At 39.6% G+C, this 288,358-nt stretch overlaps 4 protein-coding genes across 8 annotated transcripts in view; 3 read left to right on the top strand and 1 right to left on the bottom strand.

Annotated features, from left to right (window-relative positions):
• Nucleotides 1-9,158, top strand: part of klc1a (kinesin light chain 1a) — a 72,835-nt gene extending 63,677 nt beyond the window's left edge. Inside the window, exons 15-16 of one of the 3 annotated variants that reach the window (XM_061987466.2) lie at nt 4,426-4,492; nt 8,663-9,158. In XM_061987466.2, coding sequence (XP_061843450.1) covers nt 4,426-4,492; nt 8,663-8,728 — 133 coding nt within the window. In that variant the 3' untranslated portion in view covers nt 8,729-9,158. The remainder of the gene's footprint in view (nt 1-4,425; nt 4,493-8,662) is intronic. The other 2 variants (XM_061987469.2, XM_061987468.2) reach the window with 2 other exon arrangements.
• Nucleotides 9,159-12,190: 3,032 nt separating this feature from the next.
• Nucleotides 12,191-38,810, top strand: zfyve21 (zinc finger, FYVE domain containing 21). Its single transcript, XM_061987473.2, has 7 exons — nt 12,191-13,619; nt 21,164-21,214; nt 21,281-21,449; nt 26,534-26,609; nt 26,679-26,770; nt 28,844-28,974; nt 36,696-38,810. The coding sequence occupies exons 1-7, from the start codon at nt 13,494-13,496 to the stop codon at nt 36,729-36,731; spliced, it is 681 nt and encodes a 226-aa protein (XP_061843457.1). The 5' UTR covers nt 12,191-13,493; the 3' UTR covers nt 36,732-38,810.
• Nucleotides 38,811-47,902: 9,092 nt separating this feature from the next.
• On the top strand, nt 47,903-281,793 carry brf1a (BRF1 general transcription factor IIIB subunit a). Of its 3 annotated transcripts, none has more exons than XM_061987474.2 (19): nt 47,903-48,226; nt 56,737-56,948; nt 60,656-60,736; nt 60,854-61,027; nt 61,190-61,221; nt 74,899-74,971; nt 104,562-104,711; nt 116,622-116,715; nt 116,858-116,984; nt 120,190-120,229; nt 124,462-124,554; nt 127,348-127,635; nt 159,492-159,553; nt 159,804-159,885; nt 159,951-160,009; nt 162,424-162,689; nt 240,372-240,423; nt 276,351-276,507; nt 281,162-281,793. In XM_061987474.2, the coding sequence occupies exons 2-19, from the start codon at nt 56,768-56,770 to the stop codon at nt 281,194-281,196; spliced, it is 2,046 nt and encodes a 681-aa protein (XP_061843458.2). In that variant the 5' UTR covers nt 47,903-48,226; nt 56,737-56,767; the 3' UTR covers nt 281,197-281,793. The 3 variants fall into 3 exon arrangements, with proteins under 3 accessions (XP_061843458.2, XP_072772343.1, XP_072772342.1); XM_072916242.1 differs by lacking the exon at nt 47,903-48,226 and adding an exon at nt 48,238-48,437; XM_072916241.1 differs by lacking the exon at nt 47,903-48,226 and adding an exon at nt 48,238-48,484.
• On the bottom strand, nt 80,415-89,185 carry LOC133623942 (BTB/POZ domain-containing protein 6-B-like). Its single transcript, XM_061987462.2, has 4 exons — nt 88,337-89,185; nt 84,774-84,864; nt 84,580-84,698; nt 80,415-81,813 (listed from the first exon to the last, which is right to left on the bottom strand). Exons 1-4 carry the CDS (start codon nt 88,738-88,740, stop codon nt 80,781-80,783), a joined length of 1,647 nt encoding a protein of 548 aa, XP_061843446.2. The 5' UTR covers nt 88,741-89,185; the 3' UTR covers nt 80,415-80,780.
• Nucleotides 281,794-288,358: the final 6,565 nt, after the last annotated feature.

The following is a 288,358-nucleotide window of genomic DNA, read 5'->3' as shown; positions in this document are numbered from 1 at the left end:
GAAAAGAAGCGAGTTGAAGGTGCCCTGCGAAAGGCGGTGTCTCATGGAGTAGAGACGGAGCCACCAGCGACACTAAGGGCTCCAGCGCCGGCAGGGACCAGGAGGGACCGCAACTACAACCAGCAGAAGGGACCAGCTCGAAAGGAGCAGCACCAGCGGCCCTCGAATTGTCCGCCACAGAGGGAACGAGACCAGCCACCATCAGAGCGAGCGAAAGCGCCACAGAAGAAAGGGGATTACCTGCTGCTTGAGGAACACAACAAGTTGACACCTGAACGGAAAAGTGCCCTCCGTGAAGCAAGGAAGTTTGCCAACGGAGGGTCGGAGAATTGATGGCCGCAAAGGCTTGGGTCACCCTGGAACGTGTACAGGGTGGAGGACAAAATCTACACAAACATAGATGGAGTCCCCTACCAAGTGGATACAGGGGCTGAGGTGTCCATGACCCGTAAAAAAAGTCTAATGGATGCCTCAAAGTTCAACTGGCAGACGGATCTATTACTGAGGTCCCCTATGCATACTTGCCAACCCTCACAAATTTTCCGGGAGACTCTCGAATTTCAGTGCCTCTCCCGAAAATCTCCCGGGACAACCATTCTCCCGAATTTCTCCCGATTTCCAGCCGGACAACAGGCACACGCCCCCTCCAGGTCCATGCGGACCTGAGTGAGGACAGCCTGTCGTCACGTCCGCTATTTTTCCATATAAACAGCGTGCCGGCCCAGTCACGTCATAACATCTACGGCTTTTGGAGAGTGCACAACTGCGCACACAACAACAAGAAGTCGAAACAGAAGAACGAAGAAGAGACAGTCATGGCGACGACGATTGACAAGAGAATAGAACGAGGATGGACCATTCAACCCTAAACTCACTCCTCCCCTGCAAATTAAATTTCACAGATGCTGCCCATACTTATGCTCCTTCAAAGACTGTGCTACTGGCTGCAAAGCAGTGCACTTTCAAATACAACAATGAGTGTTATGTGTGTGTATATGTGTGAATAAATGAACACTGAAATTCAAGTATTTCTTTAATTTATATATATATATAATAAAATAAATATATATATATAGCTAGAATTCACTGAAAGTCAAGTATTTATTTTATTTATATATATATAAGAAATACTTGAATTTCAGTGAATTGTAGCAATAAATATACTCCGCAATAAATATACTCCTCACCCTTAACCCGGCCCCGACCCCGCCCACCTTATTTCAATTCGGAGGTCTCAAGGTAGGCAAGTATGCCCCTATGGAGTCTGGAAGGGGATCATAGGGGTCCTGGGTCGGCTGACGACTGCAGGCACGGCTCTGTAGACTGCCAGCAGCACCAGTGGGAGGAACCTGGTACAAGGCGGTGGATATTCCAGCCGTGACAGAAAAGATGTTAGCCGAGAGCGACGTGTCCTTGGCAGGAAAAGAGAGACTGAGGAAAATGATATCTACAGCAACGTTCAAAAATGACTTGGGATTTGGGAACGAAATATGTCCACACCATAGAAGGGGGAATGCATCCAGTCGTAAGACAGTATCCCCTTAACCCTGAAACAGTGCAAGAAATGGATTTAATAGTCGAGGAATTAAAGGTGCTCGGAGTAATAGAGAAGAACCAAACCCCCAGACCAACAGCCCGATACAGGCAGTTAAAAAACCTGAAGCGACAGGAGGCGGTTGGAGGCCGGTTATCATCTTCAAAGCCCTCAACTGAAGAACCATCGCTAAAAAGACCAGCCTGATAAACCAGCAGCGGGCATTGAAGACTCTGCGGCTGAAAACCTTCAAATCATGCATTGACCTGGCTAATGGATTCTTTTCACTCAGGCTGTCCAGAACATCGCACACCAAGACAGCGTTCACACATAAAGGAAAAGCTTATGTGTGGGGAAAGGTTTCCCCAGGGTTATAAAAACTCTCCGAATGTTTTCCAGTCAGCAGTAATGGACATTTTGGATGGTCTAGGAGCGACCATCTACATTGATGATGTGTTCATCGCAGACGACACTGAAGAAGAACACCTAGACAGTCTTGATAAAGTGCTTGTAAGATTAACCGCTGCGGGACTTAAGCTGAATCTCAAGAAATGCCAGGTCACAAGGAAGCAAGAGAGCTATTTGGGATTTCATGTAGCAGACGACCTGGGGCTTTCAGGAATATAGAGCCAAAGTTGAGCAGTGAGAAGCACCAACTTCTATCAATGCTCTCCAGAAAGCGCTAGGTCTGTGTAACTATGTGAGACCAGGTTCCTGGCTACCAGAGGTATGCACGGCCATTGTATGCAAAGCTGAGAAAACCAGACGATGACGGAGCCACCCCAAGGGGGTCAGGAAAGCCCAAGAAATGGGAGTGGACTGCGACAGATCAGTCATCTGGTGGCCCTCAAAGGAGCTATCCAGGAAGCCTTAAAGTTGGAACCAAGAAGCCTGTCAGCGAGACTGGCATCTGAGGTTGGCCGTGATGAAGACGATGCCACGATCCGAGTGAGTAACGAGGGTGGTGGTCTGGTGGAACTGTGGAGCTACACCTTGTCCTGGGTGGAAAACAAATACCCACCTGAGGAAAATGAGATTGTCAGGTTCAAACACTGATGACCTCTATTAAACGAGACAAGAAGCAAGGAATTAAACAGAGACAGAATTAAATTTGGCTCAATTTGAGGAGAAACGTCTGGGCTGTACTCTTGTGCAGTCTCCAGCACACTCTGGCGAAAGATTGTACGCCACCTCTTTTTATTTGGACTTTCCCTGTTTACATAACAGCTGTTTCTAAAGCAGTGGTTCTTAACCTTGTTGGAGGTACCGAACCCCACCAGTTTCATATGCGCAGTCACCGAACCCTTCTTAAGTGACATATATATATATATATTTTTTTCAAATTCAAGACAAAGTTATGTTTTTGTACTGGTGCACAACATGAACCGTGCATGAACATCACCTTGTTCAAAGAACAAAACCAACACAGTGCATGAACTCACAACAAATTACACACCTGCAAATCAGTGTGACTTCTGCTGTTGCCGTGTCCATAATACGCCGATAGGGAGAAGTTTTTATTTGCACGATGAGTCGGGTGTGTCTCGACCTCCGCGGCGGAGGGTCCGCCGAACCCCTGCGGCCAACTTACCGAACCCCTAGAGTTCGATCGAACCCAGGTTAAGAACCACTGTTCTAAAGGAATGGGGGGTATGTGTAAACAGCCATTGTTTTCGGTCACATTAACACAAAAGAAAAAGATGCCTAAGGCTTGGACTGGTCTTGGATCAAAATAGATAACCCCTTCCCGTCTCTTCCCATCGTACACAATGGAATTTTACAAGCCTTTGGCTTGGTGCAACAAACACAGCCTCTTGTCTGTTCACTGGGAACTCGCGGAAATGTTTTTGATAATTTACATACAATTTTTCTGACAGATCTCCAGCACGTTCTGGCGAAAGATTGTACGCCACCTCTTTTTATTTGGACTTTCCCTGTTTACATAACAGCTGTTTCTAAAGGAACAACAACCATTGTTTTCGGTCACATTAACCCAAAAGAAAAAGATGCCTAGGGCTTGGACTGGTCCTGGATCGAGCTTGGGCAGGTCTTGGATCAAAATAGATCTTCCCATCGTACACAATGAAATTTTACAAGCCTTTGGCTTGGTGCAACAAAGACAGCCTCTTGTCTGTTCATTGGGAACTCGGGGAACGGAATTTTTTTTGATAATTCACATACAATTTTTCTGACAGAGATATTTTAAGAAAAGTTTCTATTTTTTGAGGAAAAAAGTACGCAATTTTACAGGATCAAATGCAAATATACTGTGAGAAAAATATTTTTTATAAAAAAAGATGGCTAAATGTCGGTCATTGAGTGGTACATTTCAACTACCGTCTGGGAGTAAGAAAACTCTGGGAGTTCTAGTGTTAAAAGCCCCCTTATCTCCACTAATATCTATTTATTGCACCTTCCTGGGGTTATTTTATGACGTCACAGACTTCATATATGAACGTTCGCCCCGGACTCTACTGTGTGGCCTTTGGTTTGTTTCACATCTTGGCTTCCTTTGTGCATTTTATTTTGAAAGTGCATGGCTGTTTATTTTTTGGTTTCAGACGAATAAATGTCATTTGAGGAGCATGTCTCACTGTCGGCGTGCGTGTGCGTGTCTGCTGTGATTTCTCTGGTTTCACTTCCTGCTTCCTGTGTGTCCCTGGCACTTCATCATCTAGGCAGCACAGTTTCCTCCTCATCTTCACCTGTCATTGATAGATTTGTAGTCTTGTCATTTGGAATAGTTCTACTGACATTACAACTAACTGTTTGGTCCACCATTGATGTTATTAACCATAGCTCATGTTCTACCCTCACGCCACCACCTCACCTCTGACCCTTCATTGACATCACCCCCCCACTTCCCCCGCATGGCGCCACACGGTGTGCAGCTTGAAGCGAGCCAGCTCACTGGGGGTTCTAAACGTGGCCGACGAGGCACTCGCTGACCACTACCAAGTAAGCAGGCCTCCATGACTTTTTTTATCCCCTCGACCGTGTACTGGAATGCGCTTATTTCTTACAAATTTGATCTGCCGCTGTCTTGATAGCAACAACATGTTTTGGTGCTTTAGAGCAGTGTTTCTGAACCATACGGACAGAATATAGCAATGTGGTCCGTATGGGCCGCGGCAGTACTTAGCTGTAATACACTTTTCCACCACTTGTGGCAGTAATGACAATATCAAACAAAGTGAACAAGTCGGGAGCTGAAGCCATAAAGAAGTTTATTAAGTGCAAAAATTAGGACAACTGTGGTGAAGCTGTATTTTTATTTTTTGCACTTTAATTTTATTGACAGTTAATTTAGGAAACATATTATTAAATGAGTTTATATTTTTGTAAAATTCTTGGAAAATAATTTTTTTCCGCACGATATTGCGGTTTTTTTAAAAATGAGTCTTTTCACAAGTTAATTGAAATGTTTCTTATAAATTCAAAACTATTTTTCTCAAAATATTCCCACATAATCATAGTACAGTGACAATCAATATCTTGATATGTTACAAAAGTTTTTCAAAATGTTTTTATTTAATAGAATATCTTGACTTTAATCATGTAAATTACATAGGGCTGCAACAACTCATCGATTAAATCGATTAAAAATCGATTATAAAAATAGTTGGCGATTAATTTAGTCATCGATTCGTTGGATCCACGCTATGCGCATGCGCAGAGGCTACTTTTTTTTAAATTAAAATTATTTTTTTTTTATAAACCTTTATAAACTGCAACATTTACAAACAGCTGAGAAACAATCAAAAATAAGTATGGTGCCAGTATGCTGTTTTTTTTCAATAGAATACTGGAAAGGATAGAAATGTAGTTTGTCTCTTTTATACGATTATTAATTGAGTAATCGAATTAATAATCGACAGATTAATCGATTATCAAACGAGTTGTTAGTTGCAGCCCTAACATAATGTTGTCTTTTAAAATTAAATTTTTTTCAGAATATTTCTAAAAAAAAATATACATAAAAATGTTGTAAAATTCTTGGAAAATATTTTTTTCCAGCACAATATTGCGTTTTTTAAAATGAGTCTTTTCACAAGTTATTTGAAATGTTTCTTATAAATTTATTTTTCTCAAAATATTCCCACATAATCATAGTGCAGTGACAATCAATATCTTGATATGTTACAAAAGTTTTTCAAAATGTTTTTTTTTTTATAGAATATCTGATTTTAATCTTGTAAATTACATAATTTTGTCTGTTAAAATTACATTTTCAGAATATTTCTAAAAAATATTTAAAAAATAATTTATATTTGTTTACACTATATTTGACTTGAAACATGTACAAACCCCGTTTCCATATGAGTTGGGAAATTGTGTTAGATGTAAATACAAACGGAATACAATGATTTGCAAATCATTTTCAACCCATATTCAGTTGAATATGCTACAAAGACAACATATTTGATGTTCAAACTGATAAAACATTTTTTTTTTTTTGCAAATCATTAACTTTAGAATTTGATGCCAGCAACACGTGACAAAGAAGTTGGGAAAGGTGGCAATAAATACTGATAAAGTTGAGGAATGCTCATCAAATACTTATTTGGAACATCCCACAGGTGTGCAGGCTAATTGGGAACAGGTGGGTGCCATGATTGGATATAAAAACAGCTTCCCAAAAAATGCTCAGTCTTTCACAAGAAAGGATGGGGCGAGGTACACCCCTTTGTCCACAACTGCGTGAGCAAATAGTCAAACAGTTTAAGAACATTTCTCAAAAGTGCAATTGCAAAAAATTTAGGGATTTCACCATCTACGGTCCATAATATCATCAAAAGGTTCAGAGAATCTGGAGAAATCACCCCACTTGAGCGGCATGGCCGGAAACCAACATTGAATGACCGTGACCTTCGATCCCTCAGACGGCACTGTATCAAAAACCGACATCAATCTCTAAAGGATATCATCACATGGGCTCAGGAACACTTCAGAAAACCACTGTCACTAAATACAGTTTGTCGCTACATCTGTAAGTGCAAGTTAAAGCTCTACTATGCAAAGCGAAAGCCATTTATCAACAACATCCAGAAACGCCGCCGGCTTCTCTAGGCCCGAGATCATCTAAGATGGACATCGTGACCAAAGGGGAAGGGAACCATCCAGACTGTTATCGACGCAAAGTTGAAAAGCCAGCATCTGTGATGGTATAAGCGTGCATTAGTGCCCAAGGCATGGGTAACTTACACATCTGTGAAGGCACCATTAATGCTGAAAGGTACATACAGGTTTTGGAACAACATATGCTGCCATCTAAGCGCCGTCTTTTTCATGGACGCCCCTGCTTATTTCAGCAGGACAATGCCAAGTCACATTCAGCACGTGTTACAACAGCGTGGCTTCGTTAAAAAAAGAGTGCGAGTACTTTCATGGCCCGCCTGCAGTCCAGACCTGTCTCCCATCGAAAATGTGTGGCGCATTATGAAGCGTAAAATACGACAGTGGAGACCCCGGACTGTTGAACGACTGAAGCTCTACATAAAACAAGAATGGGAAAGAATTCCACTTTCAAAGCTTCAACAATTAGTTTCCTCAGTTCCCAATCGTTTACTGAGTGTTGTTAAAAGAAAAGGTGATGTAACACAGTGATGAACATGCCCTTTCCCAACTACTTTGGCACATGTTGCAGCCATGAAATTCTAAGTTAATGATTATTTGCAAAAAAAAAAAAGTTTATATGAGTTTGAACATCAAATATGTTGTCTTTGTAGTGAATTCAATTGAATATGGGTTGAAAATGATTTGCAAATCATTATATTCCGTTTATATTTACTTCTAACACAATTTCCCAACTCGTACGGAAACGGGGTTTGTAAAATGGCATGCCTTTTTCTATAAAAATGTACAACTTTATTGTTAAAATATTTATATGCAATTCTTGTAAAATTGCTTTTCTCACAAAATTGCGTTTTTCTAAAAATAAAAAAATTCACAGTGTATTCCTGTGAAATGGTAAATTTTGTAAAATTACACTTATCTGAATTTTTTTTTCTTTAAATATTTTTACACAATTCTTGTAAAATAAATGTTTCCCACAATATTGCATTTTGTAAAAAAAAAAAAATGTTTTCAATCTATTTAATTGTAATTCTTAAAGTAGCATGCCAGATTATTTAATTCGGCTTGCCACTTGATTTAATGTGGCATACCACGTCATGAAAATAGCCAGCCAGATCATTTACTGTGGTCAGCTCATCATTAAACTAGCTTTTCAAATGATTTAACATGGCCACATCATGTTTCCTGTACAAGGTGTGTAAGGAGACTATATAGTCATACAGTGTGTATGCACTGACATTATAAAACAGTTTCCTGTACACTGTGTGTAAGGCGACTACAGTTGTGCTCATAAGTTTACATACCCTGGGAGAATTTATGATTTCTTGGCCATTCTTCAGAGAATATGAATGATAACACATCTTCCACTCATGGGTTGTTTGGGTTGTACTTGTATAGCGCTTTTCTACCTTCAAGGTACTCAAAGCGCTTTGACACTACTTCCACATTTACCCATTCACACACACATTCACACACTGATGGAGGGACATCATGCTTAAAGGTTGTGAGAAGCTATTTATTGGCAAACAACTGTTTACTCTTGGCTGTTTCAAGATGCACAATAAGGAGGCACTTGAAGAAAAATGGGCTGCATGGTCGAGTCGCCAGAAGAAAGCCATTTCTGCGCAAATGTCACAAAGTACCCCGTTTACGTTACGCCATACAGCACAGAGACAAGCCTCAAAACTTCTGGAACAAAGTAATTGGGAGTGATGAGACCAAAATTGAACTTTTTGGTGACTCGACCATGCAGCCCATTTTTCTTCAAGTCAAATCAAATCAACTTTATTTATAAAGCACATTTAACATTTACCACAGGGGCAGCCAAAGTGCTGTACAATGGGCAGGTTAAAAGATAATACGAGTACCGAGCAAACACAACACAACACAAACAGAACACTTTTTGTCTTAAAATCATTAGCACGTTAGCATTAGCATGTTAGCACCACTGAGTCAACCGCCTTAGTTATTGTTTACTTTTAATGCAATGCTATTGTAAATACATTTTGAATGCGTTGGCGTGTCATCTTAATTGGGTCTGCTTTCATTCAGGAGCCAAATAATGGTCTGAGAAAGAGTCGCGACCTGAGCGCCAGTCACACTGACCTGGCGCGTTGACGTCTGCTGGCGTGACGGACAGACTGACGGAGCCCCCCCCGCCCCCCCTGGTGGTTGTAAATATGAATGTTTTGTTTGAGGCGGTTCTGTGAGGACGTAATCGGAAACACCTGTGACGCGTGTTCAAAAGGTAGATCCGTGTCAGTCATGCGTGTCTTGGGCTTTTACTTTGAAAAGTCCCTTTTTTTGGTGTTTACATGTTGCTGGGGAATGTGAAGGTGTTGTGTTGCTCAAAGGCACACGAGGACGACGCTCTCAGGACTTTCACCTGTCGTAGTTTGACGCACTGACTCGCTAGTTGCGCTTGGCGTGGTGTACTAGTTCATGCTTCTCCATAGTGATGGAGCCTATTCAAAACTGAAGACTGCACGCCCGCTTTAAAAGGTCCCATCTTTGCATGGACTGCAACCAAAAATGGATTTCCTCTCATGACTCCAATTAGATTATATATATATATATATCTATATATATATATATTTATATAATATAAATATATTTATGTATATATATATATATAATATAAATATATTTATATATATATTTATATATATATATATATATATATATATATATATAATATATATATTTATATATATATATATATATATATATTTATATATATATATATACATAATATAAATATATATATATTTATTTATATATATATATTTATTTATATATATTTATATTTATATATATATATTATATATTTATATATATATATTATATATTTATATATATATATATTTATATATATGTATATATATATATATATGTATATTTGTATATGTGTATATATATGTCTACATGTGTAGATGTATATATATATATGTATGTATGTATATATATGTATGTATATGTATGTATGTATATATATGTGTATATATATATATATGTATGTATATATATATATGTATATATATATATGTATGTATGTATATATATGTATGTATGTATATATATGTGTATATATATGTCTATATATACGTATGTATATATGTGTATATATATGTATGTATGCATATATATATATTTATGTATATATGTGTGTATACTGTATATATATATGTATTTATATATATATGTATGTATGTATATATGTGTATATATATGTATATATGTGTGTATATGTATATATGTGTGTATATGTATATATGTGTATATATATGTATATATATATATATATATATATATATATATATATATATATATATAATTTGATTGTATGCAAAGTACATTTAGTGTTACAATGGGACCAAAATACAGTGCATCCAGGAAGTATTCCCTTTTATTCCACATTTTGGTATGTTACAGCCTTATTCCGAATTGGAATAAATCATTTTTTTGTCCTCGAAATTCTACACACAATACACCACATTAACAATGTCAAAATAAAAAAGATTCTGTATATTTATCATGTTTATTTTTTTATAAATTTGCCGAAGTTTCTACAAAATAAAGTTTTTCACATTGTCATTATGTACTATTATGTGTAGAATTATGAGGACAAAAATGAATGTATTCCTTCACTATTTCCACATTTTATTTTACAGCCTTATTCCAAAATAGAATACATTCATTTATGTCCTCAAAATTCGACACACAATACCCCATAATGACTTTGTGAAAAAGTTTTTTTTTCCTGTATATTTAGCCTGTTTATTTTTAGAAAATTTGCTAAAATTTCCCCTTCCAAATTTTTTTTTTTTCACATTATGGGCTATTATGTGTAGAATTTTGAGGACAAAAGTGAATTATAAATTTGAATTGGCAAATGTATCTGCTTGGCCACAAAAAACTGTACAGTGCATATGTAAAGTATTCACATCGCTTCACTTTTTCCACATTTTGTTTGTTACAGCTTTATTCCAAAATGGTATACACTCATTTTTGTGCTCAAAATTCTACACACAATACCCTATAATGACAATGTGAAAACTTTTTTTTTTCTGTATATTTACCCTGTTTATTTTTAGAAAATTTGCAAAAGTCCCCCCACCCTCCGAAAAGGTTTTTCACATTGTCATTATGGGCTATTATGTGTAGAATTTTAAAGACAAAGGTCAATTATTCCATTTTAGAATAAGTAAAAAAAAAAACTGTACAATGCATCCGGAAAGTATTCACAGCGCTTCACTTTTTCCACATTTTTTTTTATTTTACAGCCTTATTCCAAAATGGAATACATTATTTTTTATCCTCAAAATTCTACACACAATACCCTATAACAATGTTTTTTTAGTTTTGTAGATTTAAAAAAAATCACATGTACATAAGTATTCACAGCTTGCCCAAAGATAGGTCGGTCAAGCTTGTAATTGCTGCTTCTCAGTGTTGGTCAAAGACTGAATACTTATGCACATATGATTTTTGAGTTTTGAATACATTTGCAAAATAAAAATAATTTGTGTACAACTTTGTACTCAAAATATTACTAACTTTTTGCTAAAGAATATATATTTTTTGTCATAAGATATCAGACTTATCTTTTTAATTAAATAATTTTGTTTTGTAAAATTAACTTTTTTCCTCAGAGTATTGCTAAAACTTCTTTATGTATGATGTTTTGTCACAATTTTGCAATTTATTTTCTAAAAATAAAATCTATATCATTTTTTTCACCATATATTTGTCTTTAATCATGTAAAATGGCACACATTTTTCTCACAATATTGCGACTTATTCTCTCCAAATAAAAAATAAAAAAAAGACTTTTTCACAATATATTTGACTTTAATCATGTAAAATTGCATACTTTTTTTTCTCCAAAAATTCAAACTTTTCCTAAAATATTTTTACACAATACTTGTAAAATACACACAATATTGTGTTCTAAAAAAGCAACAACTTTCTTTTCACAATAAATTCGAGATTTTTTATTTTTTTTTAAATCTGCAAAATTATGTATTTTTAAAAAAAATCACACTTTTTTGAGGAGAAAAAATATTTATTCAATTTTGGAATAAGGCTGATCTGTTCTAATATATATATATATATAATTTTTTTTAGAACAGATCAGCCTTATTCCAAAATTGAATAAAAAAAAAAAAAAAAAAAAAAATATATATATATATATATATATATTTTTTTTTTTAGAACAGATCAGCCTTATTCCAAAATTGAATAAGGCTGATCTGTTCTAAAAAAAAAATATATATATATATATATATATATATATATATATATATAGTCCGTGTGATTTTTTTTTATTATTTAGCAATTTTTATTAAAAAACAAACAAACTCCAATTTATTGTGAAAATAATATATATATATATATATTTTTTTTTAGAACAGATCAGCCTTATTCCAAAATTGAATAAATATTTTTTCTCCTCAAAAAAGTGTGATTTTTTTTAAAAATACATAATAATATATATATATATATATATATATATATATATATATATATATATATATATATATATATATATATATATTTTCACAATAAATTGGAGTTTGTTTTTTAATAAAAATTGCTAAATAATTAAAAAAAATCACACTGACTATGGTGTGTTGTGTTCAGAATTTTGAGGGGAAAATTATTTATTCCATCTTGGAATAAGGCTGTTTAGTTCTTAAAAACAAATGTTTTTTCACAATAAATTTGAGGTTTTTTTTATGTTTAATAAATTTGCAAAAGTCATTTAAAACACATTTTACATTGTCACTGTGTGTACAATTTTGAGGACAAAGATTTATTCAATTTTGTTCTTAAACAATATATATATATATAATCTTTGCACAATAAATTTGAGTTTTTTGTTTTTAATAAATTTGCAAAGTAATAAAAAAAACTTTCACGTTGTCACTATGGGGTATTGTGTGTAGAATTTTGAGGGGAAAATTATATGTTCCATTTTGAAATAAGGCTGTACCGTAACAAAATGTGGAATAACAGAAGCACTGTGAACACTTTCTGGTTGATTGCATCACTCACTTATTCTGCCTTAATGCTGTTACTGCAATATCTTGCATCGTTTGCATTCTTCTTGCAGGGCTGTGCAATAAGCTTTGTTGATTTTTGAATGTAAAAACTGATATGAAGGCTGTCATTCCTTTACAATGTTCTGTAAAAAAAAAAAAGATGCTTTGTGTGAAGCCCTCACATGTAAAGAGAGGATTGCATATAATACACGCAATATTCAGTCTGTTACAATATTGTATATTTGTTATGGTTTGATCATTTGATTGTGTCACAGCGCCCTCGGGCGGCCAAGAGATGTAACTATCAGGAAGTCATGCGAAAACTGCAAAATGGTTTGATTTCAACACTTCTTCCTTACTGTAAGTGTGTACAAATATAATCCATTATGTTGAAAGAATGGACTGACTCTTACTGAACAATAAAATTGTCTGGTTTTGGTATGATATTACGTGTTGAAATATACATTATAAAATTGTCTTCTACGCCCTCTGCTGGACACTAATAGTCAGTACAGCTCCATAGTTGCTCGGTCTATATTAACGTTAAAAAAAAATGTCCGACTCAATACTACTCACAAACAAACTAAAACAAAAACAGACGCTAAGGAGGCAAAAATGTGTTTGTATATTAAAAAAAAGAGCGAAACGAAAACGTGTCCACTGGGTGCGGCTACAAATATCAAAACACTCCACTGAGGGAGTTTAAACCACGTGATCTCATCTCTGCGCTCTCATTGGCTGAACAGCGTGTCAATCTTGTCTGAGGAGGGCGTGTCCGGTCCGCCTTTTTTACACGGGAGTGTCAAAGAAGAAGGCAAGTACGACGAGGAGCAAAAAAAATGTCGTCGGTGCCTGACGGGAAGAAACTTGTCCGGAGCCCGAGTGGACTTCGCATGATGCCTGAGAACGGCGCCTTCAACAGCCCGTTCTCCCTGGACGAGCCGCAGTGGGTTCCTGACAAAGACGTAAGATGTTTGATTGACAGCTTGAACCGACCAGACGCTCAATCGCAGCTGCCACAAGCTTGGGGGGATGTAGACTACAGTTTCCGGTTAACACTGTCAAAATAAAACGCGTAACCAATGAGTAAAATCTCACAACGCGACCGTTAAAGTGCTCAATCTCACTATTCCAGTAATCACTCGTCACATTTCAGCACTTTACGTAAACGTTGTTTCATTAAAAAAAACGTGTTTCGTCATCAATTACGCTATTTTTTTTTAAGTTGAACATCCGGCTACGTTCATGCTAAGTTCGGTGAACTTCACTCCGCTCCAGCTGGCAGATGGGTTGTTTAACTTGTCAGGCGACCAATATTTGAAACGCGCGTTCGTTCCCCGAAAAACGCCACCGTGGCCGTGGGTTGCGTGACGCGTCTGTTAACTGCAGACGTTCGTTCGAAATGACGAAAGACGCGGTTGTTCGACGTGACGCTAGCGAGCTAGCTGGTCAAGCGCTAGCATTAGCATGGCGTCATGTTAAGTTGCAACAACGCCACATAAAACAAACATCTCAAGTAAATTCAGAGTTCAACCAGCATTAAACTCACTTTTCAATACAATAGCTATACTTTTATTCCCCCCCAAGTACCACCTCAGAAAGAACTGCTCTCCTGGTACCACCATAATGACCAGTATTAACATATAGTAGCGCAGTAGGCCTAAGTAATCATTAAAACACAATTTTTGTTTTTAACCAAATATATTTAATATGTTTGGCCACTGTAACATCACGCACAGTTTGGTACGGGGCCCCTAAAGCAGGGGTCGGCAACGCAAAATGTTTAAAGAGCCATATTGGACCGAAAATACTAAAAAGTAATCAGTCTGGAGCCGCTAAAAATTAAAAGTCTTATATAAGTGTTATAATGAAGACAACACATGATGTAAGTGTCTATATTAGCCTACTATCAAAATGAGTTTAAAAGTCTGATATAAGTGTTATAATGAAGACAACACATGATGTGTCTATATTAGCCTACTATCAAAATTACTTTAAAAAGTCTCATATAAGTGTTATAATGAAGACAACACATGATGTAAGTGTCTATATTAGCCTACTATCAAAATGACTTTAAAAGTCTTATTTAAGTGTTATAATGAAGAGAACACATGATGTAAGTGTCTAATTAGCTGTATTAGCCTACTATCAAAATGACTTTAAAAGTCTTATATAAGTGTTATAATGAAGAGAACACATGATGTAAGTGTCTAATTAGCCTACTATCAAAATGACTTTACAAGTCGTATATAAGTGTTATAATGAAGACAACACATGATGTAAGTGTCTATATTAGCCTACTATCAAAATGACTTTATAAGTGTTATAATGAAGACAACAGTTGATGTAAGTGTCTATATTAGCTATATTAGCCTACTATCAAAAATGACTTTAAAAGTCTTATATAAGTGTTATAATGAAGACAACACATGATGTAAGTGTCTATATTAGTTATATTAGCCTACTATCAAAATGACTTTAAAAGTCTTATAAAGTGTTATAATGAAGACAACACATGATGTAAGTGTCTATATTAGCTATATTAGCCAACTATCAAAATTACTTTAAAAGTCTTATATAAGTGTTATAATGAAGACAACACATGATGTAAGTGTCTAATTAGCTATAGTAGCCTACTATCAAAATGACTTTAAAAGTCGTATATAAGTGTTATAATGAAGACAACACATGATGTAAGTGTCTATATTAGCCTACTATCAAAATGACTTTAAACGTCTTATATAAGTGTTATAATGAAGACAACACATGATGTAAGTGTCTATATTAGTTATATTAGCCTACTATCAAAATGACTTTAAAAGTCTTATATAAGTGTTATAATGAAGACAACACATGATGTAAGTGTCTAATTAGCTATATTAGCCTACTATCAAAATGACTTTAAAAGTCTTATATAAGTGTTATAATAAAGACAACACTTGATGTAAGTGTCTATATTAGCCTACTATCAAAATGACTTTAAACGTCTTATATAAGTGTTATAATGAAGAGAACACATGATGTAAGTGTCTATATTAGCCTACTATCAAAATGACTTTAAAAGTCTTATATAAGTGTTATAATGAAGACAACACATGATGTAAGTGTCTATATTAGCTTACCATCAAAATGACTTTAAAATTCTTATATAAGTGTTATAATGAAGACAACACTTGATGTAAGTGTCTATATTAGTCTACTATCAAAATGACTTTAAACGTCTTATATAAGTGTTATAATGAAGAGAACACATGATGTAAGTGTCTAATTAGCTATAGTAGCCTACTATCAAAATGACTTTAAAAGTCTTATATAGAGTGGAAGAATGGCCGTGCGCGGCCCGAGGGTCCCTGGTTCAATCCCCACCTAGTTCCAACCTCGTCATGTCCGTTGTGTCCTGAGCAAGACACTTCACCCTTGCTCCTGATGGGTGCTGGTTAGCGCCTTGCATGGCAGCTCCCTCCATCAGTGTGTGAATGTGTGTGTGAATGGGTAAATGTGGAAGTAGTGTCAAAGCGCTTTGAGTACCTTGAAGGTAGAAAAGCGCTATACAAGTACAACCCATTTATCATTATTTATTATATAAGTGTTATAATGAAGACAACACATGATGTAAGTGTCTATATTAGCCTACTATCAAAATGACTTTAAAAGTCTTATATAAGTGTTATAATGAAGACAACAAATGATGTAAGTGTCTATATTAGCCTACTATCAAAATGACTTTAAAAGTCTTATATAAGTGTTATAATGAAGAGAACACATGATGTAAGTGTCTAATTAGCTATAGTAGCCTACTATCAAAATGACTTTAAAAGTCTTATATAAGTGTTATAATGAAGACAACACATGATGTAAGTGTCTATATTAGCCTACTATCAAAATGACTTTAAAAGTCTTATATAAGTGTTATAATGAAGACAACACATGATGTAAGTGTCTATATTAGCTATATTAGCCTACTATCAAAATGACTTTAAAAGTCTTATATAAGTGTTATAATGAAGACAACACATGATGTAAGTGTCTATATTAGCCTACTATCAAAATGACTTAAAAAAATCTCATATAAGTGTTATAATGAAGACAACACATGATGTACAGTATAAAACATTTGGTGGACAAAATGAGACAAAAAAGCAGTGGCATAAAACGCGTCTTTCTTTGGCAGCGTCGGAGAAAGTTGAGTCATAGTCCACACAATGGTGAGTTCAAGGGCTGTTGAAATGAGTAGGACAAAACGGTGCTCGCCAAATAGTGTCATCAGTGACGCATAAACACAAACATATTAACAATTAGGAAGGTTTGTGTGGTGTTTGTCCTCCTACACAAACCATATTACAACAAAATATACATCTTTCACCCCATTTTTTTACCCAATTCCATACATTTTTAAACAAAGCTCCATGGAGCCACCAGGGCGCCGCTCAAGAGCAGCATGTGGCCCTAGAGCCGCGGGTTGCAGACCACCGCCCTAAAGGGAAATGGGAGGAAAACATTTATTTAGATATGTATCTCGTGCGCACGACAAAGCATTGGATGGATGGTTTGAGGTGTGTGTGAAAATGGCAGTTCAGGAGTTAATTCGGCGGTATTTCCAACTGGGACTTTCCCCCATGTGTGTTGTGGCAAAATGTGAATGCCTGCCGAAAATGTATTTCCTTTCGTGAGGGTGCGCAGCGCTTGCCGAACCTGCATTTTTGGCTTGGTGTGTCCACAGCGGATTACTAGGTGTAAGACAAACACTTGATCTTCCTGGTTATTGTATCGCTACGTGTGTTGACATTATTTAAAGGCCTACTGAAATGCGATTTTCTTATTTAAACGGGGATAGCAGGTCCATTCTATGTGTCATACTTGATCATTTTGCGCTATTGCCATATTTTTGCTGAAAGGATTTAGTAGAGAACATCGACGATAAAGTTCGCAACTGATAAAAAAGCCTTGCCTGTACCGGAAGTAGCAGAGGAGTAGCGTGACGTCACAGGTTGTGGAGCTCCTCACATCCGCACATTGTTTACAATCATGGCCACCGGCAGCGAGAGCGATTCGGACCGAGAAAGCGACGATTTCCCCATTAATTTGAGCGAGGATGAAAGATTCGTGGATGAGGAAAGTGAGAGTGAAGGACTAGAGGGCAGTGGGAGCGATTCAGATAGGGAAGACCTGATATTCAGCTGGGAATGACTAAAACAGTAAATAAACACAAGACATATATATACTCTATTAGCCACAACACAACCAGGCTTATATTTAAAAAGCCACAAATTAATCCCGCATAACAAACACCTCCCCACTCCCGTCCATATAACCCGCCAATACAACTCAAACACCTGCACAACACACTCAATCCCACAGCCCAAAGTACCGTTAACCTCCCCAAAGTTCATACAGCACATATATTTCCCCAAAGTTACGTGCAAGCGATCAAATGTTTGGAAGCCGCAGCTGCATGCGATCTCACGGTACCGCGTCTGCGCATCCAACTCAAAGTCCTCCTAGTAAGAGTCTCTGTTGTCCCAGTTCTCCACAGGCCAATGGTAAAGCTTGACTGTCATCTTCCGGGAATGTAAACAATGAAACACCGGCCGTGTTTGTGTTGCTGCAGTCGGCCGCAATACACCGCTTCCCACCTACAGCTTTCTTCTTTGCTGTCTCCATTGTTCATTGAACAAATTGCAAAAGATTCACCAACACAGATGTCCAGAATACTGTGGAATTTTGCGATGAAAACAGGCGACTTAATAGCTGGCCACCATGCTGTCCCAAAATGTCCGCTACAATCCGTGACGTCACGCGCCGACGTCATCATACCGAGACGTTTTCAGCAGGATATTTCGCGCGAAATGTAAAATTGCACTTTAGTAAGCTAACCCGGCCGTATTGGCCATACTTGCCAACCTTGAGACCTCTGATTTCGGGGGGTGGGGGCGTGGTCGGGGGTGGGGCGGGGCGTGGTTAAGAGGGGAGGAGTATATTGACAGCTAGAATTCACCAAGTCAAGTATTTCATATATATATATATATAAATATATATATATATATATATATATCTACATCCTGAAAATATGCAAACAAAACTGTGTTTGGATAATTGATACTTCAAACTTGCATAAATAAATATTAAGGAATATAACATAACTTGGCTTCTGAGAGCTTCAAAATGTAGTGAATAAAATGCTAAAGTTGTTGATAAACAAGCAATTATTTTAATAATTAAATATGGTCATTTTAAATGAATTATTATGATAATTTAAAATGAATTATTTCAAATATGTTTATTTTAATGTAAAATTCTATGGCTGGATGTAATATGGAGTCAGAAAAAATACAAATAAAAATACAATTAATTTTGATGTTTTTAGCAAAATATAGTAAAAATGTATTTAGTTTTTTTTTTTTTTTTTAATTAATAAATATCTATTTATTTTTAGGTAAGATAAACATAATAATACAATTTATCTCTAGTCTGGATGATTTAGTTCTTGTCACCCTGTTGTCCTCCCGCAGTGAAAAAAGGCTGTCCTCACTCAGGTCCGCATGGAGCTGGAGGGGGCGTGGCCTCCAGCTCCGGCTGAAAATCGGGAGATTTTCGGGATAATATTTGTCCCGGGAGGTTTTCGGGAGAGGCGCTGAATTTCGGGAGTCTCCCGGAAAATTCGGGAGGGTTGGCAAGTATGGTATTGGCATGTGTTGCAATGTTAAGATTCCATCATTGATATATAAACTATCAGACTGCGTGGTCGGTAGTAGTGGCTTTCAGTAGGCCTTTAAGAAACCATTCTGAGCCTTATCTTATTTAGTTTTTATTTTATATATGTTGACTGCATTAACCCTGGCAATGGACCCTGTGTGTATATGTATGGCAGGGGTGCTCATTACGTCGATCGCGATCTACCGGTCGATCTCGGAGGGTGTGTCAGTCGATCACCAGCCAGGCATTAAAAAAATAGTCCTAAAAATGAGCGATCATAAATCTTCACTATGACGTCACTTTCGTCACTTGATTGACATTCACGGCACCCGAGGGTCTTCTGAGATGACGCTGGCTGCTGCCAGCTCATTAAAATTAGGCGAGAAACACTTTATTTCAACAGACTCTGGCGCCGTACTTGTCGTCAAAACTCCAAAGACCGACTGCACAGTTGCACAATAAAAGCCCTGCTTCATCCTGCCTGCGCTACCAAAATAAGAGTCTCAGAAAGCTGGCGTGCACAAGCTAGCAAGCTACGGAGTTTGCCGACAATGTATTTCTTGTAAAGTGTATACAAAGGAGTACGGAAGCTGGACAAATAAGATGCCAAAAACCAACCACTTTCATGTGGTATTGGACAGAAAGGAGGACTTTTTTTCTCCTCCATTCGAAAATGCGGATGTTATCAGCACCACTGTCTGATTCCTATCAATGCAAGTCATCACAATCAGGTAATACACCAACTTATATTCTTGTCTTCATGAAAGAAAGGAATCTATATGTGTTAAACATGCTTGTATTATCTTTAACCACCTTTAAGTTGTTAACAATATTAACTATTTGTGTTAAACATGCTTGTATTATCTTTAACCACCTTTAAGTTGTTAACAATATTAACTATATGTGTTAAACATGCTTGTATTATCTTTAACCACCTTTAAGTTGTTAACAATATTAACTATATGTGTTAAACATGCTTGTTTTATCTTTAACCACCTTTAAGTTGTTAACAATATTAACTATATGTGTTAAACATGCTTGTATTATTTTAACCACCTTTAACTTGTTAACAATATTAACTATATGTGTTAAACATGCTTGCATTATCTTTAAACACCTTTAACTTGTTAACAATATTAACTATATGTAGTAAACATACTTGTATTATCATTAAACACCTTTAATGTATTAACAATATTAACTATATGTGTTAAACATGCTTGCATTATCATTAAACACCTTTAACTTGTTAACAAAAACATATATTTCATAAATAAGTAAATATAAATGATATATATGAATGAGGTAGATCCCCACGACTTGATCAATTGAAAAGTAGCTCGCCTGCAGAAAAAGTGTGAGCACCCCTGATGTATGGTATGCCATTGTTTACAAATTTGGTAAATAAATAACCAAAAAATGTATATTTTGTTGTTTTCTTACTGTACCGAAAATGAACCGAACCGTGACCTCTAAACCGAGGTACGTACCGAACCGAAATTTTTGTGTACCGTTACACCCCTATAATCAAGTGATTCTTTCCAGTTGTGGTACAAAATGTACAAAAAGAAAACGACTTTCCATTACACCTTTTTTTTTAATTAGAATGCGATCTTTGCATTGCCCCCAGCTGTTGGTTGAGTGCCGCTAGTGTAACGTGTCACTGAATAATGCGCAAACAGCGGAGATTTACGAGGCGCGCGATCAAACACACGCTGCGGTTTTTGGTCCCCACAGGAATAGAAAGTTTGGTTTGTGTAAACATTGGAATCTGCCAGCAGATTGTGTAACTTCCTGTTGTTGTTCCTCCCCGCAGTGTCCCAGATGTATGCAGTGCGACACCAAGTTCGACTTCATCCGAAGAAAGGTTGTTGGGGTTTATTGGGGGGTTTTCTTTTCATCGTTGAAAAGTAAACAAAGCGTTTCTGTGCAGCATCACTGTCGACGCTGCGGCCGATGCTTCTGCGACAAGTGCTGCAGCAAGAAGGCGGCGCTGCCCCGCATGTCCTTTGTGGACCCGGTGAGGCAATGTGCCGACTGCAGCCTGCTCTCGCAGAAGGAGAGCGACTTCTACGACAAGCAGCTCAAAGTGCTCCTGGCAGGTCAGCGTCACTCACTCGCTACTTGGTCCCCGTATCAAAATCCGATCATTTAAATATACCGCCATAAAGTGGACAGCATGGGTAAACCAGGTCAATCACCATAGATCATACTTGCCAACCTTGAGACCTCCGATTTCGGGAGGTGGGGTGGGGGGGGCGTGGTTAAGATATATATATATATATAAAAAATACTTGACTTTCAGTGAATTCTAGCTATATATATATATTTTATTAAATATATATATATATATATATATATATATATATATATATATATATATATATATATAAATAAATAAAATAAATACTTGAATTTCAGTGTTCATTTATTTACACATATACACACACATAACACTCATCTACTCATTGTTGAGTTAAGGGTTGAATTGTCCATCCTTGTTCTATTCTCTGTCACTATTTCAGAACACACACATTATACAAATATACATTATAAAATCAATAAGAAAACGGGAGCTCTAATTTGGGAGTCTGAATTAGGATCAGAAGTTCCTATATAAACATTGCGTACTCACGTCGCCATTTTGTATTGATTACTGCAGCTGTACACTGGATTCATTCACAAATACAAACTACAACTCACAAACACTTTAGAGTTAGGCTCCACCATCAGAATGTGTACTTAAACTTATAAAGATCACATGGATATTATTCAGTGAGTTGATTCACCAAAACTAACCTGTTATACAGGAGGAAAAAGCACACAGGACGTTTCAATTGTTCACAGACTGGTCGCGCTCATCAGAATGACAAGACATTTCCGGTCTGCAGGTGATAGCATTCAATTGGGAAGAAACGCCCTACTGCCCCCTACTGACCAATGTGAATACTGATAAATGTGGAATGACAGCTCCAAAAACGAATTCAAACCACAAAATAAAATAAATAAATCAACACAAAATGCATGTACAGTAGATGGCAGTATTGTCCTGTTTAAAAGTGTCACAACATTGCTGTTTACGGCAGACGAACTGCTTTACGGTAGACGAAATGCTGTTGTGTGTTGTTACCGCGCTGGGAGGATGTTAATGAAACTGCCGTACAATAAACCCACATAAGAAACCAAGAACTCGCCCTCGATCATTAGCTGTTTATATTGTGGGAAAGCGGACGTGTGAACAGGCTGTCAACACGTCACTCAGGTCCGCATGGAGCTAGAGGGGGCGTGGCCTCCAGCTCCGCCTGAATTTTGGGAGATTTTCGGGAGACAATTTGCCCCGGGAGGTTTTCGGGAGAGGCGCTGAATTTCGGGAGTCTCCCGGAAAATCCGGGAGGGTTGGCAAGTATGCCATAGATTTTACACGTCAAGTTTACACGGCACAGCATTTACTTGGATGACCCATTTTCCCCACTCATGGCGCAAACGGCAACCAACACAAAAAGGCAACACATGGTCACACTGCAAAAAGTCAGTGTTCAAAAACAAGAAAAAAAAATACAAAAATGAGGGGTATTTTATTTGAACTAAGCAAAATTATCTGCCAATAGAACAAGAAAATGTGGCTTGTCAAGACTTTCCAAAGCAAGTAAAATTAGTAAACCTCAATGAACCCAAAAATACCTTAAAATAAGTATATTTTCACTAATAACAAGTGCACTTTTCTTGGTAGAAAAAAAAAAAAAGACCTTTTTGCTCAATATGTTGAAAAATATTCTTAAATCAGGGGTCACCAACGCAGTGCCCGCGGGCACCAGGTCGCCCGTAAGGACCAGATGAGTCGCCCGCTGGCCTGTTCTAAAAAAAGCTCAAATAGCAGCACTTACCAGTGAGCTGCCTCTATTTTTTAAATTGTATTTATTTACTAGCAAGCTGGTCTCGCTTTGCTCGACATTTTTAATTCTAAGAGACAAAACTCAAATAGAATTTGAAAATCCAAGAAAATATTTTAAAGACTCGGTCTTCACTTGTTTAAATAAATTCATTAATTTTTTTACTTTGCTTCTTATAACTTTCAGAAAGACAATTTTAGAGAAAAAATACAACCTTGAAAATGATTTTAGGATTTTTAAACACATACACCTTTTTACCTTTTTCCTGACAATTTAAATCAATGTTCAAGTAAAAAAAATTTTTTAATTGTAAAGAATAATAAATACATTTTAATTTAATTCTTCATTTCAGCTTCTGTTTTTTCGACGAAGAATATTTGTGAAATATTTCTTCAAACTTATTATGATTAAAATTCAAAAAAATTATTCTGGCAAATCTAGAAAATCTGTAGAATCAAATATAAATCTTATTTCAAAGTCTTTTGAATTTCTTTTAAAATTTTTGTTCTGGAAAATCTCGAAGAAATAATGATTTGTCTTTGTTAGAAATATAGCTTGGTCCAATTTGTTATATATTCTAACAAAGTGCAGATTGGATTTTAACCTATTTAAAACATGTCATCAAAATTCTAAAATTAATCTTAATCAGGAAAAATTACTAATGATGTTCTATAAATTCTTTTTTTAATTTTTCAAAAAGATTCGAATTAGCTCGTTTTTCTCTTCTTTTTTTCGGTTGAATTTAGAATTTTAAAGAGTCGAAATTGAAGATAAATTATGTTTCAAAATTTAATTTTCATTTTTTTCGTGTTTTCTCCTCTTTTAACCGTTCAATTAAGTGTTTTTTTCATCATTTATTCTCTACAAAAAACCTTCCGTAAAAGATAAATATCATTAATTATTAATAATAACATAGAGTTAAAGGTAAATTGAGCAAATTGGCTATTTCTGGCAATTTATTTAAGTGTGTATCAAACTGGTAGCCCTTTGTATTAATCAGTACCCAATAAGTAGCTCTTGGTTTAAAAAAGGTTGGTGACCCCTGTCTTAAATGAAGTAAATGCTAGTGCCATTATCTTGACATAATGATATGCGCTCGGCATCATGATTTTTTTTCATGCTTGAAGTAAGAAATTATTACTTTAAAAAAGTACTTTTATACTTGTGAGTGTTGATGACACAGCTTTGCAACAGTTGATATTCTCGTTCCAAGCATGTTTTACTCAATATAGGTCATCAAATCTCAGCAACAAGCTGTAATATCTTACTGAGATCATTTAGGACCAAATCCCTTAAAACAAGTAAAACACTCTAACATAAAATCTGCTTAGTGAGAAGAATTATCTTATCAGACAGAAAATAAGCAAATATCACCCTTATTTGCGATGTTTAATCTTACTTAGATTTCAGTTTTTGCAGTGTACACATAGCACAAACTGCTCACTGGACTTTGTGCATCTTATAATAAAGAATGTCCACAAACACCACACATAATTCAAAATTACACCCATTTAAATCCAGTACAATGCATGATGGGGAAAAATGCAAAACACTCCCTCCACACTTTAGCTGCTTGATATCTCTGATGAAATTACAACATTTGAAGGAGGATGAAGGAGGTAAGAGTCAAACTTTAACATACTAATCATATATAAATACAAAACCCAAAACCAGTGGCACATTGTGTAATTCGTAAATAAAAACAGAATACAATGATTTGCAAATCCGTGTCAACCTATATTCAATTGAATAGACTGCAAAGACAAGATATTTAATGTTCCAACTGAGAAACTTCCTTTTTTTTTTGCAAATAATAACTTAGATTTTAATGGCAGCAACACATTGCACAGGGGCATTTTTACCACTGTGTTACATGGCCTTTCCCTTTAACAACACTCAGTAAACGTTTGGGAACTGAGGAGACACATTTTTTAAGCTTCTCAGGTGGAATTCTTTCCCATTCTTGCTTGATGTACAGCTTAAGTTGTTCAACAGTCCGGGGGTCTCCGTTGTGCTATTTTAGGCTTCATAATGCGCCACACATTTTCAATGGGAGACAGGTCTGGACTACAGGCAGGCCAGTCTAGTACCCGCACTCTTTTACTATGAAGCCACGCTGTTGTAACACGTGGCTTGGCATTGTCTTGCTGAAATAAGCAGGGGCGTCCATGATAATGTGGCTTGGATGGCAACATATGTTGCTCCAAAACCTGTATGTACCTTTCAGCACTAACGATGCTTTCACAGATGTGTAAGTTACCCATGTCTTGGGCACTAATACACCCCCATACCATCACAGATGCTGGCTTTTGAACTTTGCACCCATAACTTTCCGGATGGTTCTTTTCCTCTTTGGTCCAGAGGACACGACGCCCAAAGTTTCCAAAAACAATTGGAAATGTGGACTCGTCAGACCACAGAACACTTTTCCACTTTGTATCAGTCCATCTTAGATGAGCTCAAACTCAGCAAAGCCGACAACGTTTCTGGGTGTTGTTGATAATACTGAAATAAATTGAAATATTGAAATCAATTATTTCAATACTGAAATAAACTGCAACAAAAACACAGTGCAATACTTTTTCATAACATGGTCACTACTGCCTAGTTTCTCTTGTTGTATTCTTATTTTTACTGTTATATTTTTATTCTTATTGTTGCTTTTTATTTTTATTCTTATTGTAATATTTTCTATATTATTTCCATTTTTACCCCCATAATTTATTTTTTACTTTTTAAATTCGATCTCAATTCTGTACACTGCTGCTGGGATTTTAATTTTCCTGAGGGAACTCTCCTGAAGGAATCAATAAAGATCTATCTATCTATCTATCTATCTATCTATCTATCTATCTATCTATCTATCTATCTATCTATCTATCTATAAATGGCTTTCGCTTTGCATAGTAGAGTTTTAACTGTAGTTACTAACTGTGGTTTTCTGAATTGTTCCTGAGCCCATGTGGTGATATCCTTTACACACTGATGTCGCTTTTTGATGCAGTACCGCCTGAGGGATCGAATGTCCGTAATATCATCGCTTACGTGCAGTGATTTCTCCAGATTCTCTCTCTATATATATGTATGTATGTATGTATGTATGTATGTATGTATGTATGTGTATACATATCTATATATATCTATATATATATATATATATATATATATATATATATATATATATATATGTATGTATGTATGTATGTGTATATATATCTATATATATATATAATATATTAGTATGCAGCCCCAAGTTGGAAAATAAATGTTATGTTTTTTTTGTGTGTCACCTCCAGGAAGCACCTTTCTCGTCACTTTGGGAGTGTCAAACAAGTCTGAAACCATGACGTGCCGCCTGGCCAACAACCACAGGTCACTTTCCCTTTTATTATGTTTGGTGTGGATGACCAAACACGTCACGTATTGTTACTCTCCATGCAGGTACATGTTCCTGGACGGGGAAAGCCACTTTGAGGTGGAGTTGTCTCGCATCTCCAGCATGCAGATTCAGACTGACGGGACGAGTCCAGGAGGTGAGAATCGGTGCCAGATATTTGTCAAATGCAGCGGGACCCCTGATTTCGCTAGTTACCCCGTTCCAAAAGTTTGGTTGGAAACAATAGCAATTATTACCAAAAATATAAACACAAAACACATTTTATATAGAACACATAGTTGTACATGTTTACAGGTTGTTTGGATTGGGTCATATAAGTAAATGTTCCAAAGTACAGTTCCTGGTAATTGACCAGATATACTTACATTGTCCACATGATGACGGCATATACGTTGCAATTAGATTGTGTTGCGTCAGACCAGTTTTTCCTCCGAGGGAATCTAAGTTACTGGTCAATCCCAAGTTCTTTCGATGACATATGCTGAGTAAGAAGGACCATCAAGACAGAATTGGAATATTTTCAAGTTTATACCAAAGCTTTGGGAGATCAACTTAATCAATACATTCATATCGGCTGCTCTAGTTGATCTGGCATTCCAAGGGAAAAACACACTCTTTCCACACACAGAAAACCCCCATTTCCCCCCCTCTCAACACTGATAAGGAGAGAGAGATGTGGGGGTTGTCTTCACATTCCAATGGTTTATGACACTAACCAGGCATCTGAAGTGTCTCAAGAAACTGGTAGAATATCCAAAGGAAAAGTACTAGATACTCTAAACATGGCTATGTAAAAAGAAAGAACTCTGCATCCTTCCACAATTGTCAGATATTTAAAATTAAGCTGTAGATACCTCAAGGGTCTGATTCCTTATAAAAACATTAAAAAAAAACTTGTAACGTCGGAGGCTGCAATCCATAGTTTTGGACACCCCTGGTATGAATGAACATGTAATTTAGTTGTTGGCAAAGGGTGTAGGGGAGAGTTACCTTTTTACTTGGGACGGCGTGGCGAAGTTGGTAGAGTGGCCGTGCCAGCAATCGGAGGGTTGCTGGTTACTGGGGTTCAATCCCCACCTTCTACCATCCTAGTCACGTCCGTTGTGTCCTTGGGCAAGACACTTCACCCCTTGCTCCTGATGGCTGCTGGTTAGCGCCTTGCATGGCAGCTCTCGCCATCAGTGTGTGAATGTGTGTGTGAATGGGTGAATGTGGAAATACTGTCAAAGCGCTTTGAGTACCTTGAAGGTAGAAAAGCGCTATACAAGTATAACCCATTTATCATTTTATCATTATTTACTTTGCTGCGAGTACTTCAATTGTGTTTCATTATCGAAGTGCTGGCACTCACAACTTCCTTTGACCCCCATGGTGGATTATTTTGTAGTCAATGGTCCGAGTCAATAAACAAAAGTACACAGACCGATTCACCAACGCACACAGGAAAAGGACCTGTTTGCTTCATGCAACGTTTACCTGAGACCGTGTACAAACACCTTGGCACACCTGTAGACACTTCATTGGGTACGCCTGCGCTCTTTCAAACTATGAGCTCGCTCAATCAATCAATCAATGTTTATTTATGTAGCCCTAAATCACGAGTGTCTCAAAGGGCTGCACAAGCCACAACGACATCCTCGGTTCAGATCCCACATCAGGGCAAGGAAAAACTCAACCCAATGGGACAATGAGAAACCTTGGAGAGGACCCCAGATGTGGGGAACCCCCCCCCCCCCTAGGGCGACCGGTGCAATGGACGTCGAGTGGATCTAAAGGGGGGAGCTCAATAACAAACACCTTGTAAACAAAGTGGACATATTATTAGCCGGTGTACCTAATGAAGTGACCACAGTGTTCTCCAAAGAATAATATTAGTTTGTTTTTCTCCTGTGAATGAACTATTTCTCTTCTGCGGCTTTGACTCGACCTGACCCGACCTGGCCCTCAGAAAATGACCTGCTGGATAATCAGTGTGCCTACGAAGGTTAGCATTCGTGAGCCTATACCCTCCCACTCATCCCGTCAGTCTGCATGAAGCCTCGCTGAGCTTGTTGTTTGCGCTCATCGTCTCCTTCGGCGCCCTCTGCTGTTGTGTTTTGAACCCGCGGCTCCAGCGGTCATCTTTGTGTGGTTCTCCGGGGAATGTCACAGTGATCCCTCCTGCCTTCACTTGGCATGCACCTTAATGCTGTCCCCTGCCTGTCTGCAGGATGTGCGTCACGGGCCAGCGGCATGCTGGTGCACTACAAGCCCATGGGCTCCCAGGACACTCAGCAGCTGCACTTAGAGGCGGCCGATGACAAGAAGGCGGCGGCGCTCTGGCTGGCCGCCATGCACAAGGTAACAAACTCGCCGTCGTGTCGTTCTCTCTTCGTTTTACAGAGGTTTTACAGTCAGTCATCTCCATTCTGCAAGTTCTCCCACTTAAAACGATGACGAGGTCTGTAATTTTCATCATAGGTACAATTCAACTGTGACAGACAGAATGTGGGGGAAAAAATCCAGGAAATCACATTGTGTGATTTTTTAAAAGAATTTATTTGGAAATCCTGGTGGAAAATAAGTACTTGGTGAATAACAAAAGATCTAGTCAATATTTTGTAAGGTAATTTTTCTTGGCAATGACAGAGGTCAAATGTTTCCTGGTGATCTTTACCAGGTTTGCACACACGAGCTGCTGTTTTGGCCATTGTTCCATGCTGGTCTCCTCTAGAACAGAACAGAACTTTTGACTTCCTACACAGATTTTTTTTATTGAATTGAGGTCTGGAGACTTGCTAGGCTACTCTACGACCCTGTAATTGCTTTTAAAGGCATTACTTTGCTATTGGAAGACCCAGCCACGTTTAATCTTCAATGGTCTTGCGGATGGAAGGAGGTTTGTGATCAAAATCTCACGATACGTGGCCTCATTTATCTTTTCCTTAAAGGGGAACATTATCACAATTTTAGAAGGGTTAAAACCATTAAAAATCAGTTCCCAGTGGCTTATTTTATTTTTCGAAGTTTTTTTCAAAATTTTACCCATCATGCAATATCCCTAAAAAAAAAGCTTCAAAGTGCCTGATTTTAACCATCGTTATATACACCCGTCCATTTTCCTGTGACGTCACATAGTGATGCCAATACAAACAAACATGGCGGATAGAATAGCAAGATATAGCATTAGCTCGGATTCAGACTCGGATTTCAGCGGCTTAAGCGATTCAACAGATTATGCATGTATTGAAACGGATGGTTGTAGTGTGGAGGCAGGTAGCGAAAACGAAATTGAAGAAGAAACTGAAGCTATTGAGCCATATCGGTTTGAACCGTATGCAAGCGAAACCGACGAAAACGAGGACAAATTCGGCGATCGCCTTCTAACCAACGATTGGTATGTGTTTGTTTGGCATTAAAGGAAACTAACAACTATGAACTAGGTTTACAGCATATGAAATACATTTGGCAACAACATGCACTTTGAGAGTGCAGACAGCCCATTTCAGGCGCGCTAAGAACATATATTTTTCCACGATTTCAGCACTCAGGTTAGCCATACCTAAATAGACACAAAATACTGCATTACACAAGACTACCCGAATGTACTGGTATGATTGAAAAAAATTAATGTTTTTAAGCTAAATTATTGGTAAACACAGTTTATGTATAATAATTTACGTAAAACCGCGAGTAATGAATAAAGTTTTCATCAATTAATATATTCTGTAGACATACCCTCATCCGCTCTCTTTTCCTGAAAGCTGATCTGTCCAGTTTTGGAGTTGATGTCAGCATCTGCTTTGAGTGTCGCAGGATATCCACACATTCTTGCCATCTCTGTCGTAGCATAGCTTTCGTCGGTAAAGTGTGCGGAACCAACGACTGACCATTTCGTCGGCTTTCCCCACAGCCTCGTATTTTGAACAAATTTCGTCCAATTTCTTGCCACTTTCACATCTTTGGGCCACTGGTGCAACTTGAATCCGTCCCTGTTCGTGTTGTTACACCCTCCGACAACACACCGACGAAAGTGAGAAAATGGCGGAGACGTCATCGCTCCGAGAGCGAATAATAGAAAGGCGTTTAATTCGCCAAAATTCACCCATTTAGAGTTAAGAAATCGGTTAAAAAAATATATGGTCTTTTTTCTGCAACATCAAGGTATATATTGACGCTTACATAGGTCTGGTGATAATGTTCCCCTTCAACACGGATCGGTCGTCCTGTCCCCTTGGCAGAAAAAACAGCCCCCAAGCATGATGCTTCACTGTGGGTATGATGTTCCTGGGATACAACTCGGCATTCTTCCTCCTCCAAACACGACGAGTTGGGTTTTTGCAATAAATGTCTGCTTCCGTCTCATCTGACCACATGACATTCTCCCAATCCTCCTCTGGAACCACCACGTGGTTACAGGCAAACTTCAGACGAGCCTGAACATGTTTGGCAATGGGAATGTGTTACTGATGGTAACCTTTGTTACTTTGGTCCCTGTTCTCTGCGGGTCATTCACCCCACCTACCCCCGTGTAGTTCTGGGATTTTTGCTCGCCGTTCTCATGATCAGTTTGACTCTAAGGAATGAGATCTTGCGTGGAGCCCCAAACCAAAGGAGATTATCAATAGCCTTATATTTTCTAATAATTCAATCAATCAATCAATCAATGTTTATTTATATAGCCCTAAGTCTCAAAGGGCTGTACAAGCCACAACGACATCCTCGGTACAGAGCCCACATAAGGGACGTCGATGTGAATGACTCTGAGAAACCGTATATGTGGGTAACCCCCTCTCTCTAGGGGAGACCGAAAGCAATGGATGTCGAGTAACATAACATTGTGGAAGAACAGTCCTTAGTGGATCTAACATAGTAGTGAGAGTCCAGTCCATAGTAGGGCCAGCAGGAGGCCAGCGGGAGACCATCCCGAGTAGAGACAGGTCAGCAGCACAGAGATGTCCCCAACCGATGCACAGGCGAGCGGTCCACCCCGGGTCCCAACTCTGGACAGCCAGCACTTCATCCATGGTCACCGGAACCGGAATAACCCGGCGAGGAGGCAGAGGAGAAAAGAAAAACAGCAGATCAACTGGTCTAAAAAGGGGGGTCTATTTAAAGGCTAGAGTATACAAATGAGTTTTAAGATGGGACTTAAATGCTTCTACTGAGGTAGCATCTCTAAATGAACACTTAGTGTCTAACAATCTCTGTGAACCTTTTCAATCCGGTTTCAGGGCAAATCACTCTACGGAGACAGCCCTCGCAAAAATGACTAATGATCTACTGCTAACGATGGATTCTGATGCGTCATCTATGTTGCTGCTTCTTGATCTTAGCGCTGCTTTCGATACCCTCGATCATAATATTTTATTAGAGCGTATCAAAGCACGTATTGGTATGTCAGATTTAGCCTTGTCGTGGTTTAACTCTTATCTTACTGACAGGATGCAGTGCGTCTCCCATAATAATGTGACCTCGGACTATGTTAAGGTGACGTGCGGAGTTCCTCAGGGTTCGGTTCTTGGCCCTGCACTCTTTAGTATTTACACGCTGCAGCTAGGCGACATCATACGCAAATACGGTGTTAGCTTTCATTGTTATGCTGATGACAGCCAACTCTACATGCCCCTAAAGCTGACCAACACGCCGGACTGTAGTCAGCTGGAGGCGTGTCTTAATGAAATTAAACAATGGATGTCCGCTAACTTCTTGCAACTCAACGCCAAGAAAACGGAAATGCTGATTATCGGTCCTGCTAAACACCGACATTTATTTAATAATACCACCTTAACATTTGACAACCAAACAATTACACAAGGCGAATCAGTAAAGAATCTGGGTATTATCTTCCACCCAACTCTCTCCTTTGAGTCACACATTAAGAGTGTTACTAAAACGGCCTTCTTTCATCTCCGTAATATCGCAAAAATTTGTTGTATTTTATCCGCTAGCGACGCTGAGATCATTATTCATGCGTTCGTTACATCTCGTCTCGACTACTGTAACGTATTATTTTCGGGTCTCCCTATGTCTAGCATTAAAAGATCACAATTGGTACAAAATGCAGCTGCTAGACTTTTGACAAGAACAAGAAAGTTTGATCATATTACGCCTATACTGGCTCACCTGCACTGGCTTCCTGTGCATTTAAGATGTGACTTTAAAGTTTTACTACTTACGTATAAAATACTACACGGTCTAGCTCCGTCCTATCTTGTCGATTGTATTGTACCATATGTCCCGGCAAGAAATCTGCGTTCAAAGAACTCCGGCTTATTAGTGATTCCCAGAGCCCCAAAAAAAGTCTGCGGGCTATAGAGCGTTTTCTATTGGGGCTCCAGTACTATGGAATGCCCTCCCGGTAACAGTTAGAGATGCTACCTCAGTAGAAGCATTTAAGTCCCATCTTAAAACTCATTTGTATACTCTAGCCTTTAAATAGCCCCCCTGTTAGACCAGTTGATCTGCCGTTTCTTTTCTTTTCTCCTCTGCTCCCCTCTTCCTTGTGGAGGAGGGGGGGGGCACAGGTCCGGTGGCCATGGATGAAGTGCTCGCTGTCCAGAGTCGGGACCCGGGGTGGACCGCTCGCCTGTGCATCGGCTGGGAACATCTCTGCGCTGCTGACCCGTCTCCGCTCGGGATGGTGTCCTGCTGGCCCCACTATGGACTGGACTCTTACTATTATGTTGGATCCACTATGGACTGGACTCTCACAATATTATGTCAGACCCACTCGACATCCATTGCTTTCGGTCTCCCCTAGAGGGGGGGGTTACCCACATATGCGGTCCTCTCCAAGGTTTCTCATAGTCATTCACATCGACGTCCCACTGGGGTGAGTTTTTCCTTGCCCTTATGTGGGCTTTGTACCGAGGATTTGCCCTTTGAGACACTTGTGATTTAGGGCTATATAAATAAACATTGATTGATTGATTGAACTGTTACCGGGAGGGCATTCCATAGTACTGGAGCCCGAATGGAAAACGCTCTATAGCCCGCAGACTTTTTATGGGCTCTGGGAATCACTAATAAGCCAAAGTTCTTTGAACGCAGATTTCTTGCCGGGACATATGGTACAATACAATCAGCAAGATAGGATGGAGCTAGACCATGTAGTATTTTATACGTAAGTAGTAAAACCTTAAAGTCACATCTTAAGTGCACAGGAAGCCAGTGCAGGTGAGCCAGTATAGGCGTAATATGATCAAACTTTCTTGTTCTTGTCAAAAGTCTAGCAGCTGCATTTTGTACCAATTGTAATCTTTTAATGCTAGACATAGGGAGACCCGAAAATAATACGTTACAGTAATCGAGACGAGACGTAACGAACGCATGAATAATGATCTCAGCGTCGCTAGTGGACAAAATGGATCGAATTTTAGCGATATTACGGAGATGAAAGAAGGCCGTTTTAGTAACACTCTTAATGTGTGACTCAAACGAGAGAGTTGGGTGGAAGATAATACCCAGATTCTTTATTGAGTCGCTTTGTGTAATTGTTTGGTTGTCAAATGTTAAGGTGGTATTATTAAATAGATGCCGGTGTTGAGCAAGAACGATAATCAGCATCTCCGTTTTCTTAGTGTTGAGTTGCAAAAAGTTAGCGGACATCCCTTGCTCCCACAGTTGACTTATTTACACCAAGCTGCTTGTCTATTGTCCATTCACTCTTCCCAGCCTTCTGCAGGTCTACAATTTTGTTCGTGGTGCTCTTTGGTCTTAGCCATAGAGGAATCTGACTGTTTGAGGCTGTGGTCAAGTGTCTTATACAGATAACAAGTTCAAACAGGTGCCATTAACACAGGTAACGGGCATACTTGCCAACCCTCCCGGATTTTCCGGGAGACTCCCGAAATTCAGCGCCTCTCCCGAAAACCTCCCGGGACAAATTTTCTCCCGAAAATCTCCCGAAATTCAGGCGGAGCTGGAGGCCACGCCCCCTCCAGCTCCATGCGGACCTGAGTGACTGTTGACAGCCTGTTCACACGTCCGCTTTCTCACAATATAAACAGCTAATGGTCGAGGGCGAGTTCTTGGTTTCTTATCTGGGTTTATTGTTAGGCAGTTTCATTAACGTCTTCCCAGCGCGGTAACAACACACAACAACAGCAGTCAAGTTTTCGTCTACCATAAAGCAGTTCGTCTGCCGTAAACAGCAATGTTGTGACACTTTTAAACAGGACAATACTGCCATCTACTGTACATGCATATGTGACCCACCCATAATGTGTCACTTTTTTGTGTTGATTTATTTATTTTATTTTGTGGTTTGAATTCGTTTTTGGAGCTGTCATTACACATTTATCAGTATTGACATTGGTCAGTAGGGGGCAGTAGGGCGTTTCTTCCCAATTGAATGCTATCACCTGCAGACCGGAAGTGTCTTGTCATTCTGATGAGAGCGACCAGTCTGTGAACAATTGAAACGTCCTGTGTGCTTTTTCCTCCTGTATAACAGGTTAGTTTTGGTGAATCAACTCACTGAATAATATCCATGTGATCTTTATAAGTTTAAGTACACATTCTGATGGTGGAGCCTAACTCTAAAGTGTTTGTGAGTTGTAGTTTGTATTTGTGAATGAATCCAGTGCACAGCTGCAGTAATCAATACAAAAAGGCGACGTGAGTGCGCAATGTTTATATAGGAACTTCTGATCCTAATTCAGACTCCCAAATTAGAGCTCCCGTTTTCTTATTGATTTTATAATGTATATTTGTGTAATGTGTGTGTTCTGAAATAGTGACAGAGAATAGAACAAGGATGGAAAATTCAACCCTTAACTCAACAATGAGTAGATGAGTGTTATGTGTGTGTATATAAAAATGGGACCCATTACCTCCCTGCTTGGCACTCAGTATCAAGGGTTGGAATTGGGGGTTAAATCACCAAAAATGATTCCCGGGCGCGGCCACCGCTGCTGCCCACTGCTCCCCTCACCTCCCAGGGGGTGATCAAGGGTGATGGGTTAAATGCAGAGAATAATTTCGCCACACCTAGTGTGTGTGTGACAATCATTGGTACTTTAACTTTAACTTTAACTTTATATGTGTAAATAAATGATCACTGAAATTCAAGTATTTCTTTTATTTATTTATATGTATATATATATATATATATATATATATATATATATATATATATATATATATATATATATATATATATATATATATGTATATGTATGTATGTAATAAAATAAATATATATAGCTAGAATTCACTGAAAGTCAAGTATTTCTTGTATATAAATATCTTAACCACGCCCCCCCCCCCCCCCCCCCCCCGCCCCCCCACCTCCCGAAATCGGAGGTCTCAAGGTTGGCAAGTATGGGTAACGGGTGGGGGACAGAAGAGCTTCTTAAAGAAGTTGCAGCTTTTGTGAGAGCCAGAAATCTCGCTTGTTTAAACGTGACCAAATAATTATTTTCAAATAAATTACTTTGGAATCTTTTGTGATTTACTGGATTATTTTTCACATTCGGTCTCTCACAGTTGAAGTGTACTTATGATTAAAAAAAAAAAAAAAAAAAAATACAGACCTCCGTCATCGTTTTAAGTGGGAGAACTGGCACAATCAATGGCTGAATTTCTGAATTTCCCCTCTGGGATTAATAAAGTATTTCTGATTCTGACTAAATACTTTTTGCCCACTGTAAATATTTCATACAAGTATTATTACAATAATCCTCACATACATAGTTTAATTACAGCAACACCAATCAAGAATAGAAACATCTTTTCTAAAACAAATTATGGAATATGGTGGGAAAATACTCAATTTCCCAGACTTGTAACCTGTATTCAAAATGGAGAAATGTGTGTTCAATTGAAGTGAAAATTATTTATAGTATTTAGTCCAAAAATTGGTTAAATGTGACAAATTCTTCCTGCTTTTGTGGCTATAATGACTTTCTCTGAGTTGCAATTCATTTAATTCCACTTCCTGTAATTCCTATTCAACATCCTGTGGGGTGGAGCCACGTCAATTTAAACACATTTGAAATTGGGACTGTTTACGCCTGACCAATTGAGGCAAAAAGTAGGCCTTCCCCCTCAGTCCTTTGACCACTTCCTGTCTCCAGGGCGCCAAGCTGCTGTACGAAGCGAAGGACCAGTGAGAAGACGTCCAGTCAGAACCAGCAGCACACACACACACACCAGACCCAGCCTTCTCCGTCCCGCCTCCTTGGCGGTCCTCCGTCGTGATCAGGATGTGATCCACATCTCACCTGGGAAAACCTCTCACAGCCAAACGTACCTAATCTCTCTACTCTGAACCAAGACCAGCAGGACCTTCTCGTTTACACAAAAACCTTTTCTTTCATAAAGAAAAAGGGCAGAAAGCTGCTCTCATTTGCACAAAGTATTCACTCGGATTCCATCTTCCACATGGAGCTTCTTCCAGAACAAGGTCCGAGTTTCTTCCACTTGGCAAAAATGGAAGAATGTGGCACACTTCATTATTAGACATGCCAAAAGGTTCAATAACAAACATCTCAGCTGTGCGTTCGGGATGAGAGCTTCTTCTTCTCATCATATATTTTCACAGATTTAGTCCGGTTCGAATCCTTTCTCAACATCTTCTATTTTCGGAATAAGATGCAGGCCCAGGAGCTACAAAAAGCCAGTTTGGATACACCTGTTCAACTAAATTGTTGTCACTTTTATCCTTATTTTGTATATTCCGGAGGAAACCAACAGTAGACACTAGATTTTGGTTGAAGTATTTTGAGTTACACAAGTTTTCAAAAAGCTAGTCAAAGATCATCTCTATGACAGTGCTCTAGTGTTTTTAGGAATCTACTGCACAAATGTGAGTTTCTCACAAGATGTTTTAACAAAACAAGCAGTGAAATTGCTCAAATGATTTAAAAAAAGGAAGAGAGGACCTAAAATGGAGCCCTGAGGAACACCACTAAACGTTATGTTGAACAAATGATTACAGACTCCATCCGAAGTAAACAAGCTACCGCAACACCTCCAGTTAGACAAATCACATTACGAAAACTATTTGTAAAAAGGAGAGGACTTAAAGGGGTGCCTTGAGGAACGCCTCAGTTATGTATATCAACAGTTTGGGTGTTCTATGTTTGCGAGCAGGGTTAAAATGTCTGCCAATGTGTTTACAGTGGTCCAAGTTCCTCTATAAGACAGGAGCACGCTAGGAATTGTATGCAAAAATGTTTCGAACTGAACTCGAGGGTGTCATTCTCGTGTAGGATTAGCCCTGTTCTAGAGTGTTCTGCATCTTCTCGTGTACTTTGCCAGCAAAGTGCTGCAGTCCGACGACCTTCTCAACGACCTGCTCCAGATTAAAGGTGCCGTTTGCTGCGGATAGCTGACAACCGAGAGCAGGCGTTCTTAACCTTTTTGAAGTTGGGGGCCCAACTTTTCCATTACAGAGGTGCCCACTCCGATATTAACACTGAATTTGGCCCTAGTGTGTGAATGTGAGTGTGAATTTTGTCTGTCTATCTGTGTTGGCCCTGTGATGAGGTGGCAACTTGTCCAGGGTGTATCCCGCCTTCTGCCCGAATGCAGCTGAGATAAGCTCCAGCACCCCCCGCGAACCCAAAAGGGACAAGCTGTAGAAAATGGATAGATGGATAGTCTGGATTTTAGTCGTATTCAATATATATGTAACTTACTTACAGTTTACCACCTTGTCAAAGGATATGGAACCAAGTGCTATTCACAAAGATTATAATCAAGGCTTAGGTCAGACTGATTACAGAAATACTCTCTTAAAACTCTTAAAAAATAAATGTACACACAATTACACAGTGCTAAAAGAACAAAACAATTTTAACTAAATTAATACCGTATTTTCCGCACCATAAGGCGCCCTGGGTTATAAGCCGCGCCTTCAATGAACGGCATATTTCAAAACTTTGTCCACCTATAAGCCGCCCCGTGTTATAAGCCGCATCTAACTGCGCTAAAGGAATGTAAAAAAAACAGTCAGATAGGTCAGTCAAACTTTAATAATATATTAAAAACCAGCGTGATGTGGGCGCGCATGGAGTCGTATATCAACATGGACGGAGCTGCGTGAAAAAAGCCACCCGGCCTCTTCGCGTAAACTTACCTTAACCACTCGCTCATCTTTTCTTCATCCATCCATCCTTTCGAGTTAGCTTTTATGATGACGCCGGCTGGAAAGGTCTCTTTTGGCAAGGTCTTCCTTTTGAATATCACCATGGGTGGAAGTTTCTGGCCATTAGCATGGCAAGCTAGAACCACAGTGAAGGATGACTTCTCATTCCCTGTGGTGCGAATATTCACCGTACGTGCTCCCGTTGTATCCACAGTGCGGTTCACAGGAATATCAAAAGTCAGTGGAACCTCGTCCATGTTGATAATGTTCTCTGGCCGGATCTTTTTTTCAGCTATCTTGTTTTTACAATATGCACGGAAAGTAGCCAGCTTTTCTTGAAAGTCTTTAGGCAGTTGCTGTGAAATAGTAGTCCGTGTGCGGATGGAGAGATTGCGTCTTGGAAACCTGTCGCTTAGTAGGAGCCATTTTGTGGTCTTTACAGATGTAAACACACAAAGGAAATGAAACGTAATATACGCGCGCTTCTTCTTCTTCTACGCGGGCGGGTGGTTTCTTACAGTAGAAGAAGAAGCGCTTCCTGTTCTATGGGGGCGGGTGCTTACCTTGGCGGTTGCTTGCGTAGAAGAAGAAGCACTTCCTCTTCTACGGGGAAAAAAGATGGCGGCTGTTTACCGTAGTTGCGAGACCGAAACTTTATGAAAATGAATCTTAATATTAATCCATATATAAAGCGCACCGGGTTATAAGCCGCACTGTCAGCTTTTGAGTAAATTTGTGGTTTTTAGGTGCGGCTAATAGTGCGGAAAATACGGTAATCATAATAATATGTTTCCTAAGTAAACTTCCAATAAATTTAAATTGCAAATAAAAATACAGCTTCACCACTTAAGTCATATTTTTTTGGCGCTGAAGAAACTTCTCTATGACTTTAGCTCCAGACTTCTTCTGCTTGTTTGATACTGTCATTACTGCCACAAGTGGTGGGAAAGTGTATTACAGCAGAGTACCGCTGCGACGCTTACGGACCACAGCTGAGAAACAGATATGGTTAAGAAACACTGGCCCTGAGGGCGCTACCGTTTCAAGAGTTATATTCCGCCCTTTTCCCGGTCTGACCATGTAAGCCCCGCCCCAGCAAAACACAGGCACCAAAGGACAACATTGGAAGTGTTGGGCAGGGCGTATGATTCCGACTAATACACAGGACGACTTTTTCCACCTCAAAGAAAAACTCTAAAACTCTTCCAAGTCAAACTGTCGACACCTCTAGATGTCACTTACTAGTTCCACGGCATGACTTTTTAAACCGTTTCCTCTGAAACATCTCTTATGGATGTGTGACTGTTTATTCTAACTGTGACAAATTGTTACATTCACTTGTCGAATCTGTTCTTGTATGTTTTGGATTGCACCTTTTAAGTCAGCTTGGATCCATCTGTCCCAGTCCAGCAGGTTCTCTGTTGCCTATCACATGAACAACACTAGCCCTCAACACGTGAAGTACTCACATGGACGTTTTAGAAAAGATACCTTGTCGGGTCCTCCTACTTCACCAGAAGCCAAATTCTTGCTTTCATACAAATTGTTGTCTCCACCATCTAGAACTATTCTGGAACAAAAAACAACAGGCAGAAGCTATTGACCATTGACGGCATATCTTCGAGACGCTGAGAAAAATAAACTTTGGGCAATGACGCGGCCTGGAGCACCTACGACCCAACTAGCTACAGAGATGGGTCTTAAGCGAACGGTAACGCAACAGGCGGAGGATGTATCATCCACGATCCACCGTTCTCTCGCCATACCAACCGGCAGATGGTGCTCCTCCTTCCACGCGGAAATGAAAGCGATCAAAGTTACAAGCTGTCTGGGGAAGAAGAAGCCAGAATAGTTAGTGACAGCCAATCGTCACTGCTGAGTATCCAGAATGCCTAACCCTCCAAACCCCTCCCCAAAATCATCCAAATCCTTTCTGACCTCAGCGTGCGGGGGGAGCCGGATTACTTTCACGTGGTGTCCAAGCCACTGTGGTATCTCGGTAATCAACCTGCCGACCGTCAAACTAGAGGGGGAGCCGTATCTGACCAATCTGAAGTCTACTGCCGCTACGATTCAGCCAAGGCGATTAGGGGCGGTCCAATCCAGCACGAGGGGATTATCCAGCACGGTGATAGCTAGTAAGAAACTTGAACCGCCTGGCGGGGAGGAGTCATTCCAGAAGTGGGCACCACCTTGGAATAAAATACTGGCTCGCTAAGATCAACCGGGCCATGGACACGATTTGCCGGAAATGGTGCCTTGGTAAGGAGGTCCAATCCAGCACGAGGGGATTATCCAGCACGGTGATAGCGGTAAGAAACTTGAACCGCCTGGCGGGGAGGAGTCATTCCAGAAGTGGGCACCACCTTGGAATAAAATACTGGCTCGCTAAGATCAACCGGGCCATGGACACGATTTGCCGGAAATGGTGCCTTGGTAAGGAGACTCCACAGCACGTCGTCTATGATTGCCCGCTCCTCCACCCCCAGATCTGCTCGCTACTGATCCTCTTCGCGCTTTGTCTACATGGGAGAAGTGGAAATTAACGCCCTGTCTACCGAACGGTAACGCAACAGGCGGAGGATGTATCATCCACGATCCACCGTTCTCTCGCCATACCAACCGGCAGATGGTGCTCCTCCTTCCACGATCAAAGTTACAAGCTGTCTGGGGAAGAAGAAGCCAGAATAGTTAGTGACAGCCAATCGTCACTGATGAGTATCCAGAACGCCTAACCCTCCACACCCCTCCCCAAAATCATCCAAATATTTTCTGACCTCAGCGTGCGGGGGGAGCCGGATTACTTTCACTTGGTGTCCAAGCCACTGTGGTATCTCGGTAATCAACCTGCCGCACGTCAAACTAGAGGGGGAGCCATATCTGACCAAGCTGAAGTCTACTGCCACTACGATTCAGCCAAGGCGATTAGGGGCGGTCCAATCCAGCACGAGGGGACTACACAAATCCACGGTGATAGCAGTAAGAAACTTGAACCGCCTGGCGGGGAGGAGTCATTCCAGAAGTGGGCACCACCTTGGAATAAAATACTGGCTCGCTAAGATCAACCGGGCCAGCCGGAAATGGTGCCTTGGTAAGGACTCCACAGCACGTCGTCTATGATTGCCCGCTCCTCCACCCCCAGATCTGCTCGCTACTGATCCTCTTCGCGCTTTGTCTACATGGGAGAAGTGGAAGTTAACGCCCGGTCTACCTGAAGTTTCCCCAACCTGGTCCTCGGGACCAACAATAGAAGTTGCAGCTTTGAGTCCCACAGCAGGACAGAGTGCCTGGTGGGATACCCAGCGGTTGTCCACCACCATGCGTTGTATGGCCGTATGAAGTGGAAGATGTCACCATCATTCTTAATAACAATAATCATACTTTAATACATTCCTGCAAAGAGTCTTCTGAGAAGATGCACACAGTTGAACCCATCGGATGAAGGATCTGAATCCGCGATAGAAAAACTCAAGTGAAGATCAAACAACTTTTCCCACAACAACATCAACGATGGTAAGAATTATGACTCGTCGTCAGCATAATCAGTACCAGTATTGTTCATCACTGCAGTCTGCTTGGTCAGCGGAGGTTTATTTTTGTACGCTAATCACCTAAGAGTTTGTTACCAAGCAGAAGAATGAAGTGGAAAAATGTCCCACTGGCTTGTATTAATGAAGGAGAATAAAGTACAAATCTTTCTACTTTTAAAGGCTTGGATGGACGTGATCTGTTTATTATTATTATTATTAATAATATTCCACTTCCTGTTCCGTAAAATTCTGACGGCTTTCAGATTACCCAGAATTCCAAGATTTCCGGGAAATTTTTCCCAGTTTTCAAACTTGCACAATTCCTACATTGGTCACCCGATTCGAACCATTGCATTTTCCACACCTTCCACTCACCCTAGACAGTCAAACTACCAGGTCAAAAGATTTCCAGGAATTACCAGTTTTCCAAAGCCCTGTTTTTACCCTTTGTTTTTTCAGTTTCACCGTCCACATTTTTCAGCCAATTCCAACTATTCCACCATCAATCAAAACATTCCTTTTTGGTTGGGACATCAATTATTTTTTTCCGTAAAAATTCCCGGCTTTCCCAAAATTCCATGAATTCCAAAATACCAATTTTCTATTAAGTGTTACTATATCAACGTTTCTTGGCCAATTAAAACAATTTCCAACACCACACCATTTATATAATCCAGAGCAATTGTGATTTTTTTTTTGTGTGTATTTTTTTTTCTAAATCACTCTTTTCTCAAAATTCCCAAATTTTCAGGAAATTTCTATTCAACTGAATCGACATGTTCAAAGTTCTACAACTCTCACATTTCTGGGCCATTTTTACCCGATGAAAACCTTTCAACCATCTACACACTCTACTCACCCTGGATATTAAAGGCAACAACATGTTTCCAATTTCCCCAAATTCCCGGTTTTCCCAAAAATGTCCAGGATTTTTTCCCCATTGAAAATGAACGGGCAATATACAAACATCTGCATATCCTAAATTCTCATCCGATTTGAACTGTTCCACCCATCCTTGACTTTGAGCCAACATGTTTCCCAGTTCCAAAAATTCCATGAATTCCTGAAATTTCCAGGAATTTTACACCATTGACAATGAATGGGCAATATACAAACCTCTTCATAACCCACATTTCTTATCCGCTTCGAACCGTTTAACCATCCACACACTTTACTCACCCTGGACATTCAAACTACCTTTTTTTCCAAGGTAAAAATAATTCCAGGAATTCCCAGTTTTCCAAAGCCCTGTTTTTACCCTTTGTTTTTACCATACACATTTTTCAGCCAATTCCAACTATTCCACCATCAAAACATTCCTCATAGTAAGGACATCAATTATTTTTTTCCGTAAAAATTCCCGGTTTTCCCAAAATTCCATGAATTCCAAAATACCAATTTTCTATTAAGTGTTACTATATCAACATTTCTTGACCAATTAAAACAATTTCCAACACCACACCATTGATATAATCCAGAGCAATTGTGATTCTTTTGTGTGTGTATTTTTATTTTTTTTTTAAATCACGCTTTTCTCAAAATTCCTAAATTTCCAGGAAATTTCTATTCAAATGAATCGACATGTTCAAAGTTCTACAACTCTCACATTTCTGGGCCATTGTTTACCCGATGAAAATCTTTCAACCATCCACACACTACTCACCATGGATATTAAAGGCAACAACATGTTTCCCATTTCCCCAAATTTCCGGTTTTCCCAAACATTTCCAGGATTTTTTCCCCATTGACAATGAACGGGCAATATACAAACATCTGCATATCCTAAATTCTCATCCGCACACTACTCACCATGGATATTAAAGGCAACAACATGTTTCCAATTTCCCCAAATTCCCGGTTTTCCCAAAAATTTCCATGATTTTTTTCCCATTGAAAATGAACGGGCAATATACAAACATATGCATATCCTAAATTCTCATCCGATTTGAACTGTTCCACCATCCACACACTCCACCCATCCTGGACTTTGAGCCAACATGTTTCCCAGTTCCAAAAATTCCATGAATTCCTGAAATTTCCAGGAATTTTACACCATTGACAATGATTGGGCAATATACAAACCTCTTCATAACCCACATTTCTTATCCGCTTCGAACCGTTTAACCATCCACACACTTTACTCACCCTGGACATTCAAACTACCTTTTTTCCAAAGGAAAAATAATTCTAGGAATTCCCAGTTTTCCAAAGCCCTGTTTTTACCCTTTGTTTTCTTGGTTTCACCATACACATTTTTCAGCCAATTCCAACTATTCCACCATCAAAACATTCCTCATAGTTAGGACAACAATTATTTTTTTCCGTAAAAATTCCCGGCTTTACCAAAATTCCATGAATTCCAAAATACCAATTTTCAATTAAGTGTTACTATTTCAACGTTTCTCAACCATCCATCCATCTTTCCGTCCATTTTCAACCGCTTGTCCCTTTTGGGGTCGCAGGGGGTGCTGGAGCCTATCTCAGCTGCATTCGGGCGGAAGGCGGGGTACACCCTGGACAAGTCGCCACCTCATCATAGGGCCAAAACAGATAGACAAACAACATTCACACTCACATTCACACACTCACCCTGGATATTAAAGGTAAAAACATGATTTCCATTTCCCCAAATTCCCGGTTTTCCCAGAATTTCCAGGATGTTTTCCTCATTGAAAATGAACGGGCAATATACAAACTTCTGCATATCCTAAATTCTCATCCGATTCAAACAGTTTACCATCCACACACTCCACTCACCCTGGACATTCAAACTACCATTTTTCCAAGTAAAAAAAAAATTCCTGGAATTCCCAGTTTTCCAAAGCCTTGTTTTTACCCTTTGTTTTTTCGGTTTCACAGTCCACATTTTTCAGCCAATTCCAAATATTCCACCATCAAAACATTCCTCTTAGTTGGGACATCAATTATTTTTTTCCGTAAAAATTCCCAGCTTTCCCAAAATGTATTGAATTCCAAAGTACCAATTCTCAATTAAGTGGTATGTCAACATTTCTCAACCAATGAAAACCAATTCCAACACCACCCCATTCATATCATCTAGAGCAATTGTGATTTTTTATGTGTATTTTCTTTTTAAATCGCGCTTTTCTCAAAATTCCAAAATTTCCAGGAAATTTCTAGTCAAATGAATAGACATTTTCAAAGTTCTACAAATCTCACATTTCTGGGCCATTTTTTACCCGATGAAAACCTTTCAACCATCAACACACTCTACTCACCCTGGGTATAAAGGCAAAAACATATTTCCCCAAATTCGCGGTTTTCCCAGAATTTCCAGGACTTTTTTCCCCCATTGAAAATGAACGGGCAATATACAAACTTCTGCATATCCTAAATTCTCATTCGACTCGAACCGTTCCGAATCCTGGACTTCGAGCCAACATGTTTCCCAGTTCCAAAAATTCCATCAATTCCTGGAATTTCCAGGAATTTTACCCCATTGACAATGAATGGGCATTATACAAACCTCTTCATATCCCACATTTCTTATCCGATGTATGTTGACATCATTGGGTCTAGTTATGATTAATTACGCACTAAGAATAGAAAATGTTAAGAACTTAAAAACAAAGGAAGCCCAAACGAATGGAACTGGTTTGGGGAGGTTTTGACAAAGTGTGTGGTGGGGGGTGAAACGTCACACGGGTAACTGCTTCCGGTCTGTGTGACGCAGTAAACCACTCAGACCGGTAACCAGTGTGGTTACTGTAACTGGTAATCTAACGCGTTATTTTTTATATTCAGTAACTCAGTTACTGTTACTACATAAAAAAATAACATAAAATAACGCAGTATCGGCTAGAAACAGAAGATCTGTTTTATTGCAGCGCTGTGGTGTCATCCTTCTGTGTCACAAGGAAAAGAAGAGGCGTGCAGACAAGAGGCGTGCTTTGTGTGGGTGGGGGGGGGGGCTCCCAGACCGTAGTTGAGGGGTGCAGGGGAGACGTTCCTGGGTCTTTACAACTGAGGGTGAATGACGAGGCCGGCGGTTTGTTGCAACTTTGTGACTTTATTGGACGCAGCCATCCACCAAGCTAGAGCACCTGCACACACTCACTGTTGCCGGTCCCTCACCTCTCTCGCCCACTCACTCACTGACATCCCTCACCTCACATGCTGTCATATCTTAAAGGGCCACACACATACACATACGCTACTCTCATAACAACTAACAAGACATCATGGTGAAGCCAGAAGTCGAGTTTCTTAACATGGAGACATTCTCAATACTTTTCTTTTGTCGAGCACACAAAGAAAATAACATTTTAGTTAAATGTAACTTGTGTCCTGGATCAAAGATCCTATCTACTTAAAGTTAAAGTGCCATTATGTTGCAGCTATTTAAAATAGTTTTGTCAATTTGTTCTGGCCTGAAATAAATTGGCCCTTTGAAACATACCTTTGTGTGTTGCAGGGGCGTCACTAGCTTTTAAGGACAGGGGGCTTAGCCCCCAGGAGAGCGAACGTAGCGCACGAGCACAAAACTTCACAAACGGCTAACAAAGACTTAGAAATAATTCATTATTATTTAAAAAATGCACGGGACGAAATGAAATGCTCCACGGGACAATGGCTTTTAACCATTTTTTTCTTTTTCTCTTTATGTATTTATTCATTTTACATTTTATATTAAATGTCTTGGTTTTTCCTCCCTCTGAAAATTATATGAAATGTTTAACAAGCCATCCTATAATAAAACAGCTATTAATGTAACAATACAATAAAACAAATATATTTAATGATGTTTTTTTAATTTTAACATGAGGCTAATGTATATTACTTTATATAGATTCTACAAGAGTGATGTGGGCATTTTCTATATGAACAAGTCCAAGGACCGCAAGCAAGGTCGCATAGAAAATGCGGACTGGATTCTGAGTGATGTGGGCATTTTCTATATGAACAAGTGGAATGGATTGGATACAGACACACTAAAGGGGCTCTCTACCTTAAAGTACAAATGATTGTCACACACACACTAGGTGTGGTGAAATGTGTCCTCTGCATTTGACCCATCCCCTTGTTCACCCCCTGGGAGGTGAGGGGAGCAGTGGGCAGCAGCGGTGCCGCGCTCGGCAATCATTTTTGGTGATTTATGCTATGAAGTGAGGGGAAACTGAGTGAATAATGACAGTTTATATGATTATTTAAACTCATATTCTGGCCACTTTATAATGAATATGTCGGCATGTATTTGTAAAAAAAATATATATATATGTATATAACACCAAATTATTTAGGGGGGCTTACGAATATTTTAGGGGGGCTTGAGCCCCCCTAAAATAGGCCTAACAACGCCAATGGTGTGTTGTATGTAGACCACATTGCTTTCTGAGTTCAGTGATGCAAATGCATGACAAGTTGATCAACAGATTGTATTATTCTCCAGTGCTGAAATGAAGGCTAAAAAAAGGGGGGAAAAATAAGTAACTAAATAGTTACTATTCACAGTAACGCATTACTTTTTGGTGTAAGTAAGATTGATGGGTTCTGCATGTAAAGCGACTTTAGGTACTTAGAAAAGCGCTATATAAATCCCAGTTATTATTATTATTATTATTATTAAGTAACTTAGTTACTTTTCAAATAAAGTAACTAGTTACTGGTTTTCAGTAACTAACCCAACACTGCCGGTAACACACATTGGACCAATCACGTGCTGCTTAAAAAAAAAAAAACAGTAGGAAAAAGAGTCAGATCGTTCGCGTACTACCCATCATGAGTCACAGCGCACATGCGCAGAACGTAGAGGCGTAAGAATGAGTTAACGAGCAGTAAAAAAAAAACCAACTCGCGAGTTTTGAACGACTCGTTCACGACTCACACGTGTTCGCCGACACGTTCATGTTTTCATCCAACAAGCTGCCTGTCAGTCCGCGTACTTCACCCACGCACACGCGGAAGGAAGGAGCCTCCCGGCACGCACTTTTCGTCCAAACACGCGCGTGCCCGCGCACCTTTTCAGGTACGTCCCCAACACGCACGCTCGCCGCCGCGACGTGCACACGCTTCCCGATTGTCACCACGTTGCGTCACGCCGGGCTAAGCAAGCTAGCTGTCAACTTGCCCACGCGTGGACGGCCCCTTGTTAAAAGTGCGTGCGTGGCCGGCGTGGACTCTGGTGGGCTTTCGCCACGTCACGTTGGGAAGACTGAAAGTGGAGCTGAAAGTGCTGAGTGAGTGGGAAAGTGCCACGTAGCTAGCCGGCTAACGCGGCTTCAATGTATGTAAACTCTCCTCTTTCTTCGTCAATGTGTGTAAATATTCCTCTTTCTTCTCCTCTTTCTTCTCTGCGGCGCACATGGAGGCCACTTTCATTCACTTGTTGTCTCCGCCGGCTCACGTCAATCCATGCTCAGTCATTTTTGTCGAGCCCACGTAACGGCCGTGTCAGTGTGTGACGTCACGGGACGCCATGTTTGTTTGGGGCAAAAGCTACCAATATGGCCGCCAGAAGCTAACACGGTAACACTTTAGTATGGGGAACATATTCACCATTAATTAGTTGCTTATTAACATGCAAATTAGTAACATATTGGCTCTTAATTAGTCATTATTAAGTGTTAAAGGGGAACATTATCACCAGACCTATGTAAGCGTCAATATATGGATTCTAATTTGTGAAGGTAGGCAGGGAAGGTGTTACACCAGATGACATTACAGTAGTTTAGATGTGGTTCAAAGAGAGTTTTATATAGGGTGAGTAGAGCATAAAGAGGAAGATAATGACGGAGGTGAAAGAACAGGCCAACATATTTGGATAATTTGTTTAACAGATGGCTAATGTGACATTTGAAATGGAGGTATTCGTCAATGATGACCCCCAGGAATTTTGTGGAGTACACTCTCTGTATTTCCTGCCCATTGATGTTGATATGGCAGTGCTCAGTATTTGTGCTCAGAGTTTTTATTTATATTTATAAAGGATTTTTGAATTGTTGCTATTTTTAGAATATTTAAAAAAAAATCTCACGTACCCCTTGGCATACCTTCAAGTACCCCCAGGGGTACGCGTACCCCCATTTGAGAACCACTGCCTTATGCCACCGAAGATGATCAAGAGAAGAATATCGACCCTAGCTTACCTGGCCTGCTGACATCAACTCCAAAACTGGACAGATCAGCTTTCAGGAAAAGAGAGCGGATGAGGGTATGTCCACAGAATATATTAATTGATGAAAACTTTATTCATTACTCGCGGTTTTACGTAAATTATTATACATAAACTGTGTTTACCAATAATTTAGCTTGAAAATATTTATTTTTTTCAATCATTTGAGTACATTCGGGTAGTAATGCAGTATTTGTGTCTATTTAGGTATGGTTAACCTGAGTGCTAATATCGTGGAAAAATATATGTTCTTAGCGTGCCTGAAATGGGCTGTCTGCACTCTCAAAGTGCATGTTGTTGCCAAATGTATTTCATATGCTGTAAACCTAGTTCATAGTTGTTAGTAATTATCTTATCAGACAGTGTTAAGCCGCTGAAATCCGAGTCTGAATCCGAGCTAATGTCGCTATACCTTGCTGTTTGTTTGTATTGGCATCACTGTGTGACGTCACAGGAAAATGGACGGGTGTATATAACGATGGTTAAAATCAGGCACTTTGAAGCTTTTTTTTAGGGGTATTGCATAATGGGTAACATTTTGAAAAAAACTTCGAAAAATAAAATAAGCCACTGGGAACTGATTTTTAATGGTTTTAACCATTCTGAAATTGTGATAATGTTCCCCTTTAAGTATTTATTAATGCCTTATTCTTATACTGCATGGCCTTATTATACAACAACCCTAACCATCCATCCATCTTCTTCCGCTTATAGGATAGGATAGGTCTTTATTGTCATTGCACAACTACAACGAAACTTTGTTTTCAGCACAAACCCGTTCAAGATTAGACAAACAAACAGTGTACAGGATTTCTCTATAGCAGGGGTGTCAAACTCAAATACAGAGTTGGCCAAAATGTAAAACTGAACAAAGCCGCGGGCCAAGGTTGAACAAATGAACCTTTTAATAGGGACCCAAACAAGTTTTGCATTGAATATTGAACAAGCAAGGCTTTTATAACTTTATAGTGACATGCAAAATCGAGTTTCAAATAATAATAATACAAACCCCATTTCCATATGAGTTGGGAAATTGTGTTAGATGTAAATATAAACGTAATACAATGATTTGCAAATCATTTTCAACCCATATTCAGTTGAATGCACTACAAAGACAACATATTTGATGTTCAAACTCATAAACTTTATTTTTTTTTTTTTGCAAATAATAATTAACTTAGAATTTCATGGCTGCAACACATGCCAAAGTAGTTGGGAAAGGGCATGTTCACCACTGTGTTACATGGCCTTTCCTTTTAACAACACTCAGTAAACGTTTGGGAACTGAGGAGACACATTTATGAAGCTTCTCAGGTGAATTATTTGCCATTCTTGCTTGATGTACAGCTTAAGTTGTTCAACAGTCCGGGGGTCTCCGTTGTGGTATTTTAGGCTTCATAATGTTCCACACATTTTCAATGGGAGACAGGTCTGGACTACAGGCAGGCCAGTCTAGTACCCGCACTCTTTTACTATGAAGCCACGTTGATGTAACACGTGGCTTGGCATTGTCTTGCTGAAATAAGCAAGGGCGTCCATGGTAACGTTGCTTGGATGGCAACATATGTTGCTCCAAAACCTGTATGTACCTTTCAGCATTAATGGCGCCTTCACAGATGTGTAAGTTACCCATGTCTTGGGCACTAATACACCCCCATACCATCACACATGCTGGCTTTTCAACTTTGCGCCTATAACAATCTGGATGGTTCTTTTCCTCTTTGGTCCGGAGGACACGACGTCCACAGTTTCCAAAAACAATTTGAAATGTGGACTCGTCAGACTACAGAACACTTTTCCACTTTGTATCAGTCCATCTTAGATGAGCTCAGCGAAGCCGACGGCATTTCTGGGTGTTGTTGATAAACGGTTTTCGCCTTGCATAGGAGAGTTTTAACTTGCACTTACAGATGTAGCGACCAACTGTAGTTACTGTCAGTGGGTTTCTGAAGTGTTCCTGAGCCCATGTGGTGATATCCTTTACACACTGATGTCGCTTGTTGATGCAGTACAGCCTGAGGGATCGAAGGTCACGGGCTTAGCTGCTTACGTGCAGTGATTCCTCTAGATTCTCTGAACCCTTTGATGATATTACAGACCGTAGATGGTGAAATCCCTAAATTTCTTTGCAATAGCTTGTTGAGAAAGGTTTTTCTTAAACTGTTCAACAATTTGCTCACGCATTTGTTGACAAAGTGGTGACCCTCGCCCCATCCTTGTTTGTGAATGACTGAGCATTTCATGGAATCTACTTTTATACCCAACCATGTTCCCAATTAGCCTGTTCACCTGTGGGATGTTCCAAATAAGTGTTTGATGAGCATTCCTCAACTTTATCAGTATTTATTGCCACCTTTCCCAACTTCTTTGTCACGTGTTGCTGTCATCAAATTCTAAAGTTAATGATTATTTGCCAAAAAAAAAAAAAAGTTTATGAGTTTGAACATCAAATATGTTGTCTTTGTAGCATATTCAACTGAATATGGGTTGAAAAGGATTTGCAAATCATTGTATTTCGTTTATATTTACATCTAACACAATTTCCCAACTCATATGGAAACGGGGTTTGTAATAATATTTGAAATATATCAATGGCATATCAAATAAAATGTAAATAAAGATTGAATGCCTCTTTTCTATTTGCAGCCTTCTGAGGTAAATATCAAAATAAACTTTTTCCACAGGCTAATAATACATTTGAAAATAAAATAACAATAATGAATGAATCAAACATTCAAGCCTTGAAGTAGGAAGAGAAAGTGCATGAATAAAACGTTAATTATTGCTCAGTTTGCTCCACTGATTTGCTTTAACACTGAATATGGAACAAGCAACGCTTATATAACTCAATAGTGCAAAATTAACTTTCAAAAAACAAACGAAAAAACATCAATGGTATTTTAAATAGAATTTAAATAAAAAATGTAATGCCTCTTTTCTATCTGCAGCCTTCTGAGGTAAATATTAACATTTGGTGGTAGCGGGGGGTTATATTGTAGCGTCCCGGAAGAGTTAGTGCTGCAAGGGGTTCTGGGTATTTGTTCTGTTGTGTTTATGTTGTGTTACGGTGCGGATGTTCTCCCGAAATGGGTTTGTCATTCTTGTTTGGTGTGGGTTCACAGTGTGGCGCATATTTGTAACAGTGTTAAAGTTGTTTATACGTTCACCCTCAGTGTGACCTGTATGGCTCTTGACCAAGTATGCCTTGCATTCACTTGTGTGTGTGTAAAAGCCGTATATATTATGTGACTGGGCTGGCACGCTGTTTGTATGGAGGAAAAGCGGACGTGACGACAGGTTGCAGGACGCTAAAGGCAGTGCCTTTTAAGGCACGCCCCCAATATTGTTGTCCGGGTGGAAATTGGGAGAAAGGTTGTCCCGGGAGATTTTTGGGAGGGGCACTGAAATTTGGGAGTCTCCCGGGAAAATTGGGAGGTTTGGCAAGTATAAGTATTAGCGGTGAATGCGGTATTATAATACCGGTGGGCCAGCTCTAATGTTAATTTGATATTTCCTCAAGGGCCAAATTAAATTACACGGCGGGCCAGAGTTTGACACCCACACTCTGTAGAATCTCCTCTCTGGTCAACAAAAGCACCATGAAGATTCTGGCGGGAACTCTCGTTCAATCCTTTTTCGATTACGCATGCACCTCCTGGTACCCTAGCACCTCCAAAACCCTCAAATCTAGACTCCAAACATCCCAGAACAAGCGAGTCCAGGGGTCGGCAACCCAAAATGTTGAAAGAGCCATATTGGACCAAAAATACAAAAACAAATCTGTCTGGAGCCGTGAAAAATTAAAAGCCATATTACATACAGATAGTGTGTCGTGAGATATAAATTGAATTAAGAGGACTTAAAGGAAACTAAATGACCTCAAATATACCTACAAACGAGGCATAATGATGCAATATGTACATATAGCTAGCCTAAATAGCATGTTAGCATCGATTAGCTTGCAGTCATGCAGTGACCAAATATGTCTGATTAGCACTCCACACAAGTCAACAACATCAACAAAACTCACCTTTGTGCATTCATGCACAACGTTAAAAGTTTGGCGGACAAAATGAGACAGGAAAAGAAGTGGCATAAAACACGTCCTAGAAAGTCGGAGAAAGTTATACATGTAAACAAACTACGGTGGGTTCAAGGACCGCCAAAATTAGTAGGACAAAACGGCGCTCGCCAAATACTCGAATCAGTGAGGCATGTTTAATATATACAGTGTGCTTTATAACAATTAGGGAGGTTTGCGTCATGTTTGTCCTTCTACGGAAACCATATTAAAACAATTTTTCATACATTTTTGAAAAAGCTCCAGAGAGCCACTAGGGCGGCGCTAAAGAGCCGCAGAGCCGACCCCTGAGCTAGTCAGATTACTTCTAGACCTCCACCCCAGATCACACCTCACTCCTACCCACTTCTCCAAAGTGGGCTGGCTCAGGGTGGAGGACAGAGTCAAACAACTTGCACTGAGCCTAGTCTATAAAATCCGCCACACCTCCCTGATACCGAAGTACACGTCAAACTACTTCCTTAACGTAAATGACCGCCATAACCACAACACCAGGGGGAGCTCCACTAACCATGTTAAACCCAGATTCCCATCTAACAAAGGTCTTAACTCATTCTATTTCTATGCCACATCAATATGGAATGCACTCCCAACAGGTGTAAAAGAAAGGGCATCTCTATCCTCCTTCAAAACCGCACTAAAAGAACACCTCCAGGCAACTACAACCCTAAACTAACACCCTCCCTTCCTCATCATACCTCTTCGGATTGTAAATAATCAAATGTAAACAATCAAACTTTTTCTTATAATTTCTGATCTCTCTCTCTGTGTCCAATACTTGCTGTACATATCCTACCAAGTCAGACCTACACTGTTCCAATGTCAATTTCTCTGATGATGCAATTGTTGATGACCAAAGTGTTGATACCAACCAAACTTACCCCCCCACCCCCCCCATATCCCACAACCCGGATTGTAAATAATGTAAATAATTCAATTTATATACTGTGATGATTATCTTGTGTGATGACTGTATTATGAAAATAGTATGCATCTGTATCATGAATCAATTTAAGTGGACCCCGACTTAAACAAGTTGAAAAACTTATTGGGGTGTTACCATTTAGTGGTCAATTGTACGGAATATGTACTTCACTGTGCAATCTACTAATCAAAGTTTCAATCAATCAAAAATCAATACAGAACAGGAACGTTGATGGGTCGCCACAAGGCGCCCCGTAAAAGATGGGGAAAAAGGTAGAACGCTGGGGAAGGATGAGTAAAAAAATACAATCCAGACTGGGCTCCTAAGGGGGCCCAGTCTGGAGTGGGAAAAAACCTCTATAGCAAAGCACATATACATCTCGAGATATCTAGCAACAGAGGGGAGGGAGTGTGAGGTCATGATGGTAGGCCGCAGCTCTCAGGCGCTGACCATCCATTCATCACCCCTATGGGATTTGCGTCGAGGGCGTTGGGTTTGGGGGGTTGGGTTGTGTGTGTGTGGCGTATATTTTGGTGGTTGCAAGTGTGTGTGTAAGCCCCGTAGTGTGTCTCTGTTCCGCGGCCTTGATGTCTGTGCAGCCGATAAGTCCAAAGTCAACAACAACAGGTGTGTGTCCATGAGAGACAAGAAGGGAGTTTGTCGTGTCTTCTCCGCACTGTCCTTCGGGAGAGTCTCCACGCCAGGGAAACAATCCAAGTTAGAATGTTTTGTATAGGAGTGGAAATAAAATTTGCTTTTCCCTCTAAATTGTCTATGACTGGTCCTCAAACCTGCGGGGCAGACAGTCCGATGTGATCCAAAATCACAAGTGTCCACAGTTCTTCCTGCATCCTCCAATCCTTTGTGGCAGCTTTGGGCTACTTTGAAGACTGCCAGCAACTTCCAATTTGTGGACAAACCAGAGCAACGCTTACTCCAATCAACAGATGTCCTGTTGTCATAATTCCCAATAAGTAGATATCTTCACGTCTACGACTGAAAAGGGTCGCCAGGCACGCGGCACTCCTTCTTCTCCCAATAGTCCGTCATGCAACAACCGCTCCGTCACGACAAGCAGGTTCCCCCAAACCCAAGATCTTGTCAATTTCGTTGAGGCCAGTTAAATAGTTCCAATGTTTAGATTTGGAGAGCAGTGCAAAAAGAGGCAACAAGAAAGTTAAGACAAGACAAAGAAGCAAGCAGGAGAGATAATGGAGAGGAAAGGGGAGCGTCCGCCCTCGATGAGTGCCAGAGAGAAAGGGGTCGCGGGGGCAGCAGCCTAAGCAGGGAAGCCCAGACTTCCCTCTCCCCAGCCACTTCGTCCAGCTCCTCCCGAGAGATCCCGAGGCGTTCCCAGGCCAGCTTGTAGACAGTCTTCCCAACGTGTCCTGGGTCTTCCCCCGTGGCCTCCTACCGGTCGGACGTGTCCTAAACACCTCCCTAGGGAGGCGTTCGGGTGGCATCCTGACCAGATGCCCGAACCACCTCATCTGGCTCCACCCTAACCAAATAACTCTAAATTAAGTCTTTGTTACTTACAATATTTTGCCCTAGTGTCCAAATAACTCTTAATTAAGTATTTGTTACTTAGAACAGTGTTTTCAACCTTTTTTTTTTTAGCCAAGGCACATTTTTTGCGTTGAAAAAATCTGAAGGCACACCACCAGCAGAAATCATTAAAAAACTAAACTCAGTTGACAGTAAAAAGTCGTCGTCGCAATTGTTGGATACGACTTTCAACCATAACCAAGCATGCATCAATATAGCTCTTGTCTCAAAGTAGGTGTACTGTCACCACCTGTCACATCACCCCCTGACTTATTTTGAGTTTTTTGCTGTTTTCCTGTGTGTGGTGTTTTAGTTCTTGTCTTGTGCTCCTATTTTGGTGGCTTTTTCTCTTTTTTTGGTATTTTCCTGCAGCAGTTTCATGTCTTCCTTTGAGCGATATTTCCCGCATCTACTTTGTCTTAGCAATCAAGAATATTTCAGTTGTTTCTATCCTTCTATGTGGGGACGTTGTTGATTGTCATGTCATGTACGAATGTACATTGTGGACGCCGTCTTTGCTCCACAGTAAGTCTTTGCTGTCGTCCAGAATTCTGTTTGTTTACTTTGCAGCCAGTTCAGTTTTAGATTCGTTCTGCATAGCCTTCCCTAAGCTTCAATGCATTTTCTTAGGGGCACTCACCTTTTGTTTATTTTTGGTTTAAGCATTAGACACCTTTTTACCTGCACCCTGCGGGAGGCAGGGTGCAGGTAAAAATATTTTTAACCCAAATAGGTGAAATTAGATAATCTCCCACGGCACACCAGACTGTTGTAATGTTTTTAATCATCCCACCCACAATCTGTGTTCAGCAACCGCCGTTGAGACGATCGTACCGCCGCCATGACGAAGACATGCAAGAACTGCGGCGGCGCCGACATCGATGTGGACCACGCGCGGGGAGACGCCGTCTGCATGGGCTGCGGCTCCGTGCTGGAGGACAACATCATCGTGTCCGAGGTGGAGTTCGTGGAGTCGGGAGGCGGCGGATCGCTGGCTGTAGGACAGTTTGTGTCCTCAGAAGGTGAGAAGTGTCCGCGGGCACGTGGTCGCACAAGGTTGATAGGCCGCTCCTCCAAACAAATTGTTCTGGGAGACAAAATAATAGTAATTGAAGTATATTTATATAGCGCTGTTCTCTAGTGACTCAAAGCGCTTTTACATAGTGAAAGCCAATATCTAAGTTACATTTAAACCAGTGTGGGTGGCACTGGGAGCAGGTGGATAAAGTGTCTTGCCCAAAGACACAACGGCAGTGACTAGGATGGCGGAAGCGGGAATCGAACCTGGAACCCTCAAGTTGCTGGCACGGCCACTCTACCAACCGAGATATGCCTGTATTAATGTACCGTATTTTCCGCACTATAAGGCGCATCGGATTATAAGGCGCACCTTCAATGAATGGCATATTTCAAAACTTTGTTCATATATAAGGCGCACCGGATTATAAGGCGCACCTATGTCAACAAAACTGTCAGATAGGTCAGTCAAACTTTATTAATAGATAACAAACCAGCGTTCTGACAACTCCGTTCACTCCCAAAATGAATAAACAGCTGATTTACTCGTGTTACGTAAATCAAACGTGCAATCACATTATAGTAACACGTGAAATAGTGCAGAGCAATAACAATATATCAATAACTCAACGTTGCTCAAACGTTAATGTCACACAACACAACACACTAAATAAAAATGTAAAGCTCACTTTATGAAGTTATAGCTCATTCACAAATCCCTCGAATTCTTCTTCTTCAGTGTCCGAATTAAACAGTTGAGCGAATACGGCATCCAACATGGCCGGCCGGCTCCGTCTCGTCGAAGTCGTCATTAATGGAGTCAGTGTCGTTGCCGTTTATTAGTTCAGTCACAATTCCTGCCTTCCTGAAAGCTCGGACCACAGATGAGACTGAATCAGCCCAGGCATTTACGATCCACTGGCAGATAGTGGCGTATGTCGTCTGGCGCTGTCTCCCTGTCTTGGTGAACGTCACGTGTGTTCGCCTTCTGTCATCCACTGTTCCCACGCAGTTAGCAGTCTAGCTTCGAATGCCCTGTTGACACCAATATCTAGCGGCTGGAGGTCTTTTGTCAATCCACCCGGAATGACGGCGAGTATTGAATTAAGCGCGTAAGCGTGTCTCTTAATGTGATGTTATGAGCTAGCAAATATAACAACTACACTACCCAGCATGCAACGATAGTGACGAGCATGCGCAGTAGCCCTGAGAAGCGTTGTATGCTGGCAGTTAGAATGTGGTTATGAGCACGCTGTGAGTAAACGTTGAGAACTCAGTTAACACGCCTCGTCTGCATTATTTATAATTAGACAGACAACACACTTAATAGGAGCCATTTTGGGGTCTTTACATAAACACACAAATGGAAATGAAACGTCACATATCCCAGCATGCACCGCGCGCTTCTTCTTATTCTACGGGGAAAAAAGATGGCGGCTGTTTACCGTAGTTGCGAGACCGAAACTTTATGAAAATTAATATTAATATTAACCCATATATAAGGCGCACCGGATTATAAGGCGCACTGTCAGCTTTTGAGAAAATTTGTGGTTTTTAGGTGCGCCTTATAGTGCGGAAAATACGGTACCTTAGCTAAACTGTCAATATATTTTAAAGTGCAATTTAAAATACAGCTTCACCACTTTAGTCATAATTTCTGCGCTTAAACTTCTCGATGACTTTAACTCCAGACGTCTTCTGTTTGTTTGAGATTGTCATTACTGCCACAAGTGGTGGAAAAGTCTATTAAAAATGGCTAAGAAAGACTATTCGAGAGGACAGTCCCTGAGAATGACCTTAAGGACTACCACATGAAATTAGTGAACCCGAAGACGTTCAAAAGGACAAACACCGAAGATCTTCTAGAACAGGGGTCCCCAAAATACGGCACGCGTGCCGAATACGGCCGGCCAGCGTCCAAAATCCGGCCCATGGGAAGTCCCAAGTTTTTTTTTCAAGTTTGTCCGACCGCATCTATGTTAGCTACCTCTGTTTGTTGATAATGTGGTAGTTGGCTCTTCAAGTACCACAATGATGACCAACATTTCAATTCGGCAGCGCAGTAGGCATGAATGTTCATTAAAAACAAGGCAGAGGTTTTACAAACCCCGTTTCCGTATGAGTTGGGAAATTGTGTTAGATGTAAATATAAGCAGAATACAATGATTTGCAAATCCTTTTCAACCCATATTCAATTGAATGCACTACAAAGACAAGATATTTGATGTTCAAACTCATAAACTTTATTTTGTTTTTGCAAATAATAATTAACTTAGAATTTCATGGCTGCAACACGTGCCAAAGTAGTTGGGAAAGGGCATTTTCACCACTGTGTTACATCACCTTTTCTTTTAACAACACTCAGTAAACGTTTGGGAACTGAGGAGACACATTTTTGAAGCTTCTCAGGTGGAATTCTTTTCCCATTCTTGCTTGATGTACAGCTTAAGTTGTTCAACAGTCCGGGGGTCTCCGTTGTGCTATTTTAGGCTTCATAATGCGCCACACATTTTCAATGGGAGACAGGTCTGGACTACAGGCAGGCCAGTCTAGTACCCGCACTCTTTTTCTATGAAGCCACGTTGATGTAACACGTGGCTTGGCATTGTCTTGCTGAAATAAGCAAGGGCGTCCATGGTAACGTTGCTTGGATGGCAACATATGTTGCTCCAAAACCTGTATGCACCTTTCAGCATTAATGGCGCCTTCACAGATGTGTAAGTTACCCATTGTCTTGGGCACTAATACACCCCCATACCATCACAGGCAGTGGGTTTCTGGAGTGTTCCTGAGCCCATGTGGTGATATCCTTTACACACCTATGTCGCTTGTTGATGCAGTACCGCCTGAGGGATCGAAGGTCACGGGCTTAGCTGCTTACGTGCAGTGATTTCTCCAGATTCTCTGAACCCTTTGATGATTTTACGGACCGTAGATGGTGAAATCCCTAAATTCCTTGCAATAGCTGGTTGAGAAAGGTTTTTCTTCAACTGTTCAACAATTTGCTCACGCATTTGTTGACAAAGTGGTGACCCTCGCCCCATCCTTGTTTGTGAATGACTGAGCATTTCATTATACCCAATCATGGCACCCACCTGTTCCCAATTTGCCTGTTCACCTGTGGGATGTTCCAAATAAGTGTTTGATGAGCATTCCTCAACTTTATCAGTATTTATTGCCACCTTTCCCAACTTCTTTGTCATGTGTTGCTGGCATCAAATTCTAAAGTTAATGATTATTTGCAAAAAAAAAAAAAAAAAGTATCAGTTTGAACATCAAATATGTTGTCTTTGTAGCATATTCAATTGAATATGGGTTGAAAATGATTTGCAAATCATTGTATTCCGTTTATATTTACATCTAACACAATTTCCCAACTCATATGGAAACAGGGTTTGTGGTTAAGAAGTATATTTAATATTTTTGGCCACTGTAACATTACACACAGTTTGAACAGTAACACTGTGTTTCGATATTTAATAATGTGATTCTTGGCGGTCATCCTCTCAAACTCAAAAAAAACACGCCAGTTGAACGGTTGATTTTATTACTTCAGGTAATATTCAAGCTGTTATTTGTCGCTTGTCAATCACCGCCTCTAAACTTAAGCCTGCGCAACTTTTGACCCCCACCTCTGCTCTTTGTGTTGCAATTCACAGGTTACCCGTTAGGGGGCGCTGTTGTCTTGTTATACATTTGGTTCTGTGTTTAGGTGGAGCCAAGCTGCCATCTTTTGGGGATGGTCACCTGGGCAGTGTGGGCAAGGAGTCACGTGCTCAGACACTGCAGAAAGGTCAGTGGCCAGCAGGGGGCGACATATGTTAACTCTAACAAATACACACAGTTTAACACAAATGTTGGTGTGTTTATGGATGTTTGTTTATATGCTTTCTGAATGTGTGTTTTGCAGCCAGGCAGCACATCACCACGCTGGGCCACCAGCTGCAGCTCAGCCGCCACTGTCTAGACACCGCCTTCAACTTCTACAAGATGGCGCTTGCCAAGCACCTGACGTGCGGACGCAAGTCGGCGCACGTCATCGCCGCCTGCATCTACCTGGTGTGCCGCACCGAGGGAACGCCGCGTATCCTTCTCGCCGTCACGTCTGTCAGTCATCATGCACGCCTCATCACTCTGCTGCTGACTCGCTGTCGTTTTTCCGAGTCGTCACATCTTGTTGTTCTGAAGTGATGAACATTCCCCGTGGGTTCCTTTTGTGCGATTGGACTTAACTGCTCTTCATCAGACATGCTTTTGGACCTCAGTGACATCCTGCAGGTGAGATTGTCTCCATTTGTTATTTTAAATATGGTCTTTGGACAGAAATGTTTTGATGGGTCCCTGAAAGAAGGCCGGCTTTTAAGTTGTAGTTCATGTTTTTGTCCACTTGAGTGTGCTGTTGATGCACTCAACGACCTCTCATGGACTCATAGCTCATCATTGACTCCAGGGTTTCCCCTTGATTTGCTGAGATACCAAACATCAATTACAGAAAGTATTTACTAGAGATGTCCGATAATATCGGCCGATAAATGCTTTAAAATGTAATATCGGAAATTATCGGTATCTGTTGTCTGTCTATTTGTTGGCCCTGTGATGAGGTGGCGACTTGTCCAGGGTGTACGCCGCCTTCCGCCCGAATGCAGCTGAGATAGGCTCCAGCACCCCCCGTAACCCCAAAAGGGACAAGCGGTAGAAAATGGATGGATGGATGGATGTTTCAAAAAGTAAAATGTATGACTTTTTAAAACGCCACTTTACGGAGTGGTACACGGACGTAGGGAGAAGTACAGAGCACCAATAAACCTTAAAGGCACTGCCTTTGCGTGCCAGTCCAATCTCAGAATACCTACGGCTTTTCACACACACAAGTGAATGCACGCATACTTGGTCAAGAGCCATACAGGTCACACTGAGGGTGGCCGTATAAACAACTTTAACACCGTTACAAATATGCGCCACACTGTGAACCCACACCAAACAAGAATGACAAACACATTTCGGGAGAACATCCGCACCGTAACACGACATAAACACAACAGAACAAATACCCAGAACCCCTTGCAGCACTAACTCTTCCGGGACGCTACAATATACACCCCCCGCTACACACCCCCCTCCTCCCCAACCCCGCCCACCTCAACCTCCTCATACTCTCTCAGGGAGAGCATGTCCCAAATTCCAAGCTGCTGTTTTGAGGCATGTTAAAAAAAAAAATAATGCACTTTGTGACTTCAATAATAAATATAGCAGTGCCATGTTGGCATTTTTTTTTCCATAACTTGAGTTGATTTATTTTGGAAAACCTTGTTACATTGTTTAATGCATCCAGCGGGGCATCACAAGAAAATGAGGCATAATAATGTGTTAATTCCACAACTGTATATATCGGTATCGGTTGATATCGGTAATTAAGAGTTGGGCAATATCGGATATCGGCAAAAAAGCCATTATCGGACATCTCTAGTATTTACAGTGCTTCACATTTTGTTATGTTACAGCCTTATTCCAAAATGAAATACATTATTTTTTGTCCTCAAAATTCTACACAAAATACCCCATAATGGCAATGTGAATTTTTTTTTTTTTTTTAATGAGGCAAATATATTACAGAAAAAAAAAACATTTACATAAGTATTCACAGCCTTTGCTCAATACTTTGTCGATGCACCTTTGGCAGCAATTCCAGCCTCAAGTCTTTTTGAATACGATGCCACAAGCTTGGCACACCTATCTTTGGGCAGTTTGACCCATTCCTCTTTGCAGCGCCTCTCAGTGAGAAGTGTTGCTTTGCATCCCGGATGTCTCTGTACATGGCCGCGTTCATCTTTCCCTCTATCCCGACTAGTCTCCCAGTTGCTGCTTCTTGAATAGCACAGCATGACGCTGCCACCACCATACTTCACTGTAGGGATGGTATCGGCCTGGTGGCAAAAGCGAAGCGCTGTGAATACTTTCCGGATGCACTTTATGTCTATCCTGTGTGCTAAGCGGTTGTGTAGCTGCTAGCCCTACAGTATAGCCTACCATGTTTATTTTGAGTCAATGACTTCACTAAAATACAAGAAAAGACCAAAACGTGTGCTTATTGGAGGACATTTAAAGGTTAACTGGCTGTCCAACTTTACACAAGTAAACACGCTGCATGACTGCTTGTATCGGCATTCATATGAGAGATTTTAGATGCAAGCCAATATTATCCGATACGTGTTTTTTGCTGATATCGGACCGATATCAATACTGGATAGGGACACACCCAATTTATATAATGTGGTCCGCAGGCTCCGTCTAGTGGTGTGCCAAAGAATCATTTAAAGTACAGTGTTTTATTTTCCTATTTGTAAACACAGTGTTACTGTTCAAACTGTGTGGCCATACATAATAAATATACTTGATAATTAAAACCTCTACCTCGGTTTTAATGAATGCTTAGGCGCGGTTGTCTATCATTGTGTTTCATTTTGTACTGGTAAAAATGATCAGCACGGAGTATGCAACCTTTGTTGGAGAATGTTTGGCATAAAGTACTTCATTATGGTATGGAATCTTGTTGTGACTAAGGCCGAGTCATATGTGTGTGTAAGTTTAGAAGCACATGCTGATCAAGGAAGGGAGGGGGCACAGCTGGTCGGGGGGGTGTGCGTGTATTTTTATACGACCAGCTGCTGGGAGTCTAAACACGGTCTGCGAATGTGACGGATCAATCAGTCGCACGTGGTGACATGAAGGCAGTGGAATATGTTTCATAGCGCACTTTTCTGTGATTATGATGTCAAAACAGAGGCACTGCCTCCTTCTTGACGGACTGTTGTGCGATCGCTGATGTCTTCTTAAGTGTGCAAGGAGGCCTGTGGTTTTTGGGTTCGACTCGTAGACTCAAGTTTAAGGAATAATTTTTTTTTTCTAAGATAGAACCTAATCGCTTGCTCACGTTTTGTTTGTTTAGATGGAAATTTTGTTTTAAGTTTTCAGAGTGACTATATGACTAAATAGCTGCCTGACCTTCCACTGCAGCAGATGGCGCTGTAGCATAAGAACAAAATAAGCTAGGGTTTTGCCATATAAATGTTGTACAATAGGATTGATGTAACTCTGTCTTAATATGGAGATTTAACATTTCTGCTTATCGTTGCAATTTTTTGCTTTTTTGCCGATATTCCGATATTGTCCAACTCTTAATTACCGATACCGATATATACAGTCGTGGAATTAACACATTATTATGCTTAATTTTGTTGTGATGCCCCGCTGGATGCATTAAACAATGTAACAAGGTTTTCCAAAATATATCAACTCAAGTTATGAAAAAAAATGCCAACATGGCACTGCCATATCTATTATTGAAGTCACAAAGTGCATTTTTTTTTTTTAAATGCCTCAAAACAGCAGCTTGGAATTTGGGACGTGCTCTCCCTGAGAGAGCATGAGGCGGTTGAGGTGGGCAGGGTTGAGGGGGGGTGGGTTTTTGGGGAGGTAGGGGGTAGCGGGGGGGTCATACCTGCCAACTACTCCGGTTTTCCCGTAATTAGTACGGTTTTCATCAACCTATTCCGGGATACGGAAGTTTTATTCACGAAATCGCGTAGCAACAATGACAATCGACACTGCTTCCCGTAACTTCCTATCGAGCCATTCCGAATGCCATGCGCGAGGCTATTTATAGCACCGCTGCCAAGCACGAGGCACCTGTTGCCATTGTTTCCAAACGAGCGAACGATCATGGAATCAGCCGGAGAAAAATCGCAAACGAGTCTGAAACCGAAAAGAAAACTGCAGTCATTCCGTGAAGAATATTCAAAAGCCTATCCGGGAATAATTATCCGTTCCAAAAAGGGTGAAAACTACGCGAATTGCACCTTGTGCAGACAAGATTTTTCGATCGGACACGGAGGAATTAGCGATGTAAAAGACCACGTTGGGACAAAAAAACACAAGTCTAATGCCATTGCTAGCGATTCAAGTGGAAAACTTTCAACGTTTTTCGTCGCCCAAACAGATTCTTTGGATGCCGAAGTTTTATTTACGGAGGCAATAATTGAGCATGGACTTCCAATCGCACTGGCTGATCACATGGGACAGTTATTTCGGAAAATGTTTCCCGACTCAAAAATCGCCAAAAAATATGGATGTGGTCGAACCAAAACATCAAACATTATTCAGTGTCTTGGAACAGAATCCTCAAAAAGTATCGCCGATGTCATGAAGACGGAACCATTTAGCATGTCGACTGACGGCAGCATCGAAAAAGTGTTTATACTGTTTATACTTTCAATTAACAAATTGAAGTCTTGTGAAAGGTTGACAGGATAACTGGCATTAACTGTCAAAATAATTTCAAACTATTGAAGTTAGCTTACAGAATAAACATGTCAATCAACCCATATGATTTTTGCTGTAATATTTTTGTTTTGAAAAGTCACTGTGACTGATAGAAAAGTGATGGTTTTAGCAACATTTTAACCTGTCTGAATGCTAATAATCATTTTGCGTCGGGGGGCGAACCTGAACCCCCCACCAGGACTTTGTCCTGGACCTACCGGGGCCTGCGGCCCCTGGACCCTGGCTACTAGGTTTTTCTGATTTCAAAAGTTGGCAGGTATGGGGGGTGTATATTGTAGCGTACCAGAAGAGTTAGTGCTGCAAGGGGTTCTGGGTATTTGTTCTGTTGTGTTTATGTTGTGTTACGGTGCGGATGTTCTCCCGAAATGTGTTTGTCATTCTTGTTTGGTGTGGGTTCACAGTGTGGCGCATATTTGTAACCGTGTTAAAGTTGTTTATACGGCCACCCTCAGTGTGACCTGTATGGCTGTTGACCAAGTATGCCTTGCATTCACTTGTGTGTGTGAGAAGCCGTAGATATTATGTTATCGGGCCGGCACGCAATTGCAGTGCCTTTAAGGCACGCCCCCAATATTGTTGTCTGGGTGGAAATCGGGAGAAATTCGGGAGAATGGTTGCCCCGGGAGATTTTCGGGAGGGGCACTGAAATTCGAGAGTCTCCCGGGAAAATCGGGAGGGTTGGCAAGTATGACTGGGAGACGCAACTGCTCTGTATTTCTCCCTACGTCCGTGTACCACTCCGTACAGCGGCGTTTTAAAAAGTAATAAATTTTACTTTTTGAAATCGATACCGATAATTTCCGATATTACATTTTAAAGCATTTATCGGCCGATAATATCGGCAGTCCGATATTATCGGACATCTCTAATGTGTGTGTGTGTGTATGTATGTATATATATATATATATATATAATAAAATTGTATATTAAGAGATTGTGAAAGTTTGACTTTTACCTTGTTTACTTCCGTGACAACGTCCTTAAAGTTTTGTAATCAATCAGAAATATCAAGCAGCTAAACTGCGGGAAACATGGATAAGAATGGTGAGAGTGTTTTGCATTTTTCCCATCATACATTGCAGGGGATTTAAAATGGGTGTAATTTAGAATTATGTATTGGGCTTGGACATTTTTTATAACGCCCACAAAGTTCAGTGAGCAGGTTGTTGTATGTGACCATTTGTGTTGACTTTTTGTCGAAGTTTGTGCGCCATGAGGAGAGAAAGGTTGTTAGGATTGGGTCATTTATGAAAAATGCTGTGCTGTGTGCATTTCAAAACACAATTCATGGTCATTAACCTTAATTAGTGACGTTGTCCACATGATGGTGGCAGACCTGCAGCAATTAGGCTGTCGGATATTTAAAATAAAATAAGAGGCACCTTCCTTATTTAACTTGTGGCGACTCTCGGGTCAAACTGAACACGCCCGCCGGCCATATGGGTACACCCGTGGTCAAGAGGGAGAATAATACACAAAGCTACGCTACTGAGCAGTGTTACTAGATGGGAAATGGCAAATTATCGTACCAGAAGCTCAAAATATCCTGATCATACATTTAACGTTGCTCAGGACCATCTGCTAAAGCAATAAATGAATACTGACCCTGTTGTAGCACAGTATATAATGCAGCATTTAAACTAAACACCTTTAAACTAAAAGCACCTTTTAAAATAAAAGCTGCCATTGGCAGAACAAGGCCCCCACCTTGTAAGGATGTGAGACAATGCACAACCACAGGCACAGTGCTTAAATTATCCTACATTATGGGATTCTTTTAAATCAGGGGTGCTCATTACGTTGATCGCGAGCTACCGGTCGATCTCTGAGGGTGTGTCAGTCGATCACCAGCCAGGCATTAAAAAAATAGTCCTAAAAATGAGCGATCATAAATCTTCACTATGACGTCACTTTCGTCACTTGATTGACATTCACGGCACCCGAGGGTCTTCTGCGATGACGCTGGCTGCTGCCAGCTCATTAAAATTACCGACTGGAAGGCGAGAAAACACTTTATTTCAACAGACTCTGGCGCCGTACCTGTCGTCAAAAATCCAAAGACCGATTGCACAATTGCGCTAACAAAACAAGAGTCTCAGAAAGCTGGCGTGCACAAGCTAGCAAGCTACAGAGTTTGCCGACAATGTATTTCTTGTAAAGTGTATACAAAGGAGTACGGAAGCTGGACAAATAAGATGCCAAAAACCAACCACTTTCATGTGGTATTGGACAGAAAGGAGGACTTTTTTCTCCTCCATTCGAAAATGCGGACGTTTTTAGCACCACTGTCTGATTCCAATCAATGCAAGTCATCACAATCAGGTAATACACCAACTTATATTCTTGTCTTTATGAAAGAAAGGAATCTATATATGTTAAACATACTTGTATTATCTTTAAACACCTTTAACTTGTTAACAATATTAACTATATGTGTTAAACATGCTTGTATTATCATTACACACCTTTAAGTTGTTAACAATATTAACTATGTGTGTTAAACATGCTTGTATTATCTTTAAACACCTTTAACTTATTAATAATATTAACTATATGTTTTAAACATGCTTGTATTATCATTAAACACCTTTAACTTGTTAACAATATTAACTATATGTATTAAACATACTTGTATTATCATTAAACACCTTTAATTTATTAACAATATTAACTGTGTGTTAAACATGATTGCATTATCATTAAACACCTTTAACTTATTAACAAAAACATATATTTCATAAATAAGTAAATATAAATTATATATATGAATGAGGTAGATCCCCACGACTTGATCAATTGAAAAGTAGCTCGCCTGCAGAAAAAGTGTGAGCACCCCTGGTTTAAATGATTCTATCCTACAGAGGGTAAAAATTATAGTAAAATCATACGTCAGCAGCCAAGGGAGGAGCGTGCTTCTGTTATATCTATGCCAAAGAATATATCGTTATCACAAGAAGCTGCAATAAATATCACGATATGGATTTCCGGGCATATCGTCCAACCTTATCTCAAACATATCAGTAATGTTGTCATTTCTAAGAGTTTGTTGGCCAACAGGCACAAACCCTTGTAGTTCGCTGAGCTCCACACAAGGGTCTGGGCTCGAAGGCATTGCAAACTCCTTGAATATAGCAAAAAATAATGAACCAATCAGGATCGCCGGGCGGGATTTCATAGATGTGACGTAGCGCCGAAGCGACTGTTTGATTCAAACAACAATGGCGCCACGCAGCGTTGTGTGCTGACATTGATTCTGCTATTTCAACTGTTTTGTCGAATCTATCAAATATTATTTAAAAAGATGGACAGAGAACGGTTTTGAAGTTTTTTTGTTGGTGGCAAGGATGTTTTGGCTCTTCTTCCGACCGGGTTTGGATTTCCCAGCGTCGCTCTCATCACCGATTCTGTTCATAACTTTTATGGACATAATTTCTAGGCGCAGTCAGAGCGTTGAGGGGATCCGGTTTGGGGGCTGCAGGATTAGGTCTCTGCTATTTGCAAATGATGTGGTCCTGATGGCTTCATCTGGCCAAGATCTTCAGCTCTCACTGGATCGGTTCGCAGTGAAGCGACTGGGATGGGAATCAGCACCTCCCAAGTCCGAGTCCATGGTTCTCGCCCGGAAAAGGGTGGAGTGCCATCTCCGGGTTGGGGAGGAGATCTTGCCCCAAGTGGAGGAGTTCAAGTACCTCGTAGTCTTGTTCACGAGTGAGGGAAGAGTGGATCGTGAGATCGACAGGCGGATCGGTGCGGCGTCTTCAGTAATGCGGACGCTGTATCGATCCGTTGTGGTGAAGAAGGAGCTGAGCCGGAAGGCAAAGCTCTCGATTTACCGGTCGATCTACGTTCTCATCCTCACCTATGGTCATGAGCTTTGGGTTATGACCGAAAGGACAAGATCACGGGTACAAGCGGCTGATATGAGTTTCCTCCGCCGGGTGGAGGGTCTCTCCCTAAGAGATAGGGTGAGAAGCTCTGTCATCCGGGAGGAGCTCAAAGTAAAGCCGCTGCTCCTCCACATCGAGAGGAGCCAGATGAGGTGGTTCAGGCATCTGGCCACGGGGAAGACCCAGGACACGTTGGGAAGACTATGTTTCCCGGCTGGCCTGGGGACGCCTCGGGATCCACCGGGAGAAGCTGGACGAAGTAGCTGGGGAGAGGGAAGTCTGGGCTTCCCTGCTTAGGCTGCTGCCCCCGCGACCCGACCTCGGATAAGCGGAAGAAGATGGATGGATGGCTCTCATCAGCGTCACGGGTTGATTTGGATGTGAGTGGTTGAAGTAGCACGTCATTCAAGATAACGGACAAGTGGTTTATCCAATCACATCCATTTTCTACCGCTTGTTCCTTTCGGGGTCGCTGGGGTTGCTGGAGCCTATCTCAGCTGCATTCAGGCGGCAGGCCGGGTACACCCTGGACAAGTCTCCGCCTCATCACAGGGCCAACACAGATAGACAGACAACATTCACACTCACATTCACACACTAGGGCCAATTTAGTGTTGCCAATCAAACTATCCCCAGGTGCATGTCTTTATCCAATCACATACAATGATTTTTTTTTTTTTACAAGGCCCCGCCTTCTGAAATACATCTCCTATTAAGAACTCCCAGATCCTTGTGTGGAGCTCAGCGAACTACAAAGGTCTGGCGAGAGTCAGGTTAGCACAAATGTGCAGCAACGTCCAAATGCCCCAAAACCCTACAAAACCACATGAAACCAGGACTTTTTCCTTGCTCTGATGTGGTCTCAGACCAGTGACGTCATTGTGGTTTGTGCGGCCCTTCCAGGCACCTGTGATTAAGGGCTATGTATAAAAACTTTGATTGATCGAAACGTTTGGCGCCTAAACATAAATCCATGAAATCAAAGCATATCCCTGTGTTAGGACGAGCCAGTCAAAGTCCAGATCTAAATCCAATAGAGAATCTGTGGCAAAATCTGACAGAAACAAACCCAAGAACACTTGCAGCTGAAACTGCAGTGAAAGATTGAATCAGGGGACCAAGTACCAGTTTTCAGTTCATCTGTAATTAAAGGGGAACATTATCACAATTTCAGAAGGGTTAAAACCATTAAAAATCAGTTCCCAGTGGCTTATTATATTTTTCGAAGTTTTTTTCAAAATTTTACCCATCATGCAATATCCCTAAAAAAAGCTTCAAAGTGCCTGATTTTAACCATCGTTATATACACCCGTCCATTTTCCTGTGACGTCACATAGTGAATACAAACAAACATGGCGGAAAGAACAGCAAGATATAGCGACATTAGCTCGGATTCAGACTCGGATTTCAGCGGCTTAAGCGATTCAACAGATTACGCATGTATTGAAACGGATGGTTGTAGTGTGGAGGCAGGTAGCGAAAACGAAATTGAAGAAGAAACTGAAGCTATTGAGCCATATCGGTTTGAACCGTATGCAAGCGAAACCGACGAAAATGACACGGGAGAAAGCGAGGACGAATTCGGCGATCGCCTTCTAACCAACGATTGGTATGTGTTTGTTTGTCATTAAAGGAAACTAACAACTATGAACTAGATTTACAGCATATGAAATACATTTGGCAACAACATGCACTTTGAGAGTGCAGACAGCCCAATTTTCATCAATTAATATATTCTGTAGACATACCCTCATGTCAGCAGGACAGGAAAGCTAGGGTCGATATTCTTCTCTTGATCATCTTCGGGACGGTGTGAGCCAAGACATCCAGGGGGTTTAGCTCGCTCGTCTGTGGGAACAAACTGCCGCCATTGCTTGCCGTGCTACCGAGGTCCTTTGTCCCTGAATTGCTCACACACTCCGGCAGATTCAATGGGGGTCTGGCGGCAGATTTCTTTGACTTTATCATTGGAAATGCATCTGCTTTGAGTGTCGCAGGATATCCACACATTCTTGCCATCTCTGTCGTAGCATAGCTTTCGTCGGTAAAGTGTGCGGAACAAACGTCCAATTTCTTGCCACTTTCGCATCTTTGGGCCACTGGTGCAACTTGAATCCGTCCCTGTTCGTGTTGTTACACCCTCCGACAACACACCGACGAGGCATGATGTCTCCAAGGTACGGAAAACAGTCGAAAAAAGGGAAAATAACAGAGCTGATTTAAAGTTAAAAGATAAAGTTAAAGTACCAATGATTGTCACACACACACTAGGTGTGGCGAGATTATTCTCTGCATTTGACCCATCACTCTTGATCACCCCCTGGGAGGTGAGGGGAGCAGTGGACAGCAGCGGTGGCCGCGCCCGGGAATCATTTTGGTGATTTAACCCCCAATTCCAACCCTTGATGCTGAGTGCCAAGCAGGGAGGTAATGGGTCCCATTTTTTTATAGTCTTTGGTATGACTCGGTGTTTGAGAAAATGGCGGATTGTGACGTCATCGCTCCGAGAGCGAATATTAGAAAGGCGTTTAATTCGCCAAAATTCACCCATTTAGAGTTCGGAAATCGGTTAAAAAAATATATGGTCTTTTTTCTGCAACATCAAGGTATATATTGACACTTACACAGGTCTGGTGATAAAGTTCCCCTTTAAATGTATCATTTTGCTTCCACCTCACAATTGTGTGCCGCTTTGTGTTGGTCTTTTTACGTCAAATCCCAGTAAAATATATTCATGTTTGTGGTCGCGATGTGAATATAAATCCGTTTTAACGCCACTGTGTGTTTCCATTGTAGTGTTTTTGTTTTTTTGGACTTTGCTGCACGTAGAATCTGAGCGGGAGCATTGCCACATCGAGCACAAGGAGATGTTTTGCGTCACACAACACATTCTTGCATTTGCATCTAAATTCCCAGCTGGAATGGTCTTCCCAGAATAGCAGCGTGTTTGTATCGCCTGTTGAATCCCAAAGAGCAGGGGGTCGAACATGTCCCCCCTCCCCCAGCTCTCCCTCGGCCAGAGATCAGAGGCCTTCTGTGCACGCGTCATTGTGTTTGGCGGCAAAGGAAGTCAAAAGACGTGTGGCCTCGTGTCTTTGTCATGCAGCACGGCCTTTCACCAGCAGCCGTGGAGGAGAGGGGCGTACTACAAGCCTTCTGGGGGTGTCCTGGCTCCGACACAATGAAACATCTGTGGTGGGACGGGCTGCCGCCTACCTGTCACACACTCGCCGTAATTAATCAGACGGTCTCCCCAAATGCTAATTCGTGCTAATCTTGAAATTGTGTGGGACTTTTTTAGTAGAGATGTCCGATAATGGCTTTTGTGCCGATATCCGATATTGTCAAACTCTTAAAGGGGAACATTATCACCAGACCTATGTAAGCATCAATATATACCTTGATGTTGCAGAAAAAAGACCATATATTTTTTTAACCGATTTCCGAACTCTAAATGGGTGAATTTTGGCGAATTAAACGTCTTTCTAATATTCGCTCTCGGAGCGATGACGTCACAACGTGACGTCACATCGGGAAGCAATCTGCCATTTTCTCAAACACCGAGTCAAACCAGCTCTGTTATTTTCCGTTTTTTCGACTGTTTTCCGTACCTTGGAGACATCATGCCTCGTCGGTGTGTTGTCGGAGGGTGTAACAACACCAACAGGGACGGATTCAAGTTGCACCAGTGGCCCAAAGATGCGAAAGTGGCAAGAAATTGGACGTTTGTTCCGCACACTTTACCGACGAAAGCTATGCTACGACAGAGATGGCAAGAATGTGTGGATATCCTGCGACACTCAAAGCAGATGCATTTCCAACGATAAAGTCTAAGAAATCTGCCGCCAGACCCCCATTGAATCTGCCGGAGTGTGTGAGCAATTTAGGGACAAAGGACCTCGGTAGCACGGCAAGCAATGGCGGCAGTTTGTTCCCGCAGACCAGCGAGCTAAACCCCCTGGATGTCTTGGCTCACACCGAAGATGATCAAGAGAAGAATATCGACCGTAGCTTTCCTGTCCTGCTGACATGAGGGTATGTCTACAGAATATATTAATTGATGAAAATTGGGCTGTCTGCACTCTCAAAGTGCATGTTGTTGCCAAATGTATTTCATATGCTGTAAACCTAGTTCATAGTTGTTAGTTTCCTTTAATGCCAAACAAACACATACCAATCGTTGGTTAGAAGGCGATCGCCGAATTCGTCCTCGCTTTCTCACGTGTCGCTGGCTGTCGTGTCGTTTTCGTCGGTTTCGCTTGCATACGGTTCAAACCGATATGGCTCAATAGCTTCAGTTTCTTCTTCAATTTCGTTTTCGCTACCTGCCTCCACACTACAACCATCCGTTTCAATACATGCGTAATCTGTTGAATCGCTTAAGCCGCTGAAATCCGAGTCTGAATCCGAGCTAATGTCGCTATAGCTTGCTGTTCTTTCCGCCATGTTTGTTTGTGTTGGCTTCACTATGTGACGTCACAGGAAAATGGACGGGTGTATATAACGATGGTTAAAATCAGGCACTTTGAAGCTTTTTTTAAAGATATTGCGTGATGGGTAACATTTTGAAAAAAACTTAGAAAAATAAAATAAGCCACTGGGAACTGATTTTTAATGGTTTTAACCCTTCTGAAATTGTGATAATGTTCCGCTTTAATTACCGATTCCGATATCAACCGATACCGATATATACAGTCGTGAAATTAACACATTATTATGCCTAATTTTGTTGTGATGCATTAAACAATGTAACAAGGTTTTCCAAAATAAATCAACTCAAGTTATGGAAAAAAAAATGGCAACATGGCACTGCCATATTTATTATTGAAGTCACAAAGTGCATTACTTTTTTTTAACATGCCTCAAAACAGCAGCTTGGAATTTGGGACATGCTCTCCCTGAGAGAGCATGAGGAGGTTGAGGTGGGCGGGGTTGAGTTGGGGGAGGAGGGGGGGTATATTGTAGCGTCTCGGAAGAGTTAGTGCTGCAAGGGGTTCTGGGTATTTGTTCTGTTGTGTTTATGTTGTGTTACGGTGCGGATGTTCTCCCGAAATATGTTTGTCATTCTTGTTTGGTGTGGGTTCACAGTGTGGCGCATATTTGTAACAGTGTTGAAGTTGTTTATACGGCCACCCTCAGTGTGACCTGTATGGCTGTTGACCAAGTATGCCCTGCATTCAACTGTGTGTGTGAAAAGCCGTAGATATTATGTGATTGGGCCGGCACGCAAAGGCAGTGCCTTTAAGGCACGCCCCCAATATTGTTGTCTGGGTGGAAATCGGGAGAAATTCGGGAGAATGGTTGCCCCGGGAGATTTTCGGGAGGGGCACTGAAATTCGGGAGTCTCCCGGGAAAATCGGTATGACTGGGAGACGCAACTGCTCTGTACTTCTCCCTACGTCCGTGTACCACTCCGTACAGCGGCGTTTTAAAAAGTCATACATTTTACTTTTTGAAACCGATACCGATCATTTCCGATATTACATTTTAAAGCATTTATCGGCCGATAATATCGGACATCTCTAGTTTTAGGGTGCTTTGAAACCCAACCACACTCTAGTGTGGTCTCAGTATGCAACTCAACTTCGTTCAGATTCTGTTTCTTTACCACCAATAAGAGGAAAGATACGGGAAGTCCTTATGAAGACCAAAGATAATTGCAGAACTTATGAAAGTGAAACCTTCGAGTTATGGTCCACTGACTGTCTGTTGTTGCTCTCCTCCGTAGGTCAACGTGTACACTTTGGGAAAAACCTTCCTGGCCCTGTCCAGAGACCTGTGCATCAAAGCTCCAGCTATAGGTACTTTGCTCCCCTTCCCATGTTCTCGTGACACGATACTGACCGAGTCCCAAACACACGTGACGGCAGTTAAAACTCTGTGTGGAGTTCTCAAAGTCTCTGGACAAGACCAAAGATCGTCCATTCATCCCAGAGAATTTTATAGATCTCATACTTGGTGTGAAACACTGTAAACAACTTTTAGGCCCACTTTTGTACAAATTTGACTAAGATTATCATGTTTGATGTTGTAAAAAGTATTCATTTAACAATACCTTTATTATTGTTTGTATAACTACACTGATTTTGAGTGTTTTGACCCTTAAATGTAGCTTTAAGGGGACATGCACTTTTTTTTTTGGAATTTTGCCAATCGTTCTCAATCATTATGAGAGACAAGAAGACAAAAGAGGTTTTTTTGTTGCATTCTAACATGTAAAAATCGGCTCGTTCTTGGTAGCTAGCAATGCAGCTAATGGGAGTAATCCATAATTGCCAACCTTGAGACCTCCGATTTCGGGAGGTGGGGTGTGGGGGCGTGGCTGGGGGTGGGGCAGGGCGTGGTTGGGGGCGTGGTTAAGAGGGGAGGAGTATATTGACAACTAGAATTCACCAAGTCAAGTATTTCATATATATATATATATATATATATATATATATATATATATATATATATATATATATATATATATATATATATGTCTTAATAAGGTTATCCAAAAAATAGTGCTCGATACCGTAGTAGAGCGCAATATATGTATGTGTGGGAAAAAAAATCACAAGACTACTTCATCTCTACAGGCCTGTTTCATGAGGGGTTCCCTCAATCATCAGGAGATTTTAATGGAAGCATTCACATACCATGGTTTATATAGGGCACAGAGTGGGTAGGTACAGGCAACACATGAGCCAATCACCACGCCCCTATGCCAGCCTGTATCCCCACTCTGTGCCCTATATTAACCATGGTATGTGAATGCTTCCATTAAAATCTCCTGATGATTGAGGGAACCCCTCATGAAACAGGCCTGTAGAGATGTAGTCTTGTGATTTTTTTCCCCACATATATATATATATATATATATATATATATATATATATATATATATATATATATATATATATATATATATATATATATATATATATATATATATATATATATATATATACATCCTGAAAATATGCAAACAAAACTGTGTTTAGATAATTGATACTTCAAACTGGCATAAATAAATATTAAGGAATATAACATAACTTGGCTTCTGAGAGCTTCAAAATGTAATGAATAAAATGCTAAAGTTGTTGATAAACAAGCAATTATTTTAATAATTAAATATGGTCATTTTAAATGAATTATTATGATAATTTAAAATTAATTATTTGAAATATGTTTATTTTAATGTATAATTCTATGGCTGGATGTAATAAGGAGTCAGAAAAAATACAAATAAAAATACAATTCATTTTGATGTTTTTAGCAAAATATAGTAAACATTTATTTAGTTGTTTTTTTTAAAATTAATAAATATATTTATTTTTAGGTAAGATAAACATCCATCCATCCATCCATTTTCTACCGCTTGTCCCTTTTGGGGTCGCGGGGGGTGCTGGAGCCTATGTCAGCTGCATTCGGGCGGAAGGCGGCGTACACCCTGGACAAGTCGCCACCTCGTCGCAGGGCCAACACAGATAGACATCTTTCACAATTAGTATAATAATGCTCATTGTCAATAATGTGTTAGTACTGTCTAATTCACTCATTTGTTTTATGAATACTGCATGATATCATATTCGTATCTAGAGTGGTATCAAACTCATTTTAGATCGGGGGCCACACGGAAAAAAATCTACTCCCAAATGGGCTGGACTGGCAAAATCACAGCACGATACTTAAAAATAAAGACATAAAATTGCTTTCTCTGTTTAACAATAGAACAAGCACATTCTGAAAATGTAAAAATCATCATGTTGTTGGGATTTTTTTACACTGACATGTTGCGGTTAATAGTATTCTATAGGGATGTCCAATAATGGCTTTTTGCCGATATCCCGATATTGTCCAACTCTTAATTACCGATACCGATACCGATATCAACCGATACCGATATATGCAGTCGTGGAATTAACACATTATTATGCCTAATTTGGACAACCAGGTATAGTGAAGATAAGGTCCTTTTTGAAAAAAAAAAATAAGATAGATAAATTTAAAACATTTTCTTGAATAAAAAAGAAAGTAAAACAATATAAAAACAGTTACATATATACTAGTAAATAATGAAAATGAGTCAAATTAACTGCTAAAGGTTAGTACTATTAGTGGACCAGCAGCACACACAATCATGTGTGCTTACGGACTGTATCCCTTGCAGACTGTATTGATATATATTGATATATAATAATACAATTTATCTCTAGTCTGGGTGATTTATTTCTTGTCACCCTGTTGTCCACCAGTCATGAAAAAAGGCTGTCCTCACTCAGGTCCGCATGGAGCTGGAGGGGGCGCGGCCTCCAGCTCCGGCTGAAAATCGGGAGATTTTCGGGAGAATATTTGTCCCAGGAGGTTTTCTGGAGAGGCGCTGAATTTCGGGAGTCTCCCGGAAAATTCAGGAGGGTTGGCAAGTATGGAGTAATCCATTTTACCTCTAAATCACTTTAAAAGTGCATTCAAAAACCATCAACAATACTTCATTTACGTTATGTAACCTGTGTAATAACCAAGCTATAGCAACATTGTTATTGTAAGAGCGAACACTGAGGGACTCTTTTTCTAGCGTAGTAACACATCGGCATGCTACGGTATTAGCCGTAAAAGCCAACTACGGAAATAGATAAGCTCGCTTCTACGTCAGCACGAAACGTGTTTGGGTTTGTAATGCACAACACTGTGATAGAACACCAATCTGTACTGACTGAAAAACATCAACAATCATATTACAGTATCTGCATAATATTAGCCCACATTTCATGATTTGTTAGTAAAAGCTGAGCTAGCCAGACAGCGTATGTACTGTATATGTAATAATACGCATGACATGCTGCGTGTATCATGATCTATATAAAGTGTGACTCACTCCATGGACAGTTAAGCGTCTGGTCCGGCTGGCCGGAGACATTTTTTCCTGTTTAGCACTCCATTTATGTAGAAATAGCTTGGCTCCAAGTTGCATATTTATAGCGTCAAAACAGCTTTAATCCCCCTCTCCCGCCTTCCGTCTGCTCCAACATCTCACTCTTCCTAAGCAGCAGTTCATCCTCAGTATATTCCGATTCTAAAAGATAAGGTTGTGAATCCTCATTGGTCCAAAAATAGTCGTCTTCGTTATCTGTTATCAAGTCAGCCATGATTAGAAAACACACTCGTGTTCGATTCTGGAAGTAGGAACACAAATTGCCAGAAGTCAGATGAGCGCTGCTATGGAAACAGAAATCAATGCGCTGAATAAATCAGTCCCGGAAATGATTAAAGTGATCAGAATGTGGTAAATATTGAACGTATTACCTATTGTTATGAAGGTGTCGGTTACTACATTATATAATACTTGGAGTGTGTATATTGTATATATTACATATTGTTATGAAGGTGTCTGTTACTACTTTATACATACAGTATACTTGCAGTGTGTATATTGTACATATTACATATTGTTATGAAGGTGTCTGTTACTACATTATACATATACTTGCAGTTATTGTACATATTACCTATTATTATGAAGGTGTCTGTTACTACATTATATATATATATATATACTTGGAGTGTGCATATTGTATATATTACATATTGTTATGAAGGTGTCTGTTACTACATTATATATATACTTGGAGTGTGTATATTGTATATATTACATATTGTTATGAAGGTGTCTGTTACTACTTTATACATACAGTATACTTGCAGTGTGTATATTGTACATATTACATATTGTTATGAAGGTGTCTGTTACTACATTATATATATACTTGCATTGTGTATATTGTACATATTACATATTGTTATGAAGGTGTCTGTTACTACATTATATATATATATATATATATATATATATATATATATATATATATATATATACTTGGAGTGTGTATATTGTATATATTACATATTGTTATGAAGGTGTCTGTTACTACATTATATATATACTTGCAGTGTGTATATTGTATATATTACATATTGTTATGAAGGTGTCTGTTACTACATTATATATATATATACTTGGAGTGTGTATATTGTATATATTACATATTGTTATGAAGGTGTCTGTTACTACATTATATATGTATACTTGCAGTGTGTATATTGTACATATTACCTATTGTTATGAAGGTGTCTGTTACTACATTATATATATATATACTTGGAGTGTGTATATGGTATATATTACATATTGTTATGAAGGTGTCTGTTACTACATTATATATATATATACTTGGAGTGTGTATATTGTATATATTACATATTGTTAAGAAGGTGTCTGTTACTACATTATACATATACTTGCAGTGTGTATATTGTAGATATTACATATTGTTATGAAGGTGTCTGTTACTACATTATATATATACTTGCAGTGTGTATATTGTACATATTGTTATGAAGGGGTATGTTACTACATTATATATATACTTGCAGTGTGTATATTGTACATATTACATATTGTTATGAAGGGGTATGTTACTACATTATATATATACTTGCAGTGTGTATATTGTACATATTACAAATTGTTATGAAGGGGTATGTTACTACATTATATATATACTTGCAGTGTGTATATTTTACATATTGTTATGAAGGGGTATGTTACTACATTATATATATACTTGCAGTGTGTATATTGTACATATTACATATTGTTATGAAGGGGTATGTTACTACATTATATATATACTTGCAGTGTGTATATTGCACATATTACACTTTGTTATGAAGGGGTATGTCACTACATTATATATATACTTGCAGTGTGTATATAAAATGTTGATGGAGGGTTTTGAAGTTTTTTTAGAGGCTTTGAAGGCTATAACGGTGACTTCCATTACCAGCATCTTTCAAGCGTTTTTTATCTTTAAAATTGTAAAAGAAAAAAAGATGTGTGTTCTTGTCTTTCGTAATGATTGTGAACAATAGGCACAATTTCAAAAAAGGTGCAGTTCCTCTTAAAATGTGATGGAAATATTAGGCATGGCTCTTGGTATGAGACAGTATAGTTGTACAAGCATCTAAACATTGGTAAATGAATACAAACAACTGATTGGAAGCAATTAGATTATGCATGTGTACCTAATGGTGTGTTGTAAGATGGTTTGTACATTTAAGTATTAGTAAATATTTGTACCAACTCATCCAGTATGGATACCAGCTATGAGGTGCAGTTCACTCTGAGCTTGCCAGAGGGTGCTGCTGCCCCTTAAATGTCCAATCTTCCCTCATCCAGAAACCAAAACCAATGCAACTGTGCAGTTTGGACCTTTTATGTCATCAAGTGTCAGCATCAAGCTGTTACAGCATTTGAAAATAAACGACAACAAACAAACAGAGGGCGGGCCCTCAAGTGCAAAACAACAAGAATTCTACTTATTTTTGAGTTTGGGAACCAGAACACAAAGTTAAAGCCGCTCTGAAGAAGAGTGGCGTCGTTGGACTGGATCACATGACTGCTGTGTTTTCCATGGCAACCGCAGAGCAAAGAAGTGTTTAAATTAAAAGAATAATGTTAAATTAAATAAGCGGAGCGCACCATTCCTTCTGGAAGAGTCTGAGAACTAGCAGCTTGTCAGTGTTTGTGATGCTACATGACTGGAAGGCCGTGAGGAGAACCCGTCCTCAGGCATAGAAGACCAGCTCAGGGATCTGCCCCCCCTGCACTCCGGTGCCGTTAGTGCTGTCCGAGGAGCACTGGAACTGAAAGGTCACTCTCCCGCACTGCACCTCCGTCATTCCTTCCTGGCCAAAGTAGCTCAGCTCATTGCCATCCAGCACGGCGCTGACCGTGTAGAAGGCGTCCTGCTCCACCTGCACTGGGTGCTCAAACCACACCGGGAAGGTGCTGCTCGATCCGTCCGACACAAACTTTGTCAGGTTCTGGGCCAGGATGAGGCCCTGCCTCTTGAGTTCGATTCGGACGCTGTACTCGGCCTTGCCGCCGCTTGAGCCGTACAGTCCCAACCCGGCGATAAAGATTCGTTTGTCCACAGCGAACTGGATGCTGTCGCAGCGGCCGCGGTACCGCCACTGGTTGCTCCGGTAGGCTGAAGACTGAAAGCGGTGGCACCTCTGTGCCGCCAGACCCTCCCTGGCGGTCAGGGGGAAGTCCACTTTGGGCTTGTTGGCGGCCGTGTACCACAGGAACATGTTGTGCGTCTCCTCCAGAGTGAGGATGTCAGACTGGGCCGCCCCGTCTGCAAACTCCTCCAGGCTCATGGTGGGTATGCGTACCATGAACAACGCCTTCCCCAACGCCTGCCGCTTATTGCGGGTGGTGGGCCCCAGCCCCTGTCTCTGGCACTCGGCAGCGGCCCAGCTCATGACCGCCTCAAACACCACAGCCTCCTTGGTGTTGAGCGTCTCTCGCCGCAGGATGATCTCCAGCGTCTGCAGGTCGATCTCGCAGAAGCCCTCGGATCGCAGCGCCAGCTCAGCCTGGGCATCGATCACCTCCCAGCAGCGCTGCGTCAAGTCGGGCTCCTCGAACAGGCGGCTCTGCGAGAGCAGGACGCATGCGTTTTTGGCCTCCAGGCTCGTCTCCAGGAAGTTGACGCAGGCTCTGGCCAGTGCCGGGACGATGTACTTCTTGGCGGCGTACAGGGTGGCCAGCACCGTGTCCGCCTCCAGCTCCATCTCGTCGCTGTACATGTACCTGGGACAAGGAAGAAAGATTTTTAACATCCACAACTACCTAAGAGTAGAAGGAAGTTACTGCACAAATCAAGACCAACTTATGACAGTTTTTATGAGGGTCTGGATCAGGCTGGAGTTTGGGGAAATTCTATTTACTTCTGCTTGAATCACAATAGCCTGAATGTAACGGTCCAACCCAAGATCAAAATATTGTGAACTCTGAAGTACCCTGCTCACAAACACTGGCGGAGTCCCAACTTGGGGGCTTTTGAGGATCCAACCAACACAGTATGGCAGGGGGAATTTTGGGGGGGGATTCCTGGTTGGCGTTACATCACAATACTATGTGTTGCATGTTAGTAATATTTGAGTTGTGCATATGAACAGACATTATCAGAGAATATTGGTGGGTTAAGTCCAGTGGGACACTGTTGCCTTGGCAGAGGTCCGCACCATTAAGGACCATTCAGTTTATCGTTCAAATGATCCCTGAAGGTTCATTTGCCTTTTAGTCTTTTGTAGTGTTGATCAGGTTATTTCTTCCAAGTAGGGTTGTTCACGATAACCCGATGCGACTGGGTATCCGGTTCGAGAAGTGGCTGGTTCAGACAGCCCCCTTAATCGATCAGATTCAGCTGTGAATCCTTAGGTCAATCGAGTGTTAACACATAAACCGGTTATCGTGCCAAACTTGAACTCAGTTGAGGGTTTTTGTCTTAAAAACCAGGGTTGTCAGGCATTTGTTACGTTACTGAAGTAGGAGAATAGGCGTACATACATGGACTGGGTGTCGCGCGAGACTAGCAATTAGTAGACTATCTTTAAAACAACGCGAGTCACGGCTGCCCGCCAAGTAATTACCCGCAAGATGCATAACGTCAACACCGCGGACAGTCTCCGTGCTGTGCCGTTCGTCAATATTGTAACATTCAAGAAATGGCGTCTCAGACAGATTCCCAGTTTCTCTTTTTTTCACAAAATGCAACGTTCTTATACAACAGGCTCAAACTCTTGTGTATCGCTCCCTTCTCCGGCAACTTTCCTATCCCCTTTCAACTCCACAACACCACGTCACTTCCCATCCTTGTCCCCCAGTTAAGCCATTGGCTAGAAACCGTCGGCGTCTGTGACGACACTGACTTAACTAAAATAAATATATTTGACATGTGACATGTTTGCATTTTTACTTTAACATCTTTGGGGATATATGTTGTGTTTTACGTGTTTGAAAATACTGGAAGCATGTCACATTTATAGAAGGCATTAACTGATCAGTTGTCTTAGAACAGTGGTTCTTAACCTTGTTAGAGGTACTGAACCCCACCAGTTTCATATATGCGCATTCACCGAACCCTTCTTTAGTGAAAAATAAAATGTTTTTTTTCTTAATTTAATCTTAATTTATAAATATTAATCATGAAATGATGTTATTATATTAAAGAAATACTAATAAAGATATATTTTACAAACAGAAAGTTGCAGGAATGTACATATGATCCCATGTTTGCATCTCATTGTGCAACATGTGAATGTTTTAGTGGGAACTAAATGCGATATCGGAAAGGGGTACAAATTATTTCCAAAGCAGGACCCCCATCCAGACCTACAATACTAGTACACGGCTCATGAAAAACAATGTTATATTAGAAAAAAATCCCATGGAAATGACCGCTGTCATTTGATTATAATAGTAAAGCATTTAACTTGTTATTTAGTCAGGTTTGGGAAAGGAGTGCGTGCTGCTGGTGTGGCCACAGTGTGCGCATCTAAGTTAAAGTACCAATGATTGTCACACCTACACTAGGTGTGGTGAAATGTGTCCTCTGCATTTGACCCATCCCCTTATTCACCCCCTGGGGGGTGATAGGAGCAGTGGACAGCAATCATTTTTGGTGATTTAACCCCCAATTCCAACCCTTGATGCTGAGTGCCAAGCAAGGAGGTAATGGGTCCCATTTTTATAGTCTTTGGTATGACTCGGCCGGGGTTTGAACTCACAATCTATCGATCTCAGGGCGGACACCCTAACCACTAGGCCACTGAGTAGGTCCACGCATATGGAAAATTAGAGGGAACATTGCTTGGGGGTATCCATAATACGCCGATAGGGAGAAGTTTTTATTTACACGATGAGTCGGGTGTGTCCTGTCCTCCGTGGCAGAGGCTGACTCACCGAACCCCTAGGGTTCGATCGAACCCAGGTTAAGAACCACCGTCTTAGAAGGTGTTTGGCCTCTCATCCGAGTAGTTTTCATCAGTTCATGCTCATAGATTTAGCTTGGACGGATCTATTCTGAGCGCTTGTTGCCATGGTCCTAACTATTCGTCCTCTGACATGCGTTGCACAGCAAGGAATGCTTTTGCTGTAAAAAAAGAATGTGTTCGTCAACAAATAATAACCATAGAATTGAATCCTTCATACACCGTATCGAACCTTGTTCAATCGTTCATACACGAAATTGAATCCCATCGAAGCACATTATATTGTTTTTCACCTGCAGCAAGTATTGAACCCACGACCCTCCTCCATCAATGCCCACCCCCGCTCAAAATAAAACCTCGGAGGCTTAGTATGGTATTTTTAACCTCTGCTCTGCATGTTTCCCCACGAAGATAATTGCCAGGTTTTTAGGGAGGCTGTTCTATAGCGAGCTGCTAGTCGCTGAACAAAGAGTCGGAGAGAAAAGCAGCAATTACAGCGCGCTCGCTGCTCCCAGCGTTCCTGGCGCTGCGACGAGTAATAAGGAGCTTTGAAGTGACACTGACGGCCCAGTGGCTCACTCACTTGAGCAGAATTAGAAAAGCAGCGGGCTCCACATCTGGGATGTGGATTGCAGACTCCTCCTCCGCCAGATCGCCGTAAAACATGGCGCAGAAGACGGAGCTTCCCACGGCCAGCACGTACTGTGACAAGGAGATGGGGGGGTGACTCATCAGTACACGATCTTTGTGCATCTCATTAAGTCGCTGCCGCTTTACCTTGTGTGCTGGAACCCTCTGTGACCCTCCTGGGGGCCCCACGATGAAGTGGACATCAGCCATCAGCTCGTTGTTAAACATCAAGGCGTTCCTAAAAAAAACCAAAAGGGGAGATAAAGCTCAGTGTTGGGGAACAACTCATCCACCCACACTGCTTCTTTATTTATTTATTGGAGACGATGCACTAGTACTGACACCAAGTAACAGCTTTCTTTGTTGTGATGCTGAAACGGAGTTTAGAGTTCTGGTTGGAGATGATGTTTACTTTACAACAGCATAAAAACATCTAAACACCTTCTCCTGGTAATCTTACGTGGTTTTGGCCTAACGTCAACAAAACAACAATTGCATTCTTTACAAAAGGTAACATTGACTTATATTGTGCTCACGGAGGAATTGATTGTTTCTTCTACATTGTTTAACTTTAAGCACGATATTCAATGTTACATCTTTGACCATGTCGATCAAAGGGAAGCATTAATATCTTTGTAAAGGCTGATTTTCAGTACTGGGCCTCATCACACGGTGTACCTAATGAAGTGTCCAGTAAAATATTATACAGTACATTTAATAAAGTCAAATACAAATAAGGCAACAAGAGAAGTATCCTACACTTCTCTTTTGTAAAGTAAATGTGAACAGCCGATATGGGCGACTACATCAACTATATGATTTGCATGAGAAGCTGGACAGGACAAAAAAATAAAAAAATAAAAATTATTATACAGTAAGTCAGGGGTGTCAAACTCATTTTAGATCGGGGGCCACATGGAGGAAAATCTACTACCAAGTGGGCCGTACTGGTAAAATCACGGCACGATAACTTAAAAATAAAGACAACTTCAGATTGTTTTCTTAGTTTAAAAAAAGAACAAGCCCATTCTAAAATTGTACAAATCATAATGTTTATTTATTTATTTTTTTACAATTACCTGTTGCGGTTAATAGTATTCTATCTTTATTTGTCGTTATTTATATTGTCTGAATACATTGTGATAATGTTCATGAGTCAACTCATTGGTGTTAATTTCCAATCCATCAAGATAAAAAAATATATATCTAAAGCAAATTACAGTATGTTATTTATGTAGTTTGATAGTTTTCCTTGACTGATATACTAACTAACATGTGGTTTATTTTGTACATATGTAGCATCATCTACAAAGATACAAAGAATTGCTATTGCGACATCCAGTGGACACATTTAGAACAGCTGTTTCTTCCGTTCAAAAAATTCCAGGTTAATTTTTATACTTAGCAAACTCATTCCGCGGGCCGGATAAAACCTGTTCACGGGCCCGATCTGGCCCTCAGGTCGGATAAAACCTGTTCACGGGCCCGATCTGGCCCTCAGGTCGGATAAAACCTGTTCACGGGCCCGATCTGGCCCTCAGGTCGGATAAAACCTGTTCACGTGCCCGATCTGGCCCTCAGGTCGGATAAAACCTGTTCACGGGCCCGATCTGGCCCTCGGGCTGTATGTTTGACACCCCCTGCAGTAAGTAGTCGCTAGCAGCTTGTGATGCTGAAAATGAGTTTAGACTCTGAAAAAAATCCATTGTGGTTGTAGATCATCATCAACATAGTAATCCAAACATCAGCACAGTTTTGGCCAAAAGCCAATAATAAAATAACATTTTTGCTATTTACAAAATATGTTCATGTTGACTTTTATCATGTCCAGAACACATTACACTGAGAAAGTGACTATTTTTTTTAATGTTTTGTTTGACTTTAAGCCTAATCAGCGTTTCAAAGTCTTTGTAAAGCAGACCTGGCAAATTAAGGCCCGGGGGCCACATGCGGCCCGTTAAGCTTTTCAATCTGGCCCACCGGACATTCCCAAATAATTGTTCTAGATCTTTAAGATGTAAAGTGTAGCTGCCATTATGATGTGCAGTGATGTTTTCTAATGACCGTAAGTCTTGAATTATACTAAGTATTTCAATGCTTGGAATCTAATGATATACTAGTTACTATGGTCATCTAATTAGTTACTATGCTAATCTAATTAGTTACTATGGTAATATAGGTCACAGCAGCTCAGACGAGGCACCAAGCAGTGTGGGCGGGGAGCGTTTCCATAGCCTGAAATGTGGGTGTCAGGGACAGACACGGAAGGAGATTTTTACAACTAAGTTCTAAAGCTTAGTGATATATCAGATTGTAGGTGGGTTTTTTTTACCCTTCGCGTTCATATTTCGCTGTTTGTTGCGTTTCCCTTCATTGTAAAATATGTCGATCAAGAGGGGGTGTGACGTTCTTTTGTTGTCAATATTCAGTGTTTTATCGTTCATAGTCAATATTGTAAATCCCACATGTATATTCTGTGTGTCTCATTCAGTAAACACATTTAAAAACTCCATTCCGTTTTTCAAGGCGGTCTGTCACAACGTTTTAGCATTCAATCAGACATTATTGTGAGGTTTTGTATTAGTGTTCTTAAAAATAGGACCCAAGTACAGCAGATTTTGTGTATACATACATACATAGATAGGTATACTGGCCCCCAGACACATTGTTTTCTCTAAATTTGGCCCCCCGAGTCAGAATAATTGCCCAGGCTTGTTGTAAAGGTTGATTTTCAGAACTGGGCCTCATTAGATGGTGTACCTAATGAGTTGTCCAGTAAAATAGTGTTATAACAGGGCTGGTATACGCTAATAGGGTAATAATAATAGTACATTTTATTTAGTATAGCGCTTTTCAGGGTACTCCAAGACGCTTTACAGCAAACCTGGGCAAAGGGCAAATTAAGGCCCGGGGTCCGCATGTGGCCCGTTCAGCTTTTCAATCTGGCCCGCCGAACATTCTCAAATATTTTTTTTTAGATCTTTAAGATGGAAAGTGTAGCCGCCATTGTGATGTGCAGTGATGTTTTTAAATGATCGTAAGTCTTGAACTGTACTAAGTCTTTCAATGCTTGGAAACTGCGCTTTTGCAAAATATACTCGTTACTATGGTAATCGAATTAGTTACTATGGTCATCTAATTAGTTACTATGGTAATCTAAGTCACAGCATCTCAGACAAGGCAACAAGCAGTGTGGGTGAGGAGCGTTTCCACAGAGTGTTTCCAGAGCCTGAAATGTGGGTGTCAGGGACAAACGTGGAAGGAGATTTTCACAACAAAGTTCTAAAGCTCTGTGATATATCAAATATATCAGATTATAGCTGGGTTTTTTTTTTTTACCCTTCGCGTTCATATTTTGCTGTTTGTTGCATTTTTGTTGCGTTTAGCTTGATTGTAAAATATGTCGATGGAGAGGGGGTGTGACGTTCATATATTGTCAATATTCAGTGTTTTATCGGTCATAGTTAATATTGTAAATCCCACATTCTTTATTTCCATGTACATTTTGGGTGTCTCATTCAGTAAAAAAATAAATAAATGATGTTTAAGGCAGTCTGTCACAAGGTTTTTAGCAATAAATCAGTGTTCCTAAAAATAGATATACCGGCCCCCAGATACATTTTTTTTTCTCAAAATTTGGCCCCCGGAATTAAAATAATTGCCCAGGCCTGCCTTACAGGATATTAAAAATAATGTGGTCGTGGGAGTACCTCTCCCTCAGCGTGGGGTGGCTGGACTGCCAGCTTCTGGGTTCCGCGGTGTTGTTGTTGCTGATGTTCTGCTGGCTGCTCGGGCTGGTGGCCGCCGCGCCTCCGCCGTCGTCCCCGCCGGCGCCACCGCCTCCGCCGGCGGCCTGGTCGACCGGCGCCTCCTTGGTCTTCTCGGCGTCCGCCACCGTGGTGCCGCTGGCCAGGTTGCCGTTGCCGGCGGGACAAAGCTCCGCGGCCATCTTCTTGTGCTTCTTGCCGCTCGGGACGTCGTAAGACAGCGGCAGTCTGCCCGGGAGCCCGCCGAGCTTCTTGGACTTTCTCAGGGTGTCTGGCAGCAGGAGGAGGCAGGTCAGGCACCTCATGATCCGGCCATGATGGAGCAGCCTGCAGTCTGCCGTGGGCATCGGCGCAAGCAAGCGGTCTTGTCGGCGCGCTGTCCCGCGGTAGTCGTGTGGAGTGTTTACGGAGGAGTCAGCCTCTTTTTTTTTTTTTAATCCCCCTTCCTCCGCGCCGCTTCCACACGGCGTCGACGGCCAAGTTTGAGTGTAAAAAAAACCCCGTCAGACTGGGCCCGGTGTTGTTGTTGTTGTTGTTAGTCCGAGTCCAACTTGTTTCCGTGTCGTGACCGTCAGCTCGTCTTCTTTCTCCCAAATCCACAGCTGACACTTCCGCTCTCTGTCGCTCCAAAGCGGCCGTAGAGAGCGACGAAGCCGGCCGCTGAGCTCCTTATTGTGGGTGTCAGCTCCTCGCTGGAAGATGTTTGTTATGGAGACTTTCCTAGCTCGGATTTTTATTTTCTCCTTTTTTTTTTTTTTTCACTCCTGGATCTGGTCCCCTTTTGCCCCCGCCTCCCTCTCTACCCTCCACCAATTACCATCACGTATGACGCTGACGTCACCGGCAACAATGCTCCGCCTATAGCAGCGTCACAGCACGGACAATTCGTCCCCCTCCGCCTCGCTGGTTAGAGCCGAATAAATCAGAATCAGCTTTATTGGCCAAGTGAGATTATTAACAAATTGCCAATACTGACAAACAATCACACACTTGCATTTTACTCGTTTTAGAAGGTGAAACTATCAGGAATATTAACCTAAATACTGGCATACTTGCAACCCTCCCGAATTTTCCGGGAGACTCCCAAAATTCAGCGCCTCTCCCGAAAACCTCCCGGGACAAATATTCTCCCGGAGGCCACGCCCCCTCCAGCTCCATGCGGACGTGAGTGAGGACAGCCTTTTTTCATGAGGGAGGACAACAGGGTGACAAGAACTAAATCATCCAGACTAGATGTAAATTGTATTATGTTTATCTTACCTAAAAATAAATATATTTATTAATTAAAAAAAAAAAAAACGAAATACATTTTTACTATATTTTGCTAAAAACATCAACATTAATTGTATTTTTATTTGTATTTTTATGACTCCTTATTACATCCAGCCATAGAATTATACATTAAAGTAAACATTTGAAATAATTAATTTTAAATTATCATAATAATTCATTTAAAATGACCATATTTAATTATTAAAATAATTGTTTGTTTATCAACAACTTTAGCGTTTTATTCATTACATTTTGAAGCTCTCAGAAGCCAAGTTATGTTATATTCCTTAATAATTATTTATGCAAGTTTGAAGTATCAATTATCTAAACAGTTTTTTTTTGCATATTTTCAGGATGTATATGTATATATATATACGTATGTATGTATGTATGTATGAAATACTTGACTTGGTGAATTCTAGCTGTCAATATACTCCTCCCCTCTTAACCACGCCCCCAACCACGCCCCGCCCCACCCCTGACCACGCCCCCGCCCCCCACCTCCCGAAATCGGAGGTCTCAAGGTTGGCAAGTATGTACTGGAAACACAACTGTAGTATAGTAATAGCTATTCAATGGCATTTTGTGCAGATCTTTATAAGGTGAGAGCGCAGTCTAGAAGATAAAGCCAAGAATAGTATGCTAATAGATTATATACATGTAAATATTGTAGGGTTGTATGGTACACCGGTACTAATACATTTTATAAAGTGCTACACATATATACATACTGTTTTTTTGATTGATTGAAACTTTTATTAGTCGATTGCACAGTGCAGTACATATTCCGTACAATTGACCACTAAATGGTGACACCCCAATAAGTTTTTCAACTTGTTTAAGTCGGGGTCCACGTTAATCAATTCATGGTACAGATATATACTATCATCATAATACAGTCATCACACAAGTTAATCATCAGAGTATATACATTGAATTATTTACATTATTTACAATCCGAGGGGTGGGATGAGGGGGGTTTGGTTGATATCAGCACTTCAGTCATCAACAATTGCATCATCAGAGAAATGGACATTGAAACAGTGTAGGTCTGACTTGGTAGGATATGTACAGCGAGCAGTGAACATAGTGAGTTCAGATAGCATAAGAACAAGTTTATACATTAGAAATACATTTGATTATTTACATTTGGTTATTTACAATCCGGGGAGGTATGATGAGGAAGGGAGGGTGTTAGTCAAGGGTTGAAGTTGCCTGGAGGTGTTCTTTTAGTGCGGTTTTGAAGGAGGATAATAGCTATTCAATGGCATTTTTGTGCAGTTCTTTATAAGGTGAGAGCACAGTTTAGAAGATAAAGCCAAGAATAGTATGCTAATAGATTATATACATGTAAATATTGTTGGGTTGTATGGTACAATCTTTCCTGTGATAAAATGGCAACCAAGGTAATCAAAAAGGTCAACCAACGAACAAGATTTCTCTACAGAATCTCCTCTCTGGTCAACAAAAGCACCATGAAGATTCTAGCGGAAACTCTCGTTCAACCCTTTTTCGATTACGCATGCACCTCCTGGTACCCTAGCACCTCCAAAACCCTCAAATCTAGACTCCAAACATCCCAGAACAAGCTAGTCAGGTTACTTCTAGACCTCCACCCCAGATCACACCTCACTCTTACCCACTTCTCGAAAGTGGGCTGGCTCAGGGTGGAGGACAGAGTAAAACAACTTGCACTGAGCCTCGTCTATAAAATCCGCTACACCTCCCTGATACCGAAGTACATGTCAAACTACTTCCATAACGTAAATGACCGCCAGGGGGAGCTCCACTAACCACGCTAAACCCAGATTCCCATCTAACAAAGGTCTTAACTCATTCTCCTTCTATGCCACATCAATATGGAATGCACTCCCAACAGGTGTAAAAGAAAGGGCATCTCTATCCTCATTCAAAACCACACTAAAGGAACACCTCCAGGCAACTACAACCCTTAACTAACAGCCTCCCCCTTCCACATCCCTCCCCCCGGATTGTAAATAATCAAATGTAGATACTTATTCTCATGCTTTCTGATCTCTCTCTCTATGTCCACTACTTGCTGTACATATCCTACCAAATCAGTCCTACACTGTTTCAATGTCCATTTCTTTGATGCTGCAATTGTTGATGACTGAAGTGTTGATATCAACCAAACATAACCTCCACATCCCACACCCCGGATTGTCAATAATGTAAATAATTCAATGTTTATACTCTGATGATTATCCTGTGTGATGACTGTATTATGATGATAGTATATATCTGTATCATGAATCAATTTAAGTGGACCCCGACTTAAACAAGTTCCATCCATCCATCCATCTTCTTCCGCTTATCCGAAGTCGGGTCGCGGGGGCAGCAGCTTAAGCAGGGAAGCCCAGACTTCCCTCTCCCCAGCCACTTCGTCCAGCTCCTCCCGGGGGATCCCGAGGCGTTCCCAGGCCAGCCGGGAGAGATAGTCTTCCCAGCGTGTCCTGGGTCTTCCCCGTGGCCTCCTACCGGTCGGACGAGCCCGAAACACCTTCCTAGGGAGGCGTTCGGGTGGCATCCTGACCAGATGCCCGAACCACCTCATCTGGCTCCTCTCGATGTGGAGGAGCAGCGGCTTTACTTTGAGCTCCCCCCGAATGACAGAGCTTCTCACCCTATCTCTAAGGGAGAGCCCCGCCACTCGGCGGAGGAAACTCATTTCGGCCGCTTGTACCCGTGATCTTGTCCTTTCGGTCATGACCCAAAGCTCATGACCATAGGTGAGGATGGGAACGTAGATCGACCGGTAAATCGAGAGCTTTGCCTTCCGGCTCAGCTCCTTCTTCACCACAACGGATCGATACAGCGTCCGCATTACTGAAGATGCCGCACCGATCCGCCTGTCGATCTCACGATTCACTCTTCCCCCACTCGTGAACAAGACTCCGAGGTACTTAAACTCCTCCACTTGGGGCAAGATCTCCTCCCCAACCCGGAGATGGCACTCCACCCTTTTCCGGGAGAGAACCATGGACTCGGACTTGGAGGTGCTGATTCCCATCCCAGTCGCTTCACACTCGGCTGCGAACCGATCCAGCGAGAGCTGAAGATCTTGGCCAGAGGAAGCCATCAGGACCACATCATCTGCAAATAGCAGAGACCTAATCCTGCAGCCACCAAACCAGATCCCCTCAACGCCCTGACTGCGCCTAGAAATTCTGTCCATAAAGGTTATGAACAGAATCGGTGACAAAGGGCAGCCTTGGCGGAGTCCAACCCTCACTGGAAACGTGTCCGATTTACTGCCGGCAATGCGGACCAAGCTCTGGCACTGATTATACAGGGAGCGAACTGCCACAATAAGACAGTCCGTTACCCCATACTCTCTGAGCACTCCCCACAGGACTTCCCGGGGTACACGGTCGAATGCCTTCTCCAAGTCCACAAAGCACATGTAGACTGGTTGGGCAAACTCCCATGCACCCTCAAGGACCCTGCCGAGAGTATAGAGCTGGTCCACAGTTCCACGACCAGGACGAAAACCACACTGTTCCTCCTGAATCCGAGGTTCGACTATCCGGCGTAGCCTCCTCTCCAGTACACCCGAATATACCTTACCGGGAAGGCTGAGGAGTGTGATCCCACGATAGTTGGAACACACCCTCCGGTTCCCCTTCTTAAAGAGAGGAACCACCACCCCGGTCTGCCAATCCAGAGGTACCGCCCCCGATGTCCACGCGATGTTGCAGAGTCTTGTCAACCAAGACAGCCCCACAACATCCAGAGCCTTAAGGAACTCCGGGCGGATCTCATCCACCCCCGGGGCCTTGCCACCGAGGAGCTTTTTAACTACCTCGGCAACCTCAGCCCCAGAAATAGGAGAGCCCACCACAGATTCCCCAGGCCCTGCTTCCTCATAGGAAGACGTGCTGGTAGGATTGAGGAGGTCTTCGAAGTATTCCCTCCACCGATCCACAACATCCGCAGTCGAGGTCAGCAGAGCACCATCCCCACCATACACGGTGTTGACACTGCACTGCTTCCCCTTCCTGAGGCGGCGGATGGTGGTCCAGAATTGCTTCGAAGCCGTCCGGAAGTCTTTTTCCATGGCCTCCCCGAACTCCTCCCATGTCCGAGTTTTTGCCTCCGCGACCGCTGAAGCCGCACACCGCTTGGCCTGTCGGTACCTGTCTGCTGCCTCAGGAGTCCCATGAGCCAAAAGAACCCGATAGGACTCCTTCTTCAGCCTGACGGCATCCCTCACCGCCGGCGTCCACCAATGGGTTCTAGGATTACCGCCACGACAGGCACCAACTACCTTGCGGCCACAGCTCCAATCGGCCGCCTCGACAACAGAGGTACGGAACATCGTCCACTCGGACTCAATGTCCAGCACCTCCCTCGTGACATGTTCAAAGTTCTTCCAGAGGTGGGAATTGAAACTCTCTCTGACAGGAGACTCTGCCAGGCGTTCCCAGCAAACCCTCACAATGCGTTTGGGCCTGCCAGGTCTGTCCGGCATCCTCCCCCACCATCGCAGCCAACTCACCACCAGGTGGTGATTTGTAGAAAGCTCCACCCCTCTCTTCACCCGAGTGTCCAAAACATGAGACCGCAAATCCGATGACACAACTACAAAGTCGATCATGGAACTGCGGCCTTGGGTGTCCTGGTGCCAAGTGCACATATGGACACCCTTATGTTTGAACATGGTGTTTGTTATCGACAATCTGTGACGAGCACAAAAGTCCAATAACAGAACACCACTCGGGTTCAGATCCGGGCGGCCATTCTTCCCAATCACACCTCTCCAGGTTTCACTGTCGCTGCCAACATGAGCGTTGAAGTCCCCCAGTAGAACGAGGGAATCACCCGGGGGAGCACTCTCCAGTACTCCCTCGAGTGAATCCAAAAAGGGTGGGTACTCTGAGCTGCCGTTTGGCGCGTAAACGCAAACAACAGTCAGGACCCGTCCCCCCACCCGAAGGCGGAGGGAAGCTACCCTCTCGTCCACCGGGTTGAACTCCAACGTACAGGCTCTGAGCCGAGGGGCAACAAGAATTGCCACCCCAGCCCGTCGCCTCTCACTGCCGGCAACGCCAGAGTGGAAGAGAGTCCAGCCCCTCTCAAGGGAAGTGGTTCCAGAGCCCTTGCTGTGCGTCGAAGTGAGTCCGACTATATCTAGCTGGAACTTCTCCACCTCACGCACTAGCTCAGGCTCCTTCCCCCCCAGCGAAGTGACGTTCCACGTCCCAAGAGCCAGCTTATGTAGCCGAGGATCGGACCGCCAAGCGCCCTGCCCTCGGCTTCCGCCCAGCTCACACTGCACCCGACCTCTATGGCCCCTGCTATGGGTGGTGAGCCCATTGGAGGGGGGACCCACGTTGCCTCTTCGGGCTGTGCCCGGCCGGGCCCCATGGGGACAGGCCCGGCCACCAGGCGCTCGCCATCGTGCCCCACCTCCGGGCCTGGCTCCAGAGGGGGGCCCCGGTGACCCGCGTCCGGGCGAGGGAAATCTGGGTCCTTTGTTTGTGTTCTTCATCGAGGTCTTCGAGCTGCTCTTTGTCTGATCCCTCACCTAGGACCAGTTTGCCTTGGTAGACCCTACCAGGGGGCATAGAAACCCCCGGACAACATAGCTCCTAGGATCATTGGGACACGCAAACTCCTCCACCACGGTAAGGTGGCAGCTCAGAGAGGAGGACTTAAACAAGTTGAAAAACTTATTGGGGTGTTACCATTTAGTGGTCAATTGTACGGAATATGTACTGTACTGTGCAATCTACTAATAAAAGCTTCAGTCAATCAATCAATACACCGGTACTAATACATTTTAAAAAGTGCTACACATATATACATACTGTACATATACATTCCCTGTACAAACATACATATAAACATACTGTACATATACAAGTACATATACATACATACACTCATGCACATAATCACGTTTCATCAAACATAAATTAACGTTGTTACCCTCGGGTAAACTGGATGACACATGACACACTGACAAAGCTGAACCTATCGTTACTATAACAATCTACAAGGTTAATATAGGTAGGGATGATGTTTGATAAGAAATTATCGAGTTTGAGTCCATTATCGAATCTTCTTATCGAACCGATTCCTTATCGATTCTCTTACCGAATCCAGATAGGTTGTTGTATATGGAAAAAAACACAATATTTGGTTTAACAAAAGCTCACTTTTAGGAGGGCAGGGGAGGAGGGGGGTTACCCACATATGCGGTCCTCTCCAAGGTTTCTCATAGTCATTCACATCGACGTCCCACTGGGGTGAGTTTTTCCTTGCCCTTATGTGGGCTTTGTACCGAGGATGTCGTTGTGGCTTGTGCAGCCCTTTGAGACACTTGTGATTTAGGGCTATATAAATAAAGATTGATTGATTGATTGATTGATTTTATAAGAAAAAAAAAAAAAAATCAATATTGACTGTTGTTACCCCCCTAAAAAAATAAAATAAAATAAATAAATATTGACTGTACCATACCCATGGTATGGTATTTTTTATTTATTTTTTTGTCATAAAAAAATACAATCATGCGTGCTTACGGACTGTATCCCTGCAGACTGTATTGATATATATTGATATATAATGTAGGAACCACAATATTAATAACAGAAAGAAACAACCCTTTTGTGTGAATGAGTGTAAATGAGGGAGGGAGGTTTTTTGGGTTGGTGTAGTAATTGTAAGTGTATCTTGTGTTTTTTATGTTGATTTAATTAAAAAAAAAAAAAAAAAAAAAATTTTAAATTTATTTTTATTTCTTGTGCGGCCCGGTACCAATCGATCCACGGACCGGTACCGGGGACCACTGCTTTAAAACATAGATAGCTAGTAGCGGCTAACGTTCCCCCACAGTGTTTTAACTACTCTTAAATCACTAATCCCTTGCGGCCATGGCGATAAACTACGGTTCTTACAAGTGTCATCCCTGCAGGACGAGGAACGGCTAAACGTGCTTCACTAATGAATCTATGCAAATATCAACTAACGATACCAAGTACAAAACCCTTATCTCGTCGATACAATGATTACATCAATATTTATTATTATCATCACAAAATCTTGTTTCTTTAATTGTCCCTGGACACAGGAGGACTTTAAGTATGACCACCTGGTATTGAATCGATACCCAAATTTGTAGTATCACCCAAAACTAATTCAAAGTATCAAACAACAGAATAATAAGTGACTACTACATTTTAACAGAAGTGTAGATAGAACATGTTAAAATAGGAAGTAAGCAGATATCAACAATTAAGAAACAAATAGATTAAGAATCAATTTTCTACCGCTTGTCCCTCATAATTTTGACAAAATAATAGAATGATAAATGACAATGTTACTGCATATGTCAGCAGCTAAATTAGGAGCCTTTGTTTAGTTACTTACTACTAAAAGAAGTTGTCTACTACAAATGTTCACTACCTTATTTAATGCCAACATTGTTCTTTAGTTGCAATAAGAAACGCATGTTTGATGTGTCATAAGAGTTTGTTAAAATAGAGCCAATGATGACTATTTTTGTGGTCCCCTTTATTTGGAAAACTATTGAAAATGACCAAAATACATTTTGGTACCGGTACCAAAATATTGTTTTTAGAGACAACCCTAAAACATTGTTAATATACATTTGTTAAAGGGGAACTGCACTTTATTTTATTTTGCCTTCAGTTCACAATCATGTGAGACAAAGAAGACAAAAGTTTTTTTGTTTTTTTTTGCATTCTAACATTTGAAAATCGGCTCATTCTTGGTGGCCAGCAATGCAGCTAATGGGGGTAATCAATTCTACCTCTAAATCATTTGAAAAATGCAATTGAAAACCATCAACAATACTTCATTTACGTTCTGTAACCTGTGTAATAACCAAGTTGTAGCAACATTGTTATTGTAAGAGTGAACACTGAGGAACTCTTTTTCTAGCGTAGTAACACATCGGCATGCTACGGTATTAGCCGTAAAAGCTAACTACATAAAGAGATAAGCTAGCTCCTACGACAACACGAAACGCGTTTGAGTTTGTAATGCACAACACTGTGATAGAACACCAATCTGTACTGAGTGAAAAACATCAACAATTATATTACAGTATCTGTCAAATATTATTTCATGTTTTGTTTGTACACAGCTAGCCAGACAGCGTATGTACTGTAAGTTGTAATAACACGCATGACGTGCTGCGTGTATCATGATCAATATTAAAGTGTGACTCACTCAATGGATAGTTGTATGTTTAGTTCAGCTCGCCGGGCACAATTTTTTCCGGTTTATTTGGGTTAGCACTCCATTTGCAGTGTGCAGATAAAACATATTACATATTGTTATGAATGTGTCTGTTACTACATTATATATATACTTGCAGTGTGTATATTGTACATATTACATATTATTATGAAGGTGTATGTTACTACATTATATATATACTGTGTGTGTGTATATATATATATATATATATATATATATATATATATATATATATATATATATATATATATATATATATATATTTGCAGTGTGTATATTGTACATATTACATATTGTTATGAAGGTGTCTGTTACAACATTATATATATACTTGCAGTGTGTATATTGTACATATTACATATTGTTATGAAGGTGTCTGTTACTACATTATATCTATACTTGCAGTGTATATTGTACATGTTACATATTGTTATGAAGGGGCATGTTACTACATTATATATATACTTGCAGTGTGTATATTAGACACCTTCATAACAATATGTAATATGTATGTTACTACGTCATATATATATACTTGCAGTGTGTATGTTGTACATATTGTTATGAAGGTGTCTGTTACTACATTATATATACTTGCAGTGTGTATATTGTACATATTGTTATGAAGGTGTCTGTTACTACATTATATATATATATATACTTGCAGTGTGTATAATTGTACATATTACATATTATTATGAAGGTGTCTGTTACTACATTATATATATATACTTGCAGTGTGTATATTGTACATATTACATATTATTATGAAGGTGTATGTTACTACATTATATATATATATACTGTGTTTATGTGTATGTATATATATATATATATATATATATATATATATATATACTTTCAGTGTGTATATTGTACATATTACATATTGTTATGAAGGTGTCTGTTACAACATTATATATATACTTGCAGTGTGTATATTGTACATGTTACATATTGTTATGAAGGTGTCTGTTACTACATTATATATATATACTTGCAGTGTGTATATTAGACACCTTCATAACAATATGTAATAAGTACGTTACTACGTCATATATATATGTACTTGCAGTGTGTATGTTGTACATATTACATATTGTTTTGAAGGTGTCTGTTACTACATTATATATACTTGCAGTGTGTATATTGTACATATTGTTATGAAGGTGTCTGTTACTACATTATATATATATATACTTGCAGTGTGTATATTGTACATATTACATATTGTTATGAAGGTGTCTGTTACTACATTATATATATACTTGCAGTGTGTAGTGTTTTGAAGTTGTCTTAGAGGCTTTGGTGACTTCCATTAGCCGCATCTTCCAAACGTTTTTTTTAAATTATCTTTAAAATCCTAAAAAAAAATAAAAAAAAGACGTGTGTTTTGGTTTCTCGTAAGGATTGTGAACGACAGGCAAAACCTCCGAAAAGTGTATTTCCTCTCTAAAGTCAGCTTCTTTTCCTTGATGGAAAATTCTATCTGTGATATTTTGTGTTTTCCAGTCCTGATTTAATCCACATGCTGCACCTAAAAATACCCGTAAAAAAACCCAAATCAAAAATCCCTTGCAGGTTCAAGCGTTAAAGGTGGCAGCTTTTAACACTTTAGTTCATTATTTCTGCATCACCGGCTTGAATGGAAGAAGTCACACTTCATGTTGTATCTTGTGTATCGATGTTGCCAAACACGGATTCCTTCCCTAATGGATTGTATTGGGTTAGACGTGGCGTGTGACTCAGTGGCGAGCAGAAAAAGAAGCGGCGCACACGTATGATTGCGTGGTGCGGCGGGGGAAGGGATCAGTCTGGATCTTATTACCAGCTGGCTGGGCATGCAGCCGCTGACTTCAAAGTTATTCGACTCCGTTGTCGTCAAACTCTCCTTTTCGCCTCAGAGAGGAAGAGTTTGCCAACCCCCCCCCCCCCCTCCTAAATTTAGACTCCAGTTTGATCCCCCAGCAAGTGGATTTTAAAGGGAGTAAAATAGTCTGAAATTGTTTTCACAGTCAGAAGCATGCGATGACTTTTCCTCCCCCTGCTCGGGTAAAGCAGACTTTTCCCCCTCCCCGTCGTCGTCATTCCTGCCACAGTGTTCACGTGCAGCATTGAAGAGGAGATTTTTCCTCCTCCAACCTGCCAGCTGACGACACGCAAAGCTGCTGAGTGCACTTCAACTAAAATGTTAATCCTTGAGTCCCCAGTGGCGCCAATTAGTAGCCGGCCACTGGAAACTGGATGCACTTGAAAGCCAGGGTCGGATGTCCAATTCGTTTTTTTGTGTCAAATCTGATCTTTTTAGTGACTGTTCACCCCCCCAAAAAAATGTGATTTCTAATGTGAATGCAATCTGACCCCCATGTAGACATGACGTCATGTTACTGAAGTAAACATCTTTCTTTTTTTTTTCATTTATTTATTTATTTCAGGCAATGACATAAAAAAGTACTAAGTTGACAACTCATAATAATATAAATGAATATAGTGCAAAGGTAATGTACAGTATGTAATGCATTATTGTCCAGTTTTGCCTGAAAGAGAGAGGGAAGAAGATTATTAATTTAATCCCACCCCCAGTTCTCCATTCAGTGATTATTCACATGAGTTTCACTGTTACTTTGTTCAAGGATTATAATACAAATGTTGTATCATAGTGGCATTACCACAGGTAACAATAATTATTACACTGTAACAATAATTTGTATCAACAATGTAGGAATAATGAATATACCAACAAGGGTAATAGACAACATAGCAATAATGGTAATAGACAACATAGCAACAATGGTAATAGGCAACAATGGTAATAGACAACATAGCAACAATGGTAATAGACAACATAGCAACAATGGTAATAGACAACATAGCAATAATGGTAATAGACAACAGCAATAATGGTAATAGACAACATAGCAATAATGGTAATAGACAACATAGCAATAATGGTAATAGACAACATAGCAATAATGGTAATAGACAACATAGCAATAATGGTAATATACAACATAGCAATAATGGTAATAGACAACATAGCAACAATGGTAATAGACAACATAGCAACAATGGTAATAGACAACATAGCAACAATGGTAATAGACAACATAGCAACAATGGTAATAGACAACATAGCAACAATGGTAATAGACAACATAGCAATAATGGTAATAGACAACATAGCAACAATGGTAATAGACAACATAGCAATAATGGTAAGGAAACATTGAGCACATGTTAACACTTTGAGACGGAGTATAGCAACAGGTCAAATTAAAGACCCTCATCTCTATATTTGAACCAGACCCCATGTTTGTATATATTTTAAATCGATTAATAGTTTGGCATTGCTTGTGTTGTAAGTTCAGTTTGTTCCATAGTTTTACTCCGCATACAGACACACAAAAACGATTACGATTGGTTTGAGCTCTCGGCAATAGGAAATATCCAAAGCCTCTCAAGTTATGAGCCTGCACTCGTCTTATAAAAAAACGTTGTAGATTAGGCGGCAATAATTTGTTAAATGCTTTGAATGATCCGCACTGCTCTTTTCTGTAATATGATCAGAGGATGAATTGTGTTGTGGTAAGTATTCCCCCATACTTCAACACAGTATGTAAGGTATGGGAGTACATTGCTTTCACTCTAGTCCAGGGGTCGGCAACCTGCGGCTCTTTGATCACTCTGATGCGGCTCAGCTGCATACTTACCGCCCCTCCTGATTTTCCTGGGAGACTTCCGGATTTCTGTGCCTCTCCCGGGGCAAATATTTTCAGATTTTCACCCTAGCATTTATAATAAGGGTGTGTCGTGATGGTACAGCATTTAGCGCCCTCTACAACCTGTACTAACAGCGTGCCAGCCCAGACACATGTTGTATGCAACTGCTGCTTACACACGTAAGTGACAGCAAGGCATACTTGGTCAACAGCCACACAGGTTACACTGACGGTGGCCATATAAAACAACTTTAACACTCTTACTAATATGCGCCACACTGTGAACCAAAACCAAACAAGAATGACAAACACATTTCGGGAGAACATCCGCACCTTAATTCAACATAAACACAACAGAACAAATACCCAGAATCCTTTGCAGCCCTAACTCTTCCGGGCTACATTATACACCCCGCTACCACCAAACCCCGCCCACCCCTACCTTGCTCCCCCCCGACCATCACCCCCTTTCAGTGGTAAAGGTTGCCGACCCCTGCTCTAGTCTGTCTCGGTACAGGTGCATTTGTGGCAATCTCAAGGGTTTTGTGCAATCTAAAACGCACCAAATCTGATTTTTTTTTTGCCCTCAATTGACAGATCAGATTTTTTTTGCAAGTACAAACTTTCCAAAGTGATTCAAATCTGATATTTTTTGCATCAGATTTAAGCCACATCAGGAGGTAGTCCAAATCCTAATTGAATCGGATCTTTTCAAATGTGACTTTGGTCCTAACTGAAGAGGATGCTTCATCACAACATCCGGTTTCGGTGAGCAAAATCTTTTTTAGGCGGCCAAATTTTCACTGCATCTCTTGTCAATAGTGCACATATAACAGACTATATTTAATATATGAATATATATTTGTCCGATAATGGCTTTTTTGCCGATATCCGATATTCCGATATTGTCCAACTCTTAATTACCGATTCCGATATCAACCGATACCGATATATACAGTTGTGGAATTAACACATTATTATGCCTAATTTTGTTGTGATGCCCCGCTGGATGCATTAAACAATGTAACAAGGTTTTCCAAAATAAATCAACTCAAGTTATGGGAAAAAAATGCCAACATGGCACTGCCATATTTATTATTGAAGTCACAAAGTGCATTATTTTTTTTAACATGCCTCAAAACAGCAGCTTGGAATTTGGGACATGAGAGAGCATGAGGAGGTTGAGGTGGGCGGGGTTGCGGGGGGTGTATATTGTAGCGTCCCGGAAGAGTTAGTGCTGCAAGTGTTTCTGGGTATTTGTTCTGTTGTGTTTATGTTGTGTTACGGTGCGGATGTTCTCCCGAAATGTGTTTGTCATTCTTGTTTGGTGTGGGTTCACAGTGTGGCGCATATTTGTAACAGTGTTAAAGTTCTTTATACGGCTGCCCTCAGTGTGACCTGTATGGCTATTGACCAAGTATGTGTAACATTCACTTGTGTGTGTGTGAAAAGCCGTAGAGAATGTGCGATTGGGCCGGCACGCAAAGGCAGTGCCTTTAAGGCACGCCCCCAATATTGTTGTCTGGGTGCAAATCGGGAGAAATTCGGGAGAATGGTTGCTCCGGGAGATTTTCGGGAGGGGCACTGAAATTCGGGAGTCTCCCGGGAAAATCGGGAGGGTTGGCAAGTAGGGATGTCCGATAATGGCTTTTTGCCGATATCCGATGTTCCGATATTGTCCAACTCTTTAATTACCGATACCGATATCAACCGATACCGATATCAAACGATATATATAGTCGTGGCATTAACAGATTATTATGCCTAATTTGGACAACCAGGTATGGTGAAGATAAGGTACTTTTTTTTAAAAATTAATAAAATAAGTTGCAATTTTACAAGAAAAAATATGCTATTTTACAGGATTAAAGTCAAATATATTGTGGAAAAAGTCACTTTAAAAGAAAAAAAAACTGTTGCAGTATCGTGAGAAAAAGTTTTCATACAAAGATTTTTCAGAAGACCAAATTATGTAATTTTACAAGTTTAAAGTCAAATATATTATGAAAGTTTTTTTCCCCAAAAGCGCAATATTGTGAGAAAAAGTTTTCATAAAATAATTTTTCAGGAATATTCAGAAAATTTGTATTTTACGAGACAAAATTCTGTCATTTTACAAGTTTGAAGTCAAATATATTATAAAAAAAGTTTTTTTAAAAATTTTTTATTAAAAAAAAATTAGCAATATTTTGATAAAAAAATGTGTCATTGTACAAGAATTATGCATTGTAGGGATATTTTGAGACAAACGTTTGAATTTTACAAGAACATTTATGCCATTTTACATGATCTAGAGTATTGTGAAAAATGATTGTGTAAATACTATGGAAAATTAATAGTGTTTTCTCCAAAAGAGTGAATAATGTGTGAAAAAAAAGTTATTGTACAACAATTATTCACTGCAGGAATATATTTACAAGAACATGTTACAGAAACAAAATTACTATCAAATAGAAACTTTAAACTAAAAAGTCAGTGGCAGTTTTTCAGAAAGGCACTTGAACATGGACAAGATAAGAAATAGTATTTCTAATCATATCAGAGATATTTACAGCTGATATTTCCTACAGTCCTACAGCAACAGGAGAACTCTCACTAGATGTCTTATCGGACATCTCTATTGGCAAGTATGACTGGGAGACGCAACTGCTCTGTACTTCTCCCTACGTCCGTGTACCATTCCGTACAGCAGCGTTTTAAAAAGTCATAAATTTTACTTTTTGAAACCGATACCGATAATTTCCGATATCACATTTTAAAGCATTTATCGGCCGATAATATCGGCAGTACGATATTATCGGACATCTCCAGAAATAATCTTTTCTGGTCTCTGTCATGGCCGTCCACAAGGTGGTGATGACTAGTTCACCTTTGCGGCCTCTTGCTCAGCGAAACCAAACTAAAACGTGGAATTGTGTCTCACCCAGACCCGTGCCTTTATATCCCACGCTTCGCCCAGCTGCTGGAATTCGGCGAGAAGAACCACGACGTGTCCATGACGGCGCTGAGGCTGGTGCAGAGGATGAAGAGGGACTGGATGCACACTGGACGAAGGCCCTCCGGACTCTGTGGCGCAGGTACCACTCAAGCAAGTATGGGAGTCTTAGGCCCAGTACGGATACTCCCTCTTCATCTTAACCCTCACCTGTTGGTCATTACAACCTAGCGCCATGGCAGAGTGTTGAAAATACGCAGTGTCGTAAAGCTAATGCGACAAATTTTTATTACTTTTTAACTAGTTGTGTATCACGAAGGCAACCATGTTAAACATTGTACAGTCTCACCACAGGACTGCAATCGGTTTGTGGTGATGTCATTGTTTAATTTGGGTTATTAGCCATGATGCATGTACATGTCGTTTTCTAAGGACTAAAAAATTAGCTATACATACATTTATAAGACAAATCTTTGCGCCAAATTTTTATTCTTGCACTGTCTTTTTACTATATTCTTTCAATTTTGCAGTTTTTTTTTTGTAAAATGTGCCACAGGCCTAAAAAAAGGGTTGATCCGCACTTCCTGTTTTTGACTTTTAATGCATAATGTTTGGGACTTTGGTTAAAGTAGCAATGATTGTCACACACACACTAGGTGTGGCGAAATTATTCTCTGCATTTGACCCATTATCACCCCCTGGGAGGTGAGGGGAGCAGTGAGCAGCAGCGGTGGCCGCGCCCGAGAATAATTTTTGGTGATTTAACCCCCAATTCCAACCCTTGATGCTGAGTGCCAAGCAGGGAGGTAATGGCTCCCATTTTTATAGTCTTTGGTATGACTCGGCCGGGGTGGGCTGCTGTACTGAACTAAAGGCTCCCTATCGGGAAATCAGAATACTAATACATGTGCTTTTTTTTTTTTACCCCTAGTATAAACGCTATTTTTCAGACTATAGAGCGCAGCAGTATATAAGACACACCCACTAAATTTTAGGGAAAAAATATTTTTCCATATATAACCTGCAGATATATAGGTTGTGAAATGAGTTATTTACACAGAAATATTTTGTAAATGTTTATTTACATACCTTTTAATTGTTTCCAAACTGTTTGTAACACGGCAGTAAAACAAAACAGAAGTCACTGTCATGGACCCACTAGCTTATATATTTTTCCATATATAAGCTGCAGATATATACGTTGGGAAATGAGTTATTTACGCAGAAATATTTTGTAAATGTTTATTTACATACCTTTTAATTGTTTCCAAACTGTGTCTGTAACACGGCAGTAAAACGACTTATCAAACAAAACAGAAGTCACCGTCATGGACCCACTCGGTTATATATTTTTCCATATATAAGCTGCAGATATATACGTTGTGAAATGAGTTATTTACACAGAAATATTTTGTAAATGTTTATTTACATACCTTTTAATTGTTTCCAAACTGTTTGTAACACGGCAGTAAAACGGCTTATCAAACAAAACAGAAGTCACCGTCATGGACCCACTAGCTTATATATTTTTCCATATATAAGCTGCAGATATATACGTTGTGAAATGAGTTATTTACGCAGAACTATTTTGTATATGTTTATTTACATACCTTTGAATTGTTTCCAAACTGTGTCTGTAACACGGCAGTAAAACGGCTTATCAAACAAAACAGAAGTCACCGTCATGGACCCACTAGCTTATATATTTTTCCATTTATAAGCTGCAGATATATACGTTGTGAAATGAGTTATTTACGCAGAAATATTTTGTAAATGTTTATTTACATACCTTTTAATTGTTTCCAAACTGTTTGTAACACTGCAGTAAAACAAAACAGAAGTCACTGTCATGGACCCACTAGCTTATATATTTTTCCATATATAAGCTGCAGATATATACGTTGGGAAATGAGTTATTTACGCAGAAATATTTTGTAAATGTTTATTTACATACCTTTTAATTGTTTCCAAACTGTGTCTGTAACACGGCAGTAAAACGACTTATCAAACAAAACAGAAGTCACCGTCATGGACCCACTCGGTTATATATTTTTCCATATATAAGCTGCAGATATATACGTTGTGAAATGAGTTATTTACACAGAAATATTTTGTAAATGTTTATTTACATACCTTTTAATTGTTTCCAAACTGTTTGTAACACGGCAGTAAAACGGCTTATCAAACAAAACAGAAGTCACCGTCATGGACCCACTAGCTTATATATTTTTCCATATATAAGCTGCAGATATATACGTTGTGAAATGAGTTATTTACGCAGAACTATTTTGTATATGTTTATTTACATACCTTTGAATTGTTTCCAAACTGTGTCTGTAACACGGCAGTAAAACGGCTTATCAAACAAAACAGAAGTCACCGTCATGGACCCACTAGCTTATATATTTTTCCATTTATAAGCTGCAGATATATACGTTGTGAAATGAGTTATTTACGCAGAAATATTTTGTAAATGTTTATTTACATACCTTTTAATTGTTTCCAAACTGTTTGTAACACGGCAGTAAAACGGCTTATCAAACAAAACAGAAGTCACCGTCATGGACCCACTAGCTTATATATTTTTCCATATATAAGCTGCAGATATATACGTTGTGAAATGAGTTATTTACGCAGAAATATTTTGTAAATGTTTATTTACATACCTTTTAATTGTTTCCAAACTGTTTGTAACACGGCAGTAAAACGGCTTATCAAACAAAACAGAAGTCACCGTCATGGACCCACTAGCTTATATATTTTTCCATATATAAGCTGCAGATATATACGTTGTGAAATGAGTTATTTACGCAGAACTATTTTGTAAATGTTTATTTACATACCTTTTAATTGTTTCCAAACTGTAACACGGCAGTAAAACGGCTTATCAAACAAAACAGAAGTCACCGTCATGGACCCACTAGCTTATATATTTTTCCATATATAAGCTGCAGATATATACGTTGTGAAATGAGTTATTTACGCAGAACTATTTTGTAAATGTTTATTTAAATACCTTTTAATTGTTTCCAAACTGTTTGTAACACGGCAGTAAAACGGCTTATCAAACAAAACAGAAGTCACCGTCATGGACCCACTAGCTTATATATTTTTCCATATATAAGCTGCAGATATATACGTTGTGAAATGAGTTATTTACACAGAAATATTTTGTAAATGTTTATTTACATGCCTTTTAATTGTTTCCAAACTGTTTGTAACACGGCAGTAAAACAGATTATCAAACAAAACAGAAGTCACCGTCATGGACCCACTAGCTTATATATTTTTCCATATATAAGCTGCAGATATATACGTTGTGAAATGAGTTATTTACGCAGAACTATTTTGTAAATGTTTATTTACATACCTTTTAATTGTTTCCAAACTGTAACACGGCAGTAAAACGGCTTATCAAACAAAACAGAAGTCACCGTGATGGACCCACTAGCTTATATATTTTTCCATATATAAGCTGCAGATATATACGTTGTGAAATGAGTTATTTACGCAGAACTATTTTGTAAATGTTTATTTACATACCTTTTAATTGTTTCCAAACTGTAACACGGCAGTAAAACGGCTTATCAAACAAAACAGAAGTCACCGTCATGGACCCACTAGCTTATATATTTTTCCATATATAAGCTGCAGATATATACATTGTGAAATGAGTTATTTACGCAGAACTATTTTGTAAATGTTTATTTAAATACCTTTTAATTGTTTCCAAACTGTTTGTAACACGGCAGTAAAACGGCTTATCAAACAAAACAGAAGTCACCGTCATGGACCCACTAGCTTATATATTTTTCCATATATAAGCTGCAGATATATACGTTGTGAAATGAGTTATTTACGCAGAAATATTTTGTAAATGTTTATTTACATACCTTTTAATTGTTTCCAAACTGTTTGTAACACGGCAGTAAAACGGCTTATCAAACAAAACAGAAGTCACCGTCATGGACCCACTAGCTTATATATTTTTCCATATATAAGCTGCAGATATATACGTTGTGAAATGAGTTATTTACGCAGAACTATTTTGTAAATGTTTATTTACATACCTTTTAATTGTTTCCAAACTGTTTGTAACACGGCAGTAAAACGGCTTATCAAACAAAACAGAAGTCACCGTCATGGACCCACTAGCTTATATATTTTTCCATATATAAGCTGCAGATATATACGTTGTGAAATGAGTTATTTACGCAGAAATATTTTGTAAATGTTTATTTACATATCTTTTAATTGTTTCCAAACTGTGTCTGTAACACGGCAGTAAAACGGCTTATCAAACAAAACAGAAGTCACCGTCATGGACCCACTAGCTTATATATTTTTCCATATATAAGCTGCAGATATATACGTTGTGAAATGAGTTATTTACGCAGAAATATTTTGTAAATGTTTATTTACATACCTTTTAATTGTTTCCAAACTGTGTCTGTAACACGGTAGTAAAACGGCTTATCAAACAAAGCAGAAGTCACCGTCATGGACCCACTAGCTGCGGAAGCTAGCTTTCCAATCAGTAACTCCAGGGTGACGTTCTGGTGAATTTACTGAGGAATTTGTGGAAATTAAACGATACAAAAAGAATGCTGTAAGTTAATAATACTAACAGACGCTAGTAAACGTGTTAGCATATTAGCTAATGCTAACGACGCTAGCTTCATTACATTACGTACAAATATGCATGAAAACACCTACAGACATCACACTTGGGACAGTATAGTAAGTAAGAACTGTTTTAGTTTTATTGTAAAACTTACAAACGTTATTTGGAGTTATGAATGAATAATAATAATGAATGAAAAATGATTTGCCTCAAAACAACAGCTACAAAAACAATGAAGGCACACAGCTTCAGTCCAGAGTATACTAGAGCATACTTGCCAACCTTGACACCGCCGAATTTGGGAGATGGGGGGCGGGGTTTGATGGTAGCGGGGGTGTATATTGTAGCTTCCCGGAAGAGTTAGTGCTGCAAGGGGTTCTGGGTATTTGTTCTGTTGTGTTTGTTGTGTTACGGTGCGGATGTTCTCCTGAAATGTGTTTGTCATTCTTGTTTGGTGTGGGTTCACAGTGTGGCACATATTTGTAACAGTGTTAAAGTTGTTTATACGGCCACCCTCAGTGTGACCTGTATGGCTGTTGACTAAGTATGCCTGGCATTCACTTGTGTGTGTGCAAAAGCCGCATATATTATGTGACTGGGCCTGCATGCTGTTTGTATGGAGGAAAAGCGGACATGACGACAGGTTGTAGAGGACGCTAAAGGCAGTGCCTTTAAGGCACGCCCCCAATAATGCTGTCCGGGTGGAAATCGGGAGAAATTCGGGAGAATGGTTGCCCCGGGAGATTTTAGGGAGGGGCACTGAAATTCGGGAGTCTCCCGGGAAAATCGGGAGGTTGAAACCGATACGATAATTTCCGATATTACATTTTAAAGCATTTATCGGCCGATAATATCGGACATCTCTGCTTGTATCTCAAATCAACAATTGGAATGAAGTCAAATCAATGACATTTTTGTTTGCCTCCCCGCCCCCAAAACAACACAAATTTAACATGTTGCATTCCTTTTCAAAAAACTAACTTGTAGATAAGACATGTTGTATAAAAACAATACAGTGGACTGTACTTCTCAGAACTACAGAAGTTTTATGAAGTAATATAGAATACAGCATTTACCTATGGTTTCGCTGTCAAACAACACGGTCAGCAGCTTCTCCATATTTTCATGGATAAATGTTGCCTAGTTGGATATTATCGACTCATGCTTGACCTTTTTCTTCCCTCCTACGCTTGGAAAACAAAGTTATGTCCATCTCCAAGCTAATGGTTCACTGTGACGTTTGCTACGGCAACTAATGGCGGCGATATCCTTGCAACTCGTTTTTGCTTCCGACTTTAAGCCTAACAGTTAGCTGAGAGCTCTTATCTCAAAACACTTAAGTTGAGGCACTAGTGCACTCTCTAAATTAGTTTGCAACATTGCTATGTCTTCTTATTCTCTGGCAGATCAGGTGCGTATGAGCTAAGGATGATGTTCGAAACCGATTGTTCGATAAGAAAAGAACCGATTCCATGGACTCGAATCCCTTTTTGAGAACCGGTTCCTGTTATCGAGGCCACTATAATAAAGAAAAAGAGTTGGTTCTTTATTCGAATCCCTGGGAATGAATTCCGTCCCACAAGAAATGCCCTGTGGGACATCACAGGAAATGACATAGCTCAGTCATTAGACTGAGCTACGTCATTTCCTGTGATGTCCCACAAGCAGCAAAAATAATGGACCGGAAAAAACGCCTCAAAGCATGGCTATTCACTTATAGCAGGGGTCGGCAACCTTTACCAGTCAAAGAGCCATTTTGACCAGTTTCACAAATCATTGAAATCAATGGGAGCCACAAAAATCTTTTGAAATTTAAAATGAAATGACACTGCATACAAAGTTTTTTTCTGCTTTGTGCTATGTGTAAACCAAGGGTCTCGAGTTTTGTATGAATGGCGCTTAACAGTGTCATACTTGTCTACCTCCCGATTTTTCCAGCATACTACGAATTTCAGGGCAACTATTCTCTCGAACGTGCCGTGATGGTACAGCATTTAGCGGTCTCAAGGTCTCACGTAAATAACAGCAAGGCATACTTGGTCAACAACCACACAGGTTACACTGACGGTGGCAGTATAAACTTTAACACTCTTACTAATAATGCGCCACAATGTGAACCCACATCAAACAAGAATGACAAACACATTTCGGGAGAACATCTGCACCGTAACACAACTTAAACACAACAGAACAAATACCCAGAATCCCATGCAGCCCTGACTCTTCCGGGCTACATTATACACCCCTGCTACCAAACCCTGCCCACCTCAACCGACGCCCGCAGGGGGGGGGTTGTTGAGCAAGTATGCCTTGCTGTCACTTGAGTGTGCAAGTAGAAGATGCATACTACAAAAGGCTGGGCTGGCACGCTCTTAGTACAGATTATTGAGGGTGCTAAATGCTATACCATCATGACACGCCCTCATCATTATTGTTAGGGGGTAAATCGGAGAATATTACTCCCGAGAATTTACTGCGAGAGCCACTGAAATCCGGAAATCTCCCGGGAAAATTGGGAGGGTCGGCAAGTATGCAGCTGAGCCGCATCAGAGTGATCAAAGAGCCGCATGCGGCTCCGGAGCCGCGGGTTGCCGACCCCTGACCTATAGTGATCACAGAGACAGGTTGTTTTTGTGTTACTGTATATACTTGTTTTTCTGAAAAAACCCACTTAATATACTTTGGGTAACAACAGTCAATATTTTTTTTTATTTTTTTTTTCTTATAAAATAAAAGTGAGCTTTTGTTAAACCAAATATTGTGTTTTTTTCCATATACAATAGAGATGCGCGGTTTGCGGACACAACCGCGGAGTCCGCAGATTATCCGCGGGTCGGGCGGTTGAAATAAAAAAAAAAAAGAGATTTTATCCGCGGGTCGGGTCGGGCGGTTGAAATTAAAACAAATTAGATTTTAAATAGATTCAGGCGGGTGGCAGTTAAACCAATTCGGAAATATATATACATAGTTAAATGTTGTTACCCACATACGAAAAACGAGCAGGCACCTGCTGCATATGCCACAACAGAAGAAGAAAAAAAAAAGAGATGGCAACGCCGGCAGCAAACGTGGTACGCGACAAACTAAAAAAGGGAATACTAAAGACCAGGGGAAAAAATGGCCAGAAAAGTTCAGCGTGGACTCGTTTTTATGAGGTTGTAAATCAGGTTGATAGTAATGCTGGCTACGTGATTTGCAAGAGCTGCGACGCTGTTTATGTCTACGACAGTCACAAAACCGGGACATGTAACATGGTGCATCACATTTGTGCAAAACCCCGAACCTCCACAAACACCCTGAGCATGAGCAGTTTCGTCCGCTGTGATCCCAGAAGAGTGCCACAGGATGTTAAAACAAGATAGAACGCAGCTGCCTGCAGCAGTTTGAGTGGCGCGAGCGCGCTTGGAGGTGCGCTCAGCGCGGCTCCCAGATGATTGCGCACTGGTGTGCGTCTGGGCCGTGACAGCGTGGCACGCATTGAATGTCTCTGCTGCATTGGATCAGTCTCCTTTCTTTAACAGGCAAAAGCTTTATAACCTCACTAATGCCTTGCATCGTCTATATTAGATATATAACAACGGGCGGATGGCGGGCGGGTGCGGTTTTGATTAAATGTTAGTTCGGGTGGATGGCGGATGGTTGACGACTTTTGTGATGCGGTTGCGGATGAAATAATTGCCTATCCGCGCATCTCTAATATACGACAACCTATCTGGATTAGATAAGAGAATCGATAAGGAATCGGTTCGATAAGAGGATTCGATAATGGACTCGAACTCGATAATTTCTTATCAAACTGTGTTGAGGTTTGAATTTCCTACATTTATTTCATAAAAGCACATATGGGAAACTCTGTAGTTATGCTCCAGCTCAAAGATTCCTGCTCCATGTTTAGTTTGGCCGACCTTATCTTACCTGATCTTAAAGTTCTGCCTTCACTTTGTGCACACGTGTGTACTTGTGTATGTGTGTGTGTGTATGTGTGTGCGCTGGTCTGCTTTGAATGTTTAGTTCCTAAATCATAAATCATGCAGATGGAGGCACTCGCAGGTCGGGAGCAAAAGTTTGCGTTTGTTTACAAGCCAGAACAGGCGCACGCTCCCGAGATGGCGGCTGGCGAGAAAGTGGTCGTTTGGAGCGTCGGAGTCGCCACTCCACTCTCGGAGGAGCGTGCGCGTGGAAGTAAAAAGCATGCATGTATCTTTTAGCAGGCTCCGCAGCTCAGGCGCACTAATGAAGGTTATGTAAGTGTTCTCCTTTAAGGCTGGCTGCGCCGCTCCTTGCATAATATTAGCAGGCTCCTTCCCCTGTGTCGTGTTTCTTAAAGCTCGTTTTCTCTGGGGGTGGTCGCCTTGCACCTGAGACACTCAAACAGTCCTCCTTTTTCCCTTCACGTGGTGCTTTCAGGGTCAAATTGTGAGAAGTTGAGCTCACATTAAAGGGGAACATTATCACCAGACCTATGTAAGCGTCAATATATACCTTGATGTTGCAGAAAAAAGACCATATATTTTTTTTAACCGATTTACGAACTCTAAATGGGTGAATTTTGGCGAAATAAACGCCTTTCTATTATTCGCTCTCGGAGCGATGATGTCACAACGTGACGTCACATCGGGAAGCAATCCGCCATTTTCTCAAACACATTTAGTTCCCATTAAAACATTCACATGTTGCACAATGAGATGTAAGCAGGGGATCATGTGTACATTCCTGCAACTTCCTGTTTGTAAAAAATATATTTTTATTAGTATTTATTTAATATACTAACAGCATTTCATGATTAATATTTATAAATTAAGATTCCTAATAAATGACACTAGAATTAGCTGTGGGCCGCAAATTGCCTCCGGGGCACACTTTTGACACCCCTGCTATAGATAATAAAAAATTAAATGTGATAAATCTATGGATAAAAAGCAGAGCCTGGCGACGCATGCGCATTTATCATAACTCTCTCTCTCTCTCTGTCTCTGCCCCTCCCTCACCAATGCTGCTGCACGCACTATTTGTTTTGTTTTTAACCCCTTCTTAACCCTGAACGTACATTGTTAAAGGGGAACATTATCACCAGACCTATGTAAGCGTCAATATATACCTTGATGTTGCAGAAAAAAGACCATATATTTTTTTAATCGATTTACGAACTCTAAATGGGTGAATTTTGGCGAATTAAACGCCTTTCTGTTATTCGCTCTCGGAGCGATCGGCATACCTGCCAACTACTCCGGTTTTCCCGTAATTAGTACGGTTTTCATCAACCTATTCCGGGTTACGGTTGCAGTGATAAAAAATACGGTTTTTCATTCATTAAATTTTTTTTTTTTTTTTTAAGTTTTATTCACGAAATCGCGTAACAACAATGACAATCGACACTGCTTCCCGTAACTTCCTATCGAGCCTTTCCGAATGCCATGCGCGAGGCTATTTATAGCACCGCTGCCAAGCACGAGGCACCAGTTGCCATTGTTTCCAAACGAGCGAACGATCATGGAATCAGCCGGAGAAAAATCGCAAACGAGTCTTAAACCGAAAAGAAAACTGCAGTCATTCCGTGAAGAATATTCAAAAGCCTATCCGGGAATAATTATCCATTCCAAAAAGGGTGAAAACTACGCGAATTGCACCTTGTGCAGACAAGATTTTTCGATCGGACACGGAGGAATTAGCGAGGGAATGCAATACGGCTTCCACAGGCGAAAACATTTACAAAATACTCGCGGAAGAAATAGACTCAAACGAAATTCCTTGGCAGAATTTGGTTTGCTTTGCTGCCGATAATGCTGCTGCAGTGATGATGGGATCTAAAAAGGGTGTTGCAGCTTTCATTACGGAAATGTCTCCTTCGGTTTACATCGCCGGTAAGTACAGTTCGTAGCATAAAAAAACTCACAAAACATAACATTTTAAGTAAATCTTTTATTACATAAACAATAAATCAAATCAAAAATAATTTCTGTGTACAGTATATCTTTTTATTTGTGATAACGATAACATGTTCAAAACAAGTAACATATAACTATCATACTATTGTATTACTCTTTATTAATTTGAAAAATGTCGTCATGAAGTTTTATATTTATATTTATTTATATTTCTTTCGTAAACCAAAATTTCGACCTGAAGTTTCTTGTTACAATAATGTCTGCAATATCAATAATGACATGTCTTATTTATATTGTGTAATTTGAACCAAATACTCTCAAAAATCTTATTCTTTCAAGTTGTTGAAAGTTTCAACATATATGATAGACTGATAGAAAAGTGATGGTTTTAGCAACATTTTAACCTGTCTGAATGCTAATAATCATTTTGCGTCAGAACCCCCCACCAGGACTTTGTCCTGGACCTACCGGGGCCTGCGGGCCCTGGACCCTGGCTACTAGGTTTTTCTGATTTCAAAAGTTGGCAGGTATGGATCGGGAAGCAATCCGCCATTTTCTCAAACACATTACAAACACCGAGTCAAATCAGCTCTGTTATTTTCCGTTTTTTCGACTATTTTCCGTACCTTGGAGACATCATGCCTCGTCGCTGTGTTGTCGGAGGGTGTAACAACACGAACAGGGACGGATTCAAGTTGCACCAGTGGCCCAAAGATGCGAAAGTGGCAAGAAATCGGACGTTTGTTCCGCACACTTTACCGACGAAAGCTATGCTACGACAGAGATGGCAAGAATGTGTGGATATCCTGCGACACTCAAAGCAGATGCATTTCCAACGATAAAGTCAAAGAAATCTGCCGCCAGACCCCCATTGAATCTGCCGGAGTGTGTGAGCTATTCAGGGACAAAGGACCTCGGTAGCACGGCAAAAAATGGCGGCAGTTTGTTCCCGCGGACGAGCGAGCTAAACCCCCTGGATGTCTTGGCTCACACCGTCCCGAAGATGATCAAGAGAAGAATATCGACCCTAGCTTCCCCCCCCAACCCCACCCACCTCAACCTCCTCATGCTCTCTCAGGGAGAGCATGTCCAAAATTCCAAGCTGCTGTTTTGAGGCATGTTAAAAAAAATGAATGCACTTTGTGACTTCAATAATAAATATGGCAGTGCCATGTTGGCATTTTTTTCCCATAACTTGAGTTGATTTATTTTGGAAAACCTTGTTACATTGTTTAATGCATCCAGCGGGGCATCACAACAAAATTAGGCATAATAATGTGTTAACTCCACGACGGTTGGTATCGGAATCGGTAATTAAGAGTTGGACAATATCGGAATATCGGATATCGGCAAAAAAGCCATTATCGGACATCCCCAGTGCTGACATACGTGATTTTTCATCTCAGTCTACCAAACAAGACCAGAAAAATGTAGCTACATTTGAAAATTGAGAGCGTAGAAGAGCCCGGATGCAAATGCTGATTTTAATTAGCTTGAATAATAATTCGCTGTGCAAAGCTAATATTGTTCCATTTGTTTGCAGCTCTTCTGGTGGCCGCTCGCATGCACGAGTTTCGGCGCACCATCAAAGAAATCATAAACGTGGTGAAAGTGTGCGACACAACGCTAAAAAAAAGGTGGGTGGCGAGTTTTGATTGGTCTTTTCACTCCCATCAAGTCGTTATTAGCCCAGTAGCGACCTCACAGAAAACAACACTATAAATAATATCCAGAATATGTTTTTTTTTTGCCCCCGTGTTTTCACGCTTTCTGCATCAGGCTGGCCGAGTTTGAGAACACGCCCACCAGTCTGCTGACCATCGAGGAGTTCAATAAGACGGACCTGGACCAGGAGTGTGACCCGCCATGCTACACTGCAGGCATCAGGAAGAAGAAAGTCCAGCAGGTAACACCATTTTCTCTTCCTCTCCGTGGCATGAATTGAAAAACCCATGTCTCAAATGGCATCAGTACAATTCAGTGTAGGTATACACTGTGCACTACGCCATTGCACACTTCCTGGAAATGACAACCGTTACGCAACATATTTATAAATGGTTGATTTATATAGGCGAGTAAGGTAAAGTTTTGTACCTGTCTTGCTTCTGCAGCCTTCATCAGAGGTGAACTATATATTAGAGGGGCCGTGCCAGCAACTTGAGGGTTCCAGGTTCGATCCCCGCTTCTGCCATCCTAGTCACTGCCGTTGTGTCCTTGGGCAAGACACTTTACCCACCGGCTCCCAGTGCCACCCACACTGGTTTAAATGTAACTTAGATAATGGGTTTCACTATGTAAAGCGCTTTGAGTCACTAGAGAAAAGCGCTATATAAATATAATTCACTTCACAGGTGTCACGTGATGGCTTGTCAGGTACAAAACTGTACCTTACTAGCCTATATAAATCAACCATTTATAAATACACATTAAGAGGCTAAATGAACCTCTTCAACATATTCTGCAACATAGTCTAAATGTTAAAGTTAAGTTAAAGTACCAATGATTGTCACACCCACACACTAGGTGTGGTGAAATGTGTCCTCTGCATTTGACCCATCCCCTTGCTCACCCCCTGGGAGGTGAGGGGAGCAGTGAGCAGCAGCGGTGCCGCGCCCGGGAATCATTTTTGGTGATTTAACCCCCAATTCCAACCCTTGATGCTGAGTGCCATGCAGGGAGGCAATGGCTCCCATTTTTATAGTCTTTGGTATGACTCGGCCGGGGTTTGAACTCACAACCTACCCATCTCAGGGCGGACACACCGTCACCATTTTGAGTGTTTTGAGTGCAAAATCCACAGTGTACTGCAATTTGCTACACATATCAGTGTGAAAATCAAACTACATGTAAGTGCACTCAAGTCTCCCTTTGATTGATTGAGACTTTTATTAGTAGATTGCACAGTACAGTACATATTCCGTATAAATGACCACTAAATGGTAACACCCCAATAAGTTTTTCAACTTGTTTAAGTCGGGGTCCACGTTAATCAATTCATGGTAGAATTAGGGGTGTAACGGTACACAAAAATTTCGGTTCGGTACGTACCTCGGTTTAGAGGTCACGGTTCGGTTCATTTTCGGTACAGTAGGAAAATAACAAAATATACATTTTTTGGTTATTTATTTACCAAATTTGTAAACAATGGCATAACATACATATACACACAGGGTCCATTGCCAGGGTTTATGTGGTCAACATATATAAAATAAAAACTAAATAAGATAAGGCTCAGAATGGTTTCTTAACAAAACCTTTCTACATATAAAGTGCTTTTTTTTATTGATTGATTGAGACTTTTATTAGTAGATTGCACAGTACAGTACATATTCCGTACAATTGACCACTAAATGGTAACACCCCAGTAAGTTTTTCAGCTTGTTTAAGTCGGGGTCCACGTTAATCAATTCATGGTAGAATTAGGGGTGTAACGGTACACAAAAATTTCGGTTCGGTACGTACCTCGGTTTAGAGGTTACGGTTTGGTTCATTTTCGGTACAGTAGGAAAACAACAAAATATACATTTTTTGGTTATTTATTTACCAAATTTGTAAACAATGGCATAACTTACATATATAATCACACAGGGTCCATTGCCAGGGTTTATGTGGTCAACATATATAAAATAAAAACTAAATAAGATAAGGCTCAGAATGGTTTCTTAACAAAACCTTTCTACATATAGTGCTTTTTTTTATTGATTGATTGAGACTTTTATTAGTAGATTGCACACTACAGTACATATTCCATACAATTGACCACTAAATGGTAACACCCCAATAAGTTTTTCAGCTTGTTTAAGTCGGGGTCCACGTTAATCAATTCATGGTAGAATTAGGGGTGTAACGGTACACAAAAATTTCGGTTCGGTACGTACCTCGGTTTGGAGGTTACGGTTTGGTTCATTTTCGGTACAGTAGGAAAACAACAAAATATACATTTTTTGGTTATTTATTTACCAAATTTGTAAACAATGGCATAACATACATATACCGTATTTTTCGGACTATAAGTCGCAGTTTTTTTCATAGTTTGGCCGGGCTCCAGTGCGATTTATATATGTTTTTTTCCTTCTTTATTATGCATTTTCGGCAGGTGCGACTTATACTCCGGTGCGACTTATACTCCGAAAAATACGGTACACACAGGGTCCATTGCCAGGGTTAATGTGGTCAACATATATTAAAATAAAAACTAAATAAGATAACGCTCAGAATGGTTTCTTAACAAAATCTTTCTACATATAAAGTGCTTTTTTTGATTGATTGATTGAGACTTTTATTAGTAGATTGCACAGTACAGTACATATTCCGTACAATTGACCACTAAATGGTAACACCCTAATAAGTTTTTCAACTTGTTTAAGTCGGGGTCCACGTTAATCAACAAACTGTTGTTGCTCAGATTACGGTAAATAAAATGACAAAACTTTTCTTCTACATATAAAAAATGCAACATTAAACAGTTTCAAGTCAACTCAGCCTCAGATTAACTTTTCTTTTCCCCCCCAGCCTGGCTAACTTGGCAGTAAGAGGATATATGGGCTTATTGTTCTTCCACCATAGAAGTGGATCAAAATCTAGTTTCTAATGCAATATGGTCTTAAATCTGCTGCTATAAAAACATTTGTTATTGCTTTAGCCCTGCCTGACTCGCCGAGGAGAGGCTGCTTGAATGCGGTGGTGACGCTTCAAATGGGTTAGCATGTTTGACGTGTTGTCAGAAGCAGCTGCTGAACAATGTCGGCAAACCTCCGTCCTCCATTGTTGTATCGAACCGCGCAGCCAAAGTGTTCCCAAACGGGAGATCTTAACGAGGCAGGAGGGTCTTCCAGCTCTGTCTTTTACATGTTGTCCTAGCCCGGTCGCTGCTAGCATGCCGTGTGTTGTGCCTCGGTGTGCATTGTTTACACAACGTGCGTTACGCTACTTCATATGTCCGTGTGGAAACTCGTTCGGTACACCTCCGAACCAAACCGAAACCCCCGTGCCGAAACGGTTCAATACAAATACACGTCCCGTTACACCCCTAGGTAGAATACATCTAACATATAGTTCACTAAACAATTGATATGTATGTTCAAAACAAATAAATCTAATGTATGTTGCAGCTGGAGGTGGAGCTGAGGAAGAAGATGGACGACATTGAAGGTATAAACTTTCTTTTAAGTATTCCTTTTCCTCAGGTGGCACAAAAAAAATGTAACCTGCTATTTTAGGTTTAAAAAAATAATATCCCCCTTACAAGTAAAGCTGCGCAGAATGCCAAACATTTAATATGATATCTAAAAGGTTATTTGCTGTGTCTCAATTGATGCACTTGTGTACTCGTCACACCGCGAAGTAAATCCCAAAGGGGGTACCGTATGTTTGCACGGTCCTCGGTCCATGATGGGACGGCGTGGCGAAGTTGGTAGAGTGGCCGTGCCAGCAATCGGAGGGTTGCTGGTTACTGGGGTTCAATCCCCACCTTCTACCATCCTAGTCACGTCCGTTGTGTCCTTGGGCAAGACACTTCACCCTTGCTCCTGATGGGTGCTGGTTAGTGTCTTGCATGAATGAATGTGGAAATAGTGTCAAAGCGTTTTGAGTACCCTGAAGGTAGAAAAGAGCTATACAAGTATAACCCATTCATCATTTATGGTGTGTTACGTCTACTGGCCTGTAATATCTTACTGAGATAATTTAGGACCAAAACCCGTAAAACAAGTAAAACACTAACATAAAATCTGCTTAGTGAGAAGAATGATCTTATCAGACAGAAAATAAGTAAATATCACCCTTATTTGAGATATTTCATCTTACTTAGATTTGCACTTTTTGCAGTGTACACCGTTTTCGTTTGATGCCGTCACACGTCATGGCAAAATTCTGAAGACTTTGAAACCCCAATACCGCGGTATCGATGGTATCGCCACACCCCTACTCATCATTCATTCCCGTACCAGCAGTACGTAAATCCACAGAGACACTAATGCAACACTGCGTGTAGACATGTAACTGCTGCTTCTATGCTGCACACAAAACAAACAAAAAGTGGCCCTGGCTTGCCTAAAAAAGTTTTACACAGTGCTCATTTAAATATATGTAGTTTGACTTTTAAAGTTCAGGAATTGTGTGATTTAATAACACTAACATTTTTGATATTATGGCCTTATCCGAGACCAATTTCGACAGTTCTATTAGTGATTCTGAGATATCTTCAACTGGCTACAATGTTTTGAGAGGGGATATAAATAGGTATGGAGGAGGAGTAGCTATTTATGTGCAAAGCAATCAGATATGATCTGATGGTTTTGTCCGTTGAAATACTTTGGCTTCCCATTCAACTACCTCACATACAACCAATAATTGTTGGCTACACCGTACAGTACACTGATGCAATGCTTATGAACGTGACTGGTGGAAACAGAAATGTAATTTTTGGGCAATTTGAACAATGATTGCTTGTCATTGTGTGCCTCAAAAGAAAGGATAGTCACTACATGAGTCTCAAATCATCACTGTAAACACAGCAGGTGTATTTTCTAAGTCATGCATTGGTCATATTGACATGCATGCTGTTCCAGGCCTGCATCCATTCCAGTTGGAATTAGTGTTCACAGTGTCATGGCCTTGGTTAGAAGAATGAGAGATCTTATAAATCTTTTTGTCCAGAAATTTTCATCTCTGACATGAAGTCACAGGATTGGGGTATTATTTATTCAGAGAAAACAGAGCAACAATGCTCTAAATGTGTTTGTAGAAATGCTTCCGAAAGTAGTGGATACGCGTCTGTTAACACTAGTAAGGCTGTAAATACTGTATAGAGTAGGCTAACCCATGTGGTTCCTGTGGCTGTGAACACAAGTTGTAATTACTGTAGTGACTAAATAACATAATGGCTGAAACATAGTGATTCATTTGGAGAAATTGGGAATGTATTTATGTCAACTATGTTGATTTTTTTTCAATTCTTTAAATACTAAAAGATTTTAAAGGGTGCTTTTTTTTGTGCTAATTTTTGCATGTTCAATTGCTGGAAAACCTGCGGCCCCCAGACCTCCGGATTATTTTCAGTCTTTTTCATTAAGTTCAAATCACATCCCTGAAAATCAGGGGTGCTCACACTTTTTCTGCAGGCGAGCTACTTTTCAATTGATCAAGTCGTGGGGATCTACCTCATTCATATATATAATTTATATTTACTTATTTATGAAATATATGTTTTTGTTAACAAGTTAAAGGTGTTTAATGATAATGCAAGCATGTTTAACACATATAGTTAATATTGTTAATAAATTAAAGGTGTTTAATGATAATACAAGTATGTTTAATACATATAGTTAATATATACCGGTACTTTAATGGTAACCTTTCTGCAGACTTCCCTGGTCTCACAATCTTTATTTAAATGTTAAAAAACACATCTATAATTGTATGTATGCATGTAAAAAAGCTCCCTGTGCTTGGAACAAGCTACAAAAAGACTGGAAACTGACTGAACTTTTAGCCTTAAATCCTTTTAAATCTAAACTGAGAGCATCTGAAGCAGCCTCAGTTGTCTGTAACGGTTTTACTGGATGTCCGTCTTGTCATTTTAATGTGTAATGTGAATGTAATTGTGCGTGTCACTTTGCTGCCTCTTGGCCAGGACTCCCCTGAAAAAGAGGTTTTTAAGCTCAATGGGATTTTTCCTGGTAAAATAGAAAAATATATGCATGCATGCAATTATAGATGCGCTTTTTATATTTTGAATAAAGATTGTTAGTCCGGGGAAGTCTGCACTCTACCCATATCAGCAGATGCGTTCGGCATTTCCCCCCCCATCTTGCACTGTTGCGGCTTTAAATGGGTGTATAATTGAATTATGTGCGGTGTTTGGTAGGGGTGTAACGGTACACAAAAACTTCGGTTCGGTACGTACCTCGGTTTAGAGGTCACGGTTCGGTTCATTTTCGGTACAGTAAGAAAACAACAAAATATACATTTTTTTGGTTATTTATTTACCAAATTTGTAAACAATGGCTTTATCCTTTTAACATTGGTATTACTATAATACTTCTGCCCACGTTAATCAACATTAAACTGCCTCAAGTTGTTGCTCAGATTAAATAAAATGACAAAACTTTTCTTCTACATATAAAAAGTGCAACATTAAACAGTTTCAAGTCAACTCATCATGCTTAATTTATTACAGCCTTTGGGAAGCCTGTAGTTGATTTATTATGTAAATGTTATATTTTTATCAACATGTGATAGCAGGGACCCTGCCATTCAAAACTAGGCTGCTGCATTACTAATGATTAATGTAACTATAGCTGAAAAAATGGTACAATAGCAATAGGAGAGACTATTCATCCCTGAACACCATGGAGTTCATGTAGGCTTAATGGTAAATGGTAAATGGGTCGTACTTGTATAGCGCTTTTCTACCTTTTTAAGCGCTTTGACACTATTTTCCACATTCACCCATTCACACACACACATTCACACACTGATGGCAGGAGCTGCCATGCACGGCGCTAACCAGGCCCATCAGGAGCAAGGGTGAAGTGTCTTGCTCAAGGACACAACGGACGTGACTAGGATGGTAGAAGGTGGGGATTGAACCAGTAACCCTCAGATTGCTGGCACGGCCACTCTCCCAACTTTGCCACGCCGTCCCCAATGATGCAGTTACATTATCATATCAACTATCAGAGACAGAAACTCTTCATTTAACATAATGTCCTTTTTTGCTGCTTCAACACAGCTCAATCAACACGGAAAAAGGTCAAGTGAAATAACAGACAGACAGGGCTTTGCTGTCCGTAACACACACACACACACACACACACACACACACACACACACACACACACACACACACACACACCGCAAAATGAGCTAACGTTACGCTAAAAGCGAATTAGCCTTCAGCTCAAGCCACTCGTTTGGTACACCTCCGAACCGAACCGAAACCCCCATACCGAAACGGTTCAATACAAATACACATACCGTTACACTCCTAGTGGACATTTTTTAAATAATATCCACAAAGTTCAGTGAGCGGGTTGTGTTTTGTTTGACCATGTATGTTGACTTTCTTTCTTTGGTTGCAGTTTGCGCCCTGGGAGGAAAGGGTTGCTTGTATTGGGTCGTATAAGTGAATGCTGTGCTGTGATCACATTAAAGGGAAGTTCATGGTCATTGTCCTGATATTCTGACATTGTCCACAAGGCAGCGAGTAGACTTTTAGCTATTTGAAATGACCAATTGTCTTGTGTGATGGACTCTAGGAAGATTAGTGGTTACTGGGTAGCAACTGATGGGGATCCATTTGAAAGAAATAAACAGCCTGATACTTACTGGAGTGTGTTAAGTGTTGCATTGAAGACACAGCCATTGATTCGTGTTTGCAGGTGAGATTGAAGGCTACCAGAACGAGATCGACAGTAATCTGGAGAGCAGCAGACCCAAGCTCAGAGGGGTTTACGCCGCCTACGCCAAAGAAGGTACGGGGGCCTGGTGGGCGTCCTGCATCCTGGTGGCGGGGAGTTTGAGTCACGCAGTCTTTGCACTGCGTCCATAGATGCCCAAATGTTACATGAATTAAAGGCCTACTGAAATGCGATTTTCTTATTTAAACGGGGATAGCAGGTCCATTCTATGTGTCATACTTGATCATTTCGTGATATTGCCATATTTTTGCTGAAAGGATTTAGTAGAGAACATCGACGATAAAGTTTTCAACTTTTGGTCGCTGATAAAAAAGCCTTGCCTGTACCGGAAGTAGCAGACGAGTAGCGTGACGTCACAGGTTGTGGAGCTCCTCACATCTGCACATTGTTTACAATCATGGCCACCAGCAGCGAGAGCGATTCGGACCGAGAAAGTGACGATTTCCCCATTAAATTGAGCGAGGATGAAAGATTTGTGGATGAGGAAAGTGAGAGTGAAGGACTAGAGGGCAGTGGGAGCGATTCAGATAGGGAAGATGCTGTGAGAGGCGGGTGGGACCTGATATTCAGCTGGGAATGACTAAAACAGTAAATAAACACAAGACATATATACACTCTATTAGCCACAACACAACCAGGCTTATATTTAATATGCCACAATTTAATCCCGCATAACAAACACCTCCCCCCTCCCGTCCATATAACCCGCCAATACAACTCAAACACCTGCACAACACACTCAATCCCACAGCCTAAAGTACCGTTCACCTCCCCAAAGTTCATACAGCACATATATTTCCCCAAAGTCCCCAAAGTTACATACGTGACATGCACATAGCAGCAAGCGATCAAATGTTTGGAAGCCGCAGCTGCATGCGTACTCACGGTACCGCGTCTGCGCATCCAACTCAAAGTCCTCCTGGTAAGAGTCTCTGTTGTCCCAGTTCTCCACAGGCCAATGGTAAAGCTTGACTGTCATCTTTCGGGAATGTAAACAATGAAACACCGGCTTTGTTTGTGTTGCTGCAGCCGCCCGCAAAACACCGCTTCCCACCTACAGCTTTCTTCTTTGCTGTCTCCATTGTTCATTGAACAAATTGCAAAAGATTCACCAACACAGATGTCCAGAATACTGTGGAATTTTGCGATGAAAACAGACGACTTAATAGCTGGCCACCATGCTGTCCCAAAATGTCCTCTACAATCCGTGACGTCACGCGCAGACGTCATCATACCGAGACGTTTTCAGCAGGATATTTCGCGCAAAATTCAAAATTGCACTTTAGTAAGCTAACCCGGCCGTATTGGCATGTGTTGCAATGTTAAGATTTCATCATTGATATATAAACTATCAGACTGCGTGGTCGGTAGTAGTGGCTTTCAGTAGGCCTTTAAGTCATTTGGAACACTTTTTGTGTAGCGGGGTACCTCAGAGGCGGAACAGGACGCGTTCACATAAAGATTAAACATTAGTTTCCTGTCATTGTGGTAACCCTGACAACCAAGCCATCATTCTTCAACGTATCGCTCCTGGAAATGTCAACATCATACTTGCCAACCTTGAGACCTCCAATTTCGGGGGGTTGGGGGTGGGGCGGGGGGCGTGGTTAATATATACATATATATATATATATATATATATATATAAGAAATAAATACTTGACTTTTAGTGAATTCTAGCTATATATATATATTTTATTATATATATATATATATATATATATATATATATATATATATATATATATATATATATATATAAAATAAATACTTGGATTTCAGTGTTCATTTATTTACACATGTACACACACATAACACTCATCTACTCATTGTTGAGTTAAGGGTTGAATTGTCCATCCTTGTTCTATTCTCTGTCACTATTTCAGAACACACACATTATACAAATATACATTATAAAATCAATAAGAAAACGGGAGTTCTAATTTGGGAGTCTGAATTAGGATCAGAAGTTCCTATATAAACATTGCGCACTCACGTCGCCTTTTTGTATTGATTACTGCAGCTGTGCACTGGATTCATTCACAAATACAAACTACAACTCTCAAACACTTTAGAGTTAGGCTCCACCATCAGAATGTGTACTTAAACTTATAAAGATCACATGGATATTATTCAGTGAGTTGATTCACCAAAACTAACCTGTTATACAGGAGGAAAAAGCACACAGGACGTTTCAATTGTTCACAGACTGGTCGCTCTCATCAGAATGACAAGACACTTCCGGTCTGCAGGTGATAGCATTCAATTGGGAAGAAACGCCCTACTGCCCCCTACTGACCAATGTGAATACTGATAAATGTGTAATGACAGCTCCAAAAACAAATTCAAACCACAAAATAAAATAAATAAATCAACACAAAAATGTGACACATTATGGGTGGGTCACATATGCATGTACAGTAGATGGCAGTATTGTCCTGTTTAAAAGTGTCACAACATTGCTGTTTACGGCAGACGAACTGCTTTACGGTAGACGAAAACTTGACTGCTGTTGTTGTGTGTTGTTACCGCGCTGGGAGGACGTTAATGAAACTGCCTAACAATAAACCCACATAAGAAACCAAGAACTCGCCCTCGATCATTAGCTGTTTATATTGTGGGAAAGCGGACGTGTGAACAGGCTGTCAACACGTCACTCAGGTCGGCATGGAGCTGGAGAGGGCGTGGCCTCCAGCTCCGCCTGAATTTCGGTAGATTTTCGGGAGAAAATTTGTCCCGGGAGGTTTTCGGGAGAGGCGCTGAATTTCGAGAGTCTCCCGGAAAATCCGGGAGGGTTGGCAAGTATGGTCAACATTGAAGTGGATTAAGCGCTCCCGCCTCACACAGACCTCGAGAATGACCCGGACGGCTCCAAGATGGAGGACGACGACGACGAGGAAGACGACGTGATCCGCACAGTGGCCAAGCACTTTGGCAAGGAGATGGCCGAGCTCACCATGGAGTCGCTGATGGACTTGGAGCAGAGCGGGGTCGCCCAGGAGGAGGAAGGGGAGGATGCGCCCAAACGGAAAAGCCCTTCGCTGGCTTCCATCTTGGGGATGAGCATGCCCACGGCCGCCTCGCTGGCTCTGGACGAGTCCAACGGCAGCTCCGTCCAAGGAGCAGAAGATAACGGTGAGTGACGTTTTTTGCTTTGTTTGTCACTGCTGTGGTAGAACTGGAGGGAGGAGTGTACCCACAGCTAACTGTCCCCGGTGGTCTGCAGGCCGTGTCAAACACAAGCACAGGTGACACTTCCAACAAAGCAGCTAGCAAAAAAATGCAAAAACTCTCACACTCTCCATGGCTTTTAGATCTTGACCTCGATGTCTATCTGCTGTATACATTTACCTCACAAAAGAGAGGTGTGGGATATTTCTCTTGTTGCTTTATTTAAGATGGATATACACTTTCAAACCAAATACCCTTGGGACAAAAGTTGTATGGCCAGATGAGACAAATATTGAGCTCCTTTGCTGCACTACCAATCAACAGCAAAAAGACGGAACGTTCTTTAACTTTGGCCATTCTGAGCCAGTCATTTCCAGAAGTTATCTCATCCTGTGAGAAGCCTCCGTTTTAGTAATGTTTTCCAATGTTGCAAAAATGTGTAGAATAGAAATTAAAATACAACATATCTGTCAACGAAGATTTGCATCAGCCTTTGATAGTAGGCTAATATAGACACTTACATAATGTGTTACTACCTTCCAGGCCCGGCCCTAACCAATCTGGCGCCCTAGGCAAGAGTTTAGGTGGCGCCCCCCCACATCGGCAGTGAAGTCTATATACTCACAAGAACCCGAATAGCTTTGTCTTTGACCTTTTTTTACTTACAACTATACCTAATATATAAAGGGGTGGAAAAGTGACTATTACCTGCAGGGCAAACATTAGCTAACCAGAAGGCAATAGCAATGTAAACAAAAAACACCTGCTTAAAAGATCTAATACAAATGTCCCTGAGGAATGTAAGGTGGGAGTACTGTAATTACCTAACGTTACATTATTATTTTCCATAACAATATAGCCCCCTCCACAATATTAACCCGACTTTAAAACAGAACTAGCTATTTATTGATTAGCAATTGCCGAATCATGTAACATTAGCTTAATGCTAAAAAGCCCCCAAACGGGTCTCGCTGCCGGCGACGGCCGGGTATGGGCCCAACGCTCCAGCGCCATCCATTTTCAGGGCTAGTTGATTCGGCAGGTGGGTTGTTACACACTCCTTAGCGGGTTCCAACTTCCATGGCCACCGTCCTGCTGTCTATATCAACCAGGGTGAGCCCCACCCCTTTCGTGAGCGCACTGCGCGCGGAGTGACCCCTGTTACGCGCCCCCGGCAACAGGGGTGGCGGGCAGGTAAGCTGCGCGGGCAGAGCGACCCCTGTTATGAGCCCCCGGCCACGGGGGTGGCGGGCAGGTAAGCTGCTTACCTGCTACGCGTGACGCCGGCCGCGGCGAAGGCGGATGAGGCGGGGTGTCGGTGCGGTGGGCGCGGTGGTGACCCTGGACGTGCGTCGGGCCCTTCTCGCGGATCGCCTCAGCTACGGCTCCCGGTGGGGCCCTCTCGGGGGAAGGGGCCTCGGTCCCGGACCCCGGCGAGGCGCCCCTTCTCCGCTCCGTAAAAGTGTCCATCTCTTTTCTTTTTTTTTTCTTCTGTTGTGGCATATGCTGCAGGTGCCTGCTCGTTTTTCGTATGTGGGTAACAACATTTAACTATGTATATATATTTCCGAATTGGTTTAACTGCCACCCGCCTGAATCTATTTAAAATCTAATTTTTTTTTATTTTAACCGCCCGACCCGACCCGCGGATAAAATCTAATTTTTTTTAATTTCATCCGCCCGATCCGCGGATAATCCGCGGACTCCGCGGTTGTGCCCGCAAACCGCGCATCTCTAGTAGCTACCATTGTGATGTGCAGTGATGTTTTCTAATGACCGGAAGTCTTCAACTATACTAAGTCTTTCAATGCTTGGAATCTGCGCTTTTGCATGATATACTAGTTACTATGATAATTTAATGAGTTACTATGGTCATCTAATTAGTTACTATGGTAATATAGGTCACAGCAGCTCAGCCGAGGCACCAAGTAGTGTGGGTGGGGAGCGTTTCCACAGAGTGTTTCCAGAGCGAGCCTGAAAATGCGGGTGTCAGAGATTTTTAAAACAAAGTTCTAAAGTTAAGTAATATATCAGATTGTAGGTGGGATTTTTTTTTTTTTTTACCCTTCGCGTTCATATTTCGCTGTTTGTTGCATTTTTGTTGCGTTTCGCTTGAATGTAAAATATGTGGATGGAGAGGGGGTGTGACGTTCATATGTTGTCAATATTCAGTGTTTTATGCTTCGTAGTTAATATTGTAAATCCCACATTCTTTATTTTCATGTACATTCTGGGTGTCTCGTTCAGTCAAAAAATTATCCTGACTGATGCGCGTGTGAAGCAGCAAAATGTTCCATGTTTCAACTTATTTACAAGGAACACAACTAACGCTGCATGTCATCTGGTGTCTGCTACTCTACGGCCGAGTGAGTCAAACACCACGGGAGATCGTAACATTCATCACGCAGACTGGCAGCACATGTATGGAGCTTTAAAGTGACCGCAAGTGTGCTCCACTTAACGGGAAGTCGGTTGCAATAAACTACAACAAATTAAAAATAAAAAAAATCTTTAAAAAGACACTCGTAAAAAGAATAAAGGGTTGTGGTGAATCAATGAGTCATTTAAAAAAAATCTTTTTGCCTTTTTTATCTGAAATGACAACCTCGTTGACTTCTTGACATCCCAGCCTTACGCTAACAATACACACACTTAGATGAAAGGCTTGCTTGTAATGACAAGGTCCACTGCATACTTCAAAGATGGAGCTGGGGGAGACCCACTAACTTCCCCAGGCTCACACACACACACACACACACACACACACACACAAATACTGGTTATCATTTGGAATGGGGACCAAGTTTTTGATCATGACTTGTGGGTACCACCCTTTCTACAGGTTGTGGAGGCATAAAACATTTTTGGTAAAATGTCCACTGCCCAGTTAGCTCATACACGTCTTTAAATCTCTGGATTGGTGAAGTAATGTGCTGATCATTCTTACTGGCAACCCTGGGGAAAAAGCGTTAATATGGTTCATGGGGCCCCCCGCGACCCCAAAAGGGAATAAGCGGTAGAAAATGGATGGATGGGATGGATGGTTCATGGGGACCAAATGTAAACATCCATCCATCCATCCATCCATCCATCTTCTTCCGCTTATCCGAGGTCGGGTCGCGGGGGCAGCAGCTTAAGCAGGGAAGCCCAGACTTCCCTCTCCCCAGCCACTTCGTCCAGCTCCTCCCGGGGGATCCCGAGGCGTTCCCAGGCCAGCCGGGAGAGATAGTCTTCCCAGCGTGTCCTGGGTCTTCCCCGTGGCCTCCTACCGGTCGGACGTGCCCGAAACACCTTCCTAGGGAGGCGTTCGGGTGGCATCCTGACCAGATGCCCGAACCACCTCATCTGGCTCCTCTCGATGTGGAGGAGCAGCGGCTTTACTTTGAGCTCCCCCCGAATGACAGAGCTTCTCACCCTATCTCTAAGGGAGAGCCCCGCCACTCGGCGGAGGAAACTCATTTCGGCCGCTTGTACCCGTGATCTTGTCCTTTCGGTCATGACCCAAAGCTCATGACCATAGGTGAGGATGGGAACGTAGATCGACCGGTAAATCGAGAGCTTTGCCTTCCGGCTCAGCTCCTTCTTCACCACAACGGATCGATACAGCGTCCGCATTACTGAAGACGCCGCACCGATCCGCCTGTCGATCTCACGATCCACTCTTCCCCCACTCGTGAACAAGACTCCGAGGTACTTGAACTCCTCCACTTGGGGCAAGATCTCCTCCCCGGAGATGGCACTCCACCCTTTTCCGGGCGAGAACCATGGACTCGGACTTGGAGGTGCTGATTCCCATCCCAGTCGCTTCACACTCGGCTGCGAACCGATCCAGTGAGAGCTGAAGATCTTGGCCGGAGGAAGCCATCAGGACCACATCATCTGCAAATAGCAGTGACCTAATCCTGCAGCCACCAAACCAGATCCCCTCAACGCCTTGACTGCGCCTAGAAATTCTGTCCATAAAGGTTATGAACAGAATCAGTGACAAAGGGCAGCCTTGGCGGAGTCCAACCCTCACTGGAAACGTGTCCGACTTACTGCCGGCAATGCGGACCAAGCTCTGACACTGATTATGCAGGGAGCGAACTGCCACAATAAGACAGTCCGTTACCCCATACTCTCTGAGCACTCCCCCCAGGAATTCCGGCAAATGTAAACAATTTTGCATAATTCACACAAATTTGTACGTGACTACTGAGGCCCATTAAAAAAAAAAAAAAAAAAAGCAGCGAGTGCAGTACCAGCTACAGCCCGATGAGGGGGCTGCTGTGCAAATGTCTCACACTCAAACTAACCAGTAAACATGTTTTATGGGCCAAAGCTTAAAAATCACTTAGACATCTTCAGAATGGATCTGACTATCATTTAAAAAGGTTTCCATTTAGGGGACCTGTTTTTTTGTCACCATACCGTCAGAGGTCCCCTAAAGGTGACTGTGTAAACAGAGCGATGTCCCCATTAAGTAAGCACGTATGAGGGGCCGTTAGGGACATTATTCAGAATTACCTCTTACATACACTACTGAAATGCTCTCACATAAACAACTGACATTTTTTTCTCTCACACACCCCACTGAAACACTCTTATACACACTACTGAAATGCTCTCACAAACTGAAATGTTTTTCTCTCACTCACCCTACTGCAACACTCTTACGTACACTACTGAAATGCTCTTACGTACACTACTGAAATGCTCTTACATACACTACTGAAACACTCTTATAAACACTACTGAAACGCTCTTACATACACTACTGAAATGCTCTTACATACACTACTGAAATGCTCTTACATACACTACTGAAATGCTCTTACATACACTACTGAAATGCTCTTACATACACTACTGCAACGCTCTTACATACACTACTGCAACACTCTTATACACACTACTGAAATGCTCTTACATAAACTACTGAAATGCTCTTACATAAACTACTGAAATGCTCTGACACAAGGCTGAAGTTTAGAGGTGACAGAGCTTTCGCCGTTGCTGCTCCCAAGCTCTGGAACGACCTAGCCCTGGGTGTTAGACAAGCCTCCTCTCTTCCTGTTTTTAAATCTCTCTTAAAAACATAATTTTATTCCATGGCTTTTAACACTGAGTGATACCCATCCTGCAATGGCGCCCCATAATACACTTGCTGTGAACCTGTTTTTATTTATTCTATTTTATTTATTTATTTTTTATCGTGTTCTGTTTGTGTTTTGTTGTTTGCTCGGCACTCGTATTATCTTTTAACCTGCACTTTGGCTACCCCTGTGGTAAATTTTAAATGTGCTTATAAATAAATAAAGTAAAGTAAAGTAAAGTTACATACACTACTGCAACACTCTTATACACACTACTGAAATGCTTTTATATACACTACTGAAATGCTCTTACATACACTACTGAAACACTCTTATAAACACTACTGAAATGCTCTTACATACACTACTGAAACACTCTTATAAACACTACTCAAACACTCTTACATACACTACTGAAACACTCTTATAAACACTACTGATGAAAATGTCATCCTAAGGAACACTAAACCAGATTTTGTTTTTGGAAAAATGTATTAGTTTTAACTAAGGATGTATACCATGCAGAATCACAGTACTATTAATGCCAGGATAACAAATGTATCACTTTTCAAGAAAATTAATTTTCTCTTTTACCAATACCGTATTTTTCGGACTATAAGTCGCAGTTTTTTTCATAGTTTGGCCGGGGGTGCGACTTATACTCAGGAGCGACTTATGTGTGAAATTATTAACACATTAGCGTAAAATATCAAATAATATTATTTATCTCATTCACGTAAGAGACTAGACGTATAAGATTTCATGGGATTTAGCGATTAGGAGTGACAGATTGTTTGGTAAACGTATAGCATGTTCTATATGTTATAGTTATTTGAATGACTCTTACCATAATATGTTACGTTAACATACCAGTTGATTATTTATGCCTCATATAATGTACACTTATTCAGCCTGTTGTTCACTATTCTTTATTTATTTTAAATTGCCTTTCAAATGTCTATTCTTGGTGTTGGCTTTTATCAAATACATTTCCCCCCAAAAATGCGACTTATACTCCAGTGCCACTTATATATGTTTTTTTCCTTCTTTATTATGCATTTTCGGCCGGTGCGACTGATACTCGGAAAAATACGGTATTTGAAACACGTAAACAAAGTAACCCAAATTTCCCTGTTGTGGGATCAATAAAGGATTATCTTACCTTAAACCACATATTCAGAATGGATCTGACTATCATTTAAAAAGGTTTCCCTTTAGGGAACCTGTTTTTTTTGTCCCCATACCGTCAGAGGTCCCCTAAAGGTGACTGTGTAAACAGAGTGATGTCCCCATTAAGTAAGCATTGCTAGAACACACACACACACACACACACACACACACACACACACACACACACACACACACACACACACACCAAAGGAAGATGCGTCCTCTCTCTAATCTGACGTTCCCCCCGGTGAGATCAAGTGCGCGAGGAGTCATCTTGGAATGACATCATGACAGACATGGTGTAATTGTGCGTGCGGGTCACGTATGAAGCATGAGCTCACTGGCATTATAGGGTGAGAGGGGGTTGTGGGGGGGAATTTATAGACGCTTTGTACACCCCCAGACAGGAAGCGGACCAAACGGCAATCTCTGTGAGAGGCGATGTGTCAATATTTATGCTCAAACCTGCTGATGGCCATGTTTTAGGGACAGATGTGTCAGCATGGCAACGCTTGACGCCGTCCAACATCACACCAGTGTAATTAAGGGCTGCACGGTTCTGAGAAAAAACTTGACGTAAATTCCAGACTATGAGCCTCTACTTTTTTTCCTACGTTTTGAACCCTGCGGCTTATAACACGGTTCGGCTAATTTATGGATTTTTCATATAATGCAATAGTTAAAAAAAACAACAAGTAAACACACTGATAAGGTATGTTATTGTTTGTGCAACGGCACTTCAATTCCCTCGCCTTTAGTCCTTTCAACCGGAAGTGGAATTGCCGCTCCGTCTTATAGCCATCCGTAGTGTTTCTATTCATCACTCCAAGCAATATTTGTAAGTTTTACAAAATAACTAAAAACAATTCTTACTTACTAAATCATTCCATGTTTGATGTCTGTAGGAGTGTTTTCATGCATATTTGTACGTGCTATTATAATATAATGAAGCTACAGTCATTGAAATTTCGTTCTTATCTTTGCTGTAAAGTTCAAATTTGAATGACAATAAAAAGGAAGTCTAAGTCTAATATGCTAACATGGTTGAAAGTGTCTTTGTTTGATTGATTGATTGAAACTTTTATTCCGTACAATTTACCACTAAATGGTAACACCTGAATAAGTTTTTCAACCACGTTAATCAATTCATGGTACAAATATATACTATCAGCTAGGGCTGTGAATCTTTGAGTGTCCCACGATTCCATTCAATATCGATTCTTGGGGTCATGATTCGATTCAAAATCTTTTCTTTTTTTTTTCACTTCAACACGATTCTCGATTCAAAAACGATTTTTTCCCGATTCAAAACTATTCTCTATTCATTCAATACATAGGATTTCAGCAGGATCTACCCCAGTCTGCTGACATGCAAGCAGAGTAGTAGATTTTTGTAAAAAGCTTTTATAATTGTAAAGGACAATGTTTTATCAACTGATTGCAATAATGTACATTTGTTTTAACTATTAAATGAACCAAAAATATGACTTATTTTATCTTTGTGAAAATATTGGACACAGTGTGTTGTCAAGCTTATGAGATGCGATGCAAGTGTAAGCCACTTCTTATTTTTTATTTTTTATAAATGTCTAATGATAATGTCAATGAGGGATTTTTAATCACTGCTATGTTGAAATTGTAACTAATATTGATACTGTTGTTGATAATATTCATTTTTGTTTCACTACTTTTGGTTTGTTCTGTGTCTCCTCTCAATTGCTCTGTTTATTGCAGTTCTGAGTGTTGCTGGGTCGGGTTTGGTTTTGGAATTGGATTGCATTGTTATGGTGTTGCTGTGTATTGTTTTGTTGGATTGATTAATTAAAAAAAACAAACAATTAATAAATAAATAAAAATTAAAAAAATCGATTTTTAAAAAAATGAGAATCGATTCTGAATCGCACAATGTGAGAATCGCGATTCGAATTTGAATCGATTTTTCCCCACACCCCTACTATCAGCATAATACAGTCAAAAAAATACTATCAGCATAATACAGTCATCACACAAGTTAATCATCAGAGTATATACATTGAATTATTTACAATACGGGGGTGGGTTGTGGAGGGGGTTGGGGTTAGGTTTGGTTGGTATCAACACTTCAGTCATCAACAATTGCATCATCAGAGAAATGGACATTGAAACAGTGTAGGTCTGACTTGGTAGGATATGTACAGCGAGCAGTGAACATAGTGAGTTCAGAAAGCATAAGAACAATTATATACATTAGATTATTTACATTTGATTATTTACAATCCTGGGGAGGTGGGATGTGGTGGGGGGAGGGTGTTAGGCTAGGGTTGTAGTTGCCTGGAGGTGTTGTTTTAGTGTGGTTTTGAGGGAGGATAGAGATGCCCTTTCTTTTACACCTGTTGGGAGTGCATTCCATATTGATGTGGCATAGAAGGAGAATGAGTTAAGACCTTTGTTAGATCGGAATCTGGGTTTAACGTGGTTAGTGGAGCTCCCCCTGGTGTTGTGGTTACGGTGGTCATTTACGTTAAGGAAGTAGTTTGACATGTACTTCGGTATCAGGGAGGTGTAGCGGATTTTATAGACTAGGCTCAGTGCAAGTTGTTTGACTCTGTCCTCCACCCTGAGCCAGCCCACTTTGGAGAAGTGGGTAGGAGTGAGTTGTGATCTGGGGTGGAGGTCTAGAAGTAACCTGACTAGCTTGTACTGGGATGTTTGGAGTCTAGATTTGAGGGTTTTGGAGGTGCATGCGTAATCGAAAAAGGGTTGAATGAGAGTTCCTGCTAGAATCTTCATGGTGCTTTTGTTGACCAGTGAGGAGATTCTGTAGAGAAATCTTGTTCGTTGGTTGACCTTTTTGATTACCTTGGTTGCCATTTTATCACAGGAAAGATTAGCCTCTAGAATGGAACCTAGGTAGGTGACCTCATTTTTCCTGGTGATAACAATGTCACCCACTTCAATAGTGAAGTCACTGACTTTCTTAAGGTTGATTTGGGATTTGGGACCCAAATAGGATGGATTCGGTTTTACCTAAGTGCATGGATAGCTAGTATTATTAACTTACAATGGCATTCTTTTTATATTGTTTCAGTTCCACAAATCCCTCAGTAAATACACCAAAACGTCACCGTGGAGTTGAGTCGGTTTAGCTGATTGGAGAGCTAGCTTGCGCAGCTAGTGGGTCCATGACGATGACTTCTGTTTTGTTTGATCAGCTGTTTTACTGCCGTGTTACAGGCATCGTTTGGAAAACAATTAAAGTATGTAAATAAACATTTACAGAATATTTCCGTGTAAATAACTCATTTCACAACGTACATATCTGCTGCCTATAGTCCGGTGCGGCTAACATATGGAAAAATAAATGTCCCTAAAATTTAGTGGGTGCAGCTTATATACGCTCTATAATCTGTACAATACGGTAATTGCGATTTTTCTCTTCAAAATTGCGAGTCGATTTGCAATTTTTATATATTATACATATGAATGCATAAAACTGCGAAAATAACGAGTGAAGGAAGACATGTTAGTTTTTGACTGTCAATCAACATATTCTTGTCTCAATGTGCCACACATTAGAACAATATTTAATAATTAACTTTCACAAATATTTGACTTTATGCAGACAGACTCAGAGTTTTGTCCACATCATAATGTTAAACTGAAGAAATAATCGATAAAAACTATACAGTGTTTATAATGTAGTGTATTCATAATATATAATAATAATGCAAGTACCGTATTTTTCGGAGTATAAGTCGCACCTGCCGAAAATGCATAATAAAGAAGGAAAAAAACATATATAAGTCACACTGGAGCCCGGCCAAACTATGAAAAAAACTGCGACTTATAGTCCGAAAAATACGGTAACTATTGAAAAGGATATAAACTTTAATTTCTCATTACTGTAGAATTGTTTGTTATTGTACTGTCATTGGAAGAGAAATAACTTTGTTGTCATAAATAAATAAAATGGATTCATTTCTGGAAGCAATAATTAACATCTTAAAGTGCATTTTTTTTCTCCCAGTTGGAAAAACAAGGTTGGACGTTGTTTATTCGCTTGTTGCATCACGGCAATTTCGCCCCTTCGTCCGTGCTGATGGGCTCATATTGCTCATCCATTTCGAAGCTGAAATATTACCACAAGGAGACATTTGGCTTCATGTCAATATTTGCCTGTACTTATTTGACCGATTCATTTATATATAATTTTTGTGGGTTACTTGTTTGGGGGGGAAATTAACATGACACTAAAAATAAATAATAAAATAAAATAAAATTAATATATTTATTATTTTTAAAAATCTATTTAATTTTTTTAATCTATCAGGAGTCGTTACAAATAGGAATTGCGACTCATTTGAAAATCGATTTCTTTGCCCCCCCTAGTATTTATCCTCTTGTAAAGGGGACACGCCCAGACAAGAGAGGTTTCACTCTATTGTGGCTCAAAACGACAGCTGTCGAGGAGGAAGTAGCACTGTGACAGTCCATTCCAGTCCACTACACAGAAGGTTCATGGAGGAAAACTAACAGTGAGCCAAGTAGAACAAGACAAATAATGCTGCTTCATTAACTGTGAACCAGAGTAGTTTCACTACCTCCTGATATGGCCTCAAAAAAGTGGGAAGGTCATCCAAAAAAAAACCAAGACAAACTCTCCTTTAATTAAAAAAGATCTTTAATATCTATGGCATGTCTTAGTGGACCTTTCATCAGTCCGACGCCTTTCAGCCATTCGGCCTTAGGTTTGTCCAGAGGTCCATTAAGACATGCTGTAGATATTAAAGCCAGCTTCGGCAAACACATATTTCTACACATATCTAGACTCGTACAAATACACATCACCTAAAACACAGCACACCGCTCTACACTTGACATATTATTACCATAACATTGCATACCTGCCAACTACTCCGGTTTTCCCGTAATTAGTACGGTTTTCATCAACCTATTCCGGGTTACGGTTGCAGTGATAAAAAATACGGTTTTTCATTAATTAAAAAAAAATATTTTTATAAAAGTTTTATTCACGAAATCGCATAACAACAATGACAATCGACGCTGCCTCCCGTAACTTCCTATCGAGCCATTCCGAATGCCATGCGCGAGGCTATTTATAGCACCGCTGCCAAGCACGAGGCACCAGTTGTATGGCGTCACATTAGTGCCAAAAATCCGAGCGCATAAAAACTGTTATCGTGCGCTGATTCTCCACTTCGTGCGCGCGCGCGACACCATTTTGCGCGAGCGTGGTGCCTTTTAGCGCGCGCGGTGCCTTTCTGCGCGCTCTCTGTGTACTCCTGGCATCTCTCCTCGCGCTGTCATGTTTCTTTTTGGCACTTTGGGGGCGGGTATGCTTAGACGGCCCCTTCTTTCTGATTGGTCAGGCGAAAAACGCTGAAAAATGCTCAGAGCCAATCAGAAGTATAGCAGGGCGGGTCATCGTCAATATGTATCAAGATTTACGGAGGAAGAAGTGGATAAAAAAAATGTCGCGCGCTGATAAAGGTTATTTCATACCACATAAACACAATACAGGGTAATACAAAATGTGACCCAAATAAATAATAAGACAACAAACACCATAATCACATCTTTCAGCCAGAACTGGTCCACCAGCAATAACATCCAACCATAACATTATTTTATATTTTCACTTCTTCTTGAACATTTGTTTTCTAATTTATGGAATTTCTTTTGATTCAGCCATAAAATTAATGAAATAATCTTTGAATTTTGTTTTTAAAATGTTAAAAATAGCTTTTAATAATGTATTCTGAAACAGTTTAAAATAATCAGAGAACTGACTAACTGACCCTACACAACTATGTTGCACAATTAAGTCTTTTTTTTTTAAAGCGAAAGAGGTAATTTCAACAGGTACAGCATCCTATGTCATATCTACATGTAATAAGATTTGTAACAAGGCAAACCGTTTGTAAATTGGTCAAAAATCGAGCAAGTTATGGTAATTTAATTAGTACATGTACCATTGACATCAATGTAATGATTGAGGCTAGATGTCCGAGGTAAGATGGCTACAACGTTGCTACACTGGAGAATAATTGGTCATATGAAAAATGCTCACAGCCAATCAGAAAGGAGGGGCCGTCTAAGCATACCCGCCTCCAAAGTGCCAAAAAGAAACATGACAGCACGAGGAGAGATGCCAGGAGTACACAGAGAGCGCGCAGAAAGGCACCGCGCGCGCGCTAAAAGGCGAGTCTTAAACCGAAAAGAAAAGTGCAGTCATTCCGTGAAGAATATTCAAAAGCCTATGCGGGAATAATTATCCGTTCCAAAAAGGGTGAAAACTACGCGAATTGCACCTTGTGCAGACAAGATTTTTCGATCGGACACGGAGGAATTAGCGATGTAAAAGACCACGTTGGGACAAAAAAACACAAGTCTAATGCCGTTGCTAGCGATACAAGTGGAAAACTTTCAACGTTTTTTGTTGCCCAAACAGTGATGGTTTTAGCAACATTTTAACCTGTCTGAATGCTAATAATCATTTTGCGTCGGGGGGCGAGCTGAACCCCCCACCAGGACTTTGTCCTGGACCTACCGGGGCCTGCGGCCCCTGGACCCTGGCTACTAGGTTTTTCTGATTTCAAAAGTTGGCAGGTATGACATTGTATAAGTTAATGTACTACACTCCTCTTTTGTTCTTCTTTCTTTTATAATCCGATTATTTATCTAATTCAGTGGTTCTTAACCTGGGTTCGATCGAACCCTAGGGGTTCGGTGAGTCAGGGTTCGGCGGAGGTCAAAACACACCCGACTCATCGTGTGAATAAAAACTTCTCCCTATCGGCGTATTACAGATACGGCAACAGCAGAAGTCAGACTAATTTGCAGGTGTGTAATTTGTTGTGAGTTTATGCACTGTGTTGGTTTTGTTGTTTGAACAAGGTGATGTTCATGCACGGTTCATTTTGTACACCAGTAAAAAAACATGATAACACTTTAGCATGGGGAACATATTCACCATTAATTAGTTGCTTATTAACATGCAAATTAGTAACATATTGGCTCTTAACTAGTCATTATTAAGTACTTATTAAGGCCTTATTCGGCATGGGCTTATTACCGGTATAACCCTAACCCTCTAACCCTAACCAAATAACTCTAAGTTAAGTCTCTGTTACTTAGATAATGTTCCCTTAGTGTCAAAAAAAACTCTAAATTAAGTCTTTGTTACTTAGAATATGTTCCCCATACTAAAGTGTTACCAAAAACATATAACTTTGTCTTGAATTAAAAAAAAAAAAACATTTTACTTTTCACTAAAGAAGGGTTCGGTGAATGCGCATATGAAACTGGTGGGGTTCGGTACCTCCAACAAGGTTAAGAACCACTGCACTAAATTAAGTCTTTGTTACTTAGAATATGTTCCCCATACTAAAGTGTTACCAAAAACATATAACTTTGTCTTGAATTAAAAAAAAAAAAACATTTTACTTTTCACTAAAGAAGGGTTCGGTGAATGCGCATATGAAACTGGTGAGGTTCGGTACCTCCAACAAGGTTAAGAACCACCGATCTACCGTATTTTTCGGAGTATAAGTCGCACCGGAGTATAAGTCGCACCTGCCGAAAATGCATAATAAAGAATGAAAAAAACATCTATAAAACGCACTGGAGGCCGGCCAAACTATGAAAAAAACTGCGACTTATAGTCCGAAAAATACGGTAATTATAATCTGATTATTGATCTAATTATATGTATTATTACATTGTCACAAAATTGCAATGGTGATAGAGGAAAATAATATTACCAATACTATTATTACTATTAATATTGTCCCAATGATAGTGTATTAACGCTCATTGTCGTTTCTTTCTACTTCACTAATTTATATTTTTACGAATATTGGCATCATTTTTGTATATTTTGTATCCGCTGATCCTTTCCAAAAAAAATGTATATTATAGAAAAGTGTATTTATTTCCATAATTCCATTCAAAATGTTAAACTTCCATGGATTATAGATTCAGGGCCCACAACTTGAACAATTTCAAGTATTTAGTTGTTTATTTGTACATCATTTGGGCTTCCAGCTCACAAAACCCACGAAAACAGCATTTCAATAAATGAGAATACTGTGAAAAAATCACCGTTTCCTACTTTGCCAGATTCATGAATCTTCTGTTTGATAATTGACAGAAGCCCACGGACAGCTCTTCTGCTGGTGTATCTTTTCCTGCCACAATTTCCCTTCCACTAGACCGGGGGTCGGCAACCCGCGGCTCTAGAGCCGCATGCGGCTCTTTAGCGCCGCCCTAGTGGCTCTCTGGAGCTTTTTCAAAAATGTATGAAAAATGGAAAAAGATGAGGGGAAAAAAATATATTTTTTGTTTTAAAATGGTTTCTGTAGAAGGACAAACATGACACAAACCTCCATAATTGTTATAAAGCACACTGTTTATATTAAACATTAGGGATGTCCGATAATGGCTTTTTGCCGATATTCCGATATTGTCCAACTCTTTAATTACCGATACCGATATATACAGTCGTGGAATTAACACATTATTATGCCTAATTTGGACAACCAGGTATGGTGAAGATAAGGTCCTTTTTTTTAAAAATATTATAAAATAAAATAAGATAAATTAAAAACATTTTCTTGAATAAAAAAGAAAGTAAAACAATATAAAAACAGTTACATAGAAACTAGTAATTAATGAAAATTAGTAAAATTAACTGTTAAAGGTTAGTACTATCAGTGGACCAGCAGCACGATATATAATGTAGGAACCACAATATTAATAACAGAAAGAAACAACCATTTTATGTGAATGAGTGTAAATGGGGGAGGGAGGTTTTTTGGGTTGGTGCACTAATTGTAAGTCTATCTTGTGTTTTTTATGTTGATTTAATAATAAAAAAAACATACCGATAATAAAAAAAAAACCCGATACCGATATTTTCTGATATTACATTTTAAAGCATTTATCGGACATCTCTATTAAACATGCTTCACTGATTCGAGTATTTGGCGAGCGCCGTTTTGTCCTACTAATTTTGGCGGTCCTTGCACTCCCCGTAGTTTGTTTACATGTATAACTTTCTCTGACTTTCTAGGACGTGTTCTATGCCTCTCCTTTTTCTGTCTCATTTTGTCCACCAAACTTTTAACGTTGTGCGTGAATGCACAAAGGTGAGTTTTGTTGATGTTATTGACTTGCGTGGAGTGACCATATTTGGTCACTGCATGACTGCAAGCTAATCGATGCTAACATGCTATTTAGGCTAGCTATATGTACATATTGCATCATTATGCCTCATTTGTAGCTATATTTGAGGTCATTTAGTTTCCTTTAAGTCCTCTTAATTCAATTTATATCTCATGACACACTATCTGTATGTAATATGGCTTTTAATTTTTTGCGGCTCCAGACAGATTTTTTTTGTATTTTTGGTCCAATATGGCTCTTTCAACATTTTGGGTTGCCGACCCCTGGACTAGACTTTCCATTGATATGTTTGGACACCGCACTCTGTGAACAGCCAGCCTCCTTAGCTATGAACATTTCTGGTTTACATCCTATGGAAGGTATCAAGGATGGCCCTCTGGCCAGTTGTCAAGTCTGCAGTCTTCCCCATATTGATCCGAACTGAGACAATTTAATGACAACCTGTGCAGCTGCTTTGAGTTTAGTAGATGAGTAGTGTGAGACACTCCCTTTAAAACATTCATGCCCTGTAAAATTTGAGATGACTTCTTCACAGTATTCTAACTTTTTGAAATCCTGTTTTCGTGGGTTTTGTGAGCTGGACGTTTAACGTTTTGAATGAAATTTTGGAAATAAATACACTTTTCCATGGAAAGGGTCTGTCGTTCTGTTGTCTCTCTCTGTCTATTTTCTTCTTTCTATCCCCTCTTGATCCGGTCCGGTTGTGCTAAACACAAAATAAATCCATAACATTTGATTTGCAAGGGGATTGTCAGAACATCTTTCTGGTCAGCAGAACAGGGACTTTAATCCCCAAATCTCTTGAATGAAAGTCTTATGATCTACACTGCAAAAAGTGAAATCTAAGTAACATTAAATATCTCAAATAAGGGTGATATTTGCTTATTTTCTGTCTGATAAGATAATTCTTCTCACTAAGCAGATTTTATGTTAGAGTGTTTTACTTGTTTTAAGTGTTTTGGTCCTAAATGATCTCAGTAAGATATTACAGCTTGTTGCTGAGATTTGATGACCTATATTGAGTAAAACATGCTTGAAACTAGAATATCAACTGTTGCAAAGCTGTGTCATCAACACTCACAAGTATAAAACTATTTTTTCAAAGTAAGAATTTCTTACTTCAAGCATGTAAAAAAAAATCATGACTTTGACACAATTGTGTTTCATATTAAAACAGATGACAGTCAACTGGACTTTGCTGTTTTATTTTCAATGAAACAATAGAAAATACGTACTCATATAGTAGTATCGATCAATGTTTATTTATATAGCCCTAAATCACAAGCCGGAACAACATCCTTGGTTCAGATGTTAGTACAGTTGTTATTAGTGAGAACATACTTATTTTAAGGTATTTTTGGGTTCATTGAGGTTAGCTCATTTTACTTGTTTTGGAAAATCTTGACAAGCCAAATTTTCTTGTTCTATTGGCAGATAATTTTGCTTAGTTCAAATAAAATGCCCCTCATTTTTGTATTTTTTTACCTTGTTTTTGAACACTGACTTTTTGCAGTGTACAACTGAGCAATTCGGGGTCTCTTCCCTTTGTGGAAAAACACACACAAAAATAAACAACATGCTTCTGGCAACATTCTGGTTGCATATTTGACCCCTCTTCTTGGCAACAATGGTAGATTTGATATGAATGTGTTGCGTTCTTGGCACAGACTCGGCTTCTAAGCATTGTTCACAAATGTTTAGTAGGGTTAAGGTACAGTCTCTGGAACAGATATTGCAGAAACTCAATTTAACCTGCCTGAAACCCTTTAAAAACTTGTTTTTATGTGTCTTTGATATTGTCTTGTTTAAGGGTGTAACGGTACACAAAAAATTCGGTTCAGTACGTACCTCGGTTTAGAGGTCACGGTTCTGTTCATTTTCGGTACGGTAAGAAAACAACAAAATATACATTTTCTGGTTATTTATTTACCAACATTTGTAAACAATGGCTTTATCCTTTTAACATTGCTTTAAAATAGCTCTGTAGCTACTTAACATGTCCGTGTGTATTCCGTCCTACGTGTCTGTGTCCGTGACGTAAACAAGTTGACAGATAGTTAACATGAAGATCCCAAGGAAAGGGAAGAAAGAGTCCAGGCCTTTTATCTTTAAGAACCTTTAGTGGTTTTCACAAGAGAATGCACTTTTCCTTCCTTACTGTTTAATTGGTCATTTCTTCCTTTGTTTTCTCTTTTCCTTGTTTCCCTTTTGTTTTTGTTATCTTCTCTTCTTTATTTATTTATAAAACTGTATAAAGAGATACAAAATATGTCATGATCCGTGGTCCGGATCATGTTTGTTCAGTTAATTTCTGTTAGTTTTGGACTGCTTTAGTTCTTGGTTGTGCTCCTGTGAGTTTGTTTTGGTTGTCATGGTCACTCATTGTGTTCACCTGTCTCTGATTAGTGCTCGACCGCTCACCTGCTTCCCGAGCGCTAATCAGAGGCATTATTTAAGTTGCCTTTGCCAGTCACTCGTTCTGCCTTCGTTGTGTTTGTATCACGCGTTCATGCCACTGTCATGTCTGTGTAATCATGTTTTGTCTTAGTCATGTTTTGTTTAGTTTCTGGCTTTTCACTCCCTTGTCTTGTTTGCATGATTACCCATTAGTTTCACCTGTTCCACGTTTGGACTCATTGTGCACTCTTGTTTGTCACCATAGCAACCATTAGTTTTCACCTGTCACGTCACGCACCTGTTTCACGTTTTGAGTCACGCACCTGTTTTCGTTAATCATGTCTGTGTTATTTAAGCTTTTCATTTTCTGTTGTTCGTCCTGACGACATCCCCGCATTTATGCCCTCTGTCACACTCTGTCCACCTCGGCGCACTTTATGTCCATGCCAAGTAAGTTTGTTTATTATTGCCACAGTTAGTATTTTGTTTAATTGTTCATAGTTTCTGCCAATGCGCAAGTTTTGTGTTTATAGTCTAGTTTTGTACCTCCGCCCCTGTGCGCGCTTTTCGTTTATTCTTTTTTTTTGATAGTTTAAATAAATCATGTACCCACCTTCAAGCCTTGACCAGTCCAATTCACTTGCACCTCGGGAGAACAAACCAAGCCATAGTCCTAGTCATGACAGCCACGTAAGTTCTGTTTATGCCATGTCCTAGCCCAGGGGTCGGCAACCCGCGGCTCCGGAGCCACGTGCGGCTCTTTGATCACTCTGATGAGGCTCAGCTGCATACTTACGTAGCGGAGGTGTATAATGTAGCCCGGAAAAGTTAGGGCTGCATGGGATTCTGGGTATTTGTTCTGTTGTGTTTATGTTGTGTTACGGTGCAGATGTTCTCCCGAAATGTGTTTGTCATTCTTGTTTGGTGTGGGTTCACAGTGTGGCGCATTATTAGTAAGAGTGTTAAAGTTTTTTATACCGCCACCGTCAGTGTAACCTGTGTATGCCTTGCTGTCACTGACGTGAGCACGTAGAAGCCCCAAACAACGTGTGGCTGGGTCGGTACGCTGGTTGTAGTGGGCAGCAAATGCTGTTCCATCACGGCACGTTCGAGAGAATAGTTGCCCTGATATGCAGTGTTACTTCATTTTAAATTTCAATAGATTTTTGTGGCTCCCATTGTTTTCTTTAATTTGTGAAACTGGTCAAAATGGCTCTTTGACTGGTAAAGGTTGCCGACCCCTGTTCTAGCCCATGCAATGTCTTTATGTCACACCGGCTTATGTCTCGTTCTGACCAAGTAAGTTTCCATGTCCATGCCCTAGTTTCTGCTAAAGAGTAGCTCATTGGTTTTTAGGCACGCTTGCCTTTTTTCTTGTATTGTTTGCGTTTGTGGTATTTTGGATTATTTATGTTAATAAATCCAAGCCTACCTCCACACTGTCGTCCGGAGCCGTCTTTTGCGATGGAAGAACAACCCCGCAGCAAGCTGCGACCCCGTGTGACAAAATATATGTCAAATAAACACTACTAAGTAACTACATTTCTATAAATGTTTGCTGCACAACATGTTTTCACACATACACACACAGCCCTTACAATAGCATGTAAACAGTGCTCATAAAGTTATGTAAATAGCCGTCCAGAGCCCATGTAACACTCAAATATATAAATAAGATGTACACATGGAATGGTTGCAAACAACACAGGATAATATATATTATATACTGAGGAGGAGAGACAAACATTGCACCCTCCCTTAGAAGAGTGAGCTAGAAGTAAAGAAGCTACATGCTAAGTAGCAACAAGCTATCGTCGCACAGTACTATTTCTACACAACGTCTTCATGTCAGTCATAAAACAGACACAGGACTTACAGACAATGTTTCCAAGGCACTTTGTGGGAAGAAACGACAAACTTGGAGCGCTGAAACACATAAATCCGTCTCGTGTGTAAACGAGTGACTGTCGCGCAGAGACGACCGGAAACTAGAGGAGGGAGCAACTCGCCTTCAAAATAAAGGTCCCTTCTCATTACCTGATACTGTTACGTCACAGTGTGGAAACTCGTTCGGTGCACCTCCGTTCCGAATCGAACCCCCCGTACCGAAACGGTTCAATACAATCTTCGTTCAATGAATGTTCTGCAATTTGTCGTCCCCAAAGTAAGAACTGAACTGGGCAAGAAAGCATTTAGGTTTTCAGCACCGAAGGCTTGGAATAACCTACAATCGAATATTAAACTTCAAACCCTAGTTACGTTGAATGAGTTTAAAAATTCTGTGAAAGGACTGCAGTCTACCTTGTCTGTATGCACATGTGTCATGTGAGCAAGTTTTAATGTTGTAAATATGATGTTTTATGTATTTGTTTACTGTTTTTAATGTAACCTTGCTGCTGCCCTCTTGGCCAGGTCTCCCTTGGAAAAGAGATCTTTGATCTCAATGGGATTTTACCTGGTTATATAAAGGCTAATAATAATAAATAATACAAATACACGTACCGTTACACCCTTAGTCTTGTTGGAATACCACGGTTGTGTACAACGTTCCGTCTTTTTGCTGTTGATTGGTAGTGCAGCAAAGGAGCTCAATATTTGTCTCATCTGGCCATACAACTTTTGTCCCAAGGGTGTTTGGTTTGAAAGTGTATATTGTTGTTTTCTTCTAATGGATTTATTACAGTCTTTGCAATCTGGGTAATGTTTGCTGTGGTCTGGAACAACATGGCACACAAACAACTATGAGAAATACAGCCAATATTACATACAGATAATGTCATGAGACATGCAAATATAAATGAAATACACAGAGGACATCCATCCATCCATAAGTAAAGGAAATAAAATGAGTTCAAATAAACCTACAAACAAGGCATAATAATGCAATATGTACATTTAGCTAGCCTAAATAGTATGTTAGCATCGATTAGCTTGCGGCCATGGATTGACCAAATATGCCTGATAAGCACGCCAGCAAATCAATAAAATCAACAAAGCTTACAGCATAAATGTTTGGTGGACAAAATGAGACAAAGAATGAGTGGCATGAAACACGTCTTTCTGTGGCAGCGTCGGGGAAAGTTGTACATGTGAACGAACTCCGGTGAGTTCAAAGACCACCAAAATTAGGGCAAAACGGTGCTTGTCAAATACTCTCATCAGTGACTCATGTATAACATAAACAGTGGGGTTTCTAACAATTAGGAAGGTTTTGTGTCGGGTTTTTTCTCCTCCAGAAAATATATTAAAACACAAAATGTGTTTTTTTTCTTCATCTTTTTCCATTTTCACACATCTCTGAAAGAGGTCCAGGGAGCCGCTAAAGAGCCACATGCGGCTCTAGAGCATACTTGCCAACCTTGAGACCTCCGATTTTGGGAGGTGGGGGGGGGGGCGTGGTTGGGGCGTGGCTAAAAGGGGAGGAGTATATTTACAGCTAGAATTCACCAAGTCAAGTATTTTATATATATATAAGAAATACTTGACGTTCAGTGAATTCTAACTATATACAGGTAAAAGCCAGTAAATTAGAATATTTTGAAAAACTTGATTTATTTCAGTAATTGCATTCAAAAGGTGTAACTTGTACATTATATTTATTCATTGCACTCAGACTGATGCATTCAAATGTTTATTTCATTTAATTTTGATGATTTGAAGTGGCAACAAATGAAAATCCAAAATTCCGTGTGTCACAAAATTAGAATATTACTTAAGGCTAATACAAAAAAGGGATTTTTAGAAATGTTGGCCAACTGAAAAGTATGAAAATGAAAAATATGAGCATGTACAATACTCAATACTTGGTTGGAGCTCCTTTTGCCTCAATTACTGCGTTAATGCGGCGTGGCATGGAGTCGATGAGTTTCTGGCACTGCTCAGGTGTTATGAGAGCCCAGGTTGCTCTGATAGTGGCCTTCAACTCTCCTGCGTTTTTGGGTCTGGCATTCTGCATCTTCCTTTTCACAATACACCACAGATTTTCTATGGGGCTAAGGTCAGGGGAGTTGGCGGGCCAATTTAGAACAGAAATACCATGGTCCGTAAACCAGGCACGGGTAGATTTTGCGCTGTGTGCAGGCGCCAAGTCCTGTTGGAACTTGAAATCTCCATCTCCATAGAGCAGGTCAGCAGCAGGAAGCATGAAGTGCTCTAAAACTTGCTGGTAGACGGCTGCGTTGACCCTGGATCTCAGGAAACAGAGTGGACCGACACCAGCAGATGACATGGCACCCCAAACCATCACCCAACCATGCAAATTTTGCATTTCCTTTGGAAATCGAGGTCCCAGAGTCTGGAGGAAGACAGGAGAGGCACAGGATCCACGTTGCCTGAAGTCTAGAGTAAAGTTTCCACCATTAGAGCACTTCATGTACCTGTGTGTGTGTGTGTGTGTGTGTGTGTGTGTATGTATATATATATATATATATATATATATATATATATATATATACATACATACATACATACATATATATATATATATATATATATATATATATATATACATATATATATATATATATATATATATATATATATATATATATATATATATATATATATATATATATATATATATATATATATATATATATATATATTTATATATAGAAGAAGAAGTTTATTTTCTTCAACTTGTGCAAACGCTCAGCTGCACTTAGCGAGGAAAGAAGAGAGAGACGCGGCTCCCCAGACGACTTCTGTCATCTGTAAACCTCTGTTGACTCATTTCTGACCGAGGCCCACGTCATCGGACGGGGAAGGAACAGTCCTTTGCCTTCATGATGGCCTCTGTGACCTGCTAATGACACCCCAGGTCACCATCTTTGTCACAGAGTGATCCTGCAAAATCCAGAAGTCGGATCCACGTTGGACACTTGTCTTCAGCCGCGGTCTTGGGAGCTTCTAATGGACTAATTAGACTGGGACTTTAAACGTGAGCACCTGTTCAATGAATATTTGACGCACAGCTTTGTGTTAAATCATCATTTTAAACCTTGAAGCGTCTTTTCCACACACACCCCCCCCCCCCCCCCCCTTGAATTGATAATGGCTCATTACTCATTAATGGTCGCTGATGATGTCCTCGGGGGCAGCTGGGACGATGATGACATGTGGCCGCACCAGAGGAACACGGGAGCTGTGGAAGTGGAGGAAGGGGTCTCTGTGGACGCGTTAGCAGTTATGATTGGACTTAATGCGCGTCCTCCGGCTCTACGGGAAGGAAGTCGTCATGTTTGGTGACGGGGTGTCACATGGCAGGATTAAACCTGCGCAACACGAGCATTGACTTGGAGTTGCTCGCATAAACCATCAAGCTTCGGAGGGAGGCGTTTCCATCGAGTAACTTCTGCGCGAATAACCTTGGTCTCGGAGGGAGGGGGGGAGCAGGTGGTTGAGTGGGCGTCCGCTCCACCGAGGTCGACCGGGTCACGTTTTAATGGGCTCGCCCCGACCCGCCCGTGTCAGCGAGAGTCTCGCACTCTATTTATTGCCTGGCCTTGTTTCTGAAAGGAGGGGCAGTCCTGGAGGAGCTCTCACACCACCACCTGCTTTGTGCTTGTTTTGATCAGACCTGCAGATAACAACATGGCTGCAACAGACTGAAAAAGACTCGGTGGTCTAGTCTGACCCTCTGAAGGCCAGGGGAAGAATTATTAGTCTACCTTTTGGACTGGGGCGGTCTTTGTCCCATTGATGAGCAGCGTCTGAGTCAGAGTGAAGATCGTGGCGTGAACGTGTCGTCATCCTGCGGTGTCCTCTGGAGGAGGAGGAGGATGAAGGGAAAAAGCAGCATTGTACACTGCAAAAAGTCAGTGTTCAAAAACAAGAAAAAATAGTCCAAAAATTAGAGGTATTTTACTTGAACTAAGCAAAATTATCTGCCAATAGAACAAGAAAACTTGGCTTGTCAAGACTTTCCAAAACAGGTCAAATTAGCTAACCTCAATGAACCCAAAAATACCTTAAAATAAGTATATTCTCACTAATAACAAGTGCACTTTACTTGGTAGAAAAACAAATATGAGGCCTTTTTTATCAATATGTTGAAAAATATTCTTCAATTAAGTAAATGCTAGTGCCATTATCTTGACATATTGATATGCACTCGCCATTACATTTCTTGCCTTTTTCCCATCGATAACATGACATCATCGCGCCAAGTGCGTGCTCTTTCAGTCAATTATATATATATATATATATATATATATATATATATATATATATATATATATATATATACAAACCCCGTTTCCATATGAGTTGGGAAATTGTGTTAGATGTAAATATAAACGGAATACAATGATTTGCAAATCCTTTTCAACCCATATTCAGTTGAATGCACTACAAAGACAACATATTTGATGTTCAAACTCATAAACTTTATTTTTTTTTTGCAAATAATAATTAACTTAGAATTTCATGGCTGCAACACGTGCCAAAGTAGTTGGGAAAGGGCATGTTCACCACTGTGTTACATGGCCTTTCCTTTTAACAACACTCAGTAAACGTTTGGGAACTGAGGAGACACATTTTTGAAGCTTCTCAGGTGGAATTCTTTCCCATTCTTGCTTGATGTACAGCTTAAGTTGTTCAACAGTCCGGGGGTCTCCGTTGTGCTATTTTAGGCTTCATAATGCGCCACACATTTTCAATGGGAGACAGGTCTGGACTACAGGCAGGCCAGTCTAGTCTTTTACTATGAAGCCACGTTGATGTAACACGTGGCTTGGCATTGTCTTGCTGAAATAAGCAGGGGCGTCCATGGTAACGTTGCTTGGATGGCAACATATGTCTCCAAAACCTGTATGTACCTTTCAACATTAATGGCGCCTTCACAGATGTGTAAGTTACCCATGTCTTGGGCACTAATACACCCCCATACCATCACAGATGCTGGCTTTTCAACTTTGTACCTATAACAATCCGGATGGTTCTTTTCCTCTTTGGTCCGGAGGACACGACGTCCACAGTTTCCAAAAACAATTTGAAATGTGGACTCGTCAGACCACAGAACACTTTTCCACTTTGTATCAGTCCATCTTAGATGAGCTTAGGCCCAGTGAAGCCGACGGCGTTTCTGGGTGTTGTTGATAAACGGTTTTCGCCTTGCATAGGAGAGTTTTAACTTGCACTTACAGATGTAGCGACCAACTGTAGTTACTGACAGTGGGTTTCTGAAGTGTTCCTGAGCCCATGTGGTGATATCCTTTACACACTGATGTCGCTTGTTGATGCAGTACAGCCTGAGGGATCGAAGGTCACGGGCTTAGCTGCTTACGTGCAGTGATTTCTCCAGATTCTCTGAACCCTTTGATGATATTACGGAGCGTAGATGGTGAAATCCCTAAATTCCTTGCAATAGCTGGTTGAGAAAGGTTTTTCTTAAACTGTTCAACAATTTGCTCACGCATTTGTTGACAAAGTGGTGACCCTCGCCCCATCCTTGTTTGTGAATGACTGAGCATTTCATGGAATCGACTTTTATACCCAATCATGGCACCCACCTGTTCCCAATTAGCCTGTTCACCTGTGGGATGTTCCAAATAAGTGTTTGATGAGCATTCCTCAACTTTATCAGTATTTATTGCCACCTTTCCCAACTTCTTTGTCACGTGTTGCTGGCATCAAATTCTAAAGTTAATTATTATTTACAAAAAAAAACGTTTATCAGTTTGAACATCAAATATGTTGTCTTTGTAGCATATTCAACTGAATATGGGTTGAAAAAGATTTGCAAATCATTGCATTCCGTTTAGATCTAACACAATTTCTCAACTCATATGGAAACAGGGTTTGTACTTCATTTTTATCTTCAAAAAATTTTTGGTAAATGTATCAAAACCAGTCTTTTTGAATACTATCGGGTTCTTGGTCACCTCTCTGACTAGACTAAGATGAATGCAGCAATGTGCAGAGACATCCCGGATGAAAACCGACGCTTCCCATCCGACATGATGGCGTTTGAGAGGTGCTGCAAAGAGGAATGGGCCAAACTGCCCAAAGATAGGTGTGCCAAGCTTGTGGCATCGTATTCAAAAATACTTGAGGCTGGAATTGCTGTCAAGGGTGCGTCAACAAAGTACTGAGCAAAGACTGTGAATACCTACGTGCACTATATTAATATGATGGGGGCGGCACAGAACCCTGGATGAATAATATAGACATAGATAGTCATATGGTCATATTTTACACTAGTATTTGAATTTGTGAAGCCCTTTGAGACATTTCTGATTAAGCGCTATATAAATGAAATGTGATTGATTGATTGATATACAGTATAATGAATATAATTGGATATTAAGAGTGTGTCATAGTTTGACTCCTACCTTGTTTACTTCCAAGACAACCTCCTTAAAATGTTGTGATAAATCAGAAATATCAAGCAGCTAAAATGCGCCAAACATGGATAAGTGTGGAGAGAGTGTTTTGCATATTTTTCCCATCATGCACTCTAATGGATTTAAATGGGTATAATTTACAATTTTGTTATGCTGTTAGGACGTTTTTTGTAATATCCACTATGTTCAGGGAGCAGGTTGTGTTATGTGACTGTGTGTTGACCTTTGTTAGTTGCATTTTTTTTTTTGTACCATGTAGGGATGATGTTTGATAAGAAATTATCGAGTTCGAGCCCATTATAGAATCTTCTTTTCGAACCGATCCCTTATCGGTTCTCTTATCGAATCCAGATAGGTTGTTGTATATGGAAAAAAACACTATTTGGTTTAACAAAAGCTCACTTTTATTTTATAAGAAACAAATAAAATAAATAAATATTGACTGTTACCCCCCTAAAAAAAAATAAAAAAAAATATTGACTGTTGTCACCCAAAGTATATTAAGTGGGATTTTTCAGAAAAACAAATATATACAGTAACACAAAAACAACCTGTCTCTGTGATCACTATAGGTGTATAAATAATAATATAGTGTTAAATAAAATCAGTCCCTTGGGCACAAAACTGAAAATAACACAGCTCTCCAAAAAGTGCACTTCTGCTGCTATTGGAACATACTAACTACACACACAGGCAGACAGCTAACAAACAATCCAAGACGTCTAATAAAGTTCCAAAGCAGATGAATCCATTTAGGCTCTTTATTGTTGTTGATCTTGCTTTGTCTTTTCCTATCTTTACTTTTGTCTTGCACTGGACTGTTATTTTTTATTGTTTTTAAACTGAAATACACACAATGACAAATGTATAAGCTATGTGATTCAATTAACATACTGAAGTGTAATACACAATATGTAAATATTAGCTTCACACAAATATACAGTACTATCATCAAACAAATACTTCTGAGTGTTGAAACTATTTCGATGGTGGAAATACATGACTGGCAGCCATTTTAAGTCCTCAAAACATCCATTGAAACAGTGCACAAAAATCGTTTTTCGATAAACATCTTAGTATCAAACTTAACCACTTTCCACCTTAATATTGACTTACATAAACAAGTTAAACAGTTTACTTACAGACTTATATTTTCCAAGGCTTGTAAGAGCTAACACAACTTGTCTACTTCTCAATTGTCTCATGAACTGAACTGACGTCGCCAACCCGGAAGTGCCCAAGCTATTGACGCGTAGTATTTTCATATCCCCATAGAGTCTACAATCATAGGGCATAACATTGCCAATTTGGGATTCGTTCCCAGGGATTCGAATCAAAAAACAACTCTTTTTCTTTACCTCGATAACGGGAACCGGTACTCAAAAACGGATTTGAGTCCATGGAATCGGTTCTTTTCTTATCGAACAACCGGGAGAACCGGTTTCGAACATCCTCCCTAGTACCATGACTAGGGAAGGTTGTTTGGTCATATTGTGTCATAGAGCGAAATGCTGTGCTATTATTTCAAAGTGCTTTCGAGTGTCATTGATCTGATTCACTCACATTTTCAGCAAATGTGTAGCATTCAGAGAATGCAATGCTTTGTTGAACTAATGGCGTAGTTTGGACACCCCTGCTGTATGCAGTGTCGCTAAAAAGATACAGTAAAAAGCTAGCGCACGAGGATATAATAGTGATGAATATTGCTGCTATTGAGGGATTAGTTATGACATTGTGTATTTCAAAAGGCAATAAAAAAGTATTTGCATCAAATTCTGAGCTTCACGCACCTTGGCATAGAATTTATTGCTCTCAAAGCGGTGGTTGAATGATCCATACATGAGTGCCCCCCGACACAGGGGCCTGTCTTATCCTGAGTCTCGGTGCTGGCTCTTATCTCCACTCAGTCTTTACGCACGGGAAGTTCTTAGAGGGCTGGGCCCGCCTGATAGCGAGTGACCCGAGCGGATCAACGGGATTTTTTTAACTCCTCATTGAGGGGGGGGTTTAAGATTAGGAAAGGTTCTGCTTAATGAAGCGCTGCTTCGTGGTGGCCCCGGAGGGTCGTGTGGAGGTCTTAGTACTACAGTGTTTTACTTTTGACAGCCTAAAGTCTGTTATGGTTTCACTTTAAGCGCTAAAAGCGTGTTTCTTTGCGATGCGACGTCGCCAACAAGTGGCCCGGCATGCACATTACAGTGGAAACCAGGTCATTTTTTACTCATAATAAATAATTTGAATGCAATTGATCAAAAACACAAAACACTTTTCCAAGGGAATAATTTCAGTTTAACGTACAAAAAGCAATGTAAAATACATATATATGTATGTAATATCAGCTGCATTTCTGTTGTTTGTGTGCCATGTACAAACCCCGTTTCCATATGAGTTGGGAAATTGTGTTAGATGTAAATATAAACGGAATACAATGATTTGCAAATCCTTTTCAACCCATATTCAGTTGAATATGCTACAAAGACAACATATTTGATGTTCAAACTCATAAACATTTTTTTTTTTTTTTTTCAAATAATAATTAACTTAGAATTTCATGGCTGCAACACGTGCCAAAGTAGTTGGGAAAGGGCATGTTCACCACTGAGTTACATGGCCTTTCCTTTTAACAACACCCAGTAAACGTTTGGGAACTGAGGAGACACATTTTTTAAGCTTCTCAGGTGGAATTCTTTCCCATTCTTGCTTGATGTACAGCTTAAGTTGTTCAACAGTCCGGGGGTCTCCGTTGTGCTATTTTAGGCTTCATAATGCGCCACACATTTTCAATGGGAGACAGGTTTGAACTACAGGCAGGCCAGTCTAGTACCCGCACTCTTTTACTATGAAGCCACGTTGATGTAACACGTGGCTTGGCATTGTCTTGCTGAAATAAGCAGGGGCGTCCATGGTAACGTTGCTTGGATGGCAACATATGTTGCTCCAAAACCTGTATGTACCTTTCAGCATTAATGGCGCCTTCACAGATGTGTAAGTTACCCATGTCTTGGGCACTAATACACCCCCATACCATCACACATGCTGGCTTTTCAATTTTGCGCCTATAACAATCCGGATGGTTCTTTTCCTCTTTGGTCCGGAGGACACGACGTCCACAGTTTCCAAAAACCATTTGAAATGTGGACTCGTCTGACCACAGAACACTTTTCCATTTTGTATCAGTCCATCTTAGATGAGCTCAGGCCCAGCGAATGCGACGGCGTTTCCGGGTGTTGTTGATAAACGGTTTTCGCCTTGCATAGGAGAGTTTTAACTTGCACTTAAAGATGTAGCGACCAACTGTAGTTACTGACAGTGGGTTTCTGAAGTGTTCCTGAGCCCATGTGGTGATATCCTTTACACACTGATGTCGCTTGTTGATGCAGTACAGTCTGAGGGATCGGAGGTCACGGGCTTAGCTGCTTACGTGCAGTGATTTCTCCACATTCTCTGAACCCTTTGATGATATTACGGACCGTAGATGGTGAAATCCCTAAATTCCTTGCAATAGCTGGTTGAGAAAGGTTTTTCTTAAACTGTTCAACAATTTGCTCAAGCATTTGTTGACAAAGTGGTGACCCTCGCCCCATCCTTGTTTGTGAATGACTGAGCATTTCATGGAATCTACTTTTATACCCAATCATGGCACCCACCTGTTCCCAATTTGCCTGTTCACCTGTGGGATGTTCCAAATAAGTGTTTGATGACTTTATCAGTATTTATTGCCACCTTTCCCAACTTCTTTGTCACGTGTTGCTGGCATCAAATTCTAAATTTAATGATTATTTTCAAAAAAAAAAAGTTTATGAGTTTGAACATCAAATATGTTGTCTTTGTAGCATATTCAACTGAATATGGGTTGAAAATGATTTGCAAATCATTGTATTCCGTTTATATTTACATCTAACACAATTTCCCAACTCATATGGAAACGGGGTTTGTAGTTCCAGACCACAGCAAACGTTTCCCAGCTTGCAAAGATTGTACTAAATCCATTAGAAGAAGACAGCCTGCCATTTCCTTTAACTTGGACACACACATCTATACCTTTTGGCCATTATAAGCCAGTAATTTCCAGGAGTTATCTCACCATCTGAGAAGCTTCTGTTATACTAATGTTTTCCAATGTTGCAAAAATGTGTAGAATAAAAATTAAAATACAACATTTCTGCCAACGAAGATTTGCGTATTTGCTAAAATGCACATTTACATCATGTGTTGCCTTCATTATAAGACTTATATATAGCATTATAAGACTTATATATAGCATTATAAGACTTATATATAGCATTATAAGACTTATATATAGCATTATAAGACTTATATGTATATAGCATTATAAGACTTATATATAGCATTACAAGACTTAAATATAGCATTATAAGACTTATATATAGCATTATAAGACTTATATATAGCATTATAAGACTTATATATAGCTCCAGACGGATTTTTAAAAATGTAATTTTGGTCCAATATGGCTCTTTCAACATTTTTGGGTTGCTGACCCCTGGTCTAACTTGTTGCACATGCTATCAGCCCAAAGACACCTAATGAATGACAAGACGCTTCACTTTAAGTTATCGAGTTCGATTCATCGACTTGACCATTTTTTGCTGATATTGGACCAATATCGAACCTGTAAACACCCCCTATTTTTCACCCTTTATCCACGATCTGTGGCTCCGTGGTGGCTTAGTTGGCAGGCGGCATAGAACTATGGTCACTAGAGATGTCCGATAATATCGGACTGCCGATATATCGGCCGATAAATGCTTTACAATGTAATATCGGAAATTATCGGTATCTGTTTCAAAAAGTTAAATTCATGACTTTTTAAAATGCCGCTTTGTACACGGACGTAGGGAGAAGTACAGAGCGCCAATAAACCTTAAAGGCACTGCCTTTGCGTGTCGGCCCAGTCACATAATATCTACGGCTTTTCACACACACAAGTGAATGCAAGCATACTTGGTCAACAGCCATACAGGTCACACTGAGGGTGGCCGTATAAACAACTTTAACACTGTTACAAATATGCGCCACACTGTGAACCCACACCAAACAAGAATGACAAACACATTTCGGGAGAACATCCGCACCGTAACGCAACATAAACACAACAGAACAAATACCCAGAAACCCTTGCAGCACTAACTCTTCTGGGATGCCACAATATACACCCCCCGCTGCCCCTCAACCCCGCCCACTTCAACCTCCTCATGCTCTCTCAGCGGAGAGCATGTCCCAAATTCCAAGCTGCCGTTTTGAGGCATGTTAAAAAAAATAATGTACTTTGTGACTGCAATAATAAATATGGCAGTGCCATGTTGGCATTTTTTTCCATAACTTGAGTTGATTTATTTTGGAAAACCTTGTTACATTGTTTAATGCATCCAGCGGGGCATCACCACAAAATTAGGGATAATAATGTGTTAATTCCACGACTGTATATATCGGAATCGGTAATTAAGAGTTGGACAATATCGGAATATCGGATATCAACAAAAAAGCCATTATCGGACATCTCTAATGGTCACCCTGTGATGATGTCATAGAGGGGCAGCAAAGTTTAGGGATAGTCACGTAACTCCAAACAAAAAAGTGCTGTTGAAAATGCCCCAAGAAAGGTTTGACCGTCTCTGTGTGACAGGTGATTCCGTTGAAGGCGGCGAGCTGGACCTCAGCGGCATTGACGACAGCGAGATTGAGCTGGTACGCACGCACTGACTGACACTCCAAACGATGTTGAAAATCAATCCGTGCTCGTTAGACCGCAGCTGCCTGACTTGACCTCGGACCTTTCCACCTTAACTCATCTCGTCAGCCATCATTGCAAATCTATGATATCCGCTCGCAGAGGTTGGTTGTAAGCGCCGGCTGGTGTGTGTGTGTGTGTGTGTGTGTGTGTGTGTGTGTGTGTGTGTGTGTGTGTGTGTGTGTGTGTGTGTGTGTGTGTGCACAGTACCTGCTGAATGACCAGGAGGTCCAGGTGAAGACGGCCATGTGGATCGCCCAGAACTCGGACTACCTCAAGGAGCAGAAAGGTTTGTCACGCCACCGCCATCTTGTCGCGGACGTCGCCAGCTGAAATGTGGCCGCTGTTTTGCAGAAAAGGAAGCCAAGATTGCCTTGGAGAAGGAGCAAGGCGTCTACAAGGAGAAGAGGAAGGTAGGAAGCATCGGAAAAATGACATTTATAGTAGTAATGTAAACAACAAATTAGTGTTGTCCCAATACCAATATTTTGGGACCGGTACCAAAATAATTTCGGTACTTTTCAATACTTTTTTTAAATAAAGGGGACCACCAAAAATTGCATTATTAGCTTTATTTTAACACAAAATCTTAGGGTACATTAAACATATGTTTCTTATTGCAAGTTTGTCCTTAAATAAAATAGTGAACATACTAGACCAGTGTTTTTCAACCACTGTGCCACGGCACACTAGTGTGCCGTGAGATACAGTCTGGTGTGCCGTGGTAGATCGTCTAGTTTCACTTATTTGGGTTAAAAATATTTTTTGCAAACCAGTAATTATAGTCTGCACATCATGTGTTGTTGTTGAGTGTCGGTGCTGTCTAGAGCTCGGCAGAGTAACCATGTAATACTCTTCCATATCAGTAGGTGGCTAATTGCGTTGTAGATGTCGGGAACAGCGGGAGGCAGTGTGCAGGTAAAAAGGTGTCTAATGCTTAAACCAAAAATAAACAAAAGGTGAGTGCCCCTAAGAAAAGGCATTGAAGCTTAGGGAAGGCTATGCAGAAGAAAACTAAAACTGAACTGGCTACAAAGTAAACACAAACAGAATGCTGGACGACAGCAAAGACTTACTGCGGAGCAAAGACGGCGTCCACAAAGTACATCCCAACATGACATGACAATCAACAATGTCCCCACAAAGAAGGAGAAAAACAACTGAAATATTCTTGATTGCTAAAACAAAGCAGGTGTGGGGAATAGCGGTCAAGGACGACATGAAACTGCTACAGGAAAATACCAAAAAAGAGGAAAAAGCCACCAAATTAGGAGTGCAAGACAAGAACTAAAACACTACACAAAAACTCCAAATAAGTCAGGGTGTGATGTGACAGGTGGTGACAGTACACCTACTTTGAGACAAGAGCAACATTGATGCACGCTTGGTTATGGTCATACCCAACAATTGACTTTAAACTTTTTACTGTCAGCTGTGTTTCCCTTTTTAATGATTTCTGCTGGTGGTGTGCCTCCGAATTTTTTCAACGCAAAAAATGTGCCTTGGCTCAAAAAAGATTGAAAAACACTACTAGACAACTTGTCTTTTAGTAGTAAGTAAACAAACAAAGGCTCCTATTTTAGCTGCAGACGTATGCAGTAACATCCATCCATCCATTTTCGACCGCTTATCCCTTTCGGGGTTGCAGGGGGGTGCTGGAGCCTACCTCAGCTACAATCGGGCGGAAGGCGGTGTACACCCTGGACAAGTCATCCCCTCATCACAGATAGACAGACAACATTCACACTCACATTCACACACTAAGGACAATTTAGTGTTGCCAATCAACCTATCCCCAGGTGCATGTCTTTGATTTAGATTTAGATTTATTGGTCCCCATTGGGGAAATTAATTTTCACTGCCGTACATTTAAACAGTAGACATTACACATTAAAAAAACAAAAATAACAAAAAGACATCATACATGACCAACACATTTACAGGCTAGTCAGACAGGTCGGCCGGGCCTGCTGTTTAGGGCGGCTATAGCTGCGGGGATAAGGCTTTTCCCGAGGCGGGCCCTCCGGAATTTGATAGTTCTGTACCTGCGCCCTGATGGTTGTGGGACGATGTATTGGTGTAGTGGGTGAGTGATATTCTGGAATGATGGACCTGTGGTTTAGATCTGAAATCTTGGGTGTGGGTAGGCCGATGATTTTAGCTGCTATGTTTGTGATGCGTGTGAGTTTGGTTTTCACAGTTTTCCAATAGATACTTTTGTGTTGACTTTTCAGTCGCTCCAATCCTCCTTCTCCTCCCGCTCACTGTTAAAGACAACAGATGATTAGATTAACACGTACCACCTGTGCAATCTTAATCATCTGCCAGCTGTGTCTCGCCGTCAGCACATGCCACGCCCCCGTCTGATGGCGCTCTGTTTTCAGCACCCTGGACAGAGGCGGTGACCTTTTCTCCTGCAAGCGCGCTGATCACATTCCCTTTCCACAAGACCGTTTAGTATTTTTTACATAAGTCGTAAAGCCGGATCAAAACGAAGAACCGTTTTATTCCCTCAGCCATCGGGCTCATGAACACAAACTGATCTATCTTTTGCACTGAGTTCACTTTCACCGACTGCTCACTGTCCACTTCACTCATGTGTTTATGTACACGCACAGACCAGGTCTTTTATCTTACTGCGTTCATATCCTGTTTTGACATTCTATTTTCAGCTTAGTTCTGCTAGTTAATGTTTCATGTAGCGCCATTGCACCAAAAACAAATCCTAGTGTCTGAACCCTTGCTGACAAGGGCAGTAAAAGGATTCTGATCTGATCCAGACCCAGCACTGGTCAGAGTAGTAAACGCACCGTCTTCTTTCCTTCAGCCCCGAGCAAAGCCGAGGAGGCACGCGTCCATCCGGGCCAACACGGCCGACGAGGCCATCGAGAAGATGCTGGAGCAGAAGAAGATCTCGTCCAAGATCAACTACGACGTGCTGAAGGACCTCGACGTGAAGCCCCCCGCCGCCAGCCCCGCACGCACGGCCGAACCTTCGAGGGCCCCGAGTGCCGCCAGGCTGAGCGGACGCAGCCAGAGACCTGGCCGGGCGCCACTCAGCCTCAGCACGCCGCTCAGCTCGCTGGGGAAAAGGTTAGTCCTTGTTGGTGATGTTTATCTTTTCTGTACACTTGATTTTTTAGCAGTAACAAAAATATTGCTCAGTCAGCATAAATAGCCCTAAGGAGTAGTAAGACTTTACAGCGCATACAGAGCAAGATAAAGATGCTGACCACCAGTGTTGGGTTAGTTACTGAAAACCAGTAACTAGTTACAGTTATGAGTTACTTTATTTCTAATTTTTTGTTTTTGTTTTTTAAAGGCCCCCTTTAATGCCCTTTTAGCCTTCATTTCAGTACTGTTTTTGCACTGGAGAATAATACAATCTGTTGATCAACTTGACATGCATTTGCATCACTGAACTCTGCTAAGCAATGTGGTCTACATACAAGACACAAAGACAAAGATCTGTTTCAAAGGGCCAATTTGTTTCAGGCCAGAACAAATTGACAAAACTATTTGAAATAGCTGCAACATAACATACATAAGTAACAAACAGCATAACAACAACATAGCTGTAAAGCAAGGAAGGCACACACTACATACACAAAGCCTAACCAGGCGTTTTTTTTCTCTGAAGGAATTCTGAAATAAAATCATGTCTGAAACCCAGAACACTCTACACATTTCCCCAGTTTTAGTTTAGAGATAAGGAAAGATTGGCCTGGCCCACTAGCATCCCACTTTATGTTTGTGAACTTCATAGTCTATACATTTAGAGTGATGTGATAATCAAACACTCTAGAAGTCTAGAATGGAAGAGTATATAAGAGAATTGACAGAGTGTGTGTACCTTTAGTGTGCAGTGCCTCGTTAAAATCCAGCCGCTGTTGCGTAGCAGGTGAAGTGGGTCTCTCTTTACTAGCTTTGTCGAAGCATGTTGCTTTTGTAGCTGTTTCAGCAGATTTGAATTGCTAGGATAGGATCTTTAATCCAAGACACAACTTACGTTTAACTAAAATGTTCTTTTCTTTGTGGCCGACAAAAGAAAAGTAGTGAGAATAATCTCCATGTTAAGAAACTCGTCTTCGGGCTTCGCCATGACGTCTTGTTAGTAAACACAGACACGCCCCCTCCAACACACACACACACACAGAGCGCGCCTCTTCTCTGTCGCCTTACTTTGTAACGCGTTAGTCCCAACACTGCTGACCAGCTATTGGCATCTAGGGGTGTCAAAATGTTTGTATTTTGAATGAATCGTGATTCTTACCTGTAACGATTCTTAATGGATTTGTATTTGACTTTATTAAATGTTTGGGTAGAATTTTATTTTTGTTTATTTTATGGAGGACTGTAGTTAATCATACAACTGGCACCCAATCTTATTAAAAAAGTATAGGGGGCATGGGGGTGGGAACAGTCAGATGTCTGATGGGTGTTACGTTGATGTTGCAGCAATGCAATGTCCAGAGCACAATTATTGAGGTGGTGAAGAGTGAGGTAATAAGATGGTCCGGGGCAACAAAGGGGCAGGCTGTTCATTTAGCAGTCTCACAGCCTGGGGATACAGACTGTGAGACATTCTGGTGGTCCTGGCGCGAATCGATCTATACCTCCTCCCAGAGGGTAGCAGGTTGAAGAGGCCATGTGCTGGTAGGGATGTCCCGATCCAGGTTTTTGCACTTCCGATCCGATACCGATATTGTTTTTGCATTTCCGATCCGATACCGATACCGATACTGACCGACACTGGCCTATCCGAGCATGTATTAAAGTTTAAAGTTATTTAGCCTACTTAGTTGTCAGAATCACGTTGAAAAGGGTTTTAGTACTCTTGATAACAACTAGCCAGCTGAATTAGGTGAGTTTGAATAATACACAATGGTTGGTAACAAGAAACTGGCCTGTTTATTCAAGGATAAACACAAAATAGACAAAATTATACATGACAAACAGAAATGGCATCATTGAACTAGGGCTGGGCGATATGGCCTTTTTTTAATATTGCGATATTTTAAGGCCATATTGCGATACACGATATATATCTCGATATTTTGCCTTAGCCTTGAATGAACACTTGATGCATATAATCACAGCAGTATGATGATTCTATGTGTTTTGATTGATTGATTGAGACTTTTATTAGTAGGTTGCACAGTGAAGTACATATTCCGTACAATTGACCACTAAATGGTAACACCCCAATAAGTTTTTCAACTTGTTTAAGTCGGGGTCCACTTAAATTGATTCATGATACAGATATATACTATCAGATATATACTATCATCATAATACAGTCATCACACAAGATAATCACATTTAATTATTTACATTATTTATAATCCAGGGTGTGGAGGGGGGCGCCGGATGTAAGTGTCAGAGTTTGATATGAGAATAAATCTAAAGTTAAAATATAGGGTAGAAATGCACCCATTTGCAGGAAATGTAGTCTTGATTTTCAAAATGTTCTTTCAAGGCTTGCATGTCTACATTAAAACATTCTTCTTCATACTGCATTAATATATGCTACTTTTAAACTTTCATGCAGAGAAGGAAATCACAACTAAAAAAATCACTAATTTTTTCATACGGTGTTGAAGTGGAAATTTTGCCTCAGCATTTTGATGGTGTGGACGTGTGGCACCGAATGGAGATAAGCGTCTCGACAGACGTCACAATATTTGAACAATGATGACGAAAACTGTTTTCTCTGTCGTGTCCGTGTGTCGAAAATTGTTATGCGCTTATTTTGTTATTTGATTTTGTGCGTGGCATATAATTGCTATGCGCAGAGAACGTTTAAACAGTGCGCAATTGCACAGGCGAGCACCTTAGAGGGAGCGTTGCTCGCACGGCTGCGCTAGCATCACAGCTAACGTTAGCCATGCTGCTACCTCTCTGCTCGGGGAGGACGTATACGTATGTGACGTATGACGTGACAGTATGTGACGTGTGTAAGAAGGTGTGCTCGCTGTCTGTGAGAGGGAGACACAGGAAAGAGTGAGAAGAGCCTGTCGTGTAATGCCAGCAGCTAAAAGCAACTGCGTGAGAATTCACAGACGTGTGGATGTGTTGAAGGTGTGCTGGAAAATGCAGAACGGGAATTACGGAGCAGCAGAAAAGTGGAATGTATTATTTAAATAAGTGCGTCGGAAAACACGGACCGGAGTTTTTTTTTAAACTGGATCTGGATCGGCATTTTCCCATGCCTTGCCGATACGCAATTTTTGGCAAATATCGGCAGCCAATCCGATCCAAATATCGGATCGGGACATCCCTATGTGCTGGGTGGTATCTGTCCTTCAGGATGTTGTGTACTCGCTTTAGGCAGCGAGTTGTGTACATGGCACTCATCTCTGGGAGTATCGTCCTCGTAATTTTCCCCGCTGGAGGGCCTGTTGGTTCGCTTTAGTGCAGCTAGCAAACCACACTAACAAGCCGTAAGTGAGGACACTGCTGATGGCACAGTTGTCAAAGTTTACCAATGATTTCTGCGGAATGTTTGCGCATTTTAGTTTCCTCAACAAAAAAAAAAGACGTTGGGCCTTTCCGACTGTAGAAGCAGTGTTAATGCCCCAGCATAGATCTTCTGTTATGTTCACCCCTAAGAATTTAAAATGCTTGACCCTTTCTGCGAGATTGTTATTACCTGCTCCTGACAGGTAGTGGTTAGCGCCTTGCATGGCAGCTTCAGTCATAAGTATTCTGCCATGTGCTTGTTCTTCCTGTGCAAGGACAATAAAAGCCCATTCTATCCTGTCAGTTGGTCGCCTACAGACAGAGCTGTGATCCCGCTGCCCCTTGAAGACCCTGGCGGTTATTGGCTTTTTTTACACCATGCAGTCGGTGTTTCATGGAATAGAGGCAGTCATTTTCTGTGTTGTTACTTAAACTGATGAAATTAAAGGTGTCAGGTGTTAAAAATAGTGCTGGTAAATGATGATTTAGGGCTGTCAAATTATACCATACCATACCAACTTTATTTATAAAGCCCTTTAAAACAAGCACAGTTGAAGAACAAAGGGCTGTACACCACAAAGAAATAGAGGCAAAGGACAGACTAAAAAAGAACATTTAAAACAGAAGTAAAATACACATTGAAAAAGCAAATACAAATTACCCTAAGAACAATTTGTTAGATAAAAAGCAGTTAAAAACAGTTAAAAAAGTTAAAAACAGTTTAAAGTCTCATTCTGGGTTAAAAGCCAGTGAATAAAAATGGGTTTTAAGAAGGGTCTTAAAAGTAGCCAAAGAAAGGAAATTATAAGTTTTTTAATCAGATTAATCACTGTGATTATTCACGGGTTATTATTTGCTTGCATGAATAAAATGTGCTCAATTTACCCCAATATTTGGATACAAAGGCAATTTGGTCATACAGGAATGTTTTTTTTTAAATGTTTTTACCAAACTGGAAGTGATTGATTTGCTAAAAACTTGGTGACAGTAAGTATAGTAAGAATGAAGTGCACATTTTGAAAGTGCATGTACAGTTACTAATGGTAAACACACTCATTGTTTACTGCTCGCTGTACATATCCTACGAAGTCAGACCTACACTGTTTCAATGTTCATTTCTCAGATGATATAATAGTTGATGACTGAAGTGCTGATATCAACCAAACCCATACTTGCCAACCCTCCCGGATTTTCCGGGAGACTCCCGAAATTCACCGCCTCTCCCGAAAACCTCCCGGGACAAATTTTCAACCGAAAATCTCCCGAAATTCAGGCGGACTCAGGTCCCACAATATAAACAGCGTACCTGCCCAATCACGTTATAACTGTAGAATGATGGAGGGCGAGTTCTTGGCTTCTTATGTGGGTTTATTGTTAGGCAGTTTCATTAACGTCCTCCCAGCGCGGTAACAACACACAACAGCAGTCATGTTTTTGTCTACCGTAAAGCAGTTCGTCTGCCGTAAACAGCAATGTTGTGACACTCTTAAACAGGACAATACTGCCATCTAGTGCATTTGATGAAAGCACTTTTGTGCGTGCCACACAGCAATGCATTATCAGAGAGGGTGTTCAGCATGGTTCGAAAAATAGTGACAGAGAATAGAACAAGGATGGACAATTCAACTCTTAACTCAACAATGAGTAGATGAGTGTTATGTGTGTGTATATGTGTAAATAAATGAACACTGAAATTCAAGTATTTATTTTATATATATATATATATATATATATATATATATATATATATATATATATATATATATATATATATATATATATATATATATATATAAAAAATAAAAAAATATATATTTATAGCTAGAATTCACTGAAAGTCAAGTATTTCTTGTATATATATATGTATAAATGTGGATGTATGTATATATATATATATATATATATATATATATATATATATGAAATACTTGACTTAGTGTTTCTTATATATATATATATATATATATATATATGAAATACTTGACTTGGTGAATTCTAGCTGTAAATATACTCCTCCCCTCTTAACCACGCCCCCCCCCCCCCCCCCCCCCCCCCCACCTCCCGAAATTGGAGGTCTCAAGGTTGGCAAGTATGACCAAACCTAACCCCCCCGCCCCTACCCCCTCCACATCCCATTGTATTGTAAATAATGTAAATAATTCAATGTATATACTCTGATGATTAACTTGTGTGATGACTGTATTATGATGATAGTATATATTTGTACCATGAATTGATTAACGTGGAACCCGACTTAAACAAGTTGAAAAACTTATTCGGGTGTTACCATTTAGTGGTCAATTGTACGGAATATGTACTGTACTGTGCAATCTACTAATAAAAGTTTCAATCAATCAATCAATAACTTAACATAGTGCACCATTTACTCTTCTTTAGTTTAAACAGTTGTTGAAACAAGCTTATTTACCTTTTTCGTATGACAATGCTGATCTCTTTTTTTGCTCCACTGCGACCCCACCTCGTTGTTTACTTACATATGTCCAATGTTCTACAGAAAGCAAAATAAATTCACTTTCAGTCAGTAGTTGCAACTTGATGCTCTTGTTTGTGTAGTGCAGTTGGTTCATCTTTGCTGTAGTTGTGCCTCTCCAAGGGTATTGTACGACAAATCAGCTGTGGTGATATAAGTGAAATCTTCTTGCAGGACTTAGTCTTCACAGATGTTAAGTGGTTTACATGTGGTGGCTGTCCGTTTAGCAAAGGCATGTTTAACTTATCTGCGGTACTTTTGTCGACAACATTGGCGCGGGCAAACTGCCAGTGTAGCGTTCTCTTCTGCTGGTTGTCGATGTTGCATTCATCCTCAAATACGTCTTTTGCTTAAATATGACCCCACCTCGGATAAGCGGAAGAAAATGGATGGATGGTATTTTAAACTTGATGTGCGCCGATTATAAGAATTTTTGTCGCGGCAATACCAACAAGTTACCTCATTTTTTTTTTTAAACAAAATTGGCCACGTCCCTTCACAATGCCCACATCTTGTGATGAATCTTCATTCATAATTGAAAACATGATCATTTAGTTTTATTAACCACATGCGTTAACACATTAATGTTGACAGCCCTGTTTAAAAAATAAAAAAATAAAAATCTGACTAATCACACTTTTGAATTTGGATTAATCATGATTAGGGCTGCAACAACTAATCGATTAAAATCGATTATAAAAATAGTTGGCGATCAATTTAGTCATCGATTCGTTGAATCTATGCTATGTGCATGTGCAGAGACAATTTTTAATTTTTTTATTTATTTTAATTTTTTATTTTTTTATAAACCTTTATTTATAAACTGCAACATGTACAAACAGCTGAGAAACAATAATCAAAATAAGTATGGTGCCAGTATGCTGTTTTTTTCTTCCAATAAAATACTGGAAAGCATAGAAATGTAGTTTGTCTCTTTTATCCGATTATTAATCGATTAATCGAAGTAATAATCAACAGATGAATCGATTATCCAATTAATCATTAGTTGCAGCCCTAATCATGATTAATTTCCTCGCCCGGAAAAGGGTGGAGTGCCATCTCCGGGTTGGGGAGGAGATCTTGCCCCAAGTGGAGGAGTTCAAGTACCTGGGAGTCTTGTTCACGAGTGAGGGAAGAGTGGATCGTGAGATCGACAGGCGGATCGGTGCGGCGTCTTCAGTAATGCGGACGCTGTATCGATCCGTTGTGGTGAAGAAGGAGCTGAGCCGGAAGGCAAAGCTCTCAATTTACCGGTCTATCTACGTTCCCATCCTCACCTATGGTCATGAGCTTTGGGTTATGACCGAAAGGACAAGATCACGGGTACAAGCGGCTAAAATGAGTTTCCTCCGCCGAGTGGCGGGGCTCTCCCTTAGAGATAGGGTGAGAAGCTCTGTCATTCGGGGGGAGCTCAAATTAAAGCCGCTACTCCTCCACATCGAGAGGAGCCAGATGAGGTGGTTCGGGCATCTGCTCAGGATGCCTACTTTATGGGTTATAGATAAACCTATGGGTAATGGACACATATATAATAGTCTCCTTTTCAGGTGAGAGAGGACGCTAAAGGCAGTGCCTTATATTGTTGTCCAGGTGGAAATCGGGAGAAATTCGGGAGAATGGTTGTCCCGGGAGATTTTTGGGAGAGGCACTGATATTCGGGAGTCTCCCGTAAAATTCAGGAGGGTTGGCAAGTATGCCCTAACCAAGTGGAGGAGTTCGAGTACCTCGGAGTCTTGTTCACGAGTGAGGGAAGAGTGGATCGTGAGATCGACAGGCGGATCGGTGCGGTGTCTTCAGTAATGCGGACGCTGTATCGATCCATTGTGATGAAGAAGGAGCTGAGCCGGAAGGCAAAGCTCTCAATTTACCGGTCGATCTACGTTCCCATCCTCACCTATGGTCATGAGCTTTGGGTTATGACCGAAAGGACACGATCATGGGTACAAGTGGCCGAAATGAGTTTCCTCCGCCGGGTGGCGGGGCTCTCCCTTAGAGATAGGGTGAGAAGCTCTGTCATCCGGGAGGAGCTCAGAGTAAAGCCGCTACTCCTCCACATCGAGAGGAGCCAGATGAGGTGGTTCGGGCATCTGCTCAGGATGCCTACTTTATGGGTTATAGATAAACCTATGGGTAATGGACACATATATAATAGTCTCCTTTTCAGGTGAGACAGGACGCTAAAGGCAGTGCCTTTAAGGTACACCCCCAATATTGTTGTCCGGGTGGAAATCGGGAGAAATTCGGGAGAATGGTTGTCCCGGGAGATTTTCGGGAGAGGCACTGAAATTCGGGAGTCTCCCGTAAAATTCAGGAGGGTTGGCAAGTATGCCCTAACCAAGTGGAGGAGTTCAAGTACCTAGGAGTCTTGTTCACGAGTGAGGGAAGAGTGGAACGTGAGATCGGTGCGGCGTCTTCAGTAATGCGGACGCTGTATCGATCCGTTGTGGTGAAGAAGGAGCTGAGCCGGAAGGCAAAGCTCTCAATTTACCGGTCTATCTACGTTCCCATCCTCACCTATGGTCATGAGCTTTGGGTTGTGACCGAAACGACAAGATCACGAGTACAAGCGGCCGGAATGAGTTTCCTCCGCCGGGTGGCGGGTCTCTCCCTTAGAGATAGGGTGAGAAGCTCTGTCATCCGGGAGGAGCTCAAAGTAAAGCCGCTACTCCTCCACATCGAGAGGAGCCAGATGAGGTGGTTCAGGCATCTGCTCAGGATGCCACCCGAACGCCTCCCTAGGGAGGTGTTTAGGGCACATCCGACCGGTAGGAGGCCACGGGGAAGACCCAGGACATGTTGGGAAGACTATGTCTCCCGGCTGGCCTGGGAACGCCCGGGATCCCCCGGGAAGAGCTGGACGAAGTGGCTGGGGAGAGGGAAGTCTGGGCTTCTCTGCTTAGGCTGCTGCCCCCGCGACCCGACCTCGGATAAGCGGAAGAAGATGGATGGATGGATAGTTTGAAGAGAAATTTACCAGTTGTAGTCTCCCCACTCATTTGTGTGCTGACGTATGCATTTTCAAAGCTAAAGGAGCATCTGTGGTCAAAATAAATTGGGTGAACAATCTGCTTAGATACAAGATTGATGCAAAAATCTTTTGTGACTAAACACGAGTGAACTTTTTTGTTTTTGCCAGCCCGAGTTGAAATGTTTTTCAAAGAGGTTACACAGTAAATGTATGCACAAATCGCTTTCTAGTTATTGTGCGAAAATCTCCTGATTATCCGGCTTCATTACATTTTGGCACTGTGGTTGAATAATAATCGTCAAACTGCTGTATTTCGTAGGTGAGATGGGAGCAGCTTGTGACCCGATACTTTCTGCCCACGTATTGAACACAGATTGTGCATGTGGCCACGTGTCCGTTGATTATTGTACCCTGACATGAAACAAGATGATCCATTCGCGTCCAAATGAGGGACAACACCTCCCTCACATAAATCCATATTTAATCACGTCCAATAATAATCCCCCCGGCGCACAGCAGATGCTGCACGGAGGAGAGATGGAGATGGATGGAGACGTTTGTGTCGTCTGGCACCGTGTCGCCACGTTCACGCGCGCACGGCGCCTCGTCTGTCACCCGCAGTAATCACCTGTGACAGGGGGACAGATGCTCCCCCCCCACCACCCCAATCCTCCTCCTTGCTCTTCGTAGTTTCTGCCCCTCTCTTCCCCGGGTTTTCCCTCTCTGTTCCCAGACCCCGCCTCCTCTGCAGGCCGCATTCATTCCGTGACACGCGTCCTCGCCGAGCCTTTCAAATGGACTTAATGGGTTTCTGCTGCCGCGCTCACTTTCTCGCCGCTCTGGGAGGAAATTGGTTCCCTTTGACTGTTCTTTTTTTCTCTTTCAAAGCCCTGTCAGTGCAGCTTTTCCCGAGCAAAACAGAGTAGTGATGTGCGGATCGATACTGTAACATTACCGGTAATACCGCTGATACTAGATCTTTATTAAGTTAAAGTTAAAGTGCCAATGATTGTCACACACACACTAGGTGTGGCGAAATTATTCTCTGCAGTTGACCCATTACCCTTGATCACCCCCTGGGAGGTGAGGGGAGCAGTGAGCAGCAGCGGTGGCCGCGCCCGGGAATCATTTTTGGTGATTTAACCCCCAATTTCACACATAAGTCGCTCCTGAGTATAAGTCGCACCCCCGGCCAAACTATGAAAAAAACTGCCACTTATAGTCCGAAAAATGTGGTACAGCCCAAAAACGTCTCTCCTCATCGAGCCAAATTGAACTCTGTCTCTGCATGATTCCTTGCTTCTTGTCTGTTTATATAGATGTCATCAGTGTTTGAACCTGACAGCATTCACACAATATACCGTTTTTGGTTTAGAATCTTAGATTTTTGGGCATTCACACACAAAAAATAGTTTTTTAGTGTAGAATCTTGGCTTTTCCCGAGCAAAACAGAGTAGTGATGTGCGGATCGATACTGTAACATTAATACCGCCGATACTAGATCTTTATAAAGTTAAAGTTAAAGTTAAATTGCCAATGATTGTCACACACACACTAGGTGTGGCGAAATTATTCTCTGCAGTTGACCCACCACCCTTGATCACCCTCTGGGAGGTGAGGGGAGCAGTGAGCAGCAGCGGTGGCCGCGCCCGGGAATCATTTTTGGTGATTTAACCCCCAATTTCACACATAAGTCGCTCCTGAGTATAAGTCGCACCCCCGGCCAAACTATGAAAAAAACTGCCACTTAAACTGCCACGAAAAATGTGGTACAGCCCAAAAACGTCTCTCCTCATCGAGCCAAATTGAACCCTGTCTCTGCATGATTCCTTGCTTCTTGTCTGTTTATATAGATGTCATCAGTGTTTGAACCTGACAGCATTCACACAATATACCGTTTTTGGTTTAGAATCTTAGATTTTTGGGCATTCACACACAAAAAATAGTTTTTTAGTGTAGAATCTTAGCTTTTCCCGAGCGAAACAGAGTAGTGATGTGCGGATCGATACTGTAACATTAATACCGCCGATACTAGATCTTTATTAAGTTCAAGTTAAAGTGCCAATGATTGTCACACCCACACTAGGTGTGGCGAAATTATTCTCTGCAGTTGACCCATCACCCTTGATCACCCCCTGGGTGGTGAGGAGAGCAGTGAGCAGCAGCGGTGGCCGCGCCCGGGAATCATTTTTGGTGATTTAACCCCCAATTCCAACCCTTGATGCTGAGTGTCAAGCAGGGAGGTAATGGGTCCCATTTTTATAGTCTTTGGTATGACTCGGCCGGGGTTTGAACTCACAACCTACCGATCTCAGGGCGGACACTCTAACCACTAGGCCACTGAGTTTATGCTCTAATATCGATTCTCAAATCTAAATATCGATTCCTTTGATAATTTATTCCAAACTTTTTCCACCAAGGGCCTTATACTGAAAAGTCAAAGTATGCTGGAGCCATATTGATATTTTCTATTCAAAAAATGCAAAGTCAGCTTTGCATTTTTGTTGACTAAGTATTAGAGATGTCCGATAATATCGGACTGCTGATATTATCGGACGATAAATGCTTTAAAATGTAATTTCGGAAATTATCGGTATCGGTTTCAAAAAGTAACATGTCTGACTAAAACGCCGCTGTACGGACGTAGGGAGAATTACAGAACGCCAATCAAGTGCCTTTGCGTGCCAGCCCAATCACATATTATCTACAGCTTTTCACACACACAAGCGAATGCAATGCATACTTGGTCAACAGCCATACAGGTCACACTGAGGGTGGCCGTATAAACAACTTCAACACTGTTACAAATATGCGCCCCACACTGTGAACCCACACCACACAAGAATGACAAACACATTTCGGGAGAACATCCGCACCGTAACACAACATAAACACAACAGAACAAATACCCAGAACCCCTTGCAGCATATACTCTTCCGGGACGCTACAATATACACCCCAAAACCCCGCCCACCCCAACCTCCTCATGCTCTACCAAGCTGCTGTTTTGAGGCATGTTGAAAAAAATAATGCACTTTGTGACTTCAATAATAAATATGGCAGTGCCATGTTGGCATTTTTTTCCATAACTTAAGTTGATTTATTTTGGAAAACTTTGTTACATTGTTTAATGCATCCAGCGGGGCATCACAACAAAATTAGGCATAATAATGTGTTGATTCCACGACTGTATATATCGGTATCGGTTGATATCGGAATCGGTAATTAAGACTTGAACAATATCGGATATCGGCTAAAAGGCCATTATCGGACATCTCTACTAAGTATATTATTAATACATTTTAGTTGGAACATTTCAGCTTTTTCTCATAACATGTTTTATTTTTTGTTGTTACATTTTTACTATAGTTTTTTTTCCATGTAAGAATAGAATACAAATACTGTATTTTTCGGAGTATAAGTCGCTCCGGAGTATAAGTCGCACCAGCCGAAAATGCATAATAAAGAAGGAAAAAAACATATATAAGTCGCATTTTTGGGGGGAAATGTATTTGCTAAAAGCCAACACCAAGAATAGACATTTGAAAGGCAATTTAAAATAAATAAAGAATAGTGAACAACAGGCGGAATAAGTGTACGTTATATGAGGCATAAATAACCAACTGGTATGTTAACGTAACATATTATGGTAAGAGTCATTCAAATAACTATAACATATAGAACATGCTATACGTTTACCAAACAATCTGTCACTCCTAATCGCTAAATCCCATGAAATCTTATACGTCTAGTCTCTTACGTGAATGAGATAAATAATATTATTTGATATTTTACGCTAATGTGTTAATAATTTCACACATAAGTCGCTCCTGAGTATAAGTCGCACCCCCAGCCAAACTATGAAAAAAACTGCGACTTATAGTCCGAAAAATACGGTATATTAAGCATATATATATATATATATATATATATATATATATATATATATATATATATATATATATATATATATATTAGGGATGTCCGATAATAGCTTTTTGCCGATATCCGATATTCCGATATTGTCCAACTCTTTAATTACCGATACCGATATCAACCGATATATACAGTCGTGGAATTAACACATTATTATGCCTAATTTGGACAACCAGGTATGGTGAAGATAAGGTACTTTAAAAAAAATGTATAAAATAAAATAAGGTAAATAAATTAAAAACATTTTCTTGAATAAAAAAGAAAGTAAAACAATATAAAAACAGTTACATAGAAACTAGTAATTAATGAAAATGAGTCAAATGAACTGTTAAAGGTTAGTACTATTAGTGGACCAGCAGCACGCACAATCATGTGTGCTTACGGACTGTATCCCTTGCAGACTGTATTGATATATATTGATATATAATGTAGGAACCACAATATTAATAACAGAAAGAAACAACCCTTTTGTGTGAATGAGTGTAAATGGGGGAGGGAGGTTTTTTGGGTTGGTGCACTAATTGTAAGTCTATCTTGTGTTTTTTATGTTGATTTAATTAAAAAAATAAAATAAAAATAAAAAATAAGATAAAAAAATGATACCGATAATAAAAAAACTATACCGATAATTTCCTATATTACATTTTAACGCATTTATCGGCCGATAATATCGGCCTGCCGATATATATCTAATATATATATATATATATATATATATATATGTGTGTGTATATATATATATATATATATATATATATATATAATAAATAAATAAATGGGTTGTACTTGTATAGCGCTTTTCTACCTTCAAGGTACTCAAAGCGCTTTGACACTACTTCCACATTTACCCATTCACACACTGATGGAGGGAGCTGCCATGCAGGAGGAAGGGTGAAGTGTCTTGCTCAGGACACAACGGACATGACGAGGTTGGTACTAGGTGGGGATTGAACCAGGGACCCTGGGGTCGCGCACGGCCATTCTTCCACTGCGCCACACCGTCCCATATATATATATATATATATATATATATATATATATATATATATATATATATATATATATATATATATATATATATATATATATATATATATATATATATATATATATATATATATTAGAGATGCACGGTTTGCGGACACAACCGCGGAGTCCGCAGATTATCCGCGGGTCGGGCGGTTGAAATTTAAAAAAATTTGATTTTATCCGCGGGTCGGGTCGGGCGGTTGAAATAAAAAAAAATTTGATTTTAAATAAATTCAGGCGGGTGGCAGTTAAACCAATTCGGAAATATATATACATAGTTAAATGTTGTTACCCACATACGAAAAACGAGCAGCACTCTTTGAAACAGGCAGTTATTTATCATCAGGCACCTGCAGCACGCCACAACAGAAGAAGAAAAAAAAAAAGATGGCAACGTCGGCAGCAAACGTGGTACGCGACAAACTAAAAAAGGGAATACTAAAGACCAAGGGGAAAAAAAGGCCAGAAAAGTTCAGCGTGGACTAGTTTTTATGAGGTTGTAAATCAGGATGATAGTAATGCTGGCTACGTGATTTGCAAGAGCTGCGACGCTGTTTATGTCTACGACAGTCACAAAACCGGGACATCTAACATGGTGCATCACATTTGTGCAAAACCCCGAACCTCCACAAACACCCTGAGCATGAGCAGTTTCGTCCGCCGTGATCCCAGAAGAGTGCCACAGGATGTTAAAACAAGGCTTACAGATGCATGTGTGAACGCAGCTGCCTGCAGCAGTTTGAGTGGCGCGAGCGCGCTTGGAGGTGCGCTCAGCGCTGCTCCCAGATGATTGCGCACTGGTGTGCGTCTGGGCCGTGACAGCGTGGCACGCATTGAATGTCTCTGCTACATTGGATCAGTCTCCTTTCTTTAACAGGCAAAAGCTTTATAACCTCACTAATGCCTTGCATCGTCTATATTAGACATATAACAACGGGTGGGTGCGGGCGGGTGCGGTTTTGATAAAATGTTAGTTCGGGTGGATGGCGGATGGGTGACGACTTTTGTGATGCGGTTGCGGATGAAATAATTGCCTATCCGCGCATCTCTAATATATATACACATTTTTTTTAAGACAAAACTGTTATTATTGGCTGATGTAAACATTTACTTTTTTTCTCATTGTGCTTCTTGCCGTTTTCCTAGTTTTTGCATGTGTTTTGTAATGTGCCTCGGGCCAATGACACGGACCACAGATGGCCCCTGTGCCACACTTTGGGCCCTTCTGCTGTAGAAGTCATCTGTTTGATCACTGTAGTCTGAGTACTGTACTATATTTGTTCATCCAATGTTTAAATATGGGACGCGAGTCACATGGCTGTCTTACGTCAGCGCCGGAAGTAGAAAAATCAGCTGTTCACCTGGCGGGGTGAACAGCTGTGTGATAAAGAGAGGAAAAGGGGGGAAGTCCTTTAGCAGCCGCCTTTTTTGTATCCTTGCTGTTAATATTTACTTCTGTACTAACAATAAATCAACACAAAATACGTACTTTGGAGCAATGTTCACGGACTCTAGTATTAGGCTTGTTAGATGATGGTCATGGTTTAAGGGAGACTTGTTCGATGTCGGATCCTGGAAAATGGCCGATTAGCCTTAATGCATTGTTGCAGCGCGATGATTTTTCTGCACGTCATGCCATGCATGCGAGAGGAGCAGGTGAAGGGCTCGGGGGTGTAGCGGCGGTGTCAAGCGCAGCGGGATGTGAAGCTAGGCGTGCGGGCGTGTTCAGGCGTTAAAAAATGCGTGCCTTTTGGCGGGTCTGTAGGGCTTCACTGATGTCCTATTAATAAATGATTTTATTTCTAATATTCTCGCAAGTGACGGGTTGGCGACCCCTGACCTAGTGTGTTAAAAATGTTGCCTGTACGAAATTATTAATGTTCAGTTACACATTTTAAAAGTGTTTATTATGGTGGTTGTAGTTTTTGAAATTACTTCATAAAATCAGTATTTTATTTTTAAACTAGAATTTGCAACTCAGGTAGAAATTGCGTGCGAATTCCCTGTGTGTGCGAGCCGCCAAACTGCCTGAGCGGAACTGAAATGCTTAAATGTCCAGGGTGAGTGGAACCTGGGGATTTTGGAACGGTTCAAATCGGGGGAGAAACGTGGGATATGTAGAGTTTGTATATTGCCCGTTCTTTTTCAATGGGAGGGAAATTTCTGGTAATTTCCGGTAATCAGGGAATTTTTGGAACCGGGAAACATGCTGGCTTGAATGTCGAGTGTGTGGACCCCGACTTAAACATGTTGAAAAACTTATTGGGGTGTTACCATTTAGTGGTCAATTGTACGGAATATGTACTGTACTGTGCAATCCCATACTTGCCAACCCTCCCGAAATTCAGCGCCTCTCCCGAAAACCTCCCGGGACAAATTTCCTCCCGAAAATCTCCCGAAATTCAGGCTTAGCTGGAGGCCACGCCCCCTCCAGCTCCATGCGGACCTGAGTGACTGTCGACAGCCTGTTTTCACGTCCGCTTTCCCACAATATAAACAGCGTGCCTGCCCAATCACATTATAACTGTAGAATGATGGAGGGCGAGTTCTTGGTTTCTTATGTGGGTTTATTGTTAGGCAGTTTCATTAACGTCCTCCCAGCGCGGCAACAACACACAACAGCAGCAGTCACGTTTTCGTCTACCGTAAAGCAGTTCGTCTGCCGTAAACAGCAATGTTGTGACACTCTTAAACAGGACAATACTGCCATCTACTCTACATGCATATGTGACAATAACATCTATGGCTTTTAGAGAGTGCAGTGCACAACTGCGCACACAACAAGGAGACGAAGCAGAATTCATCATCAGAGAGGGTGTTCAGCATGATTAGAAAAATAGTGACAGAGAATAGAACAAGGATGGACAATTCAACCCTTAACCCAACAATGAGTAGATGAGTGTTATGTGTGTGTATATGTGTAAATAAATGAACACTTAAATTCAAGTATTTCTCTTATTTTTATATATACTGTATATATATATAATAAAATAAATATATATATATATATATATATATATATATATATATATATATATATATATATATAGCTAGAATTCACTGAAAGTCAAGTATTTCTTATATATACTTGGTGAATTGTGAATTCTAGCTATAAATATACTCCTCCCATCTTAACGTCCCCCCCCCCCCCATACTCCTCCCATCTTAACCCCCCCCCCCCCCCCCCCCACACACACACACACACCTCCCGAAACCGGAGGTCTCAAGGTTGGCAAGTATCTAATAAAAGTCTCAATCAATCAATCAATCAATCAATCAGTGGATGTTGGAGTGATTCAAATTGAATGAGAAATGTGGTATATGCAGTCGATTGTATATTTCCCATTCATTGTCAATGGGGACAAAATGGTAATTCCTGCAAATTCCTGGAAAACCGGGAATTTGGGGAAAAGGACAACATGTTTCGCGTTCGATATATCGGAAGAGTAGTTTGTGTGGATGGTTAAAATGTCGGAATCGGGTAAAAAAAAAAATGATGCAAAATTTTGAGAATTTTGGACTTTGTGTAACTTTGAATGTGTCCATTCATTTGAAAGGGAATTTCCTAGAAATCCGGGAATTTTTGAAAAAATATATAATACCACTATTGTCCTAGGTCGGGGGTCAGCAACCCGCGGCTCTAGAGCCACATGCGGCTCTTGAGCGGTGCCCTGGTGGCTCCATGGAGCTTTTTCAAAAATGTATGATATGGAAAAAAAATGGGGTGAAAAATATATTTTTTGTTGTAATATTATTTCTGTAGGAAGACAAACAAGACACATCCATCCATCCATTTTCTACACAAACCTTCCTAATTGTTAGGAAGCCCACTGTTTAATATGTTTGTGTTTATGCTTCACTGATGAGAGTATTTGGCTAGCGCTGTTTTGTGCTACTAATTTAAGCGGCCGTTGTCGACTGTGACAACAGTTTGTTTACATGTATAACTTTCTTTGACGCTGCCACAGAAAGACATGTTTTATGCCACTCCTTCTTTGTCTCATTTTGTCCACCAAGCGTTTTATACTGTACGTGAAGGCAGAAAGGTGAGCTTTGTTGATGTTATTGATTTGTTACAGAGTGCTAATCAGGCATATTTGGTCACTGCATGACTGCAAGCTAATCGATGCTAACATGCTGTTTAGGCTAGCTGTATGTACATATTGCATCATTATGCCTCGTTTGTAGGTATATTTGAGCTCATTTAATTTCCTTATGTCCTCTGTGTATTTAGTTTATTTTTCCATGTTTCATGACACATTATCTGTATGTAATATTGGCTGCATTTCTGATAGTTGTTAGTGTGCCATCTTGTCCCAGACCACAGCAAATGTTACCCAGCTTCCATGGACACACACATCTATACCTTTGGCCAGTCTAAGACAGTCATTTCCAGGAGTTATCTCACCCTCTGATAAGTGTCGGAGGCAGATATTTACATATATCCGAATTTAAGTGTTACTTCTTTTATTTCATAGTCATATTTGAAAACAGCTCGTGTTTTTCCATTTGTTCTCTTTCTGTTTGTCTGCAAGTAAACTGTGTGTGTTAACCTTGAAGCTTTGGAATGTTAGAGAGAGCGATAATGGGCATTTGTTTTGGCTAGAGAGACATGACTGCCAGGGACTTAAGAGGGGAGAGGGTTTGGTCGGGGGGGGCAGACCATCTTAGGGGCGCAATTGAATGTTCTATGCTGGACTGGTCTCAATGTATATTTGCAAAGCTTTGCAAATATATTACAAAATACCTATTCTGTCTCTGGTGGTTTTTCAACTCAGCTTTAAGTGTCGTAAAGAGCTCGGGAGCGACTTGTGACTTGAATTCCCTGGGAGGAACAACTGGTCCAAAACGCAACATAAGTTTTACTAATGTTCTCCAATGTTGTAAAAATGTGTAGAATAAATATTACATTTCAACATTTCTGTCAACGAAGATTTGCGTCAGCCAGCGACACATAGTCATTTTGATAGTAGGCTAATATAGCTAATATAGACTTTTATATCATGTGTTGCCTTCATTATAACACTTATATACGTTTTTTAATTTTTTGTGGCCCCAGAACGATTCCTTTTTTTGTATTTTTGGTCCAATATGGCTCTTTCAACATTTTGGGTTGCCGACCCCTGTCCGAGGTGATGTGAATGAGTTGGTGTTGATTTTTTTGAAACGGATGAAAAATGTTGACGTAGTAACAGCTTGAACTGGTATTTTGGAATTCCTGGAATTTTGGAAAAACGGGGAATTTGTACAAAAAAAGAGGAAGAGGAATGTTTTGAAGGTGGAATGGTAAAAAAAACGGTTGAAAAAAATGGACTGTGTAAACCATACTTGCCAACCTTGAGACCTCCGATTTCGGGAGGGGGGGGGGGGGGGGGCGTGGTCAGTGGTGGGACAGGGGCGTGGTTGAGGGCGGGGCGTGGTTAAGAGAGGAGGAGTATATTGACAGCTGAATTCACCAAGTCAAGTATTTCATACATATATATATACATACATATACATATACATACATCATATATATATATCCTGAAAATATGCAAACAAAACTGTGTTTAGATAATTGATACATCAAACTTGCATAAATAAATGTTAAGGAATATAACATAACTTGGCTTCTGAGAGCTTCAAAATGTAATAAATAAAATGCTAAAGTTGTTGATAAACAAGCAATTATTTTAATAATTAAATATGGTCATATTAAATGAATTATTATGACCATTTAAAATTAATGATTTCAAATATGTTTATTTTAATGTATAATTCTATGGCTGGATGTAATAAGGAGTCAGAAAAAATACAAATAAAAATACAATTAATTTTGATGTTTTTAGCAAAATATAGTAAAACATTTTTTTTTTTTTTTTTTAAATTAATAAATATATTTATTTTTAAGTAAGATATACATAATAATACAATTTATCTCTAGTCTGGATAATTTAGTTCTTGTCACCCTGTTGTCCTCCCGTCATAAAGAAAAGGCTGTCCTCACTCAGGTCCGCATGGAGCTGGAGGGGGCGTGGCCTCCAGCTCCGGCTGAAAATCGGGAGATTTCCGGGAGAATATATGTCCCGGGAGTTTTTCGGGAGAGGCGCTGAATTTCGGGAGTCTCCCGGAAAATTCGGGAGGGTTGGCAAGTATGGTGTAAACTTTCGAGAACAAAGTGAAAATAGGGCTTTGGAAAACCAGGAATTTCTTTGAACTTGGAAATTGTCCAAGGTGAGTGAAGTCTGTGCATGGTGGAACGGTTCGAATCAGTTGAGAAATGTGGGAAGTCGAAAAAGTTAGAAAAATGGCCCATTTATTAGGAATTCTGGGTAATCTGAGATTTTTTTTGTTGTTATTTTTTTTTTTTTGAGAGGTCACAATTCCCGGTCGGCCCGAACGTTTTGATACTCGAACTGTTCCGATCGGATGAAAACTGTGAGCTGTGGAGCGCGCCAAAGTTTTTGGTCGGAATAATAGATTATTTTTTTGGTTTAGAATACTATATCACACAATTAACTAACTCGTCTTTCATTTCGGAGCGGATCTCACGGGGTTCAGTCTGACATTTTGTACGCCCAACAAGTGGTAGGGAGGCTCGTAACGCAAATTGATGCTTACAACCCCGACTTAAACAAGTTGAAAAACTTATTGGGGTGTTACCATTTAGTGGTCAATTGTACGGAATATGTACTGTACTGTGTAATCTACTAATAAGTCTCAATCAATCAATCAATCAATCAACTTTAAGCGCAATAATTAGCCGAAAGATAGCTCGTAATTGCCGGTTTAGGTACTTGTAAGTGGAGGTACTACTGTAAAACCGTATGGAAGTTAGGTGGCAATGGCATGTATGCACTGCAGTATATGCCGTTTTGTGAGTGTGTCCAGACTTTGGAACTTAAGGTAAAAAAATAAACATTTGATAAAAACGGTTATTATTGAATGTTTCAAAGTCGGTCCTTCTGACAAGATGATTGATGGCACCAGTGGCGAGCACATTCCAGCGCAGGACGTTAATGCGCCGCTCTATTGACTGGTGTGTGGAAATGGTCTTGTGTACTCCCTCAGGGAGGCCGGAGGTGGGACAGAGTCCGTGATGCTGTCAAGGACGCGCCATGCCACAACTTTTAATGCTGTTGTCTGCAGCTACTTTGGAAGTTTCCCTATCGGAAGTGCAGTAAACCCTTGTTGATCTCTGGTAATTGGTTAATTAAATTAGATGTTCATTTAAAGGTTAAGTTAAAAGCTTAATTAAATGCTTAACTGGCCTGACTGTGAAAAATATTTTTTTCCACAAAGCAGGAATTATCATTAACAGATTTGTACATTTTAATAGTCAGAGCATAAAAAAACTGTTCACGACCTTCTAATTACAATTTTCCACATTATGAGAGCCCTCTTTAAAAATGAAATAAAACCTTGTCCCAGCAGGCAAAAGACATTAATACAATGTTGATTTTACATACATGTCTTTTAAAACTGACTTTAAAACAACGTTGAAAAATAGTTGCATTTGCAAACTGCAACAACGTTGGTGTCCAATGTTGGATCTACGTTGTTGGACATTTCAAAAAGTTGTCCAAAAAGCATGTTTCAATGTTGCGTTTGTTTTGTAGAATGTTGGTTGGTAAATGACCAAATTCTAAAGGTCAAATCAACGTCACAACCTGACATTGAATAAATGTAGTGAAAAAGCATGTTGTTTCAACGTTGTATTTGTGTTGTAGAATATTGGTTGGGAAATGACCAAATTTCAATGGTCAAATCAAGCTCAGAACCCAACATTGATTAAGCATCGTCAAAAAGCATGTTGTTTTAACGTTAAATTTGTTTTGTAGAATGTTGGTTCGGAAATTACCAAATTTCAATGGTCAAATCAACGTCAGAACACAACATTGATTAAACGTCGTCAAAAAGCATGTTGTTTCAACGTTGTATTTTTGTTGTAGAATATTGGTTGGGAAATGACCAAATTTCAACGGTCAAATCAACGTCAGAACCCAACATTGAATAAGCGTCGTCAAAAAGCATGTTGTTTTAACGTTAAATTTGTTTTGTAGAATGTTGGTTCGGAAATGACCAAATTTCAATGATCAAATCAACGTCAGAACACAACATTGATTAAACGTCGTCAAAAAGCATGTTGTTTCAACGTTGTATTTGTTTTAGAGTATTGGTTGGTAAATGACCAAATTTCAATGGTCAAATCAACGTCAGAACACATTGATTGAACGTCATCATTAAGCATGTTGTTTCAACGTTAAATTTGTTTTGTAGAATGTTTGTTGGAAAATGACCAAATCAACATCACAACCTGACATTGAATAAACGTCAAAAAGCATGTGGCTTCAATGTTGTGTTTGTGTTGTAGAATATTGGTTGGGAAATTACCAAATTTCAATGGTCAAGTCAAGCTCAGAACACAACATTGATTAAACGTCGTCAAAAAGTGTGAGTGTGAATGTTGTCTGTCTATCTGTGTTGGCCCTGGGATGAGGTGGCGACTTGTCCAGGGTGTAAACCGCCTTCCGCCCGATTGTAGCCGGGATAGGCTCCAGCGACCCCGAAGGGAATAAGCGGTAGAAAATGGATGGATGGATGGAAAAAGCATGTTGTTTCAACTTTGTATTTTTGTTGTAGAATATTGGTTGGGAAATGACCAAATTTCAATGGTCAAATCAACGTCAGAACACAACATTGCTTAAATGTTGTCAAAAAGCATGTTGTCTTAGCATTGTATTTGTTTTGTAAAATGTGGGTTCGGAAATGACCAAATTTAAAAAAGTTGTCCAAAAAGCATGTTTCAACGTTGCGTTTGTTTTGTAGAATATTGGTTGAGAAATGACCAAATGGTCAAATCAACATCAGAACACAGCATTGATTAAACGTTGTCAAAAAGCATGTTGTTTCAACGTTAAATTTGTTTTGTAGAATGTTGGTTGGTAAATGACCAAATTTCAAAGGTCAAATCAACGTCACAACCTGACATTGAATAAACGTCGTCAAAAAGCATGTTGTTTCAACGTTGTTTGTGTTGTAGAATGTTGGTTGGGAAATGACCCAATTTCAAAAAGTTGTCCAAAAATCATGTTTCAATGTTGTATTTGTGTTGTAGAATATTGGTTGGGAAATGACCAAATTTCAATGGTCAAATCAACGTCAGAACACAGCATTGATTAAATGTCGTCAAAAAGCATGTTGATTCAATGTTGTATTTTTGTTGTCGAATATTGGTTGGGAAATGACCAACTTTCAATGGTCAAATTAACGTCAGAACCCAACATTGATTAAGCGTCGTCAAAAAGCATGTTGTTTCAACGTTGTAGAATGTTGGTTGGTAAATGACCAAATTTCAATGGTCAAATCAATGTCAACCTGACATTGAATAAACGTCAAAAAGCATGTTGTTTCAACGTTGTATTTTTGTTGTAGAATATTGGTTGGGAAATAACTCAATTTCAATGGTCAAATCAACGTCAGAACCCAACATTGCTTAAACGTTGTCAAAAATAATGTTGTTTCAACGTTGTATTTGTGTTGTAGAATATTGGTTGGGAAATGACCAAATTTCAATGGTCAAGTCAAGCTCAGAACCCAACATTGATTAAGTATCGTCAAAAAGCATGTTGTTTCAACGTTAAATTTGTAAGTTAGAATGTTGGTTGGTAAATGACCAAATTTCAAAGGTCAAAGCAACGTCACAACCTGACATTGAAAAAACGTTGTCAAAAAGCATGTTGTTTCAATGTTGTGTTTGTGTTGTAGAATATTGGTTGGGAAATAACCAAAATTCAATGGTCAAATCAACGTCACAACCCAACATTGATTAAACGTTGTCAAAAAGCATGTTGTTTCAACGTTATATTTGAGTTGCTCAATGTCAGGACCTAATTCAAAAAGTTCTCAAGGTTGTTTCAATGTCGTGTGCCTGCTGGGGTAATGCTGCTGTAAGGCTGAGCCAATGAGTGGTCACAATACTCAGCAGTGCACTCTGATTGGTTTGGTCTCACCTATTGACCAACACTACCTTATCTTTGCTTAACTTAACCCTTTTTATGCTTGGACATTTGTGATTTAGCCACAGAATGCGTAGAATATCCTTAAAACGAAATCTGTTCCTGGGTCAAACTGTCAAAGGTTTAGAGTGTTTGAAGTCACAATCTTACCTTTTATACAAGTGTAAAAAGAAGCTAAGAAGTCTTAATAACAACATGCTTCTTGTGTCGAGGTCGAAGGGCGGCCGTGTTTGCGTCAAACAAGAAGCCATTGTTGCATTTGAGGCGCTCCATTTGGCAAATGGCTTCTTCCCGACTGGTGAATGTCATTCTGGGAAAGCTGGCATGCTTTATGAATGGGGAAAAGCATCTCAGGTTTCATGTTTGGGCTCTTTGAGGAAAAAGTGGGCCACAGACTGCTGGTGTTTGTTTTGAAGAATGGATGGAGATAGTTGAGTTTTGTCAATGAATCATTGATGCTTTCTGCAGCATTCCTTCCTCACTTTGCACAGGATGCAGTTTTTGCACACAAATAGCCAACACGTGCACTTTGTCAGCTTTTACAGCGTGATAAAAAACAGGTCAATAACGTGGTCCCAAAAAAGGATGCCAAGCATTGACGCTCTCGGGGTGCAGAATGGTCCCCTTTGAGCGTGGCTTGTGGTGGGGGGTTCCTGAAAGAGGTTCAGTGCAGGAGAAGGTCTGCTGACACTGCAGCCATTGTGCCTTGTTGCTGAGGGGCCACTGAGGCTTTGTAGGGGGGCCCCCCTGTACCCTCCACCCCACGCTCTCCGCTCGAGGGGCTGCACTCAGCCTGAATGTTCCCCACTTTTATACCCTTGTGATGTTCTTGGCACTGCTTTGATCGCTGTCAGCTCCATTTAAAAAACCAAAAAGAAGTTTTCCATGCCGGAGGACTTTTTCTGACTTCCAGTTTTCTTGGAACACGCGGCAATATAGTCGAGGTCCCGTTTGGTGGTGGCTTTGTCTCTGCTACAAAAGTGGCTGAGAATGTCGAGAATGACTAATCCCAACAGGAGGATTCATAAGGGTGGGGCTGAAAATGAAAGTACAAGAGGTAGGCTACCTTTCAAGCCGAATTGTAAGGTTCTACACCAGACCTGGTCAAATTAAAGGCCTACTGAAATGCGATTTTCTTATTTAAAGCAGGTCCATTCTATGTGTCATACTTGATCATTTCGCGATATTGCCATATTTTTGCTGAAAGGATTTAGTAGAGAACATCGACGATAAAGTTCGCAACTGATAAAAAAGCCTTGCCTGTACCGGAAGTAGCAGACGAGTAGCGTGACGTCACAGGTTGGGGAGCTCCTCACATCCGCACATTGTTTACAATCATGGCCACCAGCAGCGAGAGCGATTCGGACCGAGAAAGTGATGATTTCCCCATTAAATTGAGCGAGGATGAAAGATTCGTGGATGAGGAAAGTGAGAGTGAAGGACTAGAGGGCAGTGGGAGCGATTCAGATAGGGAAGATTATACACCAAAATCATCTATTTATTGTGTGAATGCCCAAACATTTAAGATTCTACACTAAAAAACTATTTATTGTGTGAATGCCCAAACATCTAAGATTCTACACCAAAAAAGGAATGTATTTATTGTGTGATCCCCAAACATCTAAGATTCTACACAAAAAAAAATATTTCTTTTGTGAATGCCCAAACATCTAAGATTCTACACCAAAATCCTCTATTTATTGTGTGAATGCCCAAACATCTAAGGTTCTACACCAAAATCATGTATTTATTGTGTGAATGCCCAAACATCTATGATTCTACACCAAAATCCTCTATTTGTTGTGTAAATGCCCAAACATCTAAGGTTCTACACCAAAATCATCTATTTAATGTGTGAATGCCCAGACATCTAAGATTCTACACCAAAATCCTCTATTTATTGTGTGAATGCCCAAACATCTAAGGTTCTACACCAAAATCATCTCTTTATTGTGTGAATGCCCAAACATCTAAGGTTCTACACCAAAATCATCTATTTAATGTGTGAATGCCCAGACATCTAAGATTCTACACCAAAATCCTCTATTTATTGTGTGAATGCCCAAACATCTAGGATTTTACACCAAAAAATATTTATTAATTGTATGAATACCCAAACATCTAAGATTATACACCAAAATCATCTATTTATTGTGTGAATGCCCAAACATCTAAGATTCTACACTAAAAAACTATTTATTATGTGAATGCCCAAACATCTAAGATTCTACACCAAAAAAAGTATATATTTATTGTGTGATCCTCAAACATGTAAAATTCTACACGAAAAAAATATTTCTTTTGTGAATGCCCAAACATCTAAAATTCTTTACCAAATAACAATCTATCTATCGTGTGAATGCCCAAACATCTAAGGTTCTACACCAAAATCATCTATTTAATGTGTGAATGCCCAGACATCTAAGATTCTACACCAAAATCATCTATTTATTGTGTGAATGCCCAAACATCGAGGATTTTACACCAAAAATTATCTATTTATTGAGTGAATGCCCAAACATCTAAGATTCTACACCAAAAAGTATATATTGTGTGAATTCCCAAACATCTAGGATTTTACACCAAAAATAATCTATTTATTGTATGAATGCCCAAACATCTAAGATTTTACACTAAAAAACTATTTATTGTGTGAATGCCCAAACATCTAAGACTATACACCAAAATCATCTATTTATTGTGTGAGTGGTGGATGCCCAAACATTTAAGATTCGACTCTAAAAAACTATTGTGTGAATGTCCAAACATCTAAAATTCTACACCAAATAACGATCTGTCTATTGTGTGAATGCCCAAACATCTAAGATTCTACACTAAAAAACTATTTATTGTGTGAATGCCCAAACATCTAAGATTTTACACCAAAAAAAGGATGTACGTAATTATTGTGATCCCCAAACATGTAAGATTCTACACAAAAAAACTATTTATTTTGTGAATGCCCAAACATCTAAAATTCTACACCAAATAACGATCGGTCTATTGTGTGAATGCCCAAAAATCTAAGGTTCTACACCAAAAATAATCTATTTATTGTGTGAATGCCCAGACATCTAAGATTCTACACCAAAAAACTATTTATTGTGTGAATGCCCAAACATCTAAGATTCTACACCAAAAAAGTTTGTATTTATTGTGTGATCCCCAAACATGTAGGATTCTACACTAAAAAACTATTTTGTGAATGCCCAAACATCTAAGATTCTACACCAAATAACGATCGGTCTATTGTGTGAATGCCCAAACATCTAAGATTCTACACCAAAAAATTATTTATTGTGTGAATGCCCAAACATCTAAGATTTTACACCAAAAAAAGGATGTACGTAATTATTGTGATCCCCAAACATGTAAGATTCTACACAAAAAAACTATTTATTTTGTGAATGCCCAAACATCTAAAATTCTACACCAAATAACGATCGGTCTATTGTGTGAATGCCCAAAAATCTAAGGTTCTACACCAAAAATAATCTATTTATTGTGTGAATGCCCAGACATCTAAGATTCTACACCAAAAAACTATTTATTGTGTGAATGCCCAAACATCTAAGATTCTACACCAAAAAAGTTTGTATTTATTGTGTGATCCCCAAACATGTAGGATTCTACACTAAAAAACTATTTTGTGAATGCCCAAACATCTAAGATTCTACACCAAATAACGATCGGTCTATTGTGTGAATGCCCAAACATCTAAGATTCTACACCAAAAAACTATTTATTGTGTGAATGCCCAAACATCTAAGATTCTACACCAAAAAAGTTTGTATTTATTGTGTGATCCCTAAACATGTAAGATTCTACACTAAAAAACGATTTATTTTGTGAATGCCCAAACATCTAAAATTCTACACCAAATAACGATCGGTCTATTGTGTGAATGCCCAGACATCTAAGGTTCTACACCAAAATCATCTATTTATTGTGTGAATGCCCAAACATTTAAGATTCTACACCAAAAATCATCTATTTAATTCCGGGGTAAATTTTCCCGTTGAACATGAATGGGCCATTTTTTCAAGCTTGCGCAATTCCCGCCATCCACACACTCCACTCAAACTACCATTTTCCAAGTTCCAAAAAAATTTCAGAAATTCCCGCTTTTCCAAAGCCTTATTTTCACCTCTTGCTGGAAAGTTTTCTCAGACCACATTTTCCAACCGTTTTAGACCATTCCACGTTCGAAACAATCTTCGTAGTTTGGACAACAACATCACCATTTTTTCTTTTCATGAAATATGCGGGAAAATAAATGCATTACTTTTGTTCTTGCCACGCGTGTTCCCATACCTGCAGAGAACCATGCAACTTCCGGTGGACCATGTGACGTGTGGAATGATCCGCACATTTCCTCCGGGTTAATGTGGTTTGTTAATAGGACTAAGTGATAACCAAAGTGTGGATTTGAACTTATTGTTGTTGTTTTTTTTTTTTGGAAGAATAATTTACCTAAAGTACATTTTGGGAAAACATAATTATGTAGACATAAGATTTATCAAGACTGGTGGTGGAATCAAGAATAGGCAACAAATTATTTTTTTCCGGTGTTACATGCACTGTAGTTTAAATGTATCTTTTAAATAGTATCGATCAAATATGCAATCAGATGAATGTGCAGAGCACTTTTGCTTGGTCAAAGGGTTTTACAGTTTATTTTATCTTACATTTATACTAGAAATGTCCGATAATGGCTTTTTTGCCGATATTCCGATATCGTCCAACTCTTAATTACCGATTCCGATATCAACCGATACCGATATATACAGTAGTGGAATTAACACATTATTATGCCTAATTTTGTTGTGATGCCCCGCTGGATGCATTAAACAAGGTTTTCCAAAATAAATCAACTCAAGTTATGGAAAGGGGGTAGCTGGGGGGGTGTATATAGTAGCGTCCCGGAAGAGTTAGTGCTGCAAGGGCTTCTGGGTATTTGTTCTGTTGTGTTTATGTTGCGTTACGGTGCGGATGTTCTCCCGAAATGTGCTTGTCATTCTTGTTTGGTGTGGGTTCACAGTGTGGCGCATGTTTGTAACAATGTTAAAGTTGTTTATACGGCCACCCTCAATAATTTCTTATCAAACATCATCCCGAGTATTCAGTCACGTGACTTGTGGACGGAAGTAAACAAAGTGGTGGGCTACTGTGCAGCAAGCAGTGTGCGAACTATCTGCGTACGCAAGGGCCCTAGATCGTTCCATTAAAAGCAGACATGAGCTAAAAAAAAAAAATCAAACTATGCAATAATATCTATCCTAGAGATGTCCGATAATGGCTTTTTTGCCGATATTCCGATATTGTCCAACTCTTAATTACCGATTCCGATATCAACCGATACCGATATATACAGTCGTGGAATTAACACATTATTATGCTTGATTTTGTTGTGATGCCCCACTTGATGCATTAAACAATGTAACAAGGTTTTCCAAAATAATCAACTCAAGTTATGGAGAGCATGAGGAGGTTGAGGTGGGCGGGGTTAGGGGGTAGCGGGGGGTGTATATTGTAGCGTCCCGGAAGAGTTAGTGCTGCAAGGGGTTCTGGGTATTTGTTCTGTTGTGTTATGTTGTCTTACGGTGCGGATGTTCTCCCGAAATGTGCTTGTCATTCTTGTTTGGTGTGGGTTCACAGTGTGGCGCATGTTTGTAACAGTGTTAAAGTTGTTTATACGGCCACCCTCAGTGTGACCTGTATGGCTCTTGACCAAGTATGAATTGCATTCACTTGTGTGTGTGAAAAGCCGTAGATATTATGTGATTGGGCCGGCACGCAAAGGCAGTGCCTTTAAGGTCCCTACATCCGTGTACACAGCGGCGTTTCAACAAGTCATAAATTTTAGTTTTTGAAACCGATACCGATAATTTCCGATGTTACATTTTAAAGCATTTATTGGCTGATAATATCGGCAGTCCGAAATTATCGGACATCCTTAATTTATACTTTTAATTTCTTAGGGATACAAATGGTGGAATGGCCCATTTTGTCATGACTTGGTCTTGGGTGTTAGCTTTTCCGGGATGCAACGGAAAGTTGGCTCGGGGGAGACGGGAATGTGAGTACATTTTTATTTATTACTATCAACTACAAAAAAAGGAAGTAAACAAAAGGCGCGCACAATGGCGGAGAACAAACTATGAAACCAAAAGACTATAGCAAAAAGAAGTACAAACGAAAAGTGCGCACAGTGGCAGAGTAACGACTTGGCTATGAAAACAAATACTTGCACAAAGGCAGAAACTATGAACAACAAAAAAACACTAACTGTGGCTTAATAAACAAAAACTTACTTGGCATGGAACCGGCATGAAAAAAGAGCAGCAAGGATCATAAGAGTGTGGAGAGTGTGCAGAAGCATAAATGCGGGGATGTCACCAGAAAGACAAACTGAAAAACAATGAACTTAAATACTACAGACATGATTCACGAAAACAGGTGCGTGACTCAAAACGTGAAACAGGTGCGTGATGTGACAGGTGAAAACTAATGGTTGCTATGGTGACAAACAAGAGTGCACAATGAGTCCAAACGTGGAACAGGTGAAACTAATGGGTAATCATGGAAACAAGACAAGGGAGTGAAAAGCCAGAAACTAAAAAGTCCAATAACTAAATAAAACATGACTAAGACAAAAACATGATCACACAGACATGACACATGTACTGTAGTAGAATATTGCTTAATCATTACAAAAATGGTATAATATAGTATCAATTCTTTAATTATGAACAAAATGTAACCTTTTCTTCTGTATGCTTTAGGGACACCCTGTAGTTGATGCCTAAATAAGAAAATGAAGGCAATAGAGCTACTCTGTCTAAATGCTACAAACTGTGGGCGTTCATTTCAAAGTCGCCACGTGTTTTGTCTCCAGTGATTCTTAATTTCATGCGATGATAATTAGCCATCAGAAGCCTTCAGCATCATTTTACTGTTTGCTTTTGTATCATTCGCACTTGAAGGGAACGCGTGGGTGTCTTTTTCCGGGCAGAGCAAATTTGATCTGCCAAGGAGAAACAAAGCTTTGACTGACATCTCGGTCCACTCATCTTGTCTCCTTCGCTGAAAAAGCTCGAAGCTGCTTTTGGTCTTCTCTCCGTCTGGAAGCTGACTTCCTGTTCTCCTTCTTGGAAGTCAATGGTATTGATCGAGTGACGGGTGAGGATGGGAGGATGTGATGCGGGATGACACGAGCTGCTGTTTGGAATTCGGGATCGGAGCTGTCGATTCCGAGATGTTGATGATGAAAAACAAAGCCCGTTAGTTTTAATTCAGTGCAGTTGTGTGGAAAGTTTCCTAAGATTCTTTGTCACTTGTTCCATACATGAAGTTTAAGGTTCTATTCAGTTTTTTCTGACACCATGGTTGGTGTCTGAAGTGAGATGCTTAGCTGTGTAATAGGCTCTAGAGATGGACACTTTGTGACTTGCGAAGAACTGTCATGCTTTGCCCGTTGTCAGGGTCCAGTATTTTTGACCTAAAAGCGAGTACTATCCCTTTGATATCTGACAAATGGTTTTAGAAGTGAGGTTGCTCAGTGGCCTTGTGGTTAGAGTGTCCGCCCTGAGACTGGAAGGTCGTGAGTTCAAACCCCGGCCGAGTCATACCAAAGACTATAAAAATGGGACCCATTGCCTCCCTGCTTGGCACTCAGCATCAATGGTTGGAATTGGGGGTTCCATCCATCCATCCATCTTCTTCTGCTTATCAGAGGTCGGTTCGCAGGGGCAGCAGCCTAAGCAGGGAAGCCCAGACTTCCCTCTCCCCAGCCACTTCGTCCAGCTCTTCCCGGGGGATCCCGAGGCGTTCCCAGGCCAGCCAGGAGACGTAGTCTTCCCAACGTGGCCTCTTACCGGTCGGACGTGCCCTAAACACCTCCCGAGGGAGGCGTTCTAGTTCAAGTACCTCGGAGTCTTGTTCACGAGTGAGGGAAGAGTGGATCGTGAGATCGACAGGCGGATCGGTGCGGCGTCTTCAGTAATGCGGACGCTGTATCGATCCGTTGTGGTGAAGAAGGAGCTGAGCCAGAAGGCAAAGCTCTCAATTTACCGGTCGATCCACGTTCCCATCCTCACCTATGGTCATGAGCTTTGGGTTATGACCGAAAGGACAAGATCACGGGTACAAGCGGCCGAAAATGAGTTTCCTCCGCCGGGTGGCGGGGCTCTCCCTTAGAGATAGGGTGAGAAGCTCTGTCATCCGGGAGGAGCTCAAAGTAAAGCCGCTGCTCCTCCACTACGAGAGGAGCCAGATGAGGTGGTCGGACATCTGGTCAGGAGACGTAGTCTTCCCAACGTGTCCTGGGTCTTCCCCGTGGCCTCTTAACGGTCGGACGTGCCCTAAACACCTCCCTCGGGAGGCGTTCGGGTTCAAGTACCTCGAAGTCTTGTTCACGAGTGAGGGAAGAGTGGATCGTGAGATCGACAGGCGGGTCGGTGCGGCGTCTTCAGTAATGCGGACGCTGTATCGATCCGTTGTGGTGAAGAAGGAGCTGAGCCGGAAGGCAAAGCTCTCAATTTACCGGTCGATCTACGTTCCCATCCTCACCTATGGTCATGAGCTTTGGGTTATGACCGAAAGGACAAGATCACGGGTACAAGCGGCCGAAATGAGTTTCCTCCGCCGAGTGGCGGGTCTCTCCCTTAGAGATAGGGTGAGAAGCTCTGTCATCCGGGAGATGCTCAAAGTAAAGCCGCTACTCCTCCACTACGAGAGGAGCCAGATGAGGTGGTTCGGACATCTGGTCAGGAGACGTAGTCTTCCCAACGTCTCCTGGGTCTTCCCCGTGGCCTCTTACCGGTCGGACGTGCCCTAAACACCTCCCGAGGGAGGCGTTCGGGTTCAAGTACCTCGGAGTCTTGTTCACGAGTGAGGGAAGAGTGGATCGTGAGATAGACAGGCGGATCGGTGCGGCGTCTTCAGTAATGCGGACGCTGTATCGATCCGTCGTGGTGAAGAAGGAGCTGAGCCGGAAGGCAAAGCTCTCGATTTACCGGTCCATCTACGTTCCCATCCTCACCTATGGTCATGAGCTTTGGGTTATGACCGAAAGGACAAGATCACGGGTACAAGTGGCCGAAAATGAGTTTCCTCCGCCGGGTGGCGGGTCTCTCCCTTAGAGATAGGGTGAGAAGCTCTGTCATCCGGGAGGAGCTCAAACTAAAGCCGCTACTCCTCCACATCGAGAGGAGCCAGATGAGGTGGTCGGACATCTGGTCAGGAGACGTAGTCTTCCCAACGTGTCCTGGGTCTTCCCCGTGGCCTCTTACCGGTCGGACGTGCCCTAAACACCTCCCTCGGGAGGCGTTCGGGTTCAAGTACCTCGGAGTCTTGTTCACGAGTGAGGGAAGAGTGGATCGTGAGATCGACAGGCGGATCGGTGCGGCGTCTTCAGTAATGCGGACGTTGTATCGATCCGTCGCGGTGAAGAAGGAGCTGAGCCGGAAGGCAAAGATCTCAATTTACCGGTCGATCCACGTTCCCATCCTCACCTATGGTCATGAGCTTTGGGTTATGACCGAAAGGACAAGATCACGGGTACAAGCGGCCGAAAATGAGTTTCTTCCGCCGGGTGGCGGGGCTCTCCCTTAGAGATAGGGTGAGAAGCTCTGTCATCCGGGAGGAGCTCAAAGTAAAGCCGCTGCTCCTCCACATCGAGAGGAGCCAGATGAGGTGGTTCGGGCATTTGGTCAGGATGCCACCCGAATTGGGGGTTAAATCACCAAAATGATTCCCGAGCATGGCCACCGCTGCTGCTCAATGCTCCTCTCACCTCCCAGGGGGTGAACATGGGGATGGGTCAAATACAGAGGATAATTTCACCACACCTAGTGTGTGTGTGACTATCGTTGGGACTTTAACTTTGTTAGCTGTGACCATTTTTATAAGAACTTAGTAGGCTGTAGAGATGGATGAAGAACACTGGCTAAGACTACCATTCCTCAGAGTTCTGTCCAGAAGGTGTCAGAAGTAGGGATGATGTTTGATAAGAAATTATCGAGTTCAAGTCTTTTATCGAATCCTCTTATCGAACCGATTCCTTATCGGTTCTCTTATCGAATCCAGATAGGTTGTTGTATATGGGAAAAAAAACCCCACAATATTTGGTTTAGCAAAAGCTCACTTTTATATTTTAAGAATAAAATAAAATAAATATTGACTGTTGTTACCCCCCTAAAAAAATTACAAAAAAAATAAATAAATATTGACTGTTGTTTCCCAAAGTATATTAAGTGGGATTTTTCAGAAAAACAAATATATACAGTAACACAAAAACAACCTGTCTCTGTGATCACTATAGGTGTATAAATAATAATATAGTGTTAAATAAAATCAGTCCCTTGGGCACGAAACTGAAAATAATACAGCTCTCCAAAAAGTGCACTTCTGCTGCTATTGGAACATTCTTCTGGGGTTCATCAGTTAACCTTTTGTTACTATAACAATCTACAAGATTAATATAGGTTGCTTCTCTTTCTTCCCCTCCATTTTTCTGCTTTCTTTTGTATCTCTAGTTATCATTATGTATATGTATTGTTGCATTTGAACAACTGGATTGTTGATAATAGAGGTAAATTATTGGTATTGTTCATTATCAATAGTGCTATTTCTATTGGTATTTGTATTGCTCCATTTGTAGTGTAATAATGCGCATTGTCATTTCTGTATTATTTCGCTAATTGCTTCTTTGCTATCACTTTTACCATCATATTTGTACATATCATATTTGCTGATGTTGCTCTATTGTTGTTGTTGTGTTTGCTGTTGTTGTTTTTATCTCTCTGTCTTATCCCCTTCTTGTCCCCACAATTTCCCCCTCTTGTCTTCCTTTTTTTCTCTCTTTCTATCCCCTCCTGCTCCGGCCCGGCTGCACTAAATGATAATATAAATACATTTAATAAAGTCAAATACAAATAAGGCAACAAGAGAAGTAGCCTACACTTCTCTTTTGTAAAGTAAATCTGAACAGCCGATATGGGCATCTACCCTCTACATCAAAAATATGATTTGCCTGAGAAGCTGGACAGGACCAAGAAAAAAAAAAAAAGGGGATTCGAGTCCATGGAATCGGTTCTTTTCTTATCGAACGGTTCTTTTCTTATCGAACAACCGGGAGAACCGGTTTCGAACATCGTACGTTGTCATACCCTGACATGGTCAGTGCACAGGATTATTGAATCAATAAATGATTTTTCAACGGTACTATTGTGACTAGTGGTGTCAGATGTGGACTGGTTGGCGGTAGGGATGTCCCGATCCAGGTTTTTGCACTTCCGATCCGATACCGATATTGTTTTCGCATTTCCAATCCGATACCGATACTGACCGATACTGGCCTATCCGAGCATGTATTAAAGTTTAGAGTTATTTAGCCTACTTAGTTGTCAGAATCATGTTGAAAAGGGTTTTAGTACTCTTGATATCAACTAGCCAGCTGAATTAGGTGAGTTTGAATAATACACAATGGTTGGTAACAAGAAACTGACCTGTTTATTCAAGGATAAACACAAAATAGACAAAATTATACATGACAAACAGAAATGGCATCATTGAACTAGGGCTGGGCGATATGGCCTTTTTTTAATATTGCGATATTTTAAGGCCATATTGCGATACACAATATATATCTCGATATTTTGCCTTAGCCTTGAATGAACACTTGATGCATATAATCACAGCAGTATGATGATTCTATGTGTTTTGATTGATTGATTGAGACTTTTATTAGTAGGTTGCACAGTGAAGTACATATTCCGTACAATTGACCACTAAATGGTAACACCCGAATAAGTTTTTCAACTTGTTTAAGTCGGGGTCCACTTAAATTGATTCATGATACAGATATATACTATCAGATATATACTATCATCATAATACAGTCATCACACAAGATAATCACATTGAATTATTTACATTATTTATAATCCAGGGTGTGGAGGGGGCCGCCGGATGTAAGTGTCAAAAAGACAGCCAAAAGAGTTTGATATGAGAATAAATCTAAAGTTAAAATATAGGGTAGAAATGCACCCATTTGCAGGAAATGTAGTCTTGATTTTCAAAATTTTCTTTCAAGGCTTGCATGTCTACATTAAAACATTCTTCTTCATACTGCATTAATATATGCTACTTTCATGCAGAGAAGGAAATCACAACTAAAAAAATCACTATTTTTTTTCATATGGTGTTGATGTGGAAATTTTTGCCTCGGCATTTTGATGGTGTGGGCGTGTGGCATCGAATGGAGATAAGTGTCTCGACAGACGTCACAATATTTGAACAATGATGACGAAAACTGTTTTCTCTGTCGTGTCCGTGTGTCGAAAATTGTTATGCGCTTATTTTTTTATTTGATTTTGTGCGTGGCATAGATTTGCTATGCGCAGAGGACGCTTAAACAGTGCGCAATTGCACAGGCGCGCACCTTAGAGGGAGCGTTGCTCGCACGGCTGCGCTAGCATCACAGCTAACGTTAGCCATGCTGCTACCTCTCTGCTCGGGGAGGACGTATACGTATGTGACGTATGACGTGACAGTATGTGACGTATGACGTGACAGTATGTGACGTGTGTAAGAAGGTGCACTTGCTGTCTGTGAGAGGGAGACACAGGAAAGAGTGAGAAGAGCCTGTCGTGTAATGCCAGCAGCTAAAAGCAACTGCGTGAGAATTCACAGACCTGTGGATGTGTTGAAGGTGTGCTGGAAAATGCGGAACGGAAATTAGGGCGCAGCAGAAAAGTGGAATGTATTATTTAAATCGGCGCATTGGAAAACACGGACCGGAGTTTTTTTTAAAACTGGATCTGGATCGGCATTTTCCCATGCCTTGCCGATACACAATTTTTGGCAAATATTGGCAGCCGATCCGATCCAAATATCGAATCGGGACATCCCTAGTTGGCGGTGACCAGTTTGGTGTAAGAAGTGGGAAAAATGGTTGCACGACTCCGGGTTCTGTGACAACCTCTCATGAAAATGTGCAAGGTAGAAGTGAAGAGCCAGATACTCTGCTGCTTTGTGAAGACAAAATGTGTCTGATTACAAAACTCTTAAGTCTTTGGTCCGCAGTGTTTTTGTATTGTCGGGACGTGAAAGGGCTTCGGCAGCTACAACCCTTCTCCACCTTCCCCCCCACGCCTCCTCCATCCGGCTGCCAAACAGCCCCTCCCAACTCCCTCCATCCTCAGTGGAGAGTTCCAGAAATAGCCCACATAATTGCCCTCCAGTGGTATTTTCTTCCTCCCCGCTCGTGCTCTCTGTGCCTCCATCTGTTCTTCTACGACTGTCCTCCTCCTCCCCGCACCGTCTCGTTCCCAGACCCTTTTTTGGAGGGGGGGGGGGGGGGGGGGGGGGTAGAAAGAATAAAGATAGTTCCTGACGGGGTTTGTATTCCTGGGAGCCCGGGAGGCTGTGTTGGTTTTCCGCAGCCAGAAGTTGCCGCCTCTTCTGGAAGTTTGTGACCTGGCAACTGGGCGGGGCTGGGAAATGCTTCCTTTTGGAGTTCTTTCAGACTCAGCAGGTTGTTGTTGTTGAGAGATTCGGACCTATGCACAGGACTGGCAAAGATTGAAGTCCTCCTCGTAGACCGTAGTAAATCCTAAGACCCAGACACAGAGCATATCAGAAGACACATCGCAACCGTTTGAAACTTTGGCAATGACATAAGAAGGGGCTGCAGTGAGGTCTTTTGCCATTTTTGAGGAGGGAGTTATGAGCAGCTGCCTCTGGAAGGCATCAGGTGTGATGACGGTAGATGATGTAGCTGTGGCATTGAACTTGCCCGCTGCACGCCCACTCTGTAAATAAGGGAAAAGCAAACGTATTACTATTTTTTAGAGATGTCCGATAATAGCTTTTTTGCCGATATCCGATATTCCGATTTAATTACCGATTCCGATATCCACCGATACCGATATATACAGTCGTGGAATTAACACATTATTATGCCTAATTTTGTTGTGATGCCCCGCTGGATGCATTAAACAATGTAACAAGGTTTTCCAAAATAAATCAACTCAAGTTATGGAAAAAAAAATGCCAACATGGCACTGCCATATTTATTATTGAAGTCACAAAGTGCATTATCTTTTTTAACATGCCTCAAAACAGCAGCTTGGGACATGCTCTCCCTGAGAGAGCATGAGGAGGTTGAGGTGGGCGGGGTTGAAGCGGGGGGTGTATATTGTAGCGTCCCAGAAGAGTTAGTGCTGCAAGAGGTTCTGGGTATTTGTTCTGTTATGTTTATGTTGTGTTACGGTGCGGATGTTCTCCCGAAATGTGTTTGTCATTCTTGTTTGGTGTGGGTTCACAGTGTGGCGCATATTTGTAACAGTGTTAAAGTTGTTTATACGGCCACCCTCAGTGTGACCTGTATGGCTGTTGACCAAGTATGAATGCATTCACTTGTGTGTGAAAAGCCGTAGATATTATGTGATTGGGCCGGCACCTACTCAGTAGCCTAGTGGTTAGAGTGTCCGACCTGAGATCGGTAGGTTGTGAGTTCAAACCGAGTCATACCAAAGACTATAAAAATGGGACCCATTACCTCCCTGCTTGACACTCAGCATCAAGGGTTGGAATTGGGGGTTAAATCACCAAATGATTCCTGAGCGCGGCCACTGCTGCTGCTCACTGCTCCCCTCACCTCTCAGGGGGTGAACAAGGGGATGGGTCAAATGCAGAGGACACATTTCACCACACCTAGTGTGTGTGTGACAATCACTGGTAAAAAAAAGAAAAGAAAATTGGGCCGGCACGCAAAGGCAGTGCCTTTAAGGTTTATTGGCGCTCTGTACTTCTCCCTACGTCCGTGTACACAGCGGCGTTTTAAAAAGTCATACATTTTACTTTTTGAAACCGATACCGATTATTTCCGATATCACATTTTAAAGCTGAGTAGTCCTGGGTTCAATCCCGGGCTCGGGATCTTTCTGTGTGGAGTTTGCATGTTCTCCCCGTGATTGCGTGGGTTCCCTCCGGGTACTCCAGCTTCCTCCCACCTCCAAAGACATGCACCTGGGGATAGGTTGATTGGCAACACTAAATTGGCCCTAGTGTGTGAATGTGAGTGTGAATGTTGTCTGTGTATCTGTGTTGGCCCTGCGATGAGGTGGCGACTTGTCCAGGGTGTACCCCGCCTTCCGCCCGAATGTAGCTGAGATAGGCTCCAGCACCCCCCGCAACCCCGAAGGGAATAAGCGGTAGAAAATGGATGGATGGATTTATCGGCTGATAATATCGGCAGTCCGATAATATCGGACATCTCTACTATTTTTATTAGATGCTTATTATTATTATTATTATTATTATTATGATCATCTGACTGACACACAAACCCTAATGTTCCATCTGTAAAAAAACTAAACATGATGCTGTGTTTCTGCCAGGAATTAACACTAAGTTTGAAGTAGCAGCACAAAACACAAAAAAAAGTAAATCTTGCCTCTCCTCCTGCATTTTCTGGTTATGGGCTGACTATCCTCAGTTACTTTACCCTCGGCGCGCTTTACAAATCCAAAGATACGTCCAGATTTTGTCCGTTTGGTATTACTAACTGTCTTAATATTTTACCGGGGTGTATCATTATACTTTTTATTGTTACATTCCTATAGTGTACAGATGGAAGTATTCCAAATGCGGCTAATTTATGGATTTTTCTTTGCTGACGGTCATAATAAAACGTTGTTAAAAAAAGAAAAACAAAATATAATGAGCATTTTAGGGTTTGTGCTATTGCGACATTCGCTCACTGGAGGTGCTGCAGTGTCTTTACATTTACCGTGCTTTTTTTTTTTTTTTTTTTCACACCCGGAGTGCCGCTCTGTCTTCCAGCCGTCCATAGCGTTTCTACTCGTATGGATTCTTCATCTATCTCTCCAAGAAGTGTTTGTAAGTTTTACTATATCACTAAAACAATTCATACTTACTTAACCGTCCCATGTGTGATGTCTGTGGGAGTGTTTTCATGCATACTTGTACGTGCTATCGTAATGTAATGACGCTAGCGTCGTTAGCATGAGCTAATACGTTAACTAGAGATGTCGATAAATGCTTTAAAATGTAATATCGGAAATTATCAGTATCGGTTTCAACCTCCCGATTTTCCCGGGAGACACCCGAATTTCAGTGCCCCTCCCAAAAATCTCCCGGGGCAACCATTCTCCCGAATTTCTCCCGATTTCCACCCGGACAACATTATTGGGGGCGTGCCTTAAAGGCACTGCTTTTGGCGTCCTCTACAACCTGTCGTCACGTCCGCTTTTCCTCCACACAAACAGCGTGTCGGCCCAGTCAAATAATATATGCGGCTTTTACACACACATAAGTGAATGCAAGCCATACAGGTCACACTGAGGGTGGCCATATAAACAACTTTAACACTGTTACAAATATGCACCACACTGGGAACCCACACCAAACAAGAATGACAACCACATTTCGGGAGAACATCCGCACCGTAACCCAACAGCACAAATACCCAGAACCCCTTGCAGCACTAACTCTTCCTGGACGCTACAATACACCCCCCCCGCTACCACCAAACCATTATCGGACATCTCTAACGCTAACACATTTACAAGTGTCCGTGTTAGTATTAACTTACAACGGCATTCCTTTTTGTATTGTTTCAGTTTCGTAAAAAGCCTCGGTAAATTCACCACATCTTCACCATGGAGTTATTGAGTCTGTTTAGCTGATTAGAGCGCTAGTTTCCGCAGCTAGTGGGTCCATGATAATGACTTCTGTTTTGTTTGCACAGCCGTTTTACTGCCGTGTTTGAATGCCCAAACATCTAAGATTTTACACTAAGAAACTATTTGTGTGAATGCCCAAACATCTAAGACTATACACCAAAATCATCCATTTATTGTGTGAATGCCCAAACATTTAAGATTCTACTCTAAAAAACTATTTATTGTGTGAATGCCCAAACATCTAAGATTCTACACCAAAAAAGTATGTATCTATTGTGTGATCCCCAAACATGTAAGATTCGACACAAAAAAACTATGTATTTTGTGAATGCCCAAACATCTAAAATTCGACACTAAATAACGATCTGTCTATTATGTGAATGCCCAAACATCTAGGATTTTACACCAAAAATGATCTATTTTTTGTTTTAATGCCCAATCATCTATTTATTGTGTGAATGCCCAAACATCTAAGATTCTACACCAAAAAGTATATATTGTGTGAATGCTTTTACACCAAAAAATATCTATTTATTGTTTGAATGCCCAAACAACACCTTTGGCGTCCTCTACAACCTGTCGTCACGTCCGCTTTTCCTCCATACAAACAGCGTGCCGGCCCAGTCAAATAATATATGCGGCTTTTACACACACATAAGTGAATGCAAGGCATACTTGGTCAACAGCCATACAGGTCACACTGAGGGTGGTCGTATAAACAACTTTAACACTGTTACAAATATGCGCCACACTGTGAACCCACACCAAACCAGAATGACAACACATTTCGGGAGAACATCCGCACCGTAACACAACATAAACACAACAGAACAAATACCCAGAATCCCTTGCAGCACTAACTCTTCCTGGACGCTACAATATACACCCCCCCCCCACTACCACCAAACCATTATCGGACATATCTAACGCTAACACATTTACAAGTGTCCGTGTTTGTATTAACTTACAACGGCATTCCTTTTTGTATTGTTTCAGTTTCGTAAAAAGCCTCAGTAAATTCACCACATCTACCAATCAAGCAGTATAGCTTGGTTGGTAGAGCGGCCGTGCCAGCAACTTGAGGGTTGCAGGTTCGATCCCCACTTCCGCCATCCTAGTTATTGCCGTTGTGTCCTTGGGCAAGACACTTTACCCACCTGCTCCCAGTGCCACCCACACTGGTTTAAATGTAACTTAGATATTGGGTTTCACTATGTAAAGCGCTTTGAGTCACTAGAGAAAGGCGCTATATAAATGTAATTCACTTCACTTCACATCTTCACCATGGAGTTATTGAGTCTGTTTAGCTGATTGGAGAGATAGCTTCCGCAGCTAGTGAGTGGGTCCATGATGATGACTTCTGTTTTGTTTGCACAGCCGTTTTACTGCCGTGTTACAGACACCGTTTGGGAACAATTAAGGTATGTAAATAAACATTTACAGAATATTTATGTGTGAATAACTAATTTCACAACGTATATATCTGTGGCTCATAGTCCAGTGCGGCTAATATATGGAAATTATTTTTTTCTTTGAAAATTTAGCGGGTGCGTCTCATATATAGTCCGGAAAATATGCTACATATGTAATTTTTGCATCAGTGGAAGGAACCAACGCTAGTTTTAGTTCTCTCCATTCAAAGCTGTCCCTAACATATTTAGCGGTCAAACCTTTTGTTCTGCAGCGACACTGTGCCGGATTTAACGTGCTGGAATGTTGAGGTTTCTGTAAAAAGGAACTGGGCCATTTGGAAAAGGTCCAAGTCCAGTTTGTGAGCGGTTCGGGCCACAGCAAAGGCGGGTTGTGTTTGTGGCTTTGTCCGTCAGGATGGTGCACATTCTTGTGTGTTGCCATTGTCTGTGAAGTTGTGAAGGCAACCAAACTAACTGATCCGTGCTGGACCACTGTCTGGGCGATACTGGTGCCTGAAGGGGTGGGCACAGGCAGTGGATTTACGAGGATTTAGAGACCCTGCACTTGACAAAGATGCTACAGCTTTCCTCTTTTGTCCATTTTCATCCTCAGGCTCACTCTCCAAATTGAAGATGCCTTAGTTAGATTTATCTCTCTCCCTATATATATATATATAGAGAGAGCTCCCTTCATGGTCTTTTTCTTCGCCCTTCCCCCCCTCCCCGAATCCCTCCAAACGAATGGCGCTCGTCAGCCACTAGCTAAACGCCCTGCGCCAGTCGCCTTTACAGCTCAGGCGGCGTCTCGTTGGCAGTAAGCTGATTAGGAATCAGCCGCTAAAGCCGGCAGCCACTGATAGCCTAACAGAGGGAGTTACAACACCGTGGAAGAGGAGGAGAGAAAGTGTCAGCGCAGAACGATAAACTGACAGACGACACAGAGATGAATCGATAATGAGACGTGTGTCGTCTGGACACCTCATTAAAGGGGAACATTATCACCAGACCTATGTAAGCATCAAAAAGACCATATATTTTTTGAACCGATTTCCGAACTCTAAATGGGTGAATTTTGGCTAATTAAACGCCTTTCTAATATTCCCGATGCGACGTCACAATGTGACGTCGCATCGGGAAGCAATCCGCCATTTTCTCAAACACCGAGTCAAATCAGCTCTGTTATTTTCCGTTTTTTTCGACTGTTTTCCGTACCTCGGAGACATCATGCCTCGTCGGTGTGTTGTCGGAGGGTGTAACAACACGAACAGGGACGGATTCAAGTTGCACCAGTGGCCCAAAGATGCGAAAGTGGCAAGAAATTGGACGTTTGTTCCGCACACTTTACCGACGAAAGCTATGCTACGACAGAGTTGGCAAGAATGTGTGGATATCCTGCGACACTCAAAGCAGATGCATTTCCAACGATAAAGTCAAAGAAATCTGCCGCCAGACCCCCATTGAATCTGCCGGAGTGTGTGAGCAATTCAGGGACAAAGGCCCTCGGTAGCACGGCAAGCAATGGCGGCAGTTTGTTACCGCAGACGAGCGAGCTAAACCCCCTGGATGTCTTGGCTCACACCGTCCCGAAGATGATCAAGAGAAGAATATCGACCCTAGCTTCCCTAAATTGGGCAGTCTGCACTCTCAAAGTGCATGTTGTTGCCAAATGTATTTCATATGCTGTAAACCTAGTTCATAGTTGTTAGTTTCCTTTAATGCCAAACAAACACATACCAATCGTTGGTTAGAAGGCGATCGCCGAATTCGTCCTCGCTTTCTCCCGTGTCGCTGGCTGTCGTGTCGTTTTTGTCGGTTTCGCTTGCATACGGTTCAAACCGATATGGCTCAATAGCTTCAGTTTCTTCTTCAATCAATCAATGTTTATTTATATAGCCCTAAATCACAAGTGTCTCAAAGGGCTGCACAAGCCACAACGACATCCTCGGTACAAAGCCCACATAAGGGCAAGGAAAAACTCACCCCAGTGGGACGTCGATGTGAATGACTATGAGAAACCTTGGAGAGGACCGCATATGTGGGTAACCCCCCCCCCCCCCCCCTCTAGGGGAGACCGAAAGCAATGGATGTCGAGTGGGTCTGACATAATATTGTGAGAGTCCAGTCCATAGTGGATCCAACATAATAGTAAGAGTCCAGTCCATAGTGGGGCCAGCAGGACACCATCCCGAGCGGAGACGGGTCAGCAGCGCAGAGATGTTCCCAGCCGATGCACAGGCGAGCGGTCCACCCCGGGTCCCGACTCTGGACAGCCAGCATTCATCCATGGCCACCGGACCTGTGCCCCCCCCCCCCACACACAAGGAAAAGGGGAGCAGAGGAGAAAAGAAAAGAAACGGCAGATCAACTGGTCTAAAAGGGGGGTCTATTTAAAGGCTAGAGTATACAAATGAGTTTTAAGATGGGGCTTAAATGTTTCTACTGAGGTAGCATCTCTAACTGTTACCGGGAGGGCATTCCATAGTACTGGAGCCCCAATGGAAAACGCTCTATAGCCTGCAGACTTTTTTTGGGCTCTGGGAATCACTAATAAGCCGGAGTTCTTTGAACGCAGATTTCTTGCCGGGACATATGGTACAATACAATCGGCAAGATAGGACGGAGCTAGACCGTGTAGTATTTTATACGTAAGTAGTAAAACCTTAAAGTCACATCTTAAGTGCAGAGGAAGCCAGTGCAGGTGAGCCAGTATAGGCGTAATATGATCAAACTTTCTTGTTCTTGTCAAAAGTCTAGCAGCCGCATTTTGTACCAATTGTAGTCTTTTAATGCTAGACATAGGGAGACCCGAAAATAATACGTTACAGTAGTCGAGACGAGACGTAACGAACGCATGAATAATGATCTCAGCGTCGCTAGTGGATAAAATAGAAAAAATTTTAGCGATATTACGGAGATGAAAGAAGGCCGTTTTAGTAACACTCTTAATGTGTGATTCAAAGGAGAGAGTTGGGTGGAAGATAATACCCAGATTCTTTACCGAGTCGCTTTGTGTAATTGTTTGGTTGTCAAATGTTAAGGTGGTATTATTAAATAAATGTCGGTGTTGAGCAGGACCGATAATCAGCATTTCCGTTTTCTTGGCGTTGAGTTGCAAGAAGTTAGCGGACATCCATTGTTTAATTTCATTAAGACACGCCTCCAGCTGACTACAATCCGGCGTGTTGGTCAGCTTTAGGGGCATGTAGAGTTGGGATTTTAACCATCGTTATATACACCCGTCCATTTTCCTGTGACGTCACATAGTGATGCCGACACAAACAAACATGGCGCATAGAACAGCAAGCTATAGCGACATTAGCTCGGATTCAGACTCGGATTTCAGCGGCTTAAGCGATTCAACAGATTATGCATGTATTGAAACGTATGGTTGTAGTGTACGGCGTCACATTAGTGCCAAAAATCAGAGCGCATAAAAACTGTTATCGCGCACTGATTCTGTACTTCGTGCGCGCGCGCGCGACACCATTTTGCGCACGCGTGGTGCCTTTTTGCGTGCGCGCGGTGCCTTTCTGCGCGCGCGCGACGCCTTTCTGCGCGCTCTCTGTGTACTCCTGGCATCTCTCCTCGCGCTGTCATGTTTCTTTTTGGCACTTTGGGGGCGGGTATGCTTAGACGGCCCCTCCTTTCTGATTGGCTCTGAGCATTTTTCATATGACCAATCATTCTCCACCGTAGCAACGTTGTAGCCATCTTACCTCGGACATCTAGCCTCAATCATTACATTGATGTCAATGGTACATGTACTAATTAAATTACCATAACTTGCTCGATTTTTGACCAATTTACAAACAGTTTGCCTTGTTACAAATCTTATTACATGTAGATATGACATAGGATGCTGTACCTGTTGAAATTACCTCTTTCGCTTTAAAAAAAAAAAGACTTAATTGTGCAACATAGTTGTGTAGGGTCAGTTAGTCAGTTCTCTGATTATTTTAAACTGTTTCAGAAAACATTATTAAAAGCTATTTTTAACATTTTAAAAACAAAATTCAAAGATTATTTCATTAATTTTATGGCTGAATCAAAAGAAATTACACAAATTAGAAAACAAATGTTCAAGAAGAAGTGAAAATATAAAATAATGTTATGGTTGGATGTTATTGCTGGTGGACCAGTTCTGGCTGAAAGATGTGATTATGGTGTTTGTTGTCTTATTATTTATTTGGCTCACATTTTGTATTACCCTGTATTGTGTTTATGTGGTATGAAATAACCTTCATCAGCGCGCAACATTTTTTTTATCCACTTCTTCCTCTGTAAATCTTGATACATATTGACGATGACCCGCCCTGCTATACTTCTGATTGGCTCTGAGCATTTTTCAGCATTTTTCGCCTGACCAATCAGAAAGAAGGGGCCGTCTAAGCATACCCGCCCCCAAAGTGCCAAAAAGAAACATGACAGCGCGAGGAGAGATGCCAGGAGTGCACAGAGAGCGCGCAGAAAGGCGTCGCGCGCACAGAAAGGCACCGAGCGCGCAAAAAGGCACCGCGCACGCAAAAGGGTGTCGCGCGTGCGCACGAAGTGGAGAATCAGCGCGCGATAACAGTTTTTATGCGCTCGGATTTTTGGCACTAATGTGACGCCATAGTAGTGTGGAGGCAGGTAGCGAAAACGAAATTGAAGAAGAAACTGAAGCTATTGAGCCATATCGGTTTGAACCGTATGCAAGCGAAACCGACGAAAACGACACGACGGCCAGCGACACGGGAGAAAGCGAGGACGAATTCGGCGATCGCCTTCTAACCAACGATTGGTATGTGTTTGTTTGGCATTAAAGGAAACTAACAACTATGAACTAGGTTTACAGCATATGAAATACATTTGGCAACAAAATGCACTTTGAGAGTGCAGACAGCCCAATTTTCATCAATTAATATATTCTGTAGACATACCCTCATCCGCTCTCTTTTCCTGAAAGCTGATCTGTCCAGTTTTGGAGTTGATGTCAGCAGTCCAGGGAAGCTAGGGTCGATATTCTTCTCTTGATCATCTTCGGTGGCATAAGGGACGGTGTGAGCCAAGACATCCAGGGGGTTTAGCTCGCTCGTCTGCGGGAACAAACTGCCGCCATTGCTTGCCGTGCTACCGAGGTCCTTTGTCCCTGAATTGCTCACACACTCCGGCAGATTCAATGGGGGTCTGGCGGCAGATTTCTTTGACTTTATCGTTGGAAATGCATCTGCTTTGAGTGTCGCAGGATATCCACACATTCTTGCCATCTCTGTCGTAGCATAGCTTTCGTCGGTAAAGTGTGCGGAACAAACGTCCAATTTCTTGCCACTTTCACATCTTTGGGCCACTGGTGCAACTTGAATCCGTCCCTGTTCGTGTTGTTACACCCTCCGACAACACACCGACGAGGCATGATGTCTCCAAGGTACGGAAAACAGTCGAAAAAAACGGAAAATAACAGAGCTGATTTGACTCGGTGTTTATAGAAAGGCGTTTAATTCGCCAAAATTCACCCATTTAGAGTTCGGAAATCGGTTAAAAAAATATATGGTCTTTTTTTCTGCAACATCAAGGTATATATTGATGCTTACATAGGTCTGGTGATAATGTTCCCCTTTAAGGACGTGGCAGAAAGAGCGGCTGTGTCGGAGGATAGGAGAGAGCTGTGTACTCCCCGAGGAGGCAGGATGATAAAGGACAAAGAAAAACAGCGGCGGTGAAGAAAAAACAAAGAGAGGAAGCACAGATTGCAGCGAGACAATCCCGAACAGTGTGGCCTGTGATTGTGCTCGGAGTTGAGGTGGGGATAAGAATAACAATCCGGAGGAGGACGTGACTCAGCAGAGGATGTTTGCAGGAAGTGAAGATGATCTTCTCGCCTGAAGGCAAAACACTTCCTTAATGCACAACAAAGCTCACGAATTGGCAGAGAAGTCGATTTAATCTGCCTTTCGGAGCGAGGACTTCATAAACCGCCGACATCAGTGACGGTGTGTTGTGTTGTGCACGACAAGACTAACTGATCAAGTGTGTGGGAGGCCTACGTTATTCAAGGATTCATTTGGCAAACCCGTACACATTTGCACATGTGCGGTACGAAATTTGGACTCGGGTCCTGGCAAGTGTTAAGAAAAAAAAGTAATAAATAGGCAATACCACAAGGCACAAGAGGAAAGACAGAGATTAACTGGCTAATAACGTCGTGTGGGATGAGGTAAATAAAAATGTGTGCAGTCAGTCAGCAACAACCTGGTGTTAGCAGCGAGTACTAGGAGCGATGTCAGTCATCGGGTGTTTGTTTTGTCCGAAAAAGACCTTGCAGCAGAGTACTTTAGGATTCGGATCTTGGGAGCAGGTCTGGGTGCATGTTTGTTTCTGTAATTTCAGGTGGGAAGGTGATCTTTTGACCGAGATCTACTTAATTGGCATACTTAGAGAGGGCGGGGGGCAACACAGGTCCGGTAGCCATGGATGAAGTGCTGGCTGTCCAGAGTCGGGACCCGGGGTGAACCGCTCGCCTGTGCATCGGTTGGGGACATCTTTGCGCTGCTGAACTGTCTCCGCTCGGGATGGTCTCCGACTGGCCCCACTATGGACTGGACTCTCACTATTATGTTAGATCCACTATGGACTGGACTCTCACTATTATGTTAGATCCACTATGGACTGGACTCTCATTATTATGTTAGATCCATTATGGACTGGACTCTCACTATGATGTTAGATCCACTATGGACTGGACTCTCACTATTATGTTAGATCCACTATGGACTGGACTCTCACTATTATGTTAGACCCACTATGGACTGGACTCTCACTATTATGTTGGATCCACTATGGACTGGACTCTCACTATTATGTTAGATCCACTATCGACTGGACTCTCATTATTATGTTAGATCCATTATGGACTGGACTCTCACTATTATGTTAGATCCACTATGGACTGGACTCTCACTATTATGTTAGATCCACTATGGACTGGACTCTCACTATTATGTTAGACCCACTATGGACTGGACTCTCACTATTATGTTAGATCCACTATGGACTGGACTCTTACTATTATGTTAGATCCACTATGGACTGGACTCTCACTATTATGTTAGATCCACTATGGACTGGACTCTCACAATATTATGTTAGATCCGCTATGGACTGGACTCTCACTATTATGTCAGATCCACTATGGACTGGACTCTCACTATTATGTTAGATCCACTATGGACTGGACTCTCACTATTATGTTAGATCCACTATGGACTGGACTCTCACTATTATGTCAGATCCACTATGGACTGGACACTCACTATTATGTTAGATCCACTATGGACTGGACTCTCACTATTATGTTAGATCCACTATCGACTGGACTCTCATTATTATGTTAGATCCATTATGGACTGGACTCTCACTATTATGTTAGATCCACTATGGACTGGACTCTTACTATTATGTTAGATCCACTATGGACTGGACTCTCACTATTATGTTGGATCCACTATGGACTGGGTTTTTCACAATATTATACTAGACCCACTCGACGTTCATTGCACCCGGTCTCTCCAAGGTTTCTCATAGTCATTCACGTCAACGTCCCACTGGGTTGGGAGTTTTTCCTTGCCCTTATGTGGGATCTGAACCGAGGATGTCGTTGTGGCTTGTGCAGCCCTTTGAGACACTTGTGATTTAGGGCTGTATAAATAAACGATTGATTGATTGATTGATTATGGCGGCAGGCATAAGTCTGAAGGAGATGTATTGGTCCAAATGAAAGCTGTTAGTTGGAAGGTAGTCTGGGTTTTTAGGCACATGGTTTTGTTAGTTACCCTCTTGTTCTCAACTTCAGCAGTTCGGCATTACAGCACTTGGGTGTGGCACCACGTCTATCTGCCCCTGGTCTTGGATGTGTTTGAGAGTTGCCGGTGCAGCACACTCGGGACATGCTGTACCCTCTCCAAACCCAAGATGTTTGATTGATTGATTGAAACTTTTATTAGTAGATTACACAGTACAGTACATATTCCGTACAATTGACCACTAAATGGTAACACCCGAATACGTTTTTCAACTTGTTTAAGTCGGGGTCCACGTTAATCAATTCATGGTACAAATATATACTATCATCATAATACAGTCATCACACAAGTTAATCATCAGAATTTGATGGTGCTGATAACGCCAAGGTCGCGGGTTCAAATCCCGGACGAGCCCCCAAATTGTTGCGTTTTGGACCAGTTGTTCCTCCCAGGGAATTCAAGTCACAAGTCGCTCCCAAGCTCTTTACGACACTTAAAGCTGAGTTGAAAAACCACCAGAGACAGAATAGGTATTTTGTAATATATTTGCAAAGCTTTGCAGATATACCTTAAGACCAGTCCAGCATAGAACATCCAATTGCGCCCCTAAGATCGTCTGCCCCCCGAAACACCCTCTCCCCTCTTAAGTCCCTGGCAGTCCTGTGTCTCTAGCCAAAACAAATGTCCATTATCTCTCTCTCTCTAACATTCCTCATTCAAGGTTAAGCACACAGTTTTGCAGACAACCAAAAGACCACAATTGGAAGAAAAACACTAGCTGTTTTGTAAGATGATTATGAAATCAAAAGAAGTAACACTTAAATTCGGATATATGTAAATATCTGCCTCCGACAGTATATACATTGAATTATTGACATTATTTACAATCCGGGGGGTGTGATGTGGAATGGGTTGGGGCGGGGGGGGTTAGGTTTGGTTGATATCAGCACTTCAGTCATCAACAATTGCATCATCAGAGAAATGGACATTGAAACAGTGTAGGTCTGACTTGGTAGGATATGTACAGCGAGCGGTGAACATAGTGAGTTCAGAAAGCATAAGAACCAGTATATACATTAGATTATTTACATTTGATATTTACAATCCGGGGATGTGGAGGGGGGAGAGTGTTAGTCAAGGGTTGAAGTTTGTTTTAGTGCGGTTTTGAAGGAGGATAGAGATGCACTTTCTTTTCCACCTGTTGGGAGTGCATTCCACATTGATGTGGCATAGAAGGAGAATGAGTTAAGACCTTTGTTAGATCGGAATCTGAGTTTAACGTGGTTAGTGGAGCTCCCCCTGGTGTTGTGGTCATGGCGGTCATTTACGTTATGGAAGTAGTTTGACATGTACTTCGGTCTCAGGGAGGTGTAGCGGATTTTATAGACTAGGCCAGGGGTCGGCAACCCGCGGCTCCGGAGCCGCATGCGGCTCTTTGATCACTCTGATGCGGCTCAGCTGCATTCTTGCCGACCCCCCCGATTTTCCTGGGAAACTTCCGGATTTGGGTGCCTCTCGCAGAAAACTCCCGGAATTAATATTCTCCGATCTTCACCCTAACAATAATAATAAGGGCGTGCCATGATGATACAACATTTAGCGCCCTCCGCAATCTGTATAAACAGCGTGCCAGCCCAGCCTCTTGTTATATGCATCTTCTGCTTGCACACTTAAGTGACAGCAACGCATACTTGGTCAACAACCACACAGGTTACACTGACGGTGGTCATATAAAACAACTTTAACACTCTTACTAGTAATGCGCCACACTTTGAACAAAACCAAACAAGAATGACAAACACATTTCGGGAGAACATCTGCACCTTAACACAACATAAACACAACAGAACAAATACCCAGAATCCTATGCAGCCCTGACTCTTCCGGCCTACATTATACACCCCTGCTACCACCAAACCCTGCCCCCACCCCAACCCTGCTCCCTCATGTAGCCCGGAAGAGTTTGGGCTATCGGAAATATCGGGAGGGTTGACAAGTATGCCGCTGTCAAGCGCCATTCATATAAAATCTGCGCGCCGCACTAACATTCAATTTTCATATTAAGGTGTGGGCCGCGTGTCTGAGACCCTTGGTTTATACATAGCACAAAGCAAAAAAAAAACTTTGTATGCAGTGTTATTTCATTTTAAATTTCAAAAGATTTTTGTGGCTCCCATTGTTTTCTTTAATTTGTGAAACTGGTCAAAATGGCTCTTTGACTGGTAAAGGTTGCCGACCCCAGGACTAGGCTCAGTGCAAGTTGTTTTACTCTGTCCTCCACCCTGAGCCAGCCCACTTCGGAGAAGTGGGTAGGAGTGAGGTGTGATCTGGGGTGGAGGTCTAAAAGTAACCTGACTAGCTTGTTCTGGGATGTTTGGAGTCTAGATTTGAGGGTTTTGGAGGTGCTAGGGTACCAGGAGGTGCATGCGTAATCGAAAAAGGGTTGAACGAGAGTTCCCGCTAGAATCTTCATGGTGCTTTTGTTGACCAGAGAGGAGATTCTGTAGAGAAATGTTGTTCATTGGTTGACCTTTTTTAATTAAGTTGTAAGTTGCTTGGCTATGGTAGGGCATCATATGTGGATCCGGGGGCGCAACTACCTACTTTTTTAAGGGGTATGCAAAAACATCACAGGTGCCACCCAACTTGTGCCAGCCACTCTGTGGATCTAATGATAAAACTGAGTCTGTTGGACTCCATGCTCCACAGCTTTTCTCTCTCTCTCCATGCCTTCCCATTGTAGTGATTCTCAAACTGTGGTACGTGGTGGGCTCCATCTAGCGTTACGCCAAAGAATCACCTTAGTAAATATTCAAACACAGTGTTACCGTTCAAACAAGAAAGCCAAATGTTTTCTGAGTTGGTATTTGGTGAAAAAAGTTTGAGAACCACTGGCCTAAAACATTGTGGTGGCACGTCTCCTCCAGTACCACTTTGTCATGTAGGAGTTTTACTCCCAAACCAAGACCCTTGCTGAACTTGCCCCACTATATCCCCTGACGTCTCAGGACTTTGCTTGTGCCATAGCTGTACCTGGTCTATGGACCTGGAGGGTTGTTTTCTAGGCATGCATTGGTACACTTGTACCCCTTCACCAGGCTTCAAACGGCCAACAAGATGGTTCCTTAGCCATACAGGTCTTCGCTACTGAGGCATTCCAGTAGTCTGATCCACGTCCTCACCTGCACGTTTACCAATCGCTCTAGACCAGGGGTCGGCAACCTTTACCAGTCAAAGAGCCATTTTGACCAGTTTCACAAATTAAAGAAAACAATGGGAGCCACAACAATCTTTTGAAATTTAAAATGAGATAACACTGCATACAGTTTTTTTCTTGATTTGTTCTATGTATAAACCAAGGGTCTCAGACACGCGGCCCACACCTTAATATGAAAATTGAATATTAGTGCGGCCCGCGGGTTTTACATAATTGGCGCTTGACAGCGTCATACTTGTCAAACTTCCAAATTTTACCGGCAGACTACGAAATTCAAGGCAACTTTTCTTTCGAACGTGCCGTGATGGTACAGCATTTAGCGCCTACCGTATTTTCCGCACTATAAGGCGCACCGGATTATTAGCCGCACCTTCTATGAATTACATATTTCATAATTTTGTCCACCAATAAGCCGCCCCGGACTATAAGCCGCGCCTACGCTGCGCTAAAGTGAATGTCAAAAAAACGCTGCGCTAAAGTGAATGTCAAAAAACCAGTCAGATAGTTCAGTCAAACTTTAATAATATATTGAAAACCAGCGTTCTAACAACTCTGTCCCAAAATGTACGCAAATGTGCAATCACAAACATAGTAAAATTCAAAATGGTGTAGAGCAATAAATAGCAACATAATGTTGCTCGAACGTTAATGTCACAACACACAAAATAAACATAGCGCTCACCTTCTGAAGTTATTCTTCATTCGTAAATCCTTCGAATTCTTCGTCTTCGGTGTCCGAATTGAAAAGTTGCGCAAGCGTGGGATCCAAAAATGGCCGGCTCCGCCTCGTCGAAGTCATCGGATTCAGTGTCGCTGTTGTTGTGCAGCAGTTCTGTGAATCCTGCCTTCCGGAAAGCTCGGACCACAGTTGTGACCGAAACTATCTGCCCAGGCATTTACGATCCACTGGCAGATGTTGGCGTATGTCGACCGGCGCTATCTGCCCGTCTTAGTGAAGGTGTGTTCGCCTTCGGAGCTGTGTGAAAAAAGCCACCCGGCCTCTTCGCGTAAACTTCCCTTAACCACTCGCTCATCTTTTCTTCATCCATCCATCCCTTCGAGTTAGCTTTTATGATGACGCCGGCTGGAAAGGTCTCTTTTGGCAAGGTCTTCCTTTTGAATATCACCATGGGAGGAAGTTAGCATGGCAAGCTAGAACCACAGTGAAGGATGACTTCTCATTCCCTGTGGTGCGAATATTCACCGTACGTGCTCCCGTTCCACAGTGCAGTTCACAGGAATATCAGTTGCTGTGAAATACGGTAGTAATCCGTGTGCGGATGGAGAGATTGCGTCTTTTTATGAACCGGATCCTTGTCGCGTAGTAGGAGCCATTTTGTGGTCTTTACAGATGTAAACAGGAAATGAAACGTACGGTGATATCCGCGCGTTTTTTCTTCTTCTTCCGGGGGCGGGTGAAGCGCTTCCTGTTCTATGGGGGCGGGTGAAGCGCTTCCTGTTCTATGGGGGCGGGTGCTTTCCTTGGCGATTGCTTGCGTAGAAGAAGAAGCGCTTCCTGTTCTACCGGGAAAAAAGATGGCGGCTGTTTACCGAAGTTGCGAGACCGAAACTTTATGAAAATGAATCGTAATAAAGCGCACCGGGTTATAAGGCGCACTGTCAGCTTTTGAGAAAAATTGTGGTTTTTAGGTGCGCCTTATAGTGCGGAAAATACGGTACTACAACCAGCGTACCGGCCCGGCCCACCCACACGTTGTGTGGGTTTCAACTTGGTCACGTTAGTGACAGCAAGGCATACTTGCTCAACAACCACACAGGTTACACTGACGGTGGCGGTACAAAAAAACTTTAACACTCTTACTAATAATGCGCCACACTGTGAACCCACACCAAACAAGAATGACAAACACATTTTGGGAGAACATCTGCACCGTAACACAACATAATATTAATATTATTATACACGCCGTCCCATTAAAAGGGGCGGGGGAGTCGCACTCATATACAACAAAAACTTTAACCTTACGCCGAACCTAAATAATAAATATAACTCGTTTGAGGTGCTTACTATGAGGTTTGTCACACCGCTGCCTCTCCACCTGGCTGTTATCTACCGCCCCCCAGGACCCTATTCGGACTTCATCAGAATCCCCACCTAGTACCAACCTCGTCATGTCCGTTGTGTCCTGAGCAAGACACTTCACCCTTGCTCCTGATGGGTGCTGGTTAGCGCCTTGCATGGCAGCTCCCTCCATCAGTGTGTGAATGTGTGTGTGAATGGGTAAATGTGGAAGTAGTGTCAAAGCGCTTTGAGTACCTTGAAGGTAGAAAAGCACTATACAAGTACAACCCATTTATAATTTATTTATAAACACAACAGAACAAATACCCAGAATCCCATGCAGCCCTAACTCTTCCGGGCTACATTATACAGCAGTCCAAACTGAAAGCACCACAGCTTCATCTTCCCTGGGAAGAGCAGTGTTGCTAATCTGCTTGAGGCCAGTTATAGTATCCTGCCTGAGTTGTTCCACATGATGGATGTCTTTAGGATCGGTGTTACACCAAGGCTTTTGATGGGATGTATCGTTGACCATTGATGTGGAACGTCTTATTGGACAGTTGGCCTTTGGCAATGGAGATACTGCAGGCATGGCTGGATTTAATCTCCATTCGCGCCCATGTGACGCTTGGAGTTTGTTCAGGAATAGTTTAACTACTAAATCTTGCCACATTAACCAGACTGAGGCTTTGTTCACACTGCAGGTCAATTAAAAAATTGTTTTCCTATATGCAACTTGCATCGGATGTTTTCATGTCCGTCTGAACAGTGCAAATCCAAATTTTTCATATCCGACCCAGGCCTCTTTCGAATGTGGAAAAAATAGTATTTATATGCGATGTGTCCTCAATGTGAACTTTCCCGCGCTCAGGTTGCATTCCTCCGACCAGAACGTCATCAGAAAGCGAGAAGTGTCATCATTCTTTGCCAAAATAGACGGTTACAAAATAAATAGTTGACAATGGAGCGTATTTTTTGGACTATAAGTCGCAGGTTTTTTTCATAGTTTGCGACTTATACTCAGGAGCGACTTATGTGTGAAATTATTAACACATTAGCGTAAAATATCAAATAATATTATTTGGCTCATTCACGTAAGAGACTAGACGTATAAGATTTCATGGGATTTAGCGATTAGGAGTGACAGATTGTTTGGTAAACGTATAGCATGTTCTATATGTTATAGTTATTTGAATGACTCTTACCATAATATGTTACGTTAACATACCAGTTGGTTATTTATGCCTCATATAACGTCATTAGTAATTTTTCCTGATTAAGATTAATTTTAGAATTTTGATGACATGTTTTAAATAGGTAAAAATCCAGTTTGCACTTTGTTAGAATATATAACAAATTGGACCAAGCTATATTTCTAACAAAGACAAATCATTATTTCTTCTAGATTTTCCAGAACAAAAATGTTAAAAGAAATTCAAAAGACTTTGAAATAAGATTTAAATTTGATTCTACAGATTTTCTAGATTTGCCAGAATAATTTTTTTGAATTTTAATCATAATAAGTTTGAAGAAATATTTCAAAAATATTCTTCGTCGAAAAAGCAGAAGCTAAAATGAAGAATTCAATTTAAATTTATTTATTATTCTTTACAATAAAAAAAATTAATTTACCGTATTTTTCGGAGTATAAGTCGCACCGGAGTATAAGTCGCACCTGCCGAAAATGCATAATAAAGAAGGAAAAAAAACATATATAAGTCGCACTGGAGTATAAGTCGCATTTTTTTGGGAAATGTATTTGATAAAAGCCAACACCAAGAATAGACATTTGAAAGGCAATTTAAAATAAATAAAGAATAGTGAACAACAGGCTGAATAAGTGTACGTTATATGAGGCATAAATAACCAACTGGTATGTTAACGTAACATATTATGGTAAGAGTCATTCAAATAACTATAACATATAGAACATGCTATACGTTTACCAAACAATCTGTCACTCCTAATCGCTAAATCCCATGAAATCTTATACGTCTAGTCTCTTACGTGAATGAGATAAATAATATTATTTGATATTTTACGCTAATGTGTTAATAATTTCACACATAAGTCACTCCTGAGTATAAGTCGCACCCCCGGCCAAACTATGAAAAAAACTGCGACTTATAGTCCGAAAAACTTGAACATTGATTTAAATTGTCAGGAAAGAAGAGGAAGGAATTTGACAGGTAAAAAGGTATATGTGTTTAAAAATCCTAAAATAATTTTTAAGGTTGTATTTTTTCTCTAAAATTGTCTTTCTGAAAGTTATAAGAAGCAAAGTAAAAAAATAAATGAATTTATTTAAACAAGTGAAGACCAAGTCTTTAAAATATTCTATTTGAGTTTTGTCTCTCTTAGAATTAAAAATGTCGAGCAAAGCGGGACCAGCTTGCTAGTAAATAAATACATACATCCATCCATCCATCTTCTTCCGCTTATCCGAGGTCGGGTTGCGGGGGCAGCAGCCTAAGCAGGGAAGCCCAGACTTCCCTCTCCCCAGCCACTTCTTCCAGCTCTTCCTGTGGGACCCCGAGGCGTTCCCAGGCCAGCCGGGAGACATAGTCTTCCCAACGTGTCCTGGGTCTTCCCCGCTGCCTCCTACCGGTCGGACGTGCCCTAAACACCTCCCTAGGGAGGCGATCGGGTGGCATCCTGACCAGATGCCCGAACCACTTCATCTGGCTCCTCTCGATGTGGAGGAGCAGCGGCTTTACTTTGAGCTCCCCCCGGATGACAGAGCTTCTCACCCTATCTCTAAGGGAGAGCCCTGCCACCCGGCGGAGGAAACTCATTTCGGCCGCTTGTACCCGTGATCTTGTCCTTTCGGTCATAACCCAAAGCTCATGACCATAGGTGAGGATGGGAATGTAGATCGACCGGTAAATTGAGAGCTTTGCCTTCCGTCTCAGCTCCTTCTTCACCACAACGAATGGATACAGCGTCCGCATTACTGAAGACGCCGCATCGATCCGCCTGTCGATCTCACGATCCACTCTTCCCTCATTCGTGAACAAGACTCCGAGGTACTTGAACTCCTCCACTTGGGGCAGGGTCTCCTCCCCAACCCGGAGATGGCACTCCACCCTTTTGCGGGCGAGAACCATGGACTCGGACTTGGAGGTGCTGATTCTCATCCCAGTCGCTTCACACTCGGCTGCGAACCGATCCAGCGAGAGCTGAAGATCCTGGCCAGATGAAGCCATCAGGACCACATCATCTGCAAAAAGCAGAGACCTAATCCTGCAGCCACCAAACCAGATCCCCTCAACGCCTTGACTGCGCCTAGAAATTCTGTCCATAAAAGTTATGAACAGAATCGGTGACAAAGGGCAGCCTTGGCGGAGTCCAACCCTCACTGGAAACGTGTCCGACTTACTGCCGGCAATGCGGACCAAGCTCTGACACTGATCGTACAGGGAGCGGACCGCCAAAATCAGACAGTCCGATACCCCATACTCTCTGAGCACTCCCCACAGGACTTCCCGAGGGACACGGTCGAATGCCTTCTCCAAGTCCACAAAGCACATGTAGACTGGTTGGGCAAACTCCCATGCACCCTCAAGGACCCTGCCAAGAGTATAGAGCTGGTCCACAGTTCCACGACCAGGACGAAAACCACACTGTTCCTCCTGAATCCGAGGTTCGACTATCCAGCGTAGCCTCCTCTCCAGTACACCTGAATAGACCTTACCGGGAAGGCTGAGGAGTGTGATCCCACGATAGTTAGAACACACCCTCCGGTTCCCCTTCTTAAAGAGAGGAACCACCACCCCGGTCTGCCAATCCAGAGGTACCGCCCCCGATGCTGCAGAGTCTTGTCAACCAAGACAGCCCCACAGCATCCAGAGCCTTAAGGAACTCCGGGCGGATCTCATCCTCCCCCGGGGCCCTGCCACCGAGGAGCATTTTAACTACCTCAGCAACCTCAAAAAATAAAGGCAGCTCACTGGTAAGTGCTGCTATTTGAGCTATTTTTAGAACAGGCCAGCGGGCGACTCACCTGGTCCTTACGGGCACCGCGTTGGTGACCCCTGGGCTATGGCATGGAACAAACAAAACTTACTTGGCATAAGCGTGACGCAAACAATGAAGCCAGGACGAGTGATCAACAAAGGCAGGCTTAAATAGTGTCTCTTGATTACAAACAGGTGTGTCCCGAACGCAAGAGGCAGGTGAAAATCATAAGTAACCATGGTGACTAAACTCAGGAGGTGCACAAACAGGAACTAAAGGAGTCCAAAACAAACAGAAAATAACAAAAATGCAGACCACAGATCATGACACATGCATGCTGTTAAATAAAACTTCTTAGTATACCAACATGGGTTAGTTTTAGTTCACAAAAGTAAAAATATGAAAATATTTTTTCGTGTGCAGCCCTCGGTGTAAAAAGTTTGCACCGGATCTTGTCTTTCTTCTTCTTTGCATCCACTCATTGAAAGGACTTTGATTTTAGAACGCCACAACGTATTGGTAGATGAGGTTGCTAAATAGCGTTAGCTGTCTTTAAAGATGATATATAGTACAAACGTGATGAATCATTACCCCTGCGGATCAGAGAAATGAAACCGAGTGAGACGTCTTGCGGCGCCGGTGGCGAGGTGTCCGTGAGAGCGCCACATATGCGCCATTGTTGTCTGTAAGGGGGGGTAGGGGAGTGTGATTTATACGCCACCCCCTCCGAGTGGCCCGGGCCGTCAGGAGCCACTCCCCGCTGCTGTAAATGGTCGTCGTGGAGATGCGGGTCTGCCTGAGAGTCTGCCACCGCTGAGGGCTGTTTGAACTCTGAACTCCACAAGTGACTCCTCGCGGGCTGTCGTAATATCAAGCAAATACTTGAAGGACCAACTCATGGAACTTCTTTGAGTCATGTTTGTCACAACAACAGACATCTAGGACACTGGTTCTTAACCTGGGTTCGATCGAACCCTAAAGGGGAACATTATCACAATTTCAGAAGGGTTAAAACCATTAAAAATCAGTTCCCAGTGGCTTATTTTATTTTTCGAAGTTTTTTTCAAAATTTTACCCATTACGCAATATCCCTAAAAAAAGCTTCAAAGTGCCTGATTTTAACCATCGTTATATACACCCGTCCATTTTCCTGTGACGTCACATAGTGATGCCAATACAAACAAACATGGCGGAAAGAACAGCAAGCTATAGCGACATTAGCTCGGATTCAGACTCGGATTTCAGCGGCTTAAGCGATTCAACAGATTACGCATGTATTGAAACGGATGGTTGTAGTGTGGAGGCAGGTAGCGAAAACGAAATTGAAGAAGAAACTGAAGCTATTGAGCCATATCGGTTTGAACCGTATGCAAGCGAAACCGACGAAAACGACACGACAGCCAGCGACACGGGAGAAAGCGAGGACGAATTCGGCGATCGCCTTCGAACCAACGATTGGTATGTGTTTGTTTGGCATTAAAGGAAACTAACAACTATGAACTAGGTTTACAGCATATGAAATACATTTGGCAACAACATGCACTTTGAGAGTGCAGACAGCCCAATTTTCATCATTTAATATATTCTGTAGACATACCCTCATCCGCGCTCTTTTCCTGAAAGCTGATCTGTCCAGTTTTGGAGTTGATGTCAGCAGGCCAGGGAAGCTAAGGTCGATAGGGGGTTTAGCTCGCTCGTCTGCGGGAACAAACTGTCGCCATTGCTTGCCGAGCTACCGAAGTCCTTTGTCCCTGAATTTCTTCACACACTCCGGCAGATTCAATGGGGGTCTGGCGGCAGATTTCTTTGACTTTATCGTTGGAAATGCATCTGCTTTGAGTGTCGCAGGATATCCACACATTCTTGCCATCTCTGTCGTAGCATAGCTTTCGTCGGTAAAGTGTGCGGAACAAACGTCCAATTTCTTGCCACTTTCGCATCTTTGGGCCACTGGTGCAACTTGAATCCGTCCCTGTTCATGTTGTTACACCCTCCGACAACACACCGACGAGGCATGATGTCTCCAAGGTACGGAAAACAGTCGAAAAAACGGAAAATGACAGAGCTGATTTGACTCGGTGTTTGAGAAAATGGCGAATTGCTTCCCGATGTGACGTCACGTTGTAGAAAGGCGTTTAATTCGTCAAAATCCACCCATTTAGAGTTCGGAAATCGGTTAAAAAAATATATGGTCTTTTTTCTGCAACATCAAGGTATATATTGACGCTTACATAGGTCTGGTGATAATGTTCCCCTTTAAGGGTTCGGTGAGTTGGCTTTAGGGGTTCGGCGGAGGTCAAGACACACCCGACTCATCGTGTAAATAAAAACTTCTCCCTATCGGCGTATTATGGATACCCCCAAACAACTCCCTCTACTTTTCCATATGTGTGAGCAAACAAAAACTTCTTGAGCATTCATTGGAGCACATGTGAGCGACGTCAGACGTGCACATGCACTGTGGTCACACCAGCAGCACACCTGTCCCAAACCTGACTAAATAACAAGTTCAATGTTTTATTATTATAATCAAATGACATCAGTCATTTCCATGAGATTATTTTCTACAAACCCCGTTTCCATATGAGTTGGGAAATTGTGTTAGATCTAAACGGAATACAATGATTTGCAAATCCTTTTCAACCCATATTCAGTTGAATATGCTACAAAGACAACATATTTGATGTTCAAACTCATAAACTTTTTTTTTTTTTGCAAATAATCATTAACTTTAGAATTTGATGCCAGCAACACGTGACAAAGAAGTTGGGAAAGGTGGCAATAAATACTGATAAAGTTGAGAAATGCTCATCAAACACTTATTTGGAACATCCCACAGGTGAACAGGCAAATTGGGAACAGGTGGGTGCCATGATTGGGTAGAAAAGGAGATTCCATGAAATGCTCAGTCATTCACAAACAAGGATGTGGCGAGGGTCACCACTTTGTCAACAAATGCGTGAGCAAATTGTTGAACAGTTTAAGAAAAACCTTTCTCAACCAGCTATTGCAAGGAATTTAGGGATTTCACCATCTACGGTCCGTAATATCATCAAAGGGTTCAGAGAATCTGGAGAAATCACTGCACGTAAGCAGCTAAGCCCGTGACCTTCGATCCCTCAGGCTGTACTGCATTAACAAGCGACATCAGTGTGTAAAGGATATCACCACATGGGCTCAGGAACACTTCAGAAACCCACTGTCAGTAACTACAGTTGGTCGCTACATCTGTAAGTGCAAGTTAAAACTCTCCTATGCAAGGCGAAAACCGTTTATCAACAACACCCAGAAACGCCGTCTGCTTCGCTGGGCCTGAGCTCATCTAAGATGGACTGATACAAAGTGGAAAAGTGTTCTGTGGTCTGACGAGTCCACATTTCAAATTGTTTTTGGAAACTGTGGACGTCGTGTCCTCCGGACCAAAGAGGAAAAGAACCATCCGCATTGTTATAGGCGCAAAGTTGAAAAGGCAGCATGTGTGATGGTATGGGGGTGTATTAGTGCCCAAGACATGGGTAACTTACACATCTGTGAAGGCGCCATTAATGCTGAAAGGTACATACAGGTTTTGGAGCAACATATGTTGCCATCCAAGCAATGTTACCATGGATGCCCCTGCTTATTTCAGCAAGACAATGCCAAGCCATGTGTTACATCAATATGGCTTGATAGTAAAAGAGTGCGGGTACTAGACTGGCCTGCCTGTAGTCTCCCATTGAAAATGTGTGGCGGATTATGAAGCCTAAAATAGCACAACGGAGACCCCCGGACTGTTGAACAACTTAAGCTGTACATCAAGCAAGAATGGGAAAGAATTCCACCTGAGAAGCTTCAAAAATGTGTCTCCTCAGTTCCCAAACGTTTACTGAGTGTTGTTAAAAGGAAAGGCCATGTAACACAGTGGTGAACATGCCCTTTCCCAACTACTTTGGCATGTGTTGCAGCCATGAAATTCTAAGTTAATTATTATTTGCAAAAAAAAAAAAAAAGTTTATGAGTTTGAACATCAAATATGTTGTCTTTGTAGTGCATTCAATTGAATATGGGTTGAAAAGGATTTGCAAAAAAAATTGTATTCCGTTTATATTTACATCTAACACAATTTCCCAACTCATATGGTAACGGGGTTTGTAATATAAGTGTTTTAGCCCACTTACAATGACAATAACAAAAAATAATGTTTTTCATGAGCTGTGTACTAGTATTGTATGTGAAGGTGGGGGGTCCTGCTTTGGAAATACATCGTACCCCTTTCAGATATCGCATTTAGTTCCCACTAAAACATTCACATGTTGCACAATGAGATGTAAACATGGGATCATGTGTACATTCCTGTAACTTTCTGTTTGTAAAATATATCTTTATTTGTATTTCTTTCATCATTTCATGATTAATATTTATAAATTAAGATTAAATTAAGAAAAAACATTTAATTTTTCACTAAAGAAGGGTTCGGTGAATGCGCATATGAAACTGGTGGGGTTCCGTACCTCCAACAAGGTTAAGAACCACTGCTCTAGGAAAACCTGTCCTAACACTTTTGTTATTGAAGTGGCTCCGACTTTCCCGGAAGGGCCGTTTTTGTTTCCTTGGTAGCTGACGGCCAGATGTTTTGAAATCTCAGCAGCACGTAGCAGAGCCTCGTTAGCCGCGCTCGCCATGGTGACCGCCGTTGCCGAGCCGCGAAGGAGAACCCACGGACAACGTGTGGCGTGAGATGAGGCGTTGACTGGTGGTTTCTGGCTACCAGTGTTGATGGTCTTGGTCCTGCCACTCCTTAAAAACCTCAAACGGTTAGCATCCTTATTCTCTTCCTCGTTTACTCTGAGACGTGGACGTGTCCAAACTAAGTGCGGTATGAATTAGAGATGTCCGATAATGGCTTTTTTGCCGATATTCCGATATTGTCCAACTCTTAATGACCGATTGTTAGATATTTATTTACCATTTTGAATGCATAAATAAGAGAAATGTGTTCTTGTCTTACATAAGGATTGGGAATGATAAACAGCAAATTTTGTTCCAATTTTTGCTTATTTCCAGTATGACTGATCTCTAACCACACCTTTTTCGCCCCTGGCTGGCTGTGTGAAGTGAAGTTAATTATATTTATATAGCACTTTTCTCTAGTTACTCAAAGCGCTTTTACATAGTGAAACCCAATATCTAAGTTACATTTAAACCAGTGTGGGTGGCACTGGGAGCGGGTGGGTAAAGTGTCTTGCCCAAGGACACAACGGCAGAAGCAGGGATCGAACCCGGAACCCTCAAGTTGCTGGCACGGCCACTCTACCAACCGAGCTATACCGCCCCGTGTGTGTTTGGTCTGAGCTGATCTCAACAAATTTCCTCTAGAGATGTCCGATAATATCGGACTGCCGATATTATCGGCCGATAAATGCTTTAAAATATAATATCGGAAATTATCGGTATCGGTTTCAAAAAGTAAAATGTATGACTTTTTAAAACGCCGCTGTGTACACGGACGTAGAGAGAAGTACAGAGCGCCAATAAACCTTAAAGGCACTGCCTTAGCGTGCCGGCCCAATCACAATTATCTACGGCTTTTCACACACACAAGTGAATGAAACTAGGTCAACAGCCATACAGGTCACACTGAGGGTGGCTGTATAAACAACCTTAACACTGTTACAAATATGCGCCACACTGTGAACCCACACCAAACAAGAATGACAAACACATTTCGGGAGAACATCCGCACCGTAACACAACATAAACACAACAGAACAAATACCCAGAACCCCTTGCAGCACTAACTCTTCCGGGACGCTACAATATACACCCCCCGCTAACCCCTAACCCAAAACCCCGCCCCTCCCCCAACCCCGCCCACCTCAACCTCCTCATGCTCTCTTAGGGAGAGCATGTCCCAAATTCCAAGCTGCTGTTTTGAGGCATGTTAAAAAAAATAATGCACTTTGTGACTTCAATAATAAATATGGCAGTGCCATGTTGGCATTTTTTTCCATAACTTGAGTTGATTTATTTTGGAAAACCTTGTTACATTGGGGCATCACAACAAAATTAGTGACCTACTGGTTAGAGTGTCCGCCCTGAGATCGCTAGGTTGTGAGTTCAAACCCCGGCCGAGTCATACCAAAGACTATAAAAATGGGAGCCATTACCTCCCTGCTTGGCACTCAGCATCAAGGGTTGGAATTGGGGGTTAAATCACCAAAAATGATTCCCGGGCGCGGCACCGCTGCTGCCCACTGCTCCCCTCACCTCCCAGGGGGTGAACAAGGATGATGGGTCAAATGCAGAGGACAAATTTCACCACACCTAGTGTGTGTGTGTGTGACAACCATTGGTACTTTAACTTAACTTTTAACAACAAAATTAGGCATAATAATGTGTTAATTCCACGACTGTATATATCAGTATCGGTTGATATCGGAATATGTAATTAAGAGTTGGACAATATCGGAATATCGGATATCGGCAAAAAAGCCATTATCGGACATCTCTAGTTTTGATCATATCTATTTACTTGCATTTTCAAAAGTCTTTAGGTGTCATCAATCAGATATATATGATAATAGCTTCAATATATAGGCAACTTGTTTTGTTTTAACATTTTTACAATATTGCTTGTTTCCAACAGTATCTAAAAATGTTTGCGTCTTTACGGCACATGTATGATGCACTTTGTGGTTGTCTCGCACAAGGGTTAGCCATCATGCTAACTAGAGATGTCCGATAATGGCTTTTTTGCCGATATCCGATATTCCGATATTGTCCAACTCTTAATTACCGATTCCGATATCAACCGATACCGATATATACAGTCGTGGGATTAACACATTATTATGCCTAATTTTGTTGTGATGCCCCGCTGGATGCATTAAACAATGTAACAAGGTTTTCCAAAATAAATCAACTCAAGTTACGGGGAAAAAAAGCCAACATGGCACTGCCATATTTATTATTGAAGTCACAAAGTGCATTATTTTTTTTTAACATGCCTCTAAACAGCAGCTTGGAATTTGGGACATGCTCTCCCTGAGAGAGCATGAGGAGGTTGAGGTGGGCGGGGTAGGGGTAGGGGATAGCGGGGGTGTATATTGTCGCGTCCCGGAAGAGTTAGTGCTGCAAGGGTTTCTGGGTATTTGTTCTGTTGTGTTGCGGTGCGGATGTTCTCCCGAAATGTGTTTGTCATTCTTGTTTGGTGTGGGTTCACAGTGTGGCGTATATTTGTAACAGTGTTAAAGTTGTTTATACGGCCACCCTCAGTGTGACCTGTATGGCTATTGACCAAGTATGCATTGCATTCACTTGTGTGTGTGAGAAGCCGTAGATATTATGTGACTGGGCCCGCACGCAAAGGCAGTGCCTTCAAGGTTTATTGGCGCTCTGTACTTCTCCCTACGTCCGTGTACACAGCGGCGTTTTAAAAAGTCATACATTTTACTTTTTGAAACCGATACCGATAATTTCCGATATTACATTTTAAAGTATTTATCGGCCGATAATATCGGCAGTCCGATATTATCGGACATCCCTAATGTTAACCCTAACTCTCCGGCCACACGCAGTTGGGCGAGTGGCCGTGCCAGCAACCTGAGGGTTCCTGGTTCGATCCCCAACTTCTACCAACCTCGTCACGTCCGTTGTGTCCTTGAGCAAGACACTTCACCCTTGCTCCTGATGGGTCGTGGTTATGGCCTTGCATGGCAGTTCCCGCCATCAGTGTGTGAATGTGTGTGTGAATGGGTAAATGTGGAAGTAGTGTCAAAGCGCTTTGAGTACCATTATTTTCGGACTATAAGTCGCAGTTTTTTTTCATAGTTTGGCCGGGGGTGCGACTTATACTCAGGAGCATGTGAAATGATTAGCACATTAGCGTAAAATATCAAATAATATTATTTATCTCATTGACGTAAGAGACTAGACGTATAAGATTTCATGGGATTTAGCGATTAGGAGTGACAGATTGTTTGGTAAACGTATAGCATGTTCTATATGTTATAGTTATTTGAATGACTCTTACCATAATATGTTACGTTAACATACCAGTTGCTTATTTATGCCTCATATAACGTACACTTATTCAGCCTGTTGTTCACTATTCTTTATTTATTTTAAATTGCCTTTCAAATGTCTATTCTTGCTGTTGGCTTTTATCAAATACATTTCCCCAAAAAATGCGACTTATACTCCAGTGCGACTTATATATGTTTTTTCCCTTCTTTATTATGCATTTTCGGCCGGTGCGACTTATACTCTGGAGCGACTTATACTCCAAAAAAGTATATATGTAATGTAGTAACAGGCACATTCATAATAACAGTATATTTACGTATTTTGTGAAAGAGAACCAGTGGCAGTAGCTCGACAAAGAGGGCGGTGCGTAACTGGCAATCTGGATGTGACACACTCACAGACTTTCTAATTGGTTGAAACGGTGGAGGGCGGGGCATCGAAATTAAAACAATAATATTTTGGGGCTGTAAATCTCATTTTAAAATTACCATATCCCGGCTGAACTATTGTTTCCAGTTATAGAGGTATTCGAAAATAACATGATTTCTTAATGCCTTTTACCATATCAGGGTCATTTAATGATGACTTGACATGACATTTCTACATATGGCTCCTTTATATTGAAACGTAACTAGTTACCCTGTAAAAAAAAAAAAAAAACATTTACAGATTTTATGATTTAAAAAAAACGGTAGAATTTTACCAAAAAATTACACCAAATACTGCAAGTTGGAAGAACTGTGCCACAATACGAAGGTCCTGAGTAGTCCTGAGTTCAATCCCGGGCTCGGGATCTAAATTTCCCCCATAAATGTGACTTATACTCCAGTGCGACTTATATATGTTTTTTTCCTTCTTTATTATGCATTTTCGGCCGGTGCGACTTACACTCCGAAAAATACGGTGCCTTGAAGGTAGAAAAGCGCAATATAAGTACAAACCCCGTTTCCATATGAGTTGGGAAATTGTGTTAGATGTAAATATAAACGGAATACAATGATTTGCAAATCCTTTTCAACCCATATTCAGTTGAATATGCTACAAAGACAACATATTTGATGTTCAAACTCATAAACTTTTTTTTTTTTTTTGCAAATAATAATTAACTTAGAATTTCATGGCTGCAACATGTGCCAACGTAGTTGGGATAGGGCGTGTTCACCACTGTGTTACATGGCCTTTCCTTTTAACAACACTCAGTAAATGTTTGGGAACTGAGGAGACACATTTTTGAAGCTTCTCAGGTGGAATTCTTTCCCATTCTTGCTTGATGTACAGCTTAAGTTGTTCAACAGTCCGGGGGTCTCCGTTGTGCTATTTTAGGCTTCATAATGCACCACACATTTTACATGGGAGACTGGTCTGGACTACAGGCAGGCCAGTCTAGTACCCACACTCTTTTACTATGAAGCCACGTTGATGTAACACATGGCTTGGCATTGTCTTGCTGAAATAAGCAGGGTTGTCCATGGTTACCTTGCCTGGATGGCAACATATGTTGCTCCAAAACCTGTATGTACCTTTCAGCATTAATGGCACCTTCACAGATGTGTAAGTTACCCATGTCTTGGGCACTAATACACCCCCATACCATCACACATGCTGGCTTTTACACTTTGCGCCTATAACAATCCGGATGGTTCTTTTCCTCTTTGGTCCGGAGGACACGACGTCCACAGTTTCCAAAAACCATTTGAAATGTGGACTCGTCAGACCACAGAACACTTTTCCACTTTGTATCAGTCCATCTTAGATGAGCTCAAGCCCAGCGAAGCCGACGGCGTTTCTGGGTGTTGTTGATAAACGGTTTTCGCCGTGCATAGGAGAGTTTTAACTTGCACTTACAGATGTAGCGACCAACTGTAGTTACTGACAGTGGGTTTCTGATGTGTTCCTGACCCCATGTGGTGATATCCTTTACACACTGATGTCGCTTGTTGATGCAGTACAGCCTGAGGGATCGAAGGTCACGGGCTTAGCTGCTTACGTGCAGTGATTTCTCCAGATTCTCTGAACCCTTTGATGATATTACGGACCGTAGATGGTGAAATCCGTAAATTCCTTGCAATAGCTGGTTGAGAAAGGTTTTTCTTAAACTGTTCAACAATTTGCTCACGCATTTGTTGACAAAGTGGTGACCCTCGCCCCATCCTTGTTTGAGCATTTCATGGAATCTACTTTTATACCCAATCATGGCACCCACCTGTTCCCAATTTGCCTGTTCACCTGTGGGATGTTCCAAATAAGTGTTTGATGACTTTATCAGTATTTATTGCCACCTTTCCCAACTTCTTTGTCACGTGTTGCTGGCATCAAATTCAGTTTGAACATCAAATATGTTGTCTTTGTAGCATATTCAACTGAATATGGGTTGAAAATGATTTGCAAATCATTGTATTCCGTTTATATTTACATCTAACACAATTTCCCAACTCGTATGGAAACGGGGTTTGTATAAGCCATCTATGCTAATTTGGTCAGTGACTTGTAGTGACGCAGGTTAGCCATCCGAGTCTGGCGTGAGATTGTCACTGGCTGAGGTGTGTTGGCTGCTAACGCTCCAGTGGTTAATCTCACCCCACCAGTTACTGCTCTCAGATGTGTGTGAGGGACGGGACCACCGCCACGCAGCGCTAAGTGACCCGGAAAGACCCGCCCATCTGGAGGACATGTTGCATCCCTCGTCAAGCAGCCTCGCATGGCAGAGCGGGTTATTAAAAATGTCCGCTTCCTGGCCCGCTTGCGTGTGTGTGCGAGAAATGAGGTCGGCGGCCGGCTTTATCATTCGTTATTTACAGCGAATTTCCTCTCAGAACTAATTTCATCCCACCCTTGTTAGCATCCTTCCGCCTCGTTAGCGCTTGATTGAATGAGTGCGCGCTGCATATCCCCCGCCCCGTCCTTTCACTGTCACTCTGCTGGTTTGGCCATTAGTGGTGTGCAGATCCATGCTGAAAAATCGATACCGCCGATCTTGGTGCTCTAATATCAATCTTAAAATCTAAATATTGATACTTTAGTTCAGGGGTGTCCAAACTTTTTCCACCAAGGGCCGCATACTGAAAAGTCAAAATTTGATATATCCATCCATCCATCCATTTTCTACCGCTTATCTCTTTCTGGGTCACGGCAGGGGGCTGGAGCCTTTCTCAGCTACAATCGGGCGGAAGGCGGGGTACACCCTGGACAAGTCGCCACCTCATCACAGGGCCAAAATGTTATATATTTAAAAAAAACTAAAAACAGCTATGTATTATAGGTGACTAAGTATATTACTATTAATAAAAAAAATAAAAAATAAAAACAGCTATGTATTATAGGTGACTAAGTATATTACTATTAATAAAAATAAAAATAAATAAAAACAGCTATGTATTAGAGGTGACTAAATATATTACTATTAATAAAAAAAACTAAAAACAGCTATGTATTATAGGTGACTAAGTATATTACTATTAATAAAAATAGAAAATTAAACTAAAAACAGCTATGTATTATAGGTGACTAAGTATATTACTATTAATAAAAATAAAAAATAAATAAAAACAGCTATGTATTATAGGTGACTTAGTATATTACTATTAATTTTAAAAAAACAACCTAAAAACAGCTATGTATTATAGGTGACTAAGTTTATTACTATTAATAAAAATAAATAAATAAAAACAGCTATGTATTATAGGTGACTAAGTATATTGCTATTAATAAAAAAAATAAGAAAATAAAAACAGCTATGTATTATAGGTGTCTAAGTATATTACTATTAATTTTAAAAAAACAACCTAAAAACAGCTATGTATTATAGGTGAATAAGTTTATTACTATTAATTTAAAAAAAAAACTAAAAACAGCTATGTATTATAGGTGACTAAGTATATTACTATTATTAAAAAATAAAAACAGCTATGTATTATAGGTGACTAAGTATAATACTATTAATAAAAAAAAACGAAAAACAGCTATGTATTATAGGTGACTAAGTATATTACTATTAATAAATAAAATAAAAACACCTATGTATTATAGGTGACTAAGTATATTACTATTAATAAAAAATAAAATAAAAACAGCTATGTATTATAGGTGACTAAGTATATTGCTATTAATAAAAATTAAAAATAAACCAAAACAGCTATGTATTATAGGTGACTAAGTATATTACTATTAATAAAAAACCAAAACAAAAAAAACCAGCTATGTATTATAGGTGACTAAGTATATTGCTATTAATAAAATGAAAATAAAAACAGCTATGTATTATAGGTGACTAAGTATATTACTATTAATAAAAAACAAACAAAAAAACAGCTATGTATTATAGGTGACTAAGTATATTACTATTAATAAAAAAAACAACAACTAAAAACAGCTATGTATTAAAGGTGACTAAATATATTACTATTAATAAAATAAAAAATAAAAACAGCTATGTATTATAGGTGACTAAGTATATTACTATTAATAAAATAAAAATAAAAACAGCTATGTATTATAGGTGACTAAGTATATTACTATTAATTAAAAAAAATAGAAAAAATTAAAACAGCTATGTATTATAGGTGACTAAGTATATTACTATTAATTATCGGTTACTTTTTCTCATTACATACCAGTTTTTTTGCTCTTTTTTATTTTTTTTGGAAATTTTTTCTATTGTTTTTTTCCCATGTAGGAATAGAATAAAAATAATATGACTGTGTGACTGCATAACCTAATGTCAAAAATTCTGCCTGTACAAAAACATTCATGTTCAGCTACAGTGTTTACTACGGTTGTTGTCATTTGTCACATTAGGTCATAAGTCAGTATTTTATTTTTTTATTAACTTAACAAACTTTGTTTAAATTAAGTATATTTTTTATTTTTATTTTGAGAGCTTCTAATATTTTAGGTCAGAAGCGTCTACTTTTTTTTCATCAAGGGCTGCATACTGAAAACTCAAGTATGGAGGGGTTATTTTGACATTTTTTTATTTAAAAAAAGGCTTTAAAATGATATTTATTTAAAGACACAATTGTGTGTATATTATTATTAATTTAACAATTTCAGCTTTTTCTTACGGAGCCCCTAAATAGACATGGGGGAATTTTTTTTTGTTATCATTTTTTATTTTATTTTTATTTTTTTTAGACATTTATCTCGTTTGCACGAGAAACTATCTCATGCGCACGAGATACATGTCTAAAAAAAATATAACAATAAATAATACATTTTTTTTATTTTTTTATAATTTTATAAAAGGTTTGTCGTGCAAACGAGATACATGTCTAAAAAAAATAAATAAATAAATAAATTATAGTTTCTCGTGCGCACGAGATACATGTCTAAAAAAAACAAACAAAAAAACAATTATAAACATTTTTTACCCCCCCCATGTCCCTTTAGGGCAGGGCTGTCAAACTCAAATACAGAGTGGGCCAAAATTTAAAACTGAACAAAGCCGCGGGCCAAGGTTGAACAAATTAACCTTTAACGTACTCTACGAGCTATCGTCATGTCCGCTTTTCATCCATTCTAACATCGTTCAGACCCAGTCACAAGATATGTGCGGCTTCTGTACGCACACACGAGCGAATGCAAGGCATACTTGGTCAACAGCCATACAGGTCACACTGAGGGTGCCAGTATAAAAAAACGTTAACACTGTTACAAATATACGCCACACTGTGAATCTACACCAAACAAGAATGACAAACACATTTCGGGAGAACATCCGCACCGTAACACAACATAAACACAACAGCACAAATGCCCAGAATCCTTTGCAGCACTAACTCTTCCGGGACGCTACAATATACACCCCCGCTGCCACCAAACCCCCCTTCCTCCCACACACACACCTTGTAGCGTCCCGAAAGAGTTAGTGCTGCAAAGGGTTCTGGTTTGGTGTGGATTCACAGTGTGGCGTATATTTCTAACAGTGTTAAAGTTTTTTATTCGGCTACCCTCAGTGTAAACTGTATCGCTGTTGATGAAGTATGCGTTGCATTCTAATGTGTGTGCATGCAGAAGCCGCACATGTTATGTGACTGGGCCAGAACTCGTTGGGCTGACTGGCTGGCGTTTGGAAGACTCCCGGGAGGATCGGCGCTCCAGCTTTAGTGTTAATTTGATATCGCCTCAAGGGCCAAGTGAAATTACACGGCGGGCCAAATTTGGCCCGCGGACCAGAGTTTGACACCCATGCTTTAGGGGCTCCGTATTTTCTCAATACATTCCGATGTTTTGCTCTTTTTTTCTTACATTATTACTGTTTTGGTTTTTTTAGATACATAAGCGGTAGAAAAATGAATGGATGGATGGATGTTATTTAAAATACACAACTTTAAAAATTTCAGCAGACATGTTCGAAATATTTGCGCCAAGCATCGGTATCGCCGATACCATCCTGAATTTGACTTGGCATCAGATCGTAAAGGAAATCAGTGGTATCGCACATCACCAGCGGACAGAAATGACCAACACATGTGTTTATTATTTATTTTTTAAATGTTTATTATGATTGTTGTCATTTGTCACATTAGGTCATAAATCAGTATTTTATTTTTTTATTAACTTACCAAACTTTGTTTAAATTAAGTATATTTTTTATTTTTATTTTGAGAGCTTCTAATATTTTAGGTCAGGAGCGTCTACATTTTTTTCATCAAGGGCTGCATACTGAAAAGTAAGTATAGAGGGGTTATTTTGACATTTTTTAATAAAAAAAAAAAAAAGGCTTTAAAATGATATTTATTTAAAGACACAATTTTGTGTATATTATTATTAATTTAACAATTTCAGCTTTTTCTTATGGAGCCCCTAAAGGGACATGGGGGAATTTTTTTTGGTATAATATTTTATTTTATTTATTTTATTTTATTTTTTTAGACATGTATCTCGTTTGCACGAGAAACATGTCTAAAAAAAAAAAAAAATAATAATTTTTATTTTTATTTTTTATTTTTATTTTTTCTAGACATGTATCTCGTTTGCATGTCTAAAAAAAAAAATAATAATAATAAATTATTTTTTTATTTATTTATAATTTTATAAAAAGTTTCTCGTGCAAACGAGATACATGTCTAAAAAAAATAAATGAATTAAAATAAATTATAGTTTCTCGTGCGCACGAGATACATGTCTAAAAAATTTTTTTTAAAACAATTATACATTTCTTTTTCCCCCATGTCCCTTTAGGGGCTCCGTATTTTCTCAATACATTCCGATGTTTTGCCCTTTTTTTCTTACATTATTACTGTTTTTTTTGTGGATTTTTTTAGATACATAAGCGGTAGAAAAATGAATGGATGGATGGATGTTATTTAAAATACACAACTTTAAAAATTTTAGCAGACATGTTCGAAATATTTGCGGCAAGTATCCGTATCACCGATACCATCCTGAATTTGACTTGGTATCAGATCGTAAAGGAAATCAGTGATATCGCACATCACCAGCAGACAGAAATGACCAACACATGTTACACTGACACGAACATGCAAAATAGCGACAAAAAGCAGAAAAAATTAGTTTTGACGGTGATGTCATTGTAATGGTGGTCGTTAAGTATTTATCATATGACACATGGATCGCCCCCGGGGCGTCTCGTCGAGCACATGTATGACTCGACCCTGAACAGCGGGAAGCGATTCGCCATACTAGCTGTGATTTTCTCCCCCCCCCCCCCCCCCCCGGCCCCTCCCCCGCTCCAGGCAGATTAATTAGGAGCTCGCTCTTATCAGCGCGGGGAGAACATTTACTGTAAGCCGCCAGGGAGCGCGGGGCTGGTGGGAAGGTGTGTGTGGGGGGGGAGGGGCATCGCTGCTGCCGTTGCCTGGGGTGACGCTGGCAGCAAACGCTCTCGCCGCTGATTGTGTGAGCGGGTGTCTGCAAGGAGATTGTAGCTGTCAGTCAGACGTACAATTCCATTCTCACGCCGTCCTGTGACAATACTCTGTAATGGTAACGTCCCACTTTTGGACGGTCCCCCAGTCGGAGGGTTGACAAGCGTTTATGCCCCAAGGATGTTCATCAACTTCATTGAACAAAACCTCCAGCAAATCGCAAACGTTTGTCTCCTTTCTTTCACACATAAACCCCACTTTTTTTCCCACTGGTGTGCATTTCACACAGAACACAGCTTAGTGGAATATTACAGTAACTGCAACACGGCGTCCCCCAAACACATTCTGTAATTACAATCCGCATCTGCTGTGGTGTAAACAAGTCTTGACAAACGCTTGAGAAGTGTTACACAAGTGTTATGCTATGGCACACCTGGAATAGGTTGTATTCAGTAGGGATGGTGTTCGAAACCGGTTCTCCCGGTTGTTCGATAAGAAAAGAACCGTTCGATAAGAAAAGAACTGTCAAATATGGTGAGTTTTGAAGCATGTTAAGGGGGTCAAATTACAACTCAAAGAGGCAAAAATGACTGTTTTTACGAAATTTTTGTTTTGAAGGGGGAATTGCCAACTTCCTGTTGATTTTTGCTGAAGGATGTCAGTGTATGAAATCTAGGTCTAAGTCAGACCTACATAGAAGTTTTTGTTTCATGTCTCTACAATATTCCTACTGGAAGTTACAGGCCGTTTTGTCTGTGTTTTTTCCTAGGAGGCGCTAGAGCGCAATTTTGATGGTTTGGTTTTTTTATTAGATGGCAATTTTCGCCAGTCCTGATGTGTGTGTCAAATATGGTGAGTTTTGAAGCATGTTAAGGGGGTCGAATTGCAACTCAAAGAGGAAAAAATGACTGTTTTTACGAAATTTTTGTTTTGAAGGGGGAATTGCCAACTACCTGTTGATTTTTGCTGAAGGATGACAGTGTATGAAATCTAGGTCTAAGTCAGACCTACATAGAGGTTTTTGTTTCATGTCTCTACAATATTCCTACTGGAAGTTACAGGCCGTTTTGTCTGTTTTTTCCTAGGGGGCGCTAGAGCGCAATTTTGATAGTTTTTTTTTTTTTTATTAGATGGCAATTTTCGCCAGTCCTGATGTGTGTGTCAAATATGGTGAGTTTTGAAGCATGTTAAGGGGGTCAAATTACAACTCAAAGAGGCAAAAATGACTGTTTTTACGAAATTTTTGTTTTGAAGGGGGAATTTCCAACTTCCTGTTGATTTTTGCTGAAGGATGTCAGTGTGTGAAATCTGGGTCTAAGTCAGACCTACATAGAGGTTTTTGTTTCATGTCTCTACAATATTCCTACTGGAAGTTACAGGCCGTTTTGTCTGTGTTTTTTCCTCGGGGGCACTAGAGCGCAATTTTGATAGTTTTTTTTATTTTTTTATTAGATGGCAATTTTCGCCAGTCCTGATTTGTGTGTCAAATATGGTGAGTTTTGAAGCATGTTAAGGGGGTCAAATTACAACTCAAAGAGGCAAAAATGACTGTTTTTACGAAATGTTTGTTTTGAAGGGGGAATTGCCAACTTCCTGTTGATTTTTGCTGAAGGATGTCAGTGTATGAAATCTAGGTCTAAGTCAGACCTACATAGAGGTTTTTGTTTCATGTCTCTACAATATTCCTACTGGAAGTTACAGGCTGTTTTGTCTGTGTTTTTTCCTAGGGGGCGCTAGAGCGCAATTTTGATAGTTTTTTTTTTTTTATTAGATGGCAATTTTCGCCAGTCCTGATGTGTGTGTCAAATATGGTGAGTTTTGAAGCATGTTAAGGGGGTCAAATTACAACTCAAAGAGGCAAAAATGACTGTTTTTACGAAATGTTTGTTTTGAAGGGGGAATTGCCAACTTCCTGTTGATTTTTGCTGAAGGATGTCAGTGTATGAAATCTAGGTCTAAGTCAGACCTACATAGAGGTTTTTGTTTCATGTCTCTGCAATATTCCTACTGGAAGTTACAGGCCATTTTGTCTGTGTTTTTTCCTAGGGGGCGCTAGAGCGCAATTTTGATAGTTTTTTTTAATTTTTTTTATTAGATGGCAATTTTCGCCAGTCCTGATGTGTGTGTCAAATATGGTGAGTTTTGAAGCATGTTAAGGGGGTCAAATTACAACTCAAAGAGGCAAAAATGACTGTTTTTATGAAATTTTTGTTTTGAAGGGGGAATTGCCAACTTCCTGTTGATTTTTGCTGAAAGATGTCAGTGTATGAAATCTAGGTCTAAGTCAGACCTACATAGAGGTTTTTGTTTCATGTCTCTACAATATTCCTACTGGAAGTTACAGGCTGTTTTGTCTGTGTTTTTTCCTAGGGGGCGCTAGAGCGCAATTTTGATAGTTTTTTTTTTTTATTAGATGGCAATTTTCACCAGTCCTGATGTGTGTGTCAAATATGGTGAGTTTTGAAGCATGTTAAGGGGGTCAAATTGCAACTCAAAGAGGCAAAAATGACTGTTTTTACGAAATGTTTGTTTTGAAGGGGGAATTGCCAACTTCCTGTTGATTTTTGCTGAAGGATGTCAGTGTATGAAATCTAGGTCTAAGTCAGACCTACATAGAGGTTTTTGTTTCATGTCTCTACAATATTCCTACTGGAAGTTACAGGCCGTTTTGTCTGTGTTTTTTCCTAAGGGGCGCTAGAGCGCAATTTTGATAGTTTTTTTTATTTTTATTAGATGGCAATTTTCGCCAGTCCTGATGTGTGTGTCAAATATGGTGAGTTTTGAAGCATGTTAAGGGGGTCAAATTACAACTCAAAGAGGCAAAAATGACTGTTTTTACGAAATTTTTGTTTTGAAGGGGGAATTGCCAACTTCCTGTTGATTTTTGCTGAAGTATGTCAGTGTATGAAAAATTACTGTTTTTACGAAAACTAAACAATGACTGTTGTTTTTTTTTTAGGTTACAACCGTTTGTCACTGGTCAACCCAACAAAAAGATGGCTATTGAGCAGGTAAGACCTCTTCATCATTGTTTTTATGACCCATCAGTAAACATGTTTACGACCTTGAAGGTCACCACCTCAACGTGTTTTATGTCGGAGCGATCACGGTGAAATAACACAGTTCACTGGCGTGATGCTCTACTCGAGCATGTGACCAAAGGTGGGCGTCTCTTTACAGTAGCAGTCTTTGAAGTTATTGGCTACTGTAAGGATATTGTGACATGTAATGTTGGAACACGTCTATGAACGTGTCTAACGAGGTAGTTAAAATGTCTTAGAACGTGCAACAATATAGGACTGGCAATGTAGAAACCCTTTCATGTCTAACAAAGTGGTAGAACATGGGTGAACACGCCTATGAACGTGTCTAACAATGTTGAACACGCCTATGAATGTGTCTATGTAGGAACACATCTATGAACACCTAACAATGTAGGAACACGTCTATGAACATGTAATAACAATGTAGGAACACGTCTATGAACATGTATTAACAATGTAGGAACACGTCTATGAACGTGTATTAACAATGTAGGAACACATGTATGAACGTGTATTAACAATGCAGGAACATGTCTATGAACGTGTAATAACAATGTAGGAACACGTCTATGAACACTTAACAATGTAGGAACACGTCTATGAACATGTATTAACAATGTAGGAACACGTCTATGAACGTGTATTAACAATGTAGGAACACATCTATGAACGTGTATTAACAATGCAGGAACATGTCTATGAACGTGTAATAACAATGTAGGAACACGTCTATGAACACTTAACAATGTAGGAACACGTCTATGAACATGTATTAACAATGTAGGAACACGTCTATGAACGTGTATTAACAATGTAGGAACACATCTATGAACGTGTATTAACAATGCAGGAACATGTCTATGAACGTGTAATAACAATGTAGGAACACGTCTATGAACACTTAACAATGTAGGAACACGTCTATGAACATGTATTAACAATATCGGAACACGTCTATGAACGTGTATTAACAATGTAGGAACACGTCTATGAACGTGTCTAACAATGTTGAACACGCCTATGAACGTGTATTAACAATGTAGGAACACGTCTATGAACGTGTATTAACAATGTAGGAACACGTCTATGAACGTGTATTAACAATGTAGGAACACATCTATGAACGTGTATTAACAATGCAGGAACATGTCTATGAACGTGTAATAACAATGTAGGAACACGTCTATGAACACTTAACAATGTAGGAACACGTCTATGAACATGTATTAACAATATCGGAACACGTCTATGAACGTGTATTAACAATGTAGGAACACGTCTATGAACGTGTCTAACAATGTTGAACACGCCTATGAACGTGTATTAACAATGTAGGAACACGTCTATGAACGTGTATTAACAATGTAGGAACACGTCTATGAACGTGTCTAACAATGTTGAACACGCCTATGAACGTGTATTAATGTAGGAACACGTCTATGAACGTGTATTAACAATGTAGGAACACGTCTATGAACGTGTATTAACAATGTAGGAACACGTCTATGAACGTGTCTAACAATGTTGAACACGTCTATGAACGTGTATTAACAATGTAGGAACACGTCTATGAACGTGTATTATCAATGTAAGAACACGTCTATAAACGTGTATTAACAATGTAGGAACACGTCTATGAACGTGTATTAACAATGTAGGAACACGTCTATAAACGTGTATTAACAATGTAGGAACACGTCTATGAACGTGTCTAACAATGTTGAACACGCCTATGAACGTGTATTAGCAATGTAGGAACACGTCTATGAACGTGTATTAACAATGTAGGAACACGTCTATGAACGTGTCTAACAATGTTGAACACGCCTATGAACGTGTATTAACAATGTAGGAACACGTCTATGAACGTGTATTAACAATGTAGGAACACGTCTATGAACGTGTATTAACAATGTAGGAACACGTCTATGAACGTGTATTAACAATGTAGGAACACGTCTATGAACGTGTATTAACAATGTAGGAACACGTCTATGAACGTGTATTAACAATGTAGGAACACGTCTATGAACGTGTATTAACAATGTAGGAACACGTCTATGAACGTGTATTAACAATGTAGGAACACGTCTATGAACGTGTATTACAATGTAGGAACACGTCTATGAACGTGTATTAACAATGTAGGAACACGTCTATGAACGTGTATTAACAATGTAGGAACACGTCTATGAACGTGTATTAACAATGCAGGAACACGTCTATGAACGTGTATTAACAATGCAGGAACACGTCTATGAACGTGTATTACAATGTAGGAACACGTCTATGAACGTGTATTACAATGCAGGAACACGTCTATGAACGTGTATTAACAATGTAGGAACACGTCTATGAACGTGTATTAACAATGTAGGCACACGTCTATGAACGTGTATTAACAATGTAGGCACACGTCTATGAACGTGTATTAACAATGCAGGAACACGTCTATGAACGTGTATTAACAATGCAGGAACACGTCTATGAACGTGTATTAACAATGTAGGAACACGTCTATGAACGTGTATTAACAATGTAGGAACACGTCTATGAACGTGTATTAACAATGTAGGAACACGTCTATGAACGTGTATTAACAATGTAGGAACACGTCTATGAACGTGTATTAACAATGTAGGAACACGTCTATGAACGTGTATTAACAATGTAGGAACACGTCTATGAACGTGTATTAACAATGTAGGAACACGTCTATGAACGTGTATTAACAATGTAGGAACACGTCTATGAACGTGTATTAACAATGTAGGAACACGTCTATGAACGTGTATTAACAATGTAGGAACACGTCTATGAACGTGTATTAACAATGTAGGAACATGTCTATGAACGTGTATTAACAATGTAGGAACACGTCTATGAACGTGTATTACAATGTAGGAACACGTCTATGAACGTGTATTACAATGTAGGAACACGTCTATGAACGTGTATTAACAATGTAGGAACACGTCTATGAACGTGTATTAACAATGTAGGCACACGTCTATGAACGTGTATTAACAATGTAGGAACACGTCTATGAACGTGTATTAACAATGTAGGAACACGTCTATGAACGTGTATTAACAATGTAGGAACACGTCTATTAACGTGTATTAACAATGTAGGAACACGTCTATGAATGTGTATTAACAATGTAGGAACACGTCTATTAACGTGTATTAACAATGTAGGAACACATCTATGAACGTGTATTAACAATGCAGGAACAGGTTTATGAACATGTAACAATATCGGAACACGTCTATGAATGTGTAATAATGTACGAACAGGTTTGTGAACATGTAACAATATCGGAACACGCCTTTGAATGTGTAATAACAATGTACGTGCAGGTTTGTGAACATGTAACAATATCGCAACATGTCTATGAATGTGTAATAACAATGAATGGACCATTTATGAACCTGTAACAATATCGGAACACGTCTATGAATGTGTAATAACAATGTAGGAACAGGTTTGTGAACATGTAACAATATCGGAACACGTCTATGAATGTGTAATAACAATGTCGGAACAGGTTTATAAACATGTAACAATATCGGAACAGGTCTATAAACATGTAATAATGTAGGAACAGGTTTATGAACATGTAATAACAATGTAAGAATACACCTCTGAACGTGTATTAACAATGTAGAAACATGTCTATTAACAATGCAGGAACAGGTTTATGAACATGTAACAATATCGGAACACGTCTATGAATGTGTAATAACAATGTACGAGCAGGTTTGTGAACATGTAACAATATCGGAACACGTCTATGAATGTGTAATAACAATGTACGAGCAGGTTTGTGAACATGTAACAATATCGGAACACGTCTATGAATGTGTAATAACAATGTAGGAACAGGTTTATAAACATGTAACAATATCGGAACAGGTCTATGAACATGTAATAATGTAGGAACAGGTTTATGAACATGTAATAATGTAGGAACAAGTTTTATGAACATGTAATAATGTAGGAACAGGTTTATGAACATGTAATAACATTGTAGGAACACACCTCTGAACGTGTATTAACAATGCAGTAACAGGTTTATGAACATGTAACAATATTGGAGGAGGTCTATCAACATGTAATAACATGTCTATGAACGTGTATAAACAATGCAGGAACAGGTTTATGAACAAGTAACAATATCGGAACACGTCTATGAATGTGTAATAATGTAGGAACAGGTTTGTGAACATGTAACTATCGGAACACGTCTATGAATGTGTAATAACAATGTACGAAAAGGTTTATGAACATGTAACAATATCGGAACACGTCTATGAATGTGTAATAACAATGTAGAAACAGGTTTGTGAACATGTAACAATATTGAAGGAGGTCTATGAACATGTAATAACACGTCTATGAATGTGTATTAACAATGCAGGAACAGGTTTGTGAACATGTAACAATATCGGAACACGTCTATGAATGTGTATTAACAATGGAGGAACAGGTTTATGAACATGTAACAATATCGGAACACGTCTATGAATGTGTAATAACAATGTACGAACAGGTTTATGAACATGTAACAATATCGGAACACGTCTATGAATGTGTAATAACAATGTAGGAACCGGTTTATGAACATGTAACAATATCGGAACACGTCTATGAATGTGTAATAACAATGTAGGAATGGGTTTGTGAACATAACAATATCGGAACACGTCTATGAATGTGTAATAATGTAGGAACAGGTTTGTGAACATGTAACTATCGGAACACGTCTATGAATGTGTAATAACAATGTACGAAAAGGTTTATGAACATGTAACAATATCGGAACACGTCTATGAATGTGTAATAACAATGTAGAAACAGGTTTGTGAACATGTAACAATATTGAAGGAGGTCTATGAACATGTAATAACACGTCTATGAATGTGTATTAACAATGCAGGAACAGGTTTGTGAACATGTAACAATATCGGAACACGTCTATGAATGTGTATTAACAATGGAGGAACAGGTTTATGAACATGTAACAATATCGGAACACGTCTATGAATGTGTAATAACAATGTACGAACAGGTTTATGAACATGTAACAATATCGGAACACGTCTATGAATGTGTAATAACAATGTAGGAACCGGTTTATGAACATGTAACAATATCGGAACACGTCTATGAATGTGTAATAACAATGTAGGAATGGGTTTGTGAACATAACAATATCGGAACACATCTATGAATGTGTAATAATGTAGGAACAGGTTTGTGAACATGTAACTAGCGGAACACGTCTATGAATGTGTAATAATGTACGAAAAGGTTTATGAACATGTAACAATATCGGAACACGTCTATGAATGTGTAATAACAATGCAGGAACAGGTTTGTGAACATGTAACAATATTGGAGGAGGTCTATGAACATGTAATAACATGTCTATGAACATGTATTAACAATGTAGGAACACGTCTATTAACAATGCAGAAACAGGTTTGTGAACATGCAACAATATCGGAACAGGTCTATGAACATGTAATAATGTAGGAACAGGTTTATGAACATGTAACAATATCGGAACAGGTCTATGAACATGTAATAATGTAGGAACAGGTTTATGAACATGTAATAACAATGTAGGAACACACCTCTGAACGTGTATTAACAATGTAGAAACACGTCTATGAACAGTGCAGGAACAGGTTTATGAACATGTAACAATATCGGAACACGTCTATGAATGTGTAATAACAATGCAGAAACAGGTTTGTGAACATGTAACAATATTGGAGGAGGTCTATGAACATGTAATAACATGTCTATGAACGTGTATTAACAATGCAGGAACAGGTTTGTGAACATGTAACAATATCGGAACACGTCTATGAATGTGTAATAACAATGAAGAAACAGGTTTATGAACATGTAAGAATATCGGAACATGTCTATGAATGTGTAATAACAATGCAGGAACAGGTTTGTGAACATGTAACAATATCGGAACACGTCTATGAATGTGTAATAACAATGTAGGAACAGGTTTATGAACATGTAACAATATCGGAACACGTCTATGAATGTGTAATAACAATGTAGGAATGGGTTTGTGAACATATAACAATATCGGAACACGTCTATGAATGTGTAATAACAATGTAGAAACGGGTTTATGAACATGTAACAATGTAGGAACAGGTTAATGAACATGTAACAATATCGGAACACGTCTATGAATGTGTATTAACAATGGAGGAACAGGTTAATGAACATGTAACAATATCGGAACACGTCTATGAATGTGTATTAACAATGGAGGAACAGGTTTATGAACATGTAACAATATCGGAACATGTCTATGAATGTGTAATAACAATGTAGAAACAGGTTTATGAAGATGTAACAATGTAGTAACTTGTCTCTGGATGTGTACTAACAATGTTGGAATACGTCTATGAACATGTAACAATGTACTAACATGTCTATGAACGTGTAATAACAATGTAGGAACAGGTTTATGAACATGTAACAATGTACTAACATGTCTATGAACGTGTAATAACAATGTAGGAACAGGTTTATGAACATGTAACAATTTACTAACATGTCTATGAACGTGTAATAACAATGTAGGAACAGGTTTATGAACATGTAACAATGTACTAACATGTCTATGAACGTGTAATAACAATGCAGGAACGGGTTTATGAACATGTAACAATATCGGAACACGTCTATGAACATGTAACAATGTACTAACATGTCTATGAACGTGTAATAACAATGTAGGAACAGGTTTATGAACATGTAACAATGTAGGAACACGTGTATGAACGTGTAATAACAATGTAGGAACACGTGTATGAACATGTAATAACAATGTAGGAACCGGTTTATGAACATGTAACAATATCGGAACACGTCTATGAATGTGTAATAACAATGCAGGAACAGGTTTATGAACATGTAACAATGTAGTAACTTGTCTCTGGATGTGTACTAACAATGTTGGAATACGTCTATGAACATGTAACAATGTACTAACATGTCTATGAACGTGTAATAACAATGTAGGAACAGGTTTATGAACATGTAATAATATTGGAACGCATGTATGAACGTGTAATAACAATGTAGGAACAGGTTTGTGAACATGTAACAATATCGGAACACGTCTATGAACGTGTAATAACAATGTAGGAACGGGTTTATGAACATGTAACAATATCGGAACACGTCTATGAATGTGTAATAACAATGTAGGAACGGGTTTATGAACATGTAACAATATCGGAACACGTCTATGAACATGTAACAAAGTACTAACATGTCTATGAACGTGTAATAATGTAGGAACAGGTTTATGAACATGTAATAACAATATTGGAACGCATGTATGAACATGTAACAATGTAGGAACACGTGTATGAACGTGTAATAACAATGTAGGAACAGGTTTATGAACATGTAATAATATTGGAACACGTGTATGAACGTGTAATAACAATGTAGGAAAAGGTTTATGAACATGTAATGATATTGGAACACATGTATGAACATGTAACAATGTAGGAACACGTGTATGAACATGTAATGATATTGGAACACGTGTATGAACGTGTAATAACAATGTAGGAACAGGTTTATGAACATGTGACAATGTAGGAACACGTGTATGAACGTGTAATAACAATGTATGAACATGTCTAAAGAAGATGATGGAGGCAAGTCCAGTCAGGGAGAAGCGGTGACGTCCAGAAGGAGAACATGTTGTTCGCCACTCGGCCGTCTCACATTTAATTGCTCCAAACTCCCGCTGAGAGCCTTGGGAGGAATACATCTCCACTAACTGAGTCCAACATGCTTTGTTTCTTTGCCCTTCACGCCAACCGACACGCCCCCCCACACCCTCATTTCCAGTCTACGGGCAGGAAGGTTCTAGAAGCAAAATCCCTTTAAGTCCATATGTCTTCAGCAGCACTCTGCTGCTGCATGATGGACTCCTGTTGGCTCCCGGCCAGCGAATAGATGGAGCCGCAACATTTTGCTTGTCTGCTGCTGTGTGTGTGTGTGTGTGTGTGTGTGTGTGTGTGTGTGTGTGTGTGTGTGTGTGTGTGTGTGAGAGTTCTGGCAATGCTTACTTAATGGGGACATCGCTCTGTTTACACAGTCACCTTTAGGGGACCTCTGACGGTATGGGGACAAAAAAACAAGTCCCCTAAAGGGAATTTTTTTTTCAAATGATAGTCAGATCCATTCTGAAGATGCCTAAGTGCAGGATTTGCTTGAACATTTAAATGGTGAAACTTCCTATAAGAGGACAGCTATATGTCTGTATTCTACGGAGCCCCTAAAGGGACATAGGGGAAAACATTTTTTTCAAATAATTTTATTTATTTATTTATTTTTTTAGACATGTATCTCGTGCGCACGAGAAACTTTTTATAAAGTTATAAAAAAATAAAAATAAAAATTTGTTTTTTTGTTTTTTTTTAGACATGTATCTCGTGCGCATGAGAAACTTTGTATAAAGTTATAAAAAAATAAAAATAAAAATGTATACATTTTTTTTAGACATGTATCTCGTGCGCACGAGAAACTTTTTATAAAGTTATAAAAAAATAAAAATAAAAATGTATACATTTTTTTTTTAGACATGTATCTCGTGCGCACGAGAAACTTTTTATAAAGTTATAAAAAAATAAAAATGTATACATTTTTTTTAGACATGTATCTCGTGCGCACGAGAAACTTTTTATAAAGTTATAAAAAAATAAAAATGTATAATTTTTTTTAGACATGTATCTCGTGCGCACGAGAAACTTTTTATAAAGTTATAAAAAAATTAAAATTTCTAATTTTTTTTTTTTTTTAGACATGTATCTTGTGCGCACGAGAAACTTTTTATAAAGTTATAAAAAAATTAAAATTTATAATTTTTTTTTTTTTAAGACATGTACCTCATGCGCACGAGAAACTTTTTATAAAGTTATAAAAAAATAAAAATTTATAATTTTTTATTTTTTTTTAGACATGTATCTCGTGTGCACGAGAAACTTTTTATAAAGTTATAAAAAAATAAAAAATAAAAATGTATGCATTTTTTTTTTTAGACATGTATCTTGTGCGCACGAGATACATGTCTAAAAAAAATAATAATTATAATTCATCATTTATAAATTTATGATTACATTTTTTTTTTTTATAAATTTTTTTTATTTTTTTTTATAACTTTATAAAAAAGTTTCTCGTGCGCACGAGATACATGTCTTAAAAAAATTAAAAAAATAATTAAAAAAAAGAATTTCCCCCATGTCCCTTTAGGGGCTCCGTAGTATTCTGAGGATCATGTCATTTTTTTTTTTTTTAATGGTCCTCAGTAGTCACATACAAATTTGTGTGAATTATGCAAAATTATTTTAATTTAGTCCCCATGAACCATATTGACTCTATTTCCCCAGGGTCCCCATTAAGAATGATCAGCACATTACTTCATCAATCCACAGATTTAAAGACGTGTATGAGCTAACTGGGCACTGGCCTTTTTACACCATTTTTTTTATGCCTCCACAACCTGTAGAAAGGGTGGTCCCCACAAGTCATGATCAAAAACTTGGTCCCCATTCCAAATGATAACCATTATGTGTGTGTGTGTGTGTGTGTGTGTGTGTGTGTGTGTGTGTGTGTGTGTGTTCTTGTATTTCTACCCTTCTTGAGACATCAACAAGGAAAAGTACCTTCCATATGAGGACCGGTGAACAAGTTAGGACATAAATCATGGTCCCAATACGGAAAACCATTGCATCTAATAGAGAATGTCTCATTTGCTCCCTGGTGGTGAAATCTACCAAAATTAGGGTGGTCTCAAAAAGGAGGGATTTTTCAAATTGACTGTGTGTCGGTTTTTAAAAGTGCTCCCCCTCTGGTCAACATATGAAATAACAAGTGTGTGTAAGAAATTGAAATGCTCCCCCTTTGGCCAAAATTATTAACAAAAAATAAATAAATATGTATACAGATACATACTGTAATAACTTGATGTAAATAGTGAAGATTAAAATCCAATTACAAACAAAAAAATGTAAAATTACTAAGAGCAGTCTTTTTCTCACAATGTGTCGACTTTCATCTTATAAAATTGGGAACAATTTCTCATATTCTTTTTCTGTAATCCTGCAATATTTTCTCGTAAAATTATGACTTTTTTATGTAACGTTATTACATTTTTATGCAAAACTGTGACATTTGTCATATAAAATTCTGACTTTTATCGCAATATTGCCAATTTGTTTGTTGTTCTTGTAAAATAGTGACTTTTTTGAGTAAAACGATGACTTGTCATAATTTTGCCGAGTAAAATTCAGATTATTATAATATTGCCAAAATGTTAGTTTTCTTATAAAATTGTGACTTTTGTCGAGTAAAATGATGACTCTTTTCATAAAATTGCCAAAATGTTGAGCTTTTCTCGTAAAGTTGCGACTGTAATTGACTTAAATTCCAACTTTTATCATAATGTTGCGCAAATGTTCAGTTTTTCTTGTAAAATTCTGACTTGCGTTGAGTAAAATGACAACTTTTATTATAAGACAGCTAACATTTTAAGTTTTTCTTGAGAAATTGTGACCTTTTATTTTGTGAAATTCCAACTCATTTTTCACAACAAGCTTGTTTATATCTGCATAGTATGTATGTATTATTCATGTTGTAAACACACATCTTTATATATCTAGAAAGGGTGGTCCTAAAGACGTAGGCATTATTCGGAGGTCTCAAGAAGGTATTTAATACACGAATATATATGTGTGTGTGTGTGTGTGTGTGTGTGTGTGTTCTTGTATTTCTACCCTTCTTGAGACATCAACAAGGAAAAGTACCTTCCATATGAGGACCGGTGAACAAGTTAGGACATAAATCATGGTCCCAATACGGAAAACCATTGCATCTAATAGAGAATGTCTCATTTGCTCCCTGGTGGTGAAATCTACCAAAATTAGGGTGGTCTCAAAAAGGAGGGATTTTTCAAATTGACTGTGTGTCGGTTTTTAAAAGTGCTCCCCCTCTGGTCAACATATGAAATAACAAGTGTGTGTAAGAAATTGAAATGCTCCCCCTTTGGCCAAAATTATTAACAAAAAATAAATAAATATGTATACAGATACATACTGTAATAACTTGATGTAAATAGTGAAGATTAAAATCCAATTACAAACAAAAAAATGTAAAATTACTAAGAGCAGTCTTTTTCTCACAATGTGTCGACTTTCATCTTATAAAATTGGGAACAATTTCTCATATTCTTTTTCTGTAATCCTGCAATATTTTCTCGTAAAATTATGACTTTTTTATGTAACGTTATTACATTTTTATGCAAAACTGTGACATTTGTCATATAAAATTCTGACTTTTATCGCAATATTGCCAATTTGTTTGTTGTTCTTGTAAAATAGTGACTTTTTTGAGTAAAACGATGACTTGTCATAATTTTGCCGAGTAAAATTCAGATTATTATAATATTGCCAAAATGTTAGTTTTCTTATAAAATTGTGACTTTTGTCGAGTAAAATGATGACTCTTTTCATAAAATTGCCAAAATGTTGAGCTTTTCTCGTAAAGTTGCGACTGTAATTGACTTAAATTCCAACTTTTATCATAATGTTGCGCAAATGTTCAGTTTTTCTTGTAAAATTCTGACTTGCGTTGAGTAAAATGACAACTTTTATTATAAGACAGCTAACATTTTAAGTTTTTCTTGAGAAATTGTGACCTTTTATTTTGTGAAATTCCAACTCATTTTTCACAACAAGCTTGTTTATATCTGCATAGTATGTATGTATTATTCATGTTGTAAACACACATCTTTATATATCTAGAAAGGGTGGTCCTAAAGACGTAGGCATTATTCGGAGGTCTCAAGAAGGTATTTAATACACGAATATATATGTGTGTGTGTGTGTGTGTGTGTGTGTGTGTTCTTGTATTTCTACCCTTCTTGAGACATCAACAAGGAAAAGTATCTTCCATATGAGGACCGGTGAACAAGTTAGGACATAAATCATGGTCCCAATACGGAAAACCATTGCATCTAATAGAGAATGTCTCATTTGCTCCCTGGTGGTGAAATCTACCAAAATTAGGGTGGTCTCAAAAAGGAGGGATTTTTCAAATTGACTGTGTGTCGGTTTTTAAAAGTGCTCCCCCTCTGGTCAACATATGAAATAACAAGTGTGTGTAAGAAATTGAAATGCTCCCCCTTTGGCCAAAATTATTAACAAAAAATAAATAAATATGTAAATGGAGACATACTGTAATAACTTGATGTAAATAATGAAGATTAAAATCCAATTACAAACAAAAAAATGTAAAATTACTAAGAGCAGTCTTTTTCTCACAATGTGTCGACTTTCATCTTATAAAATTGGGAACATTTTCTCATATTCTTTCTGTTTCTGTAATCCTGCAATATTTTCTCGTAAAATTATGACTTTTTTATGTAACATTATTACATTTTTATGCAAAACGGTGACATTTGTCATATAAAATTCTGACTTGTATGGCAATATTGCCAATTTGTTTGTTGTTCTTGTAGAATAGGGAACTTTTTTGAGTAAAATGATGACTTGTCATAATTTTGCCGAGTAAAATTCAGATTATTATAATATTGCCAAAATGTTAGTTTTCTTATAAAATTGTGACTTTTGTCGAGTAAAATGATGACTCTTTTCATAAAATTGCCAAAATGTTGAGCTTTTCTTGTACAATTGCGACTGTAATTGACTAAAATTCCAACTTTTATCATAATATTGCACAAATGTTCAGTTTTTCTTGTAAAATTCTGACTTGCGTTGAGTAAAATGACAACTTTTATTATAATACAGCTAACATTTTAAGTTTTTCTTGAGAAATTGTGACCTTTTATTTTGTGAAATTCCAACTCATTTTTCACAACAAGCTTGTTTATATCTGCATAGAATGTATATATTATTCATGTTGTAAACACACATCTTTATATATCTAGAAAGGGTGTTCCTAAAGACGTAGGTATTATTCGGAGGTCTCAAGAAGGTAGTTAATACACGAATATGTGTGTGTGTGTGTTCTTGTATTTCTACCCTTCTTGAGACATCAACAAGGAAAAGTACCTTCCATATGAGGACCGGTGAACAAGTTAGGACATAAATCATGGTCCCAATACGGAAAACCATTGCATCTAATAGAGAATGTCTCATTTGCTCCCTGGTGGTGAAATCTACCAAAATGAGGGTGGTCTCAAAAAGGAGGGATTTTTCAAATTGACTGTGTGTCGGTTTTTAAAAGTGCTCCCCCTCTGGTCAACATATGAAATAACAAGTGTGTGTAAGAAATTGAAATGCTCCCCCTTTGGCCAAAATTATTAACAAAAAATAAATAAATATGTATACAGATACATACTGTAATAACTTGATGTAAATAATGAAGATTAAAATCCAATTACAAACAAAAACATGTAAAATTACTATGAGCAGTCTTTTTCGCACAATGTGTCGACTTTCATCTTATAAAATTGGGAACAATTTCTCATATTCTTTTTCTGTAATCCTGCAATATTTTCTCATAAAATTATGACTTTTTTTATGTAACATTATTACATTTTTATGCAAAACGGTGACATTTGTCATATAAAATTCTGACTTTTATGGCAATATTGCCAATTTGTTTGTTGTTCTTGTAAAATAGTGACTTTTTTGAGTAAAATGATGACTTGTCATAATTTTGCCGAGTAAAATTCAGATTATTATTATAATATTGCCAAAATGTTAGTTTTCTTATAAAATTGTGACTTTTGTCGAGTAAAATGATGACTCTTTTCATAAAATTGCCAAAATGTTGAGCTTTTCTCGTAAAATTGCGACTGTAATTGACTAAAATTCCTACTTTTATCATAATATTGCGCAAATGTTCAGTTTTTCTTGTAAAATTCTGACTTGCGTTGAGTAAAATGACAACTTTTATTATAATACAGCTAACATTTTAAGTTTTTCTTGAGAAATTGTGACCTTTTATTTTGTGAAATTCCAACTCATTTTTCACAACAAGCTTGTTTATATCTGCATAGAATGTATATATTATTCATGTTGTAAACATACATCTTTATATATCTAGAAAGGGTGGTCCTAAAGACGTAGGTATTATTCGGAGGTCTCAAGAAGGTAATAATACACGAATGTGTGTGTGTGTGTTCTTGTATTTCTACCCTTCTTGAGACATCAACAAGGAAAAGTACCTTCCATATGAGGACCGGTGAACAAGTTAGGACATAAATCATGGTCCCAATACGGAAAACCATTGCATCTAATAGAGAATGTCTCATTTGCTCCCTGGTGGTGAAATCTACCAAAATTAGGGTGTTCCCAAAAAGGAGTGATTTTTCAAATTGACTGTGTGTCGGTTTTTAAAAGTGCTCCCCCTCTGGTCAACATATGAAATAACAAGTGTTTGTAAGAAATTGAAATGCTCCCCCTTTGGCCAAAATTATTAACAAAAAATAAATAAATATGTATACAGATACATACTGTAATAACTTGATGTAAATAATGAAGATTCAAATCCAATTACAAACAAAAAAATGTAAAATTACTAAGAGCAGTCTTTTTCTCACAATGTGTCGACTTTCATCTTATAAAATTGGGAACAATTTCTCATTCTTTCTGTTTCTGTAATTTTGCAATATTTTCTCGTAAAATTATGACTTTTTTATCTAACGTTATTAAATTTTTATGCAAAATGGTGACATTTGTCATATGACATTCTGACATTTATCGCAATATTGCCAATTTGTTTGTTGTTCTTGTAAAATAGTGAACTTTTTTGAGTAAAATGATGACTTGTCATAATTTTGCCGAGTAAAATTCAGATTATTATTGTAATATTGCCAAAATGTTAGTTTTCTTATAAAATTGTGACTTTTGTCGAGTAAAATGACGACTCTTTACATAAAATTGCCAAAATGTTGAGCTTTTCTTGTAAAATTGCGACTGTAATTGACTAAAATTCCAACTTTTATCATAATATTGCACAAATGTTCAGTTTTTCTTGTAAAATTCTGACTTGCGTTGAGTAAAATGACAACTTTTATTATGATACAGCTAACATTTTAAGTTTTTCTTGAGAAATTGTGACCTTTTATTTTGTGAAATTCCAACTCATTTTTCACAACAAGCTTGTTTATATCTGCATAGAATGTATATATTATTCATGTTGTAAACACACATCTTTATATATCGAGAAAGGGTGGTCCTAAAGACGTAGGTATTATTCGGAGGTCTCAAGAAGGTAGTTAATACACGAATGTGTGTGTGTATATGTGTGTGTGTGTGTGTGTGTGTGTGTGTGTGTGTGTGTGTGTGTGTGTGTGTGTATGTATATGTGTGTGTGTGTGTGCGCTTCCCTGGACACACCGAGTCACACTCGCTGTCATCTACACCCAGACGGAAACGAGCAGTTTTGCACCTGCGCCGCCACCTTGTTTGTCACTTTGATGTGAAATCTCAGCCAAACTGGGTGAGAAAGTGAATTTGACTTCCTGGATGTTCTTCCTGTACATCCGCTCCCGACACGTTCCTCGGTCTACCCCGCATGCATTCCTGCTCCTCGCCGCGTTCTCCTCCTGCAAAACGACAACAAGAACACGTTTTTTGACACTTCCTGTTTAGGCTTCGCTCTCCCGTTGCCCGCCAGCCCCTTCTTCCCCTTCCTCCCATCACGTGCTGAGAGAAAACATTTTCCACAACAGGGGGGGGGGGTCAGGTCAACAAGCCTTGTTGCTTGGCAACCACCCCTGCTATCCCTTCCCTCTCCTGGGAACTGGAAGACCGTGGTCATTGGCTGCAGCCCCCCCTTATGTAACCGTGCAGGGCCAGGAATTAGACTGCACCATTCTCATCTTTACTGACCAGAGGAGGGGATTCTGGGACTAGGGATGATGTTTGATAAGAAATTATCGAGTTCGAGCCCATTATCGAATCCTCTTATCGAACCGATTCCTTATCGATTCTCTTATGGAATCCAGATAGGTTGTTGTATATGGAAAAAACCCACAATATTTGGTTTAACAAAAGCTCACTTTTATTTTATACGAAAAAAATAAAATAAAATAAATAAATAAATATTGACTGGTACCCCCCTAAAAAAATTTAAAAAAATAAATATTGAGTGTATATTAGAGATGCGCGGATAGGCAATTATTTCATCCGCAACCGCATCAGAAAGTCGTCAACCATCCGCCATCCACCCGCCCTAACATTTGATCAGAACCACGCCCGCCCGCACCCGCCCGTTGTTATATATCTAATATAGACGATGCAAGGCATTAGTGAGGTTATAAAGCTTTTGCCTGTTAAAGAAAGGAGACTGATCCAATGCAGCACAGACATTCGCGTGCCACGCTGTCACGACCCAGACGCACACCAGTGCGCAATCATATGGGAGCCGCGCTGAGCGCACCTCCAAGCGCGTCTCGCTGCCGGCGACGGCCGGGTATGGGCCCGACGCTCCAGCGCCATCCATTTTCAGGGCTAGTTGATTCGGCAGGTGGGTTGTTACACAGTCCTTAGCGGGTTCCGACTTCCATGGCCACCGTCCTGCTGTCTATATCAACCAGGGTGAGCCCCACCCCTTTCGTGAGCGCACTGCACGCGGAGTGGCCCCTGTTACGCGCCCCCGGCAACAGGGGTGGCGGGCAGGTAAGCTGCGCGGGCGGAGTGACCCCTGTTACGAGCCCCCGGCCACGGGGGTGGCGGGCAGGTAAGCTGCTTACCTGCTACGCGTGACGCCGGCCGCGGCGAAGGCGGACGAGGCGGGGTGTCGGTGCGGTGGGCGCGGTGGTGACCCTGGACGTGCGTCGGGCCCTTCTCGCGGATCGCCTCAGCTACGGCTCCCGGTGGGGCCCTCTCGGGGGAAGGGGCCTCGGTCCCGGACCCCGGCGAGGCGTCCCTTCTCCGCTCCGTAAAAGTGTCCATCTCTTTTTTTTTTTTCTTCTGTTGTGGCATATGCAGCAGGTGCCTGCTCGTTTTTCGTATGTGGGTAACAACATTTAACTATGTATATATATTTCCCAATTGGTTTAACTGCCACCCGCCTGAATCTATTTAAAATCTAATTTTTTTTTTATTTTAACCGCCCGACCCGACCCGCGGATGAAATCTAATTCTTTTTAATTTCATCTGCCCGATCCGCGGATAATCCGCGGACTCCGCGGTTGTGCCCGCAAACCGCGCATCTCTAGTGTATATTATCGGCTGATAAATGCGTTAAAATGTAATATCGGATTTTTTTTTTTATTATCGGTATGTCTTATTTTTATTTTGTTTTTTTATTAAATCTGTCACGTGGGGGGGTCGCAGCTTGCTGCGGGGTTGTTCTTCCAACGCAAAAACACGGCTCCGGACGACAGCGTGAAGGTAGGCTAGGATTTATTAACATAAATCACGCACTACCACAAACATAAACAATAGAACAACAACAACAAAAAAGGCAAGCGTGCCTAAAACGCAAGTGAGGCTAATCTTTAGCAGAAGCTATGGCATGGACATGGAAACTTACTTGGTCACAGCAAGACATAAACCGGTGTGACATCAAAACAACGCAGGCAGAACGAGTGATGAACAAAGGTAGGCTTAAATAACAGTGACATGATTGGTGACAGGTGTGTGTGAGTCCGAACGTGAAACAGGTGCGTGACGTGACAGGTGGAAACGTAATGGTTGCTATGGTGACAAACAAACAAAAGTGCACAAAAAGTCCAAAAACAAAACCGAACATGACTAAAACAAAACATGATCACACAGACAAAATCAACATAAAAAACACAAGATACACTTACAATTAGTGCACCAACCCAAAAAACCTCCCTCCCCCATTTACACTCATTCACACAAAAGGATTGTTTCTTTCTGTTATTAATATTGTGGTTCCTACATAATATATCAATATATATCAATACAGTCTGCAAGGGATACAGTCCGTAAGCACACATGATGCTGGTCCACTAATAGTACTAACCTTTAACACTTAATTTTACTCATTTTCATTAATTACTAGTTTCTATGTAACTGTTTTTATATTGTTTTACTTTCTTTTTTATTCAAGAAAATGTTTTGAATTTATTTATATTATTTTATTAATTAAAAAAAAAAAAAAGGACCTTATCTTCACCCTACCTGGTTGTCCAAATAAGGCATAATAATGTGTTAATTCCACGACTGTATATATCGGTTGGTATCGGTAATTAAAGAGTTGGACAATATCGGAATATCGGATATCGGCAAAAAGCCATTATCGGACATCCCTATGTATTAATTGGGATTCTTCAGAAAAACAAATATATAGAGTAACACAAAAACAACCTGTCTCTGTGATCACTATAGGTCAGGGGTGCTCACACTTTTTCTGCAGGCGAGCTACTTTTCAATTGATCAAGTCGTGGGGATCTACCTCATTCATATATATAATTTATATTTACTTATTTATGAAATATTTGTTTTTGTTAATAAGTTATAAATAATGATAAATGGGTTGTACTTGTATAGCGCTTTTCTACCTTCAAGGTACTCAAAGCGCTTTGACACTACTTCCACATTTACCCATTCACACACACATTCACACACTGATGGAGGGAGCTGCCATGCAAGGCGCTAACCAGCACCCATCAGGAGCAAGGGTGAAGTGTCTTGCTCAGGACACAACGGACATGACGAGGTTGGTACTAGGTGGGGATTGAACCAGGGACCCTCGGGTTGCGCACGGCTACTCTCCCACTGCGCCACGCCGTCCCTTTCCACAGTTAAAGGTGTTTAATGATAATGCAAGCATGTTTAACACATATAGTTAATATTGTTAACAAGTTAAAGGTGTTTAATGATAATACAAGCATGTTTAATACATATAGTTAATATTTTTAATAAATTAAAGGTGTTTAATGATAATACAAGCATGTTTAACACATATAGTTAATATTGTTAACAAGTGAAAGGTGTTTAAAGATAATACAAGTATGTTTAATACATATAGTTAATATTATTAACAAGTTAAAGGTGTTTAAAGATAATACAAGCATGTTTAATACATATAGTTAATATTGTTAACAAGTTAAAGGCGTTTAAAGATAATGCAAGCATGTTTAACACTTATAGTTAATATTGTTAACAAGTTAAAGGTGTTTAATGATAATACAAGCATGTTTAATACATATAGTTAATATTATTAATAAGTTAAAGGTGTTTAAAGATAATACAAGCATGTTTAACACATATAGATTCCTTTCTTTCATGAAGACAAGAATATAAGTTGGTGTATTATCTGATTCTGATGACTTGCATTGATTGGAATCAGACAGTGGTGATGATAACGTCCGCATTTTCGAAGGGAGGAGAAAAAAGTCCTCCTTTCTGTCCAATACCACATGAAAGTGGTTGGTTTTTGGCATCTTGTTTGTCCAGCTTCCGTACTCCTTTGTATACACTTTACAAGAAATACATTGTCGGCAAACTCCGTAGCTTGCTAGCTTGTGCACGCCAGCTTTCTGAGACTCTTATTTTGTTAGCGCTACTGTGCAACTGTGCAGTCGGTCTTTGGAGTTTTGACGACAGGTACGGCGCCAGAGTCTGTTGAAATAAAGTGTTTCTCGCCTTCCAGTCGGTAATTTCAATGAGCTGGCAGCAGCCAGCGTCATCTCAGAAGACCCTCGGGTGCCGTGAATGTCAATCAAGTGACGTCATAGTGAAGATTTATGATCGCTCATTTTTAGGACTATTTTTTTAATGCCTGGCTGGTGATCGACTGACACATCCTCCGAGATCGACCGGTAGCTCGCGATCGACGTAATGAGCACTCCTGCTATAGGTGAATAGCCATGCCTTGAGGCGTTTTTTTCCGGTCCATTATTTTTGCTGCTTGTGTGATGTCCCACAGGGCATTTCTTGTGGGACGGTATTCATTCCCAGGGATTCGAATAAAGAACCAACTCTTTTTCTTTACTCAAAAAGGGATACGAGTCCATGGAATCGGTTCTTTTCTTATCGAACGGTTCTTTTCTTATCGAACAACCGGGAGAACCGGTTTCGAACATAATCCCTATCTGGGACCCTCCTTCGTCCCGACCCCGGCTTGAAGGAGCTGGGCTTCAAAGTCCTTGTTGGTCCAGGTCTCCTCGGGAATCGTCTTTGCTTCAGACGGTCCTCCTGACGAGCTCCACCCCTCCAAGCGTAAAGCGTTCTTCTCCTCGACCCATTTAGCAGCTCTCACCTGCTAATTAGTTGGTGCTGCTGATGAGTCAGCAGGAAGGAAGGAATGGGGGAGGAGAAGGGTGTTTGTTTGTGTTAGTGTGATGAAGGAGGAAGGATGGAGGCCAGTCAGTCCCAGCGGTGACCCTCCATCATTGTTGCTTTTAATATTATGAGTCCTGAGTGCGGCGCTCCTCGCCGTCGCCATGGAGATGAGGTGAAGACGAGGCGCTTCTTTCGTGTTCCTTTGAAACAAACAGAGTGAGACATCCCGACAAACACTGGTTGGTTGGTGCTTTGTGGCAAACAAGGAGGAGTTGAATCCGAGTTCACTCGCGTGCTGTTACTTCTGCCCGGGAGCTCCATTTAGCACTTTAAAGTGGTCACAATGTGATTGTGGGATATTTTTTCTAAATACTTCATTTTGGTCACTTCTTTGCTCCAAATCTTAGATTTTGCTATAAAGACCTATCTCAGAGCCACTTCTTGGCTGCTTCTAAAAATGGTTCGAGTTGTTTGATGCAAATGAAGCTAGAGATGTCCGATAATATCGGCCGATAAATGCTTTAAAATGTAATATCGGAAATTATCGGTATCTGTTTCAAAAAGTAAAATTAATGACAGTGTTTATTGCTAAAAGTGTTTAATTTTGACAGTGTTTATTACTAACAGTGTTTATTACTACCAGTGTTTAATACTAACAGTGTTTAATACTAACAGTGTTTATTACTAACAGTGTTTATTACTAAAAGTATTTAATTTTGACAATGTTTATTACTAACAGTGTTTAATACTAACAGTGTTTATTACTAACAGTATTTATTACTAAAAGTATTTAATTTTGACCATGTTTATTACTAACAGTGTTTAATACTAACAGTGTTTATTACTAACAGTGTTTATTACTAAAAGTATTTAATTTTGACAATGTTTATTACTAACAGTGTTTAATACTAACCGTGTTTATTACTAAAAGTATTTAATTTTGACAATGTTTATTACTAACAGTGTTTAATACTAACCGTGTTTATTACTAAAAGTATTTAATTTTGACAATGTTTATTACTAACAGTGTTTAATACTAACAGTGTTTATTACTAAAAATATTTCATTTTGAAAATGTTTATTACAAACAGTGTTTATTATTAACAGTGTTTATTACCGGCAGTGTTATTACTAAAAGTGTTTAATTTTGACAGTGTTTATTACTACCAGTGTTTAATACTAACAGTGTTTAATTTTGACAATGTTTAATACTAACAGTGTTTAATACTAAAAGTATTTAATTTTGACAATGTTTAATACTAACAGTGTTTAATACGAACAGTGTTTAATACTAACAGTGTTTAATACTAATAGTGTTTATTACTAAAAGTATTTAATTTTGAAAATGTTTATTACAAACAGTGTTTATTATTAACAGTGTTTATTACCGGCAGTGTTTATTACTAAAAGTGTTTAATTTTGACAGTGTTTATTACTACCAGTGTTTATTACTACCAGTGTTTAATACTAACAGTGTTTAATACAAACAGTATTTATTACTAAAAGTATTTAATTTTGAAAATGTTTATTACTAACAGTGTTTATTACAAACAGTGTTTATTACAAACAGTGTTTAATACTAACAGTGTTTAATACTAAAAGTATTTAATTTTGACAATGTTTAATACTAACAGTGTTTAATACGAACAGTGTTTAATAATAACAGTGTTTATTACTAACAGTGTTTAATACTAACAGTGTTTAATACTAACAGTGTTTATTACTAAAAGTATTTCATTTTGACCATGTTTATTACTAACAGTGTTTAATACTAACAGTGTATATTACTAACAGTGTTTATTACTAACTGTGTTTAATACTAACAGTGTTTAATTCTAGCTGTGTTTATTACTAAAAGTATTTAATTTTGACAATGTTTATTACTAACAGTGTTTAATACTAACCGTGTTTATTACTAAAAGTATTTAATTTTGACAATGTTTATTACTAACAGTGTTTAATACTAACAGTGTTTATTACTAAAAGTATTTAATTTTGAAAATATTTATTACAAACAGTGTTTATTATTAACAGTGTTTATTACCGGCAGTGTTTATTACTAAAAGTGTTTAATTTTGACAGTGTTTATTACTACCAGTGTTTATTACTACCAGTGTTTAATACTAACAGTGTTTAATACAAACAGTATTTATTACTAAAAGTATTTAATTTTGAAAATGTTTATTACTAACAGTGTTTATTACAAACAGTGTTTATTACAAACAGTGTTTAATACTAACAGTGTTTAATACTAAAAGTATTTAATTTTGACAATGTTTAATACTAACAGTGTTTAATACTAACAGTGTTTAATACTAACAGTGTTTAATACTAACAGTGTTTATTACTAAAAGTATTTCATTTTGACAATGTTTAATACTAACAGTGTATATTACTAAGTGTTTATTACTAACTGTGTTTAATACTAACAGTGTTTAATTCTAGCTGTGTTTATTACTAAAAGTATTTAATTTTGACAATGTTTATTACTAAGTGTTTATTACTAAGAGTATTTAATACTAACAGTGTTTATCACTAAAACCATTTAATTTAGACAATATTTATTACTAACAGTGTTTAATACTAACAGTGTTTAATACTAACAGTGTTTATTACTAAAACTATTTAATTTAGACAATATTTATTACTAACAGTGTTTAATACTAACAGTGTTTAATACTAAAAGTATTTAATTTTGACAATGTTTAATACTAACAGTGTTTAATACTAACAGTGTTTAATACTAACAGTGTTTAATACTAACAGTGTTTATTACTAAAAGTATTTCATTTTGACAATGTTTAATACTAACAGTGTATATTACTAAGTGTTTATTACTAACTGTGTTTAATACTAACAGTGTTTAATTCTAGCTGTGTTTATTACTAAAAGTATTTAATTTTGACAATGTTTATTACTAAGTGTTTATTACTAACAGTATTTAATACTAACAGTGTTTATCACTAAAACCATTTAATTTAGACAATATTTATTACTAACAGTGTTTAATACTAACAGTGTTTAATACTAACAGTGTTTATTACTAAAACTATTTAATTTAGACAATATTTATTACTAACAGTGTTTAATACTAACAGTGTTTAATACTAAAAGTATTTAATTTTGACCATGTTTAATACTAACAGTGTTTAATTTTGAAAGTGTTTATTACTTACAGTGTTTAATACTAACTATGCTTAATACTAACAGTGTTTAAAACTAACTGTTTATTACTAAAAGTATTTAATTTTGACAATATTTATTACTAACAGTGTTTAATACTAACAGTATTTAATACTAACAGTGTTTATCACTAAAACCATTTAATTTAGACAATATTTATTACTAACAGTGTTTAATACTAACAGTGTTTAATACTAACAGTGTTTATTACTAAAACTATTTAATTTAGACAATATTTATTACTAACAGTGTTTAATACTAACAGTGTTTAATACTAAAAGTATTTAATTTTGACAATGTTTAATACTAACAGTGTTTAATTTTGAAAGTGTTTATTACTTACAGTGTTTAATACTAACAGTGTTTATTACTAAAAGTATTTAATTTTGACAATGTTTATTACTAACAGTGTTTAATACTAACAGTGTTTATTACTAACAGTATTTATTACTAAAAGTATTTAATTTTGACCATGTTTATTACTAACAGTGTTTAATACTAACAGTGTTTATTACTAACAGTGTTTATTACTAAAAGTATTTAATTTTGACAATGTTTATTACTAACAGTGTTTAATACTAACCGTGTTTATTACTAAAAGTATTTAATTTTGACAATGTTTATTACTAACAGTGTTTAATACTAACCGTGTTTATTACTAAAAGTATTTAATTTTGACAATGTTTATTACTAACAGTGTTTAATACTAACAGTGTTTATTACTAAAAATATTTCATTTTGAAAATGTTTATTACAAACAGTGTTTATTATTAACAGTGTTTATTACCGGCAGTGTTATTACTAAAAGTGTTTAATTTTGACAGTGTTTATTACTACCAGTGTTTAATACTAACAGTGTTTAATTTTGACAATGTTTAATACTAACAGTGTTTAATACTAAAAGTATTTAATTTTGACAATGTTTAATACTAACAGTGTTTAATACGAACAGTGTTTAATACTAACAGTGTTTAATACTAATAGTGTTTATTACTAAAAGTATTTAATTTTGAAAATGTTTATTACAAACAGTGTTTATTATTAACAGTGTTTATTACCGGCAGTGTTTATTACTAAAAGTGTTTAATTTTGACAGTGTTTATTACTACCAGTGTTTATTACTACCAGTGTTTAATACTAACAGTGTTTAATACAAACAGTATTTATTACTAAAAGTATTTAATTTTGAAAATGTTTATTACTAACAGTGTTTATTACAAACAGTGTTTATTACAAACAGTGTTTAATACTAACAGTGTTTAATACTAAAAGTATTTAATTTTGACAATGTTTAATACTAACAGTGTTTAATACGAACAGTGTTTAATAATAACAGTGTTTATTACTAACAGTGTTTAATACTAACAGTGTTTAATACTAACAGTGTTTATTACTAAAAGTATTTCATTTTGACCATGTTTATTACTAACAGTGTTTAATACTAACAGTGTATATTACTAACAGTGTTTATTACTAACTGTGTTTAATACTAACAGTGTTTAATTCTAGCTGTGTTTATTACTAAAAGTATTTAATTTTGACAATGTTTATTACTAACAGTGTTTAATACTAACCGTGTTTATTACTAAAAGTATTTAATTTTGACAATGTTTATTACTAACAGTGTTTAATACTAACAGTGTTTATTACTAAAAGTATTTAATTTTGAAAATATTTATTACAAACAGTGTTTATTATTAACAGTGTTTATTACCGGCAGTGTTTATTACTAAAAGTGTTTAATTTTGACAGTGTTTATTACTACCAGTGTTTATTACTACCAGTGTTTAATACTAACAGTGTTTAATACAAACAGTATTTATTACTAAAAGTATTTAATTTTGAAAATGTTTATTACTAACAGTGTTTATTACAAACAGTGTTTATTACAAACAGTGTTTAATACTAACAGTGTTTAATACTAAAAGTATTTAATTTTGACAATGTTTAATACTAACAGTGTTTAATACTAACAGTGTTTAATACTAACAGTGTTTAATACTAACAGTGTTTATTACTAAAAGTATTTCATTTTGACAATGTTTAATACTAACAGTGTATATTACTAAGTGTTTATTACTAACTGTGTTTAATACTAACAGTGTTTAATTCTAGCTGTGTTTATTACTAAAAGTATTTAATTTTGACAATGTTTATTACTAAGTGTTTATTACTAAGAGTATTTAATACTAACAGTGTTTATCACTAAAACCATTTAATTTAGACAATATTTATTACTAACAGTGTTTAATACTAACAGTGTTTAATACTAACAGTGTTTATTACTAAAACTATTTAATTTAGACAATATTTATTACTAACAGTGTTTAATACTAACAGTGTTTAATACTAAAAGTATTTAATTTTGACAATGTTTAATACTAACAGTGTTTAATACTAACAGTGTTTAATACTAACAGTGTTTAATACTAACAGTGTTTATTACTAAAAGTATTTCATTTTGACAATGTTTAATACTAACAGTGTATATTACTAAGTGTTTATTACTAACTGTGTTTAATACTAACAGTGTTTAATTCTAGCTGTGTTTATTACTAAAAGTATTTAATTTTGACAATGTTTATTACTAAGTGTTTATTACTAACAGTATTTAATACTAACAGTGTTTATCACTAAAACCATTTAATTTAGACAATATTTATTACTAACAGTGTTTAATACTAACAGTGTTTAATACTAACAGTGTTTATTACTAAAACTATTTAATTTAGACAATATTTATTACTAACAGTGTTTAATACTAACAGTGTTTAATACTAAAAGTATTTAATTTTGACCATGTTTAATACTAACAGTGTTTAATTTTGAAAGTGTTTATTACTTACAGTGTTTAATACTAACTATGCTTAATACTAACAGTGTTTAAAACTAACTGTTTATTACTAAAAGTATTTAATTTTGACAATATTTATTACTAACAGTGTTTAATACTAACAGTATTTAATACTAACAGTGTTTATCACTAAAACCATTTAATTTAGACAATATTTATTACTAACAGTGTTTAATACTAACAGTGTTTAATACTAACAGTGTTTATTACTAAAACTATTTAATTTAGACAATATTTATTACTAACAGTGTTTAATACTAACAGTGTTTAATACTAAAAGTATTTAATTTTGACAATGTTTAATACTAACAGTGTTTAATTTTGAAAGTGTTTATTACTTACAGTGTTTAATACTAACAGTGTTTATTACTAAAAGTATTTAATTTTGACAATGTTTATTACTAACAGTGTTTAATACTAACAGTGTTTATTACTAACAGTATTTATTACTAAAAGTATTTAATTTTGACCATGTTTATTACTAACAGTGTTTAATACTAACAGTGTTTATTACTAACAGTGTTTATTACTAAAAGTATTTAATTTTGACAATGTTTATTACTAACAGTGTTTAATACTAACCGTGTTTATTACTAAAAGTATTTAATTTTGACAATGTTTATTACTAACAGTGTTTAATACTAACCGTGTTTATTACTAAAAGTATTTAATTTTGACAATGTTTATTACTAACAGTGTTTAATACTAACAGTGTTTATTACTAAAAATATTTCATTTTGAAAATGTTTATTACAAACAGTGTTTATTATTAACAGTGTTTATTACCGGCAGTGTTATTACTAAAAGTGTTTAATTTTGACAGTGTTTATTACTACCAGTGTTTAATACTAACAGTGTTTAATTTTGACAATGTTTAATACTAACAGTGTTTAATACTAAAAGTATTTAATTTTGACAATGTTTAATACTAACAGTGTTTAATACGAACAGTGTTTAATACTAACAGTGTTTAATACTAATAGTGTTTATTACTAAAAGTATTTAATTTTGAAAATGTTTATTACAAACAGTGTTTATTATTAACAGTGTTTATTACCGGCAGTGTTTATTACTAAAAGTGTTTAATTTTGACAGTGTTTATTACTACCAGTGTTTATTACTACCAGTGTTTAATACTAACAGTGTTTAATACAAACAGTATTTATTACTAAAAGTATTTAATTTTGAAAATGTTTATTACTAACAGTGTTTATTACAAACAGTGTTTATTACAAACAGTGTTTAATACTAACAGTGTTTAATACTAAAAGTATTTAATTTTGACAATGTTTAATACTAACAGTGTTTAATACGAACAGTGTTTAATAATAACAGTGTTTATTACTAACAGTGTTTAATACTAACAGTGTTTAATACTAACAGTGTTTATTACTAAAAGTATTTCATTTTGACCATGTTTATTACTAACAGTGTTTAATACTAACAGTGTATATTACTAACAGTGTTTATTACTAACTGTGTTTAATACTAACAGTGTTTAATTCTAGCTGTGTTTATTACTAAAAGTATTTAATTTTGACAATGTTTATTACTAACAGTGTTTAATACTAACCGTGTTTATTACTAAAAGTATTTAATTTTGACAATGTTTATTACTAACAGTGTTTAATACTAACAGTGTTTATTACTAAAAGTATTTAATTTTGAAAATATTTATTACAAACAGTGTTTATTATTAACAGTGTTTATTACCGGCAGTGTTTATTACTAAAAGTGTTTAATTTTGACAGTGTTTATTACTACCAGTGTTTATTACTACCAGTGTTTAATACTAACAGTGTTTAATACAAACAGTATTTATTACTAAAAGTATTTAATTTTGAAAATGTTTATTACTAACAGTGTTTATTACAAACAGTGTTTATTACAAACAGTGTTTAATACTAACAGTGTTTAATACTAAAAGTATTTAATTTTGACAATGTTTAATACTAACAGTGTTTAATACTAACAGTGTTTAATACTAACAGTGTTTAATACTAACAGTGTTTATTACTAAAAGTATTTCATTTTGACAATGTTTAATACTAACAGTGTATATTACTAAGTGTTTATTACTAACTGTGTTTAATACTAACAGTGTTTAATTCTAGCTGTGTTTATTACTAAAAGTATTTAATTTTGACAATGTTTATTACTAAGTGTTTATTACTAAGAGTATTTAATACTAACAGTGTTTATCACTAAAACCATTTAATTTAGACAATATTTATTACTAACAGTGTTTAATACTAACAGTGTTTAATACTAACAGTGTTTATTACTAAAACTATTTAATTTAGACAATATTTATTACTAACAGTGTTTAATACTAACAGTGTTTAATACTAAAAGTATTTAATTTTGACAATGTTTAATACTAACAGTGTTTAATACTAACAGTGTTTAATACTAACAGTGTTTAATACTAACAGTGTTTATTACTAAAAGTATTTCATTTTGACAATGTTTAATACGAACAGTGTATATTACTAAGTGTTTATTACTAACTGTGTTTAATACTAACAGTGTTTAATTCTAGCTGTGTTTATTACTAAAAGTATTTAATTTTGACAATGTTTATTACTAAGTGTTTATTACTAACAGTATTTAATACTAACAGTGTTTATCACTAAAACCATTTAATTTAGACAATATTTATTACTAACAGTGTTTAATACTAACAGTGTTTAATACTAACAGTGTTTATTACTAAAACTATTTAATTTAGACAATATTTATTACTAACAGTGTTTAATACTAACAGTGTTTAATACTAAAAGTATTTAATTTTGACCATGTTTAATACTAACAGTGTTTAATTTTGAAAGTGTTTATTACTTACAGTGTTTAATACTAACTATGCTTAATACTAACAGTGTTTAAAACTAACTGTTTATTACTAAAAGTATTTAATTTTGACAATATTTATTACTAACAGTGTTTAATACTAACAGTATTTAATACTAACAGTGTTTATCACTAAAACCATTTAATTTAGACAATATTTATTACTAACAGTGTTTAATACTAACAGTGTTTAATACTAACAGTGTTTATTACTAAAACTATTTAATTTAGACAATATTTATTACTAACAGTGTTTAATACTAACAGTGTTTAATACTAAAAGTATTTAATTTTGACAATGTTTAATACTAACAGTGTTTAATTTTGAAAGTGTTTATTACTTACAGTGTTTAATACTAACAGTGTTTATTACTAAAAGTATTTAATTTTGACAATGTTTATTACTAACAGTGTTTAATACTAACAGTGTTTATTACTAACAGTATTTATTACTAAAAGTATTTAATTTTGACCATGTTTATTACTAACAGTGTTTAATACTAACAGTGTTTATTACTAACAGTGTTTATTACTAAAAGTATTTAATTTTGACAATGTTTATTACTAACAGTGTTTAATACTAACCGTGTTTATTACTAAAAGTATTTAATTTTGACAATGTTTATTACTAACAGTGTTTAATACTAACCGTGTTTATTACTAAAAGTATTTAATTTTGACAATGTTTATTACTAACAGTGTTTAATACTAACAGTGTTTATTACTAAAAATATTTCATTTTGAAAATGTTTATTACAAACAGTGTTTATTATTAACAGTGTTTATTACCGGCAGTGTTATTACTAAAAGTGTTTAATTTTGACAGTGTTTATTACTACCAGTGTTTAATACTAACAGTGTTTAATTTTGACAATGTTTAATACTAACAGTGTTTAATACTAAAAGTATTTAATTTTGACAATGTTTAATACTAACAGTGTTTAATACGAACAGTGTTTAATACTAACAGTGTTTAATACTAATAGTGTTTATTACTAAAAGTATTTAATTTTGAAAATGTTTATTACAAACAGTGTTTATTATTAACAGTGTTTATTACCGGCAGTGTTTATTACTAAAAGTGTTTAATTTTGACAGTGTTTATTACTACCAGTGTTTATTACTACCAGTGTTTAATACTAACAGTGTTTAATACAAACAGTATTTATTACTAAAAGTATTTAATTTTGAAAATGTTTATTACTAACAGTGTTTATTACAAACAGTGTTTATTACAAACAGTGTTTAATACTAACAGTGTTTAATACTAAAAGTATTTAATTTTGACAATGTTTAATACTAACAGTGTTTAATACGAACAGTGTTTAATAATAACAGTGTTTATTACTAACAGTGTTTAATACTAACAGTGTTTAATACTAACAGTGTTTATTACTAAAAGTATTTCATTTTGACCATGTTTATTACTAACAGTGTTTAATACTAACAGTGTATATTACTAACAGTGTTTATTACTAACTGTGTTTAATACTAACAGTGTTTAATTCTAGCTGTGTTTATTACTAAAAGTATTTAATTTTGACAATGTTTATTACTAACAGTGTTTAATACTAACCGTGTTTATTACTAAAAGTATTTAATTTTGACAATGTTTATTACTAACAGTGTTTAATACTAACAGTGTTTATTACTAAAAGTATTTAATTTTGAAAATATTTATTACAAACAGTGTTTATTATTAACAGTGTTTATTACCGGCAGTGTTTATTACTAAAAGTGTTTAATTTTGACAGTGTTTATTACTACCAGTGTTTATTACTACCAGTGTTTAATACTAACAGTGTTTAATACAAACAGTATTTATTACTAAAAGTATTTAATTTTGAAAATGTTTATTACTAACAGTGTTTATTACAAACAGTGTTTATTACAAACAGTGTTTAATACTAACAGTGTTTAATACTAAAAGTATTTAATTTTGACAATGTTTAATACTAACAGTGTTTAATACTAACAGTGTTTAATACTAACAGTGTTTAATACTAACAGTGTTTATTACTAAAAGTATTTCATTTTGACAATGTTTAATACTAACAGTGTATATTACTAAGTGTTTATTACTAACTGTGTTTAATACTAACAGTGTTTAATTCTAGCTGTGTTTATTACTAAAAGTATTTAATTTTGACAATGTTTATTACTAAGTGTTTATTACTAAGAGTATTTAATACTAACAGTGTTTATCACTAAAACCATTTAATTTAGACAATATTTATTACTAACAGTGTTTAATACTAACAGTGTTTAATACTAACAGTGTTTATTACTAAAACTATTTAATTTAGACAATATTTATTACTAACAGTGTTTAATACTAACAGTGTTTAATACTAAAAGTATTTAATTTTGACAATGTTTAATACTAACAGTGTTTAATACTAACAGTGTTTAATACTAACAGTGTTTAATACTAACAGTGTTTATTACTAAAAGTATTTCATTTTGACAATGTTTAATACTAACAGTGTATATTACTAAGTGTTTATTACTAACTGTGTTTAATACTAACAGTGTTTAATTCTAGCTGTGTTTATTACTAAAAGTATTTAATTTTGACAATGTTTATTACTAAGTGTTTATTACTAACAGTATTTAATACTAACAGTGTTTATCACTAAAACCATTTAATTTAGACAATATTTATTACTAACAGTGTTTAATACTAACAGTGTTTAATACTAACAGTGTTTATTACTAAAACTATTTAATTTAGACAATATTTATTACTAACAGTGTTTAATACTAACAGTGTTTAATACTAAAAGTATTTAATTTTGACCATGTTTAATACTAACAGTGTTTAATTTTGAAAGTGTTTATTACTTACAGTGTTTAATACTAACTATGCTTAATACTAACAGTGTTTAAAACTAACTGTTTATTACTAAAAGTATTTAATTTTGACAATATTTATTACTAACAGTGTTTAATACTAACAGTATTTAATACTAACAGTGTTTATCACTAAAACCATTTAATTTAGACAATATTTATTACTAACAGTGTTTAATACTAACAGTGTTTAATACTAACAGTGTTTATTACTAAAACTATTTAATTTAGACAATATTTATTACTAACAGTGTTTAATACTAACAGTGTTTAATACTAAAAGTATTTAATTTTGACAATGTTTAATACTAACAGTGTTTAATTTTGAAAGTGTTTATTACTTACAGTGTTTAATACTAACAGTGTTTATTACTAAAAGTATTTAATTTTGACAATGTTTATTACTAACAGTGTTTAATACTAACAGTGTTTATTACTAACAGTATTTATTACTAAAAGTATTTAATTTTGACCATGTTTATTACTAACAGTGTTTAATACTAACAGTGTTTATTACTAACAGTGTTTATTACTAAAAGTATTTAATTTTGACAATGTTTATTACTAACAGTGTTTAATACTAACCGTGTTTATTACTAAAAGTATTTAATTTTGACAATGTTTATTACTAACAGTGTTTAATACTAACCGTGTTTATTACTAAAAGTATTTAATTTTGACAATGTTTATTACTAACAGTGTTTAATACTAACAGTGTTTATTACTAAAAATATTTCATTTTGAAAATGTTTATTACAAACAGTGTTTATTATTAACAGTGTTTATTACCGGCAGTGTTATTACTAAAAGTGTTTAATTTTGACAGTGTTTATTACTACCAGTGTTTAATACTAACAGTGTTTAATTTTGACAATGTTTAATACTAACAGTGTTTAATACTAAAAGTATTTAATTTTGACAATGTTTAATACTAACAGTGTTTAATACGAACAGTGTTTAATACTAACAGTGTTTAATACTAATAGTGTTTATTACTAAAAGTATTTAATTTTGAAAATGTTTATTACAAACAGTGTTTATTATTAACAGTGTTTATTACCGGCAGTGTTTATTACTAAAAGTGTTTAATTTTGACAGTGTTTATTACTACCAGTGTTTATTACTACCAGTGTTTAATACTAACAGTGTTTAATACAAACAGTATTTATTACTAAAAGTATTTAATTTTGAAAATGTTTATTACTAACAGTGTTTATTACAAACAGTGTTTATTACAAACAGTGTTTAATACTAACAGTGTTTAATACTAAAAGTATTTAATTTTGACAATGTTTAATACTAACAGTGTTTAATACGAACAGTGTTTAATAATAACAGTGTTTATTACTAACAGTGTTTAATACTAACAGTGTTTAATACTAACAGTGTTTATTACTAAAAGTATTTCATTTTGACCATGTTTATTACTAACAGTGTTTAATACTAACAGTGTATATTACTAACAGTGTTTATTACTAACTGTGTTTAATACTAACAGTGTTTAATTCTAGCTGTGTTTATTACTAAAAGTATTTAATTTTGACAATGTTTATTACTAACAGTGTTTAATACTAACCGTGTTTATTACTAAAAGTATTTAATTTTGACAATGTTTATTACTAACAGTGTTTAATACTAACAGTGTTTATTACTAAAAGTATTTAATTTTGAAAATATTTATTACAAACAGTGTTTATTATTAACAGTGTTTATTACCGGCAGTGTTTATTACTAAAAGTGTTTAATTTTGACAGTGTTTATTACTACCAGTGTTTATTACTACCAGTGTTTAATACTAACAGTGTTTAATACAAACAGTATTTATTACTAAAAGTATTTAATTTTGAAAATGTTTATTACTAACAGTGTTTATTACAAACAGTGTTTATTACAAACAGTGTTTAATACTAACAGTGTTTAATACTAAAAGTATTTAATTTTGACAATGTTTAATACTAACAGTGTTTAATACTAACAGTGTTTAATACTAACAGTGTTTAATACTAACAGTGTTTATTACTAAAAGTATTTCATTTTGACAATGTTTAATACTAACAGTGTATATTACTAAGTGTTTATTACTAACTGTGTTTAATACTAACAGTGTTTAATTCTAGCTGTGTTTATTACTAAAAGTATTTAATTTTGACAATGTTTATTACTAAGTGTTTATTACTAAGAGTATTTAATACTAACAGTGTTTATCACTAAAACCATTTAATTTAGACAATATTTATTACTAACAGTGTTTAATACTAACAGTGTTTAATACTAACAGTGTTTATTACTAAAACTATTTAATTTAGACAATATTTATTACTAACAGTGTTTAATACTAACAGTGTTTAATACTAAAAGTATTTAATTTTGACAATGTTTAATACTAACAGTGTTTAATACTAACAGTGTTTAATACTAACAGTGTTTAATACTAACAGTGTTTATTACTAAAAGTATTTCATTTTGACAATGTTTAATACTAACAGTGTATATTACTAAGTGTTTATTACTAACTGTGTTTAATACTAACAGTGTTTAATTCTAGCTGTGTTTATTACTAAAAGTATTTAATTTTGACAATGTTTATTACTAAGTGTTTATTACTAACAGTATTTAATACTAACAGTGTTTATCACTAAAACCATTTAATTTAGACAATATTTATTACTAACAGTGTTTAATACTAACAGTGTTTAATACTAACAGTGTTTATTACTAAAACTATTTAATTTAGACAATATTTATTACTAACAGTGTTTAATACTAACAGTGTTTAATACTAAAAGTATTTAATTTTGACCATGTTTAATACTAACAGTGTTTAATTTTGAAAGTGTTTATTACTTACAGTGTTTAATACTAACTATGCTTAATACTAACAGTGTTTAAAACTAACTGTTTATTACTAAAAGTATTTAATTTTGACAATATTTATTACTAACAGTGTTTAATACTAACAGTATTTAATACTAACAGTGTTTATCACTAAAACCATTTAATTTAGACAATATTTATTACTAACAGTGTTTAATACTAACAGTGTTTAATACTAACAGTGTTTATTACTAAAACTATTTAATTTAGACAATATTTATTACTAACAGTGTTTAATACTAACAGTGTTTAATACTAAAAGTATTTAATTTTGACAATGTTTAATACTAACAGTGTTTAATTTTGAAAGTGTTTATTACTTACAGTGTTTAATACTAACAGTGTTTAAAACTAACTGTTTATTACTAAAAGTATTTAATTTTGACAATATTTATTACTAACAGTGTTTATTACTAACAGTGTTTAATAATAACAGTGTTTATTACTAAAAGTATTTAATTTTGACAATGGTTATTACTAACAGTGTTTAATACTAAAAGTATTTAATTTTGACAATGTTTATTACTAACCGTGTTTAATACTAACAGTGTTTATTACTGACAGTGTTTAATTTTGATAGTGTTTATTACTAGCAGTGTTTATTACTAACAGTGTTTAATTTTGACAGTGTTTATTACTAACAGTGTTTAATTTTGATAGTGTTTATTACTAGCAGTGTTTATTACTAACAGTGTTTAATTTTGACAGTGTTTATTACTAACAGTGTTTAATTTTGATAGTGTTTATTACTAGCAGTGTTTATTACTAACAGTGTTTATTACTAACAGTGTTTAATTTTGATAGTGTTTATTACTAACAGTGTTTAATTTTGACAGTGTTTATTACTAACAGTGTTTATTACCGGCAGTGTTTATTACTAACAGTCATTGTGTAAATGAAGTGGCAGGGTGACATTCCCCTCATTGGAGGACTGGGAGAGAAAAAACATTAAAAGTATCTCTTGCAATATTCCCCGTTTCTTTCAGCCCTCTGGCCCCGCCCCCTCCCCCGCCCCCGTGCCAGCTCCGTCCTCTGTGCTGGTCGAGAGTGGCCCGGTGGTCTACGAGGAGGGCGCCGCGCAGGACGAGGATGAGGACGAGGAGGAGACCTGTGTCAGCGCCATGGAGCTGATGGGCGGTCAAGGTGAGCGGAAGGTCACGGTCATGTAAATGTGGCGAGTCACTCGGCCTCGCCGAGGGACGTCTGGCGTGCACACGCTCGTTAGGGTCGTGTTTTAATGAGCCAACCTCTCGGGCGAGGGTAAGGGGTGGAGTCTAGCTGTTAAAGTTCTCTGACTTTGCCGCCATAAAACCGGTTAATTAAATCCTGCAGGGAAAGTCTTTTTGACGTCGTAGTGAAGATTGATTGACGATCAGTAATATTTACGTCTACTTTTTTTAATCCACATTAACCCCGTAGCTCGCCATGGATCTAATGGACACAACTACGCTGCGTTCATGGACAGCCGAAATTAGTAGGACAAAACGGCGCTCGCCAAATACTCTCATCAGTCAAGCATGAACACAAACATATTAACCAGTTGTAGTTCTAACAATTATCAATCAATGTTTACTTATATAGCCCTAAATCACGAGTGTCTCAAAGGGCTGCACAAGCCACAACGACATCCTCGGCTCAGATGCCACATCAGGGCAAGGAAAAACTCAACCCAGTGGGATGACAATGAGAAACCTTGGAGAGGACTGTAGATGTGAGTGACCGGTGCAATAGACGTCGAGTGGATCTAGCATAATATAGTGAGAGTCCAGTCCATAGTGGATCTAACATAATAGTGAGAGTCCAGTCCATAGTGGATCTAACATAATAGTGAGAGTCCAGTCCATAGTAGATCTAACATAACAGTAAGAGTCCAGTCCATAGTGGATCTAACATAATAGTGAGAGTCCAGTCCATAGTGGATCTAACATAACAGTAAGAGTCCAGTCCATAGTGGATCTAACATAATAGTGAGAGTTTAGTCCATAGTGGATCTAACATAATAGTGTGAGAGTCCAGTCCATAGTGGATCTAACATAATAGTGAGAGTGCAGTCCATAGTGGATCTAACATAATAGAGAGAGTCCAGTCCATAGTAGATCTAACATAATAGTGAGAGTCCAGTCCATAGTGGATCTAACATAATAGTGAGAGTCCAGTCCATAGTGGATCTAACATAATAGTGAGAGTCCAGTCCATAGTGGATCTAACATAATATTGTGAGAGTCCAGTCCATAGTGGATCTAACATAATAGTGAGAGTCCAGTCCATAGTGGATCTAACATAATAGTGAGAGTCCAGTCCATAGTGGATCTAACATAATAGTGAGAGTCCAGTCCATAGTGGATCTAACATAATAGTGAGAGTCCAGTCCATAGTGGATCTAACATAATAGTGTGAGAGTCCAGTCCATAGTGGATCTAACATAATAGTGAGAGTCCAGTCCATAGTGGATCTAACATAATAGTGAGAGTTTAGTCCATAGTGGATCTAACATAATAGTGTGAGAGTCCAGTTCATAGTGGATCTAACATAATAGTGAGAGTCCAGTCCATAGTGGATCTAACATAATGTTATGAGAGTCCAGTCCATAGTAGATCTAACATAATATTGTGAGAGTCCAGTCCATAGTGGATCTAACATAATAGTGTGAGAGTCCAGTCCATAGTGGATCTAACATAATAGTGAGAGTCCAGTCCATAGTGGATCTAACATAATAGTGAGAGTCCAGTCCATAGTGGATCTAACATAATAGTGAGAGTCCAGTCCATAGTGGATCTAACATAATAGTGAGAGTCCAGTCCATAGTGGATCTAACATAATAGTGAGAGTCCAGTCCATAGTGGATCTAACATAATAGTGAGAGTCCAGTCCATAGTGGATCTAACATAATAGTGAGAGTCCAATCCATAGTGGATCTAACATAATAGTGAGAGTCCAGTCCATAGTGGATCTAACATAATAGTGAGAGTCCAGTCCATAGTGGATCTAACATAATAGTGAGAGTCCAGTCCATAGTGGATCTAACATAATAGTGAGAGTCCAGTCCATAGTGGATCTAACATAATAGTGAGAGTCCAATCCATAGTGGATCTAACATAATAGTGAGAGTCCAGTCCATAGTGGATCTAACATAATAGTGAGAGTCCAGTCCATAGTGGATCTAACATAATAGTGAGAGTCCAGTCCATAGTGGATCTAACATAATAGTGAGAGTCCAGTCCATAGTGGATCTAACATAATAGTGAGAGTCCAGTCCATAGTGGATCTAACATAATAGTGAGAGTCCAGTCCATAGTGGATCTAACATAATAGTGAGAGTCCAGTCCATAGTGGATCTAACATAATAGTGAGAGTCCAGTCCATAGTGGATCTAACATAATAGTTATTATTTCAGTTTTTGCAGTGTATTTATTAACTATGGTTTCATGGAACTTAAATTGTACACTGCAAAAACTGAAATCTAAGTAAGATGAAATATCTCAAATAAGGGTGATATTTGCTTATTTTCTGTCTGATAAGATAATTCTTCTCACTAAGCAGATTTTATGTTAGAGTGTTTTACTTGTTTTAAGTGTTTTGGTCCTAAATGATCTCAGTAAGATATTACAGCTTGTTGCTGAGATTTGATGACCTATATTGAGTAAATCATGCTTGAAACTAGAATATCAACTGTTGCAAAGCTGTGTCATCAACACTCACAAGTATAAAACTACTTCTTTAAAGTAATCATTTCTTACTTCAAGGATGAAAAAAAAATCATGATGCCGAGCGCATATCATTATGTCAAGATAATGGCACTAGCATTTACTTCATTTAAGAATATTTTTCAACATATTGAGCAAAAAGGTCTCTTTTTTTCTACCAAGAAAAGTGCACTTGTTATTAGTGAGACAATACTTATTTTAAGGTATTTTTGGGTTCATTGAGGTTAGCTAATTTTACTTGTTTTGGAAAGTCTTGACAAGCCGAATTTTCTTGTTCTATTGGCAGATAATTTTGCTTAGTTCAAATAAAATATCCCTAATTTTTGTATTTTTTTTTTCTTGTTTTTGAACACTGACTTTTTGCAGTGTACTTCCCTCAATTATGAATTTGAATTGCATTTCTACTTCCTGTCTGCAGATGCAATTCAAATTGATGGAATTTAACTACAAACCCCGTTTCCATATGAGTTGGGAAATTGTGTTAGATGTAAATATAAACGGAATACAATGATTTGCAAATCCTTTTCAACCCATATTCAGTTGAATATGCTACAAAGACAACATATTTGATGTTCAAACTGATAAACTTTTTTTTTGTTGCAAATAATCATTAACTTTAGAATTTGATGCCAGCAACACGTGACAAAGCAGTTGGGAAAGGTGGCAATAAATACTGATAAAGTTGAGGAATGCTCATCAAACACTTATTTGGAACATCCCACAGGTGTGCAGGCAAATTGGGAACAGGTGGGTGCCATGATTGGGTATAAGAGTAGATTCCATGAAATGCTCAGTCATTTACAAACAAGGATGGGGCGAGGGTCACCACTTTGTCAACAAATGTGTGAGCAAATTGTTGAACAGTTTAAGAAAAACCTTTCTCAACCAGCTATTGCAAGGAATTGAGGGATTTCACCATCTACGCTCCGTAATATCATCAAAGGGTTCAGAGAATCTGGAGAAATCACTGCACATAAGCAGCTAAGCCCGTGACCTTCGATCCCTCAGGCTGTACTGCATCAACAAGCGACATCAGTGTGTAAAGGATATCACCACATGGGCTCAGGAACACTTCAGAAACCCACTGTCAGTAACTACAGTTGGTCGCTACATCTGTACGTGCAAGTTAAAACTCTCCTATGCAAGGCGAAAACTGTTTATCAACAACACCCAGAAACGCCGTTGGCTTCGCTGGGCCTGAGCTCATCTAAGATGGACTGATACAAAGTGGAAAAGTGTTCTGTGGTCTGACGAGTCCACATTTCAAATTGTTTTTGGAAACTGTGGACGTCGTGTCCTCAGGACCAAAGAGGAAAAGAACCATCCGGATTGTTATAGGTGCAAAGTGTAAAAGCCAGCATGTGTGATGGTATGGGGGTGTATTAGTGCCCAAGACATGGGTAACTTACACATCTGTGAAGGCACCATTAATGCTGAAAGGTACATACAGGTTTTGGAGCAACATATGTTGCCATCCAAGCAACGTTACCATGGACGCCCCTGCTTATTTCAGCAAGACAATGCCAAGCCACGTGTTACATCAACGTGGCTTCATAGGAAAAGAGTGCGGGTACTAGACTGGCCTGCCAGTAGTCCAGACCTGTCTCCCATTGAAAATGTGTGGCGCATTATGAAGCCTAAAATAGCACAACGGAGACCCCCGGACTGTTGAACAACTTAAGCTGTACGTCAAGCAAGAATGGGAAAGAATCCACCCGAGAAGCTTAAAAAATGTGTCTCCTCAGTTCCCAAACGTTTACTGAGTGTTGTTAAAAGGAAAGGCCATGTAACACAGTGGTGAACATGCCCTTTCCCAACTACTTTGGCACGTGTTGCAGCCATGAAATTCTAAGAAAAAAAAAAGAAAAAGTTTGAGTTTGAACGTCAAATATGTTGTCTTTGTAGTGCATTCAACTGAATATGGGTTGAAAAAGATTTGCAAATCATTGTATTCCGTTTATATTTACATCTAACACAATTTCCCAACTCATATGGAAACGGGGTTTGTAGAACTTGGGAGACGTTCTCAATTTGCTCTTGAATTTTTGCACAAGCTCGTCGGACTTTGACGGGAAGGTCTTTTTCTCCCGCAGGTTACGGCTGCGACGATTACGACGACGCCTTCTAGCCGCTGCCCACCCCCCTCCCCCGTCCCGTCGGGGTCCACTTTGCACACTTTCCACGTTTACACGCTGTGACACAACCACGGCGGACGGCGGAGACATGAGACGAGCCTCGAGCACGGTCGCGGTAACGAGGGGTTCTGTCGGCGACGTAAGAAACGACACAGGAGCTTTTAATTAGCGTTAAAAAAAAATCTTGCCTCTGACCTGCGCTCGACCCCCCGACGTGCTCGTCATACCACAGACAGGAGGCTTCACCTTGTAAATAACCAACAAGCTTCCAGTGTTTAATAACGTGGCCGAGTGGCCGTCTTTAACTCTTTTACCTGCCTGACGTTCTCCAACAAACGCCGGCGGAAAGTTCCGTTCTCCTAACACAACATGAACACTTAGCTTGATTAAGTGAAAACCAACATTTATACAGAAGAAATTATTTATTTAGATTTGTTAGCATCTTAATGAGAGTTTGATATATGAAAATTGCATCTTCTCTCCATTTTTTTTTTTTGAAGTATATATATTTATTTAGACTTTTATCATTTTTGTGTTGGACACTGGGGGTGACAGAAAGTGCTGTGTCAGTAAATATTTGACTGAAAGAACTCGTCTTTTTCTGTCTTTCTTTCATAGCTAGAGCATAAAAGACACAATGCCCACCAAAAGCAGCGGCGTCGTGTAATAACGGGGTTATTAGCACTGTTACTTTTTCATACTGTTGCGTCGACCAGTTCTTCCTCCCAGGGAATCTAAGTTACTGATCAATCCCAAGTTCTTTCGATGACATATATGCTGAGTAAGAAGGACCATCAAGACAGAATAGGAATATTTTCAAGTTTTACTAAAGCTTTAGGAGATCAGTTGAACCAATGCATTCATATCGGCTACTCTAGTTGATCTGACATTCAAATGGAAAAGCCCACTCTTTGCACACAAAGAAAACCCCCATCTCCCCCCTCTCAACACTGATAAGGAAAAGAGTGGGTGTTGTATTTCACATTCCTGATGGGTTAAGACACGAAACAGACAATCTGAAGGCAAAGAGAGACTGGTAGAATAAACAAAGGAAAAGTACTAGCTCATCAAACATGGCTACGAATAGAGAAATAACTCTTAAACATATGCAACTTCCACAATACACACTACTACTTGGAGGGAATAATGAACAGCAAGTCGATCAACGCAACAGTCCTAGTGGGTGTTGTATTTCACATTCCTGATGGTTTAAGACACGAAACAGACAATCTGAAGGCAAAGAGAGACTGGTAGAATAAACAAAGGAAAAGTACTATCTCATCAAACATGGCTACGAATAGAGAAATAACTCTTAAACATATGCATCTTCCACAATACACACTACTACTTGGAGGGAATAATGAACAGCAAGTCGATCAACGCAACAGTCCTAGTGGGGGTTGTATTTCACATTCCTGATGGTTTAATACACGAAACAGACAATCTGAAGACAAAGAGAGACTGGTAGAATAAACAAAGGAAAAGTACTAGCTCATCAAACATGGCTATGAATAGAGAAATAACTCTTAAACATACATGCATCCTCCACAATACACACTACTACTTGGAGGGAATAATGAACAGCAAGTCGATCAACGCAACAGTCCTACAACACCCCAATTGTGGACAAGGGGATATGACAGCCATCGATGCACATTCAGTCTCTTTATGAACCGGAGGTAACATAATCCAGGGAAAATATTCAACAGAGCTCTAAGCTGCTAAGCTAACAAAGATAGCCGCGCTGAAATACTGATATTTCTAAGCGCTTGACAGGCACCGCCTTTTAAAGGCCCACTTTCACGCTCTGCTCTCATGAAACGTCTCTTTACTGCATATGCCAGATAAACATTTTTATTAACTAATTAATAACTTTCCATAGTAATTAATTACATTTATTGAAGAGTAATTCCGTTAGTACCGTATTTTTCGGAGTATAAGTCGCACCGGCCGAAAATGCATAACAAAGAAGGGAAAAACCATATATAAGTCGCACTGGAGTATAAATCGCATTTTGGGGGGAAATGTATTTGATAAAATCTAACACCAAGAATAGACATTTGAAAGGCAATTTAAAATAAATAGAGTGAACAACAGGCTGAATAAGTGTACGTTATATGAGGCATAAATAACCAACTGGTATGTTAACGTAACATATTATGATAAGAGTCATTCAAATAACTATAACATATAGAACATGCTATACGTTTACCAAACAATCTGTCACTCCTAATCGCTAAATCCCATGAAATCTTATACGTCTAGTCTCTTACGTGAATGAGATAAATAATATTATTTGATATTTTACGCTAATGTGCTAATAATTTCACACATAAGTCGCTCCTGAGTATAAGTCTCAAACTATGAAAAAAACTGCGACTTATAGTCCGAAAAATACGGTAGTTCAATTACATTTTTGGTAAAGTATCAAGTAATTATAATTCATTACTTTTCAATAGTCATTTTTAAACGCTGTTCACTAGTGTGTTGCACAAGTAATATTACCGACCAAAATGAAGCAACAAACCAAATCTTGTTTAGTGCCACAAAAGCCTGATTGTCATTAACATTTGGGTCGCTTCATAAACTGCCAGTTTTACCCTCCACTTATTGTACAATCATTATGAAAAATTGGCTTTAAATGGGACAGAGACAAGGCCGTTGTTGCTTTGGTAGTCCTTACACCTTTGTCTCAAGTCTGAGACCGACCACCCGGACAGCTGCTGCAACAATTGGTTTGCATGACCAAAGAATTTCTCTGAGAAACCGCCTCAGGGAAGCTCATCTCGCATGCTCGTCGTCCTCATCGGGGTCTCGACCTGACTGCAGTTCGTCGTCGTCACCGACTTGAGTAGGCAAATGCTCACTTTTGATAACGTCTGGCACATTGGAGAGGTGTTGTCTCAACGGATGAATCACGGTTTTCACCGTTCAGGGCACTTGGCAGACAGCGTGTGTGGTGTCAACGTTGTGAATCGAGTAACGGTGAGGGTGGGGTTATGGTATGGGCAGGCGTATGTTATGGACAACGAACACAAGTGGATTTTACTGAAGGCATTTTGAATGCCTTCCCGGTAAGGTCTATTCAGGTGTACTGGAGAGGAGGCTACGCCGGATAGTTGAACCTCGGATTCAGGAGGAACAGTGTGGTTTTCGTCCTGGTCGTGGGACTGTGGACCAGCTCTATACTCTCGGCAGGGTCCTTGAGGGTGCATGGGAGTTTGCCCAACCAGTCTACATGTGCTTTGTGGACTTGGAGAAGGCATTCGACCGTGTACCCGGGAAAGTCCTGTGGGGAGTGCTCAGAGAGTATGGGGTATCGGACTGTTATTGTGGTGGTTCGCTCCTTGCATGATCAGTGTCAGAGCTTGGTCCGCATTGCTGGCAGTAAGTCTGACCCGTTTCCAGTGAGGGTAGGACTCCGCCAAGGCTGCCCTTTGTCACCGATTCTGTTCATAACCTTTATGGACAGAATTTCTAGGCGCAGTCAGGGCGTTGAGGGTATCTGGTTTGGTGGCTGCAGGATTAGGTCTCTACTTTTTGCAGATGATGTGGTCCTGATGGCTTCATCTGGCCAAGATCTTCAGCTCTCACTGGATCGGTTCGCAGCCGAGTGTGAAGCGACTGGGATGGGAATCAGCACCTCCAAGTCCGAGTCCATGGTTCTCACCCGGAAAAGGGTGGAGTGCCATCTCCGGGTTGGGGAGGAGATCTTGCCCCAAGTGGAGGAGTTCAAGTACCTCGGAGTCTTGTTCACGAGTGAGGGAAGAGTGGATCGTGAGATCGACAGGCGGAACGGTGCGGCGTCTTCAGTAATGCAGACGCTGTATCGATCCGTTGTGGTGAAGAAGGAGCTGAGCCGGAAGGCAAAGCTCTCGATTTACCGGTCGATCTACGTTCCCATCCTCACCTATGGTTATGAGCTTTGGGTCATGACCGAAAGGACAAGATCACGGTACAAGCGGCCGAAATGAGTTTCCTCCGCCGGGTGGCGGGGCTCTCCCTTAGAGATAGGGTGAGAAGCTCTGTCATCCGGGGGGAGCTCAAAGTAAAGCCGCTGCTCCTCCACATCGAGAGGATCCAGATGAGGTGGTTCGGGCATCTGGTCAGGATGCCACCCGAACGCCTCCCTAGGGAGGTGTTTAGGGCACATCCGACCGGTAGGAGGCCACGGGGAAGACCCAGGACACGTTGGGAAGACTATATCCCGGCTGGCCTGAGAACGCCTCGGCATCCCTCGGGAGGAGCTGGACGAAGTGGCTGGGGAGAGGGAAGTCTGGGCTTCCCTGCTTAGGCTGCTGCCCCCACGACCCGACCTCGGATAAGCGGAAGAAGATGGATGGATGGCATTTTGAATGCACAGAGATACCGTGACGAGACCCTGAGGCTCATTGTTGTGCCATTCACCCAAGACTATCACTTCATATTGTCAGTACTTTTTCTGGCTTTAAATGGGACAGAGACAAGGCCGTTGTTGCTTTGGTAGTCCTTACACCTTTGTCTCGTCTGAGACCGACCACCCGGACAGCTGCTGCAACAATTGGTTTGCATGACCAAAGAATTTCTTTGAGAAACCGCCTCAGGGAAGCTCATCTGCATGCTCGTCGTCTCATCGGGGTCTCGGCCTGACTGCAGTTTGTCGTCGTCACCGACTTGAGTGGGCAAATGGGATTATGGTATGGGCAGGCATATGTTATGGACATTGAACACAAGTGCATTTTACTGAAGGGTATTTGAATGCACAGAGATACCGTGACGAGACCCTGAGGCTCATTGTTGTGCCATTCACCCAAGACTTATCACTTCATTTTGTAATACTTTCAAGAATTTTTCTGGCTTAAAATGGGACGGACACAATTCCGTTCTTGTTTGGTAGTTCCTACACCTTCGCTACATAACCAAGATGGTGACTACGGAGGGTGGTAACGACGGCCATGGCTCTCGTTGCCCCTTGAAAAAAGATATGCGCCATGGCCACGGTGCGATTTTGGTGTGATTACGGTTTCTTTGACCAATGGTGTGTTTAGTTCTGCCTCGTGTGAACCGGCGGAGGCCCACTTACACAACACCAAGCATCACCGGACCAAACAGGAGTTCAATCCAACGGCATCCGGATGTGCGAAGGTCTCCGACTCCTCAAAGCCCAGAGCACCGAATGATGAAGTCGGATGAACAAAGGTAAGAAAGTTTTATACATTTGTAAAAGCATAAGAAGATGACAAACTCAACATATATGTTCATATTTAGCAACGCATTGTGTGCGGGTTGTGCAGTTTTCTCACTCAACTACTCTAGTTCAACGTAAATGAAAACCGCATAAAGAAAGCATTCCTGGCCGAGCACTAAATAATATAAAGCCCCAACATGTTACCGTCATTGTGGGCAAAAGGAACACTCAGTCTAAGCTTGGCTTTTTCTATGTACTATGACTGGAAGTGTTTTTATCGTGGACAAAAGGAACTTTTTACCACGGGTTCTTTTTGAATGTACTATGACAGGAAGTGTTCTTATCGTGGGCACAAGGAACACTTCAGCATGTGTTCTATTTTGAATGTACTATGACAGGAAGTGTTCTTATCGTGGGCAAAAAGAACACCAGCATGGGTTCTATTTTGAATGTACTATGACAGGAAGTGTTCTTATCGTGGGCACAAGGAACACTTAAGCATGGGTTCTATTTTGAATGTACTATGACAGGAAGTGTTCTTATCGTGGGCACAAGGAACACTTAAGCATGGGTTCTATTTTGAATGTACTATGACAGGAAGTGTTCTTATCGTGGGCACAAGGAACACTTAAGCATGGGTTCTATTTTGAATGTACTATGACAGGAAGTGTTCTTATCGTGGGCAAAAAGAACACCAGCATGGGTTCTATTTTGAATGTACTATGACAGGAAGTGTTCTTATCGTGGGCACAAGGAACACTTAAGCATGGGTTCTATTTTGAATGTACTATGACAGGAAGTGTTCTTATCGTGGGCAAAAAGAACACCAGCATGGGTTCTATTTTGAATGTACTATGACAGGAAGTGTTCTTATCGTGGGCACAAGGAACACTTAAGCATGGGTTCTATTTTGAATGTACTATGACAGGAAGTGTTCTTATCGTGGGCACAAGGAACACTTCAGCATGTGTTCTATTTTGAATGTAGTGTGACAGGAAGTGTTCTTATCGTGGGCAAAAGGAACACTTTAGCATGTGTTCTATTTTGAATGTAGTATGACAGGAAGTGTTCTTATTGTGGGCAAAAGGAACACTTCAGCATGGGTTCTATTTTGAATGTACTATGACAGGAAGTGTTGTTATCGTGGGCACAAGGAACACTTAATTAAGCATGGGTTCTATTTTGAATGTACTATGACAGGAAGTGTTCTTATCGTGGGCACAAGGAACACTTAAGCATGGGTTCTATTTTGAATGTACTATGACAGGAAGGGTTCTTATCGTGGGCAAAAGGAACACTTTACCATGAGTTCTGTTTTGAATCTACTGTAGGCTAGTTTCAAACACTTTTTTTATGTTGAAAAATAGCAGGTGTACAAGTTTGCAGTGGGGCCCATTGTGAGCTTGTGTATCTGGATTGTTCTCGCCAGGTAAAATCAATAATCCTTTCCCAATTTTTAAACCAGAGCTAGATAATTGTTTAATACTGCATTCGATACTGTTTGTCTCTGTAGAAGAGTTAGTTTAATGCTGTTTGCATTGACAGGATCCTTGAGCTGTTGTGTTTTAATCCAGCATGAAAAATCAGATGTTATCTATTAAGGTTATTTATTATTATATTGATGTTATTTATTAATAAGTAAACAATTCTGTAAAATAAACAGATTCATTTATTTAATGATAAGTAGTGTGTATTAAAAAAATAATTATCCTTAACCTTTAAGATAGATTAATAATGACTGTGGACTTGAAATCTTTATTTTACGCGGAACAAAAAATATTGTTCACAAATCTGTGTGAGTGAGCATTTCTTCTTTGTCAAGATAATCCATCCCACCTCATAGGTGTGGCATATCAATATGCTGATGAAACAGCATGGTTATTTCACAGGTGTGCCTTAGGCTGCCCACAATAAAAGGCCACTCCGAAATGTGCAGTTTTATCACACTCAATGCCACAGATATCGCAAGTTTTGAGGAAGCGTTGGCA

The sequence above is a fragment of the Nerophis lumbriciformis genome, linkage group LG26, assembly GCF_033978685.3.
Source record: "Nerophis lumbriciformis linkage group LG26, RoL_Nlum_v2.1, whole genome shotgun sequence".
Classification (NCBI taxonomy): Eukaryota; Metazoa; Chordata; class Actinopteri; order Syngnathiformes; family Syngnathidae; genus Nerophis; species Nerophis lumbriciformis.
The sequence above is the reverse complement of the archived record's forward strand: the minus strand, read 5'-3'. Positions and strand labels throughout refer to the sequence as shown.

Excerpts from the sequence above, each read along its gene's own strand:
- zfyve21 (XM_061987473.2), top strand. The coding sequence starts at position 13,494 with ATGTCGTCGGTGCCTGACGGGAAGAAACTTGTCCGGAGCCCGAGTGGA. Across the intron at positions 21,215-21,280 it reads TCGACTTCATCCGAAGAAAG|CATCACTGTCGACGCTGCGG; the intron begins GTTGTTGGGGTT and ends GTTTCTGTGCAG. Across the intron at positions 26,771-28,843 it reads TGACGGGACGAGTCCAGGAG|GATGTGCGTCACGGGCCAGC; the intron begins GTGAGAATCGGT and ends GCCTGTCTGCAG.
- brf1a (XM_061987474.2), top strand. The coding sequence starts at position 56,768 with ATGACGAAGACATGCAAGAACTGCGGCGGCGCCGACATCGATGTGGAC. Across the intron at positions 104,712-116,621 it reads CTCCGGACTCTGTGGCGCAG|CTCTTCTGGTGGCCGCTCGC; the intron begins GTACCACTCAAG and ends ATTTGTTTGCAG. Across the intron at positions 160,010-162,423 it reads TCTACAAGGAGAAGAGGAAG|CCCCGAGCAAAGCCGAGGAG; the intron begins GTAGGAAGCATC and ends TCTTTCCTTCAG.
- LOC133623942 (XM_061987462.2), bottom strand. The coding sequence starts at position 88,740 with ATGCCCACGGCAGACTGCAGGCTGCTCCATCATGGCCGGATCATGAGG. Across the intron at positions 84,865-88,336 it reads CACCCCACGCTGAGGGAGAG|GAACGCCTTGATGTTTAACA; the intron begins GTACTCCCACGA and ends GGTTTTTTTTAG. Across the intron at positions 81,814-84,579 it reads GCTTTTCTAATTCTGCTCAA|GTACATGTACAGCGACGAGA; the intron begins GTGAGTGAGCCA and ends TCCTTGTCCCAG.